A 288,358-nucleotide genomic window follows, 5' to 3' on the forward strand; every position below is an offset into this window, starting at 1 on the left:
TCAATTGCTTAAAACTTGCTACCGTACTATAAAAAGATGGTTTTTGCATTCCAAATTTTGCTTAGTATAGTTGCCAATCATAATGAATCGAGTCGCGACACTGCACCTTGTAGCTTTAGCATAATTTATGTTACTGAATGAAGTCAGCTGCTGACTGGCCTTTAGCTATTCATTTGAATGCGATTCTATTAAATTTATTAAAGTTAAATCCCATGCTACACTTATTTGTTGTCGATTATTAATCAAATGTAAGATATATCTAACGCAATCAAACGAAATAAAATAGTAACAATTTTTTAAATAAGATTATAATGAATTTGAAACAAATTCAAAACTCCCTTTATAATTTCCTCTATTTTTACGTTTGACAGATGGGTTCTTTTCAAATGTTTGGCTAGATATGGTATACAAATACAACATTTTTAGTTCAAATCTGTTTAAATAGTAAATAGTCTGAGGTGATACCCGGTTCCGTTGCTCCCTTCAGTATAGTTCGTTTGTTCTCCTCTTAGAATATTACGGAAAGAAGTTACGGAAGTTTGCGGCATCCGATTTGCTCTATTTTATTGAGATGCGTGGTATTAGAAGAATCCTGATGGACGCCTTTGAGCAAAGAGAAACAATATTGATCACAATATATACGCGAACGGAGGTCTTAAGGAGGTGGAATGTACGTAATGTTTCAAAGGTTTTCTTTCATTTAATTCCACTATTAAACATAGTGGAATTAAATGGAAGAAAACCTTTGAAACATTAATATTGATCAATGATACTCCATATAATTATCACAGATCCTAGCTGTCGAAATCGTACAAGGATATATCTTCACATTCAACGAGAATTTAACCCATTATAACCCAGCTATGTTAAAACTTTTGGTAATTTATAAAATACTTCGTGAGCCGTCATATTATGCCGAATTAAGTTTGGGAAAAATAAAATATCCACTTTGGAGCGTTTTGTTGCAAAAAAAACTATCGTATGAAATTTCATACGCTGGGCTGATAGGGTATCAAAAAATCATTACATAGAAAATTCGACTAAAATCATTATATTCAACATAAAATCGAATAATATCTTCAACCTTGCGAGATCATTCATTTAGCAGCTTTTTTGAATGATTTTAACACTTCTCTCATCTCTCGTATCGTTTCGTCTCATGATTGGTTCGTTGCATCAAACCATCTTTCCCTCAAACTTTGTAATTATTTGAAGAAAAAGAACATTTTCTTACGAGAATTTACATAAAAAATATTCTGGGTGGAATCAGGTATGATTTGCTACGTATTAAGCATTCGTTAGCCTGGAATGCACTGATTCAACGTTAAAATCAGCGAGAATATTGTGAATCGCCTCCTGGTCCTAAAGAGGAAATAATTTCGCCTTAGGAAAAAAGATATCGGTTCAGCCTAGCGTATGAAATTTCATACATTGAACTACCAGCAGAATTTTCGCAATTGTTTCACCAATTTCTTCCATTTTTTCGCACTGAGCCACATCTTTTACACCTCTCATGACCATTCGTTTACAATCCGAACCAAGAATTAGTGATTTAGAAGAGAAAATTAATAATATGTATTGTTCATATTTTGGTTTGAATTTTGTCCATCTTTGAAATTCGAAAACACAATGGAATTTTATAAAAAAAGATTATTGAGCATACACATTATAAACTATAGGGTATTTATTAACGTTCACAAAAGACCAGAAGTTTGAAAACGCCTTTATTGTATAACAAGTATGATCCTGAAATGTGTTGTTTTTGCGTATGAAATTTCATACGCTAGGACATAATGGGTTAAAAAGATGCTACCCGTAGGATGCATCCAGTCAGTCGAGATTTAGCGTAGTTTGGATTTACTTCATTTCCAACCAAGTATTTTTTTGAAAATTACTCTTGGTAATAAGAGACGGCAATTCATAGGTACACCTAAAACTGTATGGCTGTGCGATGATGTCGTATTTGATACCATCGTATATATAAGAAAAACATCCGTCTTCTCAAGCTTAAATAAATCCAGGACATTGTCGTTTGGAAGTTGATTAATATATAGGAACTCAACGGTTTGTTACTTTTTCTGTAAAAATGGACAAATTGATACGAGCCGCTGATATTTGAAAATTGCTGTTCGATTGGATCAATACTACGTTTTAGTCACATTCGTTTCGGAGAACCTATTACGCCAAGCTCTTTGAATAGAGGAAATATGCTAGCGGAGCATGTCTGCTTCCATTCACGAACAATAGATACAAAGTTGGCCACATCTAGCGAGTCATGGCTGTAGGTATAATTTGTCCACTGGTCTACCAACTTCTTCGGCCAGGGTTTCATTGGCTTCGAATTCATCGGAGCTTTTCAAAGTTAAGAACTTATATGTCGTTGGTGCAGGAGACGCCAGTTGCTAAAAGTTTATTCAAAATGGTCTCCACGGGAATGCGCTGTTTTCAAATATCCAATCAAATCTTGTTTGGAAATCCGGACGTCTTGTACAGTGTGTAATTTTACTAAATTTTTGATTGTCTTTGAACATTATTAGTTTCTTATTCGAGGGACATGTGCAATTTTTTTTTTCACCATTATCACCGAACATGCCATGATCTTTTACTTTGTTGGCACACGAACATCAGGACCACATTGAGCTATGCGGAGGCATGGGAGCTATACTTCTTAAATCCCTCTCCTCGCGACAGTGATTCGGAATATATTGGGTTAAATATATATGGCATATGGCACGTTCCGTATGTAGCGGCGGCAACAGTCCAGCCGGCGCGGTCATCGGGATAGAACCAAATCCGATCGCATATCGGTTCCTCATGTGGCATATCCTGCACCTCCCGAATGTGCAAAAATTCAGTGTATTGATTGCGGCACTGAGACCGCCTTGAAAACAAGAATCGAGCAGGCCCGTGAAAATTTTCCAGACTTTTGGGTTGCCACACGTAACTACTCGTTGTGGAAGCCATATATCTCCGTAATATTTCGGAACCAGTAGTTCCCAATGATATCCATTGTGCCAAATACAAATTAAATCGCCAAGGTCCCATACAAAAGGGTCCTCATTTTTTGGCTCACTGAATAATCAAATTAGTCAACCCTATTCAACTCTTTCGTATTTTTGTATTTGATTGTGCTCTTACTGGGATATCAAAACTTAATGGCCATTTCGGCGTCACAATTGATGTAGGCACCAATTAACAGAGTTGGCATCCGATGAACGCTGTCCTATTCTAAAATGATTAACCAGATCGTGAAACTGACCGTGTACAAACCTTTGCCAAACATTTTACCTCTTGTCTTTTTGACACCTTATCCAATACTTCGTTCGCCTCGTCTTTCACAGTTGTTTGCTTTTTGCAATTCCAAGACCGTCGCGGATGATTTCCTGTATGCTCTCAAGACCCCCATGCCAGTGATATTGTCCGAAAATGGGCACAAATAAATCGTTTGAACTGGATGTATTTTTCCAGTAAACACTATTAACAATATTTGTTATTTTTCTTGACCTGAAAAACAGTTTACACTACCAGGTTATCGTTAACACTAATAAAATTACAAATATTTTTTTGCTCTCGTGAACGGATGTGGTTTTAGTAAATGCTGTTACTAGTAAAGAGAAGAAAAAAACTAAGAAATACTCCCAATCGCATTGCGCACATCAAATGATTGTCATTTGGTTCAGCCCGAGCACTGAAAACAGATGAAATACGAATGATGAACTGCTGTGATTTGGAATGATGATTATCAACGCCATCGTTTACTTTTTCGAGTGCAATCAATTCCTTTACAGTTATGTTTATCATTTGAAAATCGACAACCTGTTCATTCCAATTCAAATATGAAGTCATTCGATCTTGAATTCACTATTTTTTGAATGATTGCCATTCGAAATCGTCAACATCGAGTTTTTAGGCCGTTCATATGATAAATCATACGCTATATTGCAATCATTTTTGTTCAGTGTAGAAGTCGCATGCTTCTATTCGAGCTTTTTGGCAGCCTCCGTGAACTAACTGCATTAAATGATTTTTTTGTGCAGCTCCGTGCTAGTAGCAAACAAAATGGCCCTACCAATGTCTGATTCGTGAGATTGTGCAGGATTTCAAAGTCGAGCTAAGCTTATAAAGTTCAGCCGTAATGGTACCCGAAGAAGCCAGTCTTGTCGTTTTGTTCGAGGCTACAAAACAGTTCGCCAGGCACGTAACTATCATGCCAAATATATCCAACGATCCAGCGCATCACCACCAACACCAAAGGCGATACCAAAGGTTCTTTTCAGAACCACCATTATTACCATACAGAATTATTTGAAAATTTCCCATTCAAACGTGATTCTGTTGAATATTATTAGATTTAAATTAACGTCTCGAATTGAAATCACGACGCTCCGGTTATGTCACAGACATCTTTTTTTTATTGTAACCACGACTAACGGTTTAATATAGATACCCCATTTCAATATTTCGGAAGGAACAGAAGGTCGAGTTTGGAAAGTTTGTAACTTTCATTGTACTTAACCAAATTACACAATGTTCGCACTAATGATTCAGAAATATGACCAGGAATCCTCTATTAGATTTGTAAATATGTATAATTTACATGAATAAAGAAAAATTGATTTTCAGGAATCAATTATTATCTGTTCTGCCATTGGCCAGTACTATGCGACTTCCTCATGCTAACAATTCATTTCATCGTTAGTCATCTCCCTCACCAAGGCCAACAACGCCAACAGAAACGGTCCTTTTCAGGACCACCATCATTTTTGTAAAGAATAATATGAAATATTCCTCGCCCAAATCACCTTTTGTCCGAAAATTCCAATGAGTATCAACATATTTGAAGAACGTGTTCCTTATGTATTCTACATCTCTCCGGTTATGTCGCAGACATTACCCACCCATCCTTTTTTTCATCTTGCTCCCTTATGGAGGTGTTGCTTATACATGTTTCCCAAAAGCGTCTTTGCGGTGACTACGATTTTTTCGTCAAAATTTTCATATTATTGTTATGAATTTTTTAATAATTTTTTTCAGGTGAAAATAGTGATTTTTTGGAAAAATCGTCCCCGTTTCCATAAAGAATTTTTTTAATCGATCGTTCAAGGACACCACAGGTATATATACTAATGATTTTTTTTAGTTTGATGGTTTCTGTTGAGCTGATGGACTGGCATCGTACTCACGGCAAATCTCTTTGAAAAAAAAAACGCGTTTTGTGGAAATTGCTATAGCTTCGACAATTATTAATATTTTTTTATTTTCTCAAGTGGATTTTGCAAATTAGACATTGTACTACGCTAAACGTATAACAAGTATTTCATAAAAATATAGCTACATACCTTTATAAAATTTCAAATTTTTCCCTTTTTCCCGCAGCTCACCATATATATGGGATTCGTCATCTTTTAGTTAGATTAGAGAAAAATATTTTTCACATAGTTTGTAAAAGAAAATTGGTTCCAGGACATAGTATTGAAGATTTGTCCAACCAACATCCTTACAACAGGGATCTTTAGGGGTGTGCGGGTTAAGGCATATTATGATGCAGATTAGTACCGTGAATTAATATCTTTTCCAAGTTTTAGGCCTAAAACTATTGAAATTTTTTTTTAATTTGTTTCCTTTTAGGACAATAACACATCCAAACCCTTGCGACTTGCACGACTCTATAGGTTGCCTTATCAGATCTACCATAGTTTGCAGATGAAACTTGGGATGGCAGGCTTTTAGCGGATTGACAAAGTACCAGATCATGCTGTGTGGGGTGCTGTCCCGGTTAACAATGAGGCGAACGAGATATTTGCAGATACGTCATTAAGTCGGTCAACTGTCAGTTTATTGGTTGAATTTAATTTGTTTTTTTTTTTTAAATTTGAAAATCAGAAAAGAATAATTATGGTTTAAGAATGATATGAGTGCACTCGTAAGGACACCTGCTATTAATAAATACGAAAAACTGGCACAATTTTTTCCAAATTAAAGATCCCTACTACCAATATCGTCTATTTAGGGAGTATTGAATTCTGTTGCAAGGTCAAACAGAAGAATGGTGCAGGTTGAAATAAGTTTTCGCGAGAGAGAACCAATACTGCATCTAATAGAGTATTTATTAGGAAACACGAGCTAAACAGTAATCGTTTTACCATAGAAATTCATACACTTCAATACAAAGTTAACTTACTTCAGATCATAAACAACCTTACAAATATAAACTCAACTAAACTTTGGTAACACAACAAATATGTACAAACATTTTGAGTCTAAACCAGTTGACACAACTCGTCGTAACTCGTAATATGGATTGGTTCCATCAGTTGGTTAAATTTGGTCAACGAGCATGGATTGCCACAGTTGGGAATATGGAGCTCCTTGGGATACTTATCGTCACTGTTGAAATAGTACACAACCTTCACCTCAAAGTCGTCATCGAACGTTATACTGTGATGCAACTCGAACACTATCGTCGCGGCAAACTCCGGTTTCCCAGTAGTCTGATCGATCACATTCAGCGCTCGCATCAGATTGACTAGCGTGACATCGTGCCCCGAATAGACAAAGATCGACCGTTCGGGCATAAGTATACCGGCACGCTTGCGCAACATATTATCTAATAGTTCGCTTACGATCGCACCACCCTTGATCTTCTTCATCAGGGGGGTCTCGGTGAACAGGGCCAGGCTGCGTTCTGCAAGAGGAAGCATTTTCTCCGGGAATATCGTTTCGCTCCAATCAGGAAGTTCGAGACCAGCGTTTTTCTCGATCTCTAGCGTATTGTATAGAAGCTCCACATCTAGGATGGTGCTTATGTTCTTAAAAAAAGATGTATGTTTTAGAATGATATAGTAGATAATGGATAGGTTGATGTTTTCTTACTTGTCCGGTTGATATACTAAGCGTTTTGTACAAAGCCGCGCTCTTTTCGTTCAAATCACGTATGTCTTTGGGAGGATACGACATCAAACGTTGTAGCGACTGTTCGTAGCGTGGGCAGGGCTTTTTCTGGGCTAGTATCTAGGGAAAAAACATTTTGAATATATTAGAAGATTAATATTATTATTACAACCTGGGACGGGACCTGCGGATTCGTGTTTTCTTATTCTTTCTTTTTGTTTGTTACATCTTACTTCTTCGATTCACACACACTAATACTTGGTGTAGTTCAAGAAATGACATGACTTTTTTAAAGAACAAACAAGAATTGAATTTTCAAATTTTTTTTTGTGAATCCATGAAGTGCAAGGTCAAAAATTGCGGTCGTAGTAAAACGAAAAATCCGGAGATGACTTTTCACAATTTTCCGGTCAATCCCGATTTGTGAGAACAGCGGGAGAAGTTCACAAGAATTAACGATCTCGAAATTAATGAAAGCACTATCATCTCCACTATCATTATTGATCTAATGATTAATTTATTGAAATATTTGAAAAAAAAGTTAGCATTTTCTTAATTTCAAATAGAATACTCCCCATATTAATCACTCTGAGGACAGCCGGTTCAATCTGACATTTGCGTGCTGGATCAATTCGACACGCGTTTTTTTTCTTTCCGCAGGTCCCGTCCCAGATTACAACATATTTTTTCCGTATCATTTTATTTAAATTGGAAATTTGTTGAACCGTTGAAGTTTAGCATCGATTTTGCTCGAGATTGAAACTGATTTAGTTCGATTTTAATACCTTATTCTAATCGTGGCTGTTTTCGATTCTATAAAATAGAAAATATAAAAGAGAATCCGCGGAGGTCATTCAAAGGATCATCTGTCAGCGCAACTGAAAAATGTCCTTTTTCCGTATTATCACACTTATGAGTGTTTACAATGAATGCAAGATTCGATCGAAAGCGCTTCGAACAAATAGCAAGCTCAATCGATTTTGTCGTCAAAATTGAAAATAACCTCTTTGGGGAGCTTGGGTTGCTTATATATCCTTCCGACCATAATATCGTATAACAGATACACTTAATATGTTTATCTACAAATGCGATATGATACCTGGTGCAGAAAGTGCACTAATTACTCGGCCATCTTCTTTCATAGAATTGTCTGCTCATGAAATCATATTTCGTAGCCAAATATCACATGTGCTGCCATAGCACAGTGGGACGAGCCCGGACTTAAGTCCATATATGAATGTTATGCGATATTCTCGCTAGTATTTTTCTCCTATCAGCTGAGGCATCAGAGACATTTTTGCGATGATTTGAACGTAAAATGAATTTTTTACAGCTTTTTAAGGGCATATTTCAGGTGTTTTTTGCATAATTTGACCATAGAAACTACATCCGGTTATTTTCGTTTTTCAAAGAAATGGTTGATTTTATGCATTGCATTACTTCACCAAAATTATCCGTGTGATAAAATTACATCATAAAATCGCCAAAAATAAGTCACTAGTTGGTTTAGTTAGTGTTTAGATAACTGTTTGTCATAAATTTTTATTGAATTCGAAATTCTAATGCGATAACAACAACGACGCCCGTGAATGCCCGCGATCACACTATACTCATTCGAAAGCTTTTAATTTTCTCTTTCAAATAAGTATATGCTAGTTGTGCAAAAACTTGCGATAAGCAGTCAAAATTTAAAAAAAAAACTGTGAATGGAGACGCATGGTTATTACTGATATTGAATTTGAATAATCACTTTATAGCTAGAATAATGACACGAATACATGCACAACTGTCAAATAATATTGAGAGCATGATGAACAAGGGTTTTACTAGTGATCAAGAGTAAGGAGCCGAGTGAGAAGTATGTTTTTAAATGATAGAGGCATTAAGAATGTTTGAAAATCAATAAAAAATTTCAACCATCTGAAATAGGTTATAAAATGTTTCTGGAACTATTTCTTGCTAACTTGCGCAATAACTGTCAAATAAAGTGAATACAGTTGAGTTCTAGTCGTTTGGTGAGAGTATTTTGATCCGAATTTGTATAGCACTGATATAGCTTAAAGGTATGCGATATTATCCAAATAAAATAACACCATTTTTAAATGAACCATATATACAAAAAAGGGCTTTGGATTTATTTTCATTTAAGATATGAAATAATCAATCTAAGTAACTTAAAACACACCTACGAAAAAAATCGTTGACCATCTTGTTGATTAGTGAATGCAATAAAACATTCCACTAAGACGCTCAAAATGTTTGTTTTGAAAATGATAGAAAATGTAGCTTTCATATCGAGTAACCCACTAATGAATTAAATGTTCCAAAATTAGTCGAACACATCTTATTTGATCCGTGAAAACAAAATAGTCATTTCTGAAGCCCCATAATGAGATGTCAAAATCATTATAAAAGACAAAATATTTACTTTTGAGCTACTATAATAAGTAGTAAAGTTAATTTCTATTTTTTTAATTAAAAAGCTGCACAACAAAATAATTTTTTGAGCCACTCTAACGTATAATGATTTTTTTTGCATGTATTAATATCAAAAACGATTTAGCACACGAAAATTAATATACACAAATTCTAAGAAAGATTTCAAAAAAAAAATTTTTTTGAGACACCCTAATGATTCGTAAACGATTATTTTTGAAATGTTTTAATATCAAAAACGAATTCAGCGTACCAAAATTACATAAAATCGTCCTATTTGAACCGATACGGCAAAGTTTGGACTTTAGTCCACCTTTTGTTCTAAGTCGTGCCACTGTGCATAGTGTAGATGGAGAAAACGACGAGGATGGTGGAAGAGTAGTGGGTACAAGGCCAAGTTCTCCCTGGATGGTACTAAAATGATAAGCAAAGGGGAAAGTAAGGGTTACATTCCCCTGCTTTTCTTGCTTATGAGGTTTTAATTTGGTGCTATACTGAGCCGGACTCTATCCGGGCCGCCGCAAAAGTAACATCTAACAGCGGTTGTGGGTCCAGAGCCTAGCAAACGTCCATCGTTGGACCCGTGTTGAACGATTTTGAAACAATCTTTTGGACGTCTCAGTAGGAATATATGCAACTCGACGCAAGAGGAAACGACGGCTAAAAACAATAGCTCAAATACATGAACAACAAGAAGGAAAACTACGCACAAGGAAACAGGTAAATGATAAGAAATCGTTTACTTATTTATTAGCTTCTGATTATACACAAAATTACGATACTAAGCACAATTATTTTGCTTTTCTTGTCACGTTTCAGCAAACCAAAATCTCTACTATCTCTTAATTGTCTGCTTCCAACTATCCTCTATGTAATGTATCTTAAACTTGTGGGACTGGTTAACAGCCGGCGCCTGCTTGTGGAAGAAACCTAAGGGTGCTTACAGAGTGGCGGCGAGAGGCTGAGCTGGCGCTGATGCTGACATTAGAATGCGAGAAACCTGCTTGCTGTAAACCAAATGGGTGATGTCAGAGTGAAAGCTGACATTAGAGTGCGAGATGCGAGAAACCTGCTTGCAGCATATTATATGGAGCCTGTCAGAGTGAAAGCGGGCAGTCGGCGCCGATCCGCTCGGCTTTCACTCTGACATCACTCATTTGGTTTGCAGCAAGCAGGTTTCTCGCACCTCGCATTCTACTGTCAGTACCAGCCCCTGTTCAGCTTCTCGCGGCCACTCTGTAAGCACCCTAAGACAAGACATGACAATAGAGGGGGTCGTTTTTGTTCCAATTTTACGTCAGAATGTTCCAGCTCCTGATTGGTTGATTCTGACTTTTTGCACCCCACGCAATGTTACTGCAGGGATAGCGAAATGATGTTTGGCAGTGTTGCTATATTTATAGGAAAATATGTAACTACTTTTGACAAATAATATTGTTATCGGTAAAAGAGTAAAAATGAAAAAATGAAGCAGAATTTTTGCGACAAAGTAGAACAAGTATCTATCACACGTTTGCCGTATACGTGGTTAATTAATTTAAACAAAAATAAGACAGCAACCAAACCGTAATCCAAAATTCGTCAGAAAATGGTTTCATCAAACCTTACTAAACACCCATGACATGGAAAAACGGTGCCCTTTATTGATATGTATTCAAAATACAAAATATTGCAGGCATAAAATAAATTAACAAGAATCCATTTTCATTTTAAAAAATAGCAACACTGTTCGGAAGATTTCGGCAGGGTAGAAATCTGCGAAAAGAAGAATATAGAATGAAAAATAAGAAGCCAATTGTCACGTCTTGTCTGAGGAAGAAACTGGTGTGCTATACGGACTGGCACATGCGAACAGTTAGGCTTAGTAGGTCCTCATTTTGACAGAGTCAAAGAATAACTTCTTTCGTGCGAATTGGAAAGGCAATCTCAGAAATATCACGCATTTGGCATGGGATTTAGATAACGGAAAATTTTTCATCGTTATTTCTCCAAACTGCCAAAATGAAACTTATGATGCTTTTAATAATACCATCAGTCAGGCCCGTGCGCAAGGGTAGCGTTTTGGGGGTTCAAACCCTTCCCATGAGAGTTTATAATTACTTTAAAAAATTATCAACCTTAGAACGGTTTTATAGGGGTGCATTTGTACCCCAGAGCTATTTGCATTCCCTGTTATTCCGTCACGGTTTATTTAACTTGAAAGTAATCTTTATTATAAATCAATTTGACTATTAAACTTCCATTAAAGCAGGGTAAACCTATTTGTTTCACTTGACCAACTTAACAGTGCCCGCTTAAAGTTTGTCTGGGGTACCCCACAAATTCTTACGATAGTGTTTTGTGATGTTTATATAATTCGGAAAATGCATTATATCTTTTTTTAAAAGCAAAATATCGACACATAACGGGTGCTCAATAAAAATGAGAGTTTTTTCAGTCATGTAGTTAAAAAACAATTTTTTTTCAACGTATTCAGTATTTTTGATTTAAAAAATAATGTTTATTCTTCAAAAAACCTGTTTTAATCCTCCTAACGGTGCAATTGTGCCCTTTCTCATTTATCTAAACTATTATTTGTTGCCTGGTTACGTTCAATGTAACATTGTGGAAATGTCTATTACATTCTTATCACATTACCCTCTCTAATAATAAAAAAAATGCTCGATGACCCTTGCTAAGCCGATCTCGCTAATTTTCAACTCATCACTTCAATCAGGTGTCTTTCCCGACTGTTGGAAAAGTTCCTATATTTTCCCTGTATTCAAAAAAGGCAACAAATCTAATATTAGCAACTATCGAGGAATCTCTGCGCTGTGTGCTATTTCCAAATTGCTAGAAGTTATCGTTCTAGAGTTCATAACCCATAGTTGCTCCAGTTATATCGCTGAGGAACAACATGGCTTTATGCCAAAACGCTCGACCAGCAGTAATCTTGTCCTTTACACATCTACCATTGCGCGTGCTATGCAACAGAGATATCAAATTGATGCTATATATACCGATTTTTCTGCGGCCTTTGATAAGATCAACCACCGTATCGCTGTTGCTAAACTTGAACGTCTCGGATTCAATGGTTCACTGCTGCTTTGGCTACGATCATATCTAATCGGCCGTAAAATGGCTGTGAAAATAAGCGATTCAACATCATCATTTTTTGCCGCTACTTCCGGAGTTCCACAGGGGAGTCATCTCGGACCTTTTATTTTCCTTCTTTATCTGAACGATGTTCACAATAGTATTGAGGTCCCTAAACTTTCTTATGCCGACGACTTCAAATTATTCCACATCATCAAAAGTAGAACTGATCAGGAATTTCTCCAATCACAGCTTAATAATTTTGATACCTGGTGTATAGCAAACCGAATGGTCCTTAACGCCTCGAAATGTTCGGTAATATCTTTCTCAAGGAAACGTTCACTTCTATCGTATGATTATAATTTATCTGGGATAGTTTTAAAAAGAGAAACTGTGGTGAAGGATCTTGGGGTTATGCTGGATTCAAACCTATCGTTCAAAGAACATATCGCATACATCACCGCGAAAGCTTCCAAAGTTTTAGGTTTCGTATTTCGTGTCACAAAATCCTTTAAAAATATACAGTGCTTGAAATCGGTCTACTGTGCGCTTGTCCGCTCCACCCTTGAGTATGCATCGGTTGTTTGGTCACCATTTTACCAGAATGGTGTACAGAAAATTGAAGCAATCCAACACAAGTTTGTACGCTTTGCCCTTCGTCATCTCCCATGGAATGATCCAGAAAATTTGCCGAACTACAACAGCAGATGCAATTTAATACAATTTGATACACTAAGTGTTCGCCGAAATGTCGCTAAAGCTTCATTTGCTTCTGATCTAATGAAAGCCAATATTGATTGTCCAGAGCTTCTTCGGACTCTAAACTTCAACACCAGAAGCCGAAATTTGCGAACTCATAATTTCTTTCATTTACCTGTTTCACGGACTAACTATGGTTATAATGAACCCATTTCCAGCTTCTGTCGCATATTTAATCAATGTAGTGATGTTTTCGATTTTCACCTCTCCCGTTCTGTACTTAACCGTAAATTTAAACGAATCCTATCTAGTTCATAGTATAAGAGTATCCCATGTTTGTTTTGTTAGCGTATGTTACCTGTAGAATATCTGTTAGTTTAAGTTGAATATGATGTTATGTGTATCATTAGGATTTGATGTAATCTGTTGATGCGAAAAGATGAGGAGGTTTTATGCCTATTCAAGAGAGAATTTGTTATGTTCTGCTTGAACGGGCTTTTCCCTGCTCCAAACAAACGAAATAAACGAAATAAACGAAATTTGATAAGCAAAATATAATATTTATATAGCTTGATCAGCATGAGTTCAATGTTGTCTTCATGTTAACTTCATGACGGAGAAGAGAAGGGATATAATTAGTGGGAGGGGGAGAATGCGTCGGGAGTCATCTAAATTATTTTAGTATACGGGGTGGATGAAGGGAATGCAGGAGGGAGGTTGGTCTGAGGAGGGAGGAAGGGGTGGTAAGCGAAGGGGGGAAATTGAGAGGTAGGAGGTGGAGGAGTAGATGGAACTTCAAAATATACCTTCCATTTGAGACTAGGTTTGTGAAAATTGGTTCAGTCATCACCGAAGTGGCTTTAGATCTGAAATATACCCGGAACCCGGGACTTCCGGCATTATCGATAGTGGACAATATATTCCAATAATCTTTGATTCGCCATCAGTGATCTAGGTCTGCGAATCGAATCAATTTGATGTTCATTTCAATAGATTTTAAACCTGAGGTATTACAATTGTACTAATTCATATGAGAAATTACTATGTGACCGCAATAACCAACCTGTAACTCCCAAAAGTCAGAACTGAATGAAATTCAATAACAGTTATTGGGAGTATTACATCTTTCATTGGAAATCAATTTTGTAAAAATCGGTTTGCTGGAAAATAGGTGTGACATTAGCTCGGGAACTTGGCGAGTTCCCAGGGGGCATCAAGATACGTCATGGGTGACCAATGTGGTCAAAACTACTTTGATTGGTTTAGTGATCTAGTGATCCATTAGTGATCTAGACCCGCAAATCCAAGTAATGTTGAACGTGTTTGAATATGAATATGAGAAAGGGAAAAACGTCAATGAATATTGGAGAAGGGGCCCTGCTCAGCCGTGCGACGCAACTTAGTCGCGATGCGCGCTGGACGGCACTGACGTCCATCTTCCGGATACAATTCCGGATCCTGGTGGTCAACTGCTTCGTATCCTTGGCCCGCCAATTATTTTTGCCGGCAAGTTGGTCGGGTTCCTTGCTTTCGGCACGTACGGTATCTTTTTCAGCTCAAGATACTCCATCGTCTTCTTGGCGTAATGGGAAGATGCCTTTTCCGGCCAGAAGCCGTACTTCCCATCCGCATGATGCTCCTTTAAGAACGGCAGAAGAATTTTCTCAAGACACTCCTCCTGGTACACTTGTTGATTAATGGTCAGACCGCTCGGCTTGAACCACGGCTTTGAAATCCTTCTGTCCAATATGGCGATGTACAGCATAACTTTTTTTTTCAAATTTATGCTTAAACTTATATTTTACTTCGGGGGTGTGGCGGACTTGTCGCTAGAATAGTAGCTATCATTTCCTGGAATGTGTCTTCGAGACCGGAAAGTAACTTTCGTCGTCCAGCACGAACAACGTCCCGCGGTAGTTCTTCGTCATCCACTGGCACTGCGATTTCACTGTCGCTATCTGCTCGTCCGTGCACTCGGGGGACTGAGTCTTCTTCCGACAGATGATGTCCTCCATCTTGAGGGTTCGGTGAATTAAGGTATGGGAGCAGTGATATTTACGGCCGGCGTCACGCAAACTCGTTCCGTGCTTGTTGTCAAACAGCTTTTTCAACGCTTCCTTCTTCTTCTTCGTCATTATCCTCATTCTTCTTATTCTTCGGCATTATCTTTCTTTAACGTAGGGGTTAGGTAACTTTACATAGAATGCGTATGCAAGGTTGAAATAAATCAGTTAAGTAGTTTTTGAAAGGTAGTTGACACTGCAAATCGTGTTTTTCCAGAGATGTTCTACAAAAAGATTCATCACCGAGTCGCTTGTCGATATTTTTGCATTGAAAAATTACATAATGTTATTGAAATGATACATTATAATGTACAAAAGTTTGGATATAAATAGAAGAAAAAAATGATTACTTTTAAATGCGATTATTCTGGGAATCAAGTTTAACAGTAAATCCGCTGTAAAAAAAACAGGTGAAATTGTTATAAAAACCCTTAACGAATATCTTTGCTCTTAACGATCAGCAACTTATGCGCCACCCCCAGAAACTGAGAGGTTGCTGATGTGATGTTGAGCCTCGGCTAGAGACTCTTTCTTTGGGCGGGTTAACAGTGCTCAAACACCCGAAAACAATCAGTCGTCCCAAATGGTCAACCAGAAAACGGGTCCTAACTGTTTCTATTGCGCAATGAAAGGAGATCCAAAACAAACAGCAATACGAGGTAAAATCAAAGAACTAAAAATCCTCATCTCCTATAAGGAATCGTCCACAGCCTTGCAGAAATTACTCTGATACCTCGGTTAGCATTTTCGATTATATTAGGTATGTGGAACTTGCCTATCGTGACGTCACTTCTGTCTTTTATCTAGGTTTCACAATTTGCTTACAGTTAATCTGACCTGAATTCTCGTAGTTTTCTTGCATGCAATGGCACCAATTCCGGAAACCCGGCGATTCCTTTCGGCAGCTTCGGTGCGCATACACCCTGATGTAACTGGACGATCGGATCAGTGCAGTTTTGAACAATGCAGCATTCAACGATCACGTGGCTGCGGTGCTCGATGTTTCGACGAACGCACGAGGATCACCACCAGATGTCAATGGCGGCGATGATTTCTCGGCCGCTTCAAGATGGCGTACACATCGGTTGCATGCGGGCGGCGATCAAAGGAACGGCGCGCCAATCGCGTACGGGGAATAACGGTGTTTGGCTGGCTCGATTAGGTGGTGCGTCGGTGGGTAACGCCAACGCCTGGAAAATCGAAGGGTGGTCTCTCGCACTAAGGGTGGTTCGCAGGGTCCGTCGGCCCCGATTAAACATCTACGTGGTACAGGTTCGGCTAACACGGACGTCGTTTCTATTCGGCCGTTCTCGGTGGGTAAAGTCCAACTACGCTTGCGCACGCATAAGCACCCACGTTGAACAGTGGGTTATTTCCTGTTCAACAGTTAAATAATTTAAGCGGCGAAACGTCGAGACACGGTTAAATTCTTACCTGTCACTTGTTTCACCTAACCATACACTACTGACTTTTGGCACTACAATGCGAGAAGCTATCTTGCGCTACTGAATATATTAAAATAAAATTCATACGAGAAGTACAGCAATTATATACCTTTCTGGGGATGCTGGTAGCTAATCCCTTTCTATAGTACGACAGATAATGAAGGTCAGCTTAATACTTTTAAACTGCTTTGCTTGACGATTTCCTTGCAAATGATCCATCAACCTCCCGTAACAGGCAAAAGGCTCCAAATCTCGTTGTCAAACAATACGTGAAGTATTGGATGCAGTTTGAATTCAATCCCATCTCATTTTTCCCTGTCGGTCTAAGTGAGGCCTTCTTTCTCCTACTCACAACGCTCAGTGGGTTATTGTTTTTCGACCTAGTGGTCGAGATTTTTCCCATGCCTATCTTTTACCATTTCCTACTAACCATTTGCGAAGGTGATGAGATCGTTTTGTGGAACTCAATAATTTTGAATACGCGCGCTCAACAATGCTGCCAATGGCCGCAAGGTGGCATTATAAGCAGCTGAAAACTGTAAAACTTTTGACAGCATAACGCTTTCGTTTATGTGATATGCCTAGGGTGTACTTTACAAAACAATGTAAAACAAGGTCTTGACTTCCAAAATCGACAACCGAATAACATCACAAATCGTTGTAAGTGGCTTCCGAATGCATGGAAAAAAGATTTTTTCAATGTTACATTCCTTAACGACATCCCTTTTTTTCGATGTAAAAATCGGTTTTATAATGAAATTGATTGTAGAACCAACAAATTTGATTGTATTTTCTTTGTACATTTTCCAACATATCTGATTCCTTTTATATCATTGTGATGTAACAATAAAAATTTCATTTTTATTCATTGTGATGTAACAATAAAAATCGTTGTAATTCCGTTATGCATTTTTATTCGCGTGTACTTGTATCATTTATGTGGTTTTCGTTTGAGGCGAAACTGAGTCAGTTCCTAACCCCAACTGCTGTCAAAATGTATGAACTGACAGCGGTTGGGGTTAGAACCTGACTCAGTTTCAGGTTCAAGCGAAATCGCCATTAGATTGGTCTATTTCGTTAAATGTTGCGCGCGGTTTTGAAGGTTCTAATTAGCATATGGATAATAATTACCTAAAAGAATTTAATTGCCAAAGATTTGCTAGGCTGTATATTTTTCTTGTGTTGATTTTGTTGGCTATTTTCGGCACATTTAAGACTAAAAGAAATGAAAGCAAGGAAATTGAAAGACGGATAGGTATTCTAGAGTGAATCAGTTATAAACATAAAACGGAAAACTAGGACTAGGCAGGCTCATATGAACATGATCGAAAGGAAATGTGAAGACCTTTGCCTTTTGCTAAGTAGGAGTTGGGCGTTGCACCCAAGTCTACCGCATGGTCATTGATAGACCATAACTCATCATCATGCTTTACCGGCGTCGGCGGTAGTTTTTGAATGGAGTTAACTGCCATCCAAAAACTACTTAACCGATTTATTTCAAACTTTGTATACAAATTTTATGTAAAAAATACCTAACTCCTACGTTGAGTTTTTGATATAATTTCCAACGAGAGGTTTTATTTGCTCATTTGAAATAAAAATTGCTATTTTTCACGAAAAATTTTGTCATTTTATGAGTAACAAAACCTCTAATCGAAAAACTAATTAAAAGTAGGGTTTAGGTATTTTAGCCCTTAAAGGCGCAAACCATTTTTTTCAAATTTTCTGAAAATTGTCTCTCTGCTTTAATACGTTACTATGATAATTTTGAGATGGTTTTCGTGATGTTGTTTTAAAACAACACTGCGAATTTAAGGGTTAAACATGGTAAGTGCATGCAAAGTTTGAAATAAATCGGTTAAGTAGTTTTTGAATGGCAGTTAACCCTGCAAATCGTGTTTTTTTCCAGAGATGTTCTAAAAAAAGCTTCGTGACTGAGTCGCTTGTCGATATTTTTGCATAAAAAAATTACACAATGTTATTGAAATGATACTCGCAAATGATATTCGCAAATAAGTGTTTTATTTCACGCTGAAAGGGTGGGGGAGATGAAAAATTAAAAAATACCCTACTTATTTAGTGTACGGTCACTTGGAAAAACCTGTTTTAATCCACCTAGCGGTGCAATTGTGCCTTTCTCAATCATGAACACGAGAATTTTTGCGTTGTTTATATTCATTAAAAGCTATCAAATGCATATATTACATTTTATTATTATACATGCAATGACGAATATACAAGAAAAGAAATCATTATTCGAGTTCTAAAATTTTGTAAAAGTTTTCTTTTACAAAATTTTAGAACTCGAATAATGATTTCTTTTCTTGTATATTTGTCATTGCATGTATAATAATAAAATGTAATATATGCGTATATGCATAAACAGCCACGGTAATATTGAACTGAAAAAAGGTGCGAAATCGGTAGTCCCAAAAAATCTATTTTCATAAAAAAAAATTTTTCATGCTAACATAAAATCTCGACGTTTCATGCATTTTAAAGATGTTTGGCATTAAAAATACGAATTCGATTTCTGAAATTTTGAGTTCTGGCTTATATGGGAATTTCATGTGACCGGACGGTTCAGTCTATATTTCCGGAACCATATAAGCGATCCGTGCGAAATTTTATTGACACCTGTGGGGATAATATCATTTGGGACTAAGTTTGCGAAAATCGGCCCAACCATTTCCGAGAAACTGATATGAGTTTGCTAGTTTTGAAAGATGGCCGCTTTTCCCGGGCACTTCCGGAACCGTCTATGGTGGTCAATATAGTCAACGAAAGTTTGTTTGGCCGTCAGTGACCTAGAACTGCAAATTTAAGTTGTTTGAGAGACATTTTAGCGAAATTTTTACCCTTTATGCTTTCATCGGAGTATCGGTTTGAATCACAATTTGCTATGTGATCGCACGCCACAACCCGTAACTCCGGAACCGGAAGTCGGTTCGGGATAAAAATTAATAGCCATTTACGGGGACGCAACATCTTTCATTTGAGAATAAGTTTGGTTGATTCGGTCTAGCCATCTCCGAGAAATCGCTGTGACTGTTATTCTGAATTTGGATACTTCCGCCGGGCCTTCCGGAACCGATGATGGTGGCCAATGTGACCAAAGAGACTTTGAATGGCTGTTAGTGACCTAGTACTACAAATCCAAGCAGTTGTGGTCACATTTTGGAATTTTTTTTACCATTATACATTCATTGCAGAATTTATTAAAATCGACATTTTATGCGTGTTCGTACTTATCACCCTGTAATTCCGGAACCGGAAGTCGGATCCATTAGAAATTCAATAGCAGCTTATGGGAACGTTGCACCTTTCATTTGGGACTAAGTTTGTGAAAATCGGTTCAGCAATCTGAGAAAAGTGAGTGAGATTGTGTTCGCGTACACACACAGACGCACATACACACACATACATACACACACAGACATTTGCCGAACTCGACGAACTGAATCGAATGGTATATGTCACTCGGCCCTCCGGGACTCCGTTAAAAAGTCGGTTTTCAGAGCAATTGCAATACCTTTCTATTGAGAAAGGCAAAAAGATAGCATCGTCAGTATCAACACAAAACATCAGCAGATTAACTATCAGTTTCTTGATTCGTTCAGCTGTCAACTTGTCGAAATTATAAGAAGTGTATCTTTGTAGTTGGATCTTTAGTGAAGATAGAATAGAATGATAGAGCTGAGTCAATCAATACATGACCGATTCTCTCGTTACATGACAGCATATAGAAGATTCCCCTTCAAGTACTCACCGTGTCGCGATCCCTGTCCAATGTATTGATCGCTACTGGCTGCCAAGGGATGGGCAACGGATTAGTATTCTCCAACGGGGGCAAAAAACCCGCCATGAAGCTCTGCGTGCTCATAATACACCGTTCAGCATAACTGCTCACAACGTACATGTTGTTCTTCGAGTATAGACCATTCGGGGGTAACAGACGATAATACCGTGGACGTAGATTCTTCCCCAAGTTGTACATTTGCTGTGAACCTCGCTGAAAATCAACAGAGAAATGACAGCTTCCAGGAATGAAGACACCAACATAGAATTAGGTACATACCTCTGATAAAGCTCCCAATCCCCCAGTCCACGGGTGATTACGGTGAGGATCATTAGGGTAAAATTCTGTCGGCGAGCGATCTCCGTGGCGAAACATGATCGCTATCATTCGAAGTGTACGCAATCCCTCTTCATCGGTGCTATCACCGAACGCCAGATAGGCAAGCATCACCGCAAGGCAGATGCTGCCTAGAAAGAACACCGACACTGTCATTCCCCGTTTACCCTTCTGCCAGCAATCCCATGTCATGGTCAGCGGACGTCTGGGCAGAGATTCAACGAGAGTACCACGTGCTACAACCAGGGCTGCACTTTTTGAAGATCTATTCTTACACCTGAAATTAAGTCTCAGTGTGGCTATATCTGGCACTATTTTACATAATTCACGACGAAAGATTAATTAGATCGTAGATGATTTCATTCGCATAAAGCAATTCTCTTCCACTTGTAGTTAAACACGTTTGTCAATACATACTAAACTTCACATATTATTAAAATTCATTATCTTCCATCCGCAGTAAAAAATAAAAACCAAAATAAACACGTATGGCTATCAGTGCAACAAGTATTATCTCTGAGACTAGAGCATCTGCTACTTGAGACGTGAATTGGCACTTCAAATTTACCACTCACACCAAGTTGAGGCGTCGCGACGGTTCCGCTGCCATTCAGAAATACCAATGCAAGCATGTATGTTGAATTATAGCTACACCAGCAGTGCGTATTATATACATACACGTGAAACAAAACAAATGAATAAGAGGTTTGGTGTTAAATGCTCCTCAAAAAAGTTTGTTCATTTTGTTTTCTCGACCAGTCATCGTTACCTTTTTTAAACTGCGTTGTCCAAAGGCTTACAATGTATATGAATGTGAATTCTATAGCTCTATAGGTAAACTTGAGCCACAAAAATGGCATAAAATAAATTCACTTTTTAGACTTATGTTAAATATTGTACAACGACTCAAATTAGAAATAATACGCCGCTATGCGGAATGGTTATTTCACTACAATGGCTTGCATTGCGACTGACTTATATGATCTTGTTATTGGAAGGAGATTCTCGAACACTACCGTGGTACTTGTAAGCGAAGTTGCTTACCGACCACCCAACTCCATTTTGGCCCTTCATACAACAACATGCTGATTAGGGTCAGTGAGTAATGCTTGATCGAATTGTTCTGTAAGGACTGTTCAGTGCTATCGGCGGTGGTCCTGCTAAAATTGGTGGTAGTAACACACACACACATAATTACGTATTGTACAATGTTCATTTTAAAATCGAAATTTCGAACCCCTGCCAATTTTTTTTCAGGATCCGCCCATGAACTTCGCATCATTGCAGCAGCGATCACAAATGGGACAGCATGGAGACGATGGTATGTGTTATTCAAGTTATTCCTGCACTGCATGAGCCAACAGCGTGTAGCTATCGGGAACGATATTGTATTGCACAAGTATGAGGTTGGTTGAACACTAATGCATCGTTTGGGAGCTTTTCGCTCACAGTTCGAGAGCGAAAAAAACAGAATCAATTCCGCTCTCAAAGATTGGGTGAATATACAAAAGGTCCTTGGTGTTTTGCACGGGATTTTTGCATATTGATCTATTACCGCGGCCCTTTAATTATGCCTGATTCCGACCTCTGCATTATGTCTGAATGAGCTGAAATTTTGCCTAGATTTTTTAAGGTGCTTTTTCCGACTCAGGTCAAAATTTGCATAGGGACGTTCGTCGAAGTGGTTCGGCGAAACTTCAAACAATCTCTCGCTACTAGAGCATTTCCTTCCTGTTCGAAAGCGTTGTACATGTTTGGTCCACAAAACGGAAAACATATCGATCATCGATAATTACCGGGGAATTTCAATCCGGTTTGAATCTCCGATCGATCCGGTGATAACACTCGATAGTTTCTAAACTTGTAACAGTTAAGATAGTACCAGCAAACCAATCGTGTGAAGCGGAACGGTCACCAATCACAAAATATCCAGTATCTAACTATTGCTGCAAAACGATAGGCCCTACTGAAAACTACCCTTCTGAACTCTCCCGCTTATGCGCCAGTACAGTTCAAGGATGTACTGCGGGGGAGCGTGTGATTACCAGCCCAGCTAAACCTCTCAGGGCAGTTCAGGTACGAACTACCACAACCAACTAGATATGAATTATGAATATGAATGAATTCAACGATACAATCCAAAAAACCTTAACCCTCTACCCAACGATTGCCCGAATTGTGAAACGAGAAGGACTACAGGACGGTTTATACTATTTTGGCTAGACATACACACTTAATTTAAATTACTGGGTACAGTAAAATTTTGCTGGGGTTTTGAACAGCAAACCGTTCGGTAATCAATTCAGTAAAACAATTTGGTACCGAACTCTCCGCAATCCGTTCTATCCAAACGTCAAAAAACACTGGTTAGTCAGCAGTTTCCTCTGAAAATGGCGACTTGACAGATGATTTGCTGTACCTGTTTTGAAAGTTTTTGACGAGGTTCGGTAACGTTGGTACAATTTTGCCGAACAACCTGTCAGTATTTTACTGGATAATGTTCATGTACCGAAAAAAAACAGAAGAGCTGATAAATTCAGTGAAAAATATTGCCGGTTTCAGTAAATTATTCGAAAAATTACTGAAAATCGCTAAAAAATGAAAACTATTCCGCAAATTTTTAAACGATTTGCTGACAGCTCCTTAAAAATATCACTTTACTGAGCAAGTCGTCAAAAGAAATTACTGAACAAGCTTGGGCTTGGTTAGTGTGTAACTTAACCCTTTCGATTATTTCTACTTGGATCTGACCTGTTTGTTTCCGCCGTTTATGTTGCTAGTCGGTCCCAATGCTATTCGAGCCCGGGATTCTTTTCTTCAACTTGGTCGTCACCAAGGAGCGTCCCACACCGTTTTTGTCCAACTTCGACGGGTTCCGGAGTTCAACGGCGTACTATGGCGGCAGGAGCGTTACTTGAATCTGCGAGGTCCGTGATGCCGACCAACGGCGGCTGACGAGAATAATCGACACGTGCACGATATGGATCGGAGGGACTTTTCCGTTTTCCTGACTAGAAAAAAACCTTCGCCTGAAGGTTCTTCAGGCGAAAATGGACAGATGCAGGTTTTGATTATGCTTTGTGATTGCTTGCACTGGTTTCCATCTCTGGAACAGCATTGACTTTTTTTTTATCTTTTATCTGCGCTACTATCTCTCGTCGTGGCGAATATCCTAAAATCTAGACCAACATGTGAAAAGGGCGGAAGTCCAAATGAGAGTCCCTCTGAGTTTACTTTCTCTTTCGATTATTATGGCGTCAACATAAAACTTTCCAACATTGTTTCAATAAATATTGAAAGACTCTGATGTCGTCTAGGATATTATGTTAAGAGTTAAGGAGCAAACATAGAAGCGGCCGAGTTATTGACGGAAGAGAGAGTAACCAAAGAGAGACTCTCATTTGGACTTCCGCCCTTTTCTCATGTTGGTCTAGAAATATCCTATCGTCAACATTAATTACGGTGCACTTTTTATAAGCTAGCTTTTAAATTCACTTGGTCAATCCTCGAGTTACATGAATTGCTGCTTGTGTGTACTTATTTCTTCGGCTGCTAGCCACACTTACTCGAACACTATCCGATCTTCGCATGGTTTCACCGTTAAGTGATCTTGGACTGTATACCCCCAGTCAAAAAGGGCAAGTTTCTGGCTAACGGGAGGCTATTTGCCAACTCGGATGCGCTAATTTTCCTTCAATTTTCCAGCAATTTGCTGGCAATTAGGAGGCTATTTCAAATGCAACATTTGGGTGATTTGCCGCCGTCATTTTTTGTGCCGCCCAAATCGTTTACGGAACACGCCATTTAATCGCCCTTAATTGCCCAATATGAAAATTACAAATAATTTTTATTTTCGGATTCATTATCTACTCATATACTTACCAGTATACTAGGTAATTGTCACCAACCCATAGGAAGAATCAATGGTGAAATTAGTATTGCACACCATCACAATCTGACGTTCATTAAGACTTTAGGTTAGAGATCTTGTTCTACTATACTTACACACGATTCCACAATTTCCCACATTCGTTGGCTAAATGAAGTGCACTAGACAAACAAAATACAAGTGAGAACACGCTAATTATTCAAAAAATAATTTTAGCTTCTAAGCCAAACATGAACCCCCATGTTAGAAAAACGCGAAAAACAACCAAGTCCATTTCAGTCGCCAGAAAATTTGTCTACGTGTTGAAATTCCCTTTAAATCGCATTCGCAAATTGCATTTGTTTCTAGGGGCAATTAGCACAGGCGAGTTGAGTCAAACGTCAAACTTTTTAAATCGCCTGACCATGTTCGTCCGCATTTTGCTTTGACAGGGCCGCGTCGGCAAGCACTCCTTTCGGGTTCTCAACTACGATCACGATACGATCGAGTTGTGTACGAGCCCTTTTCTGATTGGTTTACTTATTACGTACGATTAAGCTGTAATCAGAGAGATAATCAGCATTTGAACCCTGTCTACGGGAGCTAAGCTTTGGGGTGGTGTAAGTTTGAAAATAGTTAATAAACCCACCACCTCAACATCATGTCGCTGTCATTGCTTATGGGTTACAAACTATTTAGAGTTTCTCAAACTGTAAGTTTTTCTCATAACAGCCTATTAATTAATTAAGCTCCATTAATTCAATACTTTTCAAGAATATTTTTTTCAACATATCTCGGCTGTGGGCATATTTCGGGAATTCTTCTAGGCGCAATAAAGAGGCGAATCGGGATGAAATTTGAAATGAGATTCATAATATTACATATTTATGAAGCACATCCACAACGATTCTCGCTTCTTCCGTTGCTGCAGGGTGCTATCGGGAGAGTATAATGGTTATAAAGCCTTTGATTAGTGCCAATTAGTTCTTCCAATGATTAAGAATACTGAACTAACGTCGGTTGGAACAGTTGTTCTCATTATTTCAAATCATTTAATTCAGTAGGCCTGGCAATCGACCGATGAAATTTAAAACACTTTAGATCAAAATCTTCAAAAGGCCAACCGTAAGATTTGCATTTCGACTCAAAAATGAAACTTCCGTGCGAGGAGAACATGAATCGTGAGGTACATATTTAGTAATATGTTACATACATATTTGTGGTATCAACATGGTATTCTTGTATCTTCTGGCAGAACGATCGCACGTTCACGGTATGGAAGATTTGTGACCGAATTCGCCAATCCCAGAGCTTACATAAACACTCCGAACTGCGTAAATCTCTTCAAGAACACGATCCTTGTTCGTGCGGATTTATACAAGGCTATGAATTCGCCAACGTATTGGGTTGTGTCCTACGGGAATGTATTTGCGGAGCCGAAATTTGCCAATTGGCAGATTACTTCCAGACGCCCGACTCGGCAGGGGTAGCTTATACGCAGTTTCTAGATGTTATCAGATCAGATGAAGAATCATTGGGAGTGTTGAAAACAAGAAAAAGTCTTTCGAGTAGCGAGCATCGACTGTTGTCACTTTTATTAATGCAAATCGCCAAAGCGCTACAATTTCGGGAACAGGTTCTCCGACCGTACTTCGAAGACTACGATCTAATTGCTCGAAACGGTGGATCGGTCACCTATGCGTACTTTAAACGCGTTTTGTACTTTTTAGGAATCACGTTTGGCCTTCATGAATGGGACCTCTTGGCAAAACGATACATGGTAGATAACTATAAAATTGACTACGAGTCGTTTGTGAAAGAAATCGATCAGCTGTTGAGATACTTGGATAGCAAAGGCCCACTTGATCGCCGAAGTGTTAACAATGTTCCATCGAAAATCATTACCGCTACGTTACCCAAGAGCGACAGACCAGAGGTTGGTGTGGTCAATTTATCCGAAATACTCGGTAAACATTTAGCATACCATCCATGTTTGACACCATCAAAGGAGGAACGTGACTTCCAGACAATAATGGATCGTATTCAGCGGTTCATTTGGGAAAACAGAGTACGCACTCGGGAGTTCTTCGAACAGTTTGATCTGTTAGTTTGCGGCTGGATTAGTCGAAGTCAGTTTGTTCGCTCCATGGATGCACTTGGGCTATCGGGGCTGTATCGTTTGCCCTTAACAGATCGTGAGATTAGAAGCATCTGTGAACGCTATCAGGACCCGAAAGATGCTAACAAAATATGTTGGATTAGTTTCGCTGAACACGTCGATGAAGTATTCACCTTGAAAAACCTTGACCATGGTCCATTCCAAGTCGTAGAATCACCTCCAGATAGGATAAAAAACTTGCCACAAGACGGTGCATCCGAACCAGTGCAACAAAAACAACAATACCGCGATTTGACACAGGAAATCGTTGGATGTATTCGGACCTTGGTAGAAGCTAAACGAGTTTTGATAGCTCCTGTATTTAAAGACTTTGACCCACATCGTAATGGGCACATCACTCGCAGCCAAGTCGGTGAAGCGTTGTCGATGGCAGGTGTGATGATAACGGAAGAGCAACGGTATGCATTAAGCGAGCGGTATTCAGACGATTTGGGATTCAATTACGTGAAATTTTTGAATGATGTTGATCCGATGCCTGTGATAAGATCAGCCGTAAGTATTATGAATCGTTTTTGTACACACTGAGTTTAACCCGCCAATGAATGCAACGTACTTTTCAAAGGAAAATGATGACACATGAACTAAAAGTGGTTTGAAAAGATTAAATAATACTTGGAGAATGTGAACATATCTCGTTTACTGTTCGTTTTCGTACATAAAACTGAGAACATTGGTACATGAAGAAATGTGAAAATTTTCAAATTTAGTGGAACCGATCTAGAATTACATTCAATACGATCTCCATTTGGCAGGTTGCGCTATATTTTCTTAAATTTGTCGTGGAATTTGCGTCTCATCAGAATCCGACACTAACTTAGTGACGGGGCTAAGCTAGCACCGGAGCGATGCTAGCTCCAAAAAACGAAAACACTATTTGAGATTCTGAGCGAACGTCTACTACCGGTTTCAATCCTAGCATACCAACATTATATTTCTTATTCCCCGATTCACGAATTATATCAATTACAGTATGAAGATTTGCAAACCAGACTAGCAGTGCTGAACGCAGCAGACAATCGTACCGCTCCCGATCCTCATCAATGCGATATTGTTCGTGTTTTGGCCAAAGTGAAAGGGCAAGTAGTGCGCAGGAAACTACGAATTATCGACCCGATGCGAGGATTCGATCCACTCAATCACTTTCGCATAACCAAGGAACAATTCGAACGTGGATTATCAACGGCTTCCTTCGATCTAACGCCAACGGAGGTGCATACTCTGGCCATGATTTTCAAAACGCCTCTGCAGAATACGATCGATTATAAGCGATTTGGTGACACTGTCGCCGAGGTGGACTACCAATGTGATCTGGAGAAGGCTCCCATGTTGGTCCCACTGCAACACGTTTCAACCGAAGATGGTCCTCACAATCATCTGAACTTTGAAGAGCGAACAATTGCATCCCGATCGCTTCAGAAGTTGGCTCGGTATGCAGATGTCGTTTCCAACCTAAGATCCCTATTCCAAGACTTTGACCGAAACCGTATAGGAGTCATCAATCGCAACCAGCTCATTCGCGCCCTGGCTGTCCGTGACCTGCATACAGCGATATCCAGTCGTGAGTTTGAAGTGCTTTGCAAATGCTTTGGCGTGGAGATAGGTAATTAATTACTTTGATTTAGTTTTCTATCGATCAGAACCATTGATTACGTTTGTTTATCTTGCTTTGTATAGGTTACAGACAGGAAATTAACTATCGAGCACTGCTAACGGCACTAGATTATCTATACGCCAATCGCGAAAATCACCCATTCTGAAGTGTTATATATTTGTTCAATTATTAATCGCATGCACCGGTGAAGTGTGCGAACGACTGGTAATAAAATGGTATAAATTGACAAGAACTAAAACATAACATTTCATAAAGAAATATACTCACACACCAAGCTGTTTGATTAAAGTAGCTTAAAATGACGACTATCAGTATTCTAATCGCAATTATTAGTGTTATCATTCTTATAAATGCTCAGGAAAATTGTCAACTGGAAAAGTGTCCCGAATACGGTTCGAATGAAGTGGAACATGTTCTAACACTACTTCCAGTGCCATGGAACTGTAGTCAGTACGTCATGTGCGATCGAGGTTTTCAGCATATCAGGTAAGTCGATAACCGATAGTAAACTTGTGAAATATATTTTAATTTTTTTTGCTGTAGACCTTGTCCACTGGGACTTCACTTCATACCAAGCTTGCGAGTTTGTGAGTTCCCAGATCGCGCAACCTGTACCGAAAGCTGCCTCCAGCCACCTGCATACTCATTGGAGAATAAGGATTATAATGGTTCTGGTTACCTAGTTCTGAAATAAAGACAACTCTTAGTTGATGGTCTTTCAACTCTCATTTGAATTTTGATAGAATGTTGAACCCTATTCTTATCCTCAGCTCACTCAATAATTGCAGCTAATTAACGGAGAGGTCAATTTATATGTGTAGGTATTTGGGCGACGATCGTCACCAAGATGACTCAGAATCAAATTTCTTTTATTACCTCACTGCAAATATCAAGTTACTAAAAGAATCATTACCGTTCACTAGGATATTCTAATTTGGAATTTCCAAAGTGGATTGTGTTGTATAGCAAAGCAATTTTATAATCCAAGATTACGAGGTATAGTTGCAAGAAAACAATAAAAACCCATATCCGTTTGCGTATGCGGTTTCTACTGTCCAAAACATCGGAAGTAATACGCATTATAGCGCATCATTGGACTTTCCAGTTTTTAACAGTAACCACTTAACCAGAATAGCTCGCCAAAAATCTGTACCATTCTGTACTGTTTCACACAAATCTGTATCAGACAGAATCTGTTCCAATAAAATTCAGAAAATCTATATTTTTGTAGTTAGAGCTGTACTTGTGTTAACACTGGATGCAGCTATTCAAACAAAGTTGCCTTGATTTTTTTCGCTCTTGGCTTTCTCCCGTACGTTCTAACAGAAGCTCTTCTATTATCCCGCAAAAGTGACCTCCCTTGACAATGATTCACCTCAAGGTGAGATGAAGGTCGCAATAAAATCGACTCGTCCGCTCAAGTTATATCCGCGCTCCCAGACCGGGCCTTTTGTGATCTTTTTGGGCAAAACACAAAAAGTTTTTAAACCTATTGCAGATTTCTTGAGATGTGGTGGAACGATTTTCGGTCCTGACTGAAACATGGAACAATTCGCACTAATAAGCTTAGGGTAACGGTAAATAATTTGAAGCAGGTAAACGATATTGATGGTTACAAGTCTTTTATGAAGGAGTACAGAGTATATCGACCATCTAACCGGGCTGAACTGCAAATGTTTATATTCAGCTTCAGTTGCAGCTGACTGAAAGAGTCTGTGTCAACTCAGACTCCTATCGGGTAAAGGTGTGCGCCGCGCCGTTTCCGCCGCGTCGACAATTTCAGATAAAAATAATAAGCGCGCTGGTGTTTTACCTCAAATCAGCGGCGCACATCTCTACTATCGGGTGATCTCTGCCGGGTCTGCTCTACCCAACTACCTCCTTTTTACTAAGGCTCGTCTACCTGCTGGCCTTTTTGTGCCGCGGATCATGAACTGTACTAATTGCAAACAACTGGGTCATACACTGCCGTTATACGCATAATTGTCCCATGTATATAGGGAATCCCATAGACCATGGGTCAAATATGCATATAACGGGTAGTACAGCCTCCCATTGTAGCAATCAGGTTCGTTGTGGGTAATGCGGTGGAAATTATGTAGATGATTTCTGCGGAAGAGATTTCGAATAGTGTCTACCGTGGGGGAAATCCAAATGATCTCTCGACATGTTCCGCAAACAATCAGTGCCAGGAGATACTGAAGCGTTCCCTTGGGCATATAGTCCACGCAACTGGCCCTTATGAGCTATATAACAGCTCAATCAAAAGAAGAACAAGAAGAAGAAGCGTTCCCTTCAGGGAAGCTCTATGCGATCTTTCGCAGAAATGGTAAAGATAGTTACGTCACCGGCCTCTGCGGATATGTATATGGGAGACCGAGGCTAGTTGGCGGTGTTTTCAGTTTTGGATTAAGCTGGCGGACTGCCAGAAAATAAGCAATCTAATGGAAATACAATTACATAAGTGGTCCTTATGAAATGTGCCGATTGTCTTTTCACTAAAACTGTATAGTATTCGACACTTGTCATTATATTTCAGTACCCCGTCATTTTGATTTCGACGATACTCCATATTCAAAAGCAAATTTTCGAAATTCTTCAGGCGATTGGCTGAAATAATTGTGCCCTGCATTGACGAGAGACACAAGAAAAAGTTTCTCTTACTTTGGAATTCAGAAATTAAAATATATTTTTGCACTATAAATAGTACCGCCAACTTGCCCCGTGTGCGTTACCGCCAACTTACCCCAACCGCATATTTTATAAAAAAGGATTTCAAAAATTACTTTTGGATATGAATAAGTATAATATCTATACGGATGCTGAAAGCTCTTTTCACGCAATATCGAAAAGTATAATCGTTCGGGGAATAGATTGAAAACCACCTTCAATAACACAAAATGTTTAAAATTAAGAAAATTTACAAAGTATGCTCAAAACACAATATCGCCCACAGCTTCTACTAAACATAATGTTTCGCAACAAAAACACATTGGATAATGCGTTTCACATTACTTGAGGTACACAAGGGAGACAGCGCTTTATGTCTAATAGAGACGGAGAAAATGGGGTTCCGCCAACTTACCCCAACCGCCAACTAGCCCCGTGTTCCCTTATATTGATGAATGAGACTCTGATGAACCCCACGAGGGAACATCTTCTGCTGTGGCTAGAAGCAATAGAAATAGAAATATATCCTCTCCTAATCTTCGTTATAAAGGCCAAATGGTGTCTCCTCAAGGTCCTCAAAAAAAATTGCTGGTCATACCGATAAGGTTTCCGTGCCTCAGTTGGAGAAAGAAACCAGCGCTGGATTAATACAATTTTCTGACATTGTTTAGTAAAAACATCCTTTCAGCGATTGTATCCTTCGTTGGCTAATTCATCGAACGAGGTCACGGGTTTAATCACTGTTGTACAGTGAAATTGCAGAGGCATTACACGGAAAATCGATTCTTTCAAAATTTTACTAAATAAAATTGAAATGCGATGCTTTTCCATTATGCAAAACACGATTCACTTCAGAAATAGACCTGAACTTTTACGACTTTAATATTATTCGCTTGGATCGAGAATACTTACGGAGTACTTTTGGGAATTATGCATTGCTTCCCCCTATAGAGCCTCAGTTGGGCACCAATGGCTTTATGGTTTCGCGGAGCTTCTTCCCGCACCGATGTTTGTTTTGTTTTGTTTTTTTTTTTATTTACGTGACTAAAAAAATTTCCCGCACCGAGACTAATTTTAGGTAATTTTAACTCCCACGGTAATGATGATAAGCGATCTACCTCATTTCATGAGCTTAAGCTATTTGTACCAACTTCAATATGACCAGCACGGGTGAGCTGACAGGGATTCCGGCTCCACCAGCGAGCCTTTGATTTGTCCCTCCAACAACGCTGCGGCTAATCCCTGATTTCCATGGTAGCGACCATTATAATTACTATTACTGACGGTTCACGACCCCCGAATGACGGCGCCGGTGGTTGAATAGTAAGCGTGACCGCCACTCACCCCAGTTGGTCTGGGTTCAATCCCAGCTGAGGTCGTTGAGATTTTTCTGAGGAGAGAAAAATTTGAGGTCACGCCTTCCTTCGGAAGGGAAGTAAAGAAGCCGTTGGTCCCTCGGTCCATGAGTTGTTGGGTCGATATCTAGTCGAGATAGTGGGAGTTGTTGTCACTTCTTTAGCGTAGGTGTTTGGCATCGTAGCGGAAATAGGCCGACGGAAAATAGCTAGAACTAGAAGACCACCGAACACAATAAATTTTTCGTATGTTTTCACGCAAAATATTGATTAAAAAAAACTACATGTTCGCGATATCCAACCAAATCGAATCCGCACAAGAGCTTCCTCGGGAGGAAGAGTACGGGTTTTTAGCAGGCTGGATTCTCGACACCATGATTCAAGCTCAGACTAAACGCGTACCAGACATGAATTTTCGCGGACTGTTTCCTCCACACAAAGTGCGCAGACGTGTACGCGTAGAAGGTTGTCGCTTATAAGATCTTTCGGGACGAAGGGTTACCCGCTAGCTATCGCCAGTTCACAAATGAAGAGTTTGATGAAAGCCAAGAAACGGAGCTACTGGCGCCGTAGTTACGGAGCATACTTTGTGGCACGGCCCGGCGTATGCGAAAGTGAACCAGTACTAACGAGAGCGTGGAATACCCAAGTCGGTGGATATTTGTTTTGACCAAGATGGTTTGTCCAGATTCCCCACCGGAACAGTAGATTGGTTGCGCCATGTTCTCTTACGATAGCGCGAACGAAACGCTTTTTCGATGGTGTAGTTCTCACTCGCTCTCTTCTCATGTATCAATAAATCCCAAGGGTCTGAAATAAACAAATTCAACTTGCTGAAGAATATGCCTGTTGAGTTTCTTGTGGGTAAGTGTCCCACATGATTGGAGACAAGTGAATGTCTTCGTCACCCAAAAATCAGGAAAAAAGCCCCCGACCACAACTGGTGTCGACCGATTGAAATGATGTCGTATCCGCAAATTGTTCAAGAAAATGATCCCATTCCGCCTCGAGAATTGGGTTGAAGAAATCTTTTACTGTCAGATACACGATTTGGCTTCCGCAAGGGTAAAAAAGCGAACGATTGTCTTGTGGTGCTCTGAACCGAAATTTAAATGGCCTATACTAGCAAAGAGCAGAGGGTATCAGTTTTATTGTATATAAAGGGGTCTTTTGAGTAAGTTTATATCAAAATTCTTTCTGAGAAGCTCGCAAATAGCGGTATCTGCGCTTGTGTCGACGGTTATCGCGATATCGAACATATTGTCTACGCATGCACCGAGTATTGCTCCGCCAGATCTCAACTGTTGGATTCCCAAACAAACATCACACGTGCAACTCGGTGTGTTGACGATCCGCAACAGAACTGTACTAAGAAATCGTCTCCCCTACCGGCTCGAGGACCATTCAGCGCTCCCTGTTGATGCTTCCGGATAAAGACCGTCCGAGTCTGTAATTGATACTGTTGATATCCCGTTGCCTGGAACTGAAACTTAATATGTTCCCCCTGTCATCATTGTCTACCCTCTCTCACCAGACTTTGATACCAAGATGTGGGAACGTTTAATCGATGCGCGTGGTTTCAGAAGCTTGGAGGAATGATAAACAAATTCCACTAGAGATAACTGCGAGATAAAAAAAATATGAACCTCAAATTCGAAAAATTTATGCCTTTGTTAGCATCTGTGTTTAAGGTTGCACAGAGAATGCGCAAAATTCGCAAACGAAAAAAGCAGTTTTTTCCACACCGTATGTCAGATCTTCATAAAAATCAATCAGCGTATGTAGATTGTTGTTACAGTACTGCTGATTGATTTTTATGAAGATCTGACATACGGTGTGGAAAAAAAACTGCTTTTTTTCGTTTGCGAATTTTGCGCATTCTCTGTGCAACCTTAAACCAGGTTTACCGGTGCATTCAATTTAACCTAACCATTAACCGAGAGTGAAGAAACCGGCCCTTAGTGACTCAACTGGTAATAATTCCCAGCGTCAGATTGTCATCTCAATGAACCTAGTTCAATATGAATGTAAGGAATAATCCCACTTTATATTGATAATTCAATAACCGAATTTTGCATTAAGTGATGTAATCCCATCACCACGTTGATTCTCCGGAGGTACCCACTCGACATTCTTTTCCTCACTTTGCAACTCCTCGGTATCGTCGATATCGACATTATCCCGGTTGCGTTCTCGTCCTCGCTGGCGGTTGCGCTTCTTCTTGCTACTACTAACACCAGTAGCTAAATTATCGGTGCTTTGTTCAAGGTCGGCTTCAATTTTCCGCTTTTTGACTTCTACCGTTGGAACTTGTTCATTGACCTGTTCCTCTTGGTCATGGTCATCGGCGTTATATGATGCTGGCATAGCAGCGGTTTCCATACTACTACGATGCTTTTCCAACAGCTCAGGATTGAACGATGGACCGTGCATTCGTTTAGGCTTCTCATTGTCAGTGTGATTAGTTTCCGGATGTTCTCCTGTCTTGTCGTCCTCCTCGTCCTGTTCAACTTCTTCTCCGTTGGAGCTCGTCGCTCCACCAACTTTTATATCCGAATTCTTAATACCAAAAGTCTTGATGAGTTTATTCCTTTTGCCAAAGAGAGGCATAACCTTTTTCTTAAATTGTTCTTTCGTATCCCCGGACGTACCCGGCTTCTGACTCATACTGGGCAAATCGAGAGGCTTTGCAATCTTAATTAGTTTCTGTAACGTTATATGATCTTTCGCGAGTCTATCTTTTTCCAATCTCAAACGACGCACTTCAAATTTATCATACGGTTTGTCCTCGGACAGTTTCGTTAGGAAATCGTCCACGTCGTCATCGTTCTCCGGCAAGCGTGTTCCTTTTTCGATGATTTGATGGCGCTGGATTTTAGCTTCAACTTCCTCCAATCTTTCAAGCAACTCCGATTCACGACGAATGAGATCCTCGTAGGTGTGAACCTCTGTAGAAGTTTTGGCTAGCTTTCTCTGCCGACGACGTTCGATATCTCCGGTGCGATCTAGAAAGTCGTCGTCGTCGTCTGAATCTGCCGTTTTTGTGTGCCGACGCCGCGGTTCTGTAAAAAATAAACCACTATAAGATAATTGAGAATAGCAGAAATATATTTCTCACCATGTGTAGCCTGTCGTAACAAACCGTACCGATCTAGGATCCGGCAAGCTTCGAGTGCACACTGCACAACTACCTCCTTCTTTTTCCCTTTGTGTGTTGCTTCCGCTACAATGGGCCGGCCAAAGTCATCATCAACGGGCAGCTCCACTTTACAAACGTAAGTCCCCGCTGATAGTTCATCAAGTTTGTAATCTAAATCGTGTCCTTCCCTTTCGAAATAACCACGAAGTGTTTTTTTCGGATCATCCAAAAACAGTTCTTCGTTGTTCGTAACTGCAAACGGATTGTGTGCGAGATCTGTTTCCTCATCCGCATCCTCAGCCATCCCCCAGTTTACACCTTCCTCTTCCTTAAGTTTTGCAATTCGTTCGTTTTCCTGACGTTCTATTTCAAGCATCTCCTGCCTAAGTTTTTCTTGTTTCAGGCGAGTTTCTTTAATTTCTGTGATGGTCATTTCGGACGGTTCGTCTACATCTTCTGGCGGACCTTGAAGAATATAGGTACGGGAGCTCGAGCCCAGTTTGATCATGTAACCGACTCTCACTCTAACGTAGGTCTTCGGCGTCAAGCGTTGTTTGTTTAGGAAAGTTCCGTGTGTGCTATTGAGATCATAGAGGTACCATCCAGGTTCAACGTTTAGACACTGTTTTCCTTTTTCTTCGTCGTCGGAATCATAGTTTGTTTCTTCCGTTGGGCTCTTGAACTGCAAAATAGCATGATACCTGGAAATGGTCGGATGTGCCATATTGATGTCACAATTTGGTAATCGTCCAAACAGCCAAAACGCCTTATTCTGCAATTGCTTCACTTCTTCGATAATGACACCGTTTTTGAGAACTTCAAAACCATAATTCAACGAGGAGTCACATTTTCGGGACCAGCTTGGCTCTTTATATGGGACTGGAGGAATCTCACTTGTATCACCTAGGAGTAGTGGCTCTATGTCCTTCCTGGTAGGCTCTTTTGATGTGGACGGCGCAAGAATGTCTGCTTTTGAAGTAGTTACAGGTAGTTCCGGTTTACGAATTTTCCCCAAAGTCTTCAAATCGATTGAAGGTTTTTTGAACGTGTTTTCTTCGTCCGCCATTTCCACAGAAAGTTTTATTTAATACGATTAAGGATTCTGGAACAAAAATTCAAATTAAAACATTTCAACGGATAAAATTGCAGACGGCAAAAAAATTCTTTGTTATTGTTCGATTTTGACAGATAAAATATAACAGCTAGTGATGTCTTTTTTTACTCGATTAACGCAAATAATCGATTAATTTCCAAAATAATCGAAAAATCAATAATCGATTACAAGCTTTCGAGCAAATCGAGTAGCTGATATCAATTAATCGAGAGCATAATTAATGAAGGGTGGCATTGAAAACGAAAGTCGCAGAGTAAAAAAATATGACCAGACTTCTCCAAATTTTTCAAAATTTTAATTTTGAAAAATAATTTTGAATAGAATTTAATAAGTAATCGATTATTGATTTTAATCCATTATTTTTGTCGATTAATCGAATGAATTAATCAATCTCTCAAATATTATTCGATTAACGGATAATCGATTATTTGCAAAAATCAGACATCACTAATCACAGCGTTTCGATGAGTCCAGGGATGCCAACCTTCCAGATCCTTTCTGGATTCCTCCAGATTTTTAAGCGTCATCCAGACATACAGATTTATTTTTGTCTGATCCAGATTTCAGAGATTTTGTCCAGATTTATCCAGACATTATGAAAAATAACTAAATAAAATACAAGAAGGCTTCGTTGATTTTTAAACCACTATTTGAAAATAGTTGGGAACACCACATATCAAAGTTTTTTCGCTGAAAGTCGCCTAAATTTTCCGAATTTTCGTCAGCTGGATGTTCCGGCAATCCAAAATGCTGAATCCCTAGAAATTCAAATTCAATCTATTTCACGGATTCTCCATGCTGAAAATTAAGCATTTGAAATATAAAAGGGAGCGCAACTATAGAATTTTCAGTATGTCGAGACATATTTGTATGACAACCAAGCATATTCCATCAATAAAATGTACAAATACAGCTCATGGATGGAGCTTCCAAAAAATTGGCCCATCCAGACAATTCCAGACATTTTCACTTGGCATCCCTGGATGAGTCGGTGAAAATCAGCGTTGGCAGATGGTTTACTTGATTAGTATAAGCAAATAATCAGCAAGTTATCGATATTATTTTAATATGTTATGAATCTCATTGGGGTTTCGGAATCGGTTGTTCCACTTGATCCGGATTTCAGATTGCAACCAGGCAACCAGATATCTGAATAAATTATTTTTGTGGATGATTTGATCAGCCCGGGGACAACTTGACAGATAGTGCTTGTTTCATATATGTACCACCGATTTGATGGTGGCGCTAGTATGCCTTTTCTGTACGACTACCACGAACAACGACACGAAAAAGTTTCAAGAGAAAAGCGTGTTTCGTTACGTGTGTTATGAACGCCGTCAATGCGGCTAGAACAACATTTAGAAAAAGCGTATTCCAAAATGTGGATAAAGAAAAATATTATTAGAGAATAAATTTATCCCTGATTGGAAACCGTCAGCAAAGTTACATAAATCTTATTATAGATTTAGCTGGAAGGTGTTGTTTTTAGCAACCGGCTCTCTTCCTTCCTAAACATGTTTTGGTTTTCTTGTTGTGTGAAGTTTGTAATCGGTAAATCATTGGTGTTATAAATGAAATATAAATGAAAAACTTTTTGGCCAATGAAAGTAAATCACCAAGCTTAACAATTCGTCAACCTGCGACATCTTGTTTCAAGTTCATTAAGAACGTCAAGAATTCTAGCATTTTGATTGGGAGAATAAACAATATATGTAGGATTTTCTACACATTTAGCAAAATTGGTTTTGAATAAAATTTGTGTGCTTTTATCAGAATTCTGGCATCAAACCAGTAGCGCTTGGTAGCAAGAATGCTGCCAGGAATGTACAATTTTGTTCGACTTCGGCCAGAGTTTTGTTCGACTTTTGCAATAATTCTGTCCGGAAGATGTTGCGATGGTTTTGGTATGGATCCCTTCAGAATTATTCTGGCATTTTTCTCGGCTCTACCGGAGGATTTCATGCCTTAGGAGATGTTGATTAGTTTCGGAAGATTTTCGGAAATTCCAATATAAGTGGTAGTGGCTTGATTTTGAAAGTCATCTTCTTGTATTTCCGAAAATCGATTTATTTTCTTTCGGATTTTTTAAATTCCAAATGGAATCTATGTTTCCGTTTAAGTATGGGGAAATGAGGACAGTTTCTAATGTAAACAGCGAAATAAATTTGATGATAGAAATGCTTAAACTGGTTATTTTTTAGATATGGAAAATAGTAAATGGGATGCGCCTTTTTCAAATTTTGCTCCATTCGAGCCGCCATGACATCACCAAATCACCACAAAATTTGCTTATGAGTTCAATATATGGGAGCTGTCAAGTTGTCCCCGGGCTGGATTTGATAGTGAAAGGTAAGCGCACCTTTAAAAAGAAATCGATGTAAATTACGACAAATCGGTATATTTGGCATCGCTGACAATGACAAACTGACAGCGACATGTTAAGTCCGGGCAACAATAAAGAAAGGGGTCGAGTCAGCCAGCGATGCCACATGTTTTTGTGATATGTCAGTAGAAGAATAATTAAAATGTCTGTAAAAGTCTGTAGATGGTTGTGTAAATCCTATTTACACTAGGTTGTTACTTTAAAAGTAGCTTGAAATTAGTAAACTATTGTGAAGGAATCACTCGTATTTGGGTCAAATTATTCTAGTGTAATTTTGTTAAACACTGTTACTCTTTTAAAAGTCTGTAGATTTCTGATTACGTCTGTAGGAGACCATCAAAAGTCTGTAAAATACAGACATGTCTGTAAATCTGGCATCGCTGGAGTCAGCTAAAGAGACTACACAGAAACGAAAAACTACCTAAAATTGAGTTCCTTTGACTCAATCTCGTTGTATCGTGGGGGAACTTAAAATTAGGTAAACCGTGTTGAAGGTAGTTTCCCACGGCAAAAATTACAACACATTGATAGGTTTTTTATACTCAAATTTAAGTTGAATTTACCTAATTTTGAGTATACCCCAAACAACTTAAAAGTACCTTCCTCCACGGAAGACCTCGACTGAGTCGAATCTCTCGTTTTGTTTTTGACAACACTAATAAGTGCGAAAGCGACGCACAACTCAAAAGTAAGTTAAAAGAACTTATGCTGCAGGTTGTTTTATTTAACCGTGTAGAAAAACAAAGAGACGCCATCTTAATTCAGTGAAAACAATTCAACTAGCAACCAGGCTACAGGTCACAAACACCCACCCAGTGAGCAAATTTTCTGGCAGAGACCGCTCTGCTAGATTTCTGTAAGTCCTGGTTTGGCAGCCCTGTTAGATTTCTGCGCGAATCTTGTCGGGTTAGTTGAGCTAGGGCGAACTCGGTTTCGCTCGCGTTTTCTGACAAATTTTGACAGGAACCGAGCTAAACTCTGGCATAACTCGGACATAAACTGTGCAAAGATCCTGGCAATTCCTACCCGGTAGAATTTAGCACGAATCGAGCAAAACATCAGGAAGCGTTCAGAGATCTTGGCCGTACATTTCTGGTTCGATTCTGGATAAAAGTGAGCAGCATCGGTTGGTTTAACCGCTTCTGTCAGAAACGGTTGTTGCATTTGAGCGAATTCGTTGCCAGAATACTCGCACAAATCGCACAAAATGCTCGCAGAAACTGCCAGCAACAATTTCGCTTTGCTCAACTTTTGCTAACATTCTGCTTGCCACGCTGACCGGCCCGGTCGAAACTATGAAATGACTATTTCTCAGTTGATTTTACCATAAGAGATTGAGTGATGAAAACGTGACCCCTTAAAATCACTATTTCTCATTTGTCACGTCAAACATTGATTTATCGTAAATACTTTGTTTGCAGCACTTTTAGAACTTTTTATGGTCAATATTTCTGCTGAAGTAACAAAGTTATCTCATCTATTTGAAAAGTTATGAACGATTTTTGTTGAAAAATACACCATTTTCAAAAATTAATGATTTTTTATACAGAAATAACACTCCCGCAGTTTTTTCACCAAAAACTAGAAAAGTTTCGATCTTTCAAATGAAATTAAAATATTGAAAATCCATTTGCAATGTTGGAAGATATATAGCTTTGAAAAAAACCATTTTTGTTTTGAAAATCGCCTGTTACTATACAAACAAAAGAGATAGAAACTTCATTGCTTCGGCAAAAATGTGTATTTACAAAAGTTCTAAAAACCTCTAGAACAAAGTATTGGCGAGAAATTAACACATAAAAAGATATTAATAGAAAACCAATTTTTTAAAGAGCCACCCTACCTTAAATATTGCAAAAATCATAGCACATGAACCATTAGAGATTGCCACATAGTTTCTTCAGAAAAGTTGCTTTAATTTGATTGATTTATAACTTTGTAGAACATTATGTAGCTGAATTTTACATATCTAAGAAGTTGATACTTTGAACACCCTAACCACAAGGACCACCCTAATTCAACTAATATAAACAAATCGGAAAGAAAGTTCTGAGAAAGTTTGCCGAAGATACTATATATCTAAAACGAACGGTTTAGGCGCAAACAGTTTTGTCTTCCTAAATACAGTTATGGGACCATAGTGCATTCCGCTCTCGTTTCACCGGTTTAGCCTTCCGGTGGGTCTGTACCGGATCCTGAAAAGCTACTTCCAGAACCGCGTACTGCTATACGAGACCGATGTCGGTCAGAAAAGGGTTCCGATTACCGCCGATCCTAGGCCCGGTGCTCTGGAACCTCATGTATAACGGGGTTCTGAGACTGAAGTTACCTCCTGGGGTCAAGATCGTGGAGGTCTATGGGGAGTCAATCCCTGAGGTAGAACTATCAGCAGAACACGCGATCAACACAGTGGAGGAATGGATGAGCGCGAGAGGCCTGGAGCTCGCTCAGCATAAGACGGAGGTAGTTATCGTCAACAACCGCAAGTCGGCACAACATGCAGTAATCCATGTGGGAGAAGTCGTGATCACCTCACAGCGGAGTCTGAAGTCTCTCGGAGTCATTATAGACGACAAGCTGACCTTCGGCAGCCACGTCAACTATATATGCAAGAGAGCGTCGACTGCTGTTGCGGCACTATCGAGGATGATGTCCAACAGTTCAAAGGTGTGCGCCAGTAGACGTAGGCTACTGGCAGGCGTTGCCGTATCTATCGGAGGCTAACCAGTTACAGAAACTGGAGAGCACCTACCGCGTGATGTGCCTCAGAGTGATATCTGCTTACCGCACGGTATCACACGATGCATCCTGCGTGATAGCGAGCATGATGCCAGTCGGGCTGGTCATCCGGGAAGATGAGGAGTGCTTTGAGCTACGTGGAAATAGAGGAGCCCGCGAGCGCACCAGGGTGACCTCGGTCGCCAGATGGCAGCGTGAGTGGGATAACTCCTCGAAAGGTAGGTGGACCCACCGGCTGATACCTAACATATCGAGCAGGGTGGGCAGACCCCATGAGGAAGTTCACTTCCATTTGACACAATTCCTGTCAGGCCATGGCTGCTTCCGACAGTACCTCCACAGGTTCGGGCACGCGGAGGTCCCCGCCTGCCCCGACTGCCCAGGTGTAGACGAAACGGCCGAACACATACTGTTCGTATGTCCTCGTTTCAACGTTGAAAGAAGAGAAATGCTTGACGTCTGCGGCTGGGACACAACCCCTGATACCCTTATTCAGCGGATGTGTCAATCGGTGATGAAGTGGAACACAGTCTCGACTGCAACCACCCACATTGACTGTAGGCTATAGGGAATTTGGCGCACCGAGCAACAGACGACGGGCACGACTAACTAGTGATTGGTTAGTTGGAGCAAAAAAGGCCAAGCGCAGACAAGTTAGTGAATGGTCTGTTCATGCTGAGGCAGGTTTGGCACAGCGACTGGCAACCGTGCAAGGGGTAAACCCAGCCACCCCGAAGCAAGGCAGAAGAGCGAGTGTATAGGTGTATATGTGGACTGCCTCATGCCAAGATGGGAGGATCGTAACGTAGTATGTTGGGACTTAGCTAGATGCCTCGTGGCGTGGAAGAGGAGCGAAAGAGTGAGCATCCAAGTCAGTCTCACACGGTATGTTAAGGGTGAGCACAAAAGTCAGCCTCACAAGGTATGAAAACGGTGAGCACACAAGCAAGCCTCACAGTGTATGTCAGATGTGGGGCCTAAGAAAAATGTCCCACGTGGGATGCCAGAGGAAGCGACAGGGGTGTTATAGAGTGGTACGATTGAGAGTGAACCAGGTGATAGGGTGAGCATCCAAGTCAGTCTCACATGGTATGTTAGAGTCTTGCATAAATGTAAGCCTAGCAAGCAATGAGAAAGGTGAGCACACAAGTCAGCCTCGCAAGGAACGAAAAAGGTGAGCACAAAAGTAAACCTCATGTGGAGTGTTGGAGAGTGAATCAAGGTGTGACAGAGAGAGAGCACCCAAGTAAGCCTCATACAGGACGTATGAAAGCGTGAGCGAGAGTGAGTGAGTACATCAAGTACAGCCATCCCCCCAGAAGTAATACCGAGAGGTGGTCCCTGGGGGGAACAATGGCGGTGCCCAATGGAGTTTAGTCGGTATTACCTAATCATGGCGACGTCCCCATGAGAGCCAGACACACCCCAGTACGCCCCGTGTAGTAGCTTGGCATCTACTAAGAGCACGTGTACTGGGTAAGTACGTAAATGGTATTATCCATTGTAAAAAAAAAATTGGCATACATACGGGCTTTCATTCATACATACATACAAACTATTTGGCACAAGTTTAGAGCGTGTAACGTCGTGTCATTTAGTATGTTATCCTATGGGAAATCATCCTACCATCGCCTTGGGGCCAACGTCATATTAGCAAATTTCGAATTGAATCCGCTTCAGTCTCTTCCTAATCTCCTTTTGTCTCCTAAGTCCGAAGCGGATCAATCGACTATTATTTGATACGGTAAACATACTAGCAGTATTAGTCCTTACTCGCGAATACTTTTCCTACAACTGTGCTGTTTCATCTCTATCTTATAACATAATTCAATTATTCCTGTTCTAGTAAATATACGTATTCATTACATTATGGACCAGGCAAACCCTTAATTTTTCTATTATTATTATCCTGAGTAGCTATACCAGTGAAGGTATTTTAGGATTTCGCAAAAAGAATCTCTGCCCATAAAGGCATAAGAAATATTTATCCACTATTCCCCATAAAGTTTGCTCGAACCGAATGTCCGCCTGGTTCGACTCGAATAGACCACACCGACCCGAAAGGGTTGCTTATCATTTCTGAGAGCTGGTGTGCTTGGTCGAGTTTAATAATCATAAGAACAAGTCCTGAATAATTAACTCTCTCTTAGGTGCCAGTCCTGCACTCCTTTCCTGAACTAGCCTCATACCCACGATCAAAAGAGTCGACAATTAGTAGGATCCACATGTTCCCACCCAACTTACAAGTAGGAGCACATATCTACCGACCAGCCAAGAAGACTTCAGAATCAATGAGAATGGACCATGCCAGTCGAAGGCCACATGCCCAGCGCTATCTCGTACAGTTCCTGAAATTAAGAATTTTGTTAGTTCTACTTATAGATTTAATTTCAATGGTAGTTTCATTCTCTCATGTTAAACTCGCTTGCCGCTGCTCATCTCTTTCGGCATATCGACGCAGTCGGTCGACCGTCTCAATTTCTGTCGGAACTCGTATGTCAGACGCTCAAGGAGTTCTATTGGCTCAAATATCAACTATCTGAAGCGAAAAAGCCATTATTTACCATATTAAATATAAGTCCTTAAGCTTATAATCAACTAAGGCTGTCTGTCGATTCTAACGCAGAAACGCTAATGATGTGACCATCAAGAATAGGAGTTGAGAACAGCTTAAAGCAACATCTGATGCTGCTCCAAATGTATGTGATATCCAAGACTGACTTGGATAGTTCCATTCAGCCCAGTTTGCATACCTTACATAACTAGACTCACTGTTCTCCATTCACCCACAACACTTACAGATAAATAAGAAGATTAAGATAGAGATAGCGAGTCTATTCAGAGCCCAGTAAAGTTCAGCCGGAAATGAACTGGAATTCTGGCTGGTTCCAGTTCGTACACGGACTCCAGCGACACAACCGATTCTAACTAGAATTAGTTGTGTCGCTGGAATCGGAATACGAGCTGGAACCAGTCAGAATTCCGGTTCGTTTCCGGCTGAGCTTAACTGGGAGGATCCAGAGCGACTCTGCGTCTTTAGGTCTTAGATGTCAAATGACGAACAAAAAAAAAATCAAATCATTGATTGAATATTGGAATGATGAGGTTTGTTTTCGGATAAAATTATAATAATTGAAATTCGTATATGGGTAATTTATTGAATACATTTGAGAAAAAGAAGTTGACATTAACATCCGTTTATACCTTCAACTATTCAGGATTTTTTCTTGTAGTTTTGGGCGAAAAATCTTACTTGCCAGAAGTTAGACATAATCCGGGAGTAATTTTCATTGTTGTGCTAGAATTTTTTCCATTCATAGGACTTTTAATGTATTTCGACTAGCACAACATATGTACTTGATTAGTGCGGGACACGGATGTAATATGTTTATAATTAGGCATCGATAAATGATAACATTTCATTACTTGGAACTACAAACGAAATTGCGGCGCTTTTTTGAAATATTTTAGAAGCTTGTGTTCTCCACAAGATATTTCTACACACAGTACTTGATCATAGTAAAAAATGTTGACAGCAATAGCAATGACTAAAAGAAAATTAACAATATCCACGAATTTTCAAATCAGTTTAGGGAGAAAACTACCAATATATTAACGATCAATAAGCATCTAGGACCTTTAAACACTGGCTTCCGAAACAATCTGCGAACATTCATCACTTACACATGGTCATTCATACAAATATATGGATCAGAATGAAAACGAGGGTAAATCGTTTCCTGATATATGTTTTTTTCTGTTCACTATAATTGCTAATTTCCATTAAAATCTTATCATTTTTCACTGATGTATATCAACTAGTTACTTACAGCTATACAGACACAAATCTTGCTTGTTGTTTGAATGCTATCCATTACTTTTTTGCTGTATGATTTCTGCTTTTTTTACCACTTTCAGATTGAACTAATCACGCTTAGTCAACATGTTTTGTTACCCATAGCTGTTTTTATAGTAGTTATATAATGATATACACACGCACTAGGCTAGTTCGTTTTATATTCTACACAATTTTTGTGTGCATTGGTTTGTTTTTTTTCTTTTACTGTATTTTAAATTGTTGAATATAACGAAAAGTGAATTTGAAAGTGTATTATTGGAATTGCGTTAATTAGATAAATTTTGGTATAGCCGCTTAATGAGATAGCAGTCCATTAGCAACAGTTATTGTATTCATATAGTCTTGGTTTTAATTAGGTCGGAATGTGCAGCCGTCTCGCATTGGTGTCCTTTACGATGATGCAAGTTCACGGAATAGCAATATTGTGGAAGAGAAAAAAATCTGATTTTGGAATCATGCTAGCGTGTAGAAATTAGCGTCACTAAGATGACTCAGTCGAAACAATTAGTACGGCGAACATCACGCATCCTCAGCGTTTTTGGTTTGATAATTTAATATTGAGTTTTTTTGGTTTATTCCTGCTGTGATTTCTATAAGCTCACTTGTTTAATAAATTTTTCGCAAATTAAGGGTTTTAGAAGTTTCGTTACTTGCAACAAATAATCGATTCTCGCATAAAGCAGTGTAGCCCAATATTTTGGTTCGCTAGTACTATAAAGGCAAATACCTAACAGTAAGTGGCGCAAAAGCAGTTCCGAATCGTACCATCGCAAGTTTGAGATCATCTGCACTTTCCGCACGTGGAGAGGTTTCGAGAATTTGATTGCATATCGTATGTGAATTTTTGAGGTTTTGACTCTTTTATTAAATACTTATAATTATCTCGTAAATGCTACACTCTCAGTTTCCTTTAGCCGCCTTGGAAAATTCAGTCGAATCAAACTGAATTTGCGGAATGATTTATATACTAGGGTGTGTATAGTTGAAGTTATATTCTGAAATGTGTGTCTGTAAGTGTAATTTAATTAGAAAAATGTGTATTTGTGTGCCTTTATGCTCGTATATATTATGAAATAAATGTCAAATCCCCATTAATGCAAGTAGGTATAATAACTGTAATAATTAAAAAGTATGTGGCAAGTATCACAATCCTTATAATCTGTTTAAATAAATTATGGGCAATAATATTTACCGTATATTTTCTAAACTTATCCCATAGTTTCCACAACTTCTGCTTGCAGTTCACATTTCAAACATATTTATTTGCGTTTCGCTTTACTGTCATTTGAAAATTGATTCGACTCTTAACGCGCTAGAAAACCAAATAATCGAACATAGGTTTGTGTGTCTGTATGGGTGTTCATTTGTGTATCCTGAGTCTTTTATTATGCAATACATAGTGGGAACTGTCATGTTCCCATCCTCGTGTAGCTTAGCCACTGATTCTAATAGCATCCAATAAAAAACAACAATTTCGGACCTCACACCATGCTCTAGATTAAACCACTTATAACATAGGACTTAGCGACTTTCGGTCGTTACTGCTACAAAGCGCTCCAAATCACTGGTCCTTCCGGGTATCATCTATGAACGGGAAATTTAAAAATAGCATATGATATATTTAGTATAGTCTTTTTTATCACCGAGAACTGCTATCAAAATGAGAAATCAGTATAGACCTAGTTTTTTGTTCTGTCGATTAGAAAGTTCCAACATCTGGAGTAATAACCCGACGGCCGCTAGGTTTGGTAAACCTTTATCCCTCTCATGCCCAACTTTGTTCTAGAACATTCAGGCTTCTAAAAATGTGTTCCTTTAATCAGATGGGGATTATCGAACTCTGGATAAAAATAACCCTTTGTAGTTTATTTGGTCCTAACACAATCAAATAATATCATGGAAATAATAGTCGAAATAAGTGTAAATTGATCACACTTCACTGTTTGTGATTTTTAACAGAGGATTGCATACATATCTTGGTATACTACAGAGTAGTGTACTAGGACCACTTTTGTTTATCCTATACATTAATGTCATAAGCAAAATCTTGGAGAATGCAGAAAAAGAATAAAATAAAATTACATCGCAGTTCGCACAGTTGTGTACGGAGGAAATGTGCACCGGTATGCAACCAGACAATCCGGCAATTTGAGATTGTTAAGCGTAAAGAAATCTTGTACGCCGAACTCCTTATTTTATAAAAGCTATAATCTTCTCAACGCATTACCAGAATACACAAATTGAACCAATTTCCTATGAGAATTTAAACAGGCCTGCTAGATATAAGTGAAACAGATCCCTTTAAATTTATAATTGAATCAGACTGTTGAGACGTATACGAAAGTATTGGCTCCAAATCACGACAATCAGTGATGCCAAATCTAAAATTCAGTAGCCTTTTCTGCCTGAATTTACCAAAATCAACATTCAGGATCAACGCTCCCTCATTCATTCACTTTCAAGCTAAATTAAGTTTCAGGCAGCATCGAATGACGTCAGTTCAAAGGATTAATAACGTAAGCTGTATAATGTAAGCTTCAAAGCATAAGTAAGCTGTATAATCTATGTCTGGTGCATTTTGCTCGATAATCCAACTCAGAGCCAGCTTCTAAAAACTAGGAGTGGGTAATGTCCGGGACATAACCGCGGCGTTGACGTAGGACTAAACTTGGGCATATCATATGACATTCATGGATAATTTGAGCCAATGCACTTTTTGAATGAATGTTTACTGGAAATTTCATGTCGAATGAGATTGCCACATTCACTGATTTTCTAGGACTTGCAAAAACCTACGGGTTTGTAGATTAATTTGATAAACATTTGCTTATATGAATCACTGGTACATGTACAGAAGAATTGACAGGCGCAAACTCAATCCAAGTTATTAAATGGAACTTCCTAATTCAATTCTTTCTCCATTATGTTTTCATTCTAATAAGAACGGTTTTCAGATAACTATTTTTGGTGATACCAGACGAGAATCCTTTCTAACGATTCGAACCTTGTCCGAATTCGCTTCTGCTGCGTAAATACACGAACATTCCCCTTTCGCAGCGCACATCGAATGAGCATTGTATATCGCAATGCGATCTCTTTTGTAAACTTCTTAGTGCAGATGGAAGTCCATCCTTTTGTGCGACAAATTGAAATATTTTCATCATTCTTTTTGGTGTGGCTTTCGCTTAGTAGCAAGGTTGCCACATTCACTAATGTTCTTAAAAGATTTGCAAAAACCACCAATCAAAGCAGGATAATTAATGCTTTTACAAAATCTATCGAAATTTACGGTAAAATCTACGGAATCTACTACACAATTGTTTTGATTATTTCCCAACGAATCGCGCAAAAATCTGTTTGTTCCGTACAGTACAGCGCAAATAATTGACGTTGGAAAACAAATCGGCAACTTCAGCTATCAAACACTTAGACACGATCGAAGCATTTTTCCGTCATTGTCACTTTTCTGACTCAAATTTTTGTAGGTATTTTCTTGCTTCCGTCCTATTGGTCAGTTTATTAGTTTTATCGTACATTTTTCGGATATTATTATAGAAAATAACTAACCCGATAAGAGGGAAGTTATTTTCCAAAGCACGAAATGGAAATTTCAATTGTAATTCTTCTGAGAACGATTTTGTGGTCCTAATAAGAACCGTTTGTTGTGAAAATTATTTGGCATGATGATTATTCGCTTGGTATGGTAGCGCACAGATTGGTATCTTCCAACAAACTAACCAGGCAGGCCTCGCTGGCTTCTTAGAGGGCCATTACGGCTGAGCTCCGGAAGAGATCGGTTTTGAAATGCTGTGCAATCTCACGGACCAGGCACTGGAAGAGCAGCTTGCGAATTAGTAACTCTGTCCACTTCTGAGAGCGATGAATTTCACGTAGGGCGACGACAGTTCTTGGTTGGCAGCGATAAGGCAGTAGCTGGTTGGTAGTCCAAATGCAGCTTCTCGTTGAGCAGCACATGTACGTGTGTTCTGCTCTGTGGCTTAGACACGTCTGGCTTTAAGAAAAACTGTGACACCCATATTTATAGGTTCTAGCATTAATGTTGATTCGCATTAAAAGTAGTTTTTGAACTTTTTAAACAAGTTTTACATAGCAAACATGGTATCAATAGCAAGCGTTGAACGTTTTCCTTTCGATTTATGAAACAATATTAGTAATTCCTTTAGTAGGAGAAAAGTTATTAAGGTTCAAAGTGTACGTAACGCATCCGTTTTGAAAATTTTGAAATGACACCCAGTATAGTAAAGAAAGACGTAAGTCCTACGTCAAAACGATTTAGTTTGCAACTGAAGTTGCATTTGAATCGAAAATAAGTGAATGACTGTTCTGCACAAAATGAATGAGTGAACAAGCAAACATACAAAATATTCCATTCGGCACGGTGCACATGAATTGAAATCCGTTCCTCTTTCATTGCTTCTTATTATTGCTTCATTGATCATTTCCAAAGTTTGCAGTACAAAGCAAGCGTACAAAGTATAAAAGATATCCCAAATGAATGTGGAGAAATTCACTGCGAAATGTTAATGACAAGTTGGCATCTCAATTCTCCCCATCAGACACGTTTTCATAATTGGGTTAAATGCCAAATCGCATACGACATGTTTCTTATGCATAATAAATATAAGGGCTCTTGATCGATCGGCGGTCCAGTAGAAGAATGGAAAGGAAAGGAGTTATACTGGCAAAGACAGACTGCCATATGAGCGATTCAAACTCGAAAGAGTGACGCAGAGTATTGCACTGGACAATTTAGAAGAGAGAACCAGGAGTGCGATTTTACGAAGTTTTAGCTTCCGTTAGCCCTACATGTTCTGACAGAGTGAAGTTCTGGAGTGCTGAAATGTTTACCACTGTTTAGGCTATTGTACAACCACCAGAAGCAATCTATAACGTTGGTACACAATCGGGAATAACGAATCAGAAAAGGTGACTATATGTCAGTGATTCACTCAATACAGAATGGGTAAAGGCTATGATGCAAAACCTTAAGGTCCAGGTTCAGGTTGTCTTCGGTACGGAGCAATACTTTGACCTAGAGACTCCTAGCATGTTGTTAGTCGTCTCTTATGACATGGAAGCAGGTTCTCAGTGATTCTATTCTTGGTTGAAATAGCGGAAAAAATTAGCCCGTCGGACACCACACGGCTTAGTACTACGATCCTAGTCTTTTGCACCATCTAAACAATTTATGTGCTCTAAGAACTGTATACATTTTTTTATATTGTAGCGATATATAATTAGCAAGGGACTGGAAGGTGAAGTATTTTTCAAATATTAAGAGCCATAGTACTCAAGGAAAAGCAAGGATTTGAGGTAAGAAAGTTTAGAAAAGCGTGGAGTAGGGTCAATGAACAAGCTTAGTTTCCCGGCTGCTTAACTCTTTGTCTTCTGCAACGCAGAAGTCAGGATCTTTTGGCATTAAATGCGAATCACCTGAGTCTGCGGCTTGTCCGGACAAGCGTAAAGTCAATTTAATGACTTAAGCTGTCAGAACCGACAAAAAGTTAAGTCACGGAAAACTTCCACCCTAAGCGTTTTGCGACGATGAAACTCATTTAATGAGTTAGTTTTTACCCTCACTAATTGCGTGCCGGGGTGTTTTAATTCATCGACTATTTTGTCTGCCTCAACAGGTTGCATCTACAGTCGTGATTCGCTGGTTGGACACTTTTTAACTGGACCGCTTTTTAGTTGGACCTCCGCTAGTTGGACCATTGTCCAACTAAAAAGCATCTGAACGTCAAAATCTCATGTCAAATTTACTTTGACAATCAATCTGACAATATTTAGAGATGTGAACAGATGCATTTACACTGCCAATATCTCCTTTGGAGAGTTTTTAACATTTGTCAGTCGATCCAACTAACGAATCAAATTCGTTAGGTGGACAAGGCTGTGGCCCAACCAGCGAATCACGACTGTATCTTCGTTTTCCGGCATGCAGTACGATGTCCTGAATGTAGATGTCCTGTAAAATACCATTCGGTTCTATATCGAGGGAGAGATCGAGTCTCTCCCTATGTCGATGGTCCCTTCAATATCGACATAGAGAGAGTTAACTGTAAAACTAAATAAATAAACGACCAGTGCACTTAACATATCACTGGTCGCATATGTTGATTTCGAAAGAGTTTAACAACTATAACGACCGTTGCAAATATTACCGCAGAGAAGTACTATTCGTTACAAACCCAATTCTACTTACTCGACATATTACTTACACCTTTGATACTGCTGAAAATACGAGCTACCACCACCACCACCACCGCTGACAGCCGGTGGCGAAGTTGGAGATTCATCTGTGCTACCACCCCGCGCCATGGTCCGTTCATCAAAATGCACTACCGTGTTGCGTTCCCGATGCTCCCATCGTTCATCCTGGTCCGACTCAGGATCAAAGACCAGTGATCTTGGTGAGGTAGGCTCCCGAAATTTACCGCTCTTCTTTTTATCGCCACCGCCACCACCTTCGTAGTCGGCCCCACCGCTCAATATTCGATTCCCGTCGGGCGTCGTATTGCTCATATCAAGCAGTAGTTTGGAAACCTTTTTGCACTTTGTCATATGCTTTTCAGCGCGGGACATTTCGGTGTACGTCTTGAAACATTTGTGACACTTGAACTTCTTTTCGACAATCTTCTTCTCTTTCATTGGTTTTAGATTCTTCATGTGCTCAAAGAGATGTTTCTTTAGTTCTTTCTTTAACTGAAAGGGTTTTTTGCAGAACAAACAAATCGTATACCGAACGGTTACATCCAGAGCTGGCCCAGACTGGTCGTCATAGCCGTCAGCCGAGCCACTAGCTCTGTTGACAACTTCGATGTTTTCGCATGCTTCAAGTTCCTCTAGCGATTCCGAGTCAGAATCGCTTTCCTGATCAAGTGCTTCAAGCTGTCGGTCAATGTCTTCAATGCTACCCTCATAGTGCGCACCGGTAGAGCTGACTCCTGATCTAGCACCATGATTACCACCCCTAGCCTCCGCGTGCTCACTCATATTTTCGTGACGTATTATTTAGTCGTTCAAGCCCGCTTTAAATATAAGAAAGAATATCATAGTTAGTTCGCTATGTACGGAATATAATTAAGAATTTTATTGGATTGGTTAGTATTGATAACATTTTAACTGTTCCGAAGTTCGCGTAGCCTTAAAAAAATTAACAGAAATAAGTACTTAAAATTATCATTTACACGATTCGGCAGCCTTCCGTCAACAGTACAGCACGTCAAAATTAGGTGCATGCCGATTCTACGGATATGTTGACATGCAACACGATGAGGCTATTTTTGACGAACGGTATGTGTGGATACGTACATGAGAAATGTATTTAACTTATCCTGACGGCACACTGACATTCTGTTCAGTTACTGGAAGATGTATCGCGTGAATCATACTAAAAAGTATATTTGAAGTCCCAGATTTTAAGTATCCATATTATTCACACTAAACTTTACGCATTTTGAAAATCAGCTCGAGTCAAGCGTGGGATTAGAAGAAATGCAATGATAGATAGCTAATACTTCTAGGAACGTAATCAGTTTTCCTCCGGTACCCCAACCGAAATTTAGGCGAACGAATAATCATATCAGTTCCAGTGCACTCGAGTACATCCGCACCAGGTTTTTATTCTATTCGTAACTGTACATCAATGTATTTATCTGAAATTGATTATCAATGAAACACACCGGTGATAAGAGAATAAAACGGCAAAAGCCTTCCACACATTAGCGAAATTAGATTCACTAGTTTCAATATAAATAGAAATCAGCAATGGGTACCATTTCCCGACTTCCTCCTTGATTGCTGATAAGTATACAACTATAGTAAAACGCATATTAGTTGCACGACTACTATTCGTATCCCAAAAAACTGTTTTGGAACATAATGTCCTTGAAAACTTTCTACATACGCAGCAACATCCAGACAGGAAACCTCGATCGGGCTTATCGTGCAAGAAAAATTAACTTCATTAGCAACCTTTTTTTCTTGCCTAATGTCTAGATATTAAATTTTATGACGCAAAAGTATATGGAATCATGCATTCATTACCGATCCTATGTTTATCACGGTTTGAAAATAGTTTTAAAAGTATATGAAGCAGTAGGGGAAAAAATCCCGCAGCCATTGTATTTTGTCATCTTCCAGAAAAAAATCATCGCCTGTTACTTCGTGATTTCTTACCTGTAAAAATGACTGTCACAGCGTTGCACAGCTTATCTGCTTTTCACTTCCAACGTAGTTAAAGATGAACAATTTTTGTGGCGATTAAACCTGATTCTGTACGATTATCTGCACAAAAATTTCTTCTACGATCAAGTCACTTCCGAACTTTTCTTTCCTTGGTATAGTATGATTGAATTGAATTGCAATTTCCTCAACGATGCATCAATGAGCGATGAGCCAGATTATTTCTTACTCGAACAACTTGGTTGGCGAAAATCGAAAGCATTGATTTCAGCACACCATATCGGTTAACTAACCTACCGTGTGTGAATGAAATAAAATCTGTTCTCATTTTGCCGCAAAGGCACACACACCAGCATAGTTCGCACAATAATTGCTTGTCAAAGCATCAGGATGCTTTTGGAAAGGGGCTCTACTGCGAGTCACTGTGGTACGGTAATGGTGGCCACATCCTTCTGTGGATCGATATTTGCAGGTAAAATATTTTGTTTTCATCACGAAATAATTCAGCGCTTTTTGCTTTCGACGGGAATAGAAAGATCAATAGACCCGACCAAACATCATCTTATTAATTTTAAATAATCATTATTTTTCTATCGTGAAAAAGGACGCCTAAATTATATTACCTGCCTATACGTTCCAACAACGACATATGCTGACACCTTTCTAGTTTAACATTTTGGAATGCACTAACATTCTTGTTATTTTCCCGGAATATGACAGCTGTAGATTTCAAGAGAAGTATATGAAAAAGGTGGCGAGATATTATGGTCTCCCGGGAAAATTATTTTTGAAACCATTAAAAGGTTTGTTCTAGTACACGCTTTTTACTCCTACACTCAAAAAAAAAAAGTAAACGTTATGCCTATTGATTTTACACATAGATTTTTGCAATTAACGGAGGCATATAGACACTATTTGCTGGAACATAAACCTAATGTGTGTATTTACAAGAAATATTAATCTTATATTTACATTTCACAACTATTAGGCACATATAACCCCATTCTATAACAATATGCATATATAACTTATGTGTGTGCATACATAGTTTATACAGTTGACACATAGAAGGTGTGTGTGCGCGTGATAACAATAGCATTTCTTCTTCATATGAATTTTAAGCGGTTTGAAGCAAATAGAATTAACGTTTGGATTTTTTTCAGTGTAGCTATTCCGGAGCAAACAGAAGCTAAAATAACCGGCGTCTTTATACTTTATACTGCATAAAATCGTATTTTTCCAGTAATTTTAGAAAATTTAGGCAATTTAAAAAAAAGAGTATTGCTAAGAAGTTTGAAGAAATTACAACAAATCTATTCAATCTCAATCCCAAAGGCCTTAGTATAAATGTACGCAAAGAGTGTGCAGAAAGTGAAGCCAAAAAAAGTCTACCTATCGAGTAAAATTAGAAACCAACCTTTCTGCAGAGGTATCAGAGATGGATTCCAATTGTGCTCGATAGGTAGGCTTTTTTGACGACACTCTTTGCGCAACTATTCTCTATAGACGGTGCTCAATCCATTTTTACTCGAACTTCGTTCAATTTGATGTAACTTGCCACTTTGCATACTCTATGTTCGAGTTCTTCAATAATTCTGGCAACAAAATTTATGTTTTTGTTTTGATATGTTTCTTCAGTTTTGCTGCTGGATATGGGGCACTGAAACTGTCAAAACGTGAAGTTCGAGCAATTCAATTTTTATTGTGACGCTTTTCAAACCATCTTCGACTATTCCAAACCATTTTCGAGCAATGTTGGAAACGTGAATCCATTCCAAACCAACCAATGCCAATGTTTATCAATCCGTTCAGATTTTTAAATGATAAGCCCATTTCATCAACAAATCACGCAATGTCGTTACCTTCGTGTTAAACGAAAAAAATGACACCGTACTGTGCCATATGAAATTACCGTACTGTGCCATATGAAATAAACAAGCAAAAACAATTTTCATTTTAATTAAAGATATCTGCTTATATTTAAAGTATATAAACACGACCGGATAATGTTTATTATAATTTTTGTTTTTTATTCCTCGGCTTTTCAGTCTTTTTTTATTTTATTCATCTAACTTTTAATGTCTTAATGAAATTTCCTAAAACTAGTGTGATTCAATTCGTCTTCTAAATCCAGATGCGGTGAGGTTAAAATAAAATTTCGGAAAACTCGTTGAATCTCCGAATCATTGCGATGACAGGACTGTTGGCAGCATAGTCAGTTGGTCTCATTTCAGGAACAAGCATAACTCTTTGGCGAAGAGTACGAGATAACGCATAGAAATGCATTTGATGCTTTTGTGCTAGTAGGCCAGGAACATCGTATTCATCCAGCAGTATTTTGGCCACAAAGACTGCATGCGTTGTCATTCTCCTTTCAGCAAGGGTGTACAAGCCTAACAAACGACAGCGGTCTTCATAAGGTCTTCATTTTAAATCATAACGGGTATTGTATACTGCTCGACGTTTCGGCCACAGGTTTTGGCCTTTTTCAAGAGATGCGAAAAACGAAGGAATAAAAATAAAGATATCTGTTTGTCTTGCACTGCATAGCATATCAATTTCTAATGTGTATTGGAATATGACAGGGTTCAGCATTATTGAAAAATAATAGACCTTTCTCGTCAAAAAATTTTATATGATAGGATGCTTCCTTTTTTATCCCCAATTCGTTACTGCCGATTGCCGCGATGATTTGGTACCTCTAACTATTGAAAAAATCAAAAATAGTGCAAGCTGCTCATTTAACCCCATATTCTGAATACCTATCTTGCCTTGTTTCCCCGCATTTTTACACCATTTGAATGAATTTCCTGTGGGGAATACTAAAAGGATGCCAGATCTGCATATATATTAGTAAATCTGCAGATTTTGCATTTTCACTGCAGATGTTTTGCAGATTACAAATATTTAGCAAAACAAAGCCTATGCCAGCCAATTTATACACAAGCCTTCAACATTTTTGATAATTTAAAATATATACATACTACATTTCTATGTCAAATTTATTGAAGATTTTTGTAGCAATCTGCAGACTTTTATATTTTCACTGCAGGCTATTGTTTGAATAGACCTGGCATCACTGATGCTGAAATGATTCATTCATATACCTGTCAAAAACATAGAGCATTGCATGAAAATGTATAACCTCACTTTTCTGATAGTTCAGTGTGCTTGTTTAAGTAAGACTTGTTTACATGGACTTTTAAAATTTACATTACTTGAATACTTTCGATGCTCTTTGAAAGACTATCAACTCAAGAGGGATGAGGATTGGAACAATGGGAACCTGGTGCCACATTATGCAACCAATTCGAATCGACCTTTTCACACAAGCTTGAATACAATAAACCTTTCGTTTCGAGATGCGTAATGTCACCCCTGGTTCATACATTGACCAATCGGCGCTCGATGCAAAACCCGGTGGCATATGCTGAATCGTAAGATCAAGCATTGGGCTATAAAACGATTGCTTTCTGGATGATGGATAAGGATTTGTACACATTTGTTTGTTTGCTCGTGGGTTAAGTCCTAACAAGATGATCCGATTTATTACTCATTTTTAGGTGGTGAAGTTTACCTGAACTTTATAGGTAACGAATTCGGTCGATGATAAGTTGTTGAAATGATCGTTCAATGCCCATACCGAAAAACGTTTCCATTGGTCAGAATGCATACCAGCGTATGATAGCTGCAAACATGAGGACAACAAGGTTATCGCTTTCGAAGGGAACAATTATTTATTATTCGTGTTCAAGTTCCATTTCAGCAAAAGTTTCGTCGATTGACGATTATCGTATTGTCGTTGATTTAGCCGGCAAATGAAAAACAGTGCTCGGCACTGACGATAAGGAGTAAGAAGAATTTGATAGGAGTGATAAGAATGCAGAGCAGGGAGGAGAAATTATATGTAAATTTATATTATATCCCGAGTTGCCATCATTTTTGCACCGCAATAAAGCTTTCTGCAACTGCTGTCGTGTTCAAATTGGCAGGAAATAACTAGGCAGCGAATGATAAATTGCATAGTCAATTTATTTACTTTTTCGGAAGGATAAGTAATTAGTATGTTGTGAATATATGTGTCGCCGGTGCCGTGTGTTATGGTGGTACCGGACGGAACCGTTGGTCAGCAGACCGTCCTTGTCGTACTGGTCATAGATGCGACGTTTTTTCTCATCTGATAGCACTTGACATGTTTCGGAGATCTGTCTTAACGCTCTCTACTTAGCGCAGGATACGCGAAACCGCTGCTAGCTTTCGAAAGAAAATTCCTAGCTGCTGCTACTCTATCAGTCACTCTCTCTCTCGACTGAGGACTACAATTTCGGTCGACTAAATTGTGCTATGAAAATTGTACTTCCTGGAATTTCACCTAACGAGATCAATTCATTGTGAGAAATTTCGCTGCGTTCCAATATTGCTTGCCTCTGTAGGTGATGATGTGTGTGGATTCACTTCGGCAGCCAGGTCTTATGTTTTGGGTAATTTTGCTATCTTATTCTGCTGAATAAATCATCTTGGTAAAGCCTCTACGTTATACTCTGGTCACTTTAAAAACGCATTGCTATTTAATCTTGTAGCTCTTGGCAAGTCAGTCCTGGCACTGTTCTCGACTAATCCTGGCACTATACCGCTGACGTTGCACTTATTACGGTGATCAAACTTGGCGAGAGCGGCAGTGGTTTCGTCGGAATTGTTCACTCGACAAGCAGACAGTGCAAGGACTCTGCTACTTATGCCTGAGCCCCTCGTTGAAACCTTCGTCCTGTCGGAGTGTTAGCTTCGTCCGATACCGGAGCGTATTGCTGAACCGAAGCAGTCTGCTACTGGCGCTGCTTCCTTCGAATCGGAATCGTTGAATATTCCGTTAGCCGAATGTCCAACGTGGCCGAAGGCAAACCGATTGCAGCAACACCACCAACTGTAGCTGAAATTTTGGCCTTTAATCCAAGTCCCTGCCATTGACATAGCGACAGACGAGTGCGGCGCAGGTTGGACCATCGGTTGACTCGGTGCCGGACAGGGCGAAACAGCTGCAACAGGAGCGGACCTAGTATGGGGTGTAAAGGTCATCAATTGCCATAGATCACCAAAATGCTCTGCGACTAACATTGTGAACAATACAAACCAAACTAAATTGATCGCAACAACGATAAAATAATCTAAATTCTACCCAAACATTTGAAAATGAGAAAAAGGCAAAAGAAGTTTTGGTCGAATTCATTTTAATTCTATTTAAAAATTGAATACTGTTTTATTTAGTTTGATTGCGCATATTGTTTACATCAGACACATCCCTTTATAATCATTTTAGAATAAGTGTATTGCTAGTTAGGACTTTTATATCAGCCGGGCTCTTTTATAATTTGTTATAAAATCATTATCAAAATTCTTCATAATCCATTGTTGCGTTATGTTTATGTACATGGCCAGATAGACAGTTTTTAACTGGGACGGAAAGTGTGGATAGGAAAAAACCTAATGTCAATTGTAGCCAGGGGGAGCTGTCAAATGCAGCCAAAGGGAACCGTCGAATGCAGTCAGGGGGGACTGTCGAATATAGCCAGTCCATTTAAAATATGTGAGGAAGAAAGAGTGGCTATGCAAGACAAGAGATAAAATGAACAGAAAAAAGAAAAAGAAAACATCTATCCACAGGTTCTGTCCCAGAATTTTAATAGAGAACATCAAAATTCGATTTGTTTGCATTTGGCAGTAGGCCTTTTTCAAATGTTTGGCTAGAAATTCCTTGCTTCTTCAATGAATCATGTACAAGAAAAGTAGAAATGTTAGATTTAACGGAACAATGTATGATGCCGACATCAATTAAAAAATACAGCTGAGCGACCTTGTTGGGAAAGTGTTAAGATTTGGCAGCGAACCAAACCAAGTTTCTCATACTATGATCGAATCAACAAAAATTCCAAGATCATGTAAACAATCTGTCAAAAAAGTGAGGTTAAACATTACCATGCAACGTTCTCCACCGAGAGGTTCACTTTAGTTTGTTTACATAACCAATGAACTTTGTATCGCGACTCACCACTTCATTTGCCGCGTTGCCAGGAAGCCAAGCAAAAATATACAAAACAGTGCTGCCCAAACACATATTTTGAGTCCCACCATTCTTGCAAAGGTGAAAAAATACTCAACATTCTTGCATTTTTTAAATTTAAAAAAATCATTAAAAAATCACGATAGCTCTAAAAAGACTCATTTCAGCGGAAATATTCTTAAAAATGTGTAGTCTATTGAACCAAACTACCAGTGTACTTCAAATAGTATTTGAAGAATCCAGTTCACTTCCGGTGAAAATTTCAACGTGTCGACATGTTGGTTTTCACCGAGTGCTAGATAATTCGCTTTTTTCACCTTGATTGGGCGAATTACTCGTGCTGTGGTGGACCAATTTTGTGGCGCTGCGAGTTTATCGTCGGTTAGTCACAAAAAGTAAAGTCCATCGGACTATAAACGAAAATTAACTGGCAATATAGCTTTATATGCTGTGCCATTTTGGGCTTTGTTTCACAAACAAGCCAAACAGAAGCGAAGAAGAAGAAGAATCCAGTTCAAACTGGAATGTTGACCTCGCTGGTTGACTCCTGGGATCGGACTTAAGGCTAGTTTACAGTCCGCGATACGTGTCACGGGATTTTAGCCCCTGTGTATTTCAAATGGAGTCAGGGATTTCAAATCTCGTGGTGGGGCCATGAGTCTACACAAAAATAACAGTTTTCATGAAATGTAAACCCAATCACAGGAAACGTTACGGGATTTTAAAACTCTCCATACAAAAACCCGACAGGGAGCAATTCAACATAAATTGTTTCCGACTGGGAAAAGGGTTTTTTTATTTGGTTCAAATTTCGGTGCTACTTTAATACTGTTGGTATTATTTAGAAACAGTAGAGTTTTTGATTTGACAGATTGGAGAGATATCGGTGAAAATTTTTCCCTGGTCAAATCCCGACGCAAACCCCGTGGCCCACTTCCCGCACTAGCCTAGACACCATTCATAAATTACGTAATGGTTTTAGGGGAGGGTGTACGGCAAATTGTGTCATGTTGTGAATTATGAAGGGGGAGTAAGCTAGAACGTCGTATAACATGCTTTTATTGAAGAAAAAATCTTTTTTGAAGAATTTGTTACATGTTAGGAGAGAAGGGGAATATAGAAATTTACGACAATTTGTTACATGGGGGAGGGGGTGTCAATTTTGGGAAATTTTTGCGTTACGTAATTTATGAATGGTTTTTTTCCATTTCGTTTATTTGATAGGCACAAATGCGTTAGCTTGGCGGTGCCAAATTCTTTTGTTTTTACATTTTGGATATTTTAAAACTAGGAGGTTACAATGTTGAAATATTTTTTTTATGAAAGAGAAAAATTTTACAGCTATCTTAAGACTAGAAATAAGATTCTATATACAAGAGAGGGGGCAAAAAAAAATTTATGAAAAATTTTAAAACAAGGAATTCAATAGTAATAGTTTTTAGGAAATATTTACAGTTATTTTAAAACTAACAATATAGTTAGGTACACAAAAGGCGGAACAAATATTTATGAAAAATTTGAACGGTGTTTTAAAACTAGGGATACAATTCTATTTACAAGATGGGGGACAATAGTTTTAACAAAGAGGTAAAATTACAAATATCTTAAAACTAGGAATACGGAATACAAATTTGATTTTTTATCGGAGACTTATGCTTGGTCAAGATATTCAGAGGGGGGATTATTTCCAAAATCGGTGTAGAAGCAGTTGTATCAAGGACAGGGGAGAGAATGCGTAGATGGTGACCGGGAGAGAAGAGCAAAACTTGCAACTTTCGGACAAACGGGAGATCAGCGAAACCAATTAGCGCCTCAGTCTAGTAGGTCGGATTGGCGGATGGTGTTCTTCGGACCCGCGGGAAACCCTTTGAAAGTCATCGGACCTCGAGTCGCTCTCGGTTCAGTTTCCGTAGTGGTAAGGGCGACGGCGGTTACATAGTGGCAGTCTGGAGCTGATCGGTTCCACACGGCAGGAGGAAACTTCTAAAAACGAGAAAGAAAAAGAGAGGGGCTAAATTGGGATATTTATCGTTTTTATGAAAGTATAAATAAGGGACATATAGGGGAAATCGCGATTTGCCAGCATATCTTGGACTGGGACATTGGGTGGTCTACCTCGGGCCCGAAGGGAATCCTTTAACTGAGACCTGGCGTCCAAATACCCGGCGCATACCCAGACAACGTGCTCGATGTCGTGATAGCCCTCGTCACAAGCGCACAGACTACTCTCCGCAAGCCCAATACGCCGCAAATGCGCATCTAAGGTGTAGTGGTTGGACATAAGTCGGGACATTACACGAATAAAATCCCGACCCACATCCATCCCCCTGAACCAAGGCTTCGTTGATACTTTTGGGATAATGGAATGTAGCCATCGTCCAAGTTCACCATTGCTCCACGAGGTTTGCCAGCTGTTGAGTGTCCTCTGACGACAAATACTAAAAAATTCGTTGAAGCAGATTGGTCTTTCGTATATGTCACCATTTAATGCGCCCACCTTTGCTAATGAGTCGGCCTTTTCATTGCCCGGGATAGAGCAATGAGAGGGGACCCAAACAGAGGTAATCTGGTAAGATTTTTCAGATAACGTACACAAGGACTCCCGTATCTTCCCCAGGAAATATGGGAATTGCTTTTTGGGCTTCATCGAACGAAGAGCCTCGATAGAGCTGAGGCTGTCCGAAATGATGAAGTAGTGATCTGTGGGCAGAGTGTCGATGATCCCAAGGGTGTACTGAATTGCAGCTAACTCTGCGACGTAAACTGAAGCGGGATCATTGAGCTTGAATGAAGCGGTGATGTTATTGTTGAAGATACCGAAGCCAGTGGACCCATCGAGATTTGATCCGTCAGTGTAGAACATTCTGTCACAGTCGACTTCTCGGAATTTATTATAAAATATATTGGGGATCACTTGCGGGCGTATATGGTCCGGGATTCCACGAATCTCTTCCTTCATGGATGTGTCGAAGAATACAGTAGAATCAGAAGTATCTAGGAAACGAACACGGTTGGGAGTATATGAAGAAGGATTAATGCTCTATGCCATGTAGTCGAAGTACAAGGCCATAAATCGGGTTTGAGAATTAAGCTCGACGAGCCTCTCGAAGTTTTGAATCACCAACGGGTTCAGAATGTCGCATCGGTTGAGCAATCGATATGAGAGTTCCCAAAATCGATTTTTTAGCGGAAGAACGCCCGCCAGCACTTCGAGACTCATCGTATGGGTCGAGTGCATGCAACCCAAGGCAATGCGCAAGCAACGATACTGGATTCTCTCCAGTTCGATGAAGTGTATGTTCGCAGCGGAGCGGAAACAGAAACACCCGTACTCCATCACCGACAATATCGTTGTTTGGTACAACCTGATCAGGTCTCCTGGGTGAGCACCCCACCATGTTCCAGTTATTGTTCGGAGGAAATTGATCCTTTGTTGGCATTTGTGTTTCAGATACCTAATGTGACATCCCCAGGTACCTTTAGAGTCGAACCATACCCCGAGATATTTAAATGTGAAAACCTGGTTGATCGTTGCACCTATTAATAGAAACTGGAGTTGCGCCGGCTCACGCCTCCTAGAAAAAACAACCAACTCAGTTTTCTCCGTGGAGAACTCAATACCCAGCTGAAGAGCCCAAGCAGACAAATTGTCCAAGGTATTTTGTAATGGTCCTTGCAAGTCGGCAGCTTTGGGCCCTGTAACAGAGACCACGCCGTCGTCTGCAAGTTGCCTTAGCGTGCATGAATTGGCAAGACAATCGTCAATGTCATTCACATAAAAATTGTAGAGTAGGGGATTTAGACATGAGCCCTGTAGCTAAATCGTGGTGTTGTTAAATCGCCATGCGAAAAGTGCATGTGCTTTTCAGACAACAGGTTTAGCAAAAAGTTATTTAAAATTGGCGAAAGACCATGCTGGTGCAGCTTCTCTGACAGAATGTTGATAGAAACTGAGTCAAAAGCCCCCTTAATATCCAAGAAGACTGATGCCATCTGCTCTTTGTTAGCATAGGCCATTTGGATTTCTGTAGAAAGCAACGCAAGGCAATCGTTTGACCCTTTGCCTTTGCGGAAGCCAAATTGTGTATCTGACAGTAAGCCATTTGCTTCAACCCAATTGTCGAGTCGAAACAAGATCATTTTCTCGAACAACTTCCGAATACAGGACAGCATTGCAATCGGCCGATACGAGTTGTGGTCGGAGGCTGGTTTTCCTGGTTTTTGGATGGCGATGACCTTCACTTGCCTCCATTCATAAGGAACAATGTTACCCTCAAGAAACTTGTTAAATAAATTCAACAAGCGCCTTTTTGCAGTGTCAGGCAGATTCTTCAGCAAGTTGAATTTGATTCTGTCTAACCCTGGGGCGTTATTGTTGCATGATAAGAGAGCAAGTGAGAACTCCACCATCGAAAACGGTGTTTCGTTCGCGGTATCGTGAGGAGACGCGGCGCGGCACGTTTTCTGTACCGGGACAGAGTCCGGACAGATCTTCTTGGCGAAAGCGAATATCCAACGGTTTGAATATTCCACGTTCTCGTTGCTTCTATTACGGTTACGCATACGTCGAGCCGTACCCCAAAGAGTGCTCATCGCTGTTTCTCTCGTTAACCCGTCGACGAACCGGCGCCAATAACTGCGTTTTTTGGCTTTCATTAGACTCTTCATTCGCCTTTCTAACGACGCGTACTGTTGATAGCTAGCAGGTAACCCGTCTTCCCGGAAGGCCTTATATGCAGTGGACTTTTCCGCGTACGGATCTGAGCACTCTTTATCCCACCACAGTGTGGGAGACCGTCCATGGGTATTCGCGCTAGGTACTGGTTTAGTCTGAGCTTGATTCGCACTGTCAAGAATCAAGCCAGCCAAAAACCTGTACTCTTCCTCCGGAGGAAGTTCTTGAGTGGATTCGATTTTAACGGATATCGCGGTCGCGTAACTCTTCCAATCAATGTTCCGTGTGAGGTCATACAAGACATTGATTGTTTCCGATGGTCTTGAACCGTTAGCAATTGAAATCACGATAGGCAAATGATCGCTACCGTAGGGATCAGGGATCACCTTCCACATGCAATCTAACTGTAGCGATGTCGAGCAAAGTGATAAATCCAACGCGCTTGCGCGTGCTGGTGGTGTAGAAATCCGCGTCATTTCTACCGTGTTTAAGATGGTCATGTTAAAATTATCGCAAAGATTAATGTAACGATTGTCCAACTAAAAAGCTTATGTAATATTTACTCATGTAATATTTACTTTGACAATTGTCAGTCGGTCCAATAAGCGAATCAAATTCGTTAGTTGGACAGTGGCTGCCACAGCCATCCATTGTAGCAATAAGGCCCGCTTTGGAAAATGCGACGAGAATCATCTAGATGATTCTTGCAGTAAGAATGCTGAGAAGTATCCTTACTGTGCAGAGATTCGTCAGAATATCTCGGCATGTCATGCATACAAATTACGCGGGGATAAACTGAATCGTTCCCTTGCGGGACGTTCCAAACGTTCCTTTGCAGAAATGCTAAAGAAAGCTACGCCAGCTAACGAGAGCGAGGCTGGTGACCCACAAGAGGGACCACCTACTAGGGTTCCTAGAAGTTATATGAAGAGGAGGAACATTTCCTCTCCTAAACTTCCTTGTAAAGGCCAAGTGTCCCTTGACAGGGCTCCGAAAGTGACATCTCTTGGAAGTGTTGTAAACAACCCGAAGAAGGTAGCTCCTGGTCTCGGAGTATTAAGCTCAGAGAAGGAGTTCCCAGCACGATCGAGAATAATCGCCGCACTGAAATCTCTCGAACATAGTGGACTGAATAATAAAAAAATTCAATATTACTGATTCCATTAAAAGTCTATTGTTAGCTTTTCTGCCTACAGTAAGAACATTTTTGAAGCAGTTGACTGCTAAATAACCCCTCGTTCCAGCGATTGTATCCTTCGATGGCTAACTCATCGAACGAGGTCACGGATTTGATCACTGTTCTACAGTGGAGTTGCAGAAGTATTATCCCGAAAATCGATTCCTTAAAAAATCAATAAAAGTTTGAGTTGCGATGCATTTGCATTATAACGCTGAACTCTCGTCGAACTACGTAATATACCGCTGCGACCGCAACGCAACAACCAATCATCTGCGTCGAGGAGGTGGCGTCATAATAGCGGTAAAGAGCAACCTCGCAGGTTCGCAGCTAAGCTTGTCTGGAATTGAACGCTTGGAGCAAATCGCCGTGCGTATCGTCCTCCCGAATCAATCTGTATATATTAGCTGTGTTTATCTTAGGCCAAATAATGATCCGGATTTGTATCACGTATACGCTAATGCCGTTTAAACAATTCTAGACAACCCAGGTAACCAATAAGCATGCTGAATGCGTCTTAACGGCTACTTGATAAGCACTTAAGTCGTTTTAAATGCTATTTAAAAGTCGCTTTTGGCAAAATATACGGCTACATTACTGCTGTGCTATGAAAATGCTTGTTTACTACTGTTGGGCATTCAGAATACTGCTTACTGGCAAGAAGTTTTTAAACAGTTTTTCAAATGCTGATTAACAACAGTTATGCATAACGAATGCCAGCATACTGCTAGAAGCATCCGGAATGCAAATTTTACGCTACTTTACTGCATACACTAATGCTTGTTGGTTACCTGGGAATGTATCGATTTTGTTGGCTATTTTCGGCAAATTTGAGACTAAGAGAAACGAAAGCAATGAAATTGAAAGACGGATAGGTATTCGAGAGCGAATCAGTTATAAACTTAGAATGGAAAACTAGAACTAAGCAGGCTCATATGGGCATGATCGAAAGGAAATGTGAAGAATTCTTTGCCTTTTGCATAGTAGGAGTTGGGCATTGCACCCATGTCTACCGAATGGTCTATGGTAGAACATAACTCATCATCATGTTTTACCGCCGACGCCGGCAAAAAATTCTTCGCAAATCCTTGCCTAGAACGACCATGCGATCATTCTTGATAGCTTGGTGTCGATTGAATGCATACGTCACGGCTTGATGCTAACAGAAAGGGAGATCTTGCATTCGTAAACAACACGGATATCGTAGAGCTGCTTGAGCCTCCGACTTTAACCGTTGCAACTTTGACGAAATCTCCGCACTGATTGCCACTGTGGACTGGACCGACTTAATGTGTTGTAATGAGCTTGACGAAGCAGTTGCGCTGTTTTATGGCAAAGTATGTGACATACTCCGCCAAAAGGTTCCACTGAAACGAATCAACAGGAGGGTGAATTTCAAAAATCTATGGTGGAATGCTGAGATTCGCCGTTTGCGTAATGCCCTGCGAAAACAACGCAAGCGTTATTTCCGCCATAAATCAGACGAAAACAAAGCTACTATTCGACGGATAGAACTGCAACACGAAACTGCCCGGAATTCCGCTTTTCGTGAGTATTTGAACCATGTGCAAAATAGCCTTCGCGATCACCCTGCAACATTTTGGAAATTCGTTAGCAGCACAAAACGATCTGGTAGTACTCCCACTGACGTTTTCCTTGGAAACGTAAGCGCGCAATCTCCAGCTGATGCTGTAAATTTGTTCGCTGATTTCTTTCGCGGAGTGTTTAGAAGCGACTATTCCGTCCCTTCGGAAGAGTATTTGGAAACATTACCATCGTACAACATAAATCTCCTCCGTCCCACTGTAAGTCGAGCTGACGTCTTGAAGGCTCTAACTGCTGTTGATTCGTCGAAAGGGCCTGGTCCCGATCATCTCTCGCCCCAATTTATAAAAGGCAGCGCCCACGCGCTGTTTCTTCCAGTATGCATCATTTTCAATCGCTCTCTCGCTGAAGGCATTTTTCCTATCGCCTGCAAAGAAGCTGCAATCGTTCCCATTCATAAGGCTGGAAATATTCACATTGTTGAAAATTACAGAGGTATCTCATTATTAAACTGTTTCTCCAAAGTTCTCGAAAAGCTGGTCTATAACGTCACGTATGCAGCTGCATCCCACATTATCTCGGAGTATCAATACGGGTTTGTCACGAAACGATCAACAACTTCTAACATGATAGCTTACACTTCTAAGTTGTTTCCTGCCATCGAGAAGCGTCATCAGGTGGACGCAATTTACATCGATTTTTCAAAAGCTTTCAACAAACTACCGCACAACATCTCAATCCTGAAATTAAAGCGTTTGGGATTTCCCACCTGGCTGACTAACTGGTTGCAGTCGTATCTTTCCGATCGCTCGACATTCGTGAGTATGAAAAACACGCGCTCAAGCACGTTCAGAACACCCACAGGTGTCCCGTAAGGCAGTCATCTGGGCACGCTTATTTTTATTTTGTTTATTATTTCGGATCAAGTCTGGGAAATAGATATACGCGGACGATCTCAAAATCCCTTTATTTAAATTAAAAATTATCAAAACGAAAGCCAAAGTGTATAAGTTATCGCCACCATTCGCAAATTTTATTTATCAGCAATAAGCTACATCAACAGTCGAGGCCACTTGCAGCAACGTGCCGGCACTGAATAGCAAATGCGGAAATGAGTAAAAAACCATTTTAATAGAAAAATTATCTCGAAAACTCAACGTAGGGGTTAGGTATTTTTACATAGAATATGCATGCAAAGTAAGAATAAATCGGCTAAGTAGTTTTGGAATGGCAGCTAACACCATGAATCGTGTTTTCTCCAGAGACGTTCTACAAAAAGCTTCGTCACCAGGTCGCTTGTCGGTATTATTGGATAGAAAAATTACAGGATGTTATTGAAATGATACATTACAATGTATAAAAGCTATTCAAATAAAGCCATTTTTTAAATAACACCGTATTTTTTTGGTAAATTTCTCTAATTTCTTGTAAAATGAAAATTACAATAGAGCCTCAGTGCCTAAGGCAGTTTTTAAAATAAAATTTTCTTCAATTTTCTAAGTTCTGCGAAACTTTACCTTGAACCATTAAATAGTAAATTTTCAGCTTTTAATAAATTTAGAAACATTCTACCCACTTTTTGAAAAAATAGAAAAATCTTGCAATGTGCAAAATTTTTCATGGGAAACTATCTTTTAATTACTTTCATGATGGACAATAAAAAGATATTATTGTACATCATGAAAGTAATTTAAACATATTACCAAGGGCCAATTAATAAAAAACCCAATTTTTAATGTAACTTTTGCAGTTTTCATTTTTTTAGGCTAATTTTTAGAGTTTATGAATTCGTATATTTTCTTCTAAGACATCAAAATTCTGGCTCATATTACTGAAAATATACTTATAATATAAGAAATTGATTTTTTGAAGTCTATTTTATGAAACTATCGCCATTTTTTAATCAAATATATTTTGAATCATAACCTTTATGTACCGTCAAACGGGGTTACTTGCAACACTTTTCAACTTAAAAGTGGTATAAGTAAAAATGCTGTAACATTAGAATAATTTTCAATATGTACAAGCGCTAATGGGAGTATAAAGACTACTAAATGGTATTTATCATATCAAAGCATCATTCCCTGTTTTCAGGATGGCCAAAAATTATGCCTGTTGCAAGTAACCACGCATATGGGGTAACTTGCAACACATGAACTTCATTGAAATCTATTGCTGTATATTTTTGTTTATCTTTAGTACATTGACCAAATGTACGATAATTTGGATACCCATGTCATTTACAAAGAACCGCGACCAAATGTATGTACTATAATTTGGATGCCCATGTTGTTTATAATCAACAACGTTTTTGAACAGCTGGAACATTCGATTTATTTCAGAAATTCGTAGGAAAGGCTAGCTAACAGGATTTTAACCCTTCATTTCAGAACTAGTAAGTAACAAGTATTATCCATAGAACTATAACTTCAGTTCTATCGCAATTAACGTGATTGGATTCCACTGGAACAGTGCTGCCAGGGATAGTTTCAGTGAACGGCGAGAACTAAATCATACCATATCTTTGTTGTCTTCAGATATTATTGAAAACAGATAACCTATTAATTTACACTGTCAACGACTATCTTTTCCATGTAATCGAACTATTATAAATGCTAGAACAATCCAGTTGAGTCAGTGGTGGATCCAGGGGAAGGGTTCTGGGGATCCGGACCTCCCCGAAATTTTTATCTCATTGAGAAATTTTAAAATAGTTTCTATTTTAAATTCGTTCTAAATTCCAAATCATTCCAAACCAGATTCGACAACCAAAACTGATTTTAATTAAAGAAGGGTATTAGATATTACGTATTGTACATTGAATATTTCAAAATCGAAATTTCGGACTCCTTCCAAATTTTTTTTTCTGGATCCGCTCCTGAGGTGAGTATAAGAAGATAGAAATTGAGCATTTTCTAGTATTGCTAGAGAAGCAAGTTCACGTAAAGACGACTTCCTGGTACTCTTGTGTATTTAAGGAGCATTTTCATATTCTAGTTGTAGTTTATACCTTTAAAATTTGATTCAAAATGCTATATAGACTGTTATTTGAAACTCTCAATCAGCTAGATGGCTAGAGGCATAATAATAATAAGACAAATACTGTTGCATGTTACCCCACATGGGTAGTTAATATAGTTAAATCGTTATCTGGCATATATTTGAGAGGGTAAACAAACATGTATCAAACAGTAACGTTTGCTGTTGTATACTCGATCTGTTCGTATGAGATACAAATGAAATGCTCTTATCATTGAAGTGGACCAAAGCACGACATTTCGGTTTCTTTTTTATTGAAATATCTCGAAATACAGAAGATTACCCTGTCGCGCTAAAAAACCGAAAATATTGACTGGTAGTACATGATTATCTTGTAACATATGCTGGCTTTTGACAGCTGTTGTGCTAAATTGCAAACACTATTATTAGCGTTGTTAAATTAATCTGAACAGAACATGTTGAAGTGTTGCAAGTTACCCCGCTGTTGCAAGTTACCCCGTTTGACGGTAGTTGAAAAAATTAAAGCATTGTGTACAAGACATGACCACAGTTACAGAATAGAATAGAATTTTTGAAATAAAGCGATCTCTTTAATTAAGATTTCGGTGCAGATCTTCTTCTTCTTCCAATTCTGTTTATTTTCCGTCGGCCTATTTCCGCTACGAGGCCAAATACCGACGCCAGAGAGGTGACACTCCCACTATCTGGATTGGATATCGACCCATCAATTCATGGACCGGGGACCAACGGCTTTACTTTCCTTCCGAAGGAAGGCGTGACCTCAGATTTTTCTCACCTCTGAAAAATCTCAACGACCTCGACTGGGATTGAACCCAGACCAACTGGGGTGGGTGGCGGTCACGCTTACTACCCAACCATCGGCGCCGTCTTGGGTGCAGATCGAAAACCGCAACCATTTGTACGATAAATGTAAATATTATCATAATTCTGTTTGGTGTGGCTTTCGTTTAGTGGCAGGGTTGCCACAGTCACTGATTTTCTTGATGGTCTGTAAATTATTAATTTGAAGAATATTTGCTTATACTATGATGGTAAAGGAACAAAATTAATAAGCGCAAAGTTAATACAAGTTAATAAAAGGAACTTTCTAATTCAATTCGTTTTCCATTATGTATTCGTCCTGATAAGGATGATTTGCTAATAACTATGTCTTGTGATACGTGACCAACCCTCCCGCAACTTGACGTTTAGCCTAAGTTGCATGAAACCACCGTGTTTCGAATGATGTCGCCACCATAGAACGCCGTCCACAAATTGCGATACTGTAAATTTCTATGCGAGAAGCTAATTCCGTGACGTCTATTACGAACTTGTTTTCTTTATTTACATTCGGAAGCGGTAATCAGGATGATCATTTCAAAACAGCGTAGTAATTTAATATAAGTACAAACAAGTTAATTCGTCATTTTGGAGTTTTATAAAAGGATTACAACTTGTGCCAAATATAAAATGTAAAATGCATGATTTGATTTGAGTGCGCTTCTAGTGTGAACTTTTTCTTCTCCCATCGCCCTTGAAATATCTTTCGCATATGACAATTCTCGAAAGTTTGTCGTTAATCTTAAATACATTTAGTTTTGTGATTATCATTTTTCACTTAGTATTTAACCAAGGCGGGATTGACTTCGATTGTTTATTTCTGGCAGCATGCGACATTTACGGTGCAAAGGTTTCCACAAAATTCAGAACTGATGACAGCTCATTTTCTATCGGAGGGGGAGAAAAACAGTCCAGTATCATTGTGTGTGATGTTTACATTGCATTGGAAATATTACTACCTAATATCTTAAAACTAAATGAAGATACTCACTAACTAGCATAAGCGCCGCTTGTTTGTATGCTGATGATTCCAAAAAATCATGAATCATTTAAAAATAATGCATCGGAATGCATTATTTTTATAATAAAACAACACCAAACCCAAAAAGTCTTCAAAAATGAATTACCGGAAGTAAAAAAATCTGAACAAGAAAATTTTCACTGTGAACAAGTTTACGCTTTTTTTAGAAATTGCTGTTGAATAAAGATTGATCCGCCATTTTATAGACCCACAGACCCAAAAAAGTGGTTTCAACGATTTGTATAGGAGCTGTCAAGTTGTTCCCCCTCTGTACGTGACGATAACCCTATGAAACGATTTGATTTGCCTGCACGATTCATACGCCCGGTATAAACTAGAGCACTCTAGTTAGAGTGTGGCCAAGAGGCCATGACGTATCCAAACGAACATGAAATTTGACGTATATCTATTGTGTATACGTCAAATTCCATGTTCGTTTGGATACGTCATGGCCTCTTGGCCACACTCTAACTAGAGTGCTCTAGTATATACCAGCAATTCGCCAACTCTCTGCCAACTGCGAGCAAAATGGTTCCAGTAGCTACACACAGAGACCAAAGACTAATCGAGACCACCAACTCACGAAGAATTACTCAAAATTCTACAGTACACTGGGAACTAGACCTTTTGAAGTAGTAGCAGTGCCTCGGTCCCTTCAGTTTTACCAACCCTGACCAATCTAGTGATCCAGTGGCGTAGCCAGAAATTTGGTTTGGAGGGGGTTTTGATGAAAATCGCAAATTTTTTGAAAAAATGCTAAAATTTAATATGAGTTTGATAAATTATTGAAAACTCAAAAACATAAGTAGTCTAACAGATGTCATTCCAGTCTACAAACAAGAAGGATCAACATGGAACAGTTTTCAAACCTCTATAGATTATTTTCTTGTATAATATGTCAATGAAGTCAAAAATCTTTTAAAATGGGATAAATGATCTAAAAAATTTTCAACGTTCAAGATCACCTAATATAATAATCATTGACTTTGAAGGTTTGACAACTTCCAGAAGTTATCAACATAAAACAGTGCCTGCTTTGATATAGAAATTTTAGTGATTAACTCTCATAGAGGTAATTATGGTGAATTAATTTTTCAAAAATATTAAGAGACATGGTGCCTTCAGCAAAGTTTTTGATAATGTCAATTTTCTGCGCTACGGATAAAATTGTTTGAAACAATCATTGCGAGTTGAGAACACAAAACCTATAACTAAATTATGGATGGATGGAACTGAAACTTGCGTTTCGACTTCATCTCATCAGAATCCGACACTAACTTGGTGGGCGGACTAAGCTTGCGCCGAATTGATGCTAGCTCCTGAAAATGGAATCACTCTTTGTGTTTTTGAGTCCTTTTAATATCTGGGAATTATTTGTTTTATATCCAGTTCCCTTATTTTCTTTTGTAAGCTTCAAAGGCACCTTGAACGCAATGTGAATTTATTATTTAATTACCGCAGAAGAGATTTATCAAATACAGTAATTTCAGAATAGCTTGTTGTAAAGGTTTTCTACTACTATATTTCGATACTCTGAATATGTGGGATATTTATGTCTTTGACAAAGTTGTTTGAATTAGCACTTTCGAAAACTTTGCTGGAGACATTAAGTCTCGACCCAAATTTGGTTGAAGAGTAATTCTTGTCTATAATTACTTCTAGGAGGATTAACCGTCAAAATTATTCTATCAGCAGATGAACAGTTTTACGTTTTGAAATTCTTCAATGTTACTTAACATCGAAATTTGGCAGTTTCGAATGAATGTGATCGTGACCGTTAAAAATTTATCGAGCATTAATTTTACTTTTCTTCATTAGTCAACCTCACAACTTGCAGTACTAGTACGTAGCACACAAAATTTTAGTACGCCATTCATTGCATCCTGCTAAGAGGCTATTCATATAGTTGATAATACAACAAAAATTCAATGCTCATAAAACCGATCCTGACCTGCTAGAGACAAAATTACATCAGCTTTCAACTAGTTTCTGAAATGTTATTCTTTTGTTGTCAACTATATTGAATTGTTGTCTAAACTCTACACAATCTAAAAAAATACATTTTCAGCAAATGTTGAAATGTATGCAAGTTTTCGGTTAACAAGCTTATGTTTTATATGCAATCAACCTATTCAAATTTAGATGCCCATTCCAAAAATTGTCTCTAATCCATATTTTGAAGCATCTTTCCAAAAATGAGCTCATAATAATTCAGACAGTTATTTTATTTTACATTGAAGTAATTTGACAACTATGGGATTTTGGCTAAGAGATAAGTTACAAGATCCCCTTCCCATAATTTTCCAAAAGTTCTCATGACGCTTTAAACACAGTTCTCAATGTAGTGATCAGAGAATATTTTTCCAAAAAATATTTTGTGGAATATTAAATTAAATTCGTCAGCATCAATTTTTTTTCAATCCAATTAATTTTGGTTTGGGGGGGGGGGGGTTAACCCCCAACCCCCCCCCCCCCCCCCCTGGCTACGCCACTGTAGTGATCTCCTTTCCTATCAGTCAGGCCTGTAAAGTTGGAAGCGATTATGTATTGATCGTTGCATTTTTTCATTTACGTAACGCCGACGAGACCGATTTATTTATATTTACTGGATCCTCCAGTAAATATTCGCAAGATGTGTGAGGCGAAGTTGAGGATATGCTAATCTTGCAAAGAGAAATATTATTGAAAATGTAAAGTGCGAGGCGGATTGTAGTTTAGTCTCAGCAGTGGCCATTGTTTAGATATATCATGACCTGAGACATCAAAACACAGAGCTCATGCGCATTAAAATGGCAAATAGTAAATAGTAAAGAGAATAGAATAACAAAGAGACGCCATTCAGTGAAAACAATTCAACTAGCCATACGGATACGAAAAACTACCAAAAGTTGAGCTCTTTTGACTCAATCTCGGGGTATCGTGGAATAAGGTAAAATTAGGTAAACCGTGCTGAAGGTAGTTTACTTTTAACCACGGCAAAAACCACAACTCATTGACAGGTTTTTTATACTACCTTGAGTTAAATATGCATAAATTTAAGTTTCCCTTTAACCACGGCAAAAACCACAACTCATTGATAGATTTTTTAAACTCAACCTTGAGTTAAATATTTTTTTGAGTATACCTCAAACAACTAAAAGGTAACTTATTCCATGGAAGGCCTCGACTGAGTCGAATCTCTCTCTTTGGTTTTGACGTAGGACTACGTCTTTGTTTTCGATATGGGGGTGCACTCTGCAAATTCTACAAAAATGGTATGTAACGAAAAGTGGTCCAATTTTAAACGCATATAATTCAGCCATCTCACGATAAATTTTCAAATTTTTTGCGCAAATCGCCCCGAAATACTTCTAAGAATAGATTCCAATAGATAAACCCAAAGATTTTTGATATCATAGCATTAAAAAATTAAATAATATACAACCTTGTCAAAATATCGCGCATTAACACACAGAAGATAGCGTTTCCCAAGCCCTGTACGACGGTTTGGTGTACCTAGCGCGCAACGCTTCTATGAATGACGTCATCATCGACTATTTAAAGAACGGACTTGGCCAGACACGCTCAGTTCCCTGTTGAACGGCTGGTGAAGCAGATCACTGCGCTGTGTTTTTTACAGCCAGTGTAGCTGAGCTAGAAGTCCGTTACACTGGCTGTGGAGGGACGCTACCCTGTGTCGTCCAACAGGCGACCGCTCCAACTGCTTCCTAAATGCCGCTGTAATGTTGCCAGTAAATTTTTGGTTTAACTAGCACATGTATTTGCTATTTGCGCTTGAAATTAAGTAATGTAGTGGTAGTAATAAGCTTCCCATTTTGGTTTAAACGCAAGGACAGTTTTTAAAACAGGATTTGATTAATTAGTTTAGCTCATCTAAGCAATTTTATCAATTCTGCAATTTAAAAGGAATTTTACGGAACTTGGTGAATTTGGCCCCACTTGCAACTAGTATAATCAACCTGCACAAAGTGTTGCATAACGCAGGGCTGTTTTTGGAACAAAATTATTCAGCCCTTCGCTATGCAAAATCACGATATTATAACAGATGGGCTAAGCGCGGCCGTTTCTTTCAATCGGGAAAGGCCGCGTGGAATTTTGGTGAAACGCGCTAATAGTGTCGTGGTGGTACTAGTTGTCTCTTTCACTCTACGCATCATCATCAGCGTTGACTCATTTTGCATTGTGCGCTTGGGTTCAATGTTTGGAGCGAATGTGCAAAGCAAAGTCATTATTTTCTAACTAATAAGTGAATGAGATATTACAATCACCTTATATGTTTCTTGTTAGACATGTTTTGTACATATCTGGTAAAAATAATTCGTCATAAACACATTTTTTCAAACATGATTCTTGATTTCTAAACATGTCTAAAAATAAGACATGTTTATAGCAAGTGGGTAAAATGAACAGCTTCTGGTGACCTGCAAAATTCCAATGCGCAGCGTTGGAAAGCATTTTCCGATCAATGCTAATACCCAACAAATCATGAGCTTTGCATACACACAGGGCATTTTGCAGGCAAAAAAAAAATGGTCACGGAAGAATTGAATTTTCATGACGTAATATTTACCATTTTACAATCCTGTGGCATCGAAAACACATCTACAAACTTGGGGTTATCCATGGGTGTTTGAACTTTTAGGATCTGTTTGAGAGCAACTAGAAAGCTTGTCCTATACATGAGATGTGATTATATTGTCTAAAATTTGATTTTTCTTCACCGGTCCGGGTGTTTTTTCCCACACACTAAATATTTTACATTAAGTAGTATAGTCCTACGTCTACAGTTCGTGCAACCCCATAAGGCTGCCCCTTGTAGTTTTAACGACACTAATAAGTGCGAAAGCGAGGCAAGACTCAAAACTACCTAAATTTAAGTTAAAAAAACTTATTCTGCGGTTTGTTTTATTTTTCCGTGCACCAAGCTACAAATCACAAGCAACACTGCAAATGTGCAGGCCTCACAAAACTTGGTCGTTGTTAATCCATTTGTTTCTTTTAGATAATATAAAAATCTGATGCGACTTCTGGTCTGCTGAAAAATATTTATATCCGCAGGAATGGTATTTTGAAGTAGCAAAGCCATATTAGGCAAATATTAATAGCGATATTTTTTCGATTGCAAGCGAATCCACAGCAAAAAGAGGCGTGGTTAATGTTTTGTACATATGTTCCTGTCTTGTCAGCTTGTTGGAAACAAAAGAGCTTTGCTTTGTTTTGCTGATTTAGACCAATAACGGAGCGACTTTCATTTTAAATTTTTGCATCATTTGGTATTCGTTACGCTCATGCTGAATTTCGTCCTCCCATCAAACAGCCGTTTTCTCGTTAGTATTTCTAAACACGATGGTATTGCAACAAATTTGGTTTGAGGATATAACTTTTATCTTTAAAATATTTAGTAATTCTAATGAATTGAATAACAATACTTTCTTTAAAGCAATGCCACATGATACTAAACATTTACAATTGATTGTTCGTTTGGAATGACATTGACAGTTAAATAGGAATTCCAAACGAAACATGGCGTCTTGTAGCGGTCATGTCATATTCAGCAATATTTTTCAAATTTAGTAGAACCAGTCTGATTTGTTTGCGCCAAGAGTTAGACAACCTACCGTTAATCGACTCTTGCGCAACACCCCAGCAAATACTCCTCTCCGCGAGTGGAAAAAATTAAATTGCCTGTTGAGATTCTCTTGAAGACGAAAACCATGATGATCCTTCGCTTGGAATGCATGATGGAAAGGGACAGATAGAGCCAAAGGTTAGCTGACAGAATAAAACAGCTAGTAGGGTCGTTGATTTCCGAGCTAGCCCGAAGAAATTTGCGGGAAGATACGCGCTTCCTGTAAGTTCGTACGAAATAACCTTCCCTAATCTGAGGATTAACTCTGCTAGTCCATTTCGTCCCAGTCCGTCAAACGTAGTGAAAGTGCGCGTAGTTTGTTCGGTTTAGGTTTTCCAAAATTCATAGTCGAATAAGTTGAGAGTGCGTGCGTAGGAAAGTTTGTGCAAACAAGCTACAGAAGAAGCCAGACAGCAATCTTTCTATTCCGCACAGCGCAACGACGAACAAGAGAAGAGGCAAACAGAACAATAGGAGCACACGCGCAATTCTAGCAAAGAACGATTTTGAACCCGGCACCGATAAGCCGCCGGAAGGAAGAACGGTCCATCGATAAACCGTTTTCTTCAACCGCCGAAAAGATCATCGCAACGTTTCCGGCCAGTTAAATCAACCAACAACCGCTGGTCAGAAACCGGCGAGGCCGATCGATGTGATCGCCCGTCATCGAATCAGCCACCGCATCGCAGAACGATCGACATTAAATGAGTGGTGAAAGCTAAATTAGGTATGGGGAATTTCTTACCGCCGGATCTCTGAGGGTGATGAGGTTTTTAATGATTGCTGCTAGTTGATAATAGGGTCGTCTACCCGTCTTTTGGAGGCTAATTTTTGATAAGCCTGTCTGGTTCGATCTTGATTAATTTCTTTTAGGTGAATCTTCTTCAGGGACTCGCCCTAAGAAGAGTCTCATCCGGGCAAACCAATCTTGGCGTGCAGTCTTCCTACGAGAAGTGGCGCATAAGCTGCACGCTTGCTAGGGATCGACCAGGGCTGGCAACAGTCTCTTTGTTATTCTAGTCTCTTTAGTGCCTAGGAAGTTCATTACAGAATGAGATTCGAATGTACATCAGCACGTTTGGTGCAATACTATGCACGAGAGATGCATCATGCAATTTAAATTCAAGACAAATTTACATCGTGAAATATCGCACAACTTCGTTGCTGTAGCTTATGACGTACTGATTGTGACCAAGGATGCAACATGCTTACTTTTTCTACGGCTGAAATATTTTTACTTACACTCTCATTTCTCACACGATACTGTTGTTGTTTGCTACTGCAGGACGCCCAGCGCTGTACGACTGTATGTGCCAAGCAGTAACATGACAAAATAGACTGCTCGTAGTACAGCCACCAGACGCGAGCGATACTGCTTCTCTTTCCTTATTTTACACTATTTAATATTTTGAATCACAAACAACGACAATGAATGTGGTTCATTTACGCCACGACCGGCATCAACACTTTCGTGTGCGGCCCTCTGCCTTTGAATGTGCAGAGAACAGTGTACAAAGCTAGAGGGTAAACTATACTGCGCCACACTTTTACCGAGCAGTTGGAGTACAGCAGCAAAACAAAAATGTATTTCACTGTTGTACAGAGAAGTGTACTCGGTTCGGCTACCGTTCTGGCAGGAGCAGTAGTGATGCGTTGCTGTAGCGGGCTGTACGGCTTGTGCAAATGTAAATGTAACGGAAAATATGTAGTTTACCGGTACCGTTTGCATCTCTGCTTGTGACTTTCAATGTCTCGACCATTGTATTACTTTCTCTTCCATACGTTTTGATTTGATGTCGCAAAGTTAATGGATACGTCATTGCTTGAAAACTATTAGACTTTTGCAAAATTTGTTTTAAAATATTTTACAAAAAAATGGTCCAAAATTTATCAACCTTAACAAGAATACTTGTTGAGTTGGCCCGTAATGGTGCGGGAAACGGTGGTCGCTGTTAGCTTCCAGAAAACCCAGCTGAACACCCAACAAACAACGAAAGCTGAACAAGCCATTGATATAAAAGAATAAGCTGAACAAGAGCTGTTCAAGTCACTATCCAGCTAAATTGTTTGTTGGGCAATCAACGAGAAGACTTTCTTCAATACTCCATAAACAACCGATAACCTGTCAGGAACAAAAACAAGACCAGAAAAGGCAAAGCATCCTCGATTATCAACGCGTTTCCTGTTTGACATTTCGAGGGACCGTTTAGTATTACATGAATTAGTACCTCATAAGCCAGAGAAAATTTGAGAGTCCGTCGTCTGAATTAGTCTGAATAGCTATCCTACTAGCAGCAGTAGCGCTAATCTAATTGGTTCTGCAAGCAGAGGAAGCATGCCAATGAAGGAATTCGGTCAGAAAAATTCCTTCTATATCAAACGATGAAATGTGTAGGATGCTTATGAGTGTCGAGATGAGGTATGTGTTTGGGAAAGTCTTGCGTAAATTTGTGAAAATTGTATATGTTTACCTTATTTTTTTTGCAGATTTACGGATTTTTCAATATTGTGCTAATAAAATGAACAAATAAATTTGATAACAATTTTTACTGGCAATTTTCTGAATCGATTGGTGTTTGCATCATGAAAATCTATCAAGTATTAACAAAACGTATGCAACATTTTTGTCGGATTTTCTTACATTTTCGCAATGTTTTTATAATAATACAGATTTTTCAATAGTGTGCAGTTGAAACACCAATTTAAAGTTGCAATAAGTTTTTGAGTTGAACTTTTCTGAATCGATTGGTTTAAATGACGCAAACCCATCAACAATTAACCACGCTACAGTGGTTTAAAATTATGCCACATTTTCGTGACGGGGATAGAATGTAAAATTTTAGTTGTACGTCAAGTCCCAGCACAATATATGGAGGTAAGGCATTTTCTATGCTAAAAGAATTATATTTTGTTTGTCCTAATCAGTGTTAATGCTCTTCCTTTCTATCTAACAACGATTTTGCACAAAATATACAATTTTAGGAGGTTTGTGGAATTTTAGAAAAATGATTGCGCTTAAGGTGTCGGACTTGCTCCCAGTTCCCCTAATATGATCTCGAATCACAGCATGCTTGCAATTTGCGACGAATGAATTAATGAACGAGTAAAATTTGAAATTTAACCTAAAGATGTCGTTTTCACCTACTGTCCCCAAAGGGCGATTAATGCATTTCCATCATCATAGAAAGTCGAGATTGGTTAAGCGCCCACACATCTATAAAAAAGCTACAGAATAACACCAAAGTTACCGGGATTATCAGAACGTTTCATTGAATCTGCCCACTCGCGCGTTTTGCTCACGTTCCACCCACTACCCCAACAAACGTTTTAAAAACATCCCGCATATACACCCCCCGCTCCTGCTTCCCATTTGTTGGATGGTGGAAAATTCATTCGGCTGTGTTTACGTCTTTCGTCGCTCTATTTGAGTGATTTTTCACGACCGCTTTCCTGACGTCACGTCATTCTATCCTGATTCTAGCTTTCTGAGTGTTTCACGTTGCATGTATATGTGTGTGCGTGAGTGTATATTGAATTCGGTAAAAGCTTTTCCGATCAATACCTGGTGTAATCTCTCGCAATGCTCCTCTTAGCTGGTCACAGTCTAATTTTCACCACTGGAAAAGTCAGTCGTTATTTTAGTGTTCTAGCAGAGCTCTGGGGGTTTTTCTACCCCAAAAGTTCAGGCAGAACGTCAGAGTTGAGGGAGTTCAGTTGTGAATAGTTTCCGTTCCAATGAAAGTCGCGATTGATACCATTCATTTGTGGGGAATCAAATTTCGATTATAAAGATGAAAACGATGCAACAACGCGATTTTACTTCTGGTACTTGTCAGCCATTACAGTTTTACTGAGTTCGAGTGTGGAAAAATTTTCAGCCGCTTTACTAAAGGAGGAGCAAGGACAACGACGAAGGCAGGGAGAGAGCTTTTCGCTGTGTGAGCTATAGAAGGGGGTGAATTGCATCGAGGTCGCAACGAGGTCGTTCAAGGCGGACGCGGATAGTCAGTTCAGTTTCTCAACCCTGAAGAAAGTGGCTGATTTGAAGAATCATAAACGTTCTATTTCTATCCCTATTGAAGGGAAGTGGTTATATAACCTGATTTCGTGCTACGTAGTCTTCGGGGCGGTCTATCCACTGAGTGATATTTCGGAGAGTCGCGGAATTGAGTCCCTCGAAAACGGACGAAGCAAAATAGTGCGAGATTGATTGTGTTGGTTTGAATGTACCACCGAATTTTCATTCATGAGGGTGCTTCAGTGAAACGTATCTAAATTGAATGCCGATAGTCGCGAAGAACCAGCAGGAGGAGCATCAGTAGTGGTTGTGTATGGGTATATCTAAACCTCTTGGCAGTCACGGGAGCTTTTGAGAGAGCGAACCTCTATGTTACTAGGAGGATCATTGGATCGCTTCATGCTTTTAATCTGGCCACAGCAATTTGAGGCTGCATCGCGGTGAAGGCGCACATGTGCGGGCTACGTTTTAGAACAAGGAACTCTCCGTCTCAGAAGACATCCTTACGTTGGGGTGACAGCTGCTCTCACTGAACAGTTGGGTGCCACTACACGCGACTCATCACAATCCCACCACAGAGATCGCCCACATCTTCACCACTACTTTTCTTCACCATACAAAGCGGGGTCTAGTTTCAAGAAAAATTACAAACTTATACGTAATAGTTACCATATCAAAATAAAACAGTCCTTAACGTATTATAGTGAACAAAAGGTTGGCAAGTGTTGTTGAAAAAGTAACAAATATGTTTGCTATCCACATGTTCAGTGCTAGATTAAGGCGTACAGTTGTAAATGTAAAATATCTGTGATGTGTTTCAAAGTCTACAAGTCAATGTTCTAAGATTTCAAAGCAAGCATTATCAGAGTAAACGAGTCATTCACTAAGTTGTGCCCGAATTGGGAAAATTCTTCAATTATACAAACGTCTGGTCATACATCCATCATCCACGACGTGAACTGTCACGTGAACAGAAAGTGGAGAGGTCCTTGTGCACTGTCTTTTCAAAGGTGAGCTACTAGCACTTTAGGAAGTAATTGCCCAAAGTAGAGCTTGAACTACAAGCACGACCGTTTTGCTCTAGAAAAGATGAATGAGAATTTGCATTATTTGAGTTGTGCAACTTTCAATCTTTTTCTCTCGTTGCCTCTCTCTCTCTCTTGCTCTTTCTATATTTCACCTTTACTTTCTAATCGATCACGTGTAGTGGGCGATAAAATTATATTCGTGACTGAATATAAATACAAATCGCCGATTCATGTTTGTCCTGTATTCTTATTTAACATCGTGAATAGCACTGTGCAATACATAAAAAACCGAATTCATTGTTGAGTGTTGTTCCTGTAAGTACGTATCAAAACTAGTTTTGATCAGATATGATATTTTCGCCTCGTGCATATGTCATAATTGAACACTTATTCGTACACAGAAATCAGTTCGCAGTCAGGAAAACACAATGTTGCAGTATTACATTTCTTACAAAAGGAATCGAAACTGTGTTCATCCCATCTCTAGTTGGGTGCCTGTTTAGAATGTGTTCTGCAAACTAATTAATGATGCAACAGTGATATGTATAAGAAATGTTTCATCCTACTGCTAAGTGGTCGGTTTTTGATTTTTGTCTTTGCTGTTTCAACTAAAATTTGCTAATATAATTGCAAATCTAGCAATTATTCAGATAAATGAAGTTTACTGTGTTACAGGTCATTATATTTTCTGTGATATCCTGCAACGGCCAGCTTTGTTCAATGATATACTGCCCATGATCGCTTTTCATTTTTGGGTTTTACCCGAGGTTTTTCCCCAATCTTTTTTAAAATGTGTAATTTTTTTTTTCGATTTATTAACCCTCCGGCACACGCGCCAAATTTAACAACACGAACACTCGCATGTTGTACTTTGTACAACACAGATAGTCTTTAGAATACTTCGTGACCCGTATCATTTGGAGCACTACTTTCTTCTGTAAACTTGGGCAGTAAATAATGGCCTTTCGGATGGGCGAATTAACATGATGGAATTCTACCGCCAGGCGGCGCTAGTGAGCATTATTTTTTTTCGATCTACTATATCTAAAGTGTCTGATTTTTCAGCAGATATGTGTCTTCGGCAATGTTGTTCTTGTGATCAAAGCCTACGAGGTGGTATGCGAAATAGTTTGATATTCTGCTACTACGTGGTGCTAGTGGCCATATTATTTTTGGCCTACTGTATCTCAAATTCCTGATTTGTTAGCAGGACGGTATCTTCGATATAGTTGCAAAAGAGCGAAACACTGAATAGTTTGGAATTCTTCCACTAGGTAGCGCTAGTGAGCATGCATATTCATGATTTCTGAATCTCAAGATTGCGACTATTTAGAAGTATGATAGTATAATTCATGTCATAAGTGAGCTATACTATTTTCGAATCGCCGGATCGTCTACTCGCCGTAAACGATCCCGGAAGTTACCGCAGTGTACTTCCCAGGGAAACGTTTATCCGCCCTGCTTCGTTCTCCTTGACGATTAGCTGTAGAGGAGAGTTTGGCACGTTTGGCTTATTGTTTACAGCGAGAACGGTCGGTGATATGATTCCTTAATGTTTAGCCGGGGTAGCGAAAACACTCCTTAACGTTTAGCTTACCTTTCAATGGCGAATCGACACCGCTTTTACGTGTGCCCGAACCACGGGCCGGCACTCTTCGGCGGATTTGACTGATCGTCACACGCGCGCACTTTACTTCATTGGATTGGAAAAGGATTTGATGATTCGGGCGTTTGACAAAAACCATGGTTCGTCACTAACTGCTTGGCCGCCTTCCGCACTCGACGCACCGCACTGTTATCGCTGATGCGCAGCATTATCAGCACACATTTTCAGCAAAAGGAGAGCGGTGGCCTATCTAATCCCTATATTACAAAACCGTCAACAAACGCGAAACTATATAAAAATTTACAAACTAATCGTGGTACAGAACAGCGGCGAGCATAATTTACGTAAACAAATACATTCTACTGAGTGTATAGTCAAAAATAGGTATATTTCCACCCAGTGCTAAATTGTTACCCTGACGGGTTACAAATAGTCGCTCTCTTGTCCAAGCTAAAAGTTTTAGTTTAATGCACAGGTACATATGCCTAGAAATCGACGAGTGACAAAATCCCAAAATGAATGTCTTGTGATTCATTTAGAAATATTTATATTATTTTTTCTTCTAGTTTAAATAAAAGTATCTCAAAATTTTACCATAATCGGATGGAAACTGAATTTTTCACATGTCGTTGAAGCAGGTGATGTCGAGGATTTCTGTTCAATTCAATTCATTAGAATTGTTCGTACCTTCGTACTTCAAATGTCGATATCTCAAGAACTACATGGCCGATTAGAATTATTATGAGTTTTTTGGAAAGAAGAATGAAGATTCTAAACTATAAATGTGAGCTTTTTGTGCAACAATGGTTCACGATTGTTCTGTATCAAGGCAAAGCAATTTAGAAATTCTAAGTCACATCAGTAATTTATCCTTATATGTCTTCCAATTTTTGAGATGGTCTCCCATGGGTTACTTATCATCAATCTGACTCAAAATTTAGTGTAGTTTCAAGATGTAAAGGTTTCATCTTGCGCATTTTTGCGCCGAAGTTTTTATGTCTATGTTTTCGAAAATACCCATATGGATACGCGCTGTAGCTCATAAATCTTCTTACTAATTGGTCGCCTAAAGAACATAATATTACTGAAAAATTAGTGATTTTTATTAGTTTTGTCGATTATTTCTGCTATCCGATGTGATTGACTACTGTTATTAACGTGTATATTAACCTTTTAAAGTCTAACGCCTTCAAATGGGTTTATATAAAAATAGTTAAAAAAAAAGAATTATGGAATTTCAAAACTGAGAGCAGAAATGGATTCAGCGACCCAAATTTAGTTAAAAACCCGATTTTTACTCACATAAACCAATTTTTATAATTTTGTCACAACTATATGGTCGGTGTTAAGTCAGACCGGACCAAGTCGCAAAACATCAAAAAACGAGATAATGATGGCACTGGATAAAGAATATCGTCAGCTTCATTCGACTTTTGCCAGAGTTGAAATATGTCACAATATAAGAATTATGGCTAAAATTAATTTCCAATCATAATGTAAAGGATGCTGCGATTCAAACTTTAATCTCGTTTTTCTCGAAATCAATATTTTGTCGCTTAGTCCGGTCTGACTTCGTCGCTGTTGTGCTATCTTATGACAAGCGCCATTTAACACATTTCGAGAAAAACGATTTTTAAAGTTTGAGATTGAATATCTTGAAACTTATAAATGGTATATACAATCCAAAGAAGACAATTGATGTTTCTATCTACTCTGCATTAATCTCTCAAATATTACGAAGATCGGTTGACTATGTTGCGAGTTTCTACCAATGTTGCAAATATTCTTCGCCGAACTAGTTCATTCGTTCATCATCGATGCGATATTCGTCGTGTCATTCACCCATGCCTCGAATAACGCTGCGCCGTTCGTCACACGAAAGCACAGAATCATCGAAAATGAATAATACAAACAAACAAAAAATCCGAATCTGATGACTACTGTTCGCTGCTTGTTCGCATCGTTGTTTGTTGAATTTAGCCATTCGTGCAATGTTCATCTTCACGCATCGTTCGGATCGGCACACGAATGGCTTAGGTGATAATCGCCACTAGCCATTCTTCGCTAAGGATTCTTCGTTCTTCATTCCTCCTGCATCCTGTTCATTGATGGAAGGGTCAGAGCTTCATGACTGAAGTGGTGCAGAAATGCTTGCTATGTTCGGAATAGGATGACTTTTGCTATAAACAACAATTAGTATTACATAATGATTATTTGTTGATGTTTTTTTTATCAGATTTGAAACGGGAAGCTGCGTAAGCAAAGCAAAACAAATCAATTACATATGTAAATCTGCGGATGTCTCGCGGGCGAAAACCGAATCAACACAATTATAAATCTACATAGTAGACTATTGGTACTTCAAATAACTTTTTTTCTAATGATGAAATCAACACTGGGTGATAGTTTCCTTGAATCTACGTTTAATGATTTTCTTAGGACCATTTGGCACAAATAGCAACCGTAAGACGAAATACTCTTATATAATATAATTTCTATATCTATAGAAGTATAATCAAGCCACAAGTTTTTGACAAATCGATGCATTCCGATTTCAACCAAACTTAGCAAATATTAAACTTTTTGCCAAAACTGAACTGGTTAGTCTTATACCCTAGTATCAATTGAGGTTTTATCGTACTTTTATAGCCACTCATAACATTTAAATTGCACTTGTAGCGTGTTATAAAACTTCAATTGTTGCTTGTAAACATAAGTTTTTGTACCATGAAAGACTATTCTTTAGCTTAAATAGCAGCTAATATGGTTTTAATTTCAGCAAAATTTAGCATGTTTTCAATAAAGTTGTACAACAAAGCATTACAGAAAAAAATGCTGAATATGTATATCTTACTTGACATGACATCAAGAAATAAAATTTGGATATATTCTATTAAGGGGCTACACCACAGTAGAGCACGCCAAATATGTCATGAAAATGGACACAAAATTAATTAAAAAAGCTAAGCAATAAAAAAAAATCCTACGTACGTCGCTGGAGAAATCAATTTTGAATATACTGTCCAAGCGTTCAAAAATCATTTGTTCGAGTTACATTTGCGGCTTCGAGAAAAACACGGTTAAAGTTTTCAGTACACACGAGATATACATAAGAGGCATTGCGGTAGAATGGAAAATCTGAATATTTATGTATTGTTTGCGTCTTCCATGTTTTGGGACATGATTTTTAACATTCTAAAGCCATTTTTGACTAATAAATTGAAAATCGACTTTTTTTTATTCTACAGTGCTGTGACACTTTAAAACTGTTTTTAGATAAATTTAGTAATTATTATTTAACATAAATGTAATCTCTGGACATATTAAAAATATTTTAGAGCGCATGAGATGTTTAAGGACACCAACCACTAAACTATTTTCATTTGAAAGTTATAAGAACTTTGTCATCTTCGAATAAAGTGCCTGAAAGTGAAATTTGTTTTTTCCATAAAGAATATACGACTTTTTAGAAAAAAATGGCCTGAAAATGCCAAAACAATTTTTTTATATGTTGCAATATTCATTCAAAATCCTATATAAAAAGTGTTCATAATTTTTTCACGGAACAAACTAGAGTCTAGGGAATCAATATGTCAAGACATATCAATCCTCTAGGCCAGATTTTTAAAGGCAAAATTTTTCTTCGAAAACTTCAAAATTTCTTTTGTGGAGAATATGAGAAATGGACGTTAAAAATATCAATATTTTCCAATATCGCTCAAGTGTTCTACAAGTCATGACATACTATGAAGTTGAACGGAAATAAGCTTTGCTTGCCATAATCAGTGCTACTGGAATATTAAACAGAAATATTTTTAATGAAAAAGTGTTCATAACAGTTTCATAAATAAATTCAAAATGTCTAGCGTGAAAATGCGTTCCGCGATATGCTTTTTTTTAAATGACTTATTTTGATCAGAAATGTGTTGATTATCTTGAAGCTTGCGTTACTAAATTTGATCAAGTTGTTTATTTTAAGTGGGCGAAATTTAAATGTTAAATTGATTGGAACTTGGTACTTCTAGCATATTTCGAAAATGTACGAAAATTTAATTGCTCTGACGATAGAGTAGGGGAACATGGGGAGACTTGACTAAGTGTAAGATTCTACATTTGGCTATAACGTATTCTCTTTGGTTTTTATTTTTTTTTAAATATTTTTATGCTTGTTTCGATCCCTTAAGGTAATTATAAATGTTTGAAATGAAAAATACTTTCATCATAGAAAATATTCTGCTCGGGGCCGCCGTACACTAATTACGTAAGGCTTTTTTAGAACTATTCAACCTCGCCCTCCCCCCAGATGAGAGTTCGTATGATTTTGGTGAACTCCCTCTCCCCCTACATAAGATTTTATCTTACTTTGTGTAATTTTAAATCATATTGTTAATTCATTAAATTATTCGATAGCGAACACGATACTTATTGAATTATTAAAAGAGAACTCAGGACAAAATTTAACTACACACCAAAAAATTATAAATTTTATCATTGACGTAATTGCAAACATGACACAATTTAACAAACCGTAATTCACGAAATGACTAAATATTAAACATCACCGTGTTCCATTTAATTTTACATGAAACATATTTTCCATGCGCAATGACATAAAATTACACTTACTGTCATACAGAACAAACGCCATATGTGGAGTAAAATTACATGATTTACGAAATTCAATGTCATGTAAAATTAAAATCAAACGTAAAACTAAGTCATTTTTGATGCTCGTATATGTCAGGATCAGGAGACGTAAATTTATACGATTTTTTCTAAGTGTGTGTATAATCATCTGTAGAAATTTCATTTGCATCCTAATCTCGCCCAGTAGAAATTTCAGAATAAATTTTAAGAGATATTTAGAAACTCCGATTTGTTCCACATAATTTGCTTCGCTATATTCCACTTCCTTTGAATCTATTTTCTTGTGATGTAGAACTCAAAAGAATTTATAACCTCTTCTGGTGTGAATTTGTTCGGAGTTTCAACTATAACGCTTATCGTACGCATAGTTCCGACATAGCTATCTTCCAATTTTCTTGAAGTAAAATACAGTTCACACTCTGGAACTATACAGCCAACAAGTTCTTTGACAATCACATGACAGAAAATTTTTCATATACCTTGCGGGTTTGAAGCGAAAGTTTGAAAAGAAGGATGTTGGTCTAACAACACGAATGGTCTCAACACTTCTTAACTCGTAAAGCAGATTGTGACTCCAGTTCCCGATCAGAACAATGTACCACCAAGAGTCAAGAAATTTCTGTAACTGCTCCAAAACCATCGACAATTAAGCCGCCCCTTACGTTGGCAACAATAAATTCCATAACTAATTTAACAATCATATTTTGTCGCTGCAAAACACTTCGATTTGAGGTCTGCGTTTCCATGACCATGATGTACAGTATGTGCTCATTTTGATTGATATATAAAATGTTCATGGCACAAATAAGAAATAGTTTCTTTTCTTATGAGAAGAATATTTTTCTTATCGATTTCATTTTTCATGCATGTTTTATGATATTACTTAAGAAAGGACAAACCTTCCCTCCCCCATGTGAGAATTGGTAAGATATTTTGAAACACCCACTCCCCCCATATGTCCTTACGTAATTAGTGTATGACCCCTAATTAATAAATTTGCGTTAAATGATGTATTTTTTTTTATCAAACTGTGGTACCTACTGTTAATGTTAACCACGTCACAAAAAATCTCACCTTAAACATCAATCTAACTTTATAGCACTAGTTAACAAAGTTAGCAGTCATGGTTGAATTCGTGAGATGTGCACATGCAATGTAATCATTATAGCTAATCCCTAGAAGGGAATGCATTGAAAAATCGAAATTCAACAATTTTATATTTTTTGTTGGTATCTAAGGATCTCGACAATATGGAGTAAAATAATTACAGCACGTTTTTTATGCCAAGTCTTTCCCGATGGGGGAACAAGAAGTAATATTTGTATTGTCCATATTACACCCACAACACACTGTTCATTCTACAGCTAATTTATTTTTAAACAACCGTGCTGATTAAGCGAATTCGTCGTGATACTAGCAAAACATGCGCAATAGGTTAAATTATTGTGATATAACACCATGAGCAGATTAAAATCAAAACTTCATCCAAAAGAATTTTGTTTTGCTTATGCCGAGTTTTATCACCAAACATGGGTTCAATCTCCTTTGAATACTTGACACACAAGGCTTCTATTAAGATTGTACTATATTTAACAAATATTGCCTTGATTCGGCTGTTAATTTAACCCATAGTTTTGTACTGAAGAACCAGTAGCGCATTGGCTTGTTCCGAAAAGTACAACGCATCAGAATAAAAATATATTTCTTCGCGAGCCATCATTCTGCGAAGATAAAATTGAAGTCATCTTCGCCAATAGTTGTAAGCGATCATCGCTATGGTGAGGAATGGTTTGCTGATTCGTTTATTCGTCATTCGCTGCATAGCTTCCTCGTGCAGTTCATTCGGTCGTTCGATGAGTAGCAAGGCAAGAACGTATGGATAAGGCATTCGGGTAAACACGGATTGGCAGTCGGATTCATTCGTGGATGAATATCAACAGCAAGTTGAATATAACAGCGAAGAACGATGTTGGACGAATGCAGGTGATTCATATTCACCGTGCTTCGTCGCGATGAAGATTCTGAAGCAACATTGGTTTCTACTACGAATGTAAACAAAAGTCGCACTCACACTTGTCATAGGCGTGTATTGATGACAAAATTTGTATGACGAGTCATTATCGTGCATGGAAAATTTTCCTTAGAAAAAAATGATCAATTTTTATCTTTTATTCATATCTTTGCGTTCATATGGTCTATAAGCAATCGGTGAAATGCATTTTGAAGGAAATGAGTCAGGGAATCTAGATAAAATTATTATTTTTGATTACAATGTTGCCAAATATGCTTCATTTCCAGTTTAAAACAAAAACTGTGTTTTTCTGACAGCTCGTGTAATTTTCTTTTGAAAATGTTTATGCCATTGTATTTCTCAGACATTTTCACACATAAAAACATCTAAAACATCAATATAACTTGAGCAAATCCCTAGATACAGTGATTTGAAGCACAAAACTCACAATTTCTCATCACGTTTCTCGCTATATCTAAGTAACCAAGTAAAATTTCAAAATTCTGAAAGCGCCACTTTGTAGAGATTTTTCAAACAAATAATGTGGCATATCTAACTCAGTTTACCCCAAAATGGCGTTTGTCATAAGATAGCACAACAGCGACGACTTAACACCGACCATATATGAACAGGTACCACTGTGCTTCGTTACAAACTATTCCTTGGTGGCCTGCTACCCACATTATCATTACTCTATTCCGAGTTGCCAGTTGTTACAAAAATGTGGCATTTCGATGACCCCATAGCCAACAGTGCTGCTTGGCTGTCTAAGAAGATTGCGATTTTTACATTTCTGTAGTTTCGTTTCCTGCAGACCTCCGAGCAAGTGTATATTACATACACCTCTACCTGAAAAACTGAGGGCCACTTTCCCATTGATATCATTTCTTTAACTCTTAAAGGCGCAAAGCAATTTTTTTTCAAATTTTCTGAAAATTGTCTAACAGTTTTAATACGTTACTATGATAATTTTGAGATGGTTTTCGCAATGTTGTTTTAAAACAACATTGCGCATTTAAGGGTTAATACTTAATCCGTAGACTCCCGAGCCAGTCAGCTTTAGAATGATCAGTTTTTAGAATTTTTAAATTCTGTTTGGTTACTGAGTTATAGCGAAAAACGTGATGAAAAATTGTGAGTTTTTTGCTTCAAATCGCAATAGCTTGGGATTGGCTCAAGTTATATTAAAGTTTTAGAATTTTTGTCTGTTTAAAAATCGTTGACAAACACAATTGCATAAAATGTTCAAAATAAAAATATAAGTTTTGTGAAAAAATACAGTTTTTGTTTTAAACTGGTAATATTGCATATTTGGCAACACTGTAACCAAAAATAACTGATTTTTTTCCTAGATTATTAACTAATTTCCCTCAAAATGCATCTCACCGATAGTTTCTAGACTAAATTAAGCCGAAGATATAAATTAAAATTAACTCTCTACTGCCAAAATTTTTGCTTCGCTTAAAAAAATTTGAAGAGTATGTTTTTATGATAAGAAAATCGAGAAACATATTGCCGGTTTACGAAAGTTACGGGTTTTTCCGTTAAACCTCAAAACATGTAACCCGCCAAAAGGCGGGTTGGGCAGCAGGGACAAAAAAAAATTAACCTGTCTAGTTTGTGTACACACACACACCTATGGATGTCTGTGACCGCAGTATTCGATTTTCTGTATATTTTCCAGGTGATTCTATTGGATCGAGGCAGACGCCAAGTTCAACTTATATGGTGTTTGAAGCGACAGATATGGTCACTTTGCAATAGAAAGATAATGATCAGTCAGAAATATTAATCAACAATTGTTGGCTCGTTTAACCGGATTCTAAAATTCCCGCAATCAGTCTTAGTGGGTCCAGAAAAAACTTATGAAATTATCGATAAATAACGAATAAAAGAGCAGATCTTTTCATTTTTCTGCAAAACAACTTGGTCACCGTTTCAATGACGGCGCCGGTGGTTGAGTAGTAAGCGTGACCGCCACTCATTCCAGTTGGCATGGGTTTTATTCCAGCCGAGGTCGTTGAGATCTGAGACGTAAAATGATGAGGTCACGTCTTCCTTCGGAAGGGAAGTAAAGCCGTCGGTCCCCGGTCCATGAGTTGATGGATCGATATCTAGTCCAGATAGTGGAGTTACCTCTTTGGCGTCGGTAAAGAAGAAGTAGAATCCAACTTCTATACTTACTAACAAATATAGCCTCCTCCCGTGATACTTGTGGATTGCGCAGTAGTATATACGGCCTCTAGCAAAAGTAAGTATCGGACTAACCATTTCTTCCCTTTCCTTCCGCGATCTACGTTCGGGCCTGACCGGCGCCGGTGTTGATCAATAAACACTTTGGGATTACCAGGAGTTGCGCATTGAAAGATGTTTCACTACTCCCAAGCATTATCTACTTAATCCCTTTGCAACTTCAGCTAGTCCAGATCGATAGCGGAGTAGCAGCCAGGGGTGGTCGCACAAGCTCAAGTTCCAGCTCGAAATAACATGGTTCATGTTTCAATCTCTGGTTTTTAAGGGGTCCTCTAGAAAGTTTTCCGTTTTGAGAGATTTTTATTTAACCTGCTACTATCGTTCAGACTTGAGACATTAGTGCATAGGTGTTGTTAGCCAGCCCGCTCTGCAGATCTAAGACATTTCTTATATGCACTACGAGCTGACCTAGAAGGCCTGCAGTCGTTACGCTGACGCCGATTCCAAGCTCTTCTAATCCCCCCACTAAGGGGCTCCTCTATAGTGAAATTAGATGGAAGACATCTGCCTTAAGAGGGTTAAGAGAATTAGAGAGTTTGCGAAAACTACACGCAGAATGAACACAAGGCAATTCGGTTAGGTATTAGTCCACAAAACCATGCGGAAATACGGTGGGCGAGAACCGAGAAGCGAGTCAAAGTTGAACTAGAGATCCGTTGTGGTAGACATGTTCATAGAGCAAAGGCTGAAATTCGACAGAGAGAAGCGAAATATAGTACTCTAACTTTCCGTGTAAAAAATGTCATTTTCATTCTGCACCAGGCAGAGGTTGTTTCCATCGGTCCTGTCGACGATGTTGGGAATGTCGGAACGACGGCTATCGAAATCACCTGGCCATTTCGCTGAAAGTTGGACGCTGCACAGAGGAGTAACTGGGGTCGAATCCTGGCCAAAATTATTTATTGCTGCTATTGCTCTTATTATGTCTTAATATGAACCAAAAATAGACAATAATTAGTTTTTGGAAATATTTGGCGTCTATCCCCCTACCAGTACAGAGGTCAATTTTCTATATCCTTTCGAATACTAGTAATTTTGAGGTGATGATCAGGGGAAGGGACACCTGTGCACATATTCGTAGAGATACCTTTGCCAAACATAGTATTTGGCCCTACATATTGCATAAAACCAGCTAATACGTCTTCAAATTAGTTCAGAAGGTTGACATTCATTTACATTTTTATTTATACTCATGTTATGCTTAGGTACACTTCGGGCTAGAAATTGTACGAATATTGAATATGGCTCAAATGGCTCTCTGACAGACCTCACGGGATTTCTTTGTAAAGTCAGAACCGGTTTTCTGATCAGACCAACGAGTATAGTTAATAAATATTGAATAATTTCCCAATCATTTGCAAGTGATTTAGTTGAAATCCGTCGAAAATCGAGAAAACTGGAGCCAAATAAACACCTTAATTTTTAAGTACTTTGATGACGCAAATTGTATTTCGCCCAGCTGACCAACACCGCCTTTTGGCGGGATAAGTTCTTTAGCTCATAAGTGTAATTTCAAGCTAGTACATGACCAAATTTCAATTGTACACTGAGAAACAAAAATATGCATAGTTAGCATACTTTCTATTTCCGTCTCTTTTCTTCCTCAGTGTTTTTATGCATTTTCATGCATATACTTCTAGTAAGCATTGAATGAGTGGATAGACCGAATATGTCCAATGCATAAAATTTACAGCAGAAGAAACGAGAAAAGTATGCTATCGACACATAAATAAAATTCTGCATGTACGGTAAAGTTCTACTGTAATATAACTTTTATTATTTTGAAAACTTGAAGATGTGTGATAATTTTTCAATTGAATTATACTACCACACGCAAAATAGTTTTTTTTTCTTATTCCCCTCAAATTTTCAACTTTCATCTCAAATATCATTTTATATAATGATTTCAACAAGCAGATAATGTATTTGTATGATAGGTGGGAATGTTCTTTTTTTATAATTAATTAATTTATTTAGGCCCAAATGCGGTAGCTCGACGAGGCCGATTTTTTGTTTTTTTTACAATAAATAAAAAAAAAAGTTAAATTTTTGGTCTCGTTCAGGCGCAGCTTTCTGCTGCGTGTTGAGATCCTTTTTCTAGGGGGCGAAATATTGCCAGTGTTGTCCACTGCAAGTTGAGGTTCATTTCGTTTGTCTTTCGCGTTATCGTTCACGTCCATGTCCTCATCCGTACTACTTTCCTGCTGCTCGCAGTCGGATGTTCCAGTTTGTGATTTACTCTTAAGGGTCGTTTTAGTATGTTCGTTATCGGCATTCGTTTCGTTGTTGTTGTTGCTGGTTGTTGGTGCTTGATCCATAGATGTTGGTTTTGCAGCTGTTAGTGGTTTAGCGTAAGATGGTTGTGTGCTGATTTCAGTTGGATTTGAGTTTTCCTTAACAGTTTCTACGCAAGGTTTTCCGAGGTGCAGCTTCTTCGTGCAGAACTGGCACGTAGAAATTTGCCCTGGGTACGTGACTAGTGATGTTTGATGAATGAGAACATCGTCACTTCCTAACGCTGTGACGGTTATGTATGAGGGAATTGGCTTGGTCACACGCATTCTCACCACACGAACACCGTTAGGGATGCCCGGGAAAAAATTCCTCCAAGTCTCATGTGTAACGGAGTCTACTTCTCCGTATTTTTGCAAGCATTTTTTAATCGCGCCGTCAGGGGTACGCGTAGCCAAATCATGGACACGAACTTCTACAGCGCCGTTCTCGATGTATACGGGAATGCTATATTTAACATTGCCGCATTCGGCGGTGTGCTGCATGTTGTTTCGCGAGGCGAATGACTCAGTTTGGTTAATGTTGTTGAACGAAATCAGCACGCAATGTTTGATATGATGCATTTGTAGGGTTTTCACTTCAGCCAGATTGAGTTTCATCTGCACTTTTAATAACTGTTCCACTTCCCGAATGGCTGGTCTTACGGGGCATTTCGAAAAATCAACAGCAACACAGTTCGGCCGTATCTGGGTTGCTTTTTGCTGGGCACCGTCACTCATCACTAAATCGCACAGTAGGTATAGGCTATTGTTATATGGACTGCTTGTGTGATAGGCACCGATTGATTTTTTAGGTAGAATTGACTGTTTCACTTGCGCGGGACGATTTTTTGCTTCTGCTCAGGGCGAGATGTGAAGACAAACTGATGGGAATGTTTTGAAGAGGTTTTAGTGGGGTTAACAACACAAAACCGTGTATTGTCCGTGTCACAGCGATTCTGCTGAACCCCGTCAAAAGAAGGGGTTGGGCAGCATATGGTTAAAAAATACCCGTTAGTCGCAGCCATACACTTTCTTGAGCAAAATTACGCCCCTATATTCAGCTCAGCTATTTGAAATGTTTCCTATACTTTTAAAATTTTGTGGGGACCCTTTTTTGAAGAAAAACTAATGGAAAACACCATAACTTGTACTTTTTACAAAGTTTTAATGGCTCTGCCGCTCTTATAATCCAAAATTTGTACAAAATAACCTTCCAAACATCTCCATTTGGATATCCAGAAAAATGAAAAAAAAAAAAAATTGAAAAAAATCTAAGACAGTTCAAGAGCACTTCAACAGGCATGAATTTGAAATTTTACCTGAAATCGGCCCATTTCCCAAAAAGTTTGAATTCGCCATTAGTAGGGAGCGTTCTAGCAAATTCACTCCGAAGAAGAAAGTGTTAATACCCTAACCTTTCATTTAAGAAGCCATTTTGAGACAGCCTAGTACTAAGTTATTTTGAACTATCAGAGCATCATGCAATTCAGTTCGCTCCAACTGCCTCCAATGATGCCAATACCGACATCACTCCATTGCACCCGCTACCAGCCCAAATTACCATCGCCAACCGCCCCGCCAACACACATATTTCGCTGCCGCCAATTACCACTGCTATGACCATCAGCCCCACCGATACCCACACCAACGAGTCAAATCGAATGCACCACATGTCACTTGCAGCATATTCGTCGTCAGTCGGATTCACTGTTCCGTCTACATCAACATCAACATGTAACAACAACTATGCAGCTCATGTCTCGCTTGCAACATCAACGCAAACTAATGGCAGGCAAGCTATATCAGTAATTTCAAATGTACCATATACCGGCCCCAAACAGTTCATGATCCAACCCGCGCGTCCCCAAAAATTAACATATAACGAAACTGCTCTCCCCCAAAGAACCATTATTAAAAATCCCGCAATAGCCCAAAATAGTAATCAGAATTCCTCTCTCTTGGTAGCTCCCCCCGCACAGCAATTACCTAAAGCTGAGAAGTGGTTCTACATCACCAGATTTTTACCTAATGAATCAGAAGATAACATTTGTAACTATGTACACGCTAGAATTAACTGTGACAAAAAATCAATCTTGTGCCATAAGCTCGTGCGCCAGAATCTTGATTGGCCGCTTTCTTTTGTATCGTTCAAATTAAGTGTTCCTGCTGATTTCGAAGAAGTAATCACATCTCAAGATTTCTGGCCAAGCGGTGTGACAATTGCTCCTTTTTTAGAGCACAACTCCAAGCAATCAGCGCAACGCAGACTGAATCCGTCCCTTCCCCCACCCCCTCGTCTGAAAGCCATTCGCAACAGAAACACTCTTGTGCAATCACCACAATCTCCAGCAATTATAACACGGCTAATTCGTCAATCATGCCCCCGCTCCCCAATGTACCATCAGCCGGTGTCAGTTTCACACCAAGCACACCAATTCCAGACAACCCTAGTTTAGACATATACTACCAGAACACAGGCGGCCTAAATAGCTGTGTAAGTGCGTACTGTCTTGCTTGCTCTGACAGTACTTACGATCTGTATTTGTTCACCGAAACTTGGTTGAACAGTAGCACACTATCGAAGCAAATTTTTGGTAGCTCTTACACGGTGTACAGGCAGGATCGCAACGATCAGAATAGTTCCAAGGTGAGAGGAGGAGGTGTTTTGATAGCATGCCGCTCAAAATTCAAATCTCGTCTGGTGCCTCTCTCTAATGTCACCTGTAACGTCGAACAGCTCTGGGTCGCTCTTTCGCTCCAACATTACATGCTCTATGTCTGTGTTATTTATATTCCGCCTGATCGAGTGAATGATTTAGATATAATTGATCAGCATCTGAACTCTCTTTCCCTGATTACGAAACAAATAGCTTTGAATGACAGGATAATTATTGTTGGCGATTTTAACTTTCCAGGAATAAAATGGACCAGTAATTCGTCCAGTTACTTGTACCCTGATGCAAACTGCTCTTCACAAACTGTTTCTTCTCGGAGGCTTTTGGACGACTACAATACCGCTGGTGTGATTCAATTGAATAATTGTTACAACAGCAACAATCGCCTGCTTGATCTCTGCTTTGTCAGTCAGGAGTTCGCCGGTACTTGTGCAATCACCGCTGCACCTTCACCGCTTGTTAAAACTTGTCGCCATCACCCCCCTCTCCATATCACTATTCAGAATTGCTCACCTGTTATCTTCAATGAAGTCTGTGAATCTACTTACTACGATTATAAAAATGGAAATTTCGAAGCAATGAACAGGTTTCTGTTAGGGTTGGACTGGCACTCTCTTCTATCCAATGGGAATTGTAATTCTGCTGCCACGCTATGGACGCATATTGTATCTTATGCAATTGATCAGTTTATTCCTAAAAAGACACGCCGTGAACCCATGCATCCACCTTGGTCCAATCCAACTTTAAAACGATATAAATGCACCGGACAGCACTCAGAAAACTGTCGAAGCATCCCACCCTTCATCTGAGATCATATTATATACAGCTCAACAATCGTTACAAGCGACTGAACAAGACACTTCACTATGCTTACCAACGTCGCATTCAGAATAGTCTTAAAACAAATCCAAAATTGTTTTGGAACCACGTTAACGAGCAGAGGAAAGAATCCGGATTACCCGCTCAGATGTCACTTGACGATTCATATGCATCAACCTTGTCTGGAATATGCAGCTTATTCCGTGAACATTTCAGTAGTGTCTTTACCAAAGAAACTTTAACTAGCCATCAAATTTTAGCTGCAACCAGAAATATTCCTCCCCATTCTCCCATTGGGCCCCACCCCCTCATCACAACTGCCATTGTCAACACGGCATGTTCTGAATTGAAGTCATCGTCAAGCGCCGGACCCGATGGAATTCCATCTATAGTGCTAAAGAAATGCATAAGCAGTCTCCTCGTACCATTATCAATACTATTCAATACCTCTTTGCATTCGGGAATTTTCCCTGATTCATGGAAACATTCTTACATTTTTCCCGTGTTTAAAAAAGGGAACAAATGCCTTATATCAAACTATCGCGGGATAGCTGCCTTATGTGCAGTATCTAAGCTATTTGAAATTATTGTGCTCCAATTCATCACTCACAACTGCTCTAGATACATATCTGATACCCAGCATGGTTTTATGCCCAAACGGTCAACTTCAACAAACCTTGTTTGCTATACATCTTTCATCATCAAGTCCTTACAAGCACGACTTCAGGTTGATAGCATATATACCGATTTCTCTGCTGCTTTCGATAAGATAAATCACCAGATAGCAATGGCCAAGTTCGATAGGCTTGGGTTCAATGGTTCCTTTCTGGCTTGGATCCAGTCATATCTGACTGGTCGTGACATGACTGTGAAAATTGGAGACTGCTCAACCATGCCATTCGAAGTGACCTCTGGGGTCCCACAGGGAAGTCATCTTGGACCCTTCATATTTTACTCTATCTAAATGATTTAAACTTTTCATTGGAATGCTTTAAGTTGTCATTCGCCGACGACTTCAAACTATTTCATCTAATCAAAGATTCTGAAGATACCGATTTTCTGCAGACACAGTTGGATATTTTTTCAAATTGGTGCAGCGTAAATAGGATGGTATTGAATCCTTCAAAATGTTCCGTTATCTCTTTCTCCCGCAAACGCACGATAATTAAATATGACTACAAGATTTCGCAAACCATTCTTAAGCGAGAGTCATCCGTAAAAGACTTGGGGATTCTACTAGACTCTAAAATGAATTTTAAGGATCACATAGAATATACAATTTCCATGGCTTCTAAGTTACTGGGGTTTATTTTTCGTATTTCGAAGAACTTCGACGATATATACTGCTTAAAGGCACTTTACTGTGCTCTGGTTCGTTCAACGCTTGAATATGGTGCTGTTATTTGGGCACCATATTACCAAATCGATATCCAGCGCATAGAAGCTATTCAACGCAAATTTATTCGTTTCGCTCTTCGTCGACTTCCATGGAGAGATCCACTAAACCTCCCGAGTTACCAGGACCGCTGTCAACTTATTAATCTCGACCTGCTGTCCGTTCGACGAGATGTCTCTAAAGCTGTTTTTATTGCTGATCTGCTACAATCACGAATTGATTGCTCTAATCTCCTACAATATGTGGATTTCAATATTCAACCTCGTAGTCTTCGATTTCATCCCTTTTTAAGAATACCTTATGCCAGGCCAATTACGGGTATAATGAGCCATTTGCTAGTATGTGTCGTCTATTCAATCGTTGTTCTAATGTCTTTGATTTTCACTTGTCCCGAGATGTTGTAAAGCGATTGTTCCATAATACCCTGTCATATCGATAATAATCTCAGTGTTAGTTTGTAAGCGTAAATATTGTACTCGTAGTATTAGTTATAGTGAATCGTTTATATGTATCATATGGATGTTTGTAATCTGTTGGTACGAAAGATGAGGAGGTTTTATGCCTGCTGGAGAGCGAGATTGAAAGGATTTCAGCTCCAGCGGGCTTTTCCCTGCTCCCAAATAAAACAATAAAACAATAAAGCATGTTACAGATCCGATGCCAAAACATTTCGATTCCCACAGTAGAATATAAAGGGTTAAGTTGTCTAGAAACTTTAAGGTTACATGAACTTTCCTATGCTTTACCTATAGATTCATTTTTGTAATTTTTCTCCATCTAAGTACTATATTACCCATGATCGCATAATTGTCCCGTTTTCTTTGGGATTTCCTATCTTTATGGGACTGATATGCGATCATGGGCAGTATAGACGAATTAAATCGTATTCAGCGTTGGCAGCACCCTGTCAGATTTTAATGAAACTTTCTGTACATGAAGACTTTGTCACAAAAAGCCACTTTGTATACTTTGTTTTTCCAAGAAAGATCTAGACTGTCTTTTGAAAAGGGTCAAACTTTTTCACCAATTTTTTCAAATGGCTTTAGTCTAAAAATGACAAATCCTACAAAAAATATTGTAGGAGTGATTTTCACAAAATTAGTCAAATTTTTGAATAAAAATATGGAAAAAATTCTCATCGACTCCTACACTGAAAAAAATCGATTTTGAAAATTTAAAGTCGATTTACAAAAATCCTATCTTTGGTTTGGATGAAATTGTTTTCCAAGATAGGTAATTATGATCTCTACTTACCGTCAAAAATTCAAAAGTTAGGCACTTTCAAGGAAAAAGGGTTTTGAAAAAAAATTGTCCTTGTTCAAACTGATTTTTTCAGTCTATTTTATCGTGGTTTCCGATAAAAATAGACTGAAAAAATCAGTCATATTCATCTCAGAATCCAATAAAACTCAGTTTGTGCGAAGATATTGTCTAATTTAGCAACTAAGTATATTTTTATTAATCAAGAATCCCATTGAAAAGAGATTAATTTTGTGATATTTTTTTCAGTTTGTTTAACTGCCCAGTTATATAACTCTCGGGGAGTTGTTATGGTATTTCCATAGTCGCGAGCAAGACTGGCTCTTTTTGCCATTCGCTTGAGAGTGCCACTAATAGCTTCACATGGTCCTTTTCCACGAGATGCCATTCTGCGCTTAATTCTTACGTTGTCTGGAAACTATATAAGATTGCGAAGTTTTTTTTTATATTTGTATTGTGCTGCTGTCTCATCAGACATAAAATAAATTTTAGAAAAGTTTGTCAATTATTTCATAAAATCTTTCAGTAAAGTCTTCTAGTCTTCATTCAAGTTTATTATGAATGTATACCAAATTCGTTACTGATACTTTTTGCATGTATCAGGCAACCAACAGTTGGGGAATTGGATTATGAGATGATTATGATATTCATTGGTGTAGTTTTCGATAAAAATACATTGAAAAAAATTCAGTTTGGGCAAGGAAAAGTTTTTTTCAAATATTTTTTTTCTTTGAAAGTGTCCAACTAGAATTTTTGACAGTAGGTAGGGAACATAGTTATCTATCTTGGAACAAAATTTCATCCAAATCAAAGATGTTTTTTTGTAAATCGAGTTTAAATTTTTAAAATCGATTTTTTTTTCAGTGTAGGAGTCGATGAAGAATTTTTTCCAATATTTTTATTCAAAAATTTGACTAATTTTATGAAAATCACTCCTACTACAATTTTTCGTAGGATTTGTCATTTTAGACAACAGCCATTTGAATAAAAATTGGTAAAAAAAGGTTTGACCCTTTTCAAAATACAGTCTAGATCATTTTTGGAAAAGAGAAGTATGCAAAGTGGATTTTTGTGATTTTTGCATTTTTACAGGAAATGGAAAAAACTTTCGCATTTCCAAATTAACATTGTTTTTATTGTAAAAATACATTATTTTAGTATTGACCCATGTTGTCTAGAAAAAAACAAGATCATTACATGCACTACTTTTCAATTCAATTCATTTTCGTAATTCGGGGGGCTAATCCCGGGGATACCTAGAGTCCAAAAGGGGCTAACCCAAAATTCACACATCCCTTCGTTATCTTTCGTTTTAGAACTATGGTGTCTTTGGCAAAGTTGTTGTGTGACATCTAGTGCTTCATTTGATCATTTCACATTACATCGGAATTCAGTCGCTAGGGCAGCGCTGTTATCAACTTTTTAATAGAACGAGATAGAAAGATGTTGTCTACAGCAATATTGTATATCAGGTAATTATAAGCATATCTTCTGAAGACACCAACTTTGTAGGTCATAGGACCTGCAAAGTTTGCATCTTCAGAAGATATGATTAAAATGATAGCACCTATAACTTTCTCGTAAACACCACATTTCTGTCTAGCTTCATCAAAAAGTTTATAACAGAGCCGCCCTAGCGACTGAATTTTGAACTAGTGTGATTCAACCAAATAAAGCACCAAGTGCCATACAGCAACTCTTCCGAAGACACCATAACTCTATAACCAAAGATAATAATTGATTCAACGTTTTTTAACTTTCCAACCACAATGTACTGTTTTTCTCTTAAACCCCTATTGCTCGGTGAACTTTCAATGTAGAGACATGACACCTTCACTGGAGTATTCAAAAAAATATGCTCAATAATATGCATTTGGGCAAGAAATATATATTAGTTAGAAAATAACCATACATAGCAAGCGGCCCTTACCTTCAGGAACGACTGTGTGGGCCGAACGTACAATGCAATCCAACTAAAACACTATTATATCGAGTTCACCGATATGTGAGTTACAACACAAAATTCACTGATTGCGAATCAATTGACTACTTTTTCTTAATACCTCGAAACACGGACGAGAAAACTTAAATTTCCATAATTGAGTCTTATTAGGGTTAGCCCCTTTTGGACGCCAGCCATTCAACTGACACTTGCGGAATAGCAAGCATGCACACCAAAAAATTACTGAAAATTAAACGACATGTAAATCAATACGAATGTAAACATACAAAGCTTGAATCAAAAATTTGATTGAAAATTAAGTTGAATTCGATGGACTCAATGAGAGCATCACAAAGAATGTAATTTTACACTTTCGTTCGTGTAAAATTACATGTCATTTATTTTACAGCAATATGCGATTTCCAATCAACGTGTAAAAATAAAATAAATATCGCTGAAAAAAGCACGAAAAGTTGTGTGTATTTGTGCTGGAGCTTAATTTTACATTCATATTCATGCTCCAAATATGTGCATGAAAATAAATTTAAAATTACAAAATAGGGGAGACCGGCGCTAGTTGGCGGTGTTTTCAGTTTTCATTTTCTAGCGCTTTGATTTTGGTAAATCTTGCAAAATAGAACACGTTGCATGAATGGGCAGACTGTTGGCAACATCTCTGAATTTTATGAAAATGTTTGATACGTTGTCTTCATTTCTAGAGACAAAAATATGTGATGCGGAAGAGCCGCCAACTTACCCCAGCCTCGGGGTAAGTTGGCGGTATGTATGGGGTAAGTTGGCGGAATACCCGAAAATAAGCAATCAAATGGAAATTCGATTACATCCTTATGAAATGTGCCGATTGTCTTTTCAATAAAACTGTATATTAATCGACACTTTTCATTATATTTCAGTCTCAATACCCCATCATTTTGACTTCGACGTGTACTCCATATTCAAAAGCAAATTTTCGAAATACTTCATGCGATTGGCCGAACTAATTGTTCCCTGCATTGACGAGAGACACAAGAAAAAGTTTCTCTTACTTTGAAGTGAATTCCAGAAATGAAAATATTTGATGACTATTTTTGCACTGCAAATAGTACCGCCAACTTGCACCGTGTGCGTCACCGCCAACTTACCCCAACAGCACATTTTATAAAAATTGATTTAAAAAATTATTTTTGTGTATGGATAGGTGTAATATCTATACGGATACTGAAAGCTCTTTTCACGCACTATTCAAAAATATAATCATTCGGGGAATAGATTAAAAACCACCTTAAATAACACAAAATGTTTAAAATTAAGAAAATTTGCAAAGTATGCTCAAAAACACAATATCGCCCACAGCTTCTACAAAACAAAATGTTTTTCAACAAAAACACATTGTATAATGCGTTTCATATTACTTGAGGTTCACGACGAGAGACGGCGCGTTATGACTAATAGAAACGGAGAAAAGGGGATTCCGCCAACTTACCCCAACCGCCAACTAGCCCCGGGCTCCCCTATTTTTTCACCATGGTTTTTGTGAGTCTTGGTTAGAATAAATGAAGTGGATTGAAGTTTATGAGCTTCTCGGCGACGTCAGCCGTACCGTGTGAGCAGTTTGACTACCCTTGCATGAAAGCTATGATATCGACACGGTAAAGGTAAACAAAATGCAAGTCGAATTGTCGTAGTCATGTGGTGGAATGTCATGTGCAACATAGTGCTCACTAAAAGCCCGAGCGAGGAATAGTTGAAGTTTCTCTTCTCCCAAATCGCCTAGGGAAATCGGAGAAAGCTTTCGTACGATGAACTTACGAAAGCTTTGCCGGCCATTGTTTGTATTGGTGAGTTCCTTCGAATCAGACACAGTGCGTGGGGTTGTCTTTTAGTGGGAGGGTTTATTTCTAGTAAACAACGAAGGAATCTTTTTCACCACTTTTTTTTAATACGAATGAAAATTGCTCTCTCACAAGGAAAGAGTAGCGTGCGTAACAAAAGTGAGCATTCTTCACCCGGGTGATTTCATAAGCCTGAAGGTACATGTGCCCTATTCTTATGGACATGTTTGTAATCCGACTTTTATGAATGTTTGAAAAGGACGATAGCGTCGATAGCTATTAATAGAAGAAAACGAAAGTAATTATTTTTTGTTCTTACACTTAGTAGGGATAGAAAAAATATTCGTGAAACGCGATATTAATATTCGATAACAGACGTGGCTCGAGCGCTAAACGTGGATAATGTTTTGGATGTTGACAGCTCGGCATCAAAGGCGTGATGTAGGGACCCGACTAAAATGAAGCCGAATTTATCTATTGCACATGTCAGCAGTTACATATCAAATAAACAGACATTTACGTTCGGTTATATTTTAGGTGTGTATGCAGAAAAAGTATTTTTGTTAATTGGAATATTATTTTATGCATAATTATGTTATTCAACTAAAACACTGTATTTGTTTTATGGCGCTTTTATTTTACTAATCAATTCGTGGATTGAAGAATATGCGAATAACTCCTTAAATTCATTAAGAAGAAAGTATTTCACTTAACTCGGTATGAAATCATTTTGTACAACAATACAAAAAACAAATATCAATAAAACAACACGCTATAGTAGTACTGTCATTACGTATGGGCATACTCGGCTAGAGCCAGGGGTCCCGAGATCTTGGGAGTCCCAAACGTAGACGAAATATGTCGAGCATTCTTAGTTAATAGATCAATCATATTCAAAATATATTGAACTAGCTAATACCCTTCGCGCGTTGCTGCGACTTTCAGCGAAATAGGAGAAAAACACAATTTGTTCCGAAGCGCCACCTAGCGAGCAAATGATCCCCAATCAATAGCACACAAACACGCTCCATAACAAATACCTACACCCAAAACTCGGCCGTAATACCTTTACGGTAATAAGAAAAAAATGCTATAATAGCAAGACGTTTCATGCTAAAACGGTCCCAACAAAAAAATCCCCAAATGGCAATACCAACACATTCAAATCTCTTCTGCATCGCACTCATGTTTCATCAATTCTTATTCAATAAATATTAACGCGTCGAATTGTCTGGAAGTGTGTAGCACTTCGCTTGTCATTGTATTGCGCATCGAGCAAAGCGAACATAATGATGATAGAGACGAGTTTCGATTTTTTCTACGCGACACATTCCGTATTTGAAGATCGGCTCACACTCGGCTAGCTTCAAAGCACAGTCAGAAAAAACGACTCGGAATAGTGGTGGGGTACTTCGGCCGGTGTTAAATTGAAATTTCTTTTCCATCACGGACGTTGACAGCAAGGTAGCGACTGCACAAAACATGAATAGTCCTTCCCGTTATGTATGGGAAGCAAGACCTATGGTTTGGATCCACGTATCCGAACCGAGGGTCCAGATCCAGACACTTGTCTGCATCTAAGCACCAGGTCTTGGTCTGGTTCAGGTCCGGACTTGGTAAGGGGAAAAGGGGACGGGCTAGATTCGGGTACTGGTCCGGTTCCGGGTACTGGTCCAGATCCGGGCACTGGTTCGGATCTGGGCACTGGTCTGGATCCGGGAGGTCCGGATTTGGGGACTGGTCCGGATCTGGTAGCTAGGCCGGATCCGTAAACCGCCTAAACTTTTTATTCCACTATCCAACCTACCCAGTAAAAAATCCGTAATTCTGGCTGTTTTCTGCCAATATTGGGGCAGATTCCAGCCTGAATTTGGTCAGAGATCCGCCAGGATTCCGGTTGGTTTAGCTCGGTACTAACACTATCATAGCAATCGACCGAATTATCCCACATCCGAACAGAGCCGAGGTTGACACATACTGAAAAAGTGTTTGATTGTGTGATGCGCATACATGAACAGCAACCGAAATTCGTCATTCCACCGTTTACTACCTTTGCGGGAATATGAGTTTAATACCGCAATGCGCAATTGCCTGGTCTGTTACCGAAAAGACAATAGAATCTTACCCAAAAGTAATAGAAACATGCCCGTCGGATTTTGGGTGTACTATATATAAATTTTTACGGAAATCGGTTAAGACGCTTGAGAGTCTATAAATCATATACATACAAACTTTGACCTTTATATATAGACTAGCTAATACCCATCGCGCGTAGCTGCGATTTTCAACGAAATAGGAGGGAATCACAATTTGTTCCGTAGAGCCATCTGGCGGGCAGATAATCCCCAACTAGTAGCACACAAACACGCTCCATAACAAAAGCCTACTGTGTATTTTTTTTTTACGGAAATCGATTAAGCCGTTTGAGAGTCTATAAATCATATACATACAAACTTTGACTTTTATATATAGATAGATAGACTAGCTAATACCCATCGCGCGTTGCTGCGACACTCTGCGAAATAGGAGGAAAACACAATTTGTTCCAAAGCGCCATCTGGCGGGCAGATAATCTCCAACGAATAGCACACAAACACGCCCCATACCAAATACCTACTGTGTGCAAATTTTTACGGAAATCGGTTAAGCCGTTTGGAAGTCTATAAATCATATACATACAAACTTTGACTTTTATATATATATAGATAGATAGACTAGCTAATACCCATCGCGCGTTGCTGCGACTTTCAATGAAATAGGAGGAAAACACAATTTGTTCCGAAGCGCCATCTGGCGGGCTGATAATCCCAAACCAATAGCACACAAACACGCGCCAAATGCCTACTATGTATAAATTTTGACGGCAATCGGTTAAGCCGTTTGGGAGTCTATAAATCATATACATACAAACTTTAACTTTATATATATATATATATATATATATATATATATATATATATATATATATATATATATATATATATATATATATATATATATATATATATATATATATATATATATATATATATATATATATATATATATATATATATATATATATATATATATATATATATATATATATATATATATATATATATATATATATATATATATATATATATATATATATAATTTAAGTCTTAAACTCATTCAAAACCTCAGTGTATGGACAGAGACAATAGAAAAGGCAATAAAAAAGCCACAGAGACACATAGTTGACGTAGAGTGAATATGCGTTCAACCCAACGTTTTTCGTGGTAAGGGGTTTTTTCATTTTCAAACAACGTCATGACACTTTGAGGGTCAGATAACCTCGCGATAAATTACACAGGTCTACAAGACCGGGGTCAGTTGTTGGAAAGTTAAGGGTTTCTGAATAATTTGCTGCGTATCCATCGTACCATGTTTTGTACTGCACGATCAACTCACATTATCACCACATATACACCATTTGATTGCCGGGAAGCAAGGGTGGCAATAATCGTTTTTTCCTCATCGCTAAAAATGAGGCTCACTTACTGATGGACTTCACGCCCATCGCTGAGCGATAAAAATGACGATCATAGAGGGATAGAATTAATACATCGCTCACGCATCGCTTGTAGTGCCATCAGTAGATGAGTTGTAAATGTATGGCTCAGTGATAGAAAGATGAGCGATGTTATAAGATACTATTTTTGAGCATCTGATGAAGATGATTCTCAAAATGATGGAATATTATTATAGAATGAGATGTATGTACAACGGATGACGAAAAGAGAAGGGAAATAGATGTTTACCGCCATTTTCAAATTCAAGATGGCGACTTCCAGTTAGGCAAAATCGTCAACAACCCAATTAATATGGGTATTTTTGGAATGCGTTTGATGAGTACACGACGGAAATCGATGTTTGGTGTCATTTGAAATTCAAGATGGCGACTTCCGGTTACTCAAATTCCTGTATAACCCCATCAATATGGGTATCTTTTGGAATGCGATTGATGAGTACACAACGGAAATCGATGTTTGGTGTCGTTTTGAAATTCAAGATGGCGACTTCCGGTTACGTAAAATCGTCAACAATCCCATCAACATGGGTATTTTTGGAATGCGGTTTATGAGTACACGACGGAAATCAATGTTTTGTGTCGTTTTGAAATTCAAACTGGCGACTTCCGGTTACGTAAAATCGTCAACAACCCCATCAATATGGGTAGTTTTGGAATGCGGTTGATGAGTACACGACGGAAATCGACTGCAGCGTCATGAAACTGTATTATACGACATCGGTATAACATGGTATAACTTTGAATGAGAAATATCGCGCGATCAAGACAGAAAGGTTAGATGTAAGATCGCCATAAATCCAGTCTATTTAACATTGAAAATGTCAATGTTGTAATAAAAATGCCTATGATTAATTATTATGGTAGTTACAATTCCATCTAAAAGTTGTTGATTTATTTCAACAACGCATGTTAAATAGAACTATATGAACAACTAACGACATCTCATTATATGTACACCACCTACAGATTTGCAAAGTTAAATGAATAATTTATAATCATCGAGTTGGCTGTTTATACATGATTGAGGTACATGTCACGGCTTCTCCATTTGGATACGTCACATACCCCGTCAGTCGTTCCAGTTTGTTTGTTTATTATAGAACGCTCTTATGCAAGAGTATTTTCACTTCGTTTAAAGCTTTAAGAAGGTTTTATGGTAGCATTCTTAAGATACGTTATGCTTCAACAAGAATGTCATAAAGCTATATTTTGGTTTTAAGGAGGTAGGAAAAAGATGTCTAAAGAAGAGGCTCAAGAGTCTTTTAAAACTGCTCAAAAGACTAATTACTTTTATGAAAAATATAGTTTTATGGATATTTCTTCAAGAGTTCTTGAAGCACTCTTAAACCCCGTCAAGCATATAAAACTAAATGCCCTTGTCATAAGCAATGTTTAAACCAGATTCGTTGTGTAATGCCTTGATAAAACTACCATAAAACTTAAATAAAACCAATTAGCATTTGGATTGTTACTTGGGATGCGATTATATCCTCAAGAGGGTGCAAAGCTTCCATGCTTTTACAAGGTGGACTAGTAAAAGCATGAAAGCTTTGCACCCTCTTGAAGATATAATCGCATCCCAAGTAACAATCCAAATGCTAATTGGTTTTATTTAAGTTTTATGGTAGTTTTATCAAGGCATTACACAGCGAATCTGGAACCATCCAGTCTCGCTACAGCATGTTGGACCTACTAAGTCTATGTATGTACGAGGAAATAATGTTCCGACCAGTGCTGGTAGTGATCTAAGAGAAGAGAAGACAATCGCGTAGCCAATTTGATCCAGTCCTAACCTCAATATTGAACCAGCTTCTGATTGGTCGTTTTGCCAGTCAAGAGCGTTCATAATATTTTCAAACGGGATGAAAAACAGTGCTGAATTTATTTTGGCTACTTTTCATACACATGAGCATTTCATGCAAATTGAATAAATGCCCTGAATGACGATATAACTACGTGTATTGTTAAGAGAGACACGCATAAACATAAAATTCAATTTTTAAATGCAGCTAGTATTGTGAATTCTTGACAGAGGGTCGATATTTGAGGTACAATTATTTTCAGCAATTGTGAAAAACATGCAAATGGAATCTGGCAACGATGGATGCTTGTTATCTTTGGAATTACGACAGGGCCTGGCAGATAAAATTAAGAAAAGCAAGAAGCATGTTGTTGTCTCTTCTCTTAGGTAGTGATATGCATTCTCTAGAGGATATAATCTTTTGAAATCATTTTTTGAAAATGTAATATGAATTATTGGTGGGATTGGTTTCAGAATCGGTCGTTGCGTTAGTGTCGTATTTTGGTGGAACTAGGGAGAATTCTGAATCAATTTCCGGATGGTGAGTAGTAAGATAAACAACAACTTAGGAGCATAGTGTGATATTAAGATGTTTTATTATATAATATATTGAGTTTCTCCGTGGGATTCTAAAAAAATGAAAACTGAAAATTTCTGAAATAGTTAATATAGATATTGCATTTAAATATTAAAACATGTGTTCCTAAATTCGTGAATAAATTAATCCTGTTAAGACATGTCTTCCGTTTAATTCCACTGTACTAGTATAGTGGAATTAAACGGAAGACATCTGTCTTAACAGTATTAATTGTGACATTCCATTAAGCCGCTCAATTTTTTTTTAAATTTGTAAAAAAAATGTGAATAAATTGCCATGCATTCTGGAACAACTACGCGTTTACGTTAGAAAAAAAATAGGACCGCGAATAATACTCATATGTTTTATAATTTAGTTCTTTTCACGGTTTCCGCGGTGAAATTAACCAATCGTTTCCTGTTCGTTGACTGATACACAAGTTTATTGATTTGATTTTATTCATGAATTTAGAAACATTTTTCCTGTTCGAATATTAGACATGAAATAATTCATGAAGCATTACATCTTGAGCATGGTCTGGCTTTCGAGATTGTGAATTTGTTCACAAAATCAAAAGTCTCGAAATTTGCTCTTGAACTATTTCACAAAATTTAGAAAATTTCCCATGGAACACGATGGACCATTCACAATTCACTTTACGAAATCGTGAATTTTTCATGAATTTATAAATAGATTTCGTTCCGTGTGAATCATTTAAATTATTCTCAATTGTAATAGTTTGTAGTCATTTAGTTCCGTGCTCATCCCATGTTTTCAAATATATAGTGGAGTTTAAGTGATCTGAGAGAATTAAATAAATTCTGGAAATGGTTAGTAACAAGGGATTCTCGGCTGGATATTTTGGCAGGTGGGACAGTATAAAAATTTAAAAAGGTCAAAACAAACAACATTGTGAAATAGGCATGAAAAGCGTAGTTGGTATATTCCCTTGCATACAGCTTACCTGGATTCGATTCCCAACCCCAACATATAGGTAGAAATTTTTCTAACTCGAAAAAGAAGCGAAGGACCCTAAGGTTAAAACGTCTACAACGTGATCGGTCTCTACCCATCTATATCAAACGCAAAGTATCAAAGCACAGCTAATTTTTTTCTTATGATATCCATTGCATCATAGGAATATTTTCAAATACTTTTTGTTTTTATCACATTTGAAAAAGTGTGATTTTTTACCAAGCGCGAAAAATATTTTTAACAAAAATCAAATTTTATATTGCAAAAACTTATACTGTGATCAAGAGTATCCCGTATAAATAAATACCATTCAAGAAAGCTTCAGAGCCATTTCCAAACTGTTCATATAATACTCGCCGTATTGGAAATACTCTTGATATGTTGCATGATGATGGTCCCACATCATACCCCCACAAAGGTGTGAGCTGAACGATTTATCTAGAAGATAATTAATATTTTAACTCATGACAAGACCAGTTAACAAAAAAACGGACTGGCTCAATTTGTAGACATAGCCTTTCCTTCAAAACAACGTAACCAGATACATTTCGAATATTCCGCCAACAACCAGGGTCCATCAAGAAAATTTCCGTTTCGGGAAGATACTTGATAGAATCAGGAATTGAACCCAATTCCTTCCATTTCCGATAATTCTCTGTAAGACTCCTCCCGCCTGACATCGGTACTACCACCTGCTAAGGTGAGAAGTGACGAGCCTAGTGGCAGTGCAGAGTCCGGTCGAGTTATATCATCCACATCAGACCCCTTTATTGAAAGTCTCCTACCATTAACCTAAGGCAATCAAGGGATATTTCTATCCGAAAACATCCTAGATTGATCAGGAATGGGGAACATGTTAATGGGGCGGTACTCTTCGGCTTTATCCGTCACAGTAACTTTGGGAATAGGAATCACAAGTGATTCCTTCCAAACCTTTGGCCAGTTTGTAGTTTACAAGGTTCAGCAGGTCGTGTTCGATGACATGAAAGCAATCCTGTATCACTTTTGCGTTGACATTATCGATACCAGTCGATTTTCCCAAAGAAAAACAAATATCCTTCAACTGTTCAAAAGTGATTGGGTGAAATCCATCAAATCTACAGTTAATATTAATTATTATTATTATTATTTCCACAGGTTCACTGACCAGCTCAATACTTCGATTGATAAGTTGGACACTGTTAACGAAATATCTGTTCAATTTTTCAGCTATTATTTGTTCAGATTGCTCTGCTACCCCGTTGAAAGTTATGGACTGCGAGGAACTAGACTTAGTTTTAATTAAATTCTTTAGGATTTTCCATAACTCTTTGCTGTTGTTTTGATGTTTTTTTTATTCATTTCGTTTATTTGATAGGCACAAATGCGTTAGCTTGGCGGTGCCAAATTCTTTTGTTTTTACATTTTGGATATCTTAAAACTAGGAGGTTACAATGTTGAAATATTTTTTTTACAAAAGAAAAGAAAGTTTACAGTTTGTTTTGATGTTGATCGATCTTCCTTTGAATATACCCATTCCAAAGACGTTCACTATTAGTTCTGCAAAATTTCTTGTATTTTGTTATCCCTTTTACGTTTCATGCGCAAAAGATCTAAAGAGCTCTCAGGTGGAGGAGCGAGACAAAACAAATCAAAAAATGTAGGGTAAAGTTCTTATTTTCACCATACTAAGAAGGGTGCTTCACTTATTTATTAATTTCTCGGCCTACAATCAATGGAATGCGTAAAAATTGACATCAACAGCTTTGCTTCGTTGTTAAGAACAAATATAATAACACAAAAGCGCTGGAAACAGTGAAATTCTCGTGTTTGAGCTCAACGAAAACTCGAATCGAAAGCCCCTATTGTTGCGCTACCATTTGACTCACTTCACTGCGTGGCAGCCTCTATAAAAGGGCCTTAAGCCGTTGCAGTGAAATAAATCAAGAAATCACAGCAAATTGATTAGCCTGTAAACAGTACACTATACTTATCTGAATGATTCCCCGATTGGCAATTGATGCCCACAAAGTATTCAAAGAAAAACAAAGTATTTTTTTTCATTTTAGTTACCATTTCCAATATCTTCCGTGTATCCTATTTCAGAGTTTTGTATACTATTTTGTACTTTTGTGCTAGTGCTGTGGTGGTCTCTGTCATTCGCATATCTGTTTACTCTGTTCCAAAAACCTGTAGTTTAACATGATTATAAATGCACATCTTACAATAATACGACGATAGCTCAATTGGATAAAGCGTCAGTCCACTTAGATTTCTTTAGACGATGGCGTATAACGAAATAAAAATTCATTAATCGATAGAATTGAAAAGGTGAAGGGAAAAGATTTTTTTCCCCACCTAATATTTTATGCATCGCTAGACCTACAATATGCATGTCGCCATAAACTGCATAGTTCTTGAATGGTATGTTGTCAAAATGTATATGGAAAAGATGGTGACCGTTCATAACAACCCGTTGTTTATATGGTCAATATCAAGCAATGGTTAATCTATTGTTAACGAACCATATTGAAAATGGTTTTTAAACGTTTGATGCAATGGTTGGCATATGGTGCCCATTTATGCGGGATAGTATTAACAACAAGCATTGAAAATATTTCCTTATTATAGGGTAATGAGCTTACGTTCGCCCTGTTTCTATTATTACCCTATCTATTTTAAGCCGTTGGTTAGAGCAGTGTCTGCCATCTTTGTTCAACTTGTTGGCTGAAATGATAACGCGATGATAGAAGCATCCGATTCGAGTTTTCGTTGGGTTCAAACAGAAGTATTTCACAATTCTCAGGCCATTTGTGTTACTATATTGGTTCTTAGGAAAGAAGCAAAGATGTTGATGCCAATTCATACGCGGTCCATCGATTGTAGGCCATGTAATAAATGGAATACTGCGGTACCATCTCTAATAGACCCGAAATAGGTACTTTACCCTAGAATAATTTTGGGTGTATGGAGCCCTGGTAACCCCAAACTAGACGGCCTTTCCTCGGATCGGTTATTGGACGCAGAATGAAACGCTAATATACTGATAACATCAAATAGCCAATATGCTGTGTGGTATACTAAAATAAACCAAGCAACAAAACACGTGAGCCGCGTCGGAAGGAGGATTGACACTTCCTTATGGTTATATTGAAGGTCGTAACGAAGAGAAAGCTGCGTAAATGCGGGAGAGTGAACTTTGCTCGCGTAGAAAGGCCTTCAAGGTTACATTACCTATTCACACAATCGAAGGATTCAGACATGAAAAGCTCCAACCGCGGAGTAAATATGGATATGCTGGGAAATGGCGAATTACTTTCCTTTATTCTTGTTCGCTTTCATTCACTTCAGCTCGATGTCGGCCAAACTAACTTTGTACTACTCCGGCGTGGCGTTTTTTGTTTATATTATATGGACGAGTGGAAGGCGTGTTCACCAAAGGAATCAAATTTCAGGTTTATTTTTTGTCGTCGTAGAATTCGTAGCGCTACTAGTGCTGTAATTCCAACCAAATTGAACAATAACATAGATAGCTTTTCGTATCACGTGTCCTCGCCTCGTAAGGATGGTTGTGGTTAGTACTAGAAGGGAGTACTATTATTTGTTGAACCCAAAATTGGAATGTTCTTATTTTTGCTTTGTTTTGATATTCATCTGTTTTTCGAATGTTTTTTGATTCAAGTTTTGAGGGGCAGCAGAATTTACTTTTTTACCAGTCTAATACTTTGAATTGGGGTGATGGTAGTTTTTGTATACACTTCGTTCTACCAGTAGAGCTATGGTATAGGGTTTCCATTCCCGGGAATGAAAATTTACCGGGATTCTCAATTACCGGGGATGATTTCTTCACTTCACGGCTTTCCCGGAATATTATTTTTTGTCTCAAACTGTCTGTGGTTTATCGAACTTAAAAGCTTCATTCGCTGGATAATCAGCAAAGAAAGCAGAGAGAACAAATCTATGATCTAGAACAACATTTTTCGAAAAACCTGTGTGTACATTTAAATGAAAATATGTTGAAAATCATCCTCGCACACAAGTTCGCATGCGTGAATCACCATTGTATCTAAGTTTGCATACAAGGTCCATATAGTGATTGATGGCGGTTCATAGCGTCGGCTAGTGATAAGTTGCTACTTGCCGATAGCATTTCAAATTGACAGCTTTATTTCTTACACGTATTGAAAACTTGACTTGAATGTCTGTGATGAAAGGAGAATAGTTTTCTTCATTAAATTGTGTAAGTAGCGGGTTTACCACTACTCGGGTTCTTGTTTTCCCGGCGGACCCTTCTTGTCAGGGCGGCCTAGGTACTTCTACCGGAATTTCGGATTTTCGTAACACAACAAAAAGGAAAACAAACAAATCTAAATTTACCGACCTTTATTTCCTTTAACTCCCCATTTCTGGTCGTTTCTTCGGTCCGCGCTGCTGACGATGGCGAAAAGGCGACGGATTTTCCGACCAGCCGGGACTCCAACGATCGAGTTCTCCTGATTTTCGTTAGCTGCTCCGGCAGCGGTCCTTAACCCTTAAATGCGCAATGTTGTTTTAAAACAACATTGCGAAAACCATCTCAAAATTATCATAGTAACGTATTAAAACTGTTAGACAATTTTCAGAAAATTTGAAAAAAATTGCTTTGCGCCTTTAAGGGTTAACAATTAGCTAGGGAGGTGAGCTTTCCTCCTTTGTTGGAACTTCCCTTAGCGACGGTGGAGATAAATCACCGGATCGTCTACTCGTCGCAAAACGATCCCGGAAGTCACCGTAGTGAACTGCCCAGGGGGAACTTTTGTCCGCCCTGCTTCTTTCTCCTTGACGTAGAGCTATAGAGAGCTTGGCTTGTTTGACTTATCCTCTACAGCGAGAACGGCCGATGTCACAGTTCCTTGTCGCTTAGCCGGGGAAGCGAATCATTAATAGTTAGCTTACCCCTGTTGGTGAGCAGACACCGTAATTTTCACTGGTGCACGAACTACGAGCCGGCACTTTTCGACGGTCTTAGCTTGCGGTCACACGCGCGCACTGAAACATTTTTTAACGGAACGAACGGCGGAAAACTGTTCCGAAAAACTTGTGAACGGACGTCTGTCTATTGTCGTGGTTCGTCACTAACACTCTTTTTCACGATGGCCGCCTTCTGCACTCGACCATAACAAAACATCAACCGTCTCGTCGCATAGCTATCATCGATGAGCAGCTTAATCAGCGCACGCTTATTTTCGCAACAGGAGAGCGATAGCCCTATTCTAATTATACAGAAATGTTAAACAAAAATTACTAAACCTGGAAAAATGAATGAAAATTTACAACTAAATGTGAACGGTATCGAACAGCATAATATTATGTAAACAAATTTACTCTACGGAGAGAGTACGCAAAAATAGGTATATTTCCTCCCAGTGCTAAATTGTTACCCTGACGGGTTACAATTTTCATGCTTTGATGTCATTGATATTTGTCATGCAAAGTCAGATTTTAAAAGTATTATAAAAGAGCATAGCGAGAATTTATATTAATAATCATTACTTTTCACACACAAATCTGTAGCAAAATTGCGTCCCACATTTCGCTTGTATAAGCTGCACAATGAATTGACATAATGTTGTGCTATATTATTATTATTACTCACAATTCACCATCCTGTGGGGCTTTCATGATTATAAAGATCCCCGTATGAATATCACAAATCCGTTCCCAGTAGTAATAGAAAACTAGTCACAAATTTATTCGGAAAGGTGAAATCAGCCATCATGTGGATGGGCGATGCGAGTGCAATGACAATGCAACCATCAATCACTGTCCATGCTGAGCTCCTCCCATCTGATTCTGACTGATTGAAGTTTGTTTGGGGCTGCCAAAAACAGAATCAGTGTGTCTCAAAGGATTCAGGCACGCGATCTAATTTGATGAAACAATGTATGTATGTATAAAGCAATCTGTGACGTGACTAGCGTGGGTGTAGAATCTGGCGAAAAATTGTCCATCACCGATTGATAACGCTTCGAGACTACATAAATAAATGAATAATCATACCAGAGGGGTATTCAGCGTGAAGGTCAGTCAGGCCGCCAGGGAATATGTACCTACATACATCAATGGTTGCTGTGTTTTTGCGTTAGGATAGATACAGGATGTAGCACGTTCGATTTAGAAAATTTCCTATTAGAAATATAGGGAAGACTACAGACACTTCATACACAGACTAGCGAAGTGTTCAAAAATGCAGCCGGACTGCCAAAAACAGCAGCCAAGCGAGCATAAGGGTGTTGTGCTGGGGTAGACTGTGGTTGTCAAATCACATATATTTTGCGCGTACCCAACATCTCGCCTCGGTCCAGCACTTTGGACTTTTTTTGGTTACTTCACCCCAAAAAGAGAATATAGGATAAGCGGTTCCGCTTGTTCCGCGCACTAGTCGTTTACATATTTGTAAAAGGTATTACCACAGAGAACAGACATACATGATCGAACAAAAATATTTAAAAAACGTGTGTAAACATTTGAATTAATATACGATAAACACTAGCGCCGCCACACCAACCTATCCCAACTATCCGTCAAATCGATTCCGAAACCGGTTCGAAATCCTGGATGGATTCAGCATGGAATCTAGCTCAAAGAAAACAACCGATTCCGACTCTATCGGTTGACGCATTTGTGCTGGAATTCATGCTGGAAGTCCGAATCGGTTCCGGACTAGTTTGACTGGGTAGAGAAATAACCGCTGTCAATTCTGTCGCACTAAGCCACAAAAAAACATGACGACAGTAGCGCACCTGGTTTAGGTATCCAAACTACCTTCGAAACCGTAAGAGATTTCACACAAGTTGAATGCTGAAGATGGACGTCTGTTCTCTGTGGTATTACTTATTGCTGTCTAACCGTGCTAATCAGGTCCGGTCCAGCTGATGTTGGGTATGAAGTATTTGCTAGACAGTGTTCCCCTGATATTGTGAGGGGGTGCTAAGCACTGCTTAGCACTGCTAAGCTTATGGGATCTTCCGCGATGCCAGTAAATATCTATGGTTACTAGCACAGAGAACAGACATCCATGATCGAACAAAAATATTTAAAAAACGTGTGTAAACATTTGAATTAATATACTAAAAACACTAGCGCCGCCACACCAACCTATCCCAACTATCCGTCAAATCGATTCCGGAACCGGTTCGAAATCCTGGATGGATTCTGCCTGGAATCTAGCTCAAAGAAAACAACCGATTCCGACTCTATCGGTTGACGCATTTGAGCTGGAATTCATGCTGGAAGTCCGAATCGGTTCCGGACTAGTTTGACTGGGTAGAGGAATAACCGCTGTCAATTCTGTCGCACTCAGCCACAAAAAAACATGACGACAGTAGCGCACCTGGTTTAGATATCCAAACTACCTTCGAAACCGTTAGAGATTTTACACAAGTTGAATGCTGAAGATGGACGTCTGTTCTCTGTGGTTACTAGTTTTACTGTTTTTGTCTCCGCAAGTCTGTGCATAAAGTCTCTGTAGGGAAGACGAGCCGTTATTCTTTTCATTAGTCAGGATGTCACATTATTTTGTTGGTAACTCGGCTGTCAGTGGATTGCACTTAAATAAGTTTCAATATGTTGTCTCCGTTCCAAAGAAGCAATACAATCAAAAAATATAGCCTTGAACATATAAAATACGTCCGATTGAGCGAAATGAAAAACCGAGTACAATACACCCTCGTTCATCTTACCATTTAAGATAATGCGTTGAATAAAGATAGTAAACACTGCTTTAACTAATGTGTTCAAATGGGTGGAATGAATAGAGGTGCTAAGATGAATAAGGGTAAAGTGTATCTTTTAATCGTGCATTTATAAAATTGAACACCCCCCCCCCCATTTTGTGGGTGTGTGCCCGCAGAATGTTTTCCATTCTGTTGTCAAAACGGCGTTCAGGCAAGAGGCACAGTGTATTACAAGGTTGTGTGAGCAACGAACATCCATAATACTTCGGATATTTTCCGTGGGAAGGGATATAATTAGTGGGAGAGGGAGGATGCATCGGGAATCATCTAACTTATTGTAGTATACGGGGTGGATGAAGGGAATGCATGTGGGAGGTTGGGCTGAGAGGGTAGGGGTGAGAGAGGACAGGAGGTTGAGAGGTAGGAGGTGAAGGGGTAGATGGAGGGTTCAAAGCCGAACTTCATATTATACCTTCCATTTGAGACTAGGTTAGTGAAATTTGGTTGTCATCACCGAAGTGGCTTTAGATCTGGAATTTGCCTGGAACCCCGGGACTTCCGGAATCATCGCTATGGGACAATACATTCCAATAATTTTTGATTCGCCATCAGTGATCTAGGTCTGCGAATCGAAGTAAATTGATGTTTATTTCAATAGATTTTAAACCTATCCTCAAAGGTTTAAAATCTATTGAAATGAACATCAATTTACTTCAATTACAATTGTACCGGTTTATATGAGAAATTCTTATGTGACCGTAATTACCAACCTGTAACTCCGGAATCAAAAGTCAGAACTGAATGAAATTCAATAGCAGTAAATGGGAGTATTATAGCTTTCATTTGAAATTAAGTTTGTAAACATTGGTTAAGAGTTTGCTGGGAAATAGGTGTGACATTAGTTCGGGGCGAGTTCCCAGGGGGCATCAAGATTCGTCATATGTGGTCAAAACTACTTTAATTGGTCATTAGTGATCTCGATCCGCAAATCCAAGTAATGTTGAATGTATTTGAATATGTATTACATTATTCAGACATTATAGGGTTACCAGTTTATATGGGAATTTGCTGTGTGACCACACTCTTCAACCCGTATCTCCGGAACCGGAAGTCCGATCAACTAAAAATTCAATAGCGTCTTATGGGAACGTTATACCGTTCATCTGAAACTAAGTTTGTGCAAATCGGTTCAGCCATCTCTGAGAAAATTTAATGACATTATATGACACATACATACATACACACATACATACATACACATACACAGACATTTTGCGATCTTGACGAACTGAATCAAATGGGATATGACACTCGGCCCTCCGGGCCGCGGTTTTAAAATCGATTTTTGGAGTGATTGCATAGCCTTTCTTTATATGAGAAAGGCAAAAACCGTACCGCCACCTAACTGTCATCGCTATGTGTAGCATAACCAGCACACTTATTGCAGCAAGAGGAGAGCGGTGGCCTATAAAATAAAAATTACTAAACCTATAGGAATGCACAAAACAGTTCACAAACACAAAACTATATAAAAATTTACAAACTAAATGTGAACGGTATCGAACAGCGGTGAGCATATAACTTTAACGTAAACAATACACTCTACGGAGAGAGTACGCACGAATAGGTATATTTCCACCCAGTGCTAAATTGTTACCCTGACGAATTACAAGATACGTAATCGAACTTTTTTTCACTTTTTTGCACGCAAAATGACAAATAAGAAATATTTTATGAAATGGAATTTTCACGTTCATACCTTTCTTTGAATTACCTTAATCCCAATCCTTTTGCTGGAATAACTGTCAAAAATGCTAACCCATGTGGTTAAATTCACTGTCAAGTAAGACCGATAGTGTCAAACGACGACGTGTTTACATTTTTTTTAAATCGATTAAAAATCATTCTGAAGTTGTAAAGGTTGAATATATACATTGTAATATTTAAAAAGATTAGCTCTATCGGTTTATGAAATGAAAGACGAATTTTATTCTTCATTCAATGACCCAATAAGCATACTATCAAAATTCATTTTGAAGGGAAATTCCGGACAACCCTTTACTTGCCGATTATAAATCACAGAAGTAGATTAATTTCATTAAATGTTAACAAGCGTTCCAGTCGAGGTTTGTCCGGAATTTATTTCAATGAGAACAGTTTTGACAGTCTGCTTATTGACCGTTTACAAAAAACATGTGAGATATGGAAAAAATGATTCGAGATGCAAATTAGACTGTGACAAACGTCATTGATGTATTCGGAAAACATCTGACAACTGCTAGAAAACCAGGATGATCAGAAGGAAAGTATTCCGCAGTAAACGGAAAAAAAGGTAACTAGCACTTTCGACCAATTTTCATGATTATGTTGGATGCGAACTTGAATGTGCTTTTGGATTATCATTAGAACTAGTGCGTGCCTTAGGAAAAATGTTGAACCATTTGCATATTTTTCAAGAAAAATCGCAAAAATGGCAATTTTCGTATTGTTGCCCCGAAATCGCACAATGTTGTTTACAAAACAATATAGTGCAGCATACCTATGGATCGAACTATTTTTCTTCTTTCCATCACTGCCAAAAAATCGGTTGGAAAACGACAACGTAACTAATTTTTTGGAGCCGAAGGTCACAGAAAAAGTTTTTTTTTGCCATGAATCATGATTTTGTGGGTATACAACATTTTCTAAATATTGATACATACATACATACATACAACCTATACTAGTTTATTCGAAAACTTCTAAATCACTGTAGCACCGTATTATGTATTCCGACCGAAGATTCAATTGGTAGGAGTATTCGAGTCTAATCGTTATTTTCTCTAATATTTCCAGCATAACCATCATCTCCTGTCACTCCAATACTACTAAGAACCCAAGAACAATAATTTAAATCGTAAGGTCAACGACACTCACTACCACGGAAAGAAAGACATTTCACAAAAGATTTCGTCATCAAATACCAACAACAACAAACTTATTTGACAACAACGAAGTAGGAAAGCCGCACCGCATTATTCCCTCTTTATCCCATACATCCTACGAATCATCGTAAGAATTCACCGAAAAGGAAAGCTTTAAATATTATTAAGTCATCCTCTGAAACAGGAGATAAAGCGCGAAGAAACTCAACACACAGACATACGAGTTCGGAACATCTCCTCGCAACTGATTTCAACCGTTTACCAGTGGAACGAGCCAAATCCCCTCAACGTGACCAAGCACATTTCTTGCTCAGTGGTGGGATTTGATTGATAGATCGTGTTTGAATCTGCGGCTCTCATCCAAAATCTCTGAGCCAAGCCGGGAATCAGAAAACCCCATTTTCGCGACAGCAAATTAATTTCATCGCGGCACCGTTCCTAGCGCCTCATCATGATCAACATCGCTGGAGTTATCAGTATCGTTCTGTTCTACATCCTGATTCTGGCAGTTGGAATATGGGCCGGGCGGAAGAAGGAAAGCGGCAACGACTCCGAGGAGGAGGTCATGCTTGCCGGTCGATCCATCGGACTGTTTGTCGGTATTTTCACAATGACAGGTGAGTGTGTCCGGTAGAAAAAACGTTGGGATACAGGAAATTTAAAAAAGGATGTGCTGACTAGGCCTAATTGGTGTACTAAATATCTCACACCTTGCTTCAAGCGTAAGTTCGTATGCGAAATTTGCAGTGAATATAAATTTAAAACTAGCTCCACATCTGTTTTAAGTTGATCACTCTAGTTAGCTACCCAAGCAGCACTTGTAACAAGCAACGACAGCGATTAGTTGCATAAGCAAAGGCTTTTACACGTGAGCTTTTTGGGTTGCTAAACCAGCGCAATAATGGTTGCCATGTACCTTTATGTAACGAATTATGTTGCTGAAACTGCTAGTTAACAATTGGTGTTGCTCGGGTAGCTAGGAATCAGCTAGCTAGCAGATAGTGGTTTATTTTTTTGCTTTTGCTATCATATCCTTCAAATCTTCAAATGTTCTTTTGATAAATCATGGAAATAACTTAATAATTTTGCTCTTGTGTGTTTCCGATTAAAGAGACTAGAATATCACAAAGACGAATGAAATGTGAAATTCCAAGTGGTACATGGCATATTTTTGTTATTATAGTCTCTTTACTTCTGATGAAATATAAATGAGCGAAACGGTTCGGCCCGAATGTTGCCGAAAAAAAGATATCATTTTGACATGTTTTGACATCTTCCCAATTTGTGTCACAACCCTGTCAGTGATCGCTGAGGCTCAAGATTTACCTGCCGGATACTCCTTCTATTCCCGCATACTGTTGACCAGCCCTTTTTAATTTTGTTTATAGTAAGGTTTCAAACGCTTAAAAACCTAGCCTGTACTGTAGTGTGCGGGACTCACGACTCACTTTCGTGCCTTATTCTTTTTTTCAGAACTACATCAAGGTATTACTTCGATGGGGTAGTCATTCAGATCTCAGCCTTATTCCAATCTACTCGGATAGTTCCCGGCAGTGAACTCACTCTACTCCGACTGAGAAATCCCTGACGGAAGAATTCTCCCCGACATCGAGACCCACTCTTTTTTGAGCTATTTTATAGAGATTTACTTGGATATTATCCGGGGGTGTAACTAACCTACTCCAACTGAGAGTTTCCTGGTGATAGAATTTCTCTCGGTACCGATGTATGTTTCGTGAGCCGATTAGCTCCCAGCCAATTAGAATCCACCCTACTGTGAATTCTTTGGCTTATCCCGTTCTCGATGCTTGATTTCGTGAGCCATTTAGCTCCCAGCATCGCCACGATCTACTCGATCTAGTCCCCGGCGGTGAACCTAGCGTAATCCATGGGGCAGCCAGTAGGTGCCGAGGTCTGTCCAGCGATTCTGGATGGAGCGTAGGTTCCGGTTCACTGGCGCCCCAACGACTCGCTGATGGATGTTCGACGTGGTCTACTCGATCTAGTACCCGGCGGCAGATCTGTTACGTTATCGAGGTCGATCCGACTATTTCGGTGACGTTCGGTTCACTGCGCCCCGATGATTCGGACCAGGTTCTGCGTCGTGTACTGCTCAACTGGTCCCCGGCGGTGAATCTAGTCTACTACGGCGGACAGTTCCATGGCGGTGGAATTGATTCCAAACCCGATTTGTTGTTTCTCGGCGGTCTTCTAGTCGTCGGCGCTGCTTTGTTGCTCCCTTCGTCACTTCCTCGTCAGTTCGGAGGGTATACTCGTCATTACTCTTTTAGCCGCGTGTCAGATATGCTCTCCGTGACACATCTCTTCGGCGATATTGTCGAATGTCACACCGGGCATTCCCCTACTACAGCGCCTTAAAAACTGCAAATGGAAGTTCACCTCTCCATGCTTCCTAAGCACCTGTCCGGGAAGTCACCTTCGTCCAGGCATTTCTGTAGAACTAACCTGAACATGTCCGTGCTAGAATCGCGGTCTTCAGTACCACATAGGGGGTTGCGTCTAGACCGGGAACTTTCATCGCTTTCAGCCCCTTTCACACTATAAGGAGCTCGTCGTTGGAGACTCGATTGTCATCAGAATTTCCACTGCCTGCATCAACGAACGGTGAAGGTGGTCATGCGGTTGGGTTGTGCTTCGGGAAAAGACCCCTGCACGATAATTTTCAATTTGTCAGTGCACATTTTAGCTGGCGTCGTTGGACCCTTGATCTTGGCCATCAAGAGACGGTGAGCATTGCCCCAAGGGCTGGCGTCTACTTCTCTGCACAGCTCCTTGTAGCAGGTGGACTCACTGAGTACTATCTTGCTTTTTAAAGCGGTCCTAGCCCCCGGAATGTGACCTTACACTCTTCTCTGACGGCCTCAGATCTTGACTCTGAATGCGTCTTCTGGCTTTAAGGCACACAAGCCTGAGAATGATGAGCCTTTCGTTCCAATACGCCAGATGCCGGCAGTTCCTCGGCTTTTCTTTCCTCGGCATTGATATATCACACGTCCTCGTTAATGTTTCCGACAGCTCATCGGCATTCGAAATTGGAGCGAGGCTGTTAGTATGAAGTGCTTCCACAAAAATGTCCTTGTCAAAGTCATTTATTTTCCACTGCCGCTGGCCAGTCCTAATTTTCCGCGTTACAACTAGAGCTTCCATTTCCCGACGGTTTGCAGCTTCCCGGGATTCGGAAAATAAATTATAAATTTTCCGGGAATACAGAAGAAAAATAAAAAGGTGAATAAGTTTCTTGAAAACAAAAGAATAAATTGAAAAGTTTTCAAACCCGTTTGATTTCATGTATATCTGTCTTAAAGCAGTTGTCAGACGATGGCGATTTGGTGGGCTACACATCATTTAATCATTTGATAACTCGTCAATAAGTTTACGCAACATCAACTTTTTCTTGGCTGTATGTATAACATAAATTTTGGTAATTACGATTACGATTGGGACGATATACTAAACGCAGCTGCTGGAGTTACTGTCCAAAATTGGAATTCGTTGTTCTGATACGATGAATTGTGATCAATTTAATGCAAAGCACCTTCTTTGGTAATTCTGAATGAAAAGATTGAGCTGCTTCAGGGTAATGTTCAGTTAGGGGTCATGCATAAATGACGTAGCATTTTAGCGGGTAGGGGGGGTACACCAAATTTGTGACGAAGTGTGACGAGGGGGAGGGTAGGGTCAGAAGTTGTGCGACGTAGCATTAAGTTTAAATTTTTTGGCGGGCATCAAAATCCATAAATTAGAGAAAACAATTTAATGTTCCTCCATTCCTAAGTTGATTTTCACGCGGCTTTTCATTTTGTAAATTTTACTGTTCGCGGAATGGCAGGCTCGCAAAGAAAAGGATAGATTTTTCATGCGGATTTAAATTTCCACATTAGTTAGCTAATATTGCTAACTAGTAGACTTATTTTGGTAGCTGAATTAAATTTTCTTTCGGATTCAATCAAAGAAAATTTAGTAATTTAGTTGAGCTTATGCTTCCTAAAATCGTTGGCAGCTGCAGGATTGTGATCTTTACTTCATGCTTTATGACATGTAAAATTCTAAACAAAACTATCCACACTATATTTGTCATGAAATAGGCTTCTTTTGTAGGAAATTTGCTGTTATAATGAAAATGTTGATAAAAGTCGTCAAACATTTTGTAAGGACATATATTTAAAAGAATTGAAAAACATATGTAATTTTTTCATCGTCCGGTCACGTTGCGGGGGGGGGGGGGGGGGGTTAGAGATATGCTACGTCATTTACTAGGGGGAGGATAGAATTTTGTGACCAAATGCTACGAGGGGGGAGGGAGGGGTCGAAAATCGCCAGAAAAAAGCTACGTCATTTGTGTACGGCCCCTTACTTCCGATCAAAAGAGGAATGTTTATATATGGAATCCATTTCCGAATTAAGTGTGAATCAAAATCAAGCAGATAATGGACGAACTGTGCAGCGATGGATGAAGCCTACCATCGATTCCCTGTTAGGAGCAAGTATCTGGATTGCTTGATCGCATCGCTTCAAAAATCTTGCCTGCATCCTTGAAAGCGACATTCAAAGAGTTTGGATGCGCATGATATTGGACAGATACAACGTTATGTATTTCTTTTCATACATCCAAAAATTTACAGATATTACAGTTACGGTATAACAAATAAGACGAAATATGCATTCGATGAACCGACCAAATATTTCTGCAGATGTTCTAGAAACATTCCTTACTTTAAATAGCGTTTGCGTTAAGCATGATATCACTACAAACCATCCCAAGTTTTGAAACAAACACACGTCGATTTTTTAAGAAAGTAACGCAATTTCCATTACTAATTTGATTGCAAGCCCTTTCATTCAAGACCTAACTATTAAAATAAACTATAAAAAGAACTGTTAAAAATCTGATCAATCGGCACATCGGTTGCAGAGATATCGCGCGCATCACTAACGCTACTCTAAGGAAATGGTTTTTGAATGAAAAAATCAACATTCTTTAGCAGTGTTTTGAGTATGGCTTGGATTATATACCTAAAAAATCTTGAAAACATATCAGTGAGCCTAAAGATATATAGTCCATTGATCTGCAACTCAGTTGAAAAAGCACAATCTGCATTCACTACTCACTCCAAATGTTTGCCGGTAAAGATATTTTCAACTGAATTCTTTTGGAATAAATTAAAAATCTTTTTCCCGGGATTCCCGAATCCCAGGAATGAGAACGCTCAATTTCCCGGGAAATCAAAAAATCTCTGGATTCCCGGGAAATAAGCTCTAGTTACAACGCAATTCGGTTGATCAACGGTGTAGTGGAACGCCTGGTGGTCGCTATGTGTGTACTGCTCACTAACTCGGTAATTCATGTTATCAATCAGCGACGCCTTGCACAATGTTTCGTCGATGATGGGTCCCGGCCGTCTTTACGGAATGTGCTAGCGGAACCTTCGGTGCACATCCTTACATCCAGCTTCGCCAGGGCTTTCAGCAGGGAGTGGTGAGCCTACTACTCCATTGCACGACCTAAGCGTCAAAATCTCCTCAACCTATAACAACCGGCGTTAGTGCGTTTAGGATCCGATTCTACTGCTCTGGTGTCCGCCGTGGGGGAGCATAATAGATATACGAATACGCCGTTGATCATGGCAATCACGAAGCCTTTATGTTTGCTATCCACAACTCCTTGGACAGAGAAACCTCCCATGACTTCGATTGCCGCCATTCCTGTATCATCCACCACCGAGTTTCTGTTGTTGACTGCCACAACAGTTGTTGTGCAATATCACAATGATTGAGACTAAGCAGAGTTATCTCAATCATCATTGGCCTGCCTTCGCCTTTTTGTACACTGGGCATAGGAAGCCTCCCGTAATGTCGTTTTTCCGCCCTCATTTGTGCAGTATCTATCCTTTTCCCCACATTTTCTGCCCAGATCATATCTGTCCGGGCTTCCACAGTTTCTTGTCTGATGGTCAGGCACATGAAATATTTCTCCGTTTGTTTAGTGGCTCTAGAGATAAATCGTAACGAACATACCGACCATCCGACTTTGATCTTACCGGTCGACATAAGCTGATTGGTCGCGGCTGGCGATAAACGTATCGCTGCTGGCTGTGTGCCACTATACGCGTTCCTCAACCGTTGTGATTTCGTTCAGATTCCTCCACTGCAGAGCTGCAAATTTTCAACAGTTTGTTTTGAACTTGAAGGGAGAAAAAATCTCAAATCATGCCCTACTATGTTCAATTCGCACTTGTTCGTTTCCATTATTCTTTTAAACAGCCGACCTGCTCAATCATTTTCAATTTCATTGACCCTGCGAATATCTCTTTACTGGGGTATTGACTAGGTATTTCAAGCAAAACTACTCTGAACATAGTTCTTACTGTCCATGTTAGCTTGAAAACGCAAAACATGTCGACATTTAACCTAAACTGGCCTCTACAGAGCAGATGACAGTTTTGGTTGGTGAATGAAAAAGCATCAATTTGAAATGAAGACGTACGGTTCAGTTATGAAAATCCCGCCAACTTGAAAGTGAATGATTAAGGGAGGCTTTGAATTTGAATCATGGTTGGGTTTGATTGAACTGAAAGTTGGCATTTGAAAATGAAAATTTGCACCACTGCTCCACTGCTTCCTGAACTAAAGCACTCACCTCGCTTCTCCTCCCACCGTTTCTGCGATGAGTTTCCTATAGGCTGAGCTCTTGATCTTTCTTCAGCTCGAACAGCATATCGCTTTTCTGAGCGTGCCTGGTTCTTACTGCGTTCTCCCCCAGCTTCTTCAGCTTGTGTCCTCTCTCACCCTTTTGAGGATCGCAGCGTACATCACGCCGTCGTTTGCTTTGACTACTAGAGCGTTTTCCCTATACCTCTCCTAGCGTGGCTTCTTTATTTTTTCTTCTTTTCATCCTTTTCTTTCTGTTTTTCCTCCTCTCTCTTGCGGTTTCTATAGTTCGCCATTCATTCTGCATTTGACAGCTGTTTCGCTGACTTTCACCGACCTTCTTGGGCTTATTCGGAATTCTTTGGAATCTTCCTGGTGTTTCCCTTACTCTTTTGACAGAACGAAAATATCGGTCAACTTTCGGCAACTCACGGGCTTCTGCTTTCGCTATCTCCGTGGTCTTCAGTGACTGTTTCAGTCACTGCAGCTATTCCTAATAACGCCATCTGTTCGCATTCGGCTGCTGCTACGGCGGATTTGTTGCTAATCTCTAGATCCTTGATCCGTCCGTGCACGTTGCTCTTGCCTTTCACGAATTCGTAGAGTTTTTCGATTTTTTGCCTCAGATTCGTCACTTTGGGCAACCCAAACTGCTGGTCTTCTTGGGTAATGCTTGGTTTCGGCATGCGCACCTGAAACCCTAGCTTTCCTTGGCGTTCTATTGGTTCGTCGCCGATCGTGTTCGGTATGGCCTCCAAGGGCTGCTCTCGCTGCTGCTGCTGTTGCGGTTGTATTTGCTGTTGTACTTGATCGTTTGCTGCGTTAGCGATTTTTTTTTGTGATTCACTCATCTTACTCGCAGTTGGGTCAAACTGAAGTTTTATTTTGCTACATTGTACACTAGACTGGTTCAATTTTTGACTTTTATCTCCACCAGCCTTTACTGATTCCTTTTATGGCCCTTAGTAATTGTGCAAATTTTGGTGCCGATCGGTTGTGTCTACGGACCCTCCAAAAATTTCAAAGTTTTATATGGAAATTAGTATGGCAAATCGGTTACAATTGAAAATAAATTCTTAAAAAATCACCTCATCAATCAATTCACGAGAACACTATATATTTCTAAAGGTATTCTTCTACTGAACACATTCATGGAACATTGAAGGTTTGTGAAAATTTGCTGAGAAAAGTTATTAACTAAAGAAGTAGCATGACTTCAAAACAAGTGGTTTTTATTATTAATCATAGCAACCCTGCTTGAATAGCTACATCAGCCATACGCGAGCGGTGGGTGGCAAGTCTAGTTTACACTTGTATAACGATGGAGTTATTCAAACAGGGTTGCTATGATTAATTATAAAAACGCTTTTAATCCACCTAACAGTGTGATGAGACATTTCTTATAACTCTTATCACTCTCTTCGGATATTATATCGTTTGAGAACATTTAGAACTTGATGTTTCGCGATGGTTTTGATAACACATACTACATGGGATAGTGGCAGGACTCAGAGAATCGCTCAAATCAGCATAGGACAACATCAGTGCTAGAAATCTCAAACCAAATCAATGGGAAAGCGAAAAAATGTCACATAAAATAGACATTCCAACGAATTATTGTTAATGCTCTGTTAATAAAATATCCAAATTGTGGTGGGAAAACTGAATTTTCCTAAAGGGGTTATTTATTTATCATTCGGATGTATGAAAAAAGCCTTATGTTTACATTTGTGAATATCGCCCTTTTCACAAAAAAGCGTTGAAATGAAATCGCAGCTCCTGATATCAAGTTATCTCTGAAGTGCCTGCGTGCATAGTTCCAAATTTTACTTCGACATCGACTTTTTCTAAAGGTGACTTCCCAGTAGTATCCTTGATTGGAATTATTATCGCTAATCCTAATGACAAAGAACAAATAAAAACCTCACGAAAACGAACCGTTTGGGAAAATCATCATCATTACTGGAATTTTCATTTTCACGAATCTTTTCGATAACCTTCCGTCACTTGCGTTAATGCACTGGGTGCACAGTGCTCCGAAAATCTAGCGAAATCGTCTTAGGGCACCAGCGGGTCTAATTCAGAGCTATCTGCGCGGCGAGTTAAATCTCTAAAGAACACTAAAAATTATTTTCCATTCCATAATTTTCAGTTCAGCAATTCGAGAGATCGTACTCACCGCAAGCCATGAAAAATAGACTACGTTGTGAAGCGATGGTAACTCTTTATTAAAAAATCACGGTTAAATAAAAAATTAAACTATTAAAAAATTTCAAATAGTTTATAATTTTCACAAACTTATTAGGAAAAATTGTTTAATAAGCTTTCGTAATATTGTGTAGGACAAAAGCTGAAAATTTCAGTATTTTCTGTATCTGCAACATATAAACCCTTAAGTATACCAATTAATTGGTATACGAATTGGAATAGGTTCGCCAAATTTTGGAAGAAGTCTATAACCTCTTGAAAGCTACCTAAAAATTGTTGTAGTTCGATGCAATAAAAAAATCATATTTGGCAATACATATTTGGCTGATACAATTGGGGTGTCAATGTATTATAATAGATATTCAGCATTCGAAGAAGTTTCTTGTGAACGAGAGTAGAACGACTTTGTTTCTACTTACTTGAAGTCAGCGGCGTAGCCAGAAATTCGGTTTGGCGGGGGTTTGGTGAAAATCGATCTTACTGTCTAAACGGCATAATTCCGAAACCATAATTTTTGAAGTTTTAAAATTATGCAGAATTATTTTCCAGAAAACAGTAACAAGATTCGTGTAATTTGTTGCGACTTTATTGTAGTCCTGAATATTAACCTGAGAAAATTCACCATAAATACTTCTTGGACAATATACCGTCAAAATTGTTTTATCAAATGATGCGCTGTTTAACGTTTGTAAAACTCATCGAAGATACTAAACCTCCGAAATTGGCGGTTTCAAAATGATGTTATCTTGACCTTAAATTACTGTTTTTAAACATTTGACCTATACATACAATTGGTCATACAACAAAAATCAAATGCTCAAAACCAAATCAAATCGATCAGAACCTGCTAGAGTCGAATGGAAATCGTCATTTTTCATAAATTTCTCTCTACATTCGGAAAGTGTTATCCTCGTTATTAATCATATTACGTTTTCGTCTCAACTCGACGCATTCCCAAAATAAAAACCTGTTTTAATCCATCTAGTGGTGCAATTGTGCTTGTCTCATTTGTCCAGACTACGATTCCATGGCTGGTTATGTTCAATACAATGGTGGGAATGAATATTACATGTTCAGTACGATTTGCACATACATACAATGGATCGACAGCCACGATCTTGAGATACTATGTGATACTGAAACATCGCTTGAAACCAGCGGCGGATCATGGAGAAAGATCCGAGAGGTCCAGGTGCAGCCGAAAATTTTCAACTTGTTAAGAAATTTTTAATTAGTTTTAATTTTAAAGTAGCAACCCCTCACTGCATACTCCCTCCGGGCCGGTATGATTGACGATTTTTAGAGTGATTGCATAACCGTTCTATATGAGAAAGGCAAAAATGTACCAAAGTCCAAAGAAGTTAATTTTTGTCAAACATCTCAATGTTTCATGCATTTTAAAGTCATTTGGCATCAAAAATACAAATTTGATGTTGAAAATTTTTCATTTCAGTTTATATGAGAATTTGCTGTGTGATTGCACTCTTCAACTCGTAACTCCGGAACCGGAAGTCCAATCAATAAAAAATTCAATAACAGCCGATGGGAAGGTTGTACCTTTCATTTGAGACTAACTTTGTGTAAATCGGTCCTGCCATCTCTGAGAAACTGAGGTCACATTTTTTTCCACATACACACATACATACACACACAGACATTTTCCGATCTCGACAAACTCAGTCGATTGGCATATGACACTCGGTCCTCCGGGTCGGGATTAGATTGACGAATTTTAGAGTGAATGAGAAAGACAAAAACATTTTTAGCAAATGTTGAAAGTTATGCATTTTTTTGGTGAGCAGTTCTATGTTTCATAGACATTAAATCAATTTTAACTTCGCTTCCTATTAAATAAAGAACCTTATTACAATACATTTCTACAAAAACGAGATCAATTTGAATATAAATCTGAGGATTATGATTGATTACAGAACTCTGGAATTTTCTATTGGAATGTTTTCAGGCAGGAATTTGATATTGATGCAATTAGACAACTGTGAAATCAAAACCAATAGATCAGTTACATATCAGGACCCCATTCCGACAATTTATCAAAAGTCCTAATGATGTTAACAACAGGTTATCAATCCACGGATCAGATAATTGTTATTGTAATATTGAATTAAATCAGTCTGCATCAATAAATTTTCAGCTTCAATCCAATATTTTTTTTGGGTGTTGTGGGGGGGGGGGGGTGTTGTACGGTGTTAAACCCCAAAACCTTCTCTTAGCTACGCCGTTGCTTGGAGTTATTTTTTTCGCTTTTCATTTTCCGATATGTTTCAGATCGATCCGATGGTTATAAGTTAGAAAAATTGCAGTGAGAAGGTTCGCACAAATGAACATTTTTGTACTGATAAGGTATCAAGTTCCTTCCAGACAACTTGGAAGTGTTCGGTGATTATTTGTAGCGGTTGTAGATAGTAAAATGAAATACAAAAGTCGTTTTATCGAAATAATGTTTAGCTTATTTCAATGGATTATTACTATATTGAACAATAAATGGGCGACAAAGAGTAATCAACAAACAACAAGCCATAACTTTTAAAGTATTCAAAATAGATATTTAAAGTCTTTAGTAAAGTTATTCGCAAAAGTAAGAGCTACAAATTTGCTGAAGATATCATTTCGATATAATCACTTCCAAGAAAATTTGTGAAAATATCTCACTCATAGGGGGATTAATCACCAAAAGCACAATTCCAGAAGAAAGACCATATTACCTCCATTAAATTCTCCGAAGATACTATTGACCTAAAATAAGCCGTTTTGGCGTTAATAATAGATTATATGTTTTTGGTCATATTTCTGGCTATGGGAAATGATAAAAATCTTTCGTCCGCATTTAATGTTAAATATCTCTTTTGATAATAGTCCGATTTCTACAATCTATAGCTTGTTCGAAAGGTATTCGTTAAAGCTGTCCAAAAACATATAAATTGTTAATCTATATTGTCAATTTCGGCAGATAATTTCAAAAAACTGCAAAAAACGCCATTTTTACGCATTCAAACATTCATATCTTGGAAACTAAACATCAGAATCAAAAACAAATTAATAGCGTTCATACTGTTTTTTAGTTCTTTCATTTAAAATTGGTTTGGATAAGATCGGTTCAGCCATTGCTGAGAAACACGAATGAGAATTTGTCCGTTACATACACACACACACAGACACACACACACACACACACAGACATTGTCCCAAATCGTCGAGCTAAGTCGATTGGTATATAAGACTCGGCCCTCCGGGCCTCGGAAAAAATCTTGAAAGTTTGAGCGAATTCTATACATTTCTTTTATAAGAAATGTAAAACCACTTGTTTTGAAGTCATGCTACTTCTTTAGTTAATAACTTTTCTCAGCAAATTTTCACAAACTCTCAATGTTCCATGAATGTGTTCAGTAGAAGAATACCTTTAGAAATATATAGTGTTCTCATGAAATGATTGATGAGGTGATTTTTAAAGAATTTATTTTCAATTGTAACCGATTTGCCATACTAATTTCCATATAAAATTTGAAATTTTTGGAGGGTCTGTAGACACAAACGATCGGCATCAAAATTTGCACAATTACTAAGGGCCACAAAAGGAATCAGTAGAGCCTGGTGGAGCTAAAAGTCAAACATTAAACCAGTCTAGTGTACACGTAGCGATTGTTGTTGTTCGTTATGTATTGCTATTAATATTATTACTATGTATTTAATCAAAATTCATTAATATTGTTTCTATTCACAATCTCACTCATTGTTTCCTTTCAGCTACCTGGGTCGGAGGCGGTTACATAAACGGCACAGCGGAAGCAATCTACACATCCGGTTTGGTTTGGTGCCAAGCACCATTCGGATATGCTCTCAGTTTAGTTTTCGGTAAACGCTTATTTTTTAATTTTGGTTAAGCATAACCAATCGACTTATTTTGGTTTATTTTCGACAGGTGGAATCTTTTTCGCCAATCCGATGCGAAAACAGGGCTACATCACTATGTTAGATCCGTTGCAGGATAGTTTTGGAGAACGAATGGGAGGACTCCTGTTTTTGCCGGCCCTGTGCGGTGAGGTATTCTGGGCTGCCGGTATTTTGGCTGCCCTAGGTGCCACCCTGTCGGTTATCATCGATATGGAGCAGGAGACATCGGTCATTCTGTCCGCGTGCATTGCGGTCTTCTACACCCTGTTCGGAGGATTGTACTCGGTAGCGTATACCGATGTTATTCAATTGTTCTGCATTTTCATCGGTTTGTGGATGTGTATTCCGTTTGCCTGGACAAACGATCACGTTAAGAGCTTGTCGTCGATGGATGTCGATTGGATTGGCGAGATTGGGGAGGGCTATCATTGGTATTATGCCGACTACGGGTTGCTGCTAGTATTTGGCGGTATTCCATGGCAGGTAAATTGAGTTTTTTTTTCCTAAACCATAGATGCACATAAATTGTTCAATACACTTTTCCCTTATCTATAGGTATATTTTCAACGTGTACTGTCCAGTAAAACCGCTGGTCGAGCACAAATCCTATCGTACGTAGCAGCATTCGGTTGTATCCTGATGGCTATTCCTCCAGTTTTAATCGGAGCGATCGCAAAGGCAACTCGTAAGTATTCAATGGAACCGATTTTTTCTTCGGTTGAAGAGATTCTATAATCGTAATATATTTCCCAGCTTGGAACGAGACTGACTATAACGGTCCCTGGCCGTTGACAGCCCAAGAGACTAGTATGATCCTACCGATGGTGCTGCAGTATTTGACACCGGATTTCGTATCCTTCTTTGGACTGGGTGCCGTCTCAGCGGCGGTCATGTCTTCTGCCGACTCGTCAGTATTATCCGCTTCGTCGATGTTTGCTCGCAACGTCTATCGGCTCATCTTCCGTCAGCGGGCATCAGAAATGGAAATTATCTGGGTGATGCGCGTTTCGATCCTGGTGGTGGGCATCTTGTCCACCATCATGGCATTGACGATACCATCCATCTACGGTTTGTGGTGAGTTTTCCTTCCTGATTTTTTTTTGGCATGTCGACTTTGTTCACTTTTCGATGCGTGTCTTGAGTTGAATTGTCTTGCGTATTGGTGGAGACTTATAATGGTGCGTTATGACATCAAAAATGTCTCACTGCACTATTTGGGGCTATCCATCATTCATAAATTCAAAAAATTTTTTTTATATTTTGGGTTAGGGGTTAACCTTATGGTTATGCATTCTAAAGCAAGATCACACACAACTGCCGCTGCCGCCCAAAACATTTGGCCTATTTAATTTCCCCGCCTTATATCAAGGCCGGAGATTTTATTACCATCTGGTGTCTAGTTTTAATTCATTACCAATCGAATTTCGGTGGATGACAAGCAACATCACACACATGAAAGAACTTCATCAGCTGTTAGAAAAGAGCTCCGATAAATGCGCTTCCAGGAAATAACCAAGCGAAGGCTAATGACTAATTTCATATTAAACATTGTATTGTCACGAGCCAAATTTTATGAGCAGGTGAAAGCAGGTCTCTACAATTAGTTGAAAAATTACAATATATTAAGTTAATGTTGGAGTTGCTGCATATTCTTTCCTGTGTGATGAGGCCGTTTGTTTTGATTGTGGTACTGGCGAAAAATGGAACCGTCGTTTACTTGAATCACATATTATAACACTAGGTCTATCCTAGCATTTACCGTGTGCTTTTATAGTGAACTCGCTTGAGAGACAATGTGATAATCATGTATTATTCCTGGGATGTCATCCTAGAAATAGTGTGGTGTTTTGTGCTTTTGGTTCGGAGTATCAAGCGTTGCAGATTCGAATTCTGCCTCTGAGGAGATTTTTTCACATAATGGCTTTCGATACCACCAAAAGCGCAGACGATAGTTATGAACTATGACAGATATTATAGGGAGATTTACAATAGAATGGGAATCATTCCATTGTTTGCCGGAAAATGGGAAGAATTACTCTCTATGTTTTAGGTATGTATCTCCACGCATTCTCAATGATAGTTTTGGATGCTTATATTTTGTTGAGTTTGAAGAGAAAATATTGATTAATGGTGATCGTTATAGAGACAATTTTAAATAAATCATAAAAAGTTAAATAATGTAGATCGGTCTTCAGAGAATGTTTACAAGAATTTTCCCTTTTCATTTTGAGAATTTCCATCTATCTGGTTGCAATGATAAAATTATCGTTGAACACAAAATAGTTCGAATAAATATGCAAGAAAATTTATGAACTTTTGCAACGATATATTTAACGAACAGTAAGGGGATAGATGACGTTGAAAGTTTTAACTTCCTTCTTAAAGGAAGGAAATTATTTTATGATTCGAAAAAATAAAAAAATAAAACGTTTAATCTTTCTAATTTAGTTTCTTGCATCATTTTAGCTTACAACAGAACTATTATTGGCAAACAATAGTTGTATATAACTGCAATAAATTGACAATCAATGTATTAAATATCGCATTGTTTGCAACCAAATAATTAATAACGTATAAATGAATACGTTATTTTTGTTTAGTTCAGTTTTGCCAACGGTTTATCCACAACAAACTTTTATTAAACTTTAAAAGAAGAGCATCAGTCGATTTGTTAGATAATTATGATCCAAGCTATGCCAGAACTATCGGCCTAGCTGAACCAAAGTTTTTTGAACCTTAAAACCAGAATCTTAAGCAGTTTGTGTTATGCGAGTTTTGATTAGAATAGTTTATCTTTGTTAAAATCAATAAGATAATGTAAATGTTAGAATCAAGATGTTTTACTGCTTTCTGTTTTTCAGTTACCGAAAGAGTCGCTAAAACGGTGTAGATTTATTATTTTACCGCAATCAACTAAAAGACTATCTATTTCACCAAACTACTTGATAGCGACGATCTATTTTATTGATTCAAGATAATGCACTTTCATTTTCTTTTCTCTTGCTTTTTACAGGTCCATGTGTTCCGATTTAGTGTACTGCATTTTGTTCCCTCAGGTGAGTGTTGAATCCATTTATTCATATCAGCTAATTTGATTAGATCGATTGCGAGAATCGATCAAGGGAAATGTATTGTGGTCGTACGTATAGAAAGCCTCATATTTTGGGGCAGGCAGGACATGTTCGACCTGAACCTACGGTATTGAGCCTATTTTGGCTCAATTAGGGAGAGGGTAGTACTATTTCTTGAACAAATGAATCTGTAACCTCTCTTCGAATAAAGTATCAGGGTACTGTTTCTTAAACATCAATATATTACTTATTTAGCAGAAATGCCTCAAATTTCAGCATAAATGAAAATAAATATTCTGTGCAACTATTCTCACTGCAACAATCCAATTAACGCATGGCAGGTCCAGAAATGCCAAATTTAATCGTATTGAAAAAAATCCAGGTTTAAACGGAATGCCTTATATTCCATTACACTGAAAACTTCTAACTAGGTATTCAGATCATGGACGCCATCTCATGATCTCTAAAACGAATCATTTTACTTTTTTTAAGAGATCAACTAACTAAAATTGAGTTCCTTTGACTCAATCTCGTGGTATCGTGGGGGAACTTAAAATTAGGTAAATCGTGTTGAAGGTAGTTTCCATTTAACCACGGCAAAAATTACAACTCATTGATAGGTTTTTTATACTCAAATTTAAGTTGAATTTACCTAATTTTGAGTATACCCCAAACAACTCAAAAGTAGCTTCGTCCACGGAAGACCTCGACTGAGTCGAATCTCTCGTTTTGTTTTTGACAACACTAATAAGTGCGAAAGCGACGCTAAACTCAAAAGTAAGTTAAAAGAACTTATTCTGCCGGTTGTTTTATTTAACCGTGTAAGCATCAAACACATGAAAGAATCTCATTAGCTGTCAGTACGTGACGAATGAAACTTTATACTCGCGTAAATAAAAACAAACAAAAAAACAGCTGTTAGAAGAAAAGCTCCCAGAATTGTTCTCACATCAAACAATGCGTTGTCACGAGCCGAATTTTATGTTCAGATGCAAATAAAATTTATGCATTCAACAATCACTTGATGAACTAAAAATAATTGATTATTTATACCTGAAATTGCATTACAATGCTGGATGCAGACAGACTTGTTTTGATTGTGGTAGTGTATCTGAACCAAACATGGCGTAAAATGGAACCGCCGTATTCCTGAATTATAATGCTAAGCCTACCCTAGCGTATAACGAGTGCTTTTATAGTGGATTATATATTTGTTGCAGAATAATAAGATACGAGGCGATAATTTACCGCTCGTATTTGCTGTTTTGCTGAGCGCCGTTGCGTTCTGTTTTGGTTTACTATGTGCATGAGGCAGATTAGCAAAAATTTAAGGTAATTTTATATTAACTAAAAGTTAAATTCAGCCGATAGTTTTGACTAAATATGTGCTCAACTATTAAAAGGAGAACTTTAGCTTATTCTTGCTCAGGTTTTCCAGACAAATAGGTATTGTCCTTTTCTCATATGTAGGGTTCGAAGCCATAAAGTGGACGTCGTGCAACGTTGTTCCAAGGAACGCCCACCATTGGGTGGCTTGGAAACATCCTTATGAGGTATTATGTTTGCGCTCGTGGGAATCGTATTCAAATCAACGTGTAGAAAAATATAGCTTATTATATCTAAGGTCTTATTAGTGAGGGTGCACTATTGCATTGATTATACGACCTACAATGGATGGAATGCGTGTAAATTGGCATTAGCATTAGCAACATTGTTTCATTCTTAAGAATAAAGATAATAACAAAAATGGCCCGAAAATGATGAAATGCTCATGTTTGAGCACAACAAAAACTCGAATTGAGTTATGCAATGCATTGAACAAAGATGGCAGACACTACTCGATCACAAATTCACATCAAAATTATATCAAAATAAGATATTTTATCATGGCAAAATATATATCTCCGTTTGATATACTATATGCCTGGATAGTTGTAAAATATCAGGTTTTTATACCAAGAAAATGTATCGGTTATATATTATTATATCTCAGTCTATTTTAGTATAAAGTATTTTGGTTGCATCTTGATTTGATAAAATAATTATATCACATTGACGGATATTCAAGATATTTTATATCTAAATAAGAGCAGTATATTTATATATAACTGAAAATAATAGAATTGTATCACAAAAATCTTTTTCTTTTTTAATAATACATTAAATAATTTCTCGTCACAGATAATATTTATTTTTCTCATTAGTATAAGCTTCTCTGCAAAAATGACATTTGATTACGTTGTGTTACTAATTTTATAATTTTTATTACCGTTGCAGCTACTTGTTAGAACTCGCAGTTAGTTCAGCGTACTTTTATAATTTATTCATTTGTTTTTTTTCTGAGGGCTTTCCTGTTTTTCACTTTACATCCTTTGTAGTTTTAAAATGCTTATTCCTATTTTTTCACATGTTCTTCTCTCCTTTGCTCTTCTTTAATAGTTTGCCTGCAGTACATATATAGGTTTTGCATCCATTCTTCTTCAGGTTTATCGAGTTTTGTTCTTTCAGCTTGTCGTATGCCGAAACCAGTCTAATTGGATCTTTAAACATACTTGCTGCTTCGTGGCACTGTAGCGGAGCATTTTCTCTGTTGTGATCTGTAGTCTGCGAGTACAAAACATTCAATCTCTTATATGTGTACATTCCAACCTGTGACAAGAAAAGATCACCAGTAATGCAATTTGGAGCTAGTCATCGGGCGGATCTTCGAAAGATAGGGTGATGAGCCTATTTTGGCACCATTAGGGAGAGGGTCGCACTATTTTTTGAACAACTTTAAAAGAAGCCATATTATCTATAACCTTTCTCAGAATAAAGTATCAGTGTACTGTTTCTTAAACATCTATATAATGCTTATTTAGCAGAACTGCCTCATTTTCAGCATAAATAAAAATAAATGTTCGATTCTGTGCATCTATTCCCACCTCAACGATCCAAATATCGCCTCATGGGTGTGCCAATTTCCACCTCATCGAAAAACAATCTAGTTGAAACGCAATGCCTCATATTCCATTTGCGTCGATTCTAACTAGGTATCCAGATCATGGACGCCAACGTGTGATTTGTAAAACGAATCATTCTGCTTTTTTCAGCCGATCAAAACAAACGTAAACATCACGCACATCAATGAAACTCATCAGCTGTTAGTAGAAGAGCGCCCAGAATTGCGCACGCAGAAAAAAAACTATTCGAAGGTTAGCAACTGGAACGACAAGTTTCACAACACATTGCTTTCTCCCGATCCGAATTTTATGTGCAGATGAAAATAAAATATCTGCAATCAACAATTAGTTGAATAACTTGAAATAATTGATTACTTATACCAGAAATTGCATTACATTATATTTACAAGTTCATGTTTTTGTTTGGCCGCACTGGTGATTCTTTTCTGTATGATGGATGCAAAAAGTTGGTTTTGATTGTGGTAGTGTATCAGCAAAACATGTCAATAATAGGAATCCCCGTATTTAATTTTATCCTATTATAACACTAGGCCTATTCTAGTGTTTGACGAGTGATTTTAAAGTGAAATTATCGTAAAAAGGTTCTCCAGCTAAAATAAAGGTATGTATCAGTGCAATGTTTAGTATATTTGTGCCGGAATAACGAGATATGAGGCGGTAAATGCTGGCTCGTAAGTGTTTATTTTGCTAAGCGCCGATGCATCCAGTTTCGGTTCACTACGTGAGTGAGGCGGATTAGTAGATATTTTAATAAGGTGATTTTGTTTTAATTAAAAGTTGGATTTAGAGGATAGTTCTAGATACATATGTGCACAACAAATAAAGAATATAACTTGAGCTTATTTTTTCTCACCTGTTTTAGCCAAATCGATAGTGTCATTATCTCATATGCTTGGTTCGAAACCAAGGGGTACGAAATAGGGTCACAATAGGCTCTACTGCCATAATAGGCACATCACCCTATTATTTTGTTGTTGTTACTATATTGAAAAGAAACGATATTTGTTTGTTTATTTGATGTACCATCACATAGTGGTCGGAAATGTCAAAAACGTGAACTTAATTCACTAGAGGCCAAACCATCGAATATATTCACAGGGTGTCTTTGGAGGAAGTTCTAGAAATACTCATAGTAAACAATTTTGTTGAAGAACTTGAGCTTGTAGGACTAAAGGTTATCGATTTATAGGGCGTTGCTATGGCAAGCCCCTTAGATCTAGTTTTTTTTAATGACATCCTTTTGTAAGCATTAAGTTTATTATGACATGTCTATTTGAGTATATATTAGTTTGGGATCTCCAATGATATTAAAAACTTCTCATTTTTGCTCCCACGTTTATAAAATCTGAAATATTCAGGTATAAGTGAAAATAATACTTGTAATTAAATATCAAACCAAGAATTTCAAAAATTGGGGCAAAAAAATTAAAAACAAAATTTTTTTGCTGATTTTTGTATGGAAAAGGTGAAAAAACATGATAAAGTAAGCTTACCCTATTCATAGGGTTCTAGAGTGCCACGCACCAAACCTTCTTAGCTTTATTGTGCATAGCTTAGGCAGTGAAAAAAGTGCCTGTTTGTGCATTTTGGTTTGCATCTTTCTTTCTTATACGTAGTTGAAGTTGGTGTAAAAAAATGTAAAAATCTTCAATAACTTTGAAACGAATGAGTATTTTTACATACAGTCTTCGACAATATGATGTAGTGTTGATACCTACACATTTGTTTTGAACATATTTGGCACGAAAAGTCACAATGAAAAAAGTTATATTAAAAAACTAGATTTAAGGGGGCTGCTAAAACTCCCTATAAATCGATAACCTTTAGTCCTACAAGCTGAAGTTCTTCAACAAAATTGTTTACTATGAGTACTTCTAAAACTTTGTCGAAGACACCAACTTTCTAACTCGTCAGCATAAAAAATTATTTTTTTTAGTTCGATCATAGTAAGCCATGTCTAATTTCAATTGTTATCAGATTGTGGGGAATATTCATACAAAAAATTCTTCCAAAGGCACCCTGTGAATATATTCGATGGTTTGGCCTCTAGTGAATTAAGTTCACGTTTTTGGCGTTTCCGACCACTGTGCATCACTAAGCTGACCAACCGTACGGAATTTGGGAGGACAGTACGGATTTTTTGTCGTGTGTCCGGAAAAAGTACTTGTACGGATTTGTCCGGAATTTGCACGGAATTTTCAACCTCGGTGGAAGTGGAAGTACTCCCGGGACAACAAAAAATCTTCCACAAATGGAAACAGACTAAATAATGTTGCAAACTAGTTTCCCAGGTTCCAAAAATGTAATTAAAAGCACAAGGAAACCAGTGAACAAGCGTGCTAAAAATCGATTTTTGCAAATTTTCTTATAAACTTTGGGACTAAGTAAACTTTAAGATTTTTTCTAATATTAAAGAAAAAATTGAATTTTTTTAATATTAAAGAAAAAATTTAACTATCCGCCTCGACTATTTGTTTAAGCCGTTTTCTCAAGTTGGTTGGTATTTAGAAATTCAGTGTCTAGCAGCGGCCAAGTCGTTCTATCTAAGTCGCAATTTACTCGATTAATTTTCGTTTTGAAAAGTATAGTGCTCGATGTACACATTTGATTCAACTCAATTTGCCTCCTATGAAGGTATCCGTATTATACATTTTCTATTTTTAATCTTTTTCGGAACCAAATTATTACCGCTGCAGTTCGACTGTTTTCTGTAGTTCTGAAACATAATACGATTAAAATTTGCAGTTGGAACTCTTTCAAATTTTCCGTTTACATATATAGATTAATAGGTTTTTCCTTTAATTTGATTTGAAATGTTGAACCGAAAAGTTCAACGTACTCGAAGAACATTAGATACAGAAACGAGGCTGTTAAGTACAATAGAGTATTTAATTTTACGTTAGATTTTCAGCCAGATTAGCTGATCGGGCAGCTTGCTACATACAAGGCACACGATGAGCAAAATGCGTGGACACTTTTTATATTCGGTAATCAATTTCTTCTTGTGCAACGAAGCAGTTTTTTTACTATAATATTGTGCGTTTATAAAATTATGGCATAATAGAAATTGTGTTATATATCAGGCTCATTTGTATCAAAAACCGTTCATATTTACTGCTGTAAGTTGTCGAGAAGAGATTTTTTACTTCTATTTCAGTTATTGGCGTGATTTTATTTTACACGGAAGCCTCTATGGCCATAACCGGAAACTCTAGTGATATGGGAGAACTTACTCTTTTCTAGTATCTGAACTATACATTGCAAATTAAGTATCAGCTTCAGGGTCCGCACGCGATAACTCAAGAATATACGCAAATATACGAATAACCACACGGTTATAAAATCGAATTTATACACGCGAAGTTTCATACACGCTAGCACACGCGACAAACACGTTGGCATACAAACGCTTGAGCCTTTCGCGATCATCCACACATACCTACGCTTACGATCTTGCTAACAGGATAACACTCCGGCAGGAATGCATGAAACACAGCACGAGAGCCTACAACGAGCTGAGAGGCCGCTTTGAACGAACCAAATGCAAAAATCACTGACAACGCTCGTGCTAGGTATCCGTCGTGCTCGAGCTGTAGGATTCGAAGAGCTAGCACAACGGGTTAGGACGATGAGCTAGCTCGGCAAGCTGGCACGATTTTGCTCAATGAATTAGCACGGTAAGTCTACCCGATGAGCTAGAACGGTGCAGTAGAGTAAGCCATTAAACGAAAGAATAGGACAAAGCAAAGCCAGTTAGGTGCAATCACTCGGAGCCGCTGGTTGTCATCAACACAAGCTCCGCGTTCAGAAACCAAAACTTTTGCTCGGTCTCAGCCACACCGGTGTACATCCAGAAGTTCGGCTTCAGCCACCAGGGTAATATAGTACCCTTCTTTCGTTCGGCCCGTTTCCGCGAGTGTTAGATCCAGTGTGTCGTCGTCAGTGCAAAGACTACTTGATTTTTTTTTTAGCATAAACAAAATCGTTTCTTTTCGTCACTACCGATACCAGGAGCTCAGACGCCGAAGGAGTTGGGCGCCAACGCGCCTCCACCAAAACAACAATTTTCAAACTCTGAACAACCGTCCGTCTCCTCTACGCGCATCGGAGAGTAAAAACAACCGTCCGTCTCCACTACGCGCATCGGTGACGGGGTAGTGTAGTATTTTGCGTTGTTTTCCCAAAGTGTCCACCCTACGAGGCACAGACACCCTCCAAACCAATGGGGGATCCCCCCCTTCCCCCTGAACAGGGGAACAACGCCCCTCCTTTAAGCCGCACGTTGCCTGAGTACCTAAATTCAGGTGACATAATCAATAAACAGACTCTGCTTTTGAGAGCTATATCATCGGACGGTGAGTCCGACGCCCGACTGACTACAAACCCGTTCACGATTTTGAAATCGGTACAGGGCGTACTAGGATGCGATCCGACAAAAGTAGTTTCGGCCACGAAGGAGGGCAGAGGAGCTCGGTATGTCCTAAGAACGACCTCGAAAAAGGCATATTACGCCCTGCTGAGCATGAAAAAGTTAATCGACGGTCAAGAGGTTGAGGTGGTCTCTCACCCCACGCTCAACATCACTCATGGTGTGATCTACGACATCGACACCAAAGACATGGCCAATGACGACCTTCTAACGGAGCTAAAAGGTCAAGGAGTTGTATCGGTTCGTAGGATCACCAAGTTATACGACGGGGTTTTAAGCAGTACCCCCCTAGTGGTGATATCATTCAACGGTTCTTTTCTTCCCGAGTACATATATCTCGGCCTAGTACGCACTAGTGTCCGGCCCTACTACCCTTCCCCCATGTTATGCTACCGTTGTGGTAAATACGGGCACGGTACTAGGGTGTGCCCCAACGAGGAAACTTGTTTAAACTGCAGTCAGAAACACTCATCCGACCGAAACAACCCATGTAAGTTGTCATCAACACAAGCTCCGCGTTCAGAAACCAAAACTTTTGCTCGGTCTCAGCCACACCGGTGTACATCCAGAAGTTCGGCTTCAGCCACCAGGGTAATATAGTACCCTTCTTTCGTTCGGCCCGTTTCCGCGAGTGTTAGATCCAGTGTGTCGTCGTCAGTGCAAAGACTACTTGATTTTTTTTTTAGCATAAACAAAATCGTTTCTTTTCGTCACTACCGATACCAGGAGCTCAGACGTCGAAGGAGTTGGGCGCCAACGCGCCTCCACCAAAACAACAATTTTCAAACTCTGAACAACCGTCCGTCTCCTCTACGCGCATCGGAGAGTAAAAACAACCGTCCGTCTCCACTACGCGCATCGGTGACGGGGTAGTGTAGTATTTTGCGTTGTTTTCCCAAAGTGTCCACCCTACGAGGCACAGACACCCTCCAAACCAATGGGGGATCCCCCCCTTCCCCCTGAACAGGGGAACAACGCCCCTCCTTTAAGCCGCACGTTGCCTGAGTACCTAAATTCAGGTGACATAATCAATAAACAGACTCTGCTTTTGAGAGCTATATCATCGGACGGTGAGTCCGACGCCCGACTGACTACAAACCCGTTCACGATTTTGAAATCGGTACAGGGCGTACTAGGATGCGATCCGACAAAAGTAGTTTCGGCCACGAAGGAGGGCAGAGGAGCTCGGTATGTCCTAAGAACGACCTCGAAAAAGGCATATTACGCCCTGCTGAGCATGAAAAAGTTAATCGACGGTCAAGAGGTTGAGGTGGTCTCTCACCCCACGCTCAACATCACTCATGGTGTGATCTACGACATCGACACCAAAGACATGGCCAATGACGACCTTCTAACGGAGCTAAAAGGTCAAGGAGTTGTATCGGTTCGTAGGATCACCAAGTTATACGACGGGGTTTTAAGCAGTACCCCCCTAGTGGTGATATCATTCAACGGTTCTTTTCTTCCCGAGTACATATATCTCGGCCTAGTACGCACTAGTGTCCGGCCCTACTACCCTTCCCCCATGTTATGCTACCGTTGTGGTAAATACGGGCACGGTACTAGGGTGTGCCCCAACGAGGAAACTTGTTTAAACTGCAGTCAGAAACACTCATCCGACCGAAACAACCCATGTAAGAACGTCTCGAAGTGCATAAATTGTGACGGCGAGCACACAACTAAATCAAAAACGTGCCCCAAATATATGGAGGAAGAGGCCATCGTTAAATTAAAAGTCTCCAAGAATATTTCGTTCCCTGAAGCAAAAGCGCTAATCGCCCAAACTCGCAGAGGACCCAGCTACGCCGAACAGGCTCGAAGCAGCGCGGACCCGAAAGGAGACGAGAAGGACCGCACCATCGCCAAACCAAAGCAGGAAATAACAAAACTGAAGGAAGAAAACGACCGGGACGTCGAGATTCTACGTCTGAAAAACCACCTGACGGACGCTTTCCGCCAACTCAAAATTGCCAAACAACAGCTACTTGAGGTAACGAGCAAAACCAACCAACACACTGGAGCAAAGGGAGAGCAGGAAAACGCCAACAGAGCCAGTACGAGCACCGTGATTCAGCGAGACTCCAGACTACGTGAGGTAACGAACGGAACGAGCAGACCTAACCAACACACTGGAGCAAAGGGAGATCAGGAAAACGCCAACAAAGCCAGTACGAGTAGCGCGACCCAGCGAGACCCCAGACTACGTGACGAACGCAAGCAGCAAAAAAATCGCAATCGAGCAGGTGATGGGGAAAAATCTAGAAGCCCGATAAAAAGCACCACAGACCCAACTCCACCCAAAACACAAAGGATAACCCGATCGAGCTCCCGCAACAACAGCCCTTCATCAGTCGGAACTTGGAACATCTCGGACACCGAAGCACCACCAAACCCCGTGCCCCAAGTGTCCCTCGATATTTCCATATAACTGAACTAACAACAGGATGTTAATTGGGATGACAACAAATAACACAACATTCAACCGTAATATAAAACAAAGCCTACCTGTGTCGACCCCGACCGGGGAAGTTCCGGATACGTCCGACGCACCCCCGGCGGCTGTTGACACAGGACCATTGGAGCACCAACAGGGAAGTACCTTTAACATCCCCATTAGCATTCAACTTACGCATTCACCATCCATCTCAGGCCAACCAGACAGAAATCTAGAAAATCCACCAACACAGCAATCCCAAACGACGGGAACCACGACCGCCTCCAGCGCCCCGCATCTTGCCGGGCCCCAGAGTAGGCGATCTTCCCACCTGATCTCAAAAATGACACCAGTATCAGGAAAATTAAGCGAACAACTCCTCTGCAACGAGAACCGGTTCAGGTCTCCCGATATCCCCGCACCTGGCGGACCACCGGGAAGAACACTCAGCCGGGAAACTCCTACTCACCAGCAGCAACGAGTACGACGAGACCTCAGCCCGGTTCCCGGTTGCTCTTGGCATCCGGTACGTTTTAGACCATCCAGGAATCCAGTAGTCACCAATCGTGACGCCCACTTCCCCGTGCCGGCCCTGACCGGGGACGTTCCGCCTTGCAGCGATGCTCCCCCGGCGGCTGCTGGTGCGGGAGGCCCGGGCTCATCCCGGGTAAGTACCTGTAAACCCAAGCCCGATCGAAATCCATCCGCCGGCAAATTTTCGCCCCCAGGTACCACTGCCAGAAAAGGTTACAGCCCAGAAGCACTCAGCGAACAGTCTACCACCCAACAGCAGTGGCAAACTAATCCTTGCCAATACGGGAGCAACGGTACCCTGACCGAAGACACTACTAGCTCGACTAAAAACGTAACTGGCCTAAACACGAGCGCCCGCTTCCCCGTGCCGGCCCTGTCCGGGGAAGTTCCGCCTATCCGCGACGCGCCCCGGCGGCTGCTGGTGCGGGAGACCCGGCCTCTCCCCGGGTAAGCTCGTACGATACACTCAGTCCGGAACTGTCTGCTGTTTGTATATCCCTCGCAGGTACCTCCAACAATGCCACCGAAGGTTACGGAAACACCTCGCCGATCCACCAAGAAGCATTCGGCGGAATCGAAATAAGAAGAGAAGATGGTGAAGCGGATTTGGACCAGCCCTCGTCTAGCCCTCAGTCTACCGCCTCTAACATCAATTCAACGACACTGGCCATCCAGTGGAACACAAATGGACTGCGAGGATGCCTTGGCGACCTGCAAATGATTATTGCTAAGACTCAGCCCATCTGCCTGGCATTGCAGGAGACACATATCCGGGATCAGACGAACCCAGCATCGTGGTTCGGACACCGGTATTCGTGGGACGCCGCCAGCGGGGACAACATCTACCGGACGGTGGGGCTCGCCATTCGGGTCGATATACCGTCCCGTCCGATAACATTGGATACCGAACTAATAGCCGCTGCCCGAAGGATCGAATATCCAGTTCAGTGCACCGTTATATCCCTATATATTCCTGGCGGAACTCGGAACGTGGGTTGCAAACTCCAGCGTCTCATCGACCAAGTAGAGACACCATTCATCATCATGGGAGATGTAAATGGGCATCATACGATGTGGGGCTCACGTCTGTGTAATAGGACAGGAAACGACATCGCCGGAGTAGTCGAAAACAACGACGCGGTCGTTCTCAACGACGGCAGTTCAACATTTATCCGCGGACAGACGGAATCCGCCATCGACGTCACTATCTGCTCGGGAGTGCTGGCAGGATGTTGCGGGTGGACTGTTCTTGCCGACCCATGCAACAGTGACCACTTCCCTATCCAAGTTACGTACGCCCAGACGCCCCCTGCTACAACCCGTCGAAAGCGGTGGTTTTACGATCAGGCGGACTGGTCGCGCTATGAAGAGATCGTCGACGACCTTATGAATCGGGACGAGTCATACACTCCGGACGAACTCACCAAAATATTCAGTAAGGCCGCTGTTTCCTGTATTCCCAGGTCAAGTGGTAACCCTCCCCGACAGGCAGTGCACTGGTGGTGCCCAGAAGTCAAGAGAGCCATCAGAGCACGCCGAACTGCGCTGCGGACACTAAAGAAGACTTCTATGGACGATCCACACCGAAGCCAGCGAGCTGATGACTTCAGAAAGGCCAGAAACGAGGCCAGGAAAGCGATAGAGGAGGCAAAAAACACCAGCTGGACTAGATTTTTGGAAGGCATATCTCCAGACTCATCGACTACAGAACTCTGGCGGAGAGTTAACGCTCTAAGCGGAAAGCGGCGGCATAGTGGCTACGCCATCGCCGTTAACGGGTGCACGACGATCGATCCCACGACCATCGGTAACGAACTAGGTAAACACTTCGCCTCCCTATCCGCAGACACCGCCCTACCAGCCGCGTTCCTGCGAATCAAGCGAAGGGCTGAGAGCAGGCCCGTTCGTTTCGAACCTGATTCAGGTCAAGTATACAACCTACCTTTCACCGGAAGCGAACTATGTACGGCACTAGAATCGGTACACGGCAAGTCTGCCGGATTGGATGACGTTGGTTACCCTCTACTTCGACATTCCCCACCAGTAGCCAAGCGGGCGATTTTGGACAGTATTAACCGCATCTGGAGCGGGGAACCGATGCCCGCTTCATGGAAACAAGCCCTAGTAATCCCCATCCCAAAGCGATGTCAGGGGAGCAGAACGCCAGATGATTTCCGCCCAATCAGTTTACTCCCCTGCTTTGCCAAGACAATGGAGCGAATGGTCAACAGACGGCTGGTGGACCTACTGGAGGAGCGAAAACTTCTGGATCATCGCCAGTTCGCGTTCCGACGTGGAGCAGGAACCGGTCTCCACCTCGCCAGCTTCGGAGAGGTGGTACGCCAATCCGTAAACGACGGCCTGCACGCCGACATCGCGATACTCGACGTTGCGAAGGCATATAATACCGTGTGGCGTCATGGAGTACTGCAACAGCTGGCCAACTGGGGGATCACCGGACAAATGGGCCGCTTCCTAAGCGACTACCTATCCGACCGTACCTTCCGCGTAGGAATAGGGGGTGCCCAATCCAACGCCTTTCCGGAAGCCAACGGCGTCCCCCAGGGATCCGTTCTCGCTGTAACATTGTTCCTGGTGGCCATGAATTCTTTGTTCGCCAACCTGCCGGCTGGAATATACGTTTTTGTCTACGCCGATGACATCGTGTTGGTCTCCATAGGAAGGACAATCGGGCGAACCCGTCGAAAACTTCAAGCTGCCATAAGCGCGGTGAGCCGATGGGCAGTATCAGTCGGTTTTAACATGGCACCCGCAAAAAGCGTAATTACACACTGCTGCAACAAAAACCACATTGCAACAGGGAGGCCGATCCTTCTGGACGGGGCGGTCGTTCCTTACCGTAAGGAACCGAAGATCTTGGGGATAACCGTGGACCGTCGGCTCACTTTCGCGCCACACTTCCAACGTATCAAAGCCGACTGCCGGAGCCGGTTGCGACTAATTAAAACAATCTGCTCCCGGCACAAGCGCTGCAATCGATACACCGCATTGAATATTAGCCAGGCCCTAGTTCACAGCAAGATATTCTACGGGGTTGAGCTGACATGTTGCAATACGGAAGGACTTACCAACATTTTAGGCCCGCTATACCACGGAACAATTCGTGCCGCCTCTGGTCTGCTACCCAGCACGCCTGCTGAGGCGGCCTGCATGGAAGCCGGGATTCTCCCCCTTCGTTGGGCGGCTGCACTCACCATAGCTAGAAGAGCATTGGCATTTTTAGAACGAACCTCCGGAGAGGACTGCTTCCTGCTACAGACAGCTAACGAGATCCACCAGGAATACACAGACGTGGATCTGCCACCGATCGCCCGCTTACACCGAGTTCGTGACCGGACCTGGCACGTCCGCGGACCCAACCTAGACACAAGTCTGTCTGCAGAACTGAGGGCCGGCGCAGCTGGCAGTGAAGCCAGAGCCAAATACAATCGTCTAATGGCTACCAGGTATAGCAATCACGTGCGGATTTTCACCGACGGCTCCAAGATTGGCGATGAGGTCGGTATAGGAGTAAGCGGAATAGGGGAAGGACTCTCCTTTCGCCTACCAGCACAATGCTCGGTGTTCTCAGCGGAGGCGTCAGCTATCGCCCTCGCTATGGTCCAGAAACCGGAAGATACACCCGTCGTCTTGTTGTCGGATTCTCTATCAGTCATCTCCGCCCTCGAGTCGGGAAAATCCCGCCACCCCTTCATCCAGGCTATCGAGGCCGAGTACGACCCACTCACAACAATCTGCTGGGTCCCCGGTCACTGCAGCATCGACGGTAACGAAAGGGCTGACCGATTGGCGGCCAGAGGGAGACACGCCCGCCGACACCTCACCAGACTCGTCCCAGCCGCAGATATATTAGGCAAGTTGAAGCTAAAGATAGCCGAAAGTTTCGTGCGTCATTGGCGAAGCAATAGCGGACACCTCCAGCGCATCAAAGGCTCGCTCGACCGCTGGACGGATCGGATCGACAGAAGAGAACAACGAGTACTGTCGCGACTCAGAGTTGGGCATACAAAAGTCTCCCATGCCCACACCGTATCGCGTGTCCCTCCACCAACATGTGTCACATGCGGAGTCCGAACCACGGTGGAACATATCTTAGTGAACTGTCCGGAGTACAGTGACCTCCGACAGCACCATAATCTACCGAACTCCATTAGAGAGATTCTTGCCAACGACCACGCCCGAGAGGAAGTGCTACTATCTTTTCTCAAAAATGCGGGACTTTTCGACCTTCTCTGAGGAATCAACCACACCAAGCAACAAAACCTATATAACAAACTTGTAAATGTATATAATGCGATGTTAATTAACATATTTTTTCTTTCTCGCAAGGCGAATGACCTATGAGGTTAAAGCCTTTAAATAAATAAATAAATAAAATAAATAGGACAAAGCGAAAAATATACGCTGGTAAATGTGCGACAAGTTTCTGCAAAAAAGGATGCAAGCATTGTTACTCACATTAACGCGTTGTATTTTTTCTACTTTGCTATAGCTCGGAGCAGCGGTGCTCGTGCTACCTGCTAGCTCAATGAACTTAGCTCTGATACATTATGAGCCAGCGTACAGGAATAGTACACGATGCAGCACCGTTCTTGTGCATGCCTGCACTCCGGTGAACGTGAACGCGGTCTCAAGAATGAGCCTTCACACAGTCGTGTTCTTGCGATCATGAATTAATTACGTCCAGAAGTTCTTCCTCTTTGATCTAGCAGCCTAGGTCCCATGCCCTCAGCTGGACCAATCAGAAAAAATGACGCTCATATCCACTAGACAATACGTTCAATGGAGACATGACCGGGAACTCTAGTGATAGAGTTGATAGTGATAGAGATCTTACTCTCTTCTAGCATCTGAACCATACACTGAAAATTAAGTATTAGATTCACGATCCGTGCGATCATCCAAGAACACACACGAATATGAAATGGATACCCGGTTTTAGAATCGAATTTATGCATGCGAAGTGACACGCCAACACACGCGACATACAAACGCCCACGCAATCGAACACAATAACATACAAACGCCCGAGCCCTTCGCTATGGCACACAAAGACGAACATACAATCGCGATCATCCACGCACAACTACGCCCAAGATTTCGCTAACACAAAAACGCCCCCAATAATTTAGTGACCCTTACAGCACTTCGAATCCCATTAACGCGGTCTCAAGTACACACCAATAAACGCTCATTCCCATGCGATCGTAAAGCCCATATGCCCGCACAACTGAACCGTACACTTGATATCAAAATCAGAATCATGGCCTGCTGCAATTTAACTTAAGCAGTTATGAGTGATTCTGATGGGGAGCCCTTCCGTGAACTCAGCTCTACAGTTCCAGAAGGACAACTCTCGAAAAAGAAAGAAAGCAATATTTAAAATATCTATAAGAATCGCATTCCGTAATAAAATTATGCTTTTGTCTGCCAGTTAGTATGAAATTTAGAAACATGTTTGAAGCAGTTACAAGAAAAACATCTTTACCAATTACTTCTCCGCAATGCAACCACAACAAATATTTCCAATCTCTTTAGACTTTCGTTGACAAAAAATAAAAGTTTTCAAAGAATGAGTTTTTTTTGTAGTTTTAACTTTTGATAAAATTATAAACTTTTTATTCAGCGTTTGTTTTATTTTGCAAAGAAGAGATTATTCCCTGCAATTTTTTCTCGGAGTATTTTGTTGCACAAAATACAGATCTCAAGCCAATTGTTTTGTAAACCCTGTAAAAACCCTTAGGCCCTTTTAAAGTATTGCGCTTGAATTAAAATGCTTTGCTTTGCCGTGCAAAGTGCTCAGAGCTTGTGCTGGTAAAAAGTTTAATGTTTCATCGGCCTTTTGCGATTTTAAAGATTTTTGGGTGAATTTTGGAGGAATTACTGTATTGTAGAATCTGTTGGGAAGTGCCAATTTGAACAATAATCGCTGTAATACTTTAATTCTTGCCAAAGTGATCGTTTAGTGACGAAATGTGTGAATATGAAAAACAAAACAGGAACTCTGGTTAAAGAACGTGACTTCGATTGATTTCATATTAGTCCGAGTTTTTGGAATATTTACATACAGGTTTCATAGCTTAGCCTTGCTAAAGTTACCTCTATCAGATGCTATCATATCAGACATCCAATAATGATAATTTTCGATAGATTGCGCCAGGCAAATAAAATCATGTTGCAGAACAATCTACAAGTCGCTGATCGTGACGCGTTAGAATCAAATTTAATATTCGTGTTTATGGATAATGGCAAAATCGAGATTCGACTGCACAATATGGCACCTCGAATTTGTGATACGGTCTTAAAAAATGTCGCTGTACAGAAAAGTGGAATCATTACAAAGGACACATGAAAAAACTAATTATTCCTAGATATTTCAATAGTGGTTACGCGGTAAGTTTGCGTTCTTCCTACCTGGACCAACAATACAAAACACGACAGTATAAATCTACAAACCACGCTTGGCAGTTACCAAAGCTTCGCGAGTGGAAGACCCCTTAAATAACAAATGTACATGGAGGAAACTGATCAGGACACTAACACAGGAACCCTGACATATAATTTCTGTGCTCCATCAATTTCATTGAATTCAGAAAATATTTCGATTATAGAGGTTTTTAAATTAGGGTCATTTGCTTCTTTTTGTCGTGGTAGAAGAATCTCTTTTGAAAAAAACCCTAACCCTGTGCGCGGGGTTTGGAATTGAACCAATCGATTTATCAAATACGCTGTGCCAACCCCTAAAACCATTGTTAAAAATCCCATTACCTGTAGTAAAATATAGTAAACAAGAGAAATACTAAACAGTCTAAATTTAGTGTTCTAAATTTTGAGATAAAATGTGTACGGATTTTTCCTAGTCCACAGTTGGTCAGCTTATGCATCACCAACAGGCCCCTTGGCCCCAATGGTGGTTGCTTAACCTTCCGGCAGTCGCGCTAGTGCACGCTGGTCTGAAAATCTAGCGAAATCGTCTTAGGGCACCAGCGGCCGCTCGTTCAGTGTGCCATATGCGCTAATTCCGCAGGGTTAAACTCATTATATTTTAGAATTGACTTTATAGTAGCTTTAATGGAATTCTTAGGTTGAAGTCAAAAGCTATCGCCACATTGTTAATAACACGCTGAATTCCGATAACAGCGCTCTGGCACCCATAGTTGGTTCTACTGAACGGGACTCTCAGAAGAGAGCTATTGCGTAGAGCTTGAAGATGTAGGCGTCCGGGTCTGAGGATTGTAGGGCAATCCACCCTGGCATACAGTAAGCCCGAGACGAACAGGGCTCGAGAGCAGTCCCTCCGAATGCTTAGAATGTCGAGTTGTATTAACTGACAACGGTTTTCGTAGCTCGTAGCTCAAATCTGTTTTGCCGAGGAAGATGTCGGAGTGCAGAGCGTATGAACCGGCGTTAGATGGCTCGATTCTGTTAACGCCGTTCTGGTAGTTCGGATTTCAAACAGCAGAACACTATTCTAGCGAGCGAACCAGCGCGCAATAGAGTGGTTTTAAGCAGTGTATGTCCCTGAAGTTTTTCGCTATTCAGAAGATAAACCCAAGCTGTCTTGATGTCTTTTCCATAATGAATGATATGTGTGGTTTGAACGTTAGTGCCGAATCCATGATGATTCCGAGATCCTTGACGTGAGAGTGTCTTGGAATGTCCGAGTCGAAGAAATGGTAGTTAAACTGAATCGAATGGCGTTTCCATGTGAACGTGACGATTGAGCATTTATTCGGGTTTAAAAACAATTATAGTTAGATCACACCACGTAATGAAGCTCTCTAGTTCACTTTGAAGAAATTTGGCATAGGATTTATCCCGTATTTGTCGAAAAAATTTCATGTCGTCGGCGAATGAAAGGCGGGGTCCTTGTAATTTGCTGTTGACGTCATTAAAATAGAGGAGGAATATCACTGGACCGAAATGGCTTCCTTGTGGGATGCCGGATGTAGCGAAGATTGGTGCAGACAAATCTTAATGCTGATTTGGAGTAGCTTTTCATCGAGGTAGGTGGAATTGCCCATGAATACCGAGTTTTTTCAGCTTCGCTGTTGCAATATAATGACTGATTTTGTCGAAGGCCGCAGTCGCAGATAGATCAATGTAAAAAGTATCGGTTTTCAATCCGTCAGCGAATCCATCGAGTACATATGTTGTGAAAGAGAGCAGGTTGGTCGTTATTGATCGTTTAGGCATAAAACCGTGTTAGTCGTCTGCAATGTAGTGTTTGCAATGAACGAAACTACGGTCTAAAACAACTCGAATAGTTTTGATACGGCACTTGAACACGAGATTCCCCGATAATTATCAATGTTCGATTTGTTTCCTTTTTTATGAACTGGAAACATGTGCGCTGCTTTCCAGCAGGAAGGGAATGTTCCAGTAGTGAGTGATAGCATTTAAGATTCGCCGAAGTGATTTAAGAAGCCCGCTGATGCACTTTTTGATAAAAATCGAGGGAATGCCATCTGGGCCTGGAGAACTAGATGATTTTAGCTTGGAATTTGCTGCAAGAATGGCAGCATTATCCACGCAAATTCGGTTGATGGTCCATCCTAGAGAAGAAGTTAGATTGGCGGCGGCAGCGACTTGTTGTGGTAGAAGGCTCTCGTCAAAAAAACGTTTGAAAATTTGTTGGAGAACAGTTGGCAAATTTCCCAGTGTCGGAGCCTACATCTCCATTACATGACATTCAAGATGGTAAGCCGGTTTCTTTTCGCTGCTCATTCACATATTTTTAAAAACGACTTTGGCTTAGATTTCAGTCGACGCTCGACGTTTCGCTGTTGTCTAAAAAGGCGCGTCTGCTTTACTGTTTGTATTCGTGGTTGAGTTGAAAGTAGTCGTTTCGTAATGCTAGTGTCTCATGGTTCTAGAATTTTTAAATGCACGTTGTTTGGCAGTTTATCGCCTAAGGACAGTTGATTACCAGGGAGGGTGTTGATTGGTACTAATTGTTCGTTTTGGCACATGACGGTCGATTAGGTAGTTAAGAATATTATAAAGCATCATCGTGGCTTCGTTCGCGTCGTCATTGTTAAGAGTTTCATCCCTATCCAATCACGTGCTAACGATGTTGTCGTTGTCAGCGTTTTTAAAACCGTAGACGATTGAGCTTGAAACGTCTTCAGAATTCACTCCTAGGTTACCAGCGAGTACAAGATATAGCGGGGATGATGACGCATACGCTGGACTAAAGGAGTCGGAGCAGTGCAGCAGTATGGAGCATAGTCCTGGGCACTTACAAAGCAGAGGTCCAATGTACGTCCATGCTCCATAATGTAAAACCTAGTCAAAATATCGTGCATTTACACACAGAAGATAGCGTTTCCCAAGTCCGGCACGACAGATTTGTGTACCTAGCACACTACGCTTCTATGAATGACGTCATCATCGACTATTTAAAGAACGGATTTGGCCGGACAAGTTCAGTTGCCTGTCGAACGGCAGGCGGAGCAGATCACTGCGCTGTGTGTTTTCACAGCCAGTGTAGCTGAGCTGGAATTCCGTTACACTAGCTGTGGAGGTAGCTACCCAGTGCCGTCCAACACGCGACTGAGCTTGTCCTTTAAAACACTATGCTTTCGTTTGTGTTGTGCTCGTTTCCAGCACACTTTTATGTACAATCTCGAACACAATTATTCGAACACAAAATCGCTTGTACATTCGAGCACCATTTGCAACACGGTTAACATAGTGTCGTGATACTAGTTGTCTCTTTCGCTCTACCCATCATGATCAGCGTTGACTCGACAGCGTTTTGCTTTGTGCGTTTGGGTTCAATGTTTGAGGCGAATGTGTAGGTAGGTATATCTAATTTGATGGCAGGGTTACCATATTCACATTTTGCTGTAATGTCACAGATTTTTTTAAAGATGGCAGATTTTTGGCATTTTGATGAAAATTTCACAGATTTCTAGAAATATTGTGAGTTTTCACAGATTTTTTGGAAATTTATCACTGATTTTTTTCCTGTTTCAGTTATGGTAAAAAGATATTTTTGTCCGAAACACAGATTTCAATGCGTCACCCCTGTTTGTTAGCGGTTGCATGCGTAACCTGCATGATAGCAATCTGTGCTTTCGCTGCGCAAAGACGAAAACTTTCTTAGCAACAAAGTTACGCGGATAGCACAACGAAAGTTTATGTCCGATAGATTCATTGATACATTTCCACTTCACGCGATTCATTTCCACTCAGCCTATACTATTTTGATTCTGCTAGTAGGTACATACTACAAAGCCTATTTATGAATGAAACTCGAAAAACCGTCGCAAAAAATCACGATTGCACGATTTTCAGTGGTCATTTTATGTGCATGATATATAGCGTAAATTTATTCGTGAAACATAATTACACGAATAGTTTTTCTGTGATATCATGAAATATGCTTAAGTTAATTATCATATTTTTTGCTGTGTATTAGGAAAGTTACAGTAATGGCAGAATATACCTAGAAAGCTTGGTCTATACATGAAATGTGATTATATTGTCTAAAATTTGATTTTTCTTCTAACAATTTTTAAAAGCTGATCTTGTGCTATAAAGATTTAGTTCCAGATATTATTTCGGTCACGGTTTTCTGTCTTCTTTCTTCAGATCTTCTCAAATAAGTTCAATCGGATTCGATCACCTACTACAAATGAAATGACCCGATAACCAAGAAGATTTGGTTCAATATGTAACATTTGATGTTGATTGGTTGTGCTTAAACTATACGTAAGAAATATATTTGATTTATTATTACATTAAGGGCCGATTTCTTCACCCTCGCTTAACATTCAAACCTGGTTCACCAGTACGTTTAAACCTAGCTTAAGCGCTAAGCGAGGGTGAAGAAATCGGCTCTAAATGTATTAAGAAAATAAATATTTTACATAGTCCTACGTCTACAGTTCGTGTAACCCCATTGGGCTGCCCCTTGTAGTTTTATGTGTGAATGTTAATTCGGATTATTTTTTCGTGCACTGTTAAATGTAGAATTTTTTGCTTTCTAAATTCTTCTGTTGCGTTTTTCGAGAATTATATTTCGTCACTGTTGGTGCAAAGTATAATATATTTTATTTGGAGGTTTGTGGCACTAATGGAGCCCTTTTCGGTGTTTTAGCTGTTTCTCCGAATACACCGAATACCGTTCTGAGCGTAGAGATTTTTTTCTAAGCTGTGTTTGCGCGTCAGTTTCATCTTAAATAATAATGATTCTGCTATACATTTAGTTTCACATTTCCTATAGTGCAAGTTTTCAAGAACAACCAATAGCAGCTGCAGAAATCTGACGTAAATATGGAAAAACGACCCCCCATTATTGTCATGTCTTATCTTTGAGCTATATAATAGAAAATTTGTGTAGAGGGTATAGGGTGATGAGCCTCTGTTCCCCCTATTAGGTAAGCTGCCGAATTATACCGTAAAGTAATTGGCCTACTAATGTTTAAACGTTTATATTGGCATTAATTCAAAATTATAGTTATAATAATAATAAATTTATTTGGATTTTTTCCGAGTATTGTAAAATACACGTGTTTGAGCGAAACGAAAACTCAAAGCTTCATTTTTACCATACCATTTGAACTAATGCATTGAACATTGATGACACGTGCTGCCCAACCAACGGTTTCAAATAGGTAGGATAATATCAGGAGAGAGTTAAAATCGGCTCAACACCCTACCCAATCGAAATGAAAACCGCAAAATGTGGAAATGTTATGCAACTCTACTCTCCGCTATACATCGTTTTCATTTCTCATCCTAGGCAACATCTTTCATTCTTAGTGTGCTTTTATGAAGCCTTTGAGTGGGTGCTTCAGATGCATATTGACGGGATAAACGGAAAACAATCGGTCGATTGGAATTCAATATGGTAGCAATAGTGATTACACTTGAATATCCGTTTTCAATATTTAAGTGTGTATTTTATGCTTAATAAAACCATACCGTTTGGCACAAAAATAAAAATATCAAATTCAAGGCATAGCATAGTGCTCGCAATGGTACCAAAAGGTGCGTTGCTTTAATTAATGATATTGTGTGTTAGAAATACTTTTTTAGATGCGTACTGAATTGTGATTAATTCAACTAGAAGTGAGATGTACAAATTATTTCTTCAAAATTTTGAGATAGTCATTATGTCAATTTTAAAGTTATAGAAAATTATACTACGAGAAAAGTGGCCAAACTTTCCAGAATGTAATGGTGTTGAGAGAAAGTGTGTTGTTTCTGGAAGGCATCCAAAACATCATTTTTTCATTAAAACTTTTTTTCTGAGATTTTTTCAAATTTTGTTGTTGTTGGAAGTCTTCAACATTTTTTACTTCAAAACTTGAGGCTTATTGAACAAAGTAGCTAAAAATACCGCTATTTTAAACGCCAATAACTATCTAAAAGATGTGGAGGCTACAACTTTATCGAAGACTGCAAATCAATCCTACTTCCTTAGGGGAAGTTATTAAACTTTGAATAAAATAATGCCTGAGTCAGTTCTTCATGGGGTCTAACAGCACAAGGTTGAGAATTAGTAATCGATTTCGACGAACACTATTTTTTTTTGCGAAATAATGATTGCGTTTAGACGAATAGTATGTTTTGAAGAATTTGTATATGACAAAATATAAAATTTCACTTCACTTCGCACTTTTTTCAGTTTTTCTTGTGAAAATGCCCATAATTTATTTCTCTCAGTTTAAATGTCAGTGATATCGCCCTATATGCGGTGAAATGGGGAACTAAAGTTTTCTAGTCAAATGATGACAAATGTGATTTACTAAAAATCCTCCAAATATACTATTCAGCTAAACCAAACTATTGTCACCGGCGAACCGACATGATTGAGGCATTCGAAAAGTGTCCCTTACAAAATAACGATTGTTTTGAAATGAAGCGATCACTACTGTCAAACTACTACAGATCGCTCCGCCATATTTGAATCTGGGCAGGCTTCTCGATAAGTATATTGATTCCCTCAGCTGCGTATGTGTGCATCAAAACAGTATTCAGAACTCATTGAAAAAGTATGTATTCTGTTACTTTTTTGCTTGTAACGGACAGTTTTGTTAAATAGTACATACATAGGATAGGAAAAAGCTGGAAAAACGATCTTCAACATGCTAAAAGAAAGTTTGTTCGTTTTAGCATACCTTGTACAACGTCGATACACCTTGGTTTTTGTGTACTGATGTGTTATCGACAAAGACTACCACGCGATCCATTATACAGATGCCGCTATTGTAACAACGTATTTTAATTTAAACAATTAGGACAACATTTGACGCATTTTTTGTTCCATGTGGCACGTCGGTTCGTCGTTGCTGACTCAGATGACACTTCATAAAAAGTTTAATAACTATTCCTAAGGAAGTTGGATAGATTTGCAGTCTTCGATAAAGTTGTAGACAGTAAAATTATCTTTCTCATTTTTACTTGCAGTGATGAGTTTATGCATACAGTGCCACCTGGTGGTAAAAATGCGAACTTGCGCAACTTATTCATGTAAATTGTCGAATAATTCCATACAAACTTGAAGAACGATGATTACACTAAGCCAATTTGGTTCAAATTTGGAGCAGACACTCCTGATTGTACCAGGAATTTACTCAAGGGCTTCGAATTAGGAAAGAACATCAACTGCCAACAGTTTATTTGTATCTTTGAGCCACGTTTTTTCTTAGAGAGCTGTTTAGTGGTTTAATAATTGACTAAGCTGAATTGTTTTAGAGAATGATTTTAAAAATCAATGCAATCACACTGTTCCGTATATTTAACAGCTTCGATAAATTCACGATTTCGCTAATTGGAACTTTCACAATATTTCAAATAATTTTTGTTCTGGTTTCTTTCAATCAGTTTAAATTGCACGCTGCTTCTTTATTTATGAATGGAGTAATGGGATATGAATGTAATGCTCTGCAAATGAGCAAATAACTAGTTTCCTAATTATAAACACACAGTGCAACAACAACAATGTCCATACCAGTATACGCGGCCTTTTTCCGTGCCTACATCAACAAACTGTTTGAGCGCTGAATAATTGATGATTCCTGGCACGACCTTCAGTGATCCCCTGTCTTCAGCTAACCACAAGCTGACGTCATCAGTTTCATCCCTTTTATGCCAGTAGGCACTTTGTTAGCATTAACATCATCATCCCTCATTGTCAATTCCGAATCAAACGCTTGTCCATGTGTTGTGAAGTATATAATATTGTACCGGGACACTGTTTTCCATTTCCATTTACAATTCGTCAAACTGACATGTGGGCTGAATAATTTGGTTCATGTTCATCAGTTCCTACGTTCAGCCACTGCCCTCGCCCAATGTTGTATATGTGGGGAGTTCTTTTAGCGAACGAGCTTGTACGAATGTAGAAGCAAAAATTAGATAACTAATGGTTCACATGATTTGATTTTGATTCGAGATGTACTCACCTACTTCTGTGGCACTTTTCCGACGATTTTTTTCTGCTCTTCATTTCTCTCCTCAGTTGCTAATGGTGGTCCACTTCAAGAAGCATTGTAACACATACGGCAGCTTGTCCGCTTACATAATCGCATTCCTGGTGCGGCTATCCGGTGGTGAAGCGATGCTTGGTCTCCCGGCGTTAATCCATTATCCGGGCTATGTCGCTGAGACCGGAACGCAGATGTTCCCCTTCCGTACGATGGCGATGGTAATGAGCCTGATAACGCTGATAGGCGTTTCATGGTGGACAAAGTGAGTACGATTCGATCTAAATCCGGTGAATTGTGCATGATGCCTCTTGAAACTTCTCTTGCAGATGGGTGTTTGAAACCGGCCGTTTAGCGCCAAATTACGACTATTTCCGCTGTGTGGTTAATATACCGGAGGAGTTACACCGAGTCGAGGAGCCGTCCGATTCTGGTGAACAGGTAAGCTTGTCGACGATGTCCCGCTGTATGTGTTGTATGCACCGTCAGCTATTTATTGTTAATGTAGCTTAAACAAGGTCAACACAAAATGAAACCGGCTTTGTTTTCATTTATCATCAGTATAATATAGTACATAGATAGATCCTTATTAACTCTTAAATGCGTAATCCGAAACAAACATCTCGAAATAATCTAGTACTGTATTTAAATTGTAAGACAAGTTTTACAAAATTTAGAAAAAAAATTCGCAAAATTTAGAAAAAAATGTGCATCTTTAAGGGTTTTTTAACAGTTTTATGTTTGAATTACTGTTAATCAGATGATGTAATGACGACATATTAGTTCAATTGTTTAGAATAATAACCTATACGGTAAAAATCGTCACGTATAGGTAAAGTAATTTACTGTAGAATTCGCACTACTTGCCAAACATTACAACGCGATGTGCCAATCGATTGGAAGATATCATATCCAAGCACAACGAAATCAATAGCAAATCACTTCAATTTGGAATGTTTTACACATTGCTGTTGAATAATCGAATATTGAATCCTGTACATTTCTCTTAGGATTTATCTATATATTCCGTTATTTGAAAATAAAAAATGACATAATAAAATTGGCCACAATAAAAACCGTACCGCGCTCTAGAATACTCAGGGAATGGGAATCCACTATTCGCTCCGATTTCTGAACATGTATTTGTTGTTGTTTGTTGTCGTTGCAACCTGTGAGAAGCTGGTGGCCACATTTTGGCTCCATTTGCCCCGTATACGATATACGACCAAATGTGACCTACGAAGCGATTTCTGCAATGTTACGAGCGAATGTTGGAATGACGCAGGACCCTGAAGTTGTAATATTGGTGGCCAAAGGAGCCGATGCCAGTAACATGACCTTCGTTTCCTTCAAAGTCGGTTTGAACCCTACCTTGAAAACGATCGCACGATTTGAGGAATATACTGTCCAAAAATTTCGGAAGCATCTTGCGGTGAACTTGACCCCAATGCCTGTAACATCTTTAGCAGTACCAACGCAGCATTAGCCGAGTGCATGGGCTCTTTTGTGAATGGACTACAGGTGCAGACACCCAGCAACAACGATGCAGTCGATGCCGACATCACTCTTTCGCCATCCAGTAAACTCGGTGAACAGGGAGAATTCGTTTCTATGCTATCAGGTAAATACTTTAAATCTATATGTTCATCCGAAGTTGGACAATGCTGCCTCCGCTCAAAATCAACCCCCTTTGCAGGCGTATGATATTGCTGCTCGCGTCATTTTTCGCCCACCTATCAACTTGGAGTATATGGATGTTCCTTTTATGCCTATCCAAGCGTACGAAACTGCAGCTGGGTCATTCGCTAGCACATCTTTTCATAGCACATTCGGCTCTACAACGACTACGGATGGACTAAGCACTCTAAACTACGCTGGTATGAATCAACACACCCTGGAACGCACTGCAGCTAGCACTACGGAAGCCCTTGATCCTCCTGCCACAGTAGCGCCATTTCAGCCAGCGTTCGCCAGTCGTCTCGGTCCTATGTACAGGAGTGGTGAAGTGGTCTTCCAAATTGATACCAACTGCTAGGACGATCTTGATTTTGTCAATGCTAGCACTGATCAGCCCCTTGCTTCCAGTCAACCGCGGCAGTCAAACCTACAAATATATTACCAGAATGTCGGCGGTATGAATACAAGAATCGACGATTATTTGGTAGCAAGTTCGGATGAGCGCTTCGACATAATCGCCCTCACAGAGACGTGGCTTAGCGATAGCACTATGTCGGTGCAAGCATTTGGTGTCAACTACGATGTTTTCCGTACTGATCGCATCTCACGAAACAGTCTCAAAGCTACCGGCGGCGGGGTACGTGTGGCTGTCTATCATCGATTAAAAGCGCAACTGACTGAGGATATTTTAAGGGTTTGAGTCGAGCAGGTGTGGGTGCGAATCAAATTGGCTGGCTACGCACTTTTTTTCTGTGTGGTTTATTTTTCACCGGACCGCACTCGCGATCTGACCTTGACTGGTGCACACACTGAGTCACTGGAACGGATAACCGCTCAAGCATGCCCGGTTTATGAGTGATTTTTTGTGATTTCAACATCTCCGGATTAAGATGGCGCTCTGCTTCTGACGGATTTATGTTCGCAGATTCCGAGCTGTCATCTTTCCATGCTGGCATCAACAGTTTGATTGACTATTGCAGTCTAAATCTGCTGCGAAACGAATAATATGGTGAACGAGAACAACAGAATTTTTCGAGCAAATCTGACTAGGCACCAAAAATTACGGTTGCACTGTTTCCCCTGGTGAAGATTGTTAGACACCACCCTCTCCTGCATATTGTGCTTGAAGCGAGTCGTGTGAGCATTACTGAAATATTTCAGACACCGTCAGCTATAACTTTAGGAAAACCGACTATAATATGTAACAGCTGGCTAGCTCAATCGGCGCTGCTTCTCAAGGTCGGCTTTCCCACTGCTGCTTTGGGAGGACTCACAACCGTTCACTTACCACGAACTTTTAACGGAGAACAATCCAGACCGACAAACAAGACAGAATTCTAGGCTCAGTAAGAAAGAAAGTACAACTAACATTTTTACTTATTTATTAAGGGAAACATAATCTGTAGGAAATGGGGAAAAGGTATCGATACGGTCGAACAGGAACTGATGGGGCACGTGCGACAGGATCATACTGGTGTGGAGAGAGAGCGAGGGTATTCATACCTTAAGTGTTGCGATGGTACGATGGTCGTTGGAGAATAGAGCCATTGGTTATATAGGTGTCGTTGACTCTTCTCCTGGTGCTGGTGTACGGAGGGGAAGCTCATCGGCCCAAGTGTCAAGCCTCCGAAACGTTCGTTTCCACCAATCGACGCACACGTGTGCCTCGGTAATATCGTAAAGCGGCCCACCGGCCACCAGCACCACTCGACGTGATTGAATGAAGATGATGCCGCGGCGTGAGGGTTCACCATGTGGTAATGAAGCACGCTGACGACGGCTGGCTTAATGTCCTAACGCTTGTCGCCGTTGTCGGTCTGGAAACTGTTGCTTCCGCTTTGTTCAGGATGATTCTTGCTTGTTCCGGACGGATTGTGCTTGTTCCGGACGGACTGTGCTTGTTCCGGACGGACGGTGCTTGTTCCGGACGGACTGTGCTTGTTCCGGACGGACGGTACTTGTTCCGGACGGACGGTGCTTGTTTCGGACGGACAGTGCTTGTTCCGGACGGACGGTACTTGTTCCGGACGGACGGACTGGTTGTTCCGGACGGACTGTACTTCCCGGACTTTTGCACTTGGCACGTGCTGCACTTCGTTCACCAACTAGAGACTCCAACAACACTCCTCATCACTTTGACCGTCCTAATTCAACTGACTTCGCCTTTTCATCACATCTCTCTATGCTCCTCTATCCATCTCGTTTTTCTCTCTCTGGACCGGATGTAGCGGTGTTGCGTGCCGAATATATTCGTCGTGAAGTTTGCCACAATGTATGTGGACCGACGAGATGCTAGCCGTCTACCTTAGGGTAATGGGATATATGTGGATTAAACTAATACTAAAATTAAATAATTTAATCAAAACAAAAATAGAAACCTTTTTATGACTAATTTTATAAGAGCCTTCAATATAGTAATGAGCAAATGAAAACAAAACAATTATATTGCAAATCAATGTACATTAAACAAGAATATCTTGTCCATCGATCTGACGGAATTGTGACCGGTGTATCAACAGTATCAAATAGCATTATTGACTTCCTCGTCGAATATCCACTGGAACAAAATTCTCGACAATGATGATGTCAACATTGCAGTTCAGACATTTTCCAATATGTTGAGCTATGCTTTCGATCTCTATATACCGAAAAGAAGCGGCCTTCAATTTAAGCACCCAGCATGGCAAATTGTCGAGTTTAGACGATTAAAAGTGACTAAAAGAGCCGCTCTGAAGAAGTTTTCCAAATGGGGGGGGATACTAGCTGCGACAATATTACGTGCATGTTAACCGTCTATAAAAAGACATCGAAGTGTTGCCATGCCGATTACTTGCGAAACGTTCCACGTAAGTTGATGTCCTAACTCAAAACATTCTGGAAGCATGTAAACAAACCAAGAAAAGAATCCGGCTTGCCTTCAACGTTGGGCTATGGAGGACGTACGAGCTCTAGTTCATAGGAGAATTGCCAACTATTCTCTGAGAAGTTAACGGGTGTTCTCTCGAACGAGAAACTGACACCGACCTAGGTTTCTTGCGCGGCACTCAATGTACCTCAATCATACTAGTCTTTGAACTATATCGATATGGACAATAATACGGTACAACTGGTGATTGGTAAAATGAAGGCTTCAACCTCGGCAGGCCCAGATGGTATACTAACTATTATTCTTAAAAATGCTCTGTCGGTCTAATTGAACCTCTGTCATCTATTTCAATTGTCGCTAATAACCGGAGTGTTTCCCGACCTCTGAAACTCCTCTTTAATGTTTCCGGTTCATAAAAAAGGTGACGAAAAGGAAGTCGACAACTACCGTGGTATTACAACACTAAGCGCAGTTCCTAAGCTGTTTGAAATGGTTGTGTTGGAACCCATTTTCATGGATTTATCTACGAATCTTCTATGCTTCACAACCTATGTGACAGATACCACGGACGTTATCGACACGCGAGGTGTATACAGGTGTACACATTTTTTTTCTATGTGTGCATCAGCTGTCACTTTTTTCGGGCAAACAAGAAGAATGAAGAAGAAAACAGAAGCACGTGGTCTCATACTTCATTCTGATTGGTTAGTGATGTAAACATTTGCTCTTTTGCGATCCCGGACGCCATACTTATTTTACCACGTGCTTACAAGCTTCGTTTCGATTGGTCGGTTTGTTGATTATGTGCTTCGCGAGGGGCAGTTCACTCCCCATTCAAAGTGAATTGAAAATACCCAATTGAAAAAATACACCAGAAATGCTTCAATACACCTTAATACATTTAATACGCCGAAAATACATTAATGCACTAAAAATACGTTACTTCTGGAAGAATTTTTCAATACATCGAAAATACACTAATACACAAAATTACGTTAGTACAGGAAATATTTTTCAATGCGTCGATAACAATCCAATTCGTCAAATAATACACTGTTGATACAAGCCATACAAATATTACATTAATTTCATGCCAAATGAAACTAATTCAGTCTATTTCTTATTATGACATAGCGTATGGTTTTTTTCAAGCTAGATTGTTTACTTTTCTCGGAATTGGGACTCCCAGCAAACGGATTCAGAATCGGTGAATCATTAGAAGGACAAGTAGGCAGAAATCAATCAGAATTCTTATTAGTTTGATTACGAGGAACAATCCCATAATCTTTCAAGAAAATAAACATCCCGTACATTTGAAAATACTCCCAGGGGTAAAGGGTAACATAAGTAAATCCGAAACTTCCTACCAGCATCAATAGGAAATTGTTGATCAAGAATTCGGTCGTTTTATCGACATAAACAATGGTTTAATGTTTACCCTAAATAGTGAATCTCTGAAATCTTGCAAGTTCGAAGTTTGCATTGCGATGGATCATTTTGTTTAGATATATATGTTGCATTATAAATCAACACTCGTTGGGGGAATAGAAGCGAAACCAACGCTCGATGGATTGAGAATGCAAAACACAAGATTGTACGCAGCTCACCTGGGTTCCATTCCCAACCCCGCACATAGGGTTAGAGATTTTTCCACAAGAGATTACTCTAACCAGAAAAGAGGCGAATGACCCTAAGGTTAAAACCTCTATAATCAAAATAATAAAAAAAATAATACAAAACACAAGAATCCGAATTACGAGTCGCTTCCGATCAACTTGCAGGTATGAGTTCAGCCATAACTCTAAGTTCAGTTGGAATTCCGGTTGGAATCTGCCAGAATTCAGGCTCTAGTGACATAACCGAGTCTAGTACAACCAAGGAATTTCGGCTGAGTGTAATGAGGAGCATCTCATTTTTACTGAGAAGCATCTCAATTTTTGAAATAAATTTAGATAATACTGCAGTGATTAAATATAATACCGCGTTGCTCAAAAATTACCATTGGATAAGCCTAATTAGAATTCAGCAAGCCTAATTAGTTTTCACCAAACTAAAGATAAAGGTTACTTCAATTACATGTTCATCAGCCTTGGTTCAACAATAGCAGCAGATCTGGTAAATCTCCCCGCTTCCTGCTTCTCACCAGTAGAAGCAAACTGAAGAAGTCACTAATTCTCCAAATAATAAAATTTGGCATAATGCTTAATTGTTCGTTAATCTTGAAAAATCACTAGAAATTCCATTTGTACTAATTTTATTATTTACGTTTATGAAATTATTCTACTTGCATTCTACAATAACATTTAAATGTCAAAATTCAGTAACATCGGTTTCAATTGATTATTCAACAAAAATACTATGCGTGCATACAATTGTACGTTTTAGTACACTAATCTATAAGAATTATGAAATAATTCACCAATACGCATAATACATTGCATTTCGTGAACAATACACAAATACGTTTTTAATTCGCTAATACGTAAGTATTATGAAAGAAATAATCAATACTCTTCAATACACAAAATACATGTCATTTCGTGAAAAATGCACAAATACGTTTCTCAATACGTTAGCCTGAATCGAAAATACTAGAGTGAGTCGCACCTCGGTGCTTCGCGGTCCTGGGCCGCCATGATTAATTTCACTAGCAACAAACCAACACACTCAAACTTGACGAATGTGAACACCTATACTATAATGTATCTCGATCTACACGGACCTTTCAGCTGCTTTTGACAAGATTAATCACGCTATTGCAGTGGCAAAGTTGGATAGACTTGGCTTTGGTACTAATCAAGATAGGTGATTGGGTAAGCGAAGAATTCTTCGCTTTATCTGGTATTCCACAAGACAGCCACCTCGGTCCATTGATTTTTCTTCAGTATTTCAACGACGTTTACTTTTGTTTACAAGGACTACGGTTGTCTTTTGCTGACGACCTCAAGTTATACCACGAAATACTGATGACCATGATTCACGATTCGCTGGTTGGTCACTTTTTAACTGAATAGCTTTTTAGTTGGACCTCCGCTAGTTGGACCATTGTCCAACTAAAAAGCATCTGAATATCACAATCTCATGTAAAATTCACTTTGACAATCAAACTGACAAGAATTAGAGATGCGAACAGATGCATTTACACTACTGACGTCTCCTTTGGAAAGTTTCTGACATCTGTCAGTCGGTCCAACAAGCAAATCAAATTCGTTAGTTGGACAGAGTCGTAACCTTTGCGGAATGGTGCGAAATCAACCGAATGACCCTAAATCGCAAGAAATGCACGGTCATTACGTTCTCGAGGAAAACAAACGCCAATTCGATTCGAATACTGTCTAGCAGAATCATCGATCGACAGAGTGAATTGTGTTAAGGATATCCGAAGTTTTTCTCGATGAACAACTGACAACATATCAGCTATATTGTCGCAAAGGCATCTCGCTGTTTGGGGTTCGTGATGAGAATATCTGAGCACTTTTCAGGTATTTACTGCTTTAAATCTTTCTACTGCTCACTCGTTCGTTCATCACTGGAATATTGTTCAGTTGTTTAGAACCCTCATTATCTCAACGGTGACCACCGAATTGAGACAGTACAGTGCAGATTTGTTCTGATTGCCCTTCGTCGATTGCCTTGGAACAACCTTCACCAGCTGCCATGTTACGAAAGTCGTGGTTTGCTTACTGGACTCGATACAATTCAAGTGTGGCAGGATCTATCCCGTGTTATGACGGTTACGAATATTTTGCACGATCGAATTGACTACCCCGAGCTTCTCAGTGCGATAAATATGAACGTTCGGTCCATTCGCAATAATGTCTTCCTCCGATTACCTCTTCGCCGGACTAACTATGAAGTTCCACGTAGCAGATTACAAACTGACTTTTTAAATAAATTAAGAAATTATCATTAGGACCCCACTATGTCTGTTGATATTATTTGTAAATAAACAAATGAATAAATGAATTAGCGACACTATCGTATTGGTACTTTTGACAACTTAAAGAACGAAGAATCTATTCAAAATCAATAGATTTGTACAGTAGTGCGAATTCAACAGATATACATGTCCATCTGAAAGTGGTTTCCATTAAATAGTTTTCAAAGACTTGGTCAGATTGGTACGGATTGTTAATCATTAGAAAATCAAAGCTAAACCACTTCATTTGCTAATGATAGAAGACAATCCGATTCAAGTGCCTAATCATTAGTATTTAACGTGTCAATTTTTTACCGTGTAGATATATCAAACCAATTGACCATTGTATGAAATGCCTTAACCTCACAAATTTGACAGGTGCTGGTCCTTTTGTTTACAGTTTGTACTTAACAAATTTGAATTCCATTGAAATAAGCTTAGTGCTAATAATTAATTACCAAGAAATTTAACCGCAAAACTACTTACCAATTCAGAGAACACTAGAAGTAATTGAAAAACAAATAATTAGTTCACTTATTAGATCTTTCATATACATTTTCGCACAGTAGGAAATAGCACAATTTAATTGTAAGGCGCTCTAGAGAACATTTATACTTCTAAAAATATGATTCCCAATATATTTTAAATGCTTCATTTTGAGAATACGAATAATCTCTAAGTTCAAAATGTAATCAACAGGACCACCACATGTCACATTTAATGCATGACGTCACTGTGCAGTGACCAATAGAGTTCTTGCCAATCTGTAACAGTATTAGTGTAATCAGCGATTTATTTTCCTCTACCTGTCATAATGTTCTGGTAGGTGGAGGAAAACAAACTGAAAATAGTTTTTCGGTCGGATTATTCTTGGGATGGACGCTAAACAACCGGCATTTTGCGGAATAATATTTGCCCCGAGCATTACAGCCCATTATAAATACTTTAGGCGAGCTATTTCAAATGCTTAAGTTGATTGACAGTTTTGCATATGACAACTGGAGGAAAACAAACCCCCAAGTGGTGTGTGTGAAACTATTTGTATAGAACTCGATACTTGTAACATCACTTTATATTAAGGTTAAGTGACAATAACATTAACCCGTTCAACCACGGCTCTCTTGCAGTTGTCAGTGATGGCTGGTGGAATGACGCGTATGTACGGAGCCGCTACGATGGTGGGAAATAACGAACGAAACGGTCGGATCAATCCGGCCCTGGAAGCAGACGACGATCTGCCGGTGGTCGAGGCTCAGCGCCAAATGCAGCAACAGTCATCGGTTGGAGGAGGTGGTGGAATCTTGCAGGGTGGTGGCAGTGTGGTTCCCGGCCAATCGCAGGGACATACGGCGTTCTGAAACCCGATGCTGCAGTAAGTTTATTCGTGAACTTCATTAGTACCACATCGACCGGGGTTTATGTTGTTTAGCAAGGAGGGGGTCGAGCCTTGCCGGATGTTTTCCTAGTTCGAGGCGGTTCGGATTGGACACTGGAACTGGTTTCCGTCATTATTTTTGTTAGTATTAAAACGGGGAGTAGATTTACCGGGAAATAAGGTACGTGATGACAAAGCAGCAACCAGTACATATCAATTATTATTGCTAGTGTTAAAGTTCTGACTACAAACAACCGATACATATCAACTTAGATCTTAAACGATAAAACAATGCAAATAAAAAAGCCACTAGAGGAAATTCCAAACATATCATACTATAGAACAAAACAAAAACAGTGAAATTGAAGTGTTATCTTAACGAGTGTGAGTTCCAAGAGTTTCAACTCAAATTGGGTGAAATAAGCGAAACGCAGCAATTTTAGGGTTAACAGATCTCACTTCTCGGAAATATTATTTAACTATACATGTTTGTAAGAATGGGCAATCGTATTGAACATTGGGGGTAGAAAGACCAGTGTTTTATGTTTTGTTATCGAACTACAAGGCTTACTGTATCATTGTTATACTTTTCATATACACCAGCAGGAAGAAGGAAAACAGTTGTACAAATTTATTGTTTAACAGAGAAGATAATGATGTAATTGATTTTAATACCTATCATGCAACAAATTTCTCCCAGAGTGTTGAATGACGATAAATATTTATTCAAACTATTGATGTTATTTGGTATATTTTGGACGATTAGGACGCTTGAACGAAAAGAAAGGAGAAGTCCAACACACAATGTGTCTCATTATAAGAAAAAGGTGCTAGAATATAGTAAAGATGAGTTAGTAAAATAAAAGCAAATTTGTTGTCAACTGAAGGGAATAAAACGGCGAGTGTAGTTTCGTTATGTTTCATATTTCTAAGCGATATTGTTTTGTTTCAATTATAGTCTTGGTACTCTCAATGGCTGTTTGTTGGTCATTTAGTGGTAATGGATTGCAAATACGTGTATTGCTTGTAAGAACAAATACTAATAGAACTGATTATGTAATAAAACAACTAAGAAGATGTAGAATTTAGTTACCTTTATTAAGAGGGTTAAAACATTGTAGATGTTAATAATCAGAAATTTAGAGGCAACTGCGAAACCAAGGCAATTACTAACTACATATACATGCAAAGAAAAAAAAAAAGAAAATTTGACATTAAGTAAATCTAATATATATCAATCAATGGTGCCCTTCCAACAAAAAAAAAAATATTTGAAATTGAAAAACACAAAAATAGTTATTTTTATAATGTTGTAAACATTTTGCTCTTTCTTTGTGTCCTGTCTAGTTTTATTGCAAATTCTGCTGCGGCTGTTCAAATCATTCCGCGGCTTCTTCCACAGCTATCAATATAAAGATCTTGATTTCTTTCAGATCGTCCAGCTAGCTTGCTATTATTTGACAAATCATCGTTTATGTAGAGTGTACACAATGTTTCAATTTCGAAAATTGTGAACTTTTTTGGATATTATTTTTCGATTCTAGCTCATAGATCGAGAGATAATGGTTGTAATTGGAAATTGCTACTCCTGCGTCAGAAATTTCCCAGAGAAGCTACTTGTAACCGTTGATATTTCTGCTTTACTTTGCTGCGTTTAATTAGAGCTGAAGACTCCACGCCGGTTCTCCGCAGACTATCGCAAAATATTTCGTCTCATCCACTTAATTAGTGATTGCAGATTACTCCAACAACAGCAGCAAGAAACGCGTGTTTGTGTGTAGATCCCAAGAATCGCGCACTAAACAAATTCTCACGAAAGACATTCTGGCAGAGCTTTGTATGCTAGACCTTCAGAAACTTTATTGACTACCGAAATCCTAGGGTGAATTGGGTCATTAAATGAAGAATCAAATTCCTAGTTTATCATATGAACCGATAGAGCTTAAAATTCTGAATGTGAGAATATATATGCTAAACTTTGAATACTTCAGAAAGACTTTTAATTGATGTTCTACGAAAATGCAAACACGTTCTTGTTTGGCACTATCGGTCTTCCTTGACAATGAATTTAGCCACAGAGGTTAGAATTTTTGACAGTTATCTCAGTAAAACGATAGGGATTAAGGTAATGGAAGATGTGGTAGCATTAATTTAGTTTCATAAAATAATTTTAATTTTGTACAGAAAAGCGAAAAAAATATTCGACTGCATGTATCTTTAACGCTACCTTCATCGTAAAGCATATGGCTTAATGACCCAATTTCGTCAGGTACGTTCAAGCCCTTTTCGACTGTACTGGGTTTTATTGCTTGTGTTACTAAAAACTGGATTCAAATCGCACTGCGCACTTACCATTCTTCTTTTAAATTCTTCTCATAGACTGATTAGTTCTACTGGTCTTTCTATGAAAGTACCATCTCTATCACTTGGAACACATGTGTTTTGACAGCTCGCTGTTTTGAGATCACTCGCACTTTGAAAGTGCGGAGTCCAGGTTAGTGGGAAATGCGCAATACTGGACTGATATGATCACCCTACTCAAAGTGAATTTTGACATTTCATAGCCTAAGTTTGTCGAAGTGGATCAGTGGCATGGATGGGGTTATAGTAGAGTTACTATATTAAAAGTTAGGCGGACACAAAAGCCGAAAAACTGGCAGCTCTTATTTCAGGAAAAAAACACTGGCATCCCATGTAAATGTTCAAGCTCCAGCCTAATAATTTCATTGCCACCGTAAGTAACAACTTTACATGCATGAATAGAAAAATCAATTCGAAGATCGGATGATATGATTTCATACTTGTGCGAATATCTCTTCTTGTGACAGAAAAAATTGGTTTCTTTTCGTTTCTCTACACGTGATAACACAAGATAAGAGTTAAATAGTTATTACCGTATTCACAATACCTTTCCCATATATATATATATATATATATATATATATATATATATATATATATATATATATATATATATATATATATATATATATATATATATATATATATATATATATATATATATATATATATATATATATATATATATATATATATATATATATATATATATATATATATATATATATATATATATATATATATATATATATATATATATATATATATATATATATATATATATATATATATATATATATATATATCCAAAGAGAACATGTTATGTGACGTCATGCTCGATTGGCTCCGGTATTTGACATGTTCAATTGGGTCCGCTCAATGTCTCCGCCTAACTATGAATATAGTAACTATAGGTTATAGTGCCGCGGCTTGTATTTTAGTACTATCTCTAGCCCAAGTTTTGCTCTGGTATGTAAGACGAAACTAATTTAATCGATTTGTTTTGAAATTTTAAGCTGCTTTAAATTTTGTAGTTACATCTACGCCTTTATTGTATCGCATGAATGATGTGACGTGAACTTTGGAAAAATAAGTCCATTATCTAAGGCCCATTGGCGTTTGAGTTTTTTATAACAAAATTGCACCCCTTCAAATATCAGAGCAAACAATGCTCACAATTTTGTATATGAAACTGAAATTATTAAAATTTAGCATATTCTAATAATTTGGAATAACTGAAAAAACTAAGCATATCAAGTGGGATTAATGTGTGCTTTTAGTGTTGGAAAACCAAATGTATACAGGGGCATATTGGCTTGGCATACATGCAAATTTTTCGTATGTTGCTCAGTTTCCTTAAAATTGACTATTTTTGTGTATAACGAACACAATTACGGTAGGCAAAAAGCAGAACTGTGCACATGTTTAGGTGAAAAAGACTAAATTATCCTAACACAGAAAAAAAAACATACGAAACAAAAACATTGATTCGAACGGAGCAAAGTTTGCTGATCTCATTAACTCATATCATCCGCTGTTATTCAAGTGTTACTGTACTACTATACATATGTAAGAAAAGAGAAAAATGCAATTATAAATATATACAAAGAGAGAACAAAGCTAAAAACCAAAAAATATTGGACAGTAGTAAATATAACGGTGTGTATATTGAGAAATTGTAAACAAAAACAATTACAAGAAGTTCCCGAACAGGAAGAAAAACCTAATTAAAAACAATGTTGTAACTATTAAAATAAAGCTATATACACCGAGCAAAAAGAAAGTATGAACATGTAATATTAACGCATCTGTATTCTCGATGATGAATATACGAATCATACCGTGTGAAAATCCGGTTTTCCTGTGTTCTTAACCCCAATTCGGTTGCTTAAATTGAATGCAAAACGATAGTTTGCTAGATTCTTTAACCAGCCTATTATTTAACAACGAGCCGCGGCTAACTCGGCTTAATCTGTTTCCGGCAAGATTTTACACTAAAGCACTCTGAAATGTATTATATGTATGTATTATCAAACAAAATCTATTCGGAAATATTGCTGACTAGAACTAGACTGGTCGATACGGCTAATAAATGGTAGTTTGGTTAGAAGTCTGAACAAACTGAACTGAAGGGTGGAACAAACTGCATCGAGGTCAACAGTAAAATGACAGATACTGGTTCTAACACATATCAAAGAAGAGTGCAACAAATGGTTGATGAGTTGGAGTGCTATGATATAAAAACTGTATTATTAAAAAGTAAATATACACATAAATGTAGACTAAATAAACCAAATGAAACCCACAATGATGAATATTAAAAAAACAGATACATATCAGCTATATTAGGACTTAAAACAATAGAGAAATAAATTGTTGTTAAAAGTATTTAAAGAAACAGACAAGTATATTAAAGAGTATATCAAAAATATAATGTATTGTATTTCTTTCCATTGGTTGTCTTGTACGATATGCAAAAATGGATCCAGCAAACGAGTTAATGAGGGGTTTTCTTTTCTGATTAAATACATACTTTTATTGACATATTTTATTGGGATTTAATTCATCGTTCTTCTTTCAACAGCTACATTATTAGAAGACACCGCTTTCGTATTTTCTTATCGTCAATGTATTAGGTTTAATTAGCCAAGTTAACCACTTTTTGTTGGATGAAGATTATTTTGAACTTCGGGTAAAAACAATAAGTGGTTGTATGGTCCAGTAAACAACTACGTAGCCGATTCGTTGCACACACCAAAAAATAATGAAATTTAAACGACATGTAAATCAGTACGAATGTAAACATACAAAGATTGAATCAAAAATTTGATCGAAAATTACGTTAAAATCAATTGGAGCATCAAACAGCATATAATTTTACACTTTCATTCGTGTAATATTACATGTCATTCATTTCACAGCAGTATTCGAGAAAAAATACATTGAAGTGCATTGGTTTTCCGTTTAAAGTAACTGTAATTTTCAATCCACGTGTAAAATTATAATTAAATTCGTTGAAAAAAGCACGACAAGTCGCGTGTATTTGTGGTGGAACTTCATTTTACATTTATATTCATGCTCCAAATATGTGCATGAAAATAAACTTAAAATTACAAAATATTTTTTTCTGTGCATACAAGACAAGCGCTGTATAGCGCATCCAATGCCGGGACGGGACCCGCGGATAGGTGCATACTTGCCTGCTCAATATTTGTCTCCCATAGCCTCTCATTCAGCCGGACTGGGCGTGCAACGTAAATTCTTATACTAAAATATTATATTATCGTGTTGTGACGGTCGGATCATTCGGTTGAGTATCTTGTAAAGTGCTGTATATCCGCGTGAAACAACAGAAGAGCAGAAGTGCGTTTGCCTGTTGAAACATTTATCTGCTAGCTGGTGCTGAGTGTTTCTCGGCGGCGGTATTTCTCCCAATACCGATACCCATTCTCGCTAGCCATTTAACGTTCAGCCACTCCGACGGAGTGATAATCGGTGGTTAAATTTTTCCAGGCTACGACATGCCGATTTTCTCCGACTTCGTGTTTTCTTGTTTCCCGCTAACCGACCCTTGCTGTGTCACTGGTCTACTTACAACTGTTGCTAATATCCAAACTCAAAAATTCCACTTGAAAAAAACGATAAAAAACATCCTTTAGTATATCTCACAGGATGAAACCAGCACAATCCTAATTTAGAGGGTTTTTTTTACTACAAGTGGCAAAATGGAATTTTGGGTCTCTTTTCGCCCACTGTGCAGTGATTTGTGCTTGTGACTACCAGGTGTAATAACTTTAAAGTGAAATTCATTTAAGTGGATTTTTAAAATTCACATGAAAACAGTTGATTGGGCCAATACAGAAAAAAAGAATCATCTAAAAAGGAACGAAAACTCAAGCAGAGTCCAAGCGGACCTTCACGTTTCTCACGAACGGTTTTTTCTTTGAGCCACAATAACAGTAGTTTCACTTAGCGACACTCAAAGACACTAAAGAGCAACAGCACAGTATCTGTCTGTCCTACTGCCTGACTAAATGCCCGACTGACATAAGCGAGGAAGATACCTGCATACTCACAAGCATCACCACCCGGCACGATCTATTATGTTGTTTTCCCGCTTTCGGGCCAATAGGTAACCTCGTCGGATCTTCCATCATCCATAGTTTCACTATCTTCGACTTTGAAAATCTAAAAGCTCATGTACATTATTATCTGCCAACAGATGAAGATGTAACACTGAACATAGAAACGGACTTCTGCAGAGGCACGCGATACTCACAAATGAGGTGAGACACGCTTCACAGAGGAGTATCTAGAACAAATTCTTGGCCAAAAACCAAAATATTTTTTTTCGATTTTTTTGTTTCGTTATATTTTTTTACATACCTAAGAACCTACTGTATAACGTGGCAAAATTAAGAGTATATCAAAAATTGTTAGAGAATTTTTGCATGTATGCCCAATGGCGATATTTTAAGGGATATTTTAATCGTTTTCGTTATATATTCAGTAAAATCGCTTTCTAGTGATGATGACTGTATTAAATAAGACAATATTATTACAAACCTAGTTCAACACAACCGTTTATTTAACTTCAGTTTAAAACTAACTAAAAAAGTAGACTTGCTGTGCATTGCACCAACTTTAAAAAATACCTTTTTTAAACATTTTATTCCAAATTTGAATGATAAAAAAGTTACATTATACGGCTAGATCCGGCAAAGTTGCTGAAGCAGTATTACAAAACAAGATTTCAGCTGCACAAAAAATATTCGAACTCTTCCGATATTGTCCGATCCACCAATCCCAAGCGATTTGAAAATATTGAAATTTTTACTAGTTTGAGGTACACCGAAATGCGGTAGGGCCAAATATTATGTTTGCAAAATGTATCTCTATGAAAATATGCACAGGCGTCCCTTTTCTTCTCCCTTTCCCACTGATCAAACGTTTATGCAATTAGAAAAACAAATGTATTCACAAAGATCACCTAGAAATTACTAGTATTCGAAAGGGTATAGAAAATTGGCCTCTGCACTGGTTGGTGGGTAGATGCCAAATTGTTCCAAAAACTAGTAAATGTCTATTTTTAGTTCATATTAAGGCATAATAACAACAATTGCAGCAGCAAATAATTTTGGCCAGGATTCGACCCCAATTACTCCTCTGTGCGCCGGTGGCTTCGGTGAGCCTTTATTATATATTACATAATTGCTGTTTATTGTCGACAGTTGTTCTGTCGCAGGTCCCAGAGTTACATCATTTTATAATTTTATTGACGATTTAAAAATACATTAGAGAGGAAATGATCGTAGAAAAACATTAACTGTTACAGAAACGCATTAATAAAATTAAACGAACCTAAGAAAATTATAAATGAAAAGAAATGAAGGAAGTTTATAAATTTATTGAGACGTTGTTGATTTTTGAAATGATGATGGGGGTGGTGATCCCATCTCATATCCACTCAAAGGTGTGAGATAACGATTGATTTAGAAAATAATCAGTATTTGGCAGGGCCGCCGAGAGGGGGGGGCGTGGTATTTTCCCCGGACCCGTAGTTCTGAAGGGGACCCGGATTTTCAAATATCTTTTCTACAACAATTTATTTGAGAATGCAATTAAAAATTCAATATCTTTTGTATGAAGTAACTAGAATAGCGAAAATTCTAAACTACTGCATATTTAATATCAACTATTGTGGTTATCACTGGAAATTGGCAAAAATAGCGAAAAAACAAGATCGCGACAAGATTGCGAAACCGCCGTTTTTAAGATTTAACCTTTTCAATTCCGCAAGGCTACAAAAATGTAATTTGAATTGATTTTTATATGAAGTGTTCGAGCGACTATTGGTCTTGAACCAAGGAAAAACTTAAAAGGATTCAAAGGAATCGAGTTAGGAATCAAAAAGGCACACTAAACAATAAATTAAATGGGTATCAAAAAATAGTAACCAATAACTTCCGATTTTCGCTCAACAGGTAGTGAAGGGGTGAATAAATCCATGAACTGTCAATTCATGACCGTCCGATACCTGACCAACAGGGCCTATATATTGCTAGATGTTTGTTCTAAGTTGGGCAGATGGAGCTAACAGGGTATATTTTCAATTCTTTCGCTATTTTGAATTGATTCCGTCGCATGCTAATCTTCGGTGAAAAGCACAAAATGTTTGTACCTAATTAGAAGATCAGACTCGAGCGGGCATTTGTATGTACGTAGCTCACCTGTATTCGAATCCCAACCCCGCACACAGGAATTGAAGTTTGTTTTATAGGAAAGTTTTTACCCTGTATGAAGAAGCGAATGACCTTAAGGGGTTATATATGTTGAGATGCGGGAAAAAAGGGAATAGTTTGAATTTTTGTAAAGGTATGTAGCCATATTTTTATGAAATACTTGTTATACGTCTAGCGTAGCACAATATTCAATTTGCAAAATCCACTTCAGAACATAAAAATATCAATAATTGTAGCAATTTCCGCAAAACAAACTTTTTTTTTCATAAGGTTTGCCATGACTACGATTCCAGTCCAACAGCTCAAATGCAAGCATCAAACTAAAAAAAATTCATTAGCATATGTACCTGTGGTGTCCTTGAACGATTGATTAAAAAAAAATCTTCTTTTTGGAAACGGGGACGATTTTTCAAAAAAAACACTATTTTCGCCTGAAAAAAATTATCAAAAAATTCATAACATTAATATAAAAATTTCAACGAGAAAATGGAATCGTTCAAGGTCACGGCAGTTAAATTACGAACAAGCCAAAAAAGTTTTGAAATCGGTTGAAAACTTTTTCGGTAATCGTAGTCACCGCGAAGAAGTTTTTGGGAAAATATGATTTAATCGCGTTTAAAGTTTCAAGTGTATGCCACACTACCGTAAGGGAGCAAAATGAAAAACGCTATAACTTTGCGTCTATTGCTTCGATCTCTATAAAAAATTTGGATAACATTCTTAAGAGCCTGAACTTTATGATAGAAGGATAATTTTTTTTTGATTTTTTGGCCGACCTCAACATATATAATCAGAACAAAAATATGATCAGACTTGTAAGGGCTACAAAATTAAATGGTTTGATTAGAAGTCATGAGGTTGTCTTCAAATTTCTCCAATATCGATTTTTTTATGTATTGAATGTCCAGTCTTCGAAAGTGTTGGATTATTCTATTTCTATTCTATTCTATTCTAACCCTTACACAGCCAGTATTGAAAAGCATCCTGGAAAACACTACAGTGATTCTGTAGTGTTTTTCTTGTCAATATTCATATTTGAAGCATAGTTTGATGTGTCGCAAATATTAAAACGGCCAGGCCTACTGTGCAGAGTTTGAAGATTGTTTCAAAATTATACGGCAATTAAATGATTCATTTAATGAATAATTTAATTAACGAATTGGAAGGAGGAAGAAACGAGGACAACCGTACCGACCGTTTCAGCAACGTTGGTTTCAGTTTGAAGGGAATATTGTAAATCGTTGGGAGTGACTTGGCTAAGAAGGTTAATGTCACTCCTTTGGTCCTTTGGGATGGGACAGATGTATTTACACCTTGCCCTGGCTAATAAGCCTAGGGTAAAGCGCCTTTACTCGCTCTCCAGTCTTCGAAAGTGTTGGATTAGTATCGAAAGTAATTATTGGAACAAAATCTCTGCTTAGGGTTGCCACACCGGTTTTTGGAGGCGAATTCCGTATCCATTGGATTAATTTGCAATTTTGCGATTCCCTTTTCTTTACCAGGAATCGTCCAGCACCCAGTCAACATAAACATCATCCTCGGGTTGCAGGCCCTAATGGATAAGGAGGCCCCTCTTGATGTTGGCCAATATTATTTAAAAAGTGCTAATTGGGTTTACTTTACCCTATTGAGCCTTCCCTTCAATGAATCAATGTTCCTCACAAAGATTCTCGAAAGAAACTGAAGTGTGATTTCGCGCCCCGTGTTTGTTTACTGTGGAGCACCAAAACATTACACTCTACGGTGAATGTGAAGAAAATAAGACATTTTTCCTCCTAGTACTACGAGCTACTTAAGAAATAAATCAGAGCATATTTATTTGTTTTTAAGCCTCTATACAACAAAAAGTAAAAGAAGCACTCCAAAATTCTGCCGAGTAATAACTTTAATTCGAAATTCTAATTGATTTCAACGCATACCCATGTGTCTCTTGAAGTCTATACTCTGCTCAGTAAAATTCTCCTGGCCAAAATACCACTAGAGGCGGTAACAATAATGAAAATTTTATTTATTTCCTTATCTTCGGTATACACCGTACAGACTCATTTTAAAACTATATATTTCTTATTAATGTCTTATATCTATGCTTGGAAACGTTAAAATCATACACTGAAGAAGCTTCGTTAAATCTGCAGCAACATCTTTCCAGTGGATTATTTTGTCCATATGAAGTACGGTGTCAAGGGATCCACAACAGAGTGGGGTTACGGAGAACACGAGGAGGCGCATACAAATTAACGCCCGAGAGAAGATCGGGACTGTCGATATTACCTGACAGCAAGTCGAAAACAAAAACTCTTTGCAGGAAGATACGGCAAGTCGCCAGAGTCTGCAGACCGAGTAGCATACATCTATCGGCATAAGGAGGCAACACAACTGGATCATTCCATGCAAGTTTCCTGAGGGCGAATCGCACAAAACATTTTTGTATACGCTCTAGTCGGTCAATTTGAACGGCATGGTATGGTGCCCACACTTGCACAGCATACTCCAGAACACTTCTGATCAGGGCACAGTAGAGTGCTTTTAGTGCGTAGAAATCATCGAAGTCCGCCGTGTTCCGCTTTAAGAAGCCCAGCATTCCGATAGCCTTAGCAGTTGTCGCGGTGATATAGTCGGAAAAGCTCAACTTCCTATCGAAGAGCACTCCCAAGTCACGGATCGAGTCGACGCTTTCAATTGTTCTTCCTTTTAGGCTGTATTCATAACGTCCTGGAGTAAGCAAGCGTCCGAAACTGATTACTTTGCATTTATTAACGTTGAATTCCATTCCGTTAAGCGTGCACCGTTCTTGAATAGTACAGATATCTTCTTGAAGCACTACGGCGTCAAGTGCAGAAGCGATAGTTCGGAAGATTTTGAGATCGTCCGCGTACAGCAATTTCCCAGACTTGATCCGACTACATATATCGTTAATAAACAGAATAAAAATAAGCGGGCCCAGATGACTGCCTTGCAGGACACCTGTGTGTGTTCTGAATGTGCTTGAACGCGAGATTTGAGAGCTCTATTGATCAAATGGGTCATCAAAAACTCTTGATATACTAAAAGAATTCGAAATTTATCCAAAAATTTTAAACTTAAATTTAATATACATGGTTTGCCGCTTATTGTTACAAAATCCATAAAAATCATATTCAGATACGAGATGATATCGAAACATTTTTGTCAACTAATGAACCATTTAACTTTAACCTATTTGTAAAATAATTCAAATTTGTGTCGATGTATAATATTTATAATTTTTAGAGTATAGGGCTTGATTTATTGTAGTTGGGGCAAATCAAACCGTTGGATAAACGCAACCCCCCTCTGTTATCGAAAATCGGAAGCACTACGCGAACTAATATCAATGTTATCGTATAGAGCATCGAAAAAAATTATAATGGTGGCATGACAGAATTTCATTAGTCTACATTGAGATGCTCAAACGACAATAAGTGTGTTTTTACAACTTTTGATTTGATTTTTGTGCATTATTGATTACAGGATATTTCTAATTGTTAAAGTGATTGCATAAAAAATGTAAATGGATTTAAATTCTTTGATTGAAGTCCTACAAAGTGCATAGATGAATTTAGTTCAACTTTTTTCATAATGTTTTTTAATTGCATTCTAAATAAAAATGAAGCGGTGGGGTAAATCCGACTGCTTTTATTTCTAAGAAAATGTTTATTTATCAAATTGGAATATATTTTTATTATTTTTTAGCACAATGGTAATGTGCTTTTATTATTTTTTGCGCTGTGGCTCATAATTACAATCGAAAGACACAAAACGTGATGAATATTCGTCGAGCAATTGCTCCGATGCAAATGGGAATATCTTTACGTGCTACTGCTCGTGATTTTGACATTCCAAGATTGACATTGAATTCCGTTTTCTTGATGATACAATTCAATAACGTAACATTCATTGATTTATCATTGAAAAGCCTGTTTTAATCCACCTAGCGGTGCAATTGTGCCTTTCTCATTTCTCTAAACTATGGCTCGGTGGCTAATTATGTTCAACATAATTGTGGAAATGTCCATTACATTCATAGTACTTTTTGGACTTATACACAATGGCTTGCCAGCCACGAACTTGATGAGCTACGTGTCGATGATGAAACACTTGAAACAAAAAATATCATACTTAATTAGCCAAATCAGCATTAGTTCAATGTTATCTCCTTGCTAACTCATTTTGTCATGCGGGGGTGGGTGTGTGAGGAGGGCGAAAATCCCACAAACGAACGACTCCCCAGCTTAATTTGATATGCTTTGTGATATAGTGGTGGTTTAAAGATTATGGGGTTTGGTTGGGAGGGGGGGGGGGTACACGGGTTGGATGGGGTGGTGGTCTGAGGAATGATTTAAGGATATTTTAAAGGGAGGGGAGTAAATAGTAGAGGGGGGAGGGGCAACCCCTCTCCGTATATCCTCAACTACGCCCCTGTTAAAATCCAGAAACCTCATGTCAGTCAAAAAAAAATAATTGGGTTGACGGTTTTCAGAGTGATTGCATAACCTTTCTATATGAGAAAGGCAAAAATGTGCCAAAATCAAAAAAAGTGAATTTTCGTCAAATTTTTTTTAGATTGCATCAAATCTCGACGTTTCATGCACTTTAAAGACATTTGGCATCAAAAATAAAAATTCTATTTTTAATTTTTCCTATAGTTTATATGGGAAATTTCTGTGTAGCCGCACTCTTAAACCCGTAATTCCGGAACTAGAATTCCGATCGGTACAAAATTCAAAAGCAGCCGATGGGAAGGTAGTACCTTTCATTTGAGACTAAGTTTGGACAAATCGGTCCAGTCATCTCTGAGAAAAATGAGTGACATTATTTGACACATACACACATACATACATACATATATACATACACACATACATCAACGAACTGAAACGAATGGGATATGACACTCGGCCCTCCGGGCCGGTATTGGGTTTACGGTTTTCAGAGTGATTGCATAACCTTTCTATATGTATGAGAAAGGCAAAAACATAAAATTTGGGTAATATCTGTACTAAATCAACAAAAAATGTATCGTCGAATTCTTCGTCATCGTCGATAATTTATCGGCGGTTATCGCGATGCATTTAGCGTTACTTTCCCGTTTATTGGAGTTGAAGTTGATCGGTTAACGTTCAATTCCGTATCAACTTTTGAATAGGGCTAATAAGATTTGCAAACAAAACTTTTGTTTTGATGATTTCTCTTAATTTGTTATAATTTCAAGGCAGAAAATATTTGAAATTGATTCTACCAAGGGTAAAGATGTTGATTCATGCGTATCTTTCATGAAATTTAACTCGGCAGCGGAATAATGAGCGAAACAAATTTGTTCACAAAAATCGCATTAGCCCTTTTGAAGAATTAATATTGAATTGTTTAGAAATAACTACCTATTGAAGGACATATTGTTGGAAGTTGACAATCAATAGTTTAAGACATTTTAAATCCATAGGGGGGGGGGGTCCGACGATCCAATGGAATTGTTTTCAAATTTTTGGGAAAGTGTTTTATATTGAAGGGAAAGTTTTTGACGGTTCAAAATCAATAGTTTTGGACAGTTTTAATCCCCAGGGGGTCCGACGATGCTTCAAAATGCATTTTTTTAACTTTTCGGAAAAGCGTTTTATATTGAAGGGAAAGTTGTTGGTAGTTGAAAATCAATAGTTTTGATCATTTTCAATGCACAGGGGGGTCCGAGACAATGCGACGTCAACATTTCATAAGGCATTATATACAACATGCTCATGTTGAGAAAATGGCGTCTGAAAAATTACCTCGTACTTAATATTCCCATTTATGAACAGGAGCTTGATTTAAGGACCAAACAACTCAATGCCGTGTTAAATTAACCATTTTTTTCCGAATAATATAACAGATTTATTAAAAAAATTGTATTTTGAACGTTTTTTGTAGATAAATGTTTTGGTCCCTTTTGAGAAATCGCACTGGTTTTGTGCCCTCTCCCATAATCCCTTTTCGGCGAGACGTTAGCTTATAGTGCGTGCGGGTGAGCCCTTTTGTTTACAGCAAATGATTATGTGACGTTTATTTTGATCCCTTTCTTGGTGTTGCGATGTTTTTGTTCCCTTTTCAAGTATAGTCTTTTTCATTAAGAAAAGGGCCCATAAACAAATTTTTCCGTTTTGTTGTTTGGTGTTTATGAGCCGTTAATTTTTGAGGGGAAGTGAAAGGGAACATAAGCAAAACAAGTTATTTTGCTTATGTGCCTTTTCGATAATCCATTATTTCCCCAACAGCCAGGTTTCAGAATCGGCTTATTTAAGGTATGTATAAAGCTTTGTTAGTGTCCATTTGAAGTAAGTATTAACCGGAATTGTTTACGTTTTGTTTATCGGCTCATTTGAAATGTTCTCGTCGAATGCGTCAAAATGGAATTTTTTCAACTTTTAGAGAAAGTTGTTGGTAGTTGAAAATGAAAATAAGCACACTTTAAAGTACATACAAAGTTCTTAGTGAACTTTCTTGTTTCTTAAGCTTTAATAGAACTTGAAAGTTGCTTAAGCCGCTATTAGAACACAAATCGTATCGGAAAATTAACTAAAGCGAGAAACCAATGCAGTTCCCTTATACGAACCTTTGGTTGCTATGGTATGGCTCAAAATTAGTTTTTTTTTTCTAGACAAAAGAATTTTAATCACCTTTTAGCCACTTTGGAAACACTGTGCACCTGCGGACTCCACTATGCATTGAAAATGTCCCAAGCTATTGATTTTCAACTGCCAACAATTATCCCTTCAATATACAACGCTTTCCCGAAAAGTTGAGAAAATCCATTTTGACGCATCGTCGGACCCCCCTGTTCACAGAAAATGTCCAAAACTATTGATTTTTAACTGCCAATAACATGTCCATCAATAAGTATTTATTTCTAAACAAATGAAAATTAACCGCATCAACTTCAACTCCAATAAACGGGAAAGTAACGCAAAATGTATCGCGATAACCGAGGAATTATCGACGATAACGATGAATACGACGATATAACTATCGACGATGACGATGACGATACATTATCGTTAACGGAGTTTCCGATGACGATAAATTATCGTTAACGAGTAACGCCGATAAATTATCGTGAAAAATGTATCGTATTAACAACCCTGGTCCCAACCACTCATTTGCAAAAGGATTATCCCTCAGGCTTGTGAACATTTTTTCCCTAGTGGTCCATCCCCCTATACTTGCGCATATATTGAGTTCTTTGCGACCGATCTCACGAACACTAATGGAGTTTCCTGGTTGAAAACAATCCCATTTACTTTTGCCGTCTTTGTTTATTATTTTCCACCAGCTTGTGATGTAGTATTTGTGTCATGCGGCGTGTACGTACATGAGCCGTAGAAAAGTCTATGAGTGGCGCCATAATCACATATAGGGTCACTGGGAAAGAATTGTTTACAGTTCAATCCATGGTACCGCATTTCATCATCGCATTTCAAATTCTTGTAACTTATAGTTAGATTTATATAAATGCATAGTTTTTTGTCGTCTCATCTCATTAGTGTATTAAGGCTCATAAAAATACTATAAATTAGACATGTTCTCCTTTCCAAATTAAAATTTAGTATGATTCCATGTTAGCATTAAGTAAGGCCACCTAAGACTCCTTACCCTAAAACACACGTCTAGCATCCCGTCGATGAGGCACTGTGACAAAATTGACAGAATACGGCGAAGAATTTTGACACGCAACGCCACTACATCCGGTCGAGAGAGAGCACGACGGAAAAAGAGAGCGAGAAGAGGTTAAAGAGGAGTTAGAAAAAAGAGGTGAAGGTAGTTGGTAGAAGACAGTTGTCAGATATAGACGTTTTTTGGAGAGTGACAACCACCAACCGAAAGCTAGTGCGAAGTACGATCCAGGGATATTCCCCGGAAGATACGGATCTCAGTACGGTGGGTCGACGACGAAGACAGCCCGTCCGAAGTGAGCACAGTCGGTCCGGAATATATACACCGTTCATCCGGAACTTTCCATCAACTTTAGTCCGGATCCAAGCAGCATCCGGTCGTTATACGCTCCGTCCGTTCGGAATCAGTCCGGATTGCCCGGAATATACACTCTCCGTCACTGTCAGCCCGGACTAAGGCGCCATTCGGTCGGTAGACGCTACACCCATACGGAAACAGTCCTCTTCGTCCGGAATTCATACGGTTCGTCCAACATCAAGCAGAACCATCCGATATTTATCACGTCATCAGCGACTCACGTAACCACGTGACGGATCTCCTCGCAGCGACGTCTCTATTCATCTGCCTCGAGTGGTGCTGGTGGCCGGTGGGCCCCTTTACGATATTGCCGAGTTATAATTAGCAAGGGACTGGAAGGTGAAATATTTTTCAAATATTAAGAGCCATAGTACTCAAGGGAGAGCAAGGATTTGAAGTAAGAAAGTTTAGAAAAGCGTGGAGTAGGGTCAATGAACAAGCTTAGAGTTTCCCGGTTACTTAGCTTTTTGTCTTCTGCAGCGCAGGAGTCAGGATCTTTTGGCATTAAATGCGAATCACCTGATTCTGCGGCATGTCGGCTCCGACAGCATAAGTCATTAAATTCGCTTGTCCGGTCCAAACGCCGCCAACTAGCCAACAATATAGAAAAGGAAAAAGATTGACTCACTATAAGTCGTTAATAAAAAAGGAAAAAAAGATATTGCCGAGTCACACGTGTGCGTCGATTGGTGGGAACGAACATTTTGAGGCTCAGCGACACTTGGGCCGATGAGTTCTTCCTCCGCACATGAGCACCTGGGATAGAGTCAACAACATCGGGTACTGTGGCGGAAGCATCCCACCGAACCCATAAAACCCGGCGTGGTCCCGTATAGCCAACGGCTCTATTCCCCAACGAAGATCATTGAACCACTCCAACACACCAGATATGATTGTTCCCTCGCTCTCTCTACATGTTCCTGTCGCCCGTGCCCCATCAGTTCCAGTTCGGCCGCATCAATGCCCTTTTCCCCATTTCCTATATGTTAAATTACTTAAATAAGTAAAATGAATGTATGTTAGTCAACTTTCTTTTTCTACTGAGCCTTAAAGTCTTTCCTGTTTGTCGATCTGCCTTGTTATTTGGTTTGCGGTAAGTAATCGGTTGTGAGTCCTCCTAAAGCAGCAGTGGGAAAGCCGACCTTGAGAAGTAACACCGATTGAACTAGTCAGCTGTTACAATTTACAGCAATCTAGCTGGAAATACTGAGAATTCAGAAATTGTGCTGTCAATTTGACAATTGTTGATTTTAAGATTTTGAGCCAAATGAATCGGTCGAATGAGAACAAAAATTATTTGTTGACATCTTAAAAGGCTGAATCTTTCAGCTGATGAAAATTCAGCAACGTTTTGCTGACATTCAGCTAACATAATTTGGTGTGTATGACCATTCCACCAGTAATTGGGTGCAACAACCTGTTAATGTTGATTCTTCCTATAAAAAAACAACATCGGGATTCGGATATCCTGCTCAATGCACCAACACACGCGAAATTTTGGAGGAAAATGATGATTGCAAATGCATTGTTTTATTTGTCGTTTTTTTCTTGTTTTTTCTCTCTTGTGCTCCTGCTTACAAACGTGTTGTCCAACTATTTGCGAAACAATTTCATGCAAAGACAAAATGAATCCAAAATTTCGGACCAAATCAACCCGTTTGCGAATGAATGAAAATGCGTTGATACGTATCTCGCGCCAGTAAATGCATAATACGTATCGTCGATTTGCGCGCGTATGCGTTGCCTCGTGCATCAGTACAAAATGTGTGAGCTAGCTTGCGTTGTTGAAATCTTGCCTACAGCATTCGTACTTTCCTTTCTATACAATTCGCTCGGTTTCCTGCTGTCAAGACTTCTGGTTCTTTCTTTCAAGCTGTGTTTCACATCATGCAAAACATAAATCTAACCTATAATATTACAATAATTTAAATTAATTAATAATAAACAGTTAAAACATAGTTCCGTTCAAGATATTCACATTGGCATACAGCATTTGAGAAGTGTACGGGAGTATTTCGATTAGTTTTTTGTTTCATTTTAAGGGGGGCCAAATTGTTTGTACATTGGGAAACAGAATTATTCAAAAGTGATAGTAAAGTAAGTATAACGCTATGATTTACGGCACATTTCAATCTGGGCTTGTCACGATCAGTGTGTTTGATAGGCGGTGAGGGTTAAAGTTTGGTCAGTACTTAGTAATTGTAGCCACCACCTGAAGTGTATGATTGTGGAATGGTGTCTGGAATGGACGATTCGGGTTTACCGGAACTGTATCCGCTGCTAGAAGATGCTCCATTGCCGTTCGACGAATAACTACTGGCCGAGAACGAGGCTTGCGAAAATCCATTTCCGGCTGCTGCACTCGATTGGTAACCTCCACTGCTGTGCTTGTTACCGTTACTTGGGGCACCGTACTGTTGAGATGGAGCGGAAATGGCACCGAATTGGGAAGATGAGGATTGGCTGGGAGCACCGTATTGCTGAGATGGTGCTGAAGGGGCTCCATATTGAGAAGAAGGAGAGCCACTATGTCCATTTCCAGGAGCACCGTATTGTGAAGATGGAGTTCCTCCATTACCACCCGGAGCTGGGGCGCCGTATTGAGAAGAAGGGCGGCTGGAACTAGCGGATGGTGTACCATAGGATTGGCTTGGGCGAGCTCCGAAGCCATTTCCACCGGGAGCCGGTGCTCCGTATTGCTGAGATGGTCCATGTCCGTTTCCATTTCCTCCTGGAGCAGGCGCTCCGTACTGGCTTGAAGAACGGCTCACCGCGGAAGACGGTGCTCCATACTGTTGAGAGGGACGTGCTCCAAAACCATTTCCGTTACTGGATGGAGCTGGGGCACCATATTGCTGAGATGGGCGTGCTCCGAAACCATTTCCATTGCCACCTGCAGACGGGGCACCATATTGTTGAGATGGAGAGTATCCGTTTCCATTACCTCCTGGAGCGGGTGCTCCATATTGACTCGAAGGACGGCCCACTGCAGACGATGGTGCTCCATACTGTTGACTTGGGCGTCCTCCAAATCCATTTCCATTTCCTCCTGGAGCAGGGGCACCATACTGGCTAGAAGGACGTCCTCCATTGGAAGGACCAGCTGGAACACCATAACTAGTGGCCGGAGGTCCGGACTGGCGAGACTGAGCCGGCGCGCCGTATTGTTGAGATGGTACACCGCTCGATGGAGCTCCGTATTGCTGAGAAGGAGCTTGTGGGCTAATAAAATTTACACAGGTCATTGAAGTCATATCGTAGTGAATTGCATATTATTAACCACTTACCGGAATGCACCACTGGAGCCATGACCATTGCCATTGCTTGGAGTTCCGTATTGCTGGGAAGGAGCACCACTGGATGGGGCGCCGTATTGCTGGGATGGTGCACCGCCAGACGGGGCTCCGTATTGCTGGGATGGAGCACCACCGGATGGTGCACCGTATTGTTGAGATGGAGCTTGTGGACGGGATCCACCATTTCCGTTACTGGGGGCACCGTACTGTTGTGATGGAGCACCGTATTGCTGAGAGGGAGCGCTACCGTGTCCATTTCCGTTACTTGGGGCTCCATACTGTTGAGAGGGCGCACCCCCGGTTGGAGCACCGTATTGCTGAGATGGGGCTTGAGGGCGAGATCCACCGTTTCCGCTGCTTGGAGCTCCGTATTGCTGAGATGGGGCACCGTACTGTTGAGATGGAGCTTGAGGACGAGATCCACCGTTTCCATGGCTTGGGCCACCGTGTTGCTGAGATGGGGCACCGTACTGTTGCGAAGGAGTTTGTGGACGAGATCCACCGTTTCCGTTATTTGGAGCACCGTACTGTTGCGATGGGGCGCCATACTGTTGTGATGGAGCACCGCCAGATGGGGCACCGTACTGCTGAGAGGGAGCACCGCCAGATGGGGCACCATACTGTTGCGAAGGAGCACCCCCAGATGGGGCACCATACTGCTGAGATGGGGCTTGGGGACTGTATATAAATAATAATGTTTATTAATACAACAAATTACTATGTAAATATTAGCTTACCGCGAGCCATGACCATTACTTGGGGCACCGTATTGTTGGGAAGGTGCTTGTGCACGTCCACCGAAGCCGTTTGATGGAGCACCATATTGCTGTGATGGAGCTGATGGAGCACCGTATTGTTGAGCTGGAGATGATCCGCCGAAACTGCCTCCTTGAGATGGAGCGCCATATTGCTGAGATGGAGCTTGTGGACGTGGTCCAAAACCGTTTCCGTTACCGTTAGATGGAGCACTGTACTGTTGAGATGGTATGGATGGTGCTCCATATTGTTGAGAAGGAGTTTGTCCTCCGAAGCCGCCACCCTGCGTTGGTGCACCATACTGCTGCGATGGAGAACTTCCGCCAGACGGATAACCACCTCCGTTACCATTACTCGGGGGCCCATAGGTTCCGCTTGGCGGTCCAGCAGGTGGATAACCACCTGCACCTCCTCCGCTTGACGGTGGCAGATAGCTACCGCCAGGAAGAGGTGCCTCTCGCTTAGTGAGTGATGCCGCGAATGCTGGTCCGAGGGCACAGTACAGCACAAAAAGTGCTGATAGCCTGCATTGGAATTTCATGTTTGTCTGGAATGACGATAGAAAGAGGAACCATATTAGATTTCCGCTCACACGAGGTCAGAGTAGTGAGATTTGCTGACAGGTGATGGATTGAACCTTTCCATCTGCGGTATGGCCTACAATTAATCGTCACGACGTAGGAAATAATCGTCTGATAAGAATCTGTGCATGCAACCCTCTACCTCCTACAAAGCGATCTGCTCGGAAAGACCGATTGTACTCCAACCAAGCAACGATTCTGACGAGATGTTTGATATTTACGATCGTAACCCAGATGCCAGTGTGTTTACATGTGCTTTATTGTTATTTTTTTGCATAACCTCTCCGAAAAAAGTGTGGCAGGTATCAAGTTAGATCTTACGTGATTTCTTGGTGATCGTTCGACATGACGTTTGAGTTGAAGAATCATCATTACCTTTGGCATCAGGTAGCAGCAATCTGAGTGCTCGGCTAACACACAAAAATTGATGAATTATTGAGACTTATGCAATACTAACTGTTGTGATGTGCTTCGTGTACAGTATCATCTTCTGGTATGTACTCAATGTGGTGAAATTTTCATAAACCAGCAAGCGAGACACAACGAGACGTAGACGAGAACGATGCGTTTATCCGTCGCCTGATGCTATCGTGACGCAAAAATGTGCAATTATGCTGTCAAATTGAATTATTTTTCGCTTTGTTATGTGTGTTTTCATCTGTAGGTGAGATTTTCCCGCTTGGACGGTTTCCACTTTCAATCGGTCGTATCTGAACAGTAGCAAAAACAGAGGAGGTCTCATCAGTGCAGTTAGCGATGGGAAAGACCTCTGGCAGTCACGCTTTGCTCAGCCTCGTTGGTCCCAGTAGGATCATACCGCAATCATGGTTGAAAGGGGGAGACGGGAAACGAGGTCTGCTGAGATCATGGTGACGGTGCATCTTCCACTTGGCGGAAGACATAGCAGTGGGCTACGGTGCCAGGTTGCGTTTATGCTTTGACAGCACCCAGATGCTGCGGGTTTAAAGATCATTGCGGAAAAAATGGTTGATGAGATTAGTAGGGGTAAGGGTTGTGGGACTGTTTCTAGTCGTGGAATAAATTAAGGAATCGTAAGCTCGGAATACTGATACTGTTGCGTTCAAAGTTTAATTGGTCTATGAAGTTTAATCACAAAAGCTAACAATCTAATCTATGATAATTAGGATCGACATTGACATATCCATGTTAAAGTGTATGTTCAATTAAAACCGGGACAAATAACTGAGTGAAAAGTAATTTGTTTATTGTCCATAATAATATCCTACTATTCATTTATTTGATTCCATAAAGCTTTGGCCGCCGATACTCGCCTGTTGTTGTTGTTGTCGACAATTTTCGCTATGTTTTATTTGGATTTAATATTCACAACAATCTTCCTCCAATTGAAGCATGCCAGTAGAGGCGGTAGGTGGGGATCCTCTAACAAGGTACCAGACGGTACAAAATAATTTTATGTCTGTCTCGCCATGGCGCTCGCTGCCAAGACTCGTTAAAGCGCAGTAGGCCAAGTTGGATAACAGCAGCAGTGGAATGGAAAAATAACAACCGTGCAAACGGTCGTGCCCAGATCGGCACTCTAAAGTTGGTCAGCTTGGCTTCTACCTGGTGATGGTGGCAGGTGGCCGGAAGGGTGTAAATTAAATTAAGCTAACTAATTTTCTTATTGGGTATAGTGTGTCTATTATTAAGAGATCATTCAGTAATCAAGAGATGATACCGCGAGATTAGGAATTAATTGAACTGACGACATTTTAGATGAATAGTTCAGAGGTGTTCGGCAGGTTAGGTTGAGGGTAGGTGGGTGATCTGCTTTTTCGTTGTAATGGAGAAATTCAGCTCGGCATTTCCCAACAGCCGTCTAGTCAGCAAATTTGAAATCTAACTAATAGCTCTGTAAAGTGGCATTTGGTTCCTGATTTTCGGCGAAATATTTTCAGAGTCTCAGTTATAAAATAGTATTTCTACTGAGATCTCAGCAAAAAGATTCTGAAGATTTTTAAAAAGGCACCACAAGCGATCTGCTTCTAAAATTCGGCTAAATGTGCAAAATTACTAAGTATGCATATTGTCAGTAATCATCTATATTGCAAAAGTCTTTATTAGAGAGATAACAAAATAATAAATTGTACCGCAAACTCAATTCAGTTCGGTAATTTTTGCCCAGTCGAACAGTCAATACAATTTTTCTACTGGCTCCCAGCAAAGTGACAATAATTACAGCGATAGCAAACGTCACTTGAACTGAAATCTCTTCGAAAGCTTTGTTTTCAGCAGTGTAAAATTCGGTAAAAGTTAAAAAAAATGCTTATATCGCATAGAACAAAATTAAGTGTGGGTCTTCCTTTGATTCACTATTTGACGGCGTTCGTTATTGGACGATTTTGAGGAAGTTGTTCGCAAGTCATTAACAGGGATGCCAGGTAATATTTTGAAAACTCTGTGCGCGGCCCATTTTAAAATCTGTGCCAGTCTGTGTTAGCGAAAACGTACAAATTTGTCTCAAAACAAGATGTTGCGATCTTTTTTTTTTATTCACACGATACATCAGGCTTTCGTCACCGGTACGGACCGTCAAGATTAGTTACATGCACTTAAATGAAAGCATTCACACACAACACGAACGGCACGAAACGTTTAGACGTCCGGCACGTGTGAATGGGTACAAGGGAAAAGTCTTAAACTTATCCTGACGGAACGGTGCTATTCGCATATCTCGTGTCAGGTACACGCAGAACTTTATTTATTTATCAATAGCATACTTTTCTATCTGCCTCTCGTTTCTTCTGCTGTAAAATTTATACATAGGACATATTCGGTCTATCCACTCATTGAATGCTTACTAGAAGTATATGCTAGAAAATGTATACAAATCACAGCAGATTAAAATAGACGGGAAGAGGAAGTATGCTAACCCTGCATATTTTTATTTCTCAGCGATAGAAACTATTCTGTCAGTCCTTGGTTGAGCAGTCTTGCCAGATTTCTGCGCGTATCTGCCCACATTTCCTAGTAATATTCTGATACCCAGTAAAGTTCAGCCAGAATTCCGGCTGGTTCCAGTTAGTATTCCGGCTCAACCGTTGACAAGTGACACAACCGATTCTAGTTAGAATCGGTTGTGTCAGTGGAGCAGCCCACAAAAACGTCGGTAACTTTGAAACGTCATTGATTACATTGCCTAGTGGTCCAGAAAGTAAATTTAGGGGAATTTTAAATTTTTGCTAGAATTAATTGACTTAGCCTTACAAAATGTTTGACAAAGTTGTTGTACTTTGCAAGGCACTTCCCTTTTTTTAAACAAATACTAGGGTGGTTCAAATTTTAGCAATATTTAAAACCGAACTTTTTAACGGTTCGAGATAGAGCTTGACTGTGTTCGATGAATTTGTAGAACCATTTTGGACAAATTTGCTAAAGCCGTGCAAGCTCTAGTTTTTATACTTTCCATTGCATAAGAATTCAAAATGTAAGCTGTAGTGTGTTCCTTTAAAACCGGTTTTGTTTCTATAACTTTTGTAGTTTTTATTTTACCATTTGGACAATTTGAAGAATATTTTGGGGCACATAATTTGCTTTAAAACACCAACTACTAAATTTTTTTCTTTTTAAAGCTATTAGAACCTTTACCTTTACTTGTTCAAATAGCATTATCTTCGATCAGGCAACTTAAAATTAAATTCCGTTCTTGTCATATGAAATAGCATGCTTTGTAGTATAGATGACCAGTAAATGGCAAATACCATTTTTTATAACTTGTAATATATACTCAAAAAATAGTTTATTTTTAGTAAAAAGCATATATAGGTTTCTAACGAGAGAAGCTAGAGGTTCGGTATATTGAGACATCCTACCCTCTATTTAACCCTTTGATGCCCAACTTTTTTTCGTGTATGTAGGGTTTCAAAACTATTTTTACTTGAAAACGGTGGGGTCAAGAAACATGAAAAGCCTTTTTTCATAAAGATAGGTGCTTCTCTCGCAATACTAGAAGCTGCTCAATTTTTACCTTCCAATGCTCAATATTCTTCTAGAATATTTACAATAGTCCAATTACGTGGATAATGTAGCCAAAGACAGTCTCAATTGATAAGTTTTATCAAAATCAATTATGTTGCAACATAACGAAGATATATGAAAAATTCATTTTCCGTCGTCAACGTAAACTGTTCCTGGCAGCACTGCTCCCCATCGGAATCCAACCAGATTAATTGCAATAACTTCAGTTCTAGAGCTGGTCCTTGAAACTATTAATACTCAAATGAAAGGCAATAGTCACATTTATTAGCCTTACTTGTTTTTGTGAGTAAATTTTGCCTTAATCAAAAGTTATAGATGTTTAAAAACGTTTTTATCCACAAACAACATGGGCATGAAGGGGTTAAAGGAGCATCATGCAGATGGGAAGTACGTCTTCTGGTCGGACAAGGCATCTTCCCATTACGCCAAAAGGACGCTTGAGTATCTTGAGCTGAAAAAGATACCGTACATGCCGAAAGCAAGGAACCCGACCAACTTGCCCCAGTGACTTCCCATCGAGTGTACAAGTGTACAAATATAATTGTCGGGCCAAGGATACGAAGCAGTTGACCACCAGGATCCGGAATTGTATCCGGAAGATGGACGTCAGTGCCGTCCAGCGCTCTTGTAAGAGCATCGCGACGGCTGAGCAGGGCCCCTTCTCCAATATTCATTGACGTTTTTTTGAAGAATGAGCATTATTTTTTCAATAAAAAATTGAAATGAATTCGTTGAATTTTTCTTTGTGGCTGAAAAATTCTCATTTTTTATTGAGCACCCGTTATGTATAAATATTATGCTTTTAAAAAAAGATATAATACATTTTCCGAATTATATACACATAACAAAATACTAGCGTAAGCGATTTTGTGTGGTACCCCAGACAAACTTTAAGCGGGCACTGTTAAGTTGGTCAAGTGAAACAAATAGCTTGACCCTGCTTGAATGGAAGTTTAATAATCAAATTGATTTGTAATAAAGACTGCTTGCAGTTAAAATAAACCGTAACGAAATAACAGGGATTGCAAATAACCCCACAGCAATGCAAATGCACCCCCGTACAACCGTTCTAAGGCTAATATTTTTTTAAAAAATAATTATAAACTCTCACGAGAAGGGTTTGAACCTCCAAAACGCTACCCTTGCGCACGGGCATGACTGCTGGTATTATTAGAAGCATCAGAAGTTTCACTTTGACAGTTTGGAGAAATAACGGTGACAAATTTTCCGTTATTTAGATCCCATGCCAAATGCGTGATTAAATTTCTGAGATTGCCTTTCCAATTCGCACGAATGAGGTTATTTTCATTTTTGCCTGAGTGCATATAAGGAGAGTGATGACACTGTCAAAATTGGAACAATTATTATTTGTCAGTGTCATTCCAAACGAGTCAAATTCATGTATTTTGGCAGGTCGTTTGTTCGTTTGGAATATCACTGACGGATAATCATGACAGTTGTCTTCACTCTCCTTACATTCACTCTGATTTTTGCAAGGTTGTAAAATTTACATTCGCCTGAATGCGAATTCAACTTATCTGCCGAGCGGCTTTCGGTGCAAGATTTATCGGAAGGCAATAGCTGAAAGAACCATGGAACAGATTGAAAACGAGAGCCGAAATCAAGCTCGAGAGAGTGAGAGCGTTAGGAGACAGAGAATAAACTAACTTACAGCACAGGTTCCTTCATATGCCATTCTCCTCAGAACATTTTCGTGTAGGCTGTGAGTCCACACTCGCACGAATTTTCGGAGTCTAGAATCATGAGAAATACGCAATAATTTAATGAATCGCATTCGCGAGTAGATACAGAACACTAGATTAGGATTGTCGCTGGCATCAGTGGTAGGAACATCATTGTTTTGATTACGGGATATACCTGTCAAATGGGCCAAATAAAAAAAAAGCAAAAAAATAATCCTCTATCGTCGTTTCATAGCGACTAATCATTTTTGTTTCTTTTAGCCAGCAAAACAATGGCCATTCTTGGCTTATGTGTTTTCACTAATTAGAATGCACAAATTGTCTAAACTTGTACTGAATTTTGATAAATTTTCATTTCCCTTTGCGGTATATACAAACTCTTTCATTTCATAACAATAACAGTCGAAAATTTACACCGAGAAAATTCGTTATATTGAATATATTGATTTCACACATTTTTTTTGCAATTTGTAGTGGCAGATAAAAATTACCTGTCACACATAGATATCATGTGAAAATTAATGAAATTATAATAGTATGCCACATAGAAATTTGTTACATAGCAGATATTACATCATTTTTCTGTTTGCCTCTCGTTTTATATTTCTATTATGCAAATTTTATGCATTGGACGTTTTCGGTCTTGCATGCATAAAAATCACAGCAGAATAAACGAGACTGAAATGAAAAATAGGCAAACTCAATTTGAAGTTCAACTAAACGGTTTGTGGTTAAAAGCAGGCAATATTTTTCTGCGTGTACCAAAAGCGCGGACCAAAGACTTTTACTAGAGAGACTTTCGATACTTTGACAGATATATACCGGAAGCAAAACAAACATGTTCCGAGGCGAAAACAATGGGAACACCAGCGACAATCTTAATCTAGTGTTCTGTATCTACTCATTCGCGTGAATGCCGTTCGTGAACGCCATTTCGATGCTGGTGATGTTGCTGTTCTTGTAGGCGTTGGTTGTAAGTATCTATCTAATTGTTTCTCTTTGAAAACGAACATCGGAATACTGCTAGTGGCTATAAACTGTTCTGCCTCGTTTCCCTGAGTAGCAAGGAACTGATTTTAATGGGCAGCTGCCGTCTTTGGGAATCAAAATACTGCGTGAAAAATTACCCGATATGCTAAATTAAGCGCGCACGTCTGTCGTGACATGGAGCGCAGTGTTCAAGGCATTCCAATAACATAAATCATAAATTAATATGGTGGAAAGTTTCGTAAGAATCTGAGATGGTCGATCACAATTTTAAAGATTTTCGGACGGATCTTCGTGGAATTCCTCTTGTGTTTTCATACCCCGATACTCAAAATCGGTTTAGTTTTTCCCCTAAATCTCCAGTAATGAAATGCTCTGTATGAAACGGTCACATTTTTAGTTGATGGGAATTGGTTAGTGAAGAATAAAAATATGAAAAGTTTAATATCTCCGCCGTACGTGAGCGGCTTTTTTGACAACCTATAGCTTTTTAGAAGTGTATTTCAAAACTTTCTAATTCTAAGCACATAGCGCAATTAAACTACTTTGTTCGAAAGTTATGTGTTAAAAAGATACCAAATCTTTGATGCCTTCGAATTTAATTTGTCCCGAGCCACCATAAAAAAAGAAGTTTTTTGAAGTCATATCCTGGGATGGGATGTGCAAAGTGAGAAAAAGTAAATGTCACCGCGAACTGGCAATGGCCTGCAATCGTGAACCGGATCATTCTTGGTGATTTTCATTTTCTTGAAATGAATAGTGTCTGGGTAGTATTGTTATATCCAGGCTATACGTAAAGTGTTTTACGAACATATATTTTACATATGTTTCAAATGCAATTTTTGTACACAGAACCAAATATACAAAATGCAAGGGCTGACGTACAATTGTATTATTCTGCTTGGCAGTTATGGTTAATGTTGTTTTGCACAGCTCATACAAACGATGGCATTATTGATGTCATGTTTGAGTCATCGGCTGAAATCTTCTCCCCATCGGCACAACACTATTATTGGCATTTGCTTGAAATTATTTTACAAACGATTTTTTCCCTGCACAATAACAACAAAATTGAGGGGGAAAAAGAAAGCCGTCTTCGCATGTCCCGTCCGAGGTCATATCCACTGTCCAGTTGCTATCGTTTCTAATACTTTTTGTATTATGTTGTAAGCAAGTATCTCTTTTTGAGTTGGTGTTAGACATAGTTATTGGGTACTGAACTTACTTGTATGTTCTATCATTGTATATTATTTATACTCTATGTATTGTATAGTAATTAGTTTTTTGTCATTAGGGTTAGTATATTGCCTGTTGACAATGAAAAGATGAGAAGGTTTTATGCCTACTGGAGAAGAGGCGAAAATGAGCTTCACTTCAGTGGGCTTTTCCCTGGTCCACAAATAAACAAAAAAAAAACAAATATCGTGTTTGGACAAAATCACCTATATCTCATCAAGTAAACAACATATCCAAAAGCAAAAATAATAGTGTCAAACGGTCACGCCAGGCCTTTCATTTGAAATTATTTTCATTAGGATCGGTTCAGCCACTGTTAAGATAATTACATGGCATTAGTTCACATACATACAGACATTGTCCCAATGTGTCGAGCTTAGTCGATTGGTATATGAAACTCGGCCCGCTGGGCCTCGGAAAAAGCTTTCAAAATTTGAGCGAATACTATAACCTTCTTTTGAAAAATATGTAGAAATAACTGAAATATTTTAAATTTGAACTTTCAAGCGCCATAGTCTATCCTGTGCAGAAAAGCCTTCCGAATAAGGAAGTATTTCACATTTTTGTTCCAGGTAAAAATTGCGAGCTGAATCTTGCACGAAATTTGAGCTTTTTGTTGAATAAATATATGTTCAAAAATACGCAAAACTTCATTTGTTTCTCTTGTCGTTTTAATTCATAAGAAAAAAAATTCTAAAAAACCTTTTTTATCAGCCACTGGTGAAGAGGTTCTCTTAAAAAAGGTGATGTGCTGATCGATTTAGATACGATATCAAACTTCATTGCTGAATTTTGCTGAAGAAACTTTGGGACGAAAACGTTGTCGAAAGCTAGTACATACTGCTGACCGTCTTTTTCGGATTTGAGATCCATTCTAGTACTTAGAAACATTTATTGTAGAAAGCTTGTAAATTTTTGTTTATTTTATTTTAAATGCTGAAAAAAGCTAAAAATGGAAATCTTTTGTACTTTGGTAACTGAGTTACAAATTAAGTGTAATCTTGGTTTTGATCGATACGAATGATACCGTGTCCTACATGTTGTTTTGTTGAGTCACCTTCATCAGATTCCGTGTCATTTGAGCCAATTCTATTTCTTGAAAACCAACAAATAGGTGTAAAAAATATCGTTTTCATAATTCTGTCATCAAAATGAAAAATTTAAAAGTATTCTAGATTAGGTTTAGCACTATAAACCCTAGAGCCACGTTAACAAATAAATACATTTTTAAATTGCACGGTATCGTTTTCGTCACTGTTTAACGAATTAGTTTATTTTTAGTTTTTTAACAGAAGCCACAAAACTCAACGATTGACTTTGCTGCCCCAGTTCATCGCCGACATGTCCAAATCAATTTCCACAACCAAAAACATTTAACACGCAGCCGCCATTCATCAGTTCCTCCAGGATCAAACTTTTAGCCATGAACACGAACTTTTTTGTTTCTAACCGAACCAGGCGAAACTAAGTAAGTCACTTCAAAACTACAACCACAGCACCGGCTAAAGTCACATAGTTCCGACGCTAGAGAAAAGTTCTCCTTCTTCCTCTAGTAGCACTACGTGTTCAAGCACAAATTAAATTTTCCTTTGCCATCAAGCCAGCCGTAATTGCACTTTTGCTTGGATATCCTTATACCAATCGTTCACCGTTCACAAAAACTTCTCACTAACCACTAACTTTGTCGAAATAAAAAAAACTACTCAATTCTAAGCTTGTAAGCTTACTTTCGATTAGTGGGATCTGCAGGAGAATCCTTCCGTTTTCCCGCTGGGTGAGTGGGTGTCAATCAGTCGCAGGATATGTTACTGCTGCACGGCACAATATTTCAGCTAGCGTAGTTGTTTTTGCTGTTGATGATCACAGGACGATGAAACTGTTCTCGATACAGAGAACGGTTTGGGTGCCTTAAAATCTAATGAACTGAACCGATGTACTTAACTGAATGATATTCAAATCGGAGTAATCGTCACTTTTATACCGAAAACTAAACAAAAGTGCAAATTTCGTTTGTTTAGGCTTGAGAAACCCGACGCAAACGACGACGCACAGATTCTGGGAGAAGAAGTGCGGATTCCACCCCCAGCAGCAATTGCACGAAGAGCCCGCGAATCTTGGGAGCATGGCGCGAGCCGGTGGTGATGGGTGAGCATAGTTTTTTTTTTGCTGTTTGTCGGCCGCCGCTTACTTCTAAAGAACCCCTTCTCCGAGGATGGCACGAAACGAGAGTGAAACCACCGAAAGATGTTCCTCATGGGGACCGGAGACGTGGGCTAAGAGAACGTGACGTGCTACGAGAGATACAGAGAGTGAATCGAATCGAGCATAAATTATTGTATTCTTCGCTTCTTCACCAGCTGATTTGAGGAGACCTGTTCGGAGGTTTTGTTTCTTACCATACGGCTAATGGGGTACTTGCTTAAATCTTCTCAGCTGGCATCTCGTTGTTGGGGGTTATAAGTGAATGCGCTTGCGATTCCCGCTCGAGTCGTTCGTGTGCGGTGTATGACGCGATCGATCATCTGCGATGGGATGGTTTACCCTTATGCACCTGGTCGAATGCGGAAACTGTCTTGATCATTATCATTTAGATATAGTCCAAGAATTCCATATTGGACAAATTGAATACACCACAATTCATATTGAAATTTTTTGATTTTGAGACTAAATCACTTTCTTTGATAGCATCTTGATGAATATTGTCTGCACTGTGTGGCGACGGCGGGAAGCGGGTATGATAGGAGTTGGAACTGGAGAATAAAAGTATTGCGATAAACGTAATTTGGTAATTTGTCTTTCTCGCTGTATATTTGATTCATTGCTTATTTTGGACACAATTATAAAAAATCCTTTAATTCACCGATCAGTGCGATAAGACCTCAGTTGTGACACTAACTTTAACGACGTTTAAATTATCCACAATTGTACTCATTTAATGTTATAGAATTCAATATAAAAAGATGCACTATTAAAACTGTTAATAAAGATTTTTGAGGTCTCCAAATGAAAAAAAAAGCAAGCTGCGTGGTGACAAGCGGTAAATTTCCATTACCAATCAGTCTAAAGTCGTGACGTGCTTTTCTGTATCAAGAAGCCAAGTAGTCGCCAGTTCACTTGGTCCATGGCTGTCTGTTGCTAGTAGGGGCACGAAAACTCCGTACACCCCTTGCAACATGGTCGATCCACCTTGCTCGCTATGTATCACACCTTCTTGTATTATTGGATTGTCATTTTCACTGGGTTGGCATCCGACATTCTGACAACGCGATGGTTTTATCCAACCTCCAGCCACTGACTTAACCAACGTACCGCAGCCACTCGATTCCCGCCAATGATTTCTCGTAGACGGATACACCGATTTGAAGAAGTCTAAATTTCAAATGAACCTTTCATCCTTGCATCCCAGCAAACTGCTATGAAATTTCGTCTCGATGCATCTCCCGGCTCCGGAGTTACGGGTTGTGGAGTGCGGTGACATAGAAAATTTCGTTCAAACCGATTCCGCGATGAATGCAAAAATTAGCTAAAATGACTGCCAAATAACTTGCAATTGAAGGTCTGGATCGCTGCCGGCCAGCCAAAATCTCGTTGGTCACATTAATGACCATAGACCGTTCCGGCTGTCTCGGGAACGGTCGGCAACTTTCAAAATAACAAAGCCACATCGATTGCTCAAAGAGGGTTGGCCGATTTTCACACACTTAAGGAAGAACGAACAATGGTACAAAAAACGAAAACGAGAAAACAATTTTTCCCACACCGTGTATTGAATCTTCTTAAAAATTAATCAGCAATACTGCAACAATATTCTACATAAGCTGATTGATTTTCATGAAGATCTAATACACGGTTTCATTCGTTTTCGAGCGCTCGGTCGAGACCAGGGTTGTTAATCGATAATTAATCGTCATCGTCGTTAACGTTAACCACCCGTCAACGTCATCGGAAACTCCGTTAACGATAATTTATCGGCGCCTTCATCGTCATCGTCGATAATTGTATCGTCGTTTTCATCGTCATCGTCGGTTCATCGGTTATCGCGATACATTTTGCGTTACTTTCCCGTTTATTGGGGTTGAAGTTGATGCGGTTAACTTTCAATTGTTTAGAAATAAATAACTATTGAAGGACATGTTGTTGGCAGTTGAAAATCAATAGTTTTGGACATTTTCTATGCACAGGGGGGGGGGGGGGTGTCCGACGATGTTTCAAAATGGAATTTTTTGTCAACTTTTCGGGAGAGTTTTATATTGAAGGGCAAGTTATTGGCAGTTGACAATCAATAGTTTTGGACATTTTCAATACACAGGGGGTTCGACGATGTGTCAAAATGAATTTTTTCAACTTTTGAGGAAAGTTTGTTATATTGAAGAAGTTATTGGTAAGTGAAAATCAATAGTTTTGGGTATTGCATCAAAATAGAATTTTTTTCAACTTTTCGCGAACTTTTTATATTGAAGGGCAGGTTGTTGGCAGTTGAAAATCGATAGTTTTGGACATTTTCAATTCACACGAGGATCCAAATTGGCAAAAAGTGAAAGAAATTCTTTGAACCACGAAAAACATTTTAGTAATAGTGTCTTCAGCAAAGTTTATTTATATTTTTTGCATTTAAAAAGTATTAGTTGGGTGATTAATCCCTCTAAAGCTGAGAAGAAAGTTTTTTGCTTATGTTTATGAAAATAAAAAAAAAATCTTTGGTAAAGTTGTTGAGAATATCTTAAGTATTAACTTCGCTGAAAAGACTATGTGTCTATCTATCGATTGTAATTTACATTTGTGGAGATTTCTTTGATATACCCCTGAAAATTGCTTTTTTCAGAATACTTTTCCTGGTAATTTTGTAGAATTTCAAAATGTGCCAAGATGTTGTTCAGCATAAGAAAATACAGAATTTTTTAACGCCCAAATTTTTAATTTTTAATACCCAAAAAGCAATATTTTGGTGCGGAAGCCGCAAATTTCCGCAGACGAATACCAATACGAATCTGTAAAACAAACACTATCAAAATCGTTTGGTGGGCTCTAGTTTACGTTCAAGTCAAATTCGAGTAAATTCCTTCTTTAGCATATTTTTCGTATCTTAGAGATGCAAAATATACAAAAATAATAATACTGTACTGTAAGACCTCCTTAAGGGAAATTTTTACTAAATGATCAGAACGGGTTATGAGGCTTTGTCGAGGAACCAAAGAAAAATATTTTAACCGCTCCGGTTTATTAAAAAGAAAGAAAAAAAATGTTAGTCCAGGTGTTTGCATTTCGACTTCGTCTCTTCAGAACAGGAAAAAATATGTGCCGATTTTGTCAATGTCATCGTTTTATCAGCCTATAATTCGCCAAGGGGCTGATAAAAACGGGTCTTCACTGTATTCAAAAAACGAATAAAACTCTATTATGACGCCGTACATAAATTACACTACATATTTAAGGGTAAAAGAAGGAAGCATGAAGCATCTTGTTACATAGTGGAGAGAAGAAACGGAGAAGGGGGCTAAATGCTTTCTAACTAGAAAAGGAAATCAAACGTTGGAAATATGTATGTATATTCTCCTTTTTAAAATCCGAAATCTTCTGGTTTAAATTAAAATTATAATAAAATCTGTTAATCACCACACGACTTAAATTAGTGTAATTTGTGAATGGCCTAATAATAGTGGTTTATTAGTTTTTTCAATATATGTTTTTGCGTGCTAAAAATTACTAATTGCACAATAGCTCAAAATTTGTTTTCTTCATGGTCAAAACAATTTTGGTCACCTTTTTGCCGCTTGGAAACACTGTGCACCTGGGACTCTTCTGTGCACCAACTTACTAGAAAAGTTGAAAAAATTCAATTTTGACACATCGTTGGACCCTTCTGCGTATTGAAATGTCCAAAATTATTGATTTTCAATTGCCAACAACTTTCCCTTCATCATAATACATTTTCCCGAAAAGTTGAAATAATTTCATTTTGACGCATCGTCAGACCCCGCTGTGCATAGAAAATGTCCAAAACTATTGATTTTCAACTGCCAACAACATGTCCTTCAATAGTTATTTATTTCTAAACAATTAAAAGTTAACCGCATCAACTTCAACTGCAATAAACGGGAAAGTAACGCAAAATGTATCGCGATAACCGATGAACCGACGATGACGATGAAAGCGACGATACAATTATCGACGATGACGATGAAGGCGACGATACATTATCGTTAACGGAGTTTCCGATGACGATACATTATCGTTAACGAGTAACGCCGATAAATTATCGTGAAAAATGTATCGCATTAACAACCCTGGTCGAGACTCAAGTGTTTTGTTTCCAGTCCGGGCAGTGCATAGCGACAAAGAATAGTGCTAATCCGCATTCAAGTTTATCTTGTGCCTTGTCGAGGTTTAAGTTTTTTTCATTTCAGATTTTTTTTATTTCTGTTTCTGAGTACCGCTATCCGGCCAGTGACCAGTGAAGCAGAGTATTTCTAGTAAGCCGTCTGGATATCGTTATACACACAAGTTAAGTATCGTTTTCATTTACGTTTCCCCTTCTTGGTTCTCATACTAACGTGAACTGGACAATAGGCCCGTGCAAAAATGACTCCCCCTGACGGAGGTTCATCTCAAGGTGAGATGGATGTCGAAACAAAATCGGCTCCCCGGCTCAAAGTATCTCCAAGCTCGGCCACCGGACCTTTCGTGATCTTTTTTCGACAAAAAGTGTTTGAATCTATTGCAGATTTCTCGAGTTCTGACGGAGCGGTATTCGACCGTGACAGTAATAACGAAAATTCGCCCTGATAAGCTTCGGGTGGTTGTAAACAGCTTGAATCAGGTAAATGATATTGCTGGCTACGCGCCTTTTACGAAGAAGTACAGAGTGTGTATTCCAGCTAACAGGGTTGAAGTCTGTGGGGTTGTTTCCGATTCGAGTCTGAGTTGTGAGGACCTGCTGAAATATGGGACTGGCTGTTTCAAAGACCCCATGCTTAAGCCAGTGAAGATACTGGAGTGCAAACGTTTGGATTCAGCATCAGGCGCAGCTGACGGGAAGAAAACATACGTCAACTCAGACTCTTATCGGGTGACCTTCGCGTGTTCTGCTCTACCTAACTACGTTAGGGTGACCATATCAGACGAGTAAAAAACCAGGACAGTCGAAAGGGGAGTGCCTCCCCCGTTACCTCTCAATCTACTTCTCAATCTTCTCAATCGACTTCTCCGTAGGTTTGCGGCAATTTAAAAGTTTTGGGGTATGGTAGGCCAGATACTCTTCCATTAGAATTCAATCACCAGGCACTTTTTCGGATTAAACCCACCCTCCCCCAGTTTTTGCTACACCACATTTAGCGAAGGTTTAATTCTATTTTTGGAAAATAGGCAATCCTGAATTGAGCGGATGTGACGAAATATTTTGAGATTGTCTGTACTGGGCCAGCGAGGAGTTTATAGCACTAAATACTAGAGTGGGACACGGTTATATGAAAAAAAAAATAAAATTTCGCCCCGAGTAACTTTCTGAGTCCCATTTAGGTATCAGAAAACCTCTGCAAATTTATTCTCGATCGGTGAAACTATATTTTTGCGCCCTCGGTTTAAAGTTTACATGGGATTTCGTATGGGAAAATCGACTTTTACAAAATAATTCTTTCAAGAGTCGCCCGGTACCTCCTAAAAATAAATAGTTATCTGATTTTTATAAGAAAATTATCAATCAGTTTTCTTGGATATTAAGGGGGGTTTTGATTTAGTTTCTAACAAACTCCTTTCTGAGAAGCTGCACCAGCATGGTCTTTCACTGACTCTAAACAACTTTTTGTTAAACTTGTTGTCTGAAAAGCACATCCATTTTTCGCATGGTGCTTTTTCGCAGCATGAATTAGCTACATGGGCCTTCCCAAGGGCTTATGGCTAAGCTTCTTTCTCTTCAACTTTTATGTAAATGACATTGACGAATACCTTGTCCATTCTTGCATGCTAAGACAGCTTGCAGATGACGGTGTGGCTTTTGTTACAGATCCCAAAGCTGTCGATTTTCAAAGACCATTGCAAGATACCTTGGACAATTTGTCTGTTTGGGCCATCCAGCTGGGTATCGAATTATTCACGGAGAAAACTGAGCTAGTCGTATTTTCAAGGAAGCGTGAACTTGTATAACTATAGCTTCAATTAATGGGTCAAACTATTGCTCAGGTTTCAACTTTCAAATATCTCGGGGTCTTGTTCGGCTCTAAAGGAACCTGAGGATGTCACATTAGGTATCTGAGGCACTTCTGCCAATAAAGGATCAACTTTCTCCGTACAATAACAGGAGCATGATCAGGCTGTACCAAACAGCGATATTGTCGATTATGGAGTACGGGAGTTTCTGCTCCGCTGCGAACATACATTTCATCAAACTGGAGCTAATCCAATATTGTTGCTCGCGTATCGCTTTGGGTTGCATGCACTCGACTCATACGATGGGTCTAAAAATGTAGGCGGGCATCGTTCCGCTGCAAAATCGATTTTTAGACCTCTCATATCGATGGCTCATCCGATGCGATATGTTTAACCCGTTAATAATTGTAAATTTCGAGAGGTTTGCTAAGCTCAATTTTCAAGCCCGATTTATGTCCTTTTATTTCGATTGCATGGCACAAAATATCAATCCTTCTTCAAAATCTCCCTTATGTTTCTGGTTCAACTGTATTCTTCGACACATCAATGAAAGACGAGATTCGTGGAATCCCAGATCACATACGTCCGCAAGTGATCCCAAGGATCTTTCATAGTGAAATTCGAGAGGTCGACTGCAACAAAAGGTTTTACACAAACGGGCCAAGCCTTGACGGCTCCACTTGCTTCGGCATATTCAATAAAAACCTCACCGCCTCATTCAAGCTCAAGGATTCTGCTTCAGTTTACGTCGCAGAACTTACTGCTATTCAGTATTTCTGCAACGTAAAACATCTATTATTTTCTCAAGCAAATTGAGTAACGAAAAGTTGTATTTCAGTAAATATTAGTATTTTATTACAAGTAATGTGGCTGAAGACATGAATGCTCCATATATTCAGGGTATCGAAATATATTTACAATCTGTGAAAGAATCCTTCAAAACGAGTTATTCTGAATTTACTGTATATGATCAATCTCTTCTGCTATTAATAAACAATAAAATAAAAATTTTACCCAAGCCATGTGTCTGAAGCTTACAGTAACATTGAAGAAAACTGGTTTTAAAACTGATTTCGTAAATATCGTTTTATATCTCGATATGCTACATATATAGAGCTTTCATATCTCCAATAAAGATGTTTTAAATGAATTTCTCAAAAACTTTGCTGAAGGTACCAAGTTTCTTACTACTTTTCTGAATAATTGATTTTCCATGATTATTTCTAGTACACTCAGGCAAAAAATACAACGAATTTTATAGGATCGTCGCATATTTTTTGCCACAAGTAGCTCGTATGTAAATCTTAAGATTATCTTATGAAACTGCATTTATTTTGCCAAATCGGTTGGCTATGATTTCTTGTTCCATAAGGTATCTTTGATTTATAATAAGACAATATTTTACATTTCTCTTATGTTTATGAGAATCATAAGAAGCACGTATGAAATTCAAACGACTAGCATACGCAATCTATCTATCTATGTATATAAAAGTCAATGTCTTTTTTCCCTTTTTTATTTCGACTATGTTAGTCACATTTTCTTTTTTACGTTTTAACGACATTCAATTAGCTAGAGATTACTGGGTAGGGAAAGTTATGAAACTTAGAGCCATAGTACTCAAACGTAAAAAAGAAAATGTGACTAACATAGTCGAAATAAAAAAGGGAAAAAAGAAAAAGAAACTGATGGGATTCCATCGGCAGCGGTGGGTAGCCGCTGTTAGACACAGCCACTGCCTTACACAATGTAGCAAACCCGCCACGACTGTGAGAACAGTGACAATAGTCTAATAAAAATCTATCCCGGCATTCAAAAGGCATACAGAGATGAACAGCAGCAATCATCATTCAGATTGATGCTAATCGTCGACAGGTTTTCAGTGGTGATCTTGCGTGGCTTAATTTTTGCCGGTTGTCACGGTAAAGATAGATACGTCTACCTTTATCAAGGCACATGATAGTGAACTCGAGTGATTCGTAGTTATTCTGCCTAAGCTCGACCCTCATTATCAGAAGGCAAAAATTAAGCCCGCACGATATTAAGCCTGTTCTAATGACCCTGCCACTTCTAGTTTTCCGATCTGTTTACTTCACATCCTTGCTCTCACTTGAGTACTATGGCTCTAAGTTTCATAACTTTCCCTACCCAGTAATCTCTAGCTAATTGAATGTCGTTAAAACGTATAAAAGTCAATGTTTGTATGTATATGCTTTATGGACTCCCAAACGGCTTAACCGACTGCCGTAAAAATTTATACGTAGTAGACATTTGTTATGGAGCGTGTTTGTGTGCTATTGGTTGGTCGTATGTTTTTCATATTATTCTTATGAAAACATAATTTTATTACTTTTCTATGCATCATTAGGTAAATCTTATGAATATGTTTTGCACTAAGTGTAGGATTCATCACTAAAATGGTTATATCTGAAGATGTGCTATTTTATGTTGGAAAACTTGTTGCTAAACTTTAACTTAAATACTTTACTTACCAATCAGTCTAAGGCCGCGTTGTCCTTTGCTGTATCAAGAAGTTGTCTCTAGTTCACTCGGTCCATGGCTGTTTGTCGCCTCGCTGGGTACGAAGATTCCTCAGGACTCCTTTCATCTGGGCTGATCTCTCCTCCTTGTAGCTATCGGATTAGTTTCTAGAACCATTTTTTCTGAGCTGTTTACCATGCTGACGACATGCTCAGCCAACCGCAGTCGCCCAAACTTTGCTGAGCGAACAATGGATGGTTCTGCCAGCTACTGTTGCAATGGGCATCCCATCGTAGATCGTTCTCAGCACGCTCAATTCGTAAACACTAAGAGCGCGTTGGTCGCCTGCCAGCATACACCAGGTTTCTTGACCATAGAGGATAACCGGTCTATTGAGCGATTTGTCGAAGGTTAACTTCGCTTTGCTTCAACCGTCAGTCGGATGTAAGTTCCCACCATCGTCTCAAGATTGTGTACCACAATATTGACGTTACCGGCGAAGCTAGAAAGCTGAACAGATTTCCGGAAAATCGTACCACTCGTGTCCATCCTCGCTTTTATTATCACACCTTGCCGTAGCCCTTTCCGAGTTTCAAAAAGACTCGAAAGCATCTAATACTCATCACATATCACTCGATCTATTGTCGTTTGTCCGCCAATTTTCTCAACGAACTCGCTTGCTAACGGTTATTGGCGGCGACAAAGAATTTGGGAGAACACCTTCAGCAATGTGATTGCTCGATAACTAGTTGCAGCAATCCCGTTTAACGCTTTTTTATAGATGGGACATTATTACTTCCTCCATGCAATCCTCCGGTAAAATCTGTTTGTCCCAGATCTTTGAAACCACCCAGTGGAGTGCTTTAACCAACGCCTCTCTCCCGTGTTTTAGCAGCTTACATGACAGTTGATCATTGCCAGCGGTTTTATCAGTCTTCAACCGTCCGATCTTCTAATGAAATCCGTAGTGATTCGTAGTTATGTTGCCTAAGCTCGACCCCCACCAACAGAAGACAATAGTTAAGTCTGTTTCTAATGACCCTGCCACTTCTAGCTCTCCGATCTGTATACTTCACATCCTTGCTCACACTTGAGTATTATGGCTCCAAATTTTCATAACTTTCTCTACCCAGTAATTTCTAGCTAATTGAATGTCGTTAAAATGCAAAAAAAAGTTGTGGAACATATATTCAACTTCAAAAGTGTATATTCTTTGATTTTATAACATTTTATAAAAGAAATTTATCTATGACAATATGAAAAGTAATCTTTATTTTTCTCTCATTAGTAGAATGGAATGGTAATTTCTGAACTGTGTTTGTTTCTGAACTTTCAACATTTTATCAAATTTGCACAATATTGAAGAATTTACGAAAAATAAACGATTCAACCCCCCTCTCCAAATTTCTGGCTATGCCACTGCATTAAACAATATGGAATCAGAGACCAAAACTAATAATTGAATTAGAGATGTAATGTAAATTAACAAAATATATTGTAATTATATAAAAAAATCAAATGGTTAGCCACCTCAAGCCGAGCGCAAGGCGAAGTATTCAATTATGTTTCAGGAGATGTCCGCTCCCAACGCACGGATTGTGATATGGTGGTTAAGTAGGCAGAAGCAACCCACGGACAAGAGCCCAATCGCCGCAAATGATACTCTCAGTTCGGTTGCTCCATTTCATACATATGTTTAACTTTTCAATAACGAGAGCATCGTGACATAGTTTAAACGACGCATTTGCAGTCCACGTGTACAAAATATGTATACGTTTGGTCACCGTAACAATTTGCTGGTAGTAGGTATCGCAACCGCTGTTTGTTGCTTACTGGATGCACCGTGTTACAGTTTCTACTCGTGAACAAATTCCACTCATGTAATCCGGGTTAGCATGCTTGCTTACATAGGTTATGAGGTTTGCTTTTATCATCTCCAGACAGAGCTTGGCGCTTCCATGATTGACGGTCGCGCTTGTAACATGGATAGAAGATGTCAGTAACACGCGAATGAGACACGGAGCGGGTGGTAGATGTGGTAACTGATCTCTAATTAAGTCGTTATTCAAGCGGGTTGATATAAGATTTATCTGTAGTATCGAATGATTATTATAAAATTTACAATACAAGCTGATATATTGGATCTTTTGGTGAAAAGGAAAGGGCATAACCCATTCGCTTACTCCATAATGAGTAAAAATATGCAGGTTGTTGAACATTAATGGATTCTAGTTCTTTACCCATGAATTGGGTTATTCCACTTTTATCTAAAATGGGTAAAATTCTACGCATTAATGCGTACTTTATTTTATCATTAGTATTTATGAAAATATACCTAACTGTTGAAGCAACAAAACCGCATTGTTGGTCAAGCAGAAACAAGTCGAGTCGTGGCGCGGGAAATATTACTTGCAATTATCGTTTTAGTTGCCCACAACATACTCATTTCGAATTAAGTATCTTGGAAAACCTTTCACTCAACTTTTGGATAAGAATGCTACTTTGCCTACCGCCACTAGTAAGAGTCTTGTTTTGGCCAAGAGGCCATCGGCCAATCGAAGAAGCATGCTAACTGAACGAAGACGACACAGCACGTTTTTTGTTGTTGTTGCACTTGGCAACTGCGACTTCAAATTATTCGGACACGTTATCAGCTACAAGATCACTAAATTGTTGTTGTTTTTGCACTGTACCAAACTATGTGTGAATGGAGCGGTGCAGGTGCATCCAATTATGATGCAACTTATGGCATAGTTATAATATGTATATGCACATCTTTTTGGCGAAGAAAATGTGTTGAGCGTTCGAAAATTATGTGCGGATTTTTTAAGATAAGGTCACACCAGGTAGTAGTAATCGAATGGGTAAGTGTGATGCAACAACGCAGTAAACAAGAATTCATGCCGGCGGGGAGTTATTTTAAAGTTGTGATTCTCTGGTTGTATACTTTCGAACTGGACCGCTGTTTAGTTGTACCTTAGCTAGTTGGATCACTGTCCTATTAATAAGCATATGAATGTCAAAATCTCACTTCACTGTACGGTTGCCACCCATCCGGGTTTGACCCGGAGACTCCGATTTTCGGGAGCGATCTCCGGGCCTCCGAGTTTTACATCAATTTCTCCGGGTTTGGTATATTTACAAAATCCAAGGTAGCTATTACTCTGTTTCAGATTTATTTTGCCCGACTAACCCTTGGTTTCAAGGTGGCGAAGATGAGTTCACCAAATATTGCTGATTTCTTTCACAAAGCAATGAAAATGAAAAACAAATCAAATTTACTACAAATTAAGGATAGTAATATTTCGCTATATGCTACAATTGAAATGTAGCATTCCACTAAGTCACTCAAAATGGTGTAAAAAAGTTATTTTGCTGCAATTTTACCAAATCACTTAACTGTTAGTAGTGCTTATCACCAGCTGCACCAATGTATGACAGATTTGTTCTAATCCAACTGACTAAGTCAACATCAAACGAGTTCTTCCAGTGTTGTTGCTTCTGCAGTGACCATTAACTGTTTGCTAGGGAGGTGAGTTTTGCCCCTTTGCTGCAACCTCTGCTAATGAATAACCGACATCACATAGTGCTTCCCATGTGATGCCGCAGCCCTGCCTCCTTTGCTCTCCTTTTCCTGTTAGTTGTGGAGGAGAGCAATGCTCGTTCGACTTATCTTCCACAGTGAGAGTAGCTGGTGCTTTTATATTCTTGACACATAGTCGGGGAAGTGAAATACTACAGCAGATCAAACTGATGAAACCGTTCTCAAACATAAAAAATTTGCATCTTTACTTTAATGTAGTAATAAAAAGCGAATAAAGTGCTCTAAAATGCCGAGCAATCACTTTGATACTAATTTCTGTCTAGTTTCACTCAAAATCCCCCACCCCCAGGTCAGTCAAAATCTCCGGGTCAAAGCCTCCCAGAGGTGGCAACCCTACTTCACTTTCGCTTTGACAACCAAGCAGTTCACTTTGACAATCAAACTGACAACACTTGGGGATTAAAGACGCTGAATTAATGAATTAAGACTTGCCATCTTATCCTAACTAACATTTGACAACATTATTTTCTGCAAACTTCTGCAGAGTTGCAACGTCGATAATTTTTTCATCATGAAGTGCTGTGTGAAGTTTTGTACCAATAAAACTACAGCCGGTTTTAAAAATATTATTTTTTTTTCGCTTCCGGGTAAACTACGACTTTCGTGCGGAATGGGTCCGGTTCTGTGGTTTACCAGAAAATTACAACATTACGGATAGCTGCAATGGTTAAAGCAACCTTTAGTAGACACCGTAATGATAAAAGTTATATGTTTTACCTGGCCTTAGAGATTCGATTCAGAAATTTATTCAAAATATTTTATCTCACTATCACAATAGTTTCCAAAATTCATTGATCAGATTGCAACATTTGACAAGTCTTCTGCTCGATTAGAATGACATTGACAGGTCTCGTGCTCTATTGGAATGACACTGACAGATAAATAGTAAACAAACGATTAACTTGTCGAGTCTTTATCTAGAGGGATTCATCGTCGTTATTGGGGATGTAAATAGATGCATTGCGCACTTCCCACTAACTTGGACTCCGCACTTTCAAAGTGTGAGTGATCAAATTGCTACTGAAAGCTGCGAGTTGTCAAAACACATGTATTTCAAGTGATAGAGATGGTATTCCTATAGACAGGCTAGTCGAACTAACCAATCTATGAGAAGAATTTATTGGAAGAATGCTAAGTGCGCAGTGCGGTTTGAATCCAGTTTTTACTGCCACATGCAATATTTCTTGACAAACATATGATTACGGCTTAAAAGCCAACTGTCAAAATTCTCTTTGAAAGGCAATTCCGGACAAGCCGTTACTGGCTAAACACAGTTCATACCAGCCCAGTCAAAAAGGGCAAGTTTCTGGACAACGGGGGGCTATTTGCCAACTCGGATGCGCTAATTGCCCTTCAATTTGCCAGCAAATTGCAACATTTGGGCGATTTGCCGCCGTCATTTTTTTAGTCGCTCTACCCGCCCTTAAATCGTCCCTTAATCGCCCAGGGAACGCGCCATTTAATTGCCTTTAATTGCCTAATATGAAGATTACAAATAATACTTATTTTCGGATTCATTATCTACTCACATAATCTTATCACTACATTAGGTAATCACCACCAAACTATAGGAAGAATCAATGGTGAAATTGGCATTGCACACCAAAACTTACCACAATCTGACCTTTATTAAGAGTTTAGGTCAGAGACCTTATTCCACTATATTTACACACGATTCCACAATTCCCCACATTCGTTGGCCAAATGAAGTGCACTAGACAAACAAAATACAAGCGAGAACACGCCAATTGTTAAAAAAACTATTTTAAGCTTAAGCCAAACATGAACTGCCATGTTTGAAAAACGCAAAAACAACCAAGCCCTTTCCAGCCGCCAGAAAATTTGTCTAAGTATTGAAATCGCCTTTAAATCGCATTCGCAAATTGCATTTGTTCCTAGGGGCAATTAGCACAGGCGAGTTGAGTTAAACGTCAAACTGTTTAAATCGCCTGACCATGTTTGTCCGCATTTTTTTGACTGGGAGTGTTGAAATTGCCTTTAAATCGCATTCGCAAATTGCATTTGTTCCTAGGGGCAATTAGCACAGGCGAGTTGAGTTAAACGTCAAACTGTTTAAATCGCGTGACCATGTTCGTCCGCATTTTTTTGACCGGGATAGAAGGAAGCCCATGCAATGCTATACACGGTAAAAATACTTTACCCATTTTATGTATTCAAATTGCCCATTTTCGGAAGTTATTCGAACTGTCAAAAAATGGGTATTTTTTGTTTCTAACAATGAGTACTTTTTATCCATTTCACAACTACTCGATGAGGTAATGTCAATGGGTATATTGATCTTGATAATGGGTGAAAAATCCTTAAGCATTATTTCAAACGAGTTAACCTGCAAACTAAGGATCGTAGTGGAACCTGCAAATTATCGCCCTGCATCGGTGTCCGTGGCGGAAATGGATCATTTCGGCAATGCTCCGAAAACAACGTCTGTTTAGACTACTGAGGATGTTGAAATATGCGCCAGTTCGGCATTTTTAGAGCAGCCAAAAGATCCAGCCATCAAAAATATATCCAGTTGGCGGTTTTATTTTGTTAAGTACTTTTAGAATAGGATTTCTATCTAGATTCCTATACTTTTATAAGGAAACAATAATGTGAAATGAATGTTATTTTATTTTTTTTTAATTCAGAAATAATTCTATTGACAGTATTTTTCATTCTGACGCGAATTTCATGAATGGGTATTTTTTACGCATTTTGTTGTAACAGTTCTGCGAAAAATAATGGGTGAAACATACCCAGGTTGACGTACAAGGTCTGTACTCATTTATGGGTACAAACGCTTTACCCATTTAATGGGTTATTCCACTTTTAATGAAAATGAGTAGTTTTCTACCCATTAATGGGTACTTGATTTTATCAGTGTAGCTATTCTCTTAGATGCAAAGTTAATGGGATCTTTTGTGATGCCAGTTTACAATTATGGTTGCTAGTTTTACTGGTTTTGTATTTCGAAGTGTTTGAAGTTTCTGTAGTCCCAACGAACGAATTAAATTTGTTAGTTGGTTGCCGCTCTAACGTGCATGGAAGAATTTTCTCCAGGTAACCGGCAACGAAAAGAAATGTCTGGTATAATTTCTGGGGGTTTGGCGGACAGAACTCTGCCAGAACGTCGCGACGCGTCGCTGCCACTAGTAGTACCGAACAAGCAGACCTCGAAGATTTTATACATCATAAGGTTGAGAAGGCCATAAAGTTAATAGTTTAGTTCTTGAAGCACCAAATGATAGCCTAATCACAGACTAACAGACATAACACTCAAAAATAAAGCTTCGCCCGCTTTAACGGTCATTTTAAATCTATTTGTAGTTGGGACTGTGGTCACATTTGAAATTATGGCGCCACTGACATATGAACAAGCATGTTGGGGATAGACCACTAGTGAAAAATTGTTCCCAAAACTGAGGGGTAACCCACCAGTAAATAAGTGTTTGGGACTGTGAATAAAAGGTGGAGCTAGTGTTCTGGGAAAATTGTCGGATCGATGTTTTTTGAGGGAATTCCCTCATAGTGTTATGTCTGTTAGTCTGTGGCCTAATGGCGCTTGCCAATTTGTAGAAAACGTTGGAATCAATTTCTCATTAGTTACGGTTTTAGCTACAGAACCATGATTTGCAAGAACGTTAAAAGAAAATATCTTCGGATCAGTTGGGCCGAAATCCGTTAGGTATCGAAACCAAAAAAAAAAACAATGCGGAAATTCAATCGCGTTGAACCTGTTCACCCTTCACCTGTCCACCCTTCAACCCGGATACCGAGCTGCATACATGCAGGGCTCATCGTTTCAGTCAAGCAACCACAAACAGGTTACAAAAAAGCCACAAAGTATGAACCCAACGCATTATCCGGTGCGCCGATGCTGATAGGAATGACGCTGACACTACCGGAATGATGCTATCGCATCTGGAACTGGAAGACGGAGGCACCCTCACCGGGCGCTGTTGATCAAGGTTAATTGTGTGTTAATGAGTGCAATTGGTCTCCTGGCTGATGTCGGTCGCAATTGCTGTCAGGAAATCGTGCGTACTTGTGGTTTCATTCAATGGTACAGCTAAAGGTCTGAACAGAATACGCTGCGTCACTGACGAAGCGTAAAAGCTCAGTTAATCTAATGGGCTCATTTATGTATCGAGTTATGCCATTCTGAACGTTTTGAAATGTTTTTACAAGTGCCCCGGCACTGCAACAGCTACGAAGCATTCTGTTTTGGACTCAGAATACGATAAGCGCTTTTTGTCGATAGTCATATTCATAAATTTTGAGTGTAGCTCATGAAGGACTCTTCCAACGCACGAGATATTCATCAATAAAAATGAGTAGTAAATCTGGTTGGCAGTTCGGATCGGAGCCCGGTACCAAAAGCGAACAGAAATCTATTGATCTTTCCGAACGCAAAATACATTAATAAACTGCAGCTGTACTGTTGGTCCCACTTTATTAAAAATATTTTCATATACAATTTCCGATATTGTATCACTTTGTCACCCACTAATGGATACCTAATAAATGCGATTATTATGATTATGATTACAAAAACCTGTTTTAATCCATCTAGTGGTGCATTTGTGCCTTTCTCATTTGTCCAAACTACGATTCCATGGCTAGTTATGTTCAATACAATGGCGGAAATGTATTAGATATTCAGTACGATTTGCACATACATACAATGGATCGACAGCCACGATCTTAAGATGCTATGTGTTAACACTGGAACATCGCTTGAAACCAGCGGTGGATCAAGAAGGAAGATCCGGGGGGTCCGGACCCTGCCGAAAATTTTCAACTTTAATTTTAATATTATTTTTAAATTTTAATCTAGTTAAATTAAATTAAAATAGCAACCCCTTACTGCATACTCCTACCTAAGCCTATAAAAGTCAAAAATATAGGCCGGGATTAGGTTGACGATTTTAAAGTGATTGCATAACCTTTCTATATGAGAAAGGCAAAAATGTGTCAAAGTCCAAAAAAGTCAATTTTCGTCAAAAAATGTTTCATTTCAGTTTAATTATTTAGGAATTTGCTGTGTGGTCGCACTCTTCAACCCGTAACTCCGCAACCAGAAGTCCAATCAATCAAAAATTCAATAGAAGCCGATGGGAAAGTAGTACCTTTCATTTGAGACTAAGTTTAATCAAATCGGTCCTGCTATATCTGAGAAACAGAGGTGACATTTTTTTCCACATACACACACACATACATACATACACACACTGTCATTTTCCGATCTCGACGAACTGAGTTGAATAGCATATGACACTCAGCCCTCCAGGCCGGGATTAGGTTAACAATTTTTAGGATAACGGTTGCATAACCTTTCTATATGAGAAAGGCAAAAACAGGTGTAGTTTTTTCATTGAAATTGCACTTTTCTATCTTTGCACATTTTGTCTGTAGATAGACTTTTGTGCAAATATTTAATGCTGGATAAAAAATAACCTTACGCCAAACTACACGGGGGCAGCATATAAATAAACCGACGATCTATACGCCGACGGTGCAATGTTGACTTTTGTAGCTGTGGCACAACTACTCTATGGTAAATGCCGTGTGAGTATATTTTCTTGTGACAATGATAATTTGTATAACAATATAAAGAGTGATATACTGATCAAGCTAAATCTACTCCTTTCCGATCCGATTCAGTGACGATTCAGTTCCGTGCATGGACACCAATATTTTTTCATACAAATCAAATGCGATCATGCACACTTGTCCGGCACGGCACCGTCCCGGACAAGTGTGAATACTCGCATTTGAATTGTATGAAAGAATATTGGCGTCCGTGCACGGAACTGAACCGGCACTGAAACGGATCGGATAGGTGTAAATAGTGCTTTATAATGTACTAGCTAATACCCATCGCGCGTTGCTGTGACTTTCAACGAAATAGGAGGAAAACACAATTTGTTCGGAAGCGCCATCTGGCGGGCAGGTAATCCCCAACCAACAGTACATAAACATGTTCCATAACAAATGCCTATTATGTACAAATTTTGACGGCTATCGGTTAAGCCGTTTGGGAGTCCATAAATCATATACAATGATAATTTGACTGTGAGCCAATTGACGGGTAAAAGGGGTAAAGGGTAAAGTGCAGTTTCGGAGCAGTGATTTGGCACCGAAAATTTTATCTGTGAAGCCAGTAAAGTCACCAACACCACCAGCACATCACTTAAACACGCTCCATAACAAATACCTACTATGTATAAATTTTGACGGCTATCGGTTAAGCCGTTTGGGAGTCCATAAATCATATACAATGATAATTTGACTGTGAGCCAATTGACGGGTAAAAGGGGTAAAGGGTAAAGTGCAGTTTCGGAGCAGTGATTTGGCACCGAAAATTTTATCTGTGAAGCCAGTAAAGTCACCAACACCACCAGCACAGCACTCAAACACGCTCCATAACAAATACCTACTATGTATAAATTTTGACGGCTATCGGTTAAGCCGTTTGGGAGTCCATAAATCATATACATACAAACATTGACTTTTATATATAAACTAGCTAATACCCATCGCGCGTTGCTGCGATTTTCAACGAAATAGGAGAAAACCACAATTTGTTCCAAAGCGCCATCTGGCGGGCAGATAATCTCCAACTAATAGCACACAAACACGCCCCATACCAAATAGCTACTGTGTGCAAATTTTTACGGAAATCGGTTAAGCCGTTTGGGAGTCTATAAATCATATACGTTACTATGTTTTAATTGCCGCAAGGTTCTACTGCATCGATTTTGTTGGCTATTTTCGGCAAATTTGAGACTAAGAGAAACGAAAGCAATGAAATTGAAAGACGGATAGGTATTCTAGAGCGAATCAGTTATAAACTTAGAACGGAAACCTAGAACTAGGCAGGCTCATATGGGCATGATCGAAAGGAAATGTGAAGAATTCTTTGCCTTCTGCAGAGTAGGAGTTGGGCGTTGGACCCAAGTCTACCGCATGGTCTATGGTAGAACATAACTCATCATCATGTTTTACCGCCGACGCCGGCGTTCTAAGTTTATAACTGATTCGCTCTAGAATACCTATCCGTCTTTCAATTTCATTGCTTTCGTTTCTCTTAGTCTCAAATTTGCCGAAAATAGCCAACAAAATCGATACAGTAAATCATATACATACAAACTTTGACTTTTATATAAATAATATAAATATATATATATATATATATATATATATATATATATATATATATATATATATATATATATATATATATATATATATATATATATATATATATATATATATATATATATATATATATATATATATATATATATATATATATATATATATATATATATATATATATATATATATTAGTAAGATAGATATAACAATTTTCCTAGAAAATTATGGTTAAGCAGTATTTCACGAATATAATTTTGCGATCCGTTGGGAACCATAAAATTCTAATTTTAAAACCGCACCGCATACCGCACCCGCACTGAATTTACCGCACCGCAACCGCGCGGCTATGCGAAAACAATGAAATATGACCAATATGCACTGTGTGAGAAGAGTTTTGGTAGGGGAAATGACACAATTGTGGATGAACTATGTCAACGCTCAAGCAATGTTTATTGTAAACTAACTCAAATTTACTTATATATGTTCTGTAGTTTTATTTATATGAAAGACTATTCAACCCTACGACTAACGAAAAACCAGACATGCATAGACTTCTATTTTTTAAAAATTTTAAAGAAGGGAACGTGATACTGTTGCTATAGTTATAATTCAATGTCCCTATAGTTGCAAGTCTATGTTCCTATGTTCTGTTTTTCCTCATACACATGGGTTATTTTGCACCGTTTTTACAAATATAATGATTCGAACATTGAACATTAATAAATTATGATATATAAGGAAATTTGTTTTATTTTAAAAATCATAAAGGGTAAAATATTAAACGAGGACAATTCGTCGCTGTTGTGCTTTCTTATGACAATTTTGGGATAAATTGGGTTAGATATACCACATCCTTCTCCTAAAAAATCTCTACATAGTGGCGTTTTCAGAATTTTGATATTTTGCTTGGTTACTGAGATATAGCGAGAAACGTGCTGAGAAATTTTTAATTTGTTGCTTCAAATAACTGTGTCTAGGGATTGACTCAATTTACCTTGATGCATAACATGTTTTTATGTGCAAAACTATCTGAGAAACACAATGGCATAATTATTTTCAAAACAAAAATAAACGTATTGTGAGAAAAATGCAGTTTTAGTTTAAAACTGAAAATATAGCATAATAAACAAAAACAATATTTTTCTAGATTCTCTGACTCATTTCCTTCAAAATTCATCTCACCGATTGTTTATAGACCGAATGAAGCCAAAGATATGAATAAACGTTAATAATTGATGATTTTTTTCTATAGAAAATTTTCCATGAACGATTATGACACGCCATACAAAGTATGTCATCAATAAGTGCGACTTTTGTTTACATTTATAGTAAAAACTCGCATCATAGTCAACCGATCTTCGTAATATTTGAGAGATTAGATAGATGTATTAATTGTCTTCTTTGAGTTGTTTATACCTAGGACGGGACGTGCAAAGTGAAATAAAGTAAGGGACCATTCATAAATTACGTAATGCAAAAATTGCCCAAAATTGACTCCCCCCTTCCCCAATGTAACAAATTGTCACAAATTTCTCCATCCCCCCTCCCCTATTACGTAACAAATTCCCAGAAAAAAAAAATTTCTTCGGTGAAAACATGTTACGTAACGATCTAGCTAACTCCCCCTCCCCCCCTATGTCACAACTTGTTGTACCCCCTCCCCCCTCTAAAAGCGTTACGTAATTTATGAAAGGTCCCTAACTGTCACCGCGAACCGGCAATGGCCTGTCACTGTGAACCGGGCCTTTCTTGATGATTTTCATTTTCTTGTAATAAACAGTATCTGGGTAGTATCGTAATATTCTGGCTATATACAAGGTGATTTTAGAAAATATATTTTACGTGTTGATTAGATTCACAGAAACAAGTATGAAAAATGCAACGACGGCAAGTGCAATTTTATTATTCTGCTCAATAGTTATGGTTAATGTTGTTTTACATAGCACAGAGAAACGATAACATAATTCATATCATGTATGAGCTCTATTATTTTCGGCACAAATCTGTACCTCATCGGCAGAAATCTATGCCGCATCAGCACAGCACTATCATCGACATTTGCTTGAAATTATTTTGCAAGCTGATTTTTCCCTGCAAAATAACATCAATATCGGGAAGGAAAGAGAAGGCCGTCTTCACATGTCCCGTCCCAGGTTTATACCATTTATAAGTTCAAAATATTCAATCTCAAACTGTAAAAATCGTTTTTCACGAAATATGCTAAATGGCGCTTGTCATAAGATAGCACAACAGCGACGAATTATGATCAACCAGTCGCACAATATTATTCAAAATTCTAGTTTGATTCTAGAGTAAATAGAACCAGAGATATGATCAAAAGAAAATCAAGAGTATTGGCAATTTGTCAAAACGGAGGGTGCACTCATGGCTCGAGGGGTGGTTCAATTGACGCAAAAATTTGGGTTTTTATATATTGGCCCTAGATGAACAATACCACCAAATTTGGTTCAAATCCGTGAAGGTCGATTACACGTGCCTTGATCACTTCGCGTGGAATGACCCATATGCATTACCTACACGTACATCACTTGCGATGGGTTTATGCAAATGGAATTTCGTTCCTACCTCGAAACTTGCAAACGTCCACCCGAGACACATGTGTGGCAAAATTCAACTGCTTGGTTTGTTCCCAAGTTTCCAGTGGGTAATTATTTTTCAAGTGGTTAGTACTACCTTTACTACTTACATTATTGATTATTTCATTACTCATATGTACACTGAAACCTCAATTTACGAACTCTTTTTTTACGTAATTTTCAATTTATGTAACTTTTTTTACGAACTAAATTCGAAATAACGAACTCTTTTTGGAAAGTTTGAGTTCGTACGTTACAGCATGAAGTTATATACTTATGTATTCTTAGTTAATTGTTACTAATATAAGTTGGGTATTTTCGGAATGAAGTTGACGAGTGCATGACGGAAATCGATGTCTTGAGCCGTTTTGGAATCCAATATGGCGCTTTCCGGTTTAAATAAATTCACTATAACCACAACAATATGGGTATTTTTGGAATGGAATTGACGAGTGCATGACGGAAATCGATGTCTTGGGCCGTTTTCGAATCCAAGATGGCGACTTCCGGTTAGGATAAATTCTTTATAACCTCAACACTATGGGTATTTTCGGAATGGGGTTGACGAGTGCATGACGGAAATCGATGTCTTGAGTCATTTTGGAATCCAAGATGGCGACTTCCGGTTTAGATAAATTCTCTATAACCACAACAATATGGATATTTTCGGAACGGGGTTGACGAGTGCATGACGGAAATCGATGTCTTGAGCCATTTTGGAATCCAAGATGGCGACTTCCGGTTTAGATAAATTCTCTATAACCACAAAAATTTGGGAATTTTCGGAATGGGGTTGACGAGTGCATGACGGAAATAGAACCCATATTGTTTGTTATCAAGAATATTGCTCAACCGGCAATCGTCATATTGAACTTGGAAAAGGTTCCAATTGTCCATTTTTAGCATCTACTTGGCAAGCCCCTTCCAAAAATACCCATATTGTTAGGGTTATCGAGAATATTGCTCAACCGGAAGTTCCCATCTTGGATTTCGAAAAGGTTCTATTTGTCCATTTTTAGCATCTACTTGGCAAGCCCATTCCAAAAATAACCATATTGTTAGGGTTATCGAGAATATTGCTCAATCGGATGTCGCCATCTTGGATTTCGAAAAGGTTCCAATTGTCCAATTTCAGCATCTACTAGTTAACCCAGGCACGTAGCCAGAGGGGGGGCTAGGGGGCTAAAGCCCCCCCCGAAAATTTTCAAAAATAAATTTAAGAAACAACATGTTTTTCGGTGACTCTTAAAAAAATTGTATCTTGTTTGGTTTCAACAAATTAATGCGAGAATTGTGAGGAAGATTGCTATTTCGAACCACCGAAGACAGCGGTCAGGATATCTACTCAGTATGCTGAGTGTGATAAAACAGTTCCCTTCATATTGTGTGACTCGTCGGAAGACAAACGAAACTGTTACTTTAATTCTTGCTGCGGGGATCTGTCGAATGATTGAGTCGCAGAAGCAAGAAGTAGTGCTCCAGCCAAATACGGAGGCTATTGACTTCAGGTCTTTTCGCATAAGATCGATCTTATGCGAAAAGACCTGAAGTCAATAGCCTCCGTATTTGGCTGGAGCAACATTAATGATGTGAAATATTTGCTGAAGGTGATTATGGAGGTTATGCTTACGAACATCGCCTTTAACGAGTTTAACCATGTCAGGCGTTCAGTGCTGATGCCATTTAACAAATTAGCCCAGGCGAAACCAGTCATTTTGCATAACAACTTGTAACATGTGGTTGATCCTCATATATATGGACGATGAGAAAATCAATGCTCGGCTACAAGATCTGATACCACTTACTTGCACCGTGGCTATTAAAAGATTCCTGTCACATTTGGAAAAAATGGTATTCATTATAAAGGACACATCTAGGAAGTATATTAATTGGTGTTTTTGTGGTGAAAATCTAGGTGAACAGACATATTTCCTCCAACCTGACCCTGCACGTAAAAACTGAATGCGATAGTATTATTTTACACATTATATCTTTGCATATACATAGTCTCCAAAACCATTTCCTGAAAAACAAACATTTGCCAAATTTTGGCTGCTGTTCGGATAATATTGACGGCAAAAACTGCGTCTAGTATCTCAAAATCAACGGTCGGCACCATCATTGAGGAAGTCGACACTCGTGACCCGTCAGAAATTCGCGAACATGGACATGGCAGTAACCACTATGATGATAAGGAAGTGTACGAGATAGAAATGAACACCACCGCGACATTGTTGGTTAGGAAAAATATTTCTCAGCCTAGTAAATAGTTCTCCACATGCAATCGCTAGTTGTTCGCACGAGATCTGTAGGACAACCATTTACGTTTTATCACTTTCATTGTTCACATCATGGAAATATATTGAAGACACAAGGCTTCATTTAGCTAATGCATTGAACCGAATAAAATAAACGAAATATATAATAAAATTGCAGAAGTTTTATAGAAAAGTGAGCTCAAAAACTGTCCCAAAATGAGAACTTTATCGCTAGTGGTTGTGTCTAACAAAACTCAGATATTATGTTATATATTAGCCAGAATAAAGTTAGTTAAAGCATAAGCAGATTGAATTTCTGTAATAGGTTAGTGCACTGTACGCTTAGTAGAAACATCAGGCATCTCACTCAAGCGTGCTAGACAAAAACATTTCCGTTAGTTGATGACAATATAGTCGAGAAGACAGTTTTTGTTTTCGCGTCATTTTAATGCAATAGTATTTCTGTTGACACTCAATTTCATTTTATGCGGAGAATGCGGTCCGTATTTAAACATTATTAGTCCGCAAAGTAGTGATATTTTAAACAATCGAACAATAAGCAAGAAAAATGCCAAAAAATAAACAAGCCAAAAAGTGGTAAAACAGCGGTTTTTCTGAGGTGTTCATCAACCCAAGAATTGTATACCGTCGTATATTACTAATGTTGTTCACATACAGAAACGTACATAGTAGCGGTAGGACTATCTGTTGTGATTTTATCCTTACTTTTCAACGGATGTCAATAGATGCTAAACCACATATTAGTCAATCAATCATAATAAACTTAATGTTGTAAGCAGCAGCATTTCTGTCTCTTTCGATGGTTTCCAATTAATGTCCATGTAAGTCTAAAAACGACCTGACGATACAGTGAACAAACATCATTAGCCTATCACGGAGAGCGACTAAAATGATGTAACTAGTTGAGTCTACAGTCAATAAATTGGGATTAATGTTTCGATTTCATGTTTTAGTTTTATTTGTGTTCGTTATGGAATAAAATGAGAGAGATGAGCAGAGATAACGAAGAAAAAGAGAGAAAAAATAATAAATAAATTGAAATCGACCCAAGAGCAGCTGTTCTATATTTTCTGGGCACTCAACTACAGAACAACAGAAATCATCAAAGAAAGTTGGCCTTACACCTACGTTATTCTTCGACAGAGGTGAAGTAAGTGCGATGTATACCCGTCCATATGTCGGAATAAAGAGATGCTGAAATTATTGAGCTTGTTCATATTTATAATATTTCTTTTTTTTTCAATCTAAAATTTTATTTGAAACGGCTCAATGCGTTAGCACAACTGATCCGTGGGTCTTTTAATTTTTTTTACAATAAGTAAAAAAAAAAATTCTAAGAATGTCGGTCTGCCAGATCTTGTTGACGCAGTTTGCTGCTGCGTGTTGAGATCTTTTTCCTTGGCGGTGAGGCCGCTTGGTGGTCATTCAGTCTGCCTTCTCTCGCGTTATCGTTCCCGTCCATGTCGTCATCTGTACTGCTTTCTTCCTGTTCACGATCAGAGGTTCTTATTTGTTTCTTGTTCTTATGGGTCGCTGTTGTATATCCGTCTTCATCGGTATTTGCTTCTTTATTGGCGATGCTAGTTGTTGGTTTGGGAGCGGTTGTCGTGGTCGTTGTACCTGCATTATTGGGTAATTGGATCGTTGTTTTAGGTTTATCTGAAGGTATCGGTGGCTGCATGTTAGAGTTGGCTGTAGTAGATGAGTTTTGACTAGTTGCTTCGGCGCATGTTTTTCCGTAGTAGGCTGTATAGTTACAGAATTGGCATGTTGGGGTCTGCCCGGGATATGTAATTAGCGTTGTTTGCTTATAGGTCACGCCATCCTTCGGTGATTTGCATTCGATAGTCATGTAATAAGGTATTGGTTTAGTCACTCGCATTCTCACAATACGAACGCCATTGGGAATGCCGGAGAAAAAATTTCTCCAGGTGTCATTCGTAATAGATTCTACTTCTCCATATTGCGACATTATTTGTTTGATGAAATCCTCCTTCGTGCGCGGGGCCAAATCATGGATACGCACGTCCACCATGTCGTTTTCCATATGCACGGGGATCTTGATTCTGGTGTTATTAAATTCGACCTCGTGTTGCATGTTGTTCTTTGCAATAAAGTTTTCGGCCTGTGCTAAGCTTCTAAACGTGATCAAAACACAGTTTTTACGTGATGTAGCTGAATGTAGGTAACTTCAGCGAGATTAAGCTCCATTTTCACTTTAACTAATTGTTCCACTTCCTTAACTGTTCGTGTTATCCCGTAGCACAGGCACTTTTGCTTCATTTGGCAAACTCATTTTACTCCGCAGCCGGGGGCAACGATACAATTTGTATGTGTACTGATATAGAACAATAGCTAGCTTGATTCACTGGTGCCTGTAGCCTGCTATAGCGTAGCAATTTTTTTTGCTTCTGCTTTTTGCGACATCAGAAGGTAGACCTTCTAGTTCTTTTGGTAATACATTTAACAAATTTCACGTACCGTCAAGTCCCCAGTTACCGTGCGTTTAGGTGGATTTGACGTGACTTCAAATCCTTTTTTTTATCAAAATGAAAACCGCCCTCATAGTCACCGTAAAAATACCTATCTAAATACGTCACAATTTAGAAATAATATAAAACTATTACCAAATACAAATTTGTATTTGCTATTACCAACAAAACGAGAATAAGTAGTTGAGGACATTTGTTTGGCACCAGTGCACGTTATATGATCAACTTACGGTGTATTTAAAATTTTGATTCAACTTTAGTTGGAATGTTTCAATAAAACGATGAAACGAAAGGATTTGGGATCTGGATCTCTCCGATGGATTTAGGGAGCTAGTTCTTTAAATTTCGTGATTTTGAAACTGCACGGTGAACGACACATGCACGGCGACTGGCGATTTGAAGGAAAATTAGAAGATATTAGTAATCAGTGTTTTCATTCGATTTGTAGACAATTTTCTTTAATCAATTAAATTGTGGGCAGTTTCCTTCAGTTGATTTAATCATTTAAATTTATATTTTGATCCTATTGATTACCAAAAATCCTTCCTAACTGGGGTTCTAATCTACCCGACCAAGGCTAGTCTTGAAAATAGTTTCATTTAAATAGAATATATCAAAAATTGTGTTAGCATGATGCCTTGGAACTGGTAATACTCGCAGAACACCAGACAAAGAAAATAGAAGTTGAACCGTCTCTGCGCATCTACAAATCGCTTGCTAAATCAGAAGATTTTGTACGAATTTCGACATTCTCTTCGTTCGAACATTTTATGGATATTTTTCTACTCATTTCGGTTTAGCATCTTCTACGCCTTTTAAAGGTGTAGCTTGGAACACCTAGTGTTTTCCAGCACCGTCAAGCATTGTCATATTCGGTTAGCGCATAAATACTGTGAACTCTAGAATATACTTTGTTGTAACGAGAGTAAGTACTATAACCTTTCTTGTGACAATGAACATATTTTTAGGATTGTCTTTGATTTGGAATTGATTTCATTATGAACTTTTCAAAATTTAATTTAGTTTCTAGTGACTATATCAAATTGTCAGAATTAAAAGCTTTATGCAAATTTTTTTAAGCCCCTCCCGAAACAAAATCCTGGCTACGGGCCTGAGTTAACCCTGTTCCAAAAATACCCATATTGTTAGCGTTATCAAGAATATTGCTCAGCCGGAAGTCGCCATTTTGAATTTCAAAATAGTTCCAATTATCCATTTTCAGCATTTACTTGTCAAGACCGTTCCAAAAATATCCATATTGTTAGCGTTATCAAGAATGTTGCTCAACCGGAAGTCGCCATTTTGATTTTCAAAACGGTTTCATTTGTCCATTTTCAGCATCTACTTGTCAAGACCGTTCCAAAAATATCCATATTGTTAGCGTTATCAGGAATATTGCTCAACCGGAAGTCCCCATTTTGGATTTCGAAAAGGTTCCAATTGTCTATTTTTAGCATCTACTTGGCAAGCCTTTTTCAAAAATATCCATATTGTTAGGGTTATCGAGAATATTGCTCAACCGGATGTCGCCATCTTGGATTTCGAAAAGGTTCCAATTGTCCATTTTCAGCATCTACTTGTCAATCCTGTTCCAAAAATACCCATATTGTTAGCGTTATCAAGAATATTGCTCAACCAGAAGTCGCCATCTTGGATTTCAAACCGGTTCATATTGTCCATTTTTAGCATCTACTTGTCAAGCCCGTTCCAAAAATACTATATTGTTAGGGTTATCCAGAATATTGCTCAACCAATATATTAATAAGAATGTGAAGCAAACTTTTTTTACGAACTAAATCCCAAATAACGAACACTTTTTTACGAACTAATTCAGTTTACGAACCCCCGGTTTGGTTCGTAAATGGAGGTTTCAGTGTATAAAGGGCATTCGTCTAGCTGCTTTATTTTAGAACTTTAAAGCATGACATACACAAATAAAATAAATTATAGGCCAAATCGGAAAACAAGTACTATTTGGACTCATTGGAAGTTAAACTCAGTCCACAGTTAAAAGGCAGTAGAAGGGCATTTGCGCGTGGAATATCAGGATTAGAGAGTTCAGGCGAATGCCCTATAAAAATAATATATTGAAACCTTAATCAACCAGGTGTCTTCGCAATAACCCTGCAATTGTCACGTGTGATAATAACCGACAACAAATGTAGTACCAGTACATTACTTTTAATGGAACATTTCACTTGTAGAGCAGTGCAATTCGCAAACAAAATAAGTAAAATGAATCCCGTTTCACGTTTCCCAGTTTGCCCCTAGTATCAAACCATCAACAGGAACTTATATCAGTATTACAAACCAACATAATCTCCTTCAAATCGTCAATCGCAGCCACAGTACCGTTTGCTAGAAGAAAACTAATAAAAGAGCACTCTCCTTCGCAGTGTACTCTGGAGCGCGCGCCGCACAGTGGCCGGAGGCTGGCCAAAACTTCAAAAGTTTATTTTTGAAATATTGATATTTTATATTTTTCCTAAATTTATCATGTATTGAATGATGTATATTCAAAATTTTATGATCATTGGATAAGAACACGATTTTTAACACGAGTTTAAACGTACCAAAGTCCGGATTTTTTTAATGATTTTCATTTCCGAAACCACCATTGCTTTGATCACTTCAAATGCATGTTACTCTTTTGATTTTTGTCCGATTTTAGCACAACTAGTTTCATTGTGTAGAAGAATGAAAGAACTTGGTTAGTGAGTAAAATTCATTTGGTAAATTTGCTTGGAACTATGACTTTTTAGTTTAAATATGTTTAAGGTGGTCAGATCAAAAATAATTTGTTCACTAATGTATTCTGTACAAATTTCGGAATCATTTCGGAACGGCCACATAGTATACATTCTACGGGAAATAACCTTTTCTTTTCGAATATCATGGTCTCGTTCTGCGCCTAGGTGCGCAAAAAGTTTTAAGCAGATTTTGAAGCTTTGTTGCTGATATGGAGACGCATGGTGTTTTGTGTAAAATAGTTAGACAATCTACAGTAAACCAACACGTTCAACAATGGTTTTTAAGTAGTGTTCTTTATTTTATATGATATTGTTGACATTGGTGAACAGTAACGGAAAATCTATCATGAAAACGGGATCATAGTTATAAGAAAGGTTCAATGACACTTTATGGAAAAATGCATTTAATATTTTACGACTTTTGACATCAAAAATGAGCTCAGCACCTCAAAATTAGCTTAAATTGTGATTTTCAGCCAAATTAGGTAACATTTGAGGTTTTGTCCGACTTTTGTTTGAAGAGCCGCCACTGTGCGCCGTGGTGAATTTATTTGAGAACGCCACACATAACTGAAAGAGCAAGAGAGCGCGGTCTCTCGCACCCAACCACCCCATCGCCTTGAACTTCGTTTATTTAGCTCCGAAAGAAAGAGAGTTCTGTTTTTTTCTGTGGTCTATGATAAACTGGCGCGCCTGTATATCATTGAAATGATACCTGGTGGCAGTCATGGAATATATTGCTTCGAGCTAACGGAACGTAGCAACTACAACGAGGTCAGAAAGCAAACTGACGAATTTTTTTTATTATGGGCTGCTTTTATATGTGAGACGCGGTTCATTGGATGCAAAGAGGCGGTCCTAGCAATGCTCGCTGTTTGGTTGAATTGTTCGAACCAATCAGCGCTGATAATTACCACTTTCACAAAATACATTATTTTTGTTATTTATGGTAATAGTACATTTTACGGCATCAAATACAATATACGTGCACATATTTCCGATCAGATAGTGTAAAAATATAGCGATTTCGATCAGTACAACAGAAGTTATTCGCAAACTGAAACGCAATTTGAAAACTGGGAAAACATCTCAGCAGAAACTTTGAAACGGGATCCTGTATTGAAACGTTAGAAGTATTCTACTTCAAAATAGGTTTTCAAATAGCTTTTCATAGTATTGATCCGGAAAAGGACAAATAATTTTTATATTAGTTAATTAACTTATAATCAACAGAAGTCGTCTTGTTTTAGAAAATCAATGTAGTTAAGAGGGGGAGGGGAGGGGTGGTCGAACCATCAAATCCCTCCACTGTGTGCACCACTGAGACTATCGTACTTTAACATTTGACATACAATCATATTTGCAACCATCGAACGCTTAAAATATTGCAGCATCGCCTATTAGTGGGCAACATATATGCAAACCAGCAAAAACCTTTAAATTGAATGTGGCCTCGCCTGTGCAATCGCTATCAGATTCGCTGTTGCGCTGTCGGTGTCATGCAGTTGCTAGTTTTTTTGGAGAACGGTACAGTATTATCAAAAAACCATGGGAGGTGACGACTCGAGACAATCAAATCATAAACATTTAGTTGACCGCAAATTGGCTCTGATTGGGACATTGCAGTGGAACCCATTCAGTCATGACGAGCTATCGGGTGCATTCTAAAGCGTCCGTCGCGTCACTCACTGCCATCCAGCAGGTCGGGCGAAGGTGGCACAAAACCAGCAGCTGGCTGAGAATTGCTTGCGGGGCCAATCATCCGCAAAGAAGCCCAATAATAGGTTTCTCAATTTAGAAGGGATTCGCAACGTTTCTGTATGTTCAGATCTACGCGCACGTGTTGTGGATTGGCTAATCAACTTTGCCGGTAATTATGAAATAGGTACAAATCTCAATTCGTTACTAACTGGGGAGATTAAATCCGTTGAAAAAATTGTCCAACGATTTTTTTCGGGTACCAAATGCAATAAGCATAAATAGATCAAATTACACTTGTGAAAATAAGATCGGCAACCTGTTTCATCAGGGTCCCACAACTTAACCTTACGGTTTATTTCTGATGATCGGTGATAGTGATTCAACCCGTGTCGCGTGTCGCTAATAAAATTCCGCTCCAATCGTGGATATTGATCGAACAACAAAGATATAGTACCTGTTGAAATGTAAGCAACGGATACGTTAAAACACAGCACTTGAACATTCACGGCATAATCAAACCTCATTATTTCATCGATCTGCATAAACGCATCAAATTTGTAACGACACTCTTGATTGGATACGTACGATTGCAACCGCTGTAAGCAGTATAATCGATTGTTTGAGGTTGAATTTGAATGTTTCTTTCAGTGACCTTAACACGTACTAAACACTCTCCTCATCAGTGAATTGCCATAAAGGTTAAAACTGCTAAATAAACTATCAAGAATCAACTTCTTCTCGTGATTCCTGTTGTCATTTATTGCTTCAGGTGAAAAGAGAAGGAGAATGGGATACGAACACACTGGTTTCGTCTCTGGGAGTCAAGTAAGGTACGATTGATCGCCACTTTTGATTCAAGTGTGATACAAACAGGAACCCATACATTGTTAAAATAATATTGCAGTAAGAAAAGTTTCATCTCATGGACCGTGATGTCAACCGATCATAAATACGAACCGTAAATAGAATGACTATTGCATCCTTGGTTAATAGATTTACTGATATATTCATAATAGAGATCTTTAGAGGGATACGGTTTATTGAATTTTATGGGGCAGATTATTATTCTAAGTTAATACCTGAGTTCTTTTTCCTTAAAAAAATTAGATTCTATTTTTTTCATTTTAAGACGATGACATATCCAAACCCATGAAACCAGGCCCGATGAGAGGGGGGGGGGGGTCAGCCAGGGCAATTGCCCTGGGGCCCGGGTCGTCTTTGGGGGCCCGCGTTTTTACCCGGTAAATGGGCGAACACGTCCGGTATTCATAAAAGAGCAATAAAAATATCAATAGTAATTTCTTTGTAATCATTCGTCTTATTAAATTATTGTATGATGGAAGCGTAAAAATGAAAACTTTATTTGATAGTTGGCATTTGTTAAAACAAACGTTCTTAAGGGAATTGTCTACTTTGTGTACAATTTAAAAAAGCGAGTTTTATTACTTGAATCGAGGAATACACTACGAAATATTGAGAAGCCAATTCAAAGTATGTTCGAAGAAAGAAATAGAGCGTCAAACAGGAATACGAGCGCAGGGACAAACGCATCCGTCCTCTTCTACGTTCTCTTCTTTGCTGGTTGTTGGCGTGGAGATACTGGGCGTGATTGTTATTGAGCGAATATTTGTTCCTGTCAGAGTCGTAGATATTGCTGTGTAGTCGTCTGTGGTTTGGCATAAGATAACGGTATGCTGTTTACGGTTATAGCAGGTGGGTTTTTGACATTAAAAATGTCTTACTCCACTATCTGGGGCTAGGTGTCATTCTAAAATCTAAACTATCTCCCATGTAACGAAACTATGTAAGGTTTGCACGCTTATAACTCCGATATTACTAGATGGATTTTAATCATTCATACACCAACCGATTCAGAAACACCTAACTTAAATATTGGTAATAATTTAATATCTCCCCAATAGAAGTAGACTTTTGGAAATTGGTAAAATTAAAAAGTTCACGAGAAACGGGAAAATTACCATTCGTGAGGCAGATTTCTCAGACACAGCCGTCAAGAGAGGGCAGCTTAGTTGCTCAATGAAACACGAAAAGTCATAAATAGAAGCAACGCATGTCCGTTTAAATCAGTTGTTGCTAATATCCCATACGAGCAACATCGTCTCCGGGCGATGCAATAAGCGCTATCGATTTTCGGTAACGTTGGCATTTGCACACACTCGCACCTAAGTGACTAAACCATATACGGTTAGTTTATAAATAGAGGTGACGCGTACCCGTTTGAATCAGTTTTTGTTCTTATGTCGAACGGGTAAGATCATGGCTGCAGCGTCTGGGCACTACAATAAGCGATAGACGCTATGCATTTTCGGCAGCGGTGGCCGTGTGCGGATTTTTCTGGTACCAGCACGGTGTCACAGAATGATTTGCAAAGTGGGTGGGCGGGGTGGTTTGGATTTAATTCAATACGGTGTGTGCTGCTTAAGAGTGTTGCGTTTGAAAAAAATATATTTATTTTTATGCATGCGTGTGCGTTGTAACTTGTTAATCCATGTTTATGGCGCTTTGTAGCTGCGTAGGGTAAAGAGCCTATTGGTTTTCATGTTTCATATTTCGGTTATATGTTTTTTATCAGTAAGGCATCTGACAACGTGCTTCTGTAGTTATTGCACTGTTCAGCAGCGTAGTATTTTATATAGGAGAGTACACTCAGGTTTTCTACGCGGATTTTGAAATTTACGAGGTTTTTTATTAACGCGTTTTTTTTAATTTACGCGGTTTTCATTTACATGGCCTATTTCCCCTGCGTGAAAAATCTGAGTGTAATTGCATCGGAAACAATCACATTCCCAGCAGAACTTTTTGTTTTCTAATTTCAAACACTTTTGTTTCGTACTGCACACAACGGAAAATTTTAAAACAGAACTTACCGTCCCAGCAGCAGTTGAAGCGGGTGTTCTTTTTCGATTCAAATTCAAGCCATGTCTTAAGCGTTACTGGACTTAAAATTGTTTTCCCAGTTTATCCAGTCAGAATATCTGTCCTACCCTATGTATTTAAAACACAGTTCTAATTGCGTTTTAAAGTATACAACAAATAGAACGGTTGGGTATACTAATTTAAATTTTAAAATAAATCTTTTAAATTATGAAACAAACCGCTGCACTGAGGATATAATTATGTCAGTCCTATTACCATATAAAACACCTATATAACATAAAACGCTGCAGAATTGGTTTAATAATATAATGTTTACACTACAGAGTTATAACACGTTTTAATAATTAGCAACAAGAAAAATGTCACCAAGATAGCATAAAAACCCGTTTTAACTGGTAGTGCGAACGTTGCATAACAATGTAATTTTTCAAATAATTTCATTTTTTCCACCACTAATCGATCAAGAAATACTTAAACTTAAGATTGTTTACTTAAGTTCATTAGCACATTATTGAAAATTTAAATGGAAAATTAAATTTCATATTTCATGGAGAATCTGTATATTTCCGTTGGCGGGCGTGGGCTTCCTCATCGAAGCTCTCAATATGGAATTTTTCTTTTGAATATATTTTCTGGACAGACCAGCCTATTTTTACTAGATGGATCAGCCAAATAATGCCAATCACCTAGTGAGATACTTGATTAATTAATAGATTACCGTTAAAAGACCTTCAATAAATTATGTTTTGATGGGGAGGGTATAGAGCAAATTGTAACATATGAAAACAGGTGAGTGAACAAAAACGTGAGTCGATATGTGTGATAGATAAAATTCATTTGCACGCTCTTGAAAAAAGCTACATTTTTAATGTCACCGTGGTCGTGACCTGTACACAACCCTTTAATTTTTTGTTCTTTTGCACAAAGTTTTCCGTGGTGTAGTGTCTTTTTGAAAAATTCGTGCATAGGAATCTTCCATGGGTGCATAATCATTAATAAGTTTTGTCTGATGAAACGTCCCATTTTCGGTTGATCCGCATAAAATGGTTACGTATATACAGAAGCATTTTCACCATAAGAACAACATTAGGGACATTCTGGAAAATGCCAAGTTTCAGCTATTATGAAAAGCACTTCTCCGTATCTTGACATAAATTTGCTAATCAGTCAGTCAGGGGTGTGTGGCGATAATTCATGTAAGCGTATCTCTGCACGTAATTGTTTCACTTCTCGAGTAGCTGATCTTACAGAACATTTCCAAAAATCAATAACAACACAATTCGTCTGCAGTCGTTTTCACCGTGTATCTATAGCGGAACGATTTTTAGTTTCTACTCTGGGCGAGATGAGAAGATAGACTGAGCTTAACTAACCCTTGAATAAAATGGTTAATTTTTATATTTTTGTATTGTTATGCACGTACTAGTATTTTCCCTCTAAAAATGCATTGTGTTGAGATAGAACGGTGATTTTGGGTTTCACCAAAGATGCGTGTGAACCCAATTATAATGTGCGAAATAAAGAAATCAAATCAGTTCAGCTCATGCAATAGCAGTAGTGCTCAATTGCCTACTGTACTCACAGTTGTTTTATTTACGTATGATTACTGTGTTCTGTGTCTATGTTGTTATCGCGTCCCTCATATTCTCACAGCTTACTTATGTAACTAGAAAATCTTTTTGATTTGATAATTTTAAACGAGAAATTTGAGCTGCATCCGATACCTTCTCATTTTGCTTACAACAAAAGCCAAAAACTGCTCCACCGCTACTAGCAAATAAATCAATCCATGTGTCGCTTTTTCTGCACAGTAGAAGCAAAATATTATGTTCCAAGCTACCGTGTCGAAAAAAATGAGTGACGATTACAAGCAGCAGGTGGCCTATTGCGGTCAAAATTTATTCCTATTTACTTTTCGAGACTTTCCTTAAGATCTATTGTTAAAAGTACAAATGGAGCTAAAGATGGCCATTGTTTACACCATACAATTTCACCATGTTAGACATAGCATGCTGATTATGTTCCAGACCATCAATGGAACAGAAGCGTTTGTTTCGCGAAACGAAATATATCCGCTCACTGTTAAAATACAAATTCTAAATCCCTCCGTGGGTTGGAAGTATTATTCCTGTTATTGTAGCACCTGCAGATCCTATTTTCCTTACCCCTAACCTTACCACTTCCCAAATCCTTCCCATCTGGGAAATGATGAAAAAACGATTCATGGCAAGGCACAGATCTCCGATCTACATGGGGAATGTGCCATTTGAGCCAGACGCTACTGATTCCTGAATACCTACAAATTTAAAAACTTGTAACTATGGCAATTTTACCCTATTTGGATACCGTGGAATAATTTATTTATTTATTAACAGGTTAAGGCCGAAGTGGTCTGTGCCGTATACAAAAGATTCCTCCATTCCACTCGGTCCATGGCCGCGCGTCGCCAGCCACGCAGTCTGCGAAGGGTCCGCAGATCGTCTTCCACCTGGTCGATCCATCGTGCTCGCTGCGCGCCACGTCTTCTTGTACCGGTCGGATTGCAATTGAGAACCGTTTTCACCGGGCTATTGTCCGACATTCTGGCTAAGTGCCCGGCCCACCGTAGTCGTCCGATTTTAGCAGTATGACAGATGGGCAGCTCCCCCAACAGCTGATGCAACTCATGGTTCATTCGCCGTCTCCATGTGCCGTCTTCCATCTGCACTCCACCGTAGATGGTATGCAGCACTTTCCGTTCGAAGACACCAAGTGCGCGTTGGTCCTCCACGAGCATGGTCCAGGTCTCGTGCCCGTAGAGAACTACCGGTCTAATCAGCGTCTTGTAGATGGTCAACTTCGTACGACGGCGAACTCTGTTCGACCGAAGTGTCTTGCGGAGGCCAAAGTAAGCACGATTTCCTGCCACGTTACGTCTACGAATCTCTCTGCTGGTATCATTGTCGGCGGTCACCAGTGAGCCCAAGTACACGAACTCTTCAACCATCTCGATTTCGTCGCCACCGATGCAAACTCGAAGCGGGCGGTTCTCATTCTCTTCTCGTGAACCTCTTCCTATCATGTACTTTGTCTTCGACGTGTTGATGGCAAGTCCGACGCGCTTGGCTTCTCTTTTCAGTCGGATGTAGGCTTCCTCCATCTTCTCAAAGTTTCGTGCAATAATATCAACGTCATCGGCGAAGCCAAGTAGCTGAACGGACTTTGTGAAAATCGTACCACTCGTGTCGATCCCTGCTCTTCTTATTACACCTTCCAGCGCGATGTTGAATAACAGACACGAGAGACCATTACCTTGCCGTAACCCTCTGCGTGATTCGAAGGGACTCGAGAGCGTCCCTGAGACACGTACTACGCACATCACCCGATCCATCGTCGCCTTCACTAATCGCGTCAGTTTGTCCGGGAATCCGTACTCGTGCATAATCTGCCATAGCTGATCTCGATCGATAGTGTCGTATGCGGCTTTGAAGTCGATGAACAAATGATGTGTGGGCACATTGTACTCTCGGTATTTCTGCAGTACTTGACGAAGAGCGAACATCTGGTCCGTGGTAGATCGTTCGCTCATGAAACCCGCCTGGTACTGCCCCACGAACTCTCTTGCAATTGGTGATAGTCGACGGCATAGTATTTGGGAGAGTACCTTGTAGGCGACGTTCAGCAGGGTGATTGCTCGGTAATTACAGCAATCCAGCTTGTCACCCTTTTTGTAGATAGGACACACGACACCTTCCATCCACTCCTCCGGTAAAATCTCCTCCTTCCAAATCTTGGTAATCACCCAGTGCAGCGCTTTAGCCAGTGGCTCGCCACCGTATTTTAGTAGCTCGCTTGGTATTTGGTCAACCCCAGCGGCTTTATTATTTTTGAGCCGGCTAATCTCCTCCTGAATTTCTTGGAGATCCGGAGCCGGTAGTGTAATGTCTTCCGCGCGTGCTCCCAGGTGCGTTACCGTGCCATCCTCGTCGTCTGCTGCATCGCCGTTCAGGTGTTCTTCATAGTGCTGCCGCCACCTCTGGATCACCTCACACTGGTCCGTGAGAAGATTCCCGTTTGTATCTCTGCACATGTCGGCCTGTGGTACGTGGCCCCTGCGCGAGCGGTTCAACTTTTCGTAGAATTTCCGTGTGTCTTTAGCGCGGTACAGCTGCTCCATCGCTTCGCGATCTCGGTCTTCCTGCTGGCGCTTTTTGGTCCGGAAAACCGAGTTCTGCCTGTTCCGTGCCTGTTTATATCGCGCCTCGTTCGCCCTCGTGCGGTGCTGCAGCATTCTCGCCCATGCTGCATTCTTCTCTTCGACTAACTGCTCGCATTCGCCGTCGTACCAGTCGCTTCTTCGGTCAGGGCCCACCGTACCAAGTGCAGTGGCTGCGGTGCTACCTATGGCGGATCGGATATCTCTCCAGCCATCTTCAAGGGCAACTGCGCCTAGCTGCTCTTCCGTTGGTAGTGCCACTTCCAACTGCTGCGCGTATTCTTGAGCCACTCTGCCATCTTGTAGCCGCTCGATGTTTAGCCGCGGCGTTCGGCTTCGACGAGAGCTATGCACTGTCGAAAGTTTTGAGCGCAAGCATACTGCAACCAGGTGGTGGTCCGAATCTATATTCGCACTGCGATAAGTGCGGACGTTTGTGATGTCCGAGAAGAATCTACCGTCGATTAGAACGTGGTCGATTTGATTTTTTGTTACTTGGTCCGGTGATCTCCAGGTGACTGTGGATATCTTTGCGAGGGAAGAAGGTGCTTCGGATTACCATTCCACGGGAGGCTGCGAAGTTCACACATCGTTGGCCGTTGTCATTTGATACGGAATGCAGGCTGTTAGGCCCGATTACCGGACTGTACATTGCCTCCCTTCCTACCTGTGCGTTCATGTCGCCGATGACAATTTTCACGTCTCGCAGAGGGTAACCGTCGTATGTCTGCTCCAGCTGCATGTAGAACGCTTCTTTCTCGTCATCGGGTCTCCCTTCGTGTAGGCAGTGCACGTTGATGATGCTGTAGTTGAAGAAACGGCCTTTGATCCCCAACTTGCACATCCTTGCGTTGATCGGCTGCCACCCGATCACACGTTGGCGCACCTTGCCCAGCACTATGAAGCCGGTTCCCAGCTCGTTGCACAGTGGCACGACTTAGAACAAAAGGTGGACTAAAGTCCAAACTTTACCGTATCGGTTTAAATAGGACGCTTTTATGTAATTTTGGTGCGCTGAATTCGTTTTTGATATTAAAACATTTTAAAAATAAACATTTGCCATTCATTAGGGTGTCTCAAAAAAAATTTTTTTTTAAATCGTTCTTAAAATTTGTGTATGTTAATTTTCGTGTGCTAAATCGTTTTTTATATGAACATTTGTAAAAAAATTCATTATACACTAGGGTGGCTCAAAAATAATTATTTTGTTGAGAAGGTTCAAATTTTTTTTTAAAGAAATTTTTGTGCGCTATTTTGGTTATGAAAATAGAAATTAACTTTACTACTTATTAGAGTGGCTCAAAAGTAAATATATTATCTTTTGTAATGATTTTTTTCAATAGTAAATTTGAAATTTATTTTCCACATTGAAACGAATTGATTGTCATCTCATTATGGGGTTTTAGAAATGACTATTTTGTTTTTAAGGATCAAATAAGATGTGTTAGACTAATTTTGGAAAGTTTAATTCATTATTGGGTTACTTGACATGAAAACTACATTTTCATTCAATTCCAAAACAAACATTTTGAGCGTCTTAGTGGAATGTTGATTTACATTCACTAATCAACAAGATTTTTTTTCACAGGTGTGTTTTAAGTTACTTAGATTGCTTATTTCATATCTTAAATAAAAATAAATCCAAACCCCTTTTTTCGCGTAAAAATTAAAAATGGTCTTATTTTACATGGATAATATCGCATACCCTTAAGCTATATCAGTGCTATGCAAACTCGGATCAAAATAGTCTCACCAAATGACTAGAACTCAACTGTGTTCACTCAATTTGACAGTTATTGCATAAGTTAGCAAAAATAGTTCCAGAAACATTTTATGACATATTTCAGATGGTTGAGAATATTTACTGATTTTTAAACATTTTTAATACCTTTACCACCTAAAAACCAAACTTCCCAATCGGTTTCTTATTCTTGATCACTAGTAAAACCCTTGTAGATCATGCTCTCAATGCTATTTGAAAGTTGTGTATGTATTAATGGCATTATTCTAGCTATAAAGTGATTATTCAAATTCAATATCACTAATAACCAAGCGTCTTCATTGACAGTTTTTTAAAATTTTCACTGCTTATCGCAAGTTTTCGCAAAACTAGCATAGACTCATTTTAAAGAGAAAATTAAAAGCTTTCGAATGAGTATAGTGTGATCGCGGGCATTCACGGGCGTCGTTGTTGTTATCGCATTAGAAGTTCAAATTCAATAAAAAATCAAGACAAACAGTTATCTAAACACTAACTAAACCAACTAGTGACTAATTTTTGGCGATTTGGCGATGTACTTTTATCACACGGATAATTTTGGTGAAGTAATGCAATGCATAAAATCAACCGTTTCTTTGAAAAATGAAAATAATCGTATGTAGTTCCTATGGTCAAATAATGCAAAAAACACTTGAGTTATGACCTTCAAAAAGCTGTCAAAAATCCATTTTACGTTCAAATCACCTAAAATCTCGCGCAAATGTCTCTGATGGCTCAGCTGATACGAAAAAAATACTAGTGGGAATATCGCATAACCTTCATATACGGACTTAAGTCCGGGCCCGTCCCACTGTGCGTTGGTTGTACCACAGCTCTGGTAGAAGGTAGCCGCTCGATGCCCGCTTTTCCACACCTTCTGTCCCGTCCAGCAAAGTTCCTGCAGCGCCACGATATACCGTGGAATAAGAAGCTGTCGAAATTCGCCTGTCTGGCATGCTATCTGTAGATGTGGCAATATGAGTCAACCGGAGTCTAATAGAAACCACGGACTCACGAGTTTCCCATGGCTGAAGAGATACTAACTCATACTGCACTAGAGGACTTAGGTTTAAAAGGGCCCGGTAGTAATACAAGCCTTGGGGCCCGACGCGGCTCTCGACGGCCCTGCATGAAACTAAAACGAGTACGTACGATATTTTGCAATTGACACCCGTTCAAAATTTTGCTACCCCCGTTAGTGATGATTAGATTTTTACAAGCAAATTTGACACATTTTCCTAACATTTACCATACCGTTCAGGCTACAGCCTGTTATAAATCTGGAGAGTACGAAGGGACGTGTGACTTCTAGTAATAGAGAAGACAGTGCATACCATGCAAGCTCTAGTATCAAACTAACTTTATTCAGAACGCCTGCCGTGCATATCTCTACATGCTTTTGGCAAGCTAGGGTGGTTATCACAGTTCTCCCCCTTTTAGATTATATTTACAATTCATTGTCAATTCATTGTGTACACTGATCTGTAACATAAAAAACTACTTCCAATTCAAACTAGACAAAATATCTTAATAGTACAAATAAGCTTCGTCTTTTCTTCGACGTTTCGCTCGGCGAGACCTCCGAGGATACACGACAGCTCGATGAGTAGCTGTTTCACGCATGATGCTGTCCAACGGTTGATCGAATGGCACACTTAAGCCATGATCCGATGTACTCGATCGTGAGCTTCCCTCTATGTTGCTCGCTGATGGCAAACTTTGTCGCCCATCTTTGTTCGTTGCTGGAGACGGCAGCACACTATTGCTATATGACGCAATACTTCTAGCAAGCACAGTACTGCCTGACGATTGTAGCAAACTATTGCCACTGTTAGTTGCTGTTGTTTTAATTAATGTTGATGACAAACTATTGCCATTGATTTGTGGTTTCGGCAAACTACTGCCAACCTCAACTGTTGCGTGCTGCAGGGGGTTAAACACAACGGAATCTGCTGGAAAACCATAAAAGTTGCTCTCTGGGTCGTCAATCTCGCCCGCGTCGTACTCCCTTGTGCGTTTTCGGCTCGAAGCTTGACTATCACTCCAACCACAAACGAGCTTTCGTGGTGGTCTTGTCCTTAGCTTGAGTTGATCGCGGTGCGCCAAATAAATTCGACCACCTACAGAAACCTGGAAAACATTGGGAGAAACTCGCTTCAAAAGCTTGTCATCTAACCATCTTTTTATTTCGGTAGGTCTAAAATTCTTGAAGTATATAGGATCACCATTACTCAGATTAACAAACTCGTCAAGAACAGGCGTGTCATTTTTAAAAATAGAAGCTTTCTCATCCCTTTGAGTCGTCAAATGTTTCTTAAAACTATTCCTTGGATTTACTAGATCCAGTAACGTTTTCGGTTTAAAATTCAACAATTTTTCAGAGGGAAACCTTGAGTCCTCTGTACACGTGTTTCGATAATTAAAAAGAAAACAAGAAATCTGAACCTCAAGATCCAAACCTTTCATTTCAGGATCGAGTAAAAACTTTTTAAAACTTCCTTAACGACCCGAACCATTCTTTCTGCCTGACCGTTACTCGAGGGATGATACGGTGGGCTTTTCATCACCTGAATACCCTGTTGTTCGAAAAATCCGATAAGGTACTTAGAATTAAATGGGGGACCTCCATCAGTCACTATGACATCAGGTAGGCCAAACCTGGCAAACACAGCCATAAACTTACTCTTAACCTTCTTTGCATCTGTACCGTACTTCATCCACTCTACCTCAAGCCACCTTGAAAAACTATCAACGATCACCAGAAAAACTTTCTGTTGGAAATAGAAAAAGTCCGCGTGAATCCGGCTAAACGGTCGAGTTGTTGGAATCCAACTGGTTTGCGTCGATTTCTTTCTAACCACGGCCACGGCTGCAAACTCTGCAATACTTTACATAATTCTCAATGTCGCAGTTCATCCCAAACCAGTAAACCGACCTTCTGGCTAACTGCTTGATTTTGCTGATCCCAGAATGATTCCTGTGAAGCAATTTAATAACTGAGTTCTGCAGTTTTATACCAAGCGATCTTGGAAAAGTAAACATCCATCTAAGGTATCTAAATCCTGATGATGAGAATAAACATCTCTGAACTTTCTGTCAAGTTTTCTAGGCCAGCCGTACCTCATGTACGACAAAACATTCTGGAGAAACTCATCAGATTCGGTCTCCTTCGCAATCACAGTATAATCCAGTGGTAGATCGCCAGATATGTTGAGATTCTTAATGTACTCCCGTTGTAGAGAACGTGGAACCTCTTGTGGTAACGGAAAACGTGAACAAAAATCGGCATTGCCCATTTTCGATGACGGTCGATAAACAATATCGAAATCGTAGATTGACAACTCCATTATATATCGCTGTAAACGCGTCACGAAAATGGCATTCTTTCCATCCTTTCCAAAAATTCCAATCAAGGGCTTGTGATCTGTATAAACGGTAAACTTTTTTCCGTACAGAAACTTGTGAAACTTCTTTATCGTACTAACCACAGCTAACGCTTCCAGATGCAAAATGGGATACTTTTTTTGGGCATCGTTTAATGAGAAGGATGTGAAACTAATTGGTCGCTCTTCTCGGTCAACATTATGTGCAATTAAACCTCCCAAACCATATCCACAAGCATCAGACACCACAACAATTGGCTTGTCAGGATCGTAATATTCTAAAAGATTTGGATTCAGCAACACTCGCTTGCAGTTTTCGAAAACGTCGTTACATTCTTTGCTCCAAACGAATCGAGTGTTTTTCTTTAATAAACTGTATAGTGGGTTAAGGAGTGTGGAAAGGTTGGGAATGAAACGACCGTAGTAATTTATCAAACCTAAAAATGCCTTTAGCTGACTTACATCATTCGGAGCACTTGCTCAACGAATAGTCTCAACTTTTTCAGGACTGGGCAACAAACCTTTTTCAGTCAACACATGTCCTAAATAAGGCAAACTAGAAACAAAAAATTTACATTTCTTCATGTTTACTTTAATATTGAACTTGGCCAAACGTTCCAATACCAGAAAAAGCTTCTTTCTACAGTCATCCAAACTTTCACCAGCTATCAAAACGTCATCTAGATAGCAAAATACTCCATCTAAACCTTTCAAAACTTGATCCATCACTTTTTGAAAAATAGCAGCACTGCTAGATGCTCCCTGTGGTAAACGATTGTACGATTAAAGACCCTTGATGGTGTTAATAATCATTATCTTCATAGACTTTTTGGAAAGACGTAGCTGGGTATAGGCTCCAGCTAGATCCAAAGAACAAAACACTTTTGAACCAGACAACGACGCAAACATATCTTGAGCGGTAACGGTAACGGATATGTATTTGGTACGATGAGCTTGTTGATGGAAACTTTGCAATCAATTACCATCCTAATCCCCTGATCCTTTTTCACAACAACGATGACAGGAGAAGCCCACTCACTTGCTTCGACAGGAGAAATCACACCGTCTCGCTCCAAGGAATCAATATGCTCAATGACTTTATCACGTAAACGATAAGGAACTTTGTAAGCCCGCTTAAAAACCGGTGAATCATCTTTTAGTACCAAATCCGCTTCAAAACTTGCTATAGGAGTAGAAAAATCATTGTCAAACACATTAGGAAACTTACTTTTTAAATCCTCAATGACTTTCTCCTCCTTCGTAACGATCGTATGGTTCACCGACATCGGTCCTCGGAAGGCATTTCGCCAAGCTGGGAAGAAAACGTCGCGCGAATCCCGACCAAATAACGGCATAACGATGTTATTGCTCTCTAACACAACCAACGCAACATCCTCGTGCTGACCGTTTATCTCAACTGATACCGCAATCTGGCCAACAACGGACAGGTGGGCACCATCGACAACCGCAAGTTTCAAGGAACAGTCTAACAATGGACTGTCTCTGAATTTTCGCTCATAAATTCGTCTGCAAATGACAGAGACGGCAGAGCCACTGTCAATCTCCATTTGCAGCATCTTCCCATCAACGATGGCATCCACGAAACACGGTGCGCTGGATCGTTGATTTGATGAAACCATCAAAACACTCATCTCCTCTTCTGAGTCCGAAATTCTCGCTCTCTTCAATCTCTCTGCCAAATCTGCCTTCTTCGGAACAACAGCAACAGATTTCACTGACTTCTTCTGGTGCTTAAGGTCGAAACAGTACTTGCGAGTATGCCCTTTTCTAGGACAGTAGTTGCAGAAAAACGATCTTCTTTCTCCGCGCCTTGTTGAATCTGAACGACTCCTGCTACCGCTGCGACTATCGTTACCGGCTCGACTTCGACGATCACGACTTCTTCCTCGCAAGTTCACAGCAGACGGAGAGGGTTCACGGGGAAATGTAACCTTGCGCATCCCAAGACGCTCCACAACATTAATCCTGCCGGGCTCATGGTTGATGATCATCGCGCGTTCACTTGCTGATTCGCGGTTTATAATGATTCGTTCTGCCTTCGCTAGAGTCAAATCGTCCTCGTCTAGCAACCGCTCCTGAAGCTGTTTACAAGAGACTCCGCACACCAGCTTGTCACGAATCGCAATTTCTTTGAAGTCACCAAAATTACAGTACTCAGCCAACTGTTTTACTGCTAACACGAAGTCTACGCTCGCTCGTTGGGATTTTGCATACGGGAATAAAATTTTACCCGTTGCACCAGGTCGCTTTCACATTTGTCATAACGCTTTCGTAGCGCTTCCGTCAAGACTTTGAACTCAACGTCCTTGAGATTTTGACCTGGAAACAAAAGCTTTAACTCACTGTAAACTTCCGTCCCACATGATGCCAGAAGCGTGATCTTCTTATCGTTTTCTTCTATTTTCTGGTGTAAGAAGATCTATTCCAGCTGCTCCAAGTACTGAGCAAACGGGATACTACCCGGAGTGTATGGTTCAATATTATTCACCAACGGCATTCTGTTACTTGATCGATGTTTCCAAACTACTGAAACAAACTTACAACTTTTACCATCAACAAAATCCAAACAGCCCACAGTGCAGCAGACGCAAACAAACTTGTCTTCCTTTTCACGCAATCCTGTGTGATTATGAGGATGGTGTTTTTTATCACTTTGTTCGCCGCCACTCTCGCTCTCTTAGCCAAACAAAACAGCTAATAAGGCGATGGCGGGTTAACACTAGCTTCCACTTCCAATAAAAGGCCAAACAAGCGGCTTTTTCTTCACTTGTGGCAAGCACTAATCGTTTGTTTTTTTTCCTTTTTTTTATTTTTAATGCCACAAGGAAGGTTAAACTGCACTGTTTATTATTAATTTCGAAACACTGTAGCGATAACCAAACTCCAGCCAGCCAAGGTGACAAATCAAACTTACAACGGTTGATCTGGCGGGTTTTTTTTACTGTTTGAAGGTGGCAAAACCAAACTACCACGCGAAATAATTTTAACCACGGGAAAACTATAATTCCCGGAATAAACTTCTTTTCTCTCGTCGCCACTGTTATAAATCTGGAGAGTACGAAGGGACGTGTGACTTCTAGTAATAGAGAAGACAGTGCGTACCATGCAAGCTTTAGTATCAAACTAACTTTATTCAGAACGCCTGCCGTGCATATCTCTACATGCTTTTGGCAAGCTAGGGTGGTTATCGCAGAGCCTTGTTGTGTCTTGCTGTATGCAGAAGCCGTTTCCACTCCACTCGGTCCATTGCTGCTTGTCGCCACCTCGCAGTCTTCGAACGGTCCGCAGGTCGTCCTCTATCTGGTCGATCCACCGTGCTCGCTCTGCGCCCCGTCATCTTGTTCCTGTAGGGTCGCCCTCAAGAACCATCTTCACCGGGTCGTCGTCCGACATTCTTACGACGTGTCCAGCCCACCGCAAACGTTCTATTTTTGCGGTATGCGCGATGGATGGTTGTTCCAGCAGCTGATGCAACTCATGGTTCATTCGCCTACACCACGTTCCGTCTTCCATCTGTACGCCAACGTAGATGGTACGCAACACCTTTCGTTCGAAAACTCCAAGGGCGCGTTGGTCCTCCACGAGTATAGTCCAGGTCTCGTGGCCGTAGAGGACCACCAGTCTAATCAGCGTCACCGGTCTAATCAACTACGTGCGACGGCGAATTTTGTTCGAACGTGAACGTGGAGTCCAAAGTAGGCACAATTTACCGCCAAGATCCGTCTCTGAATTTCTCTGCTGGTATCATTGTCGACGGTTACCAGTGAGCCCAAATGCACGAATTCGTCGACCATCTCGATTTCGTCACCGTCAATCCAAACTCGGGATAGGAGATTCACATTGTCTTCTCTAGAACCTCTTCCTCTCATGTATTTTGTCTTCGAAACATTGATCGCAAGTCCAATCCTGTTGGCTTCAGCTTTCAGTCTGATGTACGTTTCCGACATCGCCTCAAAGTTCCGTGACATTATGTCAATATCGTTGGCGAAGCCAAGAAGCTGGACGGACTTCCTGAAGATCGTGCCACTCGTGTCTATCCCCGCTTTGCTTGTTACACCTTCTAACGCAACGTTGAGCAGCAAGCACGATAGACCATCACCTTGCCGTAACCCTCTTCGAGATTTAAAGAGACTCGAGAGTGTCCCTGATACTCGAATAACGCACATCATCCGATTCATCGTCGCTTTGGCTAATCGTGTTAGCTTATCCGGAAAACCGTACTCGTGCATTATCTGCCATAGCTGATCTTTCCTAACAATTCCTATTAATTCCCAGATGGCATAAGTTGTTAAACAGTTATCGGGCGAGTTTGGTTCGTGAGCACTGAGCGTTAAAAATCCACAAAGTACCGTTATTGTTATCGTTAACACTGAATGTACAATGAGTTAACCTTGAAGCGTTGTTTCACAGCGGTCATATACTTTAAAACCACTTGTTCTTTTTTCTTGTTTTTTTTGACACGGTTTAATGCGTTAGCATATCTGAGTTGTGGATCTTTAATGATTTTTTACAATATGTAAAAACAAAAAATTACAAAATGCCTGTCCATGGGCTCTTGTTGACGCAGTTAAGCTTCTCTTCACTTGCGTCGAACATAGAAGGAGCAAAATTCCAAACATCTCGAAAACTATTGCATTTTGGAAAAATTTTGTCAAATGCATTTTGATTTAAAATGATACTTAGAATTATATTCTGTAATAAAATTTCAATTTTGTATGCCAAATAGTATGACATTTAAAAACATGCATAAAGTCATTGTTAGCAAAACTTCCGATGAGTGCTCCATTATGAAATCACATTCAAAATGTCACTTTGCTCATTAGGTTTTTATTGACAAAATATAAATAGATATAAAAATGAGCTTTTTGCAATTTGAATTTAGAACATAAATTTTTGTTTTTGTCAAAAATGAAACAATATTTTTTTTATGTTTTTTTTTTCGTTTAAAATTATTCTTTCCCTGTAACTCGTTCTTATATTGTTTTGTTGTGTAAAATACGGTAATACAACATTTTTTTTCGAAAATGCTGCATGTAGAAACTTTTACGCCCTTTTTAAAAAATGCTCTTATGTCAAAATAATCTTATCGACTGTGGAAAATGTTTCGTCTTCCATGCCGGTGAAACGTGAAAAGTTTCATCGGAATCTAAGATGGTCGCCCAAGATTTTAACGATTTTCGGACGGATGTTCGCGGAATTCCTCACTTTGGTCTGATTTGCATACGATACCAGATAGGAGATGACAGGTTTTGTTGGGCGCACTCTCACCTCATGAACGCCGTTGCGAAGACATGTGAAGAAATTCATTTAAAAATCTTTCTTTGGCGTCAATATAAAAAATAGGACGGTTTTAATTATATGAAGACCTTCCGCTTAGTTAAGCTAACGCATATGCCCTTTCGCTAGCAATCGGCTTTGTTTGAACTCTACTCTGTTTCAATTCTCCTCGGTTTCCCCTATATATAAAAGCTTCATACATACGAGTGATGATATCCTTTGCCTCACTGCCGTCGGTCATCATAGACGCATTTTGTTTTGTGCTACTTTCCGACTATTATAAATAAGCCTTGGATGTATGGGTTGTGAGCTGAGCCTCAGCAGAAAAGAAAGTGATTAAATGCAGCATCAGGACTAGAAGCGACAAACTGCTGGTCGCGAAAAAGGATGGATGGGTACTGTCTGTGACATAACCGGAGTGTCGTAACTACACTTCGGACATTTTATCAACGTTTACCGCTGATAACGGTTATTTTGCTTGGTGAAGAAAAACATCTATGTAGAAAATTGACGACATATTTCGTACTTTTCATATGTTAGACCAATACTTTATTTGATTGATCCAGTGGTTTGTTTTGAAATCTGCACATGTTATTTCAAAGCTAATGAATCCGCAGTCACGACACTCCGGTTATTCACAGACATTACCCACCCATCTTTTTATGTTATTTGCTGAAAATTGATTTTTTACGTATCAAAAATGGAGATTTTAGCTAAAATCTCTTTCTACAATTAGTTGGTTCTGGAAAGAACCGTCGATTGTTTTATGGGGGGAACAAAATTTAGACCTGTCCATCCAGAGGTACCGGCGAGCCAGTTTAATGTCTTTCGGCATGAAGGTTACGCGCTTGGCGTGAATGGTGCACTATTTCGTATCCTTTATCAAATCGACCAGGTAGGCCTCACTGGATTCTTGGAGTGCCATTACGGTCGAAAGAGCAGCTTGCAAATTAGTGGCTTCGTTGGCTTTTTAATTACGGCGAATATATGGCAGGGCGACAGTTCTTGGTCGGCTCCGCTACTGCTGATGCTGGTAGTACAACGACAGTCAAACGAATGATGAGAAAAACCGACCGACCGATATTGCTGTATTTTTGTATATCCCGAGAATAGGCATTACTTACGCAATCTCGTGCAATATGCCTACCCATTCCGTTCGGCTAATAATTCTATCATAACCAAAACGAATATGTCATCTTTCACTCACCATATTCTACAGGACTGCTTCGCTTTAAATATGTATAGGTCCTTCAAGCAAGGACCTATATTTAAATTTTTATCATTTTGTCATTCGGTTGGTGTACTATATTGACTATTGTTAATACATATTTCAAAATTAATATAACATTATTACACATTAAAGGGCAAACACGAAATTATTGCGACACTTTCAACAGGGCATAACTTTTTTACCATTGGGTAAAAATCAACCAAATTTTGCACACTTTCTCATTGTGTATTGTTTACATGCTGTCAAACGAAGTCGTGTTTTTCGATTCAACGAAAATGGAGGTGAACCAACGCGTGTCGAGACAACAAATTCTTTCCAAACACCTGGAATTTCCTGACTTGTTGCACCGGCAGTTGGGAAAAATGTTGAACATTCACCATTCAACCGTCTCCAGACTGTTGAAGCGGTTGACGTTGGACCACGGCAAAGGAGCTGGAAGAAAACCGGGGCCGGAGAACAAAAAGACGGAGGGAAAGGTGAAGCGGATGATTAAAGCAAATCTCAACGTCTCAAGCCGTGATTTGGATAAAAAGATCGGCATGTCGCAGAGCTACGTCCAGAATGCAAAGAAGAGAGCTGGACTACATACATACAAGGTACAGAACTTCCCAAACCGCGATGAACGGCAACAATCGACGGCTAAAACTCGGGCACGGAAGCTCTACGAGAAGATGCTGATAAAATATGGCTGCTGTGTGATGGACGACGAAACGTATATAAAAGCCGATTTTAAGCAAATTCCGGGGTTAGAGTTTTTCACCGGCAAGAACAAGTTCTATGTGGACGACAAATTTAAGAAGAAGAAAATGTCGAAGTTCACCTCCAAATATCTCATTTAGCAGGCCATCCAGTCTTGCGGACTGAGGAGTGAGCCTTTCGTGACAAAGGGTACAGTAAATGGCGAGATCTACAAACCTGAGTGCCTCGAGAAGCGCCTTTTGCCGTTCTTGCAGTAGCACGACGAAGCTCCGCTATTTTGGCCCGATTTGGCATCATGCCACTACTCTAAAAGTGTCCTGGAGTGATATGAGGGCAATTCTGTCTATTTTTTTCCAAAGGACATAAATCCGCCAAACTGTCCGGAGCTGCGCCCGTTGGAGCAGTACTGGGCAATGATGAAGCGGGAGCTTCGGAAAAGCAAGAAGACAGTCAAAGACGAGAATGACATGTTAAGAAAATGGAAAAAAAAGAGAAACTGTACCGGATGACACTGTAAAGACTTTGATGGAGGGCATCAAGCGAAAATGCGTTCAATTTTACACTCAAGGCTCCATCGATTAACTTTTCTTTTGATTTTTGAAGTAAATATATGTATGAAACTACCGTAAAATTTTGGTTTGATTTTAAACATTATAAGAAAATTGGCATGACATTTTCGGTGTCGCAATAATTTCGTGTTCGCCCTTTATTACATTATTACACAACGCCACATTATGCCCTGAGGTAGCTATATAAACTACTTATCATTACAGCACAAGCTTATTGAGTGGGATAGCTCGTAGATGGTGGTATGTGTAATTCAAGTTGCTTCTGTACTGTGTAGCCAACGACGTGTTGATACATGGTTCGGTATTGTGTTGCACAAATATTAGTGCGGTTGCACATTACAGACATTTGAGAGCGCACAGTCATAGTTCAAGAGCGAAGAAAACATATGCATTTGCGTTTCAGAGAATTTGTTTTGGGTGTACTAAATTGCCAATTTTTACTAAGATTTGCCCAAGAATGCAATGTTTTGGTAAAATATAATAATTACCACAGTTCTGCCGAGCATTTAGCTGTGAATTTCTTTAATGTTTGCATTTGTGAAATGTATTGTCAGCACAGTTAGGTGAAGAATAACGCTTGTCTGGTTATCCACAAAGAATCTAAAAGCACCAGATACTCTCGCTGTGGAGGATAGGCCAAATAATATTTCTCTCCTTAATAGTTAACAGTTAAACAGAGTAGACCAGACAGGTCATCGACTTCGCTTGGAAAGCACTTTGCGGTGTCTTCTGAATTGCTTAGCTGGAGAAAAAATAATACTGTGGTTTGTCACTATAGTCGCTACGGAGGTTTGAAGAAAGGGACATAGCTCTCCTCCCTAGCTAAACGTTATGGTCCGTTGCAGATGTAGCCTCCCATCTTCTCGTCAAGCAGCAAAAGCTGCCAAGCTCAATCAACAGTAAGACGATTTGCTGAAATTAAAGGAACTTAATTTTTTTAATATTTTGAGCGATTTAGTAGAATATATAATTACCTTCAACTCACTCAGGAAACTATTTCTTAAGTTGTTATAAAGCTGGTTTAATTTTTATTATCCATGTTTTGCATGAAAAATCGAAAACACGTGGTAAACACATCTTGGTCACCCTAAAATAAAGGGTAAGTCGGAAAACCCATTTTAATTATATAATTAAGAGCATTATAATAATATGCCGATTCAACCGACCCGGAAAAATTTACGTAAAATGCGGGGGCGATCTCTGATCCCGAGAACCGAAGCCTCCGTGTCAAACCCGGAGAGGTCAAATTGTCTAAAATTGTCCCGTTTGCAACAAATCGGCTACAAAGTCCATCGGAATAAAAGGGTAAGTTATCCATTTTTAATTATTTATTTATTCGATCTTCGGCAGATACCGTACAGATTAAGTGTAAATGACTGATTCTTATAGTTTTAAAAGTTTATAATCGCTGTCCTATAACTACATTTAGTAATATAATAGTCAAAGAGATATTCATAGGAATAGAGGAACGTTGTGTTTCTCAAAATTCCAAACTAATGGAAACAATAGTACAAATTCGGTTTAAACTAAAATTATTCACTTCTTGAACGCAAATAGTACAAAGAAACAAATAAACTGATCACTTGTTGATTTTCCAAAATATTAACGTATTAATAGGGAAACAAAGAAAATATTATACCGTTGCATTTCCAAACACATTTTTACTAACCCACTTCCAAACACATTTTTACTAACCCACTTCTGGCTGAATAGGGAGGTCACCTATCCTCCGGGGCCACTGCCACGAGTCACCAGTGCCGGGAACATTTTTATTCACTTTTCGAGCCTATTTTGACTTTATTAGGAAGAATGGAGCACTATTTCGTAACCTACAGTCGATGGTTTGCGTAGAAATTGGCATCAGCGCATTTGCTTCGTTCCTTAGAGCGCAACTAAAATTCGAATCGAATGCCAAACGAAACCATAGCAAATTCTCTACGCTCCTTTAGTATTTGAATGCCGACGAACATACATCGTGCATTTATAGGATGAAAGCGGAAATCTTTTCCAACCCAAATTACGAAGTGCCAATAATAAAAATTGGTTTTGTACTGATTCCTTTTTATCCTCGTGCGTGATTAAGAAGGTCGACCAAACTATGCCCCAATTTGTTCGCTTTTTTCTACCGGCTGATTTCCTATAGGAATTGTGATCATTGGTGCGATTCGTTTCCTAATAAAAGTTATTGCATTGCATTTTTTACGTTCAGTTGCAATAGGCCTTTGTCCAACCGTATGAAGAAGTTCTGCATTTCTTCTTGCAACGTTTCGATGTCTTCGTTGATTTTGATTTCAAAAAAGATCTTCATGCCCTCGGCATAGATTTTTCTTTTTTAGAATGAAGGAAATGTCATTTACGTATAAGATGAACAAGAGAAAGCCCTTAACTCACAATTCATCAATAATTTTGAATGTTTTCCGAATCTAGTATCCTCTATCGTTTCTAATTCTTAGCATTATTGATGAGTGTAAATCTCGAATAAGCAAGGAAGGGCTTTCTGCACTGATTCATACATCTTCTGAGAATCTCGTGAGATAATACAAATGTACTTTCCCACTCAATGCCTTTGGTATTTATAAAAGAGGAAATCAGCGAAAATGTTTTTAGCAGTTCATTTTTCAATATTTCGCGCGCAACGGTTCCGTCATTGGCCTCTCTCGACCGAAGTTAAATTTACCTTCAGTGCCTGCAATCACTGTTCATGTCAGCTAGGTATAGGGGAACCGGGGGCAAGTCCGACACCTTAAGCGCAATCATTTTTCTAAAGTTCCACAAAGCTCTTAAAATTGTATATTCTGTTCATAATCCTTGTTTAGATGGTTCTTAACAAGATATACAGTCGCGATTCGTTGGTTGGACACTCTTTAACTGGACCGCTTTTTAGTTGGACCTCCGCTAGTTGGACCATTGTCCAACTAAAAAGTCTCTGAACATCAAAATCTCATGTCAAATTTACTTTGACAATCTATCTAACAATCTTTTACACTACTAACGTCTTCTTTGGAGAGTTTTTGACATTTGTCAGTCGGTCCAACTAGCGAATCAAATTCGCTAGTTGGATAGAGGCCCAATCAGCGAATCACGACACAGCGTTTCAAAAAATTGGATTCATTAAAATTATTGGTTGCCATGCAATAGAGAAAAATTACATTTTAAAAACGCTGCGGGTAAGACCGACATCCCAAAGGGGCAAGAGCGACACCCTTTTTAAATTTCTTTTTGTCCAAAGTTTTTTCCTTTAAAAATGTGTTGTGTATGTGTGATATAGTGTAATTATGTGTATATGAGTATGTGTGATTCAAATGCATGCTTTCTGGAGTTTTCTCGCGTAGCAAGAGGAAGAGCATTTGAATGCGTGGTGTTATGAATAAATAATGTTTAACGCTTGGTTTATATAATGGCATGGATTTTCTCAAGTAAATTTTTCGAGCATTATTACCACTTGTGAAGCTATTCTAAGGTGTAAGATCAGTTCTGCAAGCATAATATATCCCCTGTTATTAGGATTATTAGGATTTATTCATTCTCTTAGAAATAATGTACGCTTCGTAGTAAGCTATCCGATTTGTGTTATGATTTTTCGGAACTTTGTTATCAACAATCCGACGTCCGATGAAAATTGTGCTTCAATATCATTGAGATTCTCATATAAGATTTTACTTTTTCGTTTCGTTTTATAATATAACAATGAATTACACGCTAACTAGTTTTTAATTCTTTTAGAGGCTTGAGGCAATACTGACAAGAATTAAATGCAAAAAACAGAGTTTCCGTGTATTTCAATTATTAACATGACGTAATTATGGTATAATTGAACACAAAAAACATTCCCAGTCATTTGTATCGAATCAAAAATGAACCCAACCATCGAAACGCCGCGTCGGTTTTACCCCAGCCAAAAACTGTCGGTATTACCCCAACGTTGCATATTTTTGTTAACTGCTCAATTAACAGTATTGAAATACTCAAACTCATCTTCAACAAACAGAAATAATGATATGGAGAGTAGGTTAGCATGTGCTATAAAAAACTGGTGATTTTCAAAGCGTTTGTGCTGTTAGAACCTTAAAACGAATCAACAAAAAATAACATCCAAGTGCGCGTCAATTTTTGCTTTCGCATGTTTTGCTTATTTTGTTGACGTTTGACGAGCCTATATAGCATCGATTGTGTCTCGAAATGCTCAAAATAATCGTAGTAATGATACCCTGTCATTATTGCATGATTTAAAATTTGATATCTGGGAAAAGCCATGGGGTGTCGGGCTTACCCACAGTGTCGGGCTTACCACCAGTTCCCCTACCGAAATGAACTATCGTGTGATGCCCCTTCTACTGACTGACTCGCTGCGGGAACATCCGAAACCCCAGCACGGAAAATCGTTTCACTTTCGGTGTTAGGCTTTAAATTTTATTATTTATGATGCAATAGGATTGTTTCGCTCTTTGTTGCTGTACACTTTCTGGATGACAAAACTGTTTACTTCTGTGGCAATGAGTTTCTATTTTTAAAACCATCTGCTGTTTTTCTCAGCTGCTAAATGAAATAGGCCACGTTCAGGCTCCCACCGATTCGTGTTCCCACCTTTCAATTACACGCTATCATTCAAACCGATTTAAGCTTCTTCTGCTGCTTTTCCTGAGGTGCTGGGTTAATGCTACTTTTCTGTAATTATTTGGTGCCATCCTTTTCCGCTTCTTTCTCTCTTCAAGAAAAGCTCGGCCCACATTTGTCGACCTCTGGGGTCGATGCGGTTGTTATTCAGTTGACCTAAAGAAGAATATCTTATGTAAGAGTCTCTGCGAAATGCCATTACTCAGTACATACTAAGGGACCAAGCGCCGGGTCATTATTATGGGGCTGCGTCTTGGACGGTGTTCGACTTGTATGGTAGTCAAACGCGCAAAACTTTTGAACAAACTTGCGTACATGACGAATGCAAAGTACTTAATTTTCTCACATTGTTCAGTCATCACGCGTTGCCGCTAATTGGTTGTCATTAGGAGACGGTTTTCATTGTAGGCTGCAGTGAATATTTGGAATAAAATTTACTACGGATTTACGACCATATTAAAATAAGTGACGCTGCGTTTCGAAAGAACATTCCTTAGCATATGTTTCAAGTTTATACGCATATAGCTTTGCCTTTCTCAAAAGAAAGAATATGCAATCGCTCTCACTATCAGCAAATGTCTGTATTTGTGTGTAAGCGTGTGCATGTATTTTCTAAACTCAATCATTTTTCTCAGAGATGGCCGAACCAAATTGCTCAAACTTACTTTTAAATGAACGATATAACGCTTCCATAAGCTGCAACTGAATTTGTTGTCCGTCGAATTTCCGGTACCGGAATTACGAGTTGAAGGGTGCGGTCACATAGCGAATTCCCATAAAAATTCGTAACCTCATGATGTTCAAATGGTATAATACATATTTAAAAAGGGTCAACATTACTTGAATTTGCAGGTCTAGATTACTAATGATCATTCAACGCAGCGTTGACCACACTGGCCACCCATGACGACCGATTTTTACAAATATGATTTCAAATGACAGATACATTACTTCCATGGACTGCCATTGAATTTCTTTCATATCTGACATTTGGTTTCGGAGTTACAGGTTGGTAACTGCAGCCACATAGTAATTCCTTTTATAAACCGGTACAATCGTAATACTTCGAAAGTTAAAATCCATCATCACTATCGACAATTCCGGAACTCCCGGGTTCTGGACGTATTCCACACTCAACCAAAATATCACTTACCTTTCATATGCAATATTTTCCATAATACTTTTCACGTGAATGTTATTTTCATCGAAATCTTTCATCCTATAAAAACCAGTATTGACTACAGATATATGTGAGGCTCAGTTACATTCTATAGGAATGCCTCATACTTTCTATTTGAAACTTATATATCTTTTATCTGATATTCAGGTGATTGTTAGTTACCTGCAAAATAGCATTCAAATGCTGTGCTAGGTAATGTAGCTGGGTTATATAAATGTGCGAATAATCCTGGTAAAGTCCAGCCCAGGCCCGTAGCCAGGATTTTGTTTCGGGAGGGGCTTGAAAATTATTGCATAAATGTATAAATTCTGATGACTTGAGATAGTCACAGTAAACTGAATGTAATTATGAAATGTTCTTAGTGAAAACAATTCCATAACTAAGACAATAGACACTAAAAAACCCTAAAAATATGTTGTCTGGTACAAGAAAAGCATCGACGAATTAAATATGATTATTATTAGTTTATAAGTTAGAAATTTCTCTCAAGATTCTTCAAGAGATCAAAGTATGTAGGGCTGATTGAAAATGCTACGCATTCTAGACTACACGTTTACAAGGTGTAGAAGACGCTAAATTGGAATGAGTACAAAAATATCCAAAAACCCGCCTAACGAAACTTTACACGCATTTGCTAAACAGGAGAACGAAACCAACGTCAAGGTTGTCTCCATGGATAGGAATATATCAGTGTGAAATCCAAGTTTATCGTTGCAAAGAATGTCCGAACAAAGTGAACTTCAACTCCTATTTTCATGATCAGGCTACTATTACTAGTTCTGTGACTTCATCCGAAGTATGCGTTAATTCAACTTTATGAAATTTTCTGTTTAAATGATACTGATCATGTCGTAATTATAACAATCCTGAGAAAAACACTTGTTTTTTCATTTGACTCTCGTGGGAATGGGTTAAACACTATCTTCGACAATATTATCAGGCAACTGAGAATAACTATCTATTTATTTATTTAAGTAGATTCTTTTTAGATACTTTTATATCATTGGACTTACGAATTAAAAATATCGTAGACTGATTTTCCTAGATCCCTGAAACTATAGTAAAAGTCAAAATGTAAAGTGAGTGCAAAAAACTACTGATTCCACTACAATGCAAGAATAAGATCATTAGCTCATTGACGTTCAGAATTTTGCAAAACCGTTGGAACTTGAGACGATTACCTAGATTAAGTCAATATTATATTTGAACATTTGAAGGTATTATTTCGGATTTCATGGGTTTTTGGACAATGTAAAATATATATTTTAATGATTTAATCTACTAATGAAAACTACCCAGAATTTAATCTACTGAGCGAAACTGCTCAGAACTTGTTCACTAATCGAAAGAAAATTACTTAGAACTGATTAGTGAATGCTTCTAATTTACGTAAAATTAGGTAAGTATATCATTGACACCACCAAAATAACTAGAAACTATAAACACAGGTGAGCTTAATAATTTCAGCATCACTGGCTTCCGACACATGGAAGAGAACACATCGCACTTACATCTAATTTTCAAAAAGGCTTTCTTGTAGAATTATCTTTTTTCAAATCACAGCAAATTATCCGTTTCCTGTGAAACTTTTGCAAAACTTTATGTCAATTCGTCAATTTTGCCTTTATATTTGCGAATATCTGATTTCTTCCTTGCTTTTCGCTCTCAATAATTATCCTTCCGAATGGATTCCATTTCTCCCAAATGTGACATTAATCTGCGAGTAAGCGGTATCCGATCTTGTAGCGGAACATTGATGTTCTCATCGTCCATATATAGGAGGATCTTAATTATAGCATTGTCACACTCAACCATGTGTTTTAAGTTGTTCGAAATGAATGGTTTCGTCTCGGCTAATTTGTTGAGCGCTAAATGCCTGACATGGTAGAACTCGCTTCCGAAAGTCCAACCTCCATTTACACCTTCAGGAAATGTTCCACATTATGAATACTCGGTCCTAAGCGAATCATCAATAATTTTATAATCACCGTATTTGGCTGGAGCACCACTTCTTGCTTCTCGACAGATTACTACAGCAACAATTATAGTAACAGTTTCTTTTATTCTTAGGCAAGACACACAATATAAAAGTTACTATTTTTGTCGTTGTCGTTTTAAATTCATTTTTGAAAAATTTCGGGAGGGGCTTTAGCCCCCTAGCCCCCCCTCTGGCTACGTGCCTGGTCCAGCCGGATATTGAGCCGGAATTCTGACTGGCTCTAGTTAGTATCCGGTTCCAGTGACAAAACAATAATGGTTCCAGTTTTGGCAATAATGGTTTTATGCTTGGCTAAATATTTTTCAAGCTTAATCCAATAGGGCAAAGATACTTTCTTAAAATCTGGGGGTACGATAGGTCACTATATTCAAGCGTATGTTTCATGTTGAGGTCCGTGTTTTTTTTCAAAACCAAAAATATCGAAAAACCATCACATAACTCGTATTCAGCATTAATTTTTACGTGAGAAAAAACCCACTTTACATTTTTTTTACATTGATTAAATGTACTGTACTGAGGCCGAAAGACAATGCGTTTTCGCAGAACAACACGCAAAACATTAACTAGGTCGTAACTAGTACAGCTGATCCACGGTAACAGCCGAAATGGCTGACGTCAACGATGTTCTTTACCGTGTATCTACTCTTATTGTATTCAAATACTCATACAGAAAAAAAAAAATTAATTCGTTGAGAACACTCATTTTTTATGTTTGATCTAAGTAGAAAAATTTACCGCTATCTTAAGACTAGTAATATTACCGTAAACCGGGGTGACTTTGATCATCGGGGTGACTTTGATCACTCGAAACTTTTTTAGTAGATCGCTTACTAAACCAGAATGGTCTACCGAATCATTTTAGTTTGAAATGATTTTTACTCTAAACTTATTAAATACTGGTTTGTTATACTTTTTGAGTATTTTGTTCGGTTTTTGAGTACAAAAACTACAAAAAACCAAAATTTGACTTTACCTTATTTTTACGAAGCTTCATAAAGTGTCTATTTTTTATAAAACAAATAAATCTCAGATTTGAGCAAGAATAATAAATTACAAGCGAGATTTTATTTTCCTTTAGAGTGGAATGTACCAAATTTACTTTTAAGAGTTTGTTTATTTTAAATACAATTTTTGTGAAACTAGTTGGCAATTATTTCAAATTTTTTTAAGCTGAAACTCGCAACTTTTTTTTATTGTTCAATATTCCAACGTGTTGAAAGGGATGAAACATTTTGTGCATTGATAAAGCACTGAAATAAAACAATTTTAGCAGTTTTAAAGGTTTTCAGAATCTTTTATTCTAGTTGGACACAAATTATACGAATTTTGGTTACTCGAATTTTGCAGTACATTGTATACTTTGCATAATACCAAACAACATCTATTTAACAATGAGTATCTTTCCAGAATTAGTATAAACAAATATTTGAATGAAAAACATTGACATCAATAACTTAATGTGAGTGAACATGCAGGTTATCAAAGTCATCCCGGAATACGAAAACGGACATCAATTTGAAATCATTTTTGGAAAAATAGCTGTAAGCGGACAATTTTAGGTAAAACCATCCAATCTTGTTCTCCTTACATCAGTACATCGTTTAAAAATATTAAACTTGAAAAAAATGTGTTGCGTCTAATAATATGCAATGATTACTTCGAAAAGTGATCAATGTCACACCGGCTTACGGTATTCGATATACGATAAGGGGAACAACAGTTTTCTTTTACCAAAAATTATACAGCTATCTCAAGACACTTCGATATAGAATTGTTTTTTATTAAGCGTAAGTCGGGGAATGGGTCAATAAAAATATGTTATTTAGGACTGTTCATTAAGGGTTTTTACTAAGAGATTGCAATCCAAGGACTGAGCAAGAAAAATATATTTATATTTGATTTTTGCAACGGGGGATTATACTCAGGAAAGATATTCAGAGGGGGTTTATTTCAGACATCGGTGTAGCAGTAGTTGTATAAGGAACAGGTGAGAAAAGACGGGCATGACGACAGAGAAGGAAGAACAAAACAGGAAACTTTCAGGCAGACGGGAGATCACCGACATCACTAAGAGCCTCAAGCTACCAAGAGGCCAATAGCTGCGGGAACGGGTGGTATTCTTCGGACCTGCAAGGAATCCTTCAAAAGTAATCAGACCATCGGATCGCTCTCGCTTCCCCAGAAAATACGGGAAATGCAATAGAGCTGAGGCTGCCTGAAATGGTGAAGTCACAGCTACTGTCGATGATCTCAAGGATATACTGGATAGGAAGTAGGATTATTGTGCTTGAATGATGCGGTGATATGATCATTAAAAATATCGAAGTCAGTGGAGCGATCGAGATTTGATCAGTCAATGTAGAACATTTTATCACAGTCTACTTCTCCGAATTTATTATATAATAAATTGGGAATCGCTTGTGAGTGTATATGATCCGGTATTCCACGAATCTCTTCCTTCATGGTCGTGTCGAAGAATACAGTTGGATCAGCAGTATCTAGGAAAAGAACACTGTTGGAGTTATACAAAAAAGGAGAGATGCTCTGCGCCATGTAGTTTGAGAATTAAGCTCATCGAGTCATTCGAAGTCTTCAGTCACCATTGGATTCAAGATATCATATCGGATAAGCCATCGATATGAGAGTACTCCAAATCGATTTTTCAACGGGAGAACGGTCGCCAGCACTTCGAAACTCATCGCATGGGTCGAGCGCATACAGCCCAAGGCAATACGCAAATTTGGATAGGATTATCTGAAGTGTTTGTTTGCAGCAGTGCGGAGACAGAAACACACGTACTCCATCATAGACATTACCTTTAGAGTCGAACCAGACCCCGGGTTATTTAAATGAGAAGATCTGATCTGAGAAGATCTGATTGAATAGATAGTTATAGAAGCTGGATTTCCGCCGGCTCACGCTTCCTAGAAAAGACAACCAGCTCAGTTTTGCTCCGTGGAGAACTCGATTCCCAGCAGAAGATCCCAAACAGACAAAGTATCTTGCAATGGTCCTTGTGGATCGATTGTTTTGGGCCGTGTAACAGAGACCACACTGTCTTCTGCATCAGGGTTGTTACACGATAATTCGTCGTCATCGTCGATAACGTTAACCACCCATGTTAACCACGTTAACATCATCGGAAACTCCGTTAACGATAATGTATAGTCGAATTCATCGTCATCGTCGATAATTCATTGGCGGTTATCGCGATACATTTTGCGTTACTTTCCCGTTTATTGGAGTTGAAGTTGAAGCAGTTAACTTTCAGTTGTATAGAAATAAATGCCTATTAAAGGACACATTGTTGGCAGTTGAATATAAATAGTTTTGGCCATTTTTAACGCCCCGGGGGCCGACGATGCGTCAAAATGGATTTTTTCAACTTTTCGGCAGGGATGCCATTATGTCAGATTTATCTGGCACAGCCAGAGTTTTTGGAAGCTTCCAGACAAAAAGACAAACCTCTTATTCTGCCAGATTTTTAAGTTTTGGAAGCTGCTACACACACACACATTTTGGAAATTTGGGTAATAATGTCCCAAATTTTACAAAAATCCATTGATGCAGGTTCTATGAAACCTAAAACGTATACCAAATTTCGATGATTTTGAGGTCGCTGTCAAATGCCAGATTTTGCCAGACATTTTTAGTTGAACTGCCAGATTTTCTTTGAAAAATAGTGGCAACCCTGCTTTTCGGTAAAAAGTTCTATAATGAAGAGAAAGTTGTGGACAGTAGAAAATCGATAGTTTTGGACTTTTTCAATGCACAGGGGAGTGCCATGATGTGTCAAAATGGATTTTTTTCAACTTTTCAGGAAAAAGTTTTATATTGAACAGAAAGTTGTTGGCAGCTGGGAGATGCATCGTACTAGCCATGCCCGATGGATGCAAGTTTTTTTTCGCTCGAGTCAATTTTTTGGAAAAATTTGAAACCCTTTCGAGAGTGAAAAACAAAAATAAATTAGGAGTGAATTATGTTTTCTAGAAGTCACAAACAAGTGTTGGTTCCCCGAACTGTTCCAGTGGCAGACAGGTCACAGCTGCGCCATTGGACCATTTGGAAAATAGTAGCTATCAAGAATAATGGTGCTGATGTTCTGAACATTTTTTATAGTAGCGAGAGGCTGCAAAACAAATTTTATCTATTTGTTTTAATTTTCAACAGTAAAAAAGCTTATGTTTCGGAGAAATTGATTTGTGATATGTTTAAATCTTATCTATGCCTTTTCCTTTCTTCAATTTCGGAGAGCGAATAAAGACGCTATAACCCTTGACAGGTCCTACCTTTGTCCTATCCCAGGAACCAAAGGAATGACAATAACCTTCTTAGCCAAATCACCCCCAACGATTTATCAAATCCCCTCCAAACTTAAACGGTTGGTACGTTTGTCCACGCTTCTTCATTCTTTAAGATACAAAATGATTCGTTGGTTAAATTCTTCTTTCAATGAATAATTTGATTACCGCAAAATTGGGAGTCATCTGTTACATATTGTACGCTGCACAGTTTGCCTGGCCGCTTCAATGATTTTGTTACATACTATATGTATGTGCCAGAAACATTATTATTGGCAAGAAAAATTGTGGGCGTTTTCCAGGATCCCTTCAATATTAAACATTTTACAGAAAAGTTGATGTTGACACATCATCGGCCCCCCTGTGCGTTGAAAATCTCCAAAACTATTGATTTTCAACTACCAACAACTTTCCCTTCAATATAATACACTTTCCCGAAAAATTGAAAAAAAAATCCATTTTGAAGCATCGTCGAAAAAAACAGGCAAAAAAGGTATATTGAAAATGTTCAAAACTATTGATTTTCAACTACCAACAACTTTCCCTTCAATATAATACACTTTCCTGAAAAGTTAAACAAAATCATTTTGACGCATCGTCGGACCCCTTATGCATTGAAAATGTCCAAAACTATTGATTTTCAACTGCCAACAAAATGTCCGTTAACAGGTATTTATTTCTAAACAATTGAAAGTTAGCCGTATCAACTTCAACTACAATAAACGGGAGAGTAACGCAACATGTATCGCGATAACCGATGAATTATCGACGATGACGTTGAATGCGACGATACATTATCGTTAACGGAGTTTGCAATGACGATACATTATCGATAACGAGTAACACCGATAAATTATCGTGAAAAATGTATCGTATTAACAACCCTGTTCTGCGTTAATGTGCATGAGTTGACAAGACAATCATCTACGTCGTTCACGTAAAAGTTGTGAAGAAGGTGGCTTAGACATGAGCCCTAGGGGAATACCAAAGTAGCTAAATCGCGTTGTTTTTAAATCTCCATGCCTAAAATGCCTTTCAAGCAACAGATATAGCAAAAAGATGTTTAGAATCGGTGATAGACTATATGCTGATGCAGCTTTCTCGACAGAACGTTGATTGAAACAGCCCCCTTTATATCCAAGAAAACTAATGCCATCTGCTCTATACTAGCATAGGTCATTCGAATTTCTGTAGAGAGCAACGCAAGGCTATCGTTCTTCCCTTTGCCCTTGCGGAAGCCAAATTGTGTATCTGACAGCAAGCCATTTGCTTCGACCCAATTGTCGAGTCGCTACAAGATTATTTTTCGAACAACTTCCGGATACAGGAAAGCATTGCAATTGTCCGGTACGAGTTGCGGTCGGAGACTGCTTTTCCTGGTTTTGGACGATCTTCATTTGTCTCCATTCATGAGGGACCTCAAGGAACTTGTTAAAGAAATGCAATATGCGCCTTTCGGCACCATCAGGTAGTTTCTTCAACAAGTTGAATTTGATTCTGTCTATTATTATGGGTATTATTGTTGCATGTTAAGAAACAAGTGAGAACTCCACCATTGAAAACGGCGTTTCGTTCGTGCTCCAAAGAGTGTTCATCGATGCTTCTTTCGCTAACCCGACAACGAACCGAAGTCGAAAACAGCGTTTTTTGGCTTTCATTAAAGTTTTCATTTGCGCTTCTAATGTCGCGTACCGTAAAACGGGGTATCTTTGATCACCGGGGTAAGTTTGATCAAATGAGACTTTTTTCAGTAACGTACGATAATATAATTCCCTCTAACAAAATCATAGAAACAAAATACAAACCATATTCTAAACATGTTCAGCATCTACCGGCAACGATTATTTTGTCATTTAATGTACCTTTTATGAACACAAATTCAAATTGCAAAACGATACAACTTTCATGCATAGTTTCAATCTGTTCAAACAATTCCATGTATATTAATGAAATCAACCAACTTCAACTGAACTGATCACTTTTTTAGAAACCGTAAATATTTTTGTCCAATAATTTATTTTAAAAATCCGAGATTTGCTAACAATTTTATTTCGACTATTTTCCCGAAAAAGTTCGATAAAAGTCGGCCGTATCCTTCCAGGCAATTTTGTTTTCTTACGAGACGACAAAATATTGGGCCATAAAATCGCCTGCAGATATGCAATTTACACAACATTTGGAGCGTTATTTCTTATTTCGATTCACATACAGTGACACAATCTCATATTCGTACACCTTTAGTGTATATGTTTAATATTGTTCCCTAAATGTTTGCGCTTTTTAATATAGGTATTGTTTTGTAAATGTGGTCATCATCATCTGTCATTTTCTTATCATTTGTAATCTAAAGTGTGCAAGTTTCCGTACACTACACATAAAAAATCATTAGTTGGTGTGAAAATGGCACAATTTCATATTCGTACACTTATGAAAAGTCAATTAATTTGTAATTTAAGATCTGGTATTTCTTTATTTTTTATTTTTCTTAGAATAGTAGATTTTATAACTACAGAAAAGTGTTCATTGGATCAGTTTCCTCTACACTAGTTTGAGAAATTCCCTCAAATTAGCGTGATGGTTAAAACAAGTAAACTAACTGCCATTATGGGACGAAAACTAATTATTACTCACTAAAATGAAGGTAAATCACTTCATGAAGTCTTTGAAATCGTTCAAAGGTTACGTCAAACGAATTAAAATGTCATTAAAAACCTTGATGTGGCGAAACGTAGACCAGATATTGCGAAAAACTTGAACTGTACACAATTTACGATGGGAAAATCGAGTATTTAAGGTTATATACATGGTAAAAAACTGAAACAGAGCATTTAAGTATAAGTCTGCTCTGGTACGGTTCGTAATGTATGGAGAACGGACAATTACAATGCCAGACAAGCGACAACTTTAATCCTGGTGTCGAAGGGAAGTTAATTCGACTGACCGAATAGAACTTTTTAATCCCCAAAATAACTCCTTCATAGTGGTTTGCATAGACGAATTATATTGAAGTCGTGTAAGTTGCGATCGATATTAGAAGTAAACCAAGGTTCACACAATGCGAATGCATCACATTTGAACTATTTAGCAAAATTTTGAAGGAATCGATTTTCGGGGGGATATTTCTGCAATTCCACTGATGAACAGTGATCGAGTCGGGGACCTTGTTCGATGACTAAGCCATCAAAGGGTACGATCACTGCAAGGAGGCACCATTTAGCAGTCAACTGCTTCAAAAATGTTTCCAATATAGGGAGAAAACGTATCAGAAGGCTTTTCAAATGATCAGTAGCATTGAAATTACGTCAATGATATCAGAAAGAATATAGAATCAAGATTTGCACTACAGTTTTTTAATATTAGTGAAATAGTGGTCTTTATGAGCGTAAGTGTGAAAAATAGTTTCCCATATAAACTTTCAACGCAATATACACATCCGGGGAGCCACTAATCCGAGCAGAAGAGAAAAGAGAATGCTAAATCGAGGTACATAAGAAGTGAAATATCAATAATAATAGAAATTAACTCGTTCATATATTCATGCAAGAGAACATACTACAGTAAGATATGGATTTATGAAAATCAATGGAATACATAAAACATTTTAAAATAGAATATAATACCTCATTGAGGTATTAGGCAACTTTTGCAGAAAAATATGAAATAAACAACATTGTATTGTTTTGCTACGATACAAGTAAATAGTGTGCTCGGGTTATTGACCAGCTATTTTCTCCTGGTCGGAAACCGCTCTAAAATTTTTCACAGTACTTAGGACCACAAAAGAAACTCAGAAAGTGGTGTGCTGAAAAATGCACTCTAATGTGCCAATGAAGAATGCGTCTGAAAAAATCTTAATTGTCCACCTTCGTGCAGTTTGGCCTTCCTAAACCATAACGCGGGTGGCGTCATGAAAATTGTGGAATACCAGATGTAAAGTAATATCTGATGTTGCTTCAAATGTGTATTATGGGTGATAAACTTGAATCTATCATCCATTCTAGCATAAGCTAGACTCTTTGGCGGGTGTACGGGGAGAGTCCTTGGGGTCTGAACCCCTTCCGAACATTTTCAACTTATTGAGAAATTTTAAATTAGTTTGAATTTTATATTAATTTCAAACTCCAAATCTTTTTAAACCAAAATTAATCACCAATACTGACTTTCATTAAATGATGTTTTTATGCATTAGGGTAACCAGCCTAATTTGGACCCCGGATATTTTGGACCCTTCTGAACTTCTGCCTTCTGCACTGCCATATTTCAACGATTGCCAAGAGGAACCGGTGGAAGTGATTCATTTTAAAATTGGATTTAAATATATAAATTGATTCAATTAGTTTGTCTGATTTGGAATTATGCATGTTACGCGTTTCAAAAGGTTTCTTTGTAATGTTTTATCTAAATTATTGTGGAACGGAAATGTGAAAAATTCATGCTGTAAAGAAATGTCATTTTCGAGTTTACAGCCTATTATCGCAATTCAGTCCCATAAAATTAAGAAAATCTTATGGAAAATGGGACAAATATGCGATCATGGGCAGTTTATGTCAATGTATAAAACATCCATTGATAGTTTTCTTTCAAGAGCAGTAATTTTGGAGCAGGCTCGTGCATGTATTGCATTAAAAAACATAGGCAAGCAAATATTATTGACGTTAACGTAATTTCACTTACCTTAGGGGTCCAAAATTGGTTGTTTACCCTATGTATTGTACCATGTTCATTTTAAAATTCGTAATTTCGAACTCCTCCTGAATTTTTTTCTGTATCCGCCCCTGGCTAGACTAATGGTCTCGATTCACCCACACCAATTTCTGGTTATAGTTCAAAACGAAAAATACTCTTGTTAGCTTAACCAAAACAACTGTATACATCCAAATCATTGAACTGCTAGTTTCTGAGCCAAGTAACCTGCCAAGTCACTCATTCTGACTAGTCGCTAAAATTCGATACTCAATCGATAAGCCTCTTCCAATTTTAGTCTATCGAAGGCGACACCTTCGAGTGTCACGTTTATTAATAAGCACTAAAAATAGCATAAGTACAAAATATCTTTTAATAGGCACACTTTGCTAAGCGGCGTGGAAAACAATAGTTGAAGAGGTTCGGGTCGCAAAAGAACGATGCTGTGATGCCTGAAGGAGCTGTGCAAGGCCATCATATTTTTTAAACGTTCACTTTAACCCCTAAGTGGCTCACATATATGAAGTCTCATCTGCCAATTCCGTCCGCTTCGAATGTAACGTATGCTGAATGTATGTAGCTCTATTTCTAAACAATCTTGCACATTCACTATTTAGAAGGAATGAAGCAACGACGGCAGCATTTGGATCTTCATCACTGCCAACTATCGTCATCATCATCATCATCATCCTCATCATCATCATTATTAGCGCCTTTTAGTCATGAGCAGCTTCCTCGCGAGAACCATTGACAGTTGAGCGCTTTAGACAAATTTGCGCGCCAGAATACCCGTACAATTAATCATTTTACACTCGGCACCGCTGTTGGTGGCAACGGCTACGGTATCTGATTCACGATGCCCGCTTACGGTCCGCTCGAAGGGAAGCATGAGGTATGCAATGCGGATCGGTACGAGTTTCGCCACTTGAACTGGAGTATCCAGTGCAGCTTGTTGTCCTGATCTATGGTGCGCGCTTCAACGTGAAACCACCCTCACATTTGTTGCCGAATGGAGCACCTTGCCAAATTTTGTAATCATTTTAACTAGAGAATAGGCCCCGTAATATGAAACTTTTGAAAGTATTGTGTGATACTTTGTGCCGCTGTTGTCAAAGTGGGCTACAATGCTTCGTTAAATTTAAAGTGCATCGGATGAGCCATTTTATTGTAAGTGCTGGCGTACTTTGTATGGACCAAACATTTTTACCCTTTCCATAACTTCAGTTTTTGAGCACTGTCGTGTATCGAAGACCAGAATACAACCATAATAATGGCAAAAGTGACTAGTCCAGTCGATAGTGTAGCTCATCGAATATTATAATCCTATTAAGAGTTAATCTGGTTCAATGAGCTCTGGAGTTTACCGCAAGTAGTAACAATTGGATAGAAGCACTGGCTCAACATTTTTTCAGTTCACTTTGAATCAAAGGTCCATCAAAACAGAAGATATGTATCGTCATGCAAAGTAGTATCAAGGTTTTTCTTTTCTCTTTTTTACTAATTTTACTAATTTACTAATTAAGGTATTACATACCTTTTCGCAAGAATGTTTAAATTTATGTAAAGGTATAAAGCAATGATTTTATTACATCACACTTTTCAGTAAATAATCTAGAATATATATATATATATATATATATATATATATATATATATATATATATATATATATATATATATATATATATATATATATATATATATATATATATATATATATATATATATATGTATATATATATATATATATATATATATATATATATATATATATATATATATATATATATATATATATATATATATATATATATATATATATATATATATATATATATATATATATATATATATATATATATATATATATATATATATATATATTGATAATTGGCGAAGTTATCTCTTTTTCCTCCAAACCTTTTTTTTATTTAAGAAACTTGCTGATCACGATGGAAGTCCCAAAACTCAAACAATTCTATTAGTGTAGGAGTTTTCCTTGATATTAACCATAAATTGAATTAAAAAATTCTTTTCAGTAAAGCAAAATTTTTTGCTGTAAGTATCGGTTACGACACTCGACCCAACTAGCTCAATTTAATCTCTCAGGGTCGGCAACCGTCTGAGGGAGGACTCAATCAACCCGAAACTTACCTTGTATCTAAGCAGACTCACTGAGGGACAAATATGAGAGGAATACTGGCTCTGAATATAAAAGAAAAGAATGTACATTTCAGGTTTTTTTATATTTTCGAATTCCGGATCGGTTCACTACTGTGCACCTGAAGCAAACGATGAAGCCCATTGATGATCGGCGAAGTGGGTGAGGAGAGGGGTCATACCCAGTAGTTTTGTCGATGTGCTGCTTTGCCTGTCGGAAGATTGTGTTGTTCGACTAGATAGCCGATTGTGGAACTCCATGTTCCGTTGATCACTTGTTCCAAATAGATGGTGAGATGTGCGTCGATTACCCTTGGTTGCGCACCCGTTGCGGAACGTTGTATCCAGCCGGCGTTGAATCTAATATTACGTTTGCATTCATTCAGATCAGCTAAACAATAAGTTGAATAAAATAAACTTGCACAAAATACCCAAAATTATAGACATTCGAAATATTACCCAAAATCGGTAGATTTCGCATTTGAATGTGAGCGAAGGTGGGAACGAAGCTCGCTTGAATACATCGCACACGCATTAAATTTTTTCGCACCTCACCGCATTAATTGTCTCTGGCAGTCGTTCGGCACAAGTGGTTTCCGGTAAAGAATGTCAATTGGTCAGTCGAAAAAGTGAGCACCAGCACGGAGCGTGCGGATAGTCAACGCTCTGCAAAAGACTAACGGATCCGAGGGATAGGCCCTCCAACGGCAACGAGCTACGAATCACGGTTACTGCTACGACATCGAGCAGAGGTACCAGTTGAAAGAAAATACGGAAGGAAAAATACCACACCTGCATTGGCGTAAGTAGGAAACGTGCACTATGGTGGAACTGATGACTACCAGCGTTTGAACAGGATGTTGTTTCCTGATTAAATTCTCGTCAGAGCAAGCGGAGCATCGGACTCCGGAATCAAGGGAAGACTTCTGCGTGCTGGTGCCCAGATAGTATTGCTCAGAAGGTGGACGCAGCGTGCCTGAGTACAGCTTTATCTACAAATTCTGCGACGCTTCTCACGGAGTTGTACTTTCAGATAAAGTTAAAAATATCAAGTTTTGGAAAAATGATAAAGTATGTAACTCCTTAATGCATTATGATAACCTCATTTTTCCACAAAATTTTTTTGGAAAAGTATCCGTAATGGCTTGGGCAGTGCCCATACGATGCTGGAAACAGAGCTGTAGTAGCTTAAGGAGCAAGGGGGTAGTTTAGACTAATGTAGGGGGTGAATTATGCGGGACGAATTTTTAACTTGTTAAAATAGCATATTCCTCGAATATTTGCCTTTGTATATTGTTTCAATGTATAAGGAAATGAGATGCTCAGGAACAGGTTTCTGATTGTAAACTTATGGTTTTCACCCAATTGAAAATCATTTTTTTCTGGCAATGATGGCAAAAGATTTTCAGCATGGGTTACATCATGGGGATCAATATTCGAAAAGGGGTCCATGGAACATGAAAACCAGTGATATAAAGTAAATCTAACTGGTAGTCGCAGTCAATCGTTTAGTAAGTCATTTTCCGGTTGATTTATGTGTTAGTAGGTTGAAATATCGCGAGAAAAGTGTGATTTTACGTAGTTTTATAGTCACATCCTAATAACTTTGACATTGACGTGTGTGAAAAAAGCCGCAAAAAACGCCCGCTCGTTCCGCTTAGTGCCTACAGCGCCATCTGGGCGTGAGCAACCTGATGCAACAATTCCGTGGATGGAGAATTCTTCACAGAAACCTTATGAAAAAATGTATTCAGAGCAATACGCGGGTGAGATAGTTTCGTGTTAGTTTTCAATGCTTATGTTTTTCCCAAATATGTTTTCTTTTTTGTAAATACATATGTGTGAATAAACTGCAAATATCAAATTAAGATTTCTGACAGCTCATTTACAACCACAGATGCAAAGTCAAACCAAAGGAGTTTGGTTTGTTTGCCTAACGAAATACCTAACCTCAACCGGTTTTTGCAGAGCAATTTTTTTTGTTTTCCTCACGAAATATTTCGGCACCGTTTATTTTTTAAAGGGAGTGCAAAGGTCAATTGATACATGGACGGGGCTTATTATTTATGAAGTCGACCTCAGAATATACGTCTATGAACAGCCATTCTTTAAAAGGGTCGTTGGATATTCAGCAAGGTGAAGAGAAAGAGGCTCTTGAAGTAAACATAAACATCCGAACCAGCATGCTGATTCTTTGGCGTATGATGAAAAAGCCGAGTTCCACCTCGAATCTTCCGATCCGAACACTTGGGAGCACTCTAACTCGAAACTACTGATAAAACATAATTTTAACTGAACCGAAACGAAACTTATGGCAACTGAAAAGCCCACTGTGTGATTTGTTTATGCTTTTCTTCTTCATATCCTCTTGTTTTAAAAAAAATGTGCCCACCTGTATCCATCTTGGATGCACAGTAAAGCTGTCGCCTTCATCACCAGGGCTAAACATGCGTACATCTAACGATAAAACCAAGTATACACACCAAAAAATAATGAAATTTAAACGACATGTAAATCAAGAAGAATGTAAACATACAACGATTGAATCCAAAATTTGATGGAAAATTACGTTAAAAGCAATTGGAGCATCAAACAGCATACAATTTTACACTTTTATTCGTGTAATATTATATGTCATTCATTTTACAACAGTATTCGAGTAAAAATACATTGAAGTGCATTGGTTTTCCGTTTAAAGACACTGTAATTTTCAATCCACGTGTAAAATTATAATAAAATTCGTTGAAGAAAGCACGACAAGTCGTGTGTACTTGTGGTGGAACTTAATTTTACATTTATATTCATGCTCCAAATATGTGCATGAAAATAAACATAAAATTACAAAATATTTTTTTCTGTGTATCACTACATATATGCAGACAAGTTTCACACACAGCCACACACGTGTGAATATGAACAGGCCTGCCGTTCCACAAAACAGTTTCACAAAACTCGGTGCTCTCGCAGCAAGGAAACGGACGAAGAACGACCCACAAACAAAATAAACAAAATCACCTCACTCATTTTTTCTGTCATTGTTTCATCATCGTCTTGCTTGGTGAACCCGTTCAGCATACAGGCATACACTGGAATCTCCATTTACGAACCAAACCGGAGGTTTGTAAATTGAATTAATTCGCAAGTGTGTGTTCGTTATTTCATATTTAGTTTAGTTCGTAAAAAAGAGTTATTTGGGATTAAGGTCGCAAACAAAAGTTTGCTTCCCATTCTTATTAGAATTCGTTGGTTGAGCAATATTCTCGACAATCTTAACAATAAAGGTATTTTTAGAATGGGCTTGATAAGTAGATGATGAAAATGGATGTTTTGCGCCATTTTCAAATTCAAGATGGCTACTTTCGGTTGAGTAACATGCTCGGGATACTGTTTTTGGAACGGGCTTGACAAGTAAATGACGGAAATGGATAAATGACGTAATTTTGAAGGCCGAGATCAGCTTTCGGTTGACCAAAATTTTCTATAACCATATCATCACTAATCACTACATTAATATCTACACTATAATTATCCTATTCCAAAACTACCCATATTGTTATAGAGAATTTATCTAAACCGGAAGTCGCCATCGTGAATTTGTTTATTTTCGTCAAACAATGCATACAATATGTAATTTTACACTATATATTATCTTTACGATTGAGTTCAATTTTATTTTTGTCTTCGGGAAATGAAAGGTCAATTATTACCCATTTTCATTATTATGGCGCATCATTCTATTGACGGGGATTTTTTTAGCATAGTTTATTCTTGGAATAAATTACGAGTTCTTAGTTGACGGCTAGGTACATAAAATTTTATTTGTGAAGCTAATTACATATGCGACTGTAGTTGTTGAGAAATAGTGTCGTTGATAATGCAGAACAAATTCGCATACTCCTACTATCAACCCAGATGCATGTCAATCTAGATATAAATTTATTTCACGACTTACTCAATTTAATTGTTTCATATTGTCCTTATTCCGATCTCACAACATGAACCATTGCCCCAAAGTCTACCGTTTGTCGGTTATTTCAATTTCAAAATGTTTCGTGAAGTTTTTTATACCAGCCATGAAACTCAAAAGTTAGATTAATGTGATACCCTAACAAGTAAAGGGCATTCTGCTGCCGCAGTCCATACTGTAGCTGAATGCTATTAATCTGTCAAGTTTGATCAGTGCACAAACGACAATCAAATTATGAGTAGGTATCTAACAAAATGACACTCTATTAGCTGTCCAAACACCTACTAAATGTTGAACGACAAATTTCTCATTGTCAGCAACTTAAATGCCGTTTAGTTGAGTGGCTGAACCACTCGTAACTGTGCACAAGACAACAAAAGCCCAAATGAGAACCGACCTTAGTCAAGTGGAAATTTGCAAGCTATTCGCAGAAAAGTAATTGCACTACCTTGGAATGTATATTTCCCACTAAAATTTAAAAGTTATCAGCTAATTGGAATCACAATTGCGATTAGAACTTCTTGTACCATTTTGACAAGGAACCGGCTTTGAATTGGCAATTTGCTCAATTTTCACACAGAGATATCTGAGGAGAACAAACTGGTTGACCAAAATTTGTTGCCAATTCTATTTCGTCACCATCAAATCTGTTGTGGGAAGTAGCGTAGCTTCTCGCCAACAGTACAATTTCGGCATACAAATTGGTGCATTGATCCAATGACGAACATTAATTGTTGGACATCAGAGGCGCTTAATTTGCGATTTCCAGCGGATAACAATTTCCAAAAATTTAGTTGTGTATTTGAAGCATTGGCACTTTACAGGTTAAGGTCTGCATATTCTATTTGTGAGTTATGATGCAACTTCGGAGACTCAGCTGGAAAAAGAACTACATATGCATTCCAAACCAAAGTTGGTAATTGATTACCTCCGTTGTTCGACTCCAATTTCCACAACGGTAAGCAATTTAATCTATTATTGAATACACGAGCTTACATTTGCATTCACTTCTGACCTACCGCAGAATCTACCAAATTAAACCAGTAATAGGTAGCAGCAATAATATTCAAACCACGGACAGACTGTTTGCACTTTGAACTCATGGATTCATGGTTCGGTTGAACCATTCTGCGTGACCTCAACGTGTACCGAAACGCCCACCCATCAAAGGTACTCCAGGCGCTCGTTTGATTGTTGGAACCGAGTTTTGTAATAAGCCCTCCTCTATATTGTAAACAGTGCTCCCGATGCGACGGCGATTGGCACGGCCGTGGCTGCGGAGGATTCGTGAGCTGTCATCCAAGTAGGAGCTGCACATTAACACGAAACGGCAATAGGCAGGTAGGTAACTACAGTAGCTCGTAAAATTTGTGCAAATGAGCGCCCGGTGATTTTTGTGGGTCTACGAGCAATGTAAAACATGTTCATTTGTTGGTTTGTTTTGGAAGTTTAACTTTGTGTTTGCGACCAGACAACGACTATTTTCACGATATGCACAATAAAGGCCTTGTTTCGTGCGCGAACGTAAATTGGTAATAAATTATACCGTTTTACTGGCGGATAATTTGGCTAAAAATTCATATCTTAGTGGATAGGCATATCGATCATTTATTTCTATAAAGCCTACATCAAGAGAAAGGTAGGAGACCCCGTCCAAAATACATTGATTTTGATTTCTACCGTCGAATCGAGTATTGAATAAGTGTTTGTCTAAACCAATGGTTTAGATAAATGATGATGAATTAGGACGGATCGTTTTTTCTAGCATTTGTTATCGCATTATCAGTAACGACAAACCAAGTCAAACGGGAGTCTGATTAGAGAGTATCACATTCTTTCGAATAGTCAATCCATCGTTAGCGGAATAAGGATGAATATTTCCCATTATAAGCAACACTTCCTTGAAATTGTGAGATTTCACTTCACATACTATAGTGGTTGTATCCCTGTCAAAAAAATGCGGACGAACATGGTCAGGCGATTTAAAAAGTTTGACGTTTGACTCAACTCGCCTGTGCTAGTTGCCCCTCGGAACAAATGCAATTTGCGAATGCGATGTAAAGGAAATGTCAATACTTAGACAAATTTTCTGGCTGAAATGGACTTGGTTTTTCGCGTTTTTCAAACATGGCGGTTCATGTTTGGCTTAAGCTTAAAATTGTTTTTTTGAACAATTGATGTGTTCTCCCTTGTACTTTGTTTGTCTTGTGCACTTCATTTAGCCAAAGAATGTGGGAAATTGTGGAATCGTGTTTAAGTATAGTGGAACAAGGTCTCTGACCTAGAGTCTTAATAAACGTCAAATTGTGGTAAGTTTTGGAGTGCAATACCAATTTCACCATTGATTCTTCCTATAATTTGGTGGTGATTACCTAGTATACTGGTAAGTATATGTGAGTAGATAATGAATCCGAAAATAAGCATTATTTTTAATTTTCATATTAGGCAATTAAGGGCGATTAAATGGCGCGTTCCGTAGGCGATTTGGGGGCGATTTAAGGGCGGGTTGGGTGGCAAAAAAAATGACGGCAGAAAATCGTCCAAATGTTGCGTTTGAAATAGCCCCCTAATTGCCAGCAATTTGCTGGCAAATTGAAGGGCAATTAGCGCATCCGAGTTGGCAAATAGCCCCCCGTTAGCCAGCAACTTGCCCTTTTTGACTGGGATGCATCCCAAGGGGTGATTCACACTGATTAAAAACCACGGTTCTACACAGGGATACCAGGCATATTTTTCAAATGTCTTCACATTTCATGAAAAAATGTCTTCATTTGTCTTCACCGACCAGGATTCTGAATCTACCAGAAATCGGTCAGATAACCGAAACAAATTTGTCTTCTAAATGAAAAACCCGTCTTCACAGCCTTTCAAATGTCTTCAAAATGAAGACATGTCTTCACATCTGGCATCGCTGATTCTACACCAATTTACGAATACTACAGATATCAAGTAAAATACGCTGTGTTACATAGCGGTACTTTCCGAGCCCCAGCTCGAGCGGAATGATATTTGGTGCGCTCTTTATTTACTTGGCTGATCAGCTGTTCTTTAGAAAACCTGTGAACAGCTGATCAGACAAGTAAACAAAGCGCGCTGCAAATGTAATTCCAGCTCCGGTTCCGCTATGTAACGCAGCGTGTACTGGTTCATACTGTATTCAAAAACATATTAATTAGGGTTGCCAAATGAGCTGAGAGCGAATTAAGGACATCTTGAATAAGACCCTATTATTGAGCTTTTCGCGCGCAGCTCGAGATGAGCGCAACGCTAACGAACAAAAAATCGATGACACACACAAAGAAACTTTGTTAGTATTTGGTTTCGTCTTTTTTCTACACCTTACAGTTCCCCCCGACCACTGCAAGCAATCTCAGCTTGATTGCTGCTGCACTGCATTTTGTTTTGTTTCATTCTTTTCTCCGCTGCTATAAATAGCTCATGTCCTGGAGCTTCTAGCAAAACAAAATCCTATTGTCAGATATCTAGATTAGAGCCAACAAACTTCTATTCGCTAAAAATACCTCTTTACTACCCGTACCATGACCACATACACTCGTTAAATAGTGAAATGGTATATATATATATATATATATATATATATATATATATATATATATATATATATATATATATATATATATATATATATATATATATATATATATATATATATATATATATATATATATATATATATATATATATATATATATATATATATATATATATATATATATATATATATATATATATATATATATATATATATATATATAAGCTGCACACTAATGATGAGTAAAATAATATAGTTTGGCTCGCTGCCGTCGGTATTGCAGCATCGTCATTGACGCATTTTGCTTTGTACCATTTTTGGTACCATTGTACCACAATATTGTATTGCATAAGTATGAGTTTGGTTGAACACTACCGCATCATTTGGGAGCTTTTTGCTCACAGCTCGCGAGCGAAACAAACAGAGGCAATTCCGCTCCCAAAGATTTGTTTTGGGTGTATAATTGATAAAATCGCCCATTATATACTATACTTTTACATACAGAATTCCAGGAGAATGTCAATTATGTGAACACGTTGTGATTGAGCTGATTTTTTGCTAAACTATATTTTTACTAAAGTTTGCCGAAATAGATGCTATGGGTTCACTTGATCCCTTCAAATTCATCGGGATTTTATTCCTTTCGCCATGATTTATACACACCCTTGAACATTACAAAATTCACCCCAAAACAATTGAAGTAATTGTTGCCAGAAAATAACAAAAACAATTTGTCGAAAATGAACGTTTCGTCGTACAGAAACTTGCTTACTACTAGAGTATAAGTAGCAACCATGCATCCCACTTTTGACGTTCCTCAATCATAACAACAGACAGCTTTGAAATAATTGAGCGGAGTTTTGGGGAATACGTAAAAAAGTCAGGTGAGAGATGGGTAATGTTTAGCAACAAAAACAAAAATCACAATAATCTAATCAATACTGCAATCCATTTCATTGAATAGGATAGGTGCCTATTTTGACCCTATTAGGCAGGGTACCACACTATTTTATTTATTAATTCTTTTAAATCAACGTCTTTGCTTTGTTCTTAAGAAACCAATATAATAACAAAGATAACTCGAGAATGTTGAAATTCTTCTGCTTGAACGCTCGAAAGCTCAAAAACTGGAATCGAGTACCCATATTATCGCACTACCACTTGAGCCAATGCGTTTAGCAAAGATGGCAGACGTTGCTCTAACCAAAAGTTTCAGACTGGTCGAGTAATAATAGGAACAGGGTGAGAATAGGCTCATTACCCTACATGCCCTTTTAAACATGCTTTCAAAGAGGAATCAAGTGTCCCCAAATTAGGGAACGAGTGTCCACTAATCATAAAATTTTCGACGTGTTTGTTGTTTTCTAGAAATGCTCATAGTTTTCATTCAAAGTAATATTTCCATGTAATTTTTTATGATTATCAATCCTCCCTAGAAACTATATAAAACTACAAAAATACTTAGTTTTTTTTACCCACGGAGTTGGACAGGGGGGGGGGGGTGTAGGTCTATCGTCAAGCTACGTAATTACCAGAAAGAAATTTAGAGGTTTTTGCTACGTCATTTATGGGTGTGGCCTTACATAATAAATTTGACTCATTTTTAATTACAATATGGTTGGTTGAGTGTTTGCAACATATTTTAGTTTGAATCTTCAATTCAACAAATAAAATTAATCAATCCTTTTGAATTAATTTGAACATAAGAAGTCAAAAGAACTTAAGGAAGTGACCAACTAAAATGGCGAATGAAATGTTACATTCGCGTGAATGAGCTTGATCTGATGGAATTCAAATATACCATGAATTGAGACCAAAATTAAGTACATTTGAAGTATAATTAAGGACGCTTCCCAAAATTATCGAAATTATGGTGGGTGGGGGGTGGAGGTAAAGGGTTTCAAAGTACAAAAACAAACAGTTTTTTGCGATTTTTTTTTAGAAATTTGGGCGAATTGATCGAAACCTTTGGTACATTGTACTGCATTATTTCAATAACATTCTGTAATTTTTCCATGCAAAAATATCGAAAAGCGACTCGGTGACGAAGCTTTCTGTGGAACGTCTCTGGAAAAAATAGGACTTGCGGTGTTAACTGCCGTTGCGTTGCGTTGCGTTGTAACGATGATTTTGTCGGATTGCACACTGACTTCAGCATGTATGACTGCTGATTATCTCATAAGAGTTGCTTAGGAAGTGGTAAGTAGGAATTCATACCAATCCGACCCATGTTAATCTCAACACATGATAACGATCATTGCCGGCCGCCCCCATCTCCATCGTTCACGGGGAAGGATAAAGGATAAGGTAAACGGGAAGTGTTGATACTCCACCTACTTAACGGAAGGACGACGAGTTATGTAGTTATTTAGTTAGTCTTCGAGTACACTCGAAAAAGAAAAGATCTTGTTTAGTTTATGGTTCTTTTTAAACTCTGGGCAGCCGGCTACCCGATCAGAATACAATAACAAGATTATAACAGAATGCAATTTTCGTAATAACTTGTGTTATAAATCTGGTCTCATTAGTAGTTAAAATAACAGAAAATTATAATAAGTAACAACTTGAGATATAGTCTTGAAATATTTTTGTTATGTGTTTCTGATCGGGTACCGAGAGTATCCTATGTTTCCTAAACAAAAGCAATTTGAACTCCACACAGGCGACCGTGGGAGTATTGCCTAGAAAAGCTAATCTTATATGAGTAATGGGCCGGATCACTATCTATTGTAACGGTATTTAGACAGAATTCGCTACTTCTTCTCTACTATATATTTATTTGGTTGAAAACTACCGAGTGATAACACGTTGTACAGACAAAGAGCTATGATAGCGCGAGATGTTATAAATCAAGGTATGTATTTCCTATTTTACGTATCGGATGATTTGTAAAATACACGTATACGAGCGATAATAACGACCATTGAAGAGAAATACAAAGAATTGTTAACCTGATACAAGGGCTGGTTAGCAATAACGGAACTTGAAATTAGATTAATAAAAACAGACGCGGCGAATTTTCAGAATGCATTGACCCGCGATCATCGACACTAGTTAGATTAAAGTCTTGTTGCGGCTGATTTCCGATCAGATATTCATTTTTACAGTAGTGTTTCCTTGATTAGATCTGTTCGCACCCTCTCATTCTGCTACTATCGGCAGAAGGCTGATAGCACTCAGTCGTCGCCGGTCTAAGGACAAAATGTCATCAATAGGCTAAGACTCGCGTGGAGGCATGAGATAGGAAACTTGTGAGAACTAAAGAGATTAAAAAAAACAAAGCAACGACATGCTCCGTCCTAAATCCGCTCAGCTATAAGATTCTACAGCTGAATTGAAACTCCAAACGGAACGGCGTCTCCTTGCCATTCCAATCCTTTTAGTGAAGACTATGTTATCTCACCGTTTGACGACCAAGGATTTGCGGTGTTAACTGCCATTCAAAAACTACTCAACCGATTTCAAAATTTGCGTACACATTCAATGTAAAAACTACAAGGGGCAGCCCTTTGAGGTTGCACGAACTGTAGACGCAGGACTATACTATTACTAGAGTAATAACAAATCAAATATATTTCTTACGTATAGTTCAAGGACAACCAATAAACATCGAATGTCACATATTGATCTTCCTTGTTATCAGATCATTTCATTTGTAGTAGATGATCAAATCCGATTAAACTTATTTGCCGTAACTGAACTAATATGTGGAACTAAATCTTTATAGCACAAGATCAGCTTTTAAAAATCGTAAAAACTTTTCGATACTGTGTGGTAAAAAACCAGGACCAGTGAAGAAAAATCAAATTTTAGACAATATAATAACATTTGATGTATAGACCAAGCTTTCCAGTTATATTTTGCCATTATTGTAACTTTCCTAAAGTACGCATACAAATGCAGTAGTCTTAATCATATATCGAAACTATAAATATACAAGAATTGAAAACAATTTTATATTTTTTCCAAAAATCTGAATTTTCATCAATATGCCAAAAATCTTCCATCTATAAAAAAGAACCTGCGATCGAAAATTGTGAAAAAAATCTGTGACATTACAGAAAAATCTGTGAATGTGGTAACCCTTCTAACAGATTAGATACTGCACATTCACCTCAAACACTGAACCCAAGCGCACAAAGCAAAATGAGTCATCGCTGAAGATGACTGGTAGAGCGAAAGAGATAACTGGCACCACGACACTATGTTAACCGTGTTTGCAAATGGAGCTCGAATGTACATGCTATGTTGTGTACGAATAACTGTGTTCGAAATTCTACATAAAAGTGTGCTGGAAACGAGTACAACTCAAAAGAAACATAGTATTCGAACGGATAAGCTCAGTCGCATGTTGAACAGCACTGGGTAGCGTACCTCTACAGCCAGTGTAACGGACTTCTAACTCAGCGCAGTGATCTGCTCCGCCTGCCGTTCAACAGGCAACTGAGCATGTCCAGACAAATCCGTTCTTTAAATAGTCGATGATGACGTTATTCATTGAAGCGTAGCGCGCTAGGTACACAAATCTGTCGTGCTGGACTTGGGAAGCGCTTTCTTTTGTGTGTAAATGCGCGATATTTTGACTAGGTTGTACATTAATTAAATTTTTAATTCCATGGTATCAAAAATCTTTGGATTTGATTGGAAGCTATTCTTAAAAGTATTTCGGGTCGATATGTGCAAATAATTTGAAAATTTATTGTGAGATGGCTGAATTATATGCGTTTAAAATTGGACCACTTTTCGTTACATACCATTTTTGAAGAATTTGCAAAGTACACCCCCCTATCGAAAACAAAGACGCAGTCCTACGTCAAAAATACCTAACTCCTACGTTGAGCTTTCGAGATCTTTCTTTCAATAGGGATTTTAATTTGGAAAAATTGTGTCAGTTTTTCGTGTGTATTGATGGCGGGTGTCTCTACGAGTACAATCATATTATTTTTAAAACCTAAGTATTCTTTTCTGTCTTTTCTGTCTTTTAAATTAAAAAAAAAACAAATTAAACTCAGATAATAAACTGACAGTTGTCCTACACACAGAAAAAAGATTTGTAGGTTCAATTGAAATGTGGATTAAATTCAATAAATAAAATTATTGGTTGGAAGACAAAAAATTTTATTTATTGAATTCAATAAAATTTATTTATCGTTTCAATAAAAATAGGTAATGGTCCATTTTGTAATAAATATTTTATTGAAATTAAAACAAAATTACTAAAATTAAAAATGTTTTTAATGAAAGCAAAAATTTATTGTTATTGAAATAAAGAAATATTTTGAAACCAATAAATTTGTTGTTTGAAGTTATAAACAATAAATGATAGGATTCAATTACACATATTTTTGGTTTATATATGTTTAATTTTTCTGCGTGTTCTAAAAGACGTATCAGCAAATATCTCGTTCGCCTTATTGTTAACCTGCTCAGCACCCCACATGGATTAATGTAATACTTTTGTAATCTGCTAGCAGCTTGCAATCCCAAGTTTCATCTGCAAACTATGGTAGATCTGATGAGGCAACCTATAGCGTCGTGCAAGTTGCAGGGGTTTGGAGGTGTTATTGTCCTAAAAGGAAAGAAACTAAAATATGTTTTTTTTTCTACAGACACTTTATATAACAGATTAGCGGAGAGAAAAACAGTAAAACTAGCAACCATGAATGTAAACTGGCATCACGGAAGCTCCCATAAGCTTTGCATGGGCTGCCTCTTGCACTTCCCCTCCCTAAACCATCATGCTCGTTTGGCTGCACTTGTTGACACTTCGCTAGTCTGTGTATGAAGTGTCTGTATTTTTTTCAATAGTTTCGGGATTAGTAATAGAAAAAGGATGACTCACAGTACTAATCTGCATCAGAAAATTCGGT

General features: G+C 38.9%; 6 protein-coding genes across 10 annotated transcripts in view; 2 read left to right on the plus strand and 4 right to left on the minus strand.

Annotated features, from left to right (window-relative positions):
- Positions 1-297: 297 nt before the first annotated feature.
- Positions 298-21,353, minus strand: LOC131677761 (lysosomal acid phosphatase). Of its 2 annotated transcripts, XR_009303423.1 has the most exons (5): positions 20,688-21,353; positions 20,379-20,621; positions 6,874-7,011; positions 3,289-6,809; positions 298-3,228 (listed from the first exon to the last, which is right to left on the minus strand). XR_009303423.1 is itself a non-coding variant. In XM_058957787.1 (4 exons), the coding sequence occupies exons 1-4, from the start codon at positions 20,934-20,936 to the stop codon at positions 6,261-6,263; spliced, it is 1,179 nt and encodes a 392-aa protein (XP_058813770.1). In that variant the 5' UTR covers positions 20,937-21,353; the 3' UTR covers positions 298-6,260. The 2 variants fall into 2 exon arrangements, 1 of the variants encoding a protein (XP_058813770.1); XM_058957787.1 differs by having other exon boundaries at positions 298-6,809.
- A 4,362-nt stretch (positions 21,354-25,715) lies between these two features.
- Positions 25,716-29,106, plus strand: LOC131676318 (uncharacterized). Its single transcript, XM_058955433.1, has 5 exons — positions 25,716-25,798; positions 25,868-27,283; positions 27,761-28,391; positions 28,466-28,889; positions 28,947-29,106. Exons 1-4 carry the CDS (start codon positions 25,763-25,765, stop codon positions 28,546-28,548), a joined length of 2,166 nt encoding a protein of 721 aa, XP_058811416.1. The 5' UTR covers positions 25,716-25,762; the 3' UTR covers positions 28,549-28,889; positions 28,947-29,106.
- Positions 29,107-34,472: 5,366 nt separating this feature from the next.
- Positions 34,473-36,739, minus strand: LOC131677762 (kanadaptin). Its single transcript, XM_058957788.1, has 2 exons — positions 35,547-36,739; positions 34,473-35,490 (listed from the first exon to the last, which is right to left on the minus strand). Exons 1-2 carry the CDS (start codon positions 36,631-36,633, stop codon positions 34,487-34,489), a joined length of 2,091 nt encoding a protein of 696 aa, XP_058813771.1. The 5' UTR covers positions 36,634-36,739; the 3' UTR covers positions 34,473-34,486.
- Positions 36,740-44,941: 8,202 nt separating this feature from the next.
- Positions 44,942-54,181, minus strand: LOC131677763 (uncharacterized). Of its 2 annotated transcripts, none has more exons than XM_058957790.1 (3): positions 53,865-54,181; positions 51,889-52,714; positions 44,942-47,246 (listed from the first exon to the last, which is right to left on the minus strand). In XM_058957790.1, exon 2 carries the CDS (start codon positions 52,677-52,679, stop codon positions 51,897-51,899), a length of 783 nt encoding a protein of 260 aa, XP_058813773.1. In that variant the 5' UTR covers positions 52,680-52,714; positions 53,865-54,181; the 3' UTR covers positions 44,942-47,246; positions 51,889-51,896. The 2 variants fall into 2 exon arrangements, with proteins under 2 accessions (XP_058813773.1, XP_058813772.1); XM_058957789.1 differs by having other exon boundaries at positions 51,905-52,714; positions 53,865-54,175.
- Positions 54,182-81,400: 27,219 nt separating this feature from the next.
- On the plus strand, positions 81,401-176,509 carry LOC131677765 (high-affinity choline transporter 1). Its single transcript, XM_058957791.1, has 10 exons — positions 81,401-82,840; positions 123,011-123,716; positions 135,739-135,846; positions 135,914-136,368; positions 136,441-136,570; positions 136,639-136,960; positions 138,899-138,941; positions 163,814-164,043; positions 164,108-164,219; positions 173,368-176,509. The coding sequence occupies exons 2-10, from the start codon at positions 123,551-123,553 to the stop codon at positions 173,596-173,598; spliced, it is 1,797 nt and encodes a 598-aa protein (XP_058813774.1). The 5' UTR covers positions 81,401-82,840; positions 123,011-123,550; the 3' UTR covers positions 173,599-176,509.
- A 15,154-nt stretch (positions 176,510-191,663) lies between these two features.
- Positions 191,664-288,358, minus strand: part of LOC131677767 (pro-resilin-like) — a 145,737-nt gene continuing 49,042 nt past the window's right edge. Inside the window, exons 2-6 of one of the 3 annotated variants that reach the window (XM_058957793.1) lie at positions 257,006-257,118; positions 256,520-256,943; positions 194,268-194,833; positions 193,522-194,208; positions 191,664-193,456 (exon numbers count right to left, since the gene is read on the minus strand). In XM_058957793.1, coding sequence (XP_058813776.1) covers positions 192,427-193,456; positions 193,522-194,208; positions 194,268-194,833; positions 256,520-256,537 — 2,301 coding nt within the window. In that variant the 5' untranslated portion in view covers positions 256,538-256,943; positions 257,006-257,118 and the 3' untranslated portion in view covers positions 191,664-192,426. Of the gene's footprint in view, positions 193,457-193,521; positions 194,209-194,267; positions 194,834-204,519; positions 204,779-256,519; positions 256,944-257,005; positions 257,119-288,358 lie in introns of those variants that run through there. The other 2 variants (XM_058957795.1, XM_058957796.1) reach the window with 2 other exon arrangements.

Source organism: Topomyia yanbarensis, chromosome 1, assembly GCF_030247195.1.
Source record: "Topomyia yanbarensis strain Yona2022 chromosome 1, ASM3024719v1, whole genome shotgun sequence".
Classification (NCBI taxonomy): domain Eukaryota; kingdom Metazoa; phylum Arthropoda; class Insecta; order Diptera; family Culicidae; genus Topomyia; species Topomyia yanbarensis.

Bases quoted from the DNA above. Each gene is read 5' to 3' on its own strand.
- LOC131677761 (XM_058957787.1), bottom strand. From the start codon at position 20,936: ATGACATGGGATTGCTGGCAGAAGGGTAAACGGGGAATGACAGTGTCG. The intron at 20,622-20,687 runs GTATGTACCTAA...GTTGATTTTCAG, and splicing joins GATTGGGAGCTTTATCAGAG to CGAGGTTCACAGCAAATGTA. The intron at 6,810-6,873 runs GTAAGAAAACAT...TCTTTTTTTAAG, and splicing joins TTAGTATATCAACCGGACAA to AACATAAGCACCATCCTAGA.
- LOC131676318 (XM_058955433.1), top strand. From the start codon at position 25,763: ATGAAACTTCCGTGCGAGGAGAACATGAATCGTGAG. The intron at 25,799-25,867 runs GTACATATTTAG...ATCTTCTGGCAG, and splicing joins AGGAGAACATGAATCGTGAG to AACGATCGCACGTTCACGGT. The intron at 28,392-28,465 runs GTAATTAATTAC...TGCTTTGTATAG, and splicing joins ATGCTTTGGCGTGGAGATAG to GTTACAGACAGGAAATTAAC.
- LOC131677762 (XM_058957788.1), bottom strand. From the start codon at position 36,633: ATGGCGGACGAAGAAAACACGTTCAAAAAACCTTCAATCGATTTGAAG. The intron at 35,491-35,546 runs GTGAGAAATATA...TATTTTTTACAG, and splicing joins GTTACGACAGGCTACACATG to AACCGCGGCGTCGGCACACA.
- LOC131677763 (XM_058957789.1), bottom strand. From the start codon at position 52,679: ATGAGTGAGCACGCGGAGGCTAGGGGTGGTAATCATGGTGCTAGATCA. The intron at 47,247-51,904 runs GTAAGTAATATG...TCCCGTTCATAG, and splicing joins TTTTCAGCAGTATCAAAGGT to ATGATACCCGGAAGGACCAG.
- LOC131677765 (XM_058957791.1), top strand. From the start codon at position 123,551: ATGATCAACATCGCTGGAGTTATCAGTATCGTTCTGTTCTACATCCTG. The intron at 136,369-136,440 runs GTAAATTGAGTT...CCTTATCTATAG, and splicing joins TTGGCGGTATTCCATGGCAG to GTATATTTTCAACGTGTACT. The intron at 164,220-173,367 runs GTAAGCTTGTCG...GCTCTCTTGCAG, and splicing joins CGTCCGATTCTGGTGAACAG to TTGTCAGTGATGGCTGGTGG.